The sequence below is a fragment of the Sinohyriopsis cumingii genome, chromosome 9 (genome assembly GCF_028554795.1).
Source record: "Sinohyriopsis cumingii isolate HCF-2022 chromosome 9, ASM2855479v2, whole genome shotgun sequence".
NCBI classification, from domain to species: Eukaryota; Metazoa; Mollusca; class Bivalvia; order Unionida; family Unionidae; genus Sinohyriopsis; species Sinohyriopsis cumingii.
In genome coordinates, this window is record NC_142969.1 from 16,634,740 (window position 1) to 16,877,274 (window position 242,535).

The following is a 242,535-nucleotide window of genomic DNA, read 5'->3' on the forward strand; positions in this document are numbered from 1 at the left end:
TGTTAATGCTTGTAATTAAAGTATTAACTAATCCATCTTTTGTAATTTTCATTGCCTGTTACATTAATAGACTAAATTAACACTTGGAAAAATGTACACTACTTTTTTGGGCGACACTTTTTGAAAATTGGCGACAAAATATTGAGGTTGGCGATTTTTTTGGTGACAGCTTTTTAAAAGCCAGGACCATCCCTGAATTGTATGTCACTCTTAAAACCAATAGTGCATATTCATTACAGTGTTCTTGTACATATATACATTTATCTGAAATCAAAATTTAGTAAAAAAAACAATTACTATTTTAGAATTTAGTTATCATAAGATATATTTGGTCAGTTTTCATATCTATAAAATAAAATCAATGACAAAAGGTTTTCCACTAAGTTTTCATTACAGTAAGTTAGGATTTCTTTAGTGTCAACTTAGGATGGTGCAACATTAAATTTTGGATGTCCTAAATTTGCGATATTTTCATAATAATTCTGACTATTGTTTTGAACAATATTACATAGTTCATGAAGTGAAGACAATTGTGGTATCGGAGATATAGAAGAAACTGACACTGAGTTGGTTCTCAAGAAATATTTATAATTATGTATTTGTTTAAATAGAGAGATACTACAGATCGATCCTCTATTCCTTGGCTTATCATGACAATATTCACAAAAAATGGCATGACAATTTTCATGTTTTCAAAATTATGAAAAATAGTTAAACTTTACCTCTGTTCCGTCCCTACTAAACATGAACATTTAAATTTTAATACCAGTGTCTCTAGATAAGAATCGTACCTAGAACAGATGGCCCAACATTGATAATGTCTCAGTGATCACAATCACATGCATATTATCAATACGTCTAGTATCACTGAGTCGGTGATTGATACTCCCGTCTAGTCTCTAATCTCGAAAATATATTACACAACAAAAGTTGTACAAATATTTTGTAATCTGTTTGGTATAATGAATGACAGTACGTCTGTATAATCCGATTACTTGCTATAAACGTCTGACTTTTCATACAATAATGTTTTCGTGCGTTTTTGAACCTAAATTATGTCGTATTGTTGTCACTGTTTACATTTTGTACGTACCCATGTGCCGGGAAGAGTTACCGTTCTTGCTGGCATGGGTGATCTTTGAAAAAGACGCAATTCGTTGGGTTTTCCGCAAATATTCGCACACATTTTACCATTATTCTCGTAAAAAGAACTCCAAAGTATTTAAAAAGTAGGCGTAGATGAGCGTATATGTTCCTTTATTTAGTTTTTCAAGGTTTTGAAAAATTCTGTTTTTGTTTTTTTTTCCGCTGAATAAGTTGTAGAAATGGCCCAGTGTCATGTACTCTAAATATGGGCATTTGACCTTTCAACCATGAATACATTCGGATGTAATAATGTCGCCTTTTTGCATATCAAAGCGCAGAAAGTACTGGGTGTAATGAGGTTGACATTTTGAAAAATCTTTAATCTTGATCGCCAGTGCCCTCCAGCGGCGTCACCTTTTGCAACTTAAACCTCGAAAGAACTAAGAGTTACTTTACTTCCTTCATGATAATTAATGTGTTCAATGACTCATGAAGACCGTGATTGCTTTGAAAGGTCGTCATCGGTGAAACGGACATAGTTAAACAACATTTGGCTTCATTTTTCTGAAGGTATCTATCAGACTCATTTCCGTGTACCGATAGAGAAATGAATATGTTCATTCTTTGTTGATTCTCGAGAAAAAGCGCAACAACTCGGGATTCCGAATTGTTGCGTTATTCCAAGTTGGAGCCCAACATTGACATCCATCCTGTGCACTGCGCAAAATATATCACTTGTAAGACAATTGCATCGTATAAGAGTGTATAGATCTGGCCATTTTAAACAATTATAAGTATTCTTTTATGCATTACAATAACTACGTAAATTATATGAATTTAGCTATAAATATGACAAAATACGTATTGTGGGTGATTGTAGTTACAAATTGTGCTCTTTGGTTGTCTCCCTTTTGAGCCTCCGCCGCGGATGTGGAGCTAATGTGCTAGTCCTACATGTAAGGGGGCAGGGACCACTTTTTATGTACAAATTTAATACCGCAATCAGCGACCTAGTATAAAAAATCAAATACACAAGTGGGGTCAAAAAGGTCATTATATTTTTAGATACCTATATTAAAACAAAGCATAAGAATATTATTCCCTTGACCAGATAAGTCAATGGCAGTTCATAGCATAAGTTTATGCACCCCAACCCCTATTTTTACATGCATTTTTCACATCCAAAGGCCATTTTTGACAGCATGTGGTGCTCACAGTACAAACGCAAGCTCTTTCCCTGGATGAAAATTTTGAAAAACATTGTCTACTAAATAGTTTGATGCAATTCAGAATAGTTGTCATCCAAGCCGTTTTTGAGATACTCTACTTGCCTTGAACCTACGTGTCTACTGCTATGGGAGGCTAGCTCTTCTTCCTAGCAGACTATTAGTATTTCGCTATCAACATACTGCAGAGCAACTATGGAAGGTGTACATGCCTGACATCAGTTTCAAGCACAACACAAGCCCGAAACACCTAGTTCACAAATATATCCATATCTATAAATAGTAAACAATAATAGCTGAAAAAGTCACACCATAGCCTTAAGTTAAGAAATTTGCCAGGGGCCAGTTTATGAAACTGGACCCTGCCACCTAAGACCTGATGCTGATATTTATGATTTGGGCGTCAGCACCAAAACAAAATCAGCATGTGCTTTGTCTTACATGTGGGACTAGTTCACGAGCATATGATGTCAGTACAATTTCAAAATCAAATCTGAGCATTTGTGTAACAACTTTCTTAAGAGTTTCACAATGAGCATATTGTAAAAGCCAGCTAGGTAAATACATGTATATATATAAGCCTTTTGTACTTAGTTCATTCATTTCCACTTATTATCCTCTTATTTCTTTGCATCAAGACAAACTATGCCAGAGAAGTAAGAATACATTAGAAAGGCATTTTGTACTGTATCAGGTATGATTATACAAACAATTGCATTGTTTGAAATAAAATATGGGAGGTAATTTTGGACTGCTTTAGTGGTCTAAGTGGTGTGAGCGTCCGCCTTGGATATGTGATGTCGCGGGTTCAAATCCTGGCCGATTCATACCAAAGACATAAAAATGGTACTAGCGGCTGCCTCCCGGTGTCAGGATAATGTGACTGGGTGGGAGATGATGCCACATGTCTGCGGCATTAAATCCCAGGGCTAGACATCACTATAAACAACTACACTGCAGATATCAAATTGATTTGACAAAAAAATAATTAAAGCTACGTTAAAAATCCAAATCTCATACATTTGTAATTTTGTTTCTTTTGTCTTAAATGGTAATAAATACCTGGTAAGGTGTATGTGCATTTAATTTTTGAGTAACATTTAACGTGCGTGTTAAATATCGACGACAGTAGTAAACCTAATGGAATGTTAAACTCTTTGATAAGTACACACACACACACGCACATATATAGTATGTGCGTTGTATCATTGATATACCATGATATGTTTAAGGCTTGTCGAGTTTCCTTTCAATGAAAAATGTATGCAATAAATCTATATCAAAGATTTATCTTAATAATAAACATATATTTTATTTATATAACATACAAGTACATGCATACATATTTGCCCTTTGTTCGGAGTTTAGATTGACTACAGACAACTGTGTATTGACCAAGTGAATGAATCCTTCACATCCCTGCCCAGCGTGTCTGCTACAAAATGTAGTTCTGTGCTTTTGTGGTTATTCACAAGTTGCTTTTTGGAGATTCTGTTTTTATTCATATTGATTAAATAAATATGAGACACACTTATAATATAAAAATGAAAGATGGTTTTGATGAAGGAAGTGGAGTAATACAAACACATGGTTAGCTTCTTGTACACTGAACTGTCAGCCATTCACGTACCGGTGAATGTGTGGACATTAGCAACAAGCAGTAATAAAATATGTTTAATGTATTTACAGTTGATCGAAGTCATTATTCCACTTTGTTTAACATTACTACCGCCCATGAAATAGTTTTTATCTATATTGTCCTTTGGTAGGTTGGACTTAACTGTTACCATCATTCGTACGTACAGAAGCATCATTGCATGACACAGGCTAAAATCCACCATTCAGTCTAAAATTCCTCTACGCTCTTTTTTTCATGGATTTTTGCCAGGGATGTCATTTGAGGTGGGGGGGGACATTTGGCCCACCCCCCATTTTCATGTGCTGTAAAAGTCCCCCCCCCCCCCCCCCGAAAAAAGTTGAAATGACATCCCAGATTTTCGCATGTATCTTAGGATGATCCAGAGAGAGAGAGAGAGAAAGAGAGAGATTAGGGGTTAAAAGGAGAATTATGATGGGGCATTTTTTATTTTTAAACCTTGTGTTTTTACTGATGGCTGATTAGTCTGCTTCCATGACCAACCAAGGCAGTGAGCAGCAGGGTCATGGGGTGGCCTTCGGACATTTTCATATTTAGTTAATAATAATCAATATTTAGATCATTATTATATGTTTAAGAAACAAAACAACAGCAAGAAGAACAAAACAACAACAACATCCCCTCACAAAACCCCGTTAAAATCATTACACCTTGTGTGCCTTGTGGCCTAGAAATTTACAGTATATTATCAACAGACTTTTGAAAATTTGAATCATTGATTAAATGAACACTTGATCAATCCAAAGGAAATTGTACACATACCGTTATGACAAAATATATTCTTGTTGGTTACTTGGTGTAAGTTCAGTTTCAAGGTTTCCATCCAGCCCAAAGTATTTTTCTCTCTCTCTCTCTCTCCTGATTTAAATCAACTTATTTTGTCCCTTATGCACGAGAGAGAGAGAGAGAGAGAGAGAGAGAGAGAGATGTCCTTGTAATTTCAGAGTGCACTGCTGATTATTAATACAATTCATATCATATGAAGAAAACTAAATTCTGGATGTAAGTATGACTGGTATCGGAACCCATGTACTTGAAAAATAATAAGTATATTTTAACACCGATATTGTTAAAATTAAATATCTTTGGTTTCAATGAATTCTGGGTGTATTTTGATATAGATATGTACATGTCTATTCTGTGTTTAGATTGTAGTTTCTAGCAGAAATCAAATCGAGTTGCATGACATAATCAGGTCAGTGTACACCATACAGATTGTAACTTTTCTTAAGTACGAACATTTCTTTCCATATCTCTTTCAGCCGTGACATACAGATGCAGACCATTATAATACCTGTAAATGGTGTTGTTTAAGAATATGTGTTAAGCAGTTTGCCTTTCAAGCATATTAAAATAATTCACATTACTGGAACAATAACAGGAAACAATCGCTTCAGCAAAGAAAGAATGATTATAAAATTATTCCTCCACCCCAAAGATTTAAAAAAAGAACATCAAGAACTTTGGAACGAGAAGTAATGCTTCCCACTTATAATAATAATAATAAGAAGAAGAAGAAGAAGAGGATTCCGAAGAAGAAGAAATTCAAACACTACTGCCCTTTTCCACATAATTCTAGCTTGAACACATGCTGGAAGTGTGATCAGTGAGGACATTTTACTAAGGACTGTATGAAAACGGCTATCGCTAATGCTGGAATTAAGATAGATCCTTGTGATGGATGCACTGTGAGTGAGCGAATTAAAATGGAAAAGAAAGCATCAATAGATTGTGGTTTCTAGCTAAAGATCCTGTCTTAAAACTCCCTTATCTCAGTAAAGACTTTGTTTTTCATATTGATGCCTCAGATGCAGAACTAACGAGCTGTATTACTTCACTGGTATGAAGATGAATTACACCCTGTACAGCATGCTAGTCGTAAGTTCTAGGTCCACGCAAAACAGTATTCTGCTGCTGAAAAACAATGTTTAGCAGTAGTATGGGGTATCAAGAAATTTGTGCTGTTATTACATTGTAGGGAGTTTACATGTCGACTACAGTAGTCCCCCTCTTGAACGGCCCCCCTGACCAGCGGCCACCCGCTCCTTACGGCCAGAATCCGTTGGCACCGACGAGTTTGTGTTCAAAAGTACCCCTCGCGAAAGGCCACCCGGCTAACGCGACCAGCGGCCAGCATATTAGTGCAAAATCATAAAATTTACCCCTCACAAGCGGCCGCATTTTATTTGAATATGTATCCAGAACCAGTATTGTATTCATAACGTGTGTTAAGTAATCCGATTTCTGTTTCCCGATGTCAGGTTTTCGTTACTGAAAGAAGTGTTGAGTAAAGTACATTTATCACTAAGGTTAATATTATATCATTTACGCCTCACGAGAAGCCAAATTTATTCCATAAAAACCGAGAAAGACTCAAATTTTAATCCATACAAAAGGGTACGTACATGTAATCCAATTAGCCTTACTACTGTGTTATCATAAGATGTCCGGTTTAGTCACTCTGATAATTGTTAAGAAAACAATTATCGAACAGTAGAAACAGCTGAGAAGTGGCAGTATCGATGTGCAATACCCAAGTCAGCAGGAAAATGGTTTAATGGCCTTTATGGCTTCCCTTAGTAAGATGTTGAGCTTGTTCACTTTGGTAATCAGTGGCTATTACCCCTGACAATAATTGTCAAAATTACGAATCCTAGCGGCCGCGAGGTCAAATCTGCGTGATGTTAATGGTACATATCGAAGCCGTTTTGGCTTCTCTCACCTAGTTTCAAGAAATGTATAAAACCAATAGGGTACCAGACTGCGACTAACGAATCACGTGACAAGATCACTTCCTTTGAAAACACTGCAATTTGTTCAGATGCATACAACATTGTTTTATTAGTATTGTAGTTGGCAACATGAATAACTTACTGCAAAAAGATCAACATGTCATCGAGGAAAATAAAAATTCTCAGTTTAGAGGAGAACGTGAAAGTAATTCAACTGACGGGAGGTGGTGGGGGGGGGGGGGGTTCGTCGAGGATCCTTGCAGAAAACTAACGTCGGGAAGACTCAGATAAACAATATCGTGAAAGATAATGAAACAATTCTGCAGAAGTGGAAAGGTGAAATGGACGGAGAAAGGAAGATTGTTTGATCCAGGAGACGTTTGTATCCTGATTTGAAACACAAGAAAAAGCAAAAATTTTGTCAGTTGAACTGGGATATGACGACTTTACCGCAAGTAACGGATGGTTGCACAGATTTCAAGTGCGACACAATATCAAGTATTCTGTCATTAGCGGCGAATCAGCTGATGTTAATAATGAAGTTGTCGAAGATTGGAACAAAACACTAAACGATATATGCAGGGGATATGACAGCAAGGATATTTTTAATGTGATGAGACTGGTTTGTTTTTTTAGACTGTTACCAACAAAGTGACGTGATGTGAACTGTAACATAATTATAAAGACAGTTTTATAACTGTATCAATGGTTATTCATAGCATTCTTTTGCAAATGATGACAAAGTTTGTTTTACATTTATTTCACATCATGCATGTGATTTTTTAATTAAAATATTAAATATTTAAAATTAAATGTACTCGTGACTTTTTTCATATGTATTTACTATTCGGATTTGTCATCCCCCTCTAGAAAGGCCACCCGCATTATAAGGCCACTTTCCTGCTGCATTAGGGGTGGCCTTATAAGAGGGGGACTACTGTATAGGCCATTGACATTTTTGATCTTAAGTTGTACCAAAAACTTTAGGCAGTTGCGTTGCATTCAAGCTCTCCAAGAGTATATATTATTAGTTAATTATATTGCAGGAAAGTTTATTGCAGGAGCTGACACATTATATCGCTGCCCTGAAGAAAATACAGTGGTCCCCCTCATGTATACGGCCACCCCTTCTGCACCAGGAAAGTGGCTGTATAAGGCAGGTGCCCTTTCCTGACGGGGGTATATTTATGAGATGTAAGTGGATGTATATGTATGCATAGATAGTAAGAAAGCTACTTGTAACTTTAGGCAGTTAATATCTTCATTTAAAAGTAGCATTTATTATTAAAACTTGTCTTAAAAACAGAATGATTTCAGGTGACATAAATCAATGGTTCTTAATTTTGTGCATGAAATATGAGTTGGGTATTGTTGGCATGCACATTCCAAAGCCATTCAAAACATTATTTAAATCTTGGGACAGACATTGTTTAGTATGTGAGATAAGTCTCTTTCCATTTACTCCATATTCCCACTGCTTAGTGTTGTTCCGATTATCGATAATAATCGATCATCAGTTGGTTGAGCGAACCAATAAGATAATCGATTGTGAAACTCCATAATTGATTATGTGTAAAGGGTGATTACTTTTTAGTTGTATGCAAAGCACAAATATTAGTAAAACTCCCAGCCACTAAAGTTGACCTGAAATTTATTAATTCCCTTCACAACTACAAATATAAAACCATATGATACTTCATCGGTGCAAAATTTCATAATTAGGAGCATATAGCCATTATTACATGATCAAGTTGTTAAATAGTTGAATTAATAAATTTAAACACATTTTGATGATTTGTTTCAGTTTTAAATGCAACATTATTTGTAGTATTTGTAAACAATGACAAACAAGAAAACCATGTCCTTTTACACTTAAAATTATAGACACGTCACATATGAATGAAAGGATTTCAGGGATTGTAGCAGTATTTCAGTTGCATATGACTTATCAGCCATAAAAAGTTGTGTTCATTTAACAAAGATGTAGAACAAAAATAACACACAACACAATAGACAAAAATGTAATATTATTATCAGGTTAAAGTATACATGTCATTAAAAGAGATTACTCCTGTACATTTACTAACATCTTGAACTATTGAACGGAATAACAAACAAAAATTAAAATTTGCTCTTAGTAACTGATTATAATCGATTATCAGTTGGTTAAGTTGGACTGATTATCGATTATGAATTTCTGACCGATTCCCGTCACTACCACTGCTTCAGTATATTCTCCCTATTTGTTATGATGTTATACAATTTACCGGCAAGTGAACTCTCCTCATTGTCGTCGAGTAACGTTTAGTTTTATTTCTGGAATATTATTTCTCCACTTTGGTGATGTCATGTTAAGGTTTTTGGCAATGTATTCCTATGTTGCTAATAGTACAGCGTTGCAATTTGATTATGCAGATGAAACTTTTGTAGAGTAAACAAAATTCCTTGTCTATCAAGGATGTGATACATGTATAGCCATGTGATTTTACGGTCTTTGTCTGGTACAATTTTTTTGTTTAGTGTTAATTTATGTGTGTGTTAATCCTCAAAATCTACTTTTAGCTTATGTTCACCATGTTATGATCTTGACAATTACGTCCTGTCGTAATCATAAAATTAACCCAATATCCCCCTGCCCAAACCCCTCCCCCCCCCAAAAAAAACCGCTGTGTGATGCCCAAAACTCAATGAAAAAACATTGCTGACCCTGTTTCCTCTAAATGTTGGCATTGATAATACCAATATTAGTCGTACTTGTACTTAGCCAACACTTTTTTTGAGTAACAGAAACCTGACATCCGAGAAACAGATACCGGGAAAGATGATGTGAATACTTACCTTACCATAGAAATTAAATATTAGTTCTGGGCACATGTTGATAATAAAATGAAGCGACTTGAGAGGAGTGAGTTTTACATTTTTGAACTAATATGTTGTCCGCTGGTCTCATTATTGGGGTGGCCTTTCTTGATGGGGACTGTAACACAAACAATTCGGTGCCAAGTGATTTTGGCCATAAAATGTGAATGACCACAGGTGAGGTGGGTGGGGGTGCATTCATGAGGGGGGCACCACAAATAAATATGCTGAAGCTATGTCAGTGTCAATCATCAAATCTTCATTTAGTATCGAGAACTTAGTTCTCAGTAACAAAGAGCATTATGATTTGTGTGAACTGCTCCAGGGACAACAAACCCGTCAAGTTAAAAGTGGACGAAACATGTTGCCAAGAGTGTACCTATGAGGAAGTCAAGACAAAGTCATCAGTATATATATATATATATATATATATATATATATATATATATATATATATATATATATAAGTGTGTGAGTGTGTTCCATAATGGCTCCACCTAGGTTCCTGGCTGGGTAGAGGAAAGATTGGAAACATAAGCAGGGAAGCAGTATAATGCTGAAACCCAGAACAGTGAATAATGTTCAGGTGTGGATGTTATTTTGTGAAAAATGCACATATATATATATATATATATATATAGGTGACTTATGGATGAATAATTATGTAAATTCACGGAGTCGAGCTATTGAGTGCTATTTGGATCAGGAATGAAATAGAAAAAATTGACTTTAGTTAGTTACTAATGTAGTGCAATGATAGACCCCTGCAGTTAAAAGAGAACTGAATAACGGGGCTTGAATCAGTTTTTTTAAATCTTATTTCAACATTTTACCATCACAAGAGCTAGTGTTAGGAGCAGTATGTGAGTGCGTGCTTTAATAGTGTTTTATGTCAATAAATGTAATGTTATTTGTGTATTTTCCATTGTTTGTCTAAGTTCTTTGAGTAGTCTTTGCCTTTCCCATATATTCACCCTCCCTTGTCATTAATATGTGACTAAGTGTTTGGGAGTTTGTCAAACACACACAATATATATATATATATATATATATATATATATATATATATATATATATATATATATATATATATGTGTGTGTGTGTGTGTGTGTGTGTGTGTGTGTATAAATATAAATATATATATCTATATATATGTAGACACATATCTACTAAATAGGAGGGAAAGATCCTATCCCTGGATATGATATAATATGTCATGACACATGATTCTCTTTAAAGACATTACATATAATAACAGCAATATAACTCGTCATCGCCATCACTTGGGGCATTGGTTGGATCTTTTTCGGTATTTACTATCTGTATTTCAACTGTGGATGGAAAGTATTTAATGTGGATATTCAAGAAATGATGACCTTCTGCATTGAATATCTTAGAGAAAAGAGAAAACATCATTTTATTATTTCATGATCTGTTCATTTTTAATAGACAGTAGTTTTTATTATGTGCTTTATGTGATTTCCTAAGATGAATACACTTGCCCACGCCTTTATGGTATAACTATTTGTAAACAGAGGTCTGTTATGTATCTCTTAATACCTCTGTGTTTTGTATTTTGAACCGATATACTTACATTGCCTGTTTGAAATGGTTGAATATATTACAGAAAGCTGTGCATGATGAAAAAGTTCTCAGATTTTATATGAGGTTTCTGTTCTAGCTAGCAAGTCTACTAGAGTGGGATCATTCATTCGCTACGAATGAGGTGTCGTTGTTGTAAATTTGAAAGTATATCTGTACTCAGTGTGTTCTTCCATCTATGGGATACTTTAGAAATTCGCAAGTAGGCATATTATTGAAAGTCAAAAAGATGGCACAAGACCCAACTCAAAACATTAATCTGTATACGTTTATTGGAGATGTACATAAGTTCAAGGAAAACAACTTGCTACATTCATTGCAGTCTGGTCTTAGAGGCGGGTGTATACAATATGATGAATACCAGCAGAGAAATACAAAATATGACATGACTTGGTGATCTTCATGACTATTAAATTAAGCATTTATGTTGTGTGGTATTTTACGAAAAGCAAACTAAATAGTTTGCAATCAATTATTTTGTCTACATTCTGCTAACGCCTTATCTTTTCAGGTACCTACGACTGCAGACGACTCAGTCTATAACTCGTTCATGAGAGACACATGTCAGAGATGTCTAATTTCAAAACTGGAGGTATGAAATGTGTCATGTATCCATTTAGTTAGCTTTCTGCATGTTTTATGAATTGACTTTTGTTTACATCTTAATAGCTTGAGATGAAAGCACATAAATGTCTTGTGATAACAAACTGGAATCTCAAACGTTATTCTCAGCTGGGAAAAGCTTGTGGTTATATGGTGGAGTAATCGTAGATAGCACATCTATGTGTGTGTGTGTGTATTTTGTGGGTGTATCATAAGGCATCAGTCATATAATATGAGATTTAAATAGTGCTAAAATGCATTAACGTGTTTAATTAAGAGTCTTTTGTCAACCATTCGGTCGTCTAGAATTTGCAAGTAATTGATTAACTAGAAACATGCACTCCATTTTCATCACGGATTGTTCAATCATGATGTTTCATTATGGTCCAGTAACGTTACTTATTACTGAAATAGCTGTTTGATTGTGGTTTTGTTGGATCAAGTGAAGAAAGCTTTGAAATAAGTTCATTTTCTGTTTGACATTGATAAGAAAGAATATCTATCTGGATTTCCTCCATTTGCCACCTGAACATTATTAATTCCTTGGTTCTGTAATTTAATGTTTAGAGTGACATTTTTGTCATTTAGTTAAAAAAGTGGTGAATATGGAAGGTTATTTGCATCCATTTGATTTAAAAAGGAAGCACTGTTTTAAAAAGTAAAATAAATTCCATTGAGTAATCACATCTTTCCTTAGAGAACTACACTCTCAAACCCATGCTTCTTTTCCTACATTATGTGTTTCTGAAATACGTAAAACATGACCTAAATCTGAAGAAAATTACCTTTTGGAATCTTTGTGATAGGGCATTTCTGGATGTGATTTTTTTCTCCATGGGTTCACATGTTTGTGATAATGTTTGAACATAATCTTGTTCCTGACAGACACAGAGCTGTATTAATTGTTTGTCAGGTTTATTGAAGGCAATGAGTACAGAAAATGAGATTCACTTTTCTTTCAACAAAGAAGATTCAGAACTGTTGATGTATGATTTGTTCAAAGAGTTTCGAACGGTCAGAAATGCTTGAGAAACAGAAGCATTTTGCTATAGAAGTAAAGAGTTATACATGCAGTTTTAAGGTTATGTAAATAAACATCACAGTGGAGTGCTACTCACACCATGGATTATAGAATTGATAAAACATGCAGAAATGGAAAATGTTAGGTTGCAGAAATGTCAAATCTTGTTTATAACATGCATCATTATAATTGTCTTAGGGTTTAAACTGCATTTTGTTTGTGAAGTTGTAAAATATGTCAAAAGATAATTATTTTAAAGTAAGATGATAATTGTAATGTCATGTTGTGCCAAACCACTTTTGTGCTGTAAAAATCAATATTAGCATCACTGGTCGAAATATGTTTGAGCTAAACTTAGATAAAATTGGAAAATAGAATACAATATTATTAACTGCCAAAGAAGGTATACATACACGCTTCATTGCAGTAATTTTATAATGGCGAGGTGGATGGATATATAGGAGAGGATTAGGAAAATGTAATTGATGATTAATTTTTATCTATGGGGGGCGCTGTTCTTCAGTTGAATTTGCCTCCATTAAAACCAATTTACTGCTCAAAACACACATCATACACATACAGCGATTTAAAATGAATTAAGCTTCAGAATTGTTCATACTGAAGTTCCACATCAAAAATAGCTATTTATAGTTGCAAATTGCCAATTTTGGATGTGTAGCTCGGTCCCTGAATGTTTTCATAATAAAGGTGAGGGATAAAGACAATAATGAAAATGTTATATGTTTGATTCATTTTGTGACTTTGAAGACTGATATGAAATGTTTCGTTCAGTGTCTTCATGATTCATAACAAGGCATAATGCTAGCTGTGCCATAAAGGTATTACTGAGAGTATGTTAATGTTAGTGAGTTGCTCCAGACAGGTTAAACATCAGACCTGAGCAGTTCAGTTTTCGATATCAGCAGGTAAGCTGTGTGCCTTTGTGTGTGCATAGTGATTGCCTTTGAAAATACTTATGAAGTGGAGAAACTTTCAATGATCTTAAAATTGAATTTATGGTTATACTCTGTTTACCAACCTCAACGTATTCCAGCTAAAAAGTTGTTGAAGTCATAACATTATTTCATCTTGTAACAGAAGAAGTCAGAATGTAATAATAATAATAATAATAATGATAATAATATTAATATTAATAATAATAATAATGGTCATGAAGAACAATATGTCAAAAATTTATTCCATTTTTATCAAATATCTCATATTATTTCATTCCCTCTCTTTTGTCAGAGAGAAGTGACATATTCATGGCTGAAAACACTGGGATGGTCTCTGTAAAAAGCAAGAACACAATTCTTATTAGCTTAAACATATTGTTCTTGTATTTCAGTGAAAGGTCATGGTAATTCTAATGTACTTTTGTTGTGTATCATTATTTAAACATTATCTATCCAATGAACACGGTAAAGGTTCCAAAAGTGAAAATCAATATCGACTGTGCTTTAGAGCAGAACTCGTGTTACAAGGACACCAAGCAGATTAATGTGAAAAGTCCAATAAAAACATTGTACACTCAGCAAAGGCATTACGTACCAGAAGTACTTTTAGTAAACAATGGCAGAATTAGATTAGCCATACCTTTCAAAATATTGATATGAAAAGAGTAAGAAACTTCTCGCAGAGTTATGGTTAATGACCACATATTTTCAGCTTGTATTTCTTGTTCTACCATCTTTGTTTCTTTTTAAAAATAATATATCACTGCTTTCCATTTTTATTTCGTTTATTGGTACAAGTCAACCTTACACGAGGCTGAAATAAAATTTAAAAATAAAGACGTTTAAGATTTGATGCCAGACAGTAAAGCCTACATTGATAAGATATAACACTGTCAATTATAAAATTAAGGCTGAAAGCAGTTATATTTCCTTGTTTTGGTATTGTTAAAGAAAGCTGAATATATACTCAAATCGACGTTCTAAAACTCAGTTACTTATTTCAAAGCATTAAAGACTTTCAACATTGTTTATATGTATTTACGGAAAGTATAGCCTTTTGTACATTGACTGAAAACTTTCTACAAGACTGTCTTATTTTTGTTCTAATTCCTGTAATTTCAGTTGACCCGGATCCGAACACACCAATTTATAGAGTACCCAGTCAATCATATTGGGCTGAATTAGCTCAAAAGGAACTCGAAGAAGGTATTGTAGTACTCGTATCGTGAAGCAATAGTATTCTCATTAGTAGTTATTGGGTTATTTTGCCTTACCACCAGTAATAACTTTAGCATGGTGTAGTTTTCACTCGAAACCCCTTGAAGTGCAGATTCTATCTGACCATTTTATGTATTACCTCAGTATCCACAAGAGCACTTAATTCAAGTGGCAACATCATGGCTCTTAAATCAGTTATGTCTAATTCCCAACAACACATTGTAATTCAAGCCTTACTGCACCTTTTAATGCCTTAGATTTCACTGTAATGGCGAATACTTTAATATTTACAACACAGATATGTATTGACAATAGTCTGTATACTTTGTTTATACGGTATTTATCGGACCTAATTGAGAAAAATGACATGTATGATGCAAACAATATTTTTGAGTGCATGTTATTCTTATTGGACCTAAATCAATTTATATTCGTTTTTTTTTTCTTCTTGTTTGCTCTCTTCTGGGGTTGTGCTGGTTATTCGGTGTATGAAATGATTTCAGTCAATGTTGTCTTCTTTCTCGCATGCTTGAACTGTTTGATACCATTTGTGGCTGTAACATTCTAGTTAAAAGCTTAAATAGCAGAGCAGTGCTTTAAGAGTCATTGAGTTAAATGTACATGTAACATAAAATTTGAATAACAGCATGTAGTAATGCAATTGCTAAGTTTGTTATCGTGTATTAAAGTATACAGGTACAAGAAAAGAACAACCATAGACCATATTGTGTTGATGAGATAATGGCTATAAATCCTAACCATTCGGATCAGTTAATCAAAACCTTATGAGTATTTTAATGTGTAATGTGAACTTTCTGTTGGATCTCATATTGTGTTGCTAATAATGTTATATGTTGAAGGAAGCTAATGAAAAATAACATCAACAACACATATCATTGCTATTGCCTAATTTCGGAGCAACAAACAGGCAATAAAGCTTAACTGGAGACATCATACTGTACTAAATGCTACTCAAAGCAGTTGATGTACTGATGATCCGAACTAAGAACTCACCAGCTGCAATTTGGACAGTCAACGGAGCAATATAGAGTCTGCAATTGTGTTTAGATATATTCATTCTTATGGTACTTTATAAGCATCTCTTCAGAGCATGTATTTCTCTGAATTTTAAATATTCCATTCTACCAATACAACTGATTGCTGCTTGTTTGGCTTACAATAAACAATTGTACACTTGCTATGCAATCTAGCACACAAATGCCAACTATCATGAAATTTATTCCGGTCTAGATTTTAAGAAGTTCGAAATGCTTTTTCCCTCAGAAGAGACTTCACTCAAGAATGTTGTAACATTTTTTTTCTACTTTCATAATTGTGGAAATGATTTAGCACCTTATCTTTCTACTCACCAGCTTCAAACAACCCGGTCAATGATGTACATACTGTGCTTTGTGTAGATATATCAGACAGCGTTAGCCAAGGATCAGCATGGGAACAAACCCAACAGTTCGTTAATGATTTTATTGCAGGTAAGCACTTGAGTCTCTTATCATTGTTTGTTCTTTATGCTTAACTATTTTGATTTAATAAAGTGTAATTATCCCTGTTATTTTCATTGTCTTGTCACTTACTTATCTTAAAGATGTTTTGCTGTCTGGAGCTTGTCCAGTATTTGTACTATTCAGTCTGGTGTGTATTGACCATTTTATATTGACATGAGTCAGGTACTCTTTCTTTAAAGTGTCTGGCATGTTAAGATGGCAGTCCGGATTTGGAGGGCTTTGCTAGTCCAAAATAGACCAAAAGTATATAAATTTTGTATGTGAAGAAATTCTTATCTTTGATACTGTAGGCAATTTGGGTCCCAATGTTCATTTTCTTAAAAGATATATAGGTAATTACACTCTTATCTCAGGTGGAGTGTTGATTTCCTTTTTAGGTCTCGTTGGATATTGGGTTGTTTGATGAGGGAAACAGACCTCACTCAGATAAAATACACCAACACATTCTTCGAGTATTTTCGGTACCACACTGAGCTGAACAAAGGTTTTAATTTGATGTTTGTGAAATCCTATGTTGTATAGTACAACATGGTTTGAAAAACAACTGTTCCAATGCTGTCTATCATTGCCATTAAACTGTAATCTTTGATTAGTTCACTGATAATTTGTGCATTACCATTAACTTCCTGTCAGTAAACCGTATTTCTATAGTATTATTTATTGTTGGTATAAGGCTAATTCACTTTAATACAAAAGACACCCATTCTCCATTGATTTGTAATTCATGTGCCCCATTTACTTAGTGAAGTTCGACATTGATGACACAGTTTTGGGGAGTCTGCTAAAATCGTTAATTTGTCCATCAAAAACCCACTTCAACGTTTTTGTTACCCAAGAACTAAATGCTTTCAAAAATGATGAACTGGCTCAAGGAAAAGAATTCATCAAACGTGCTCATTAACAATCTGAGCTCCAAACAAGCGCTACTGAAAGCTGTCAAAATGGTCAATCCTGAAAGGATAAGTGCTATTTGAATCCTTATTGAAACCAAAGCTTATCTTGATATATAAGTGAAGAAGTTTTTTATATCTGTCGAGAGAAAGAATGTATACATTAGGTTATCAACAACATTAAGGAAATAGAACCCTAATTCTATGAAAGCAGAAATAAGGTCCCTACATGCAAACTTAAACAAATGTTTTGTATCGTGAGCAGTGGCATTGGCCTACACAAAAGGAAAACGAAAAAAGGGTGATAGAGATATGAGTAGAATTTATATTATTATTATTATTGTTATTACATAGATGTACTCACATACATTTATTTCGAATTGCCTTTATACTTGGCAATAAATGTGCACCACCTTTTCCTGAAATATGTAGATGACCCTGAAAAAGAACATTACTGTGAAGAAAGTTCACCAAAATAATCATGGATCGTCTGTCATTAGCTGAAACTCTATTCAACGTTTCCTTGCTGGAGTACATTGCCACTTCTGTCATCATCATTCTTATTGTAGCTGCTTCAGCAGCTAATGATGATGATGATGGTGGTGTGTGTTTGGTTTTTCTGGGAGCAAAGCATTCCTATTTCTCTGAGAGGTTGCCATAGATATTTTGCCTAGCGCTTTCATCTCGTTAAGGTCAACCAGGAGTTGATGTCTTTTAAAATGTACAGTAATGATCACGTACACACAAGGTCTACACACATCTGTTTTGTCTGTAAGGGTGTTGGGTGATAAAATATTTAGTACTAGTGATAGTATCCATTAAATATCTTACATATCATTTCATGTGAGTTTTATGTAAGTGTATATATGTTGGATAGTAACTGAATTCTCAGTGTGGCAGAACTACTTGACTACATAATCCATAGTCTTGTTGCCTTGAATTTACATGTGCTTGTGTTGCATATAAACAACCTGCCTTTAATGGCAATTATGAGTGATTGCAAGTATATAACCATTCTCCTCTTGTAAACAAATGTATGTGTATTAGTGACAATCATTTAATTTCCTTCTTTTGTTTTGATGATTGCTTTTAGTCAGGATCATTTATTGTTATGAGCGGTTCTTTTCATTGCATCACTTTATACTATCAGTACAATATATGCAAACTTACAGTCACTTCCAATATAACCTGTAGCGTAGGTAATTCATTATGTATATCATATATATGCAGGTAGCCACTTGTCAGCATTCTGTCCAAAGAAATTTCTTTTGTCAGCATTTTTCTGTAAAAGCTAGAGCATTGAATGGTGACAGTAGGCAATTATCTGTCTGAATACCCCTAACTTTGCAGCATATCCTTGCATGATTTTATTTGTAGATGTATGTGCTTTTCAGTAGATGTGGGTGCTGGGCAGTAATAATGGCTATTGATTAGTATATGTGAATACTGTTAAAAACACAGTGTGCTGGATATTATGTATGGGTGATTGCTAGTAGGTGTATGTACGTCATCAGTAGATGTGGGTGCTGTCCAACAGCAATGCATTTTGATTAATAAGTGTGATTGTTGGTCAGTAACACTGTGCATTATATAATAATAATGGGAGTTGGTAAATTGTTGTGGGTGATGGTCAAGAGTATATATGCTGGTCAGTGGATGTCGTTGCTTGTTAAATATGTATTTGTTAGCTAAAGTGGGTACGGGTTAGAAACACTGCGTTTTGTTTGGGATGCATGCCGTATTATATGGAAGATATGGGTGATGGTCACAAGGACTATTAGTCACTAGGTGCAGATGATGGTCAGTAGACGAGTTTGTGATGGCTAGATGGCATGTTGGTTAACAAGTGTAGGTGTTGGTCAGTAGATAAATAGGTTGTAGGTAGATAACCTGCGTGATGGTTTGTAAGTGTTTGCATTTGCCTGTAGGTTACCGGCAGATGGTTATTGAAGAAAACATGCTGGTTTTTAAGTATAGCTTCAACATTATATTTTCCTTTGTCCCAACATCCTTACCATTTAAACCCGAAGGGAATGTTAGCATTCTGTATGTCTGTAGAGTTCCAATTTTTTACTAAAGACCAATACTAATTTTAAGGACAATGCAAAATGTCATGTTAAGAACTAATGTTAAATTGTCCTGTTCCCAGTCTCCCGTTCTTATGTTAATCCTATGGACATTTTGACATGGAATTCCCATTGCCCCCATTCTCTAAAGATGGAGTCCATGCTGTTAATTCCCATTGTCCCCATTCTCTAAAGATGGAGTCCATGCTGTTAATTCCCATTGTCCCCAGACAGACCAATATGTCCCCAGATTAGCCCCCTTATCAAGTTTGGTCGATGCATTTTTATTCTGATTGTAGATTAGTATTGCTGTGCTTAACACCACCAGGTTTAAAATTTCCTTTTTCATATCTTTAGGGTTAGAGGAAGCCAGAAGAGAGTCAGATGTGTATGTTGAATACATTGCATTATCTGTATTTGGTGGAGAAGTAAAAGTTGTCCAGCGACTTACAACGAATTATATTCTTCTAAAGCAGGCATTTGGTAAGTAAAGAAATTATGCTTTCATGCTAGGATGCTACCGTTCAGTATGGAAGTCGTCTTAGACAAAATACCATCTTGTCTGGTTCTTTCATTATAGTTGATACATTTTTGTGGTCCTTAGATCAATCATCTTTTGTTTTAAGGACACCACTTACAAGTTTTGGATCTGCTAACTAGTCTGCTAACTAGTCACAATTGGCCATTTTTCATTTTGCTAGTCAATTTGCCTGTCTGTCTTTTTGACATTTTGCAACCAGCTTTATTGATGTTGTCATACCTCAGTGCTAATTGATAGGTTAAAACTCTAATTAACTAACATGACCATTATAAAGGTTATGTACTGCATTAAAAATGGCACCTATCAAGAATTTGTTGTCCTAGCAATATTTGCTGACATGAAATTTTGACAAAAATACTTTTTTAATATTTTGTTGGTTCAAGCTGATAATGTTGCCAATATAACATTTGATCATGGCCATCACGATCGTCATCTAGAACATTTGTTTAATACTATTTCTGAACAGATGATCATAATGTAATATAGGTTTAACTAAAGTAATTATTATAATGTGTAGTCGGGTCTATCTATCTATCTATTCTCTCTCTACTTTACTATTTCTTCCTAACAAATAGCGACGAATGCGGCATTTTCAGTTTAACAAAATATTCAATATTCAGTTGGTTCTTAACAGAAATAATGCAATTATATCTGCCTCTGATGGCCTACCAAAGTGTCCGTCTATAAAAGTTCATTATAACTACTTTTGCTAAATGGATGATGCCAACGACATGGGCATTTCACAAAAGGACTTTTTATGCAGTTTATCCTAACCAAAATGGCACTTAATAGACCTCCAATATCATGTAAAAGCTCTCTGTTCTCATGACATGGTTGTCACTTAAATACATCATATCATACATATTTACTCCTAAATAAAAACATACTGTGTTTTATGAACTAAATTTACTGTTTATTTTAAGGATTGTTTTGTGCAGTTTTATTCTTATTGTATATACTAATTAAAAATTGTTTGATCTTGACTTTTTATCCTTTATTATGTAGTAGTAATGTTTGCTTTTGTTTGAAAGGGTTTAGCACCCTGATACAACTCTACTGATATGTTTTCCTTCCGAGAATTCATTTTACAATATATAATTGTTTCTGTTATGAAATGAGGCTTGCAAGAGTTCCAAAATGGATATTTTTATTTCGCTGCTGCTACTTCTCATGAATGGATTGTCACATTGATGTAGGGTTTCCACTGAGACATTATGGCAGAATGTTAGAGGTTCTAAATCAAATCGGTACTCATCTTACCCCCATTGTCGTCCCACGGTAGTCATCCTGAAAATCATATTTCAATACTCCCCTTTCGTGAAAATTGACAGTGACAGTGCTTGTCACAAAATCACGTTTTGCAATATTTAATTGGTTCCGAATAATATAGCGCCCATTTTTACCATCAACTTATCCAGTCCATGAAGGAGTTTTAAAGCCAAGCCTGCTTGACTTTGGGGCTAGTCAAAGGTCGTCATTTGTATTACATATATACTTCAATAACCTTATGAACACAGCTTCACCACTCTGAGATATATTTCAAGGTCAAAGGTCTTGGCTACAGTTTCTTTCTTTCCTGGTGAATGTGCATGATGTCATAAAGATTGATACATTTATGAATATTTATCAAAGCCGATTTCTGGACATATCTAGAGAATATATTCAATGATACCAATTCAAAAGCTTCCTTTTCCCCCAGGTGTTATTTACAGATTTAGCCAAACCTATCAATTGAATATATTTTGACATTGTCTCTGATTAAGTCATTTTCTGTCCACAATCGCCAGCAGACAAATCTTGTGCAACATGCTCACAGGTATATTGTCAACATGTTAGTTCAAATGTGTAAGATTAAATATTTTTGTTATTGAATTTAGTATATTGGAGAGACTCAATCAGTTCAAGTCTATCTAAAATGTTATCAATTCCATTCCAGAACATATATCTAGAATGAGTTTTCATTTAAAATATACATTTTGTAATGACCATTTGGAATGAAAGAAAAACTGTGTTACACCGACATCCATCATTGAAATTTTTTACATATTTGTATTGTTTGCATATGTATGGATGTGTGTATCAATATTGCGTTTTCAGAAATGCACCTTCAATGAGGTCTAGCTGGTCAAAAATAAATAGTGTCGATGTGACATCTAGTATGGCTACCAAGACAGCCATCTTGAAAATGGTGTTATCGTTACTCTTCCTGAATTGATGGTGTTACTGACATGTGTTTTTCATTATAAGCATTCCCATAATTTGATCCTGACTAGCTTTATTAAGGTTATCATAAGCACCAATTCCTCTTGAAGGGATGTTCATATCGACCTTTGGTTTTCAATAAGATAAATGTCACACACAATTATACACAAATATATAGCTGCCTTCATGAACTAAAAAATCTGGTTATGACAACTTCTTTTGAACATACGGACGTATTGACATTATTTCGTTTATGCATTGTTGCAACGTGTAGCTGGATCTGAATCAAAATGAAGCAAAGGATGGTACCCATAGGGACCATTTCATATATATTGCCATCACTATTCCCCATGCAAGAATGGAAAACATTGAGATGTGGTTTTCACGGAATTCAGCTTTTATTGTCTTTTGCTTCTGAATGAAAAGAATTTAAATCCAACTGATAAACATCGGCATTTTTGAAGAGTTTTGAACCAATACACATTTGTAGTATCGACTCTAATATGGATTTGTCAGGTCAGTGGTAATCGCATGGATTTTTTAAATAGTATTTTATTCAACACAGTAGTGCAGTGTTTTGTTACGTGCAAATAAATTTCGCCAAAAGCTTTTAGTTACTTTGGTCTCCAAAACACATTTTGATGATACACACTCTAATATTGATTTTGAAGGAACGTGTTGACTCGTGTTGTGAACCGGATAAGACAAATATTCATTAATGGGTTTTATCAAACTGAGTTTTTCAGTTTATCTCAGGAATACATGGAGTTATGCCAGTTGAGTAAATTGTATTTTCCCCAGCTATATTTAGAGTCGATAGAACTTTGTAAATTTTGTAATTGTTGTATGTTTATTGATCTTTTATTCATGATATCAGGTTCAACTTCAAACACCATTACATGTATATCAGTTAACAAAATTTGGGTTAGGTGAAATCGACATTCAAGAAAATTCATTTTGGTCAGAAATATTCTGTTTTCAGGGACTTATAATTTTGTTTTGTTTTAAAAAGGAATTGCAAACTTTGAAATTTGCTAACTTGTTAAGATAAGAGTGCAAGTGAATTGTGCATACAATGTTTTAAGCAATGTCTGAAAATACTTTAACTTCAGGCCTAAAGTTTGATTTGAATGTCAGTTTAAATATCTGGCATTGTTTCAATCACTAATGCTTCTGCATAAATTCTAACTTTATAAGTGCATGTTTCTTGAAATGATAAATGTCATACATCTAGTGTTCTTATTTTAATGTAACCTAAGAAAAACAGTTTGATAATTCCACATTATGGTCAGTGTAAGGGAATAAGAGGCCATTGCACGGGCTGTAATATAATCTCTTTATATCATCTAAGTTAGATGTCTGATGAACATCTACTTTTGTTGGAACTTTCTGCTTTAATATTTTTTTTGTTAGCCAATATTACCAAGATATTTACATAAAGCTCAATAATTAAGCAGATTCTTTTGGTTAAAACACGAGTGGCTTTTCCATTGTATTTGAACTTTAATCTTGGAAAGAAATTATTTTATTGTCATTTGAATTGCTTCTAACATGTTTATGGATTGTTATGTCTACCTTTCAATTTAGGCTATAATGTGTTATGATAATAAGTATATCTTTTTGAAGGTGCATTACGGCCTGGAGGCCCTTCTCCATTGGTTGGTGGTTTGCTAATGGCATTAGCAGGACTATCAAGTAAGTAAACACAATTCAGTCCAATTTGGTAAACTGAAGTGAAATATTTTGTGGTTTTGGTAGTCTAAAGCAAACATTTATTTCAGATAGATACCTTTGAATGATACAAATGTGTTCATATATATACAATACCAGTTTCAAAAATCTTCCTTATAAAGAATTTATGGATTTCCAACACATTTGTACCTGTTTATGAGTTCCTATTCCATTGATGCGAACTGTGAGTAGTAGATGAGGTCAAATGTCATGACATCATGACATATAAATAAAGAAGCTGCCCTGTCGTGACCTGATTAACTCTGCCTCAATTATCTGACAGTTTTCTATAACAACCGGTTTAAGTACTTTTCACCAGACACACACCGTACTGATTTCCCTTTATTATGGACTAATCGATGGTGTTCAATATCTGTTATGTTGACATAACAGTATATTACGGACAACATTAGGTGTCAACACAGATCCACTTTAGTATGTTTGGTGTTCAGTCAGCGGTGTCTGTCGGTACAATGGCTTAATGAAATGTAACCAAGAGAAGAGTCAGTTACGAATGAATGGCAACATACCTGACTGACATTTTGTTCCAGAACATAAATTACAATTAAATATGCTCCCCATGTATCCGCTAGTTTGTCTTCTTCCGAATCAGTGATGGACTTCGGTGACACTTTGCTTAGAAATGAAAAAGCCAACCATTGATCAATTTAAAATTCTTGATTGATAGCAGAAGCACAAAACAAAGTTTAAGCGTTTTATTGCGTTGGCAATAATGGAGGTACATGGACTTAATATACAAACAAAAAAAAAAAATGCCAAAGGAATAAATACATACACAGAAGCTGCTAACTCAACAACACCTGTCTCGCTTGCAAGTATGAATATCATTACCACCATTTGAAAGAAAATTGAACTACTTCACTTGTAAAAGTACATTTTCAACTTTCTTAGAGAAAGCTTATTTGACTGTAAGGAATCCAAAACCATGCAAATGCATGAGTTTGTACTATGCATTGTTGCTTCAGATTGCGAAAAGAAATGAATAGAAATCTAACAGAACGTTATCGAAATTGATAATGATTGACCCTTGTTTGTTAATATATTTATAAAATATGACTGTTATTGCTTAAGATGTTTGAATATTGTAAAACACAATATCAGAACCTCGGCAGCACAAAATGCTTATTACAGTTTATTACCAATGTACATCCTCAGAACATTGTTGTACTTGAACACCTGAACAATGATACTACTAATGTGTTATTCTAACAGTCACTTGCCCAGATGATTTCTTAAAGTTTATAAATAAATATAAAGGCTGAAGAGAGGCATTACAATTAAAAATGAATTTTCTTTCAGAAAGTGCAGTGTTACAGCCAAAACCATTAGGAAGAAATTAATTATATTTTTAAAAACAGTTAATTTAAGAATGTCTTGAATTTGAAGGGTAATGCTCTACCTTTAGTTCTGTATGTAGTCTGGATCATTAATTTGGATCTCATTGCATGGTGGGGGTATGTATTGTTACAGAGAAAATACAAAATGGACTAAATCCTGTTTGAAGGAAAAAATATATAGCAGTTGATAAGAAAATGATATTAAATATTTTCCAGATAATTCAAGACCCAGATGCAATGGCATCCGAATTCGGCCACGGATCATTCTCATCACAGATGGCCACCCGACTAATTCTCTTATCGTCTCTGGTCCCGACATTTGTGATTCAGAGCCAATGGTAAAAACAACTACAGTTCTGATATATATATATATATATATATATATATTTATATATCCGTTCATTTTATCTCCTCTGATAACTCACCAACTCGTTTATAAAAACTACTTCCCTTAATAGGATGGTTTTGGCTGAAAGTGAATAAAATTTTAATCAAAATCAAAATGGGTAAATGATCTTTGATATATTGTACATTTTTTTTTATTGTTGAAGCAGCTGTTAGTACCCAGAAAATTAATTAAAATTAAAAAGAATTTAAAATCAGTTACATATTTTATATTATCAGTAACAATATACCAGGAAATAACAATAAATTGTATGCTAGTAATGCATACTGGTGGCAAGATTTTAAGAAACATGCAAATTAAATATGTCTTGTCAAGGGAAAATCATCTTTTGGTTTTATATTTAAATTCAACATGAGTGCAATAATCATCATACAAATGATATGCCACCTTTTATGCAAACTGAAAACTGCCAATCAACAGTCACGTCAATGCCTGCAAACATTTCCAGGAGAACCCATTTAAGTTCCAATTGTATATTTGTCTTGGACCTGCGGTAGTGTTTCTGGTGGTGTTATAATCAAACAAAAGTTGACCTTCTTTGTATTATTAGGTTAATTAATCTCTTGTATCAAACAAAATAATTAGGGTAGACCAAATGGACGTGTGTAAAACTGGACCGACAAAGGGGGGTGGCAACTGGGGATATATCTCTGGGACCCAGGCCCATAAATAGGCCTGGGTCGAACAATACATCTTAATTTTATAAAAGAAAACTTTTGTTTGAACAAAAACTAGGAGAGGCCCAGGTGTTTCTTACCCCAGTGCCCGTGATCGCTTTCTGTGGCCCTGGTGTTCACTGAAGTCATTTCAGCTGTCTAATGAAACACAGAGTACACAAATTACATGTATCTGACATAGTCATTCACAATGGGAATCACCGACAACAAGGAATATAACTAAAATGCACACTAAGTGCATGAAAAATTTAATGTTTCATATAGGTTCATTATAGCGAAGCAAAACCACAATCTTTATACTCACCTTTAAAACTCCCGTTTGCTCACAAATGAATACATTTTCGCTATAACTTGCGGTGAAATCACCCCATCAGCATTTTACTGCTAAATAAAAAAAATATTGAGTTTCCTGTTTGCTTTTTGTCTAAATAAATGTTACTCTTTTGTTAAATACTCTTGTTATATTCTGAATATTCAGTAAAACCAGAATACATCCACACTTACGTGTAAAACAGTGCCATAATGGACAATATTTTCACTGGTTCACGTAATGTATGATGAACTCACTTAATGCTTTCAAGGACATTTCAGAGATCTGATGTATTGAAAACAAAGGTACTTTATAAAGAAAAGCAGATAACCTCATTAGAAAATGGTCTGTACTGACATTTATTCAGAACATGATTATTTACCTAGTAATCAACCATGTGTTTGCCCTTCTCACAGTTGATCTCCATCCCTTTGTTAATTTGTCTGAGTCCCGAAGTCTATGCGTAAGGCTTGAATTGTCGAGGAAGAGGTATATTCCTATATTCCCCCCCCCCCGTCTCTGTCTCTGTCTTACTTTCCCTCTCTCTGTATGTCTCTGTCTTTGTCTGTGTGTGTGTGTGTGTGTGTATATATATATATATATATATATATATACATAGAGAGAAGACATTTCTATTATACAGTGACATTGATGACACGTTTATAGTGTACTTCTGTACAATTTGCAACTTTTTTCTGCAAAGTTATCATTAATTATTTTGAACAGTTAAGATGGCAATGTTCTGTGTTTCAGATTCATGGCAATTTCGCATTTTAAACTGATTTATTCATCAATCTGGATGCATTCAAATCCTGCAGTTTCTTCAATATTTTCGTTTCAATGCATTTCAATTCCAATAATGGCTTCAATCATAAATTAGAATGCTATGTATTAAATTCATTTCATTACTCTATCATTCCAGGACATTGATGCTTTACTAGAATTGCTCTTCTTACGTACACTAAAGGCATTTTTATTTTTAATTATCATAAGGCAAATACATACGATAAAAGATAATATAGTCTCCCCCGGTGAAGCATATCCTTTTGCAATATATTTTATTTCAGCTGTCTTCTTTTTTTATTTAGTTAAATAACAGTTTTTATTCTTTTAATAGATAATCGATCATTGTAATGGGACAACTATTTTGAAATTGTGTGTATTTTATTGAAAATTCAGAGAGAACACTACATCTTTCCTACTTTCCATTTCCTATTCAAAAACAATTATATATACACACACACACACACACACCTGCTCAGACCTGCTCACACTTTCACACACCCAAATGCACATGCACACACATATATAAAAAAGTGCAATGAAATCATAATGAGTAAAACATACACTCCACTAAGAATCAGCCATGAGTAAGTATTTCTATAACTATTTTGGGTATGAAAATGAATACGCTTAGCACTAATGCTAATGAACTAATGAGTGGTGAAAACATATCACGTTAACTAGCAAATGGAAAATACAAGTAAACCGGGAAAAAGAAAAGGTATAAATATAGGTATATATAAACCTCATTTGTAATAAATTCTCTATTTTCCTAGGAGCAAGTTGCTGTTTTATTAGCAGTGTCCGATATTTCATCCAAACTCATTCGACTACATTGTGTACCTGTCGGAGATGCAAATTTGGTGAGTACCACTGTTTTAAGGAAGGTTTGTAGATAATGTAACAGTTCTGTTATACCTTTCTCAGTAGATCAAGGGTATTATATTTCAGAGAATGTTTCCAGAGTGATTGTAAAGTGTGAGTTTTTTTATGTATGTGCAGGAAAATCACGATATGAACATGATCATTTCTTCTGACTTGATGCTTTTGGAGAGTCTTTAAAGAGAAACATCTTTAGATTTAGAAAAAGCATGTTTTAGAATCTTAAATGTTCTTTAATTCCATTCAGTAATGATCACGTGAATCTTGAAAAAAGTAATTTCATCCTGAAAAAACCCTGGAAATGACCTGGAAATTTATCTTTAGAAAAGCATGGGAATCATGGCTGGTGATTTTGTATTGGTTGATTGGAAAGTTTCAGGACTGGTTATCTTGCGTTATATAGAACAGTAACACTCTGAAGGTTATTAAAGCGCCTTGTGTAACAGTACCCTACGTTTGCTGATCTAACTAGGTCTGATACTTGCAAGTCACACTGTACAGCTGTACATTCTTTAGCAGCTTTTAATAAGCAGGGCATTTTGTAACATCATGGCTGTTTATTGATTTAATTTCAATTACTGAGACAAGACCCTAAAATGAAAACACAAAATGACCACAGATATGGACACAGTGTCAGACTTAAATATTGCCTTAATAATATCATCTTTTTCATCAGTATCAATATTTTAATCCCAGAAAATATGAGGTAATTTCAAATTTCTCTATTTAGTTTGCAGTTCATATACATGTGGCTCAGTGCAATCTCTGATTAAATCATGTATCTTTTAGCCATTCCTGGAGAAGATTTCAGCCCAATCCCATGGCAAGATTTACTCCTATAAAGATGGACGAATGATGGCCAGAAGAACCTTATATACCGTAAGCAGCACTGCAGCTCCCCCAAAGGAAATGCTGCAATAATATATATATATATATATATATATATATATATATATATATATATATATATATATATATATATATATATGTATATAATGCAGAGTTTATTTAATTTAAACAGTTATTATCACTGATTTGAAATATCAATATCACTAGACCTACAGTCACTAACTCATGGTTTGTAACATCACACTTTATCTGATCTAGGATAGACTTGAAGTCAGTGTTGGTTGTGGCCTGAATTTATCTGTTGTTTTCCTATCATGGTTTTAAATTTGTGATCTCAATATGTTCCATATTAGAACCCTGGTATCATATTGTGTTGTCATGACCTAATGCTTTCGTTAAACTACTATCTAATATTAACTGACACTGATGTCATTAATTGTTAGAAATATAAAAAGTAACAAATTAGGATAACATTTTCATTTGATATAAAACCATCATATCCCAGGTGGTGTTTATTAATGTCGTATTTTATCATGTATTAGAGAAATGAATTCTTTCATTGCAGTTTCAAGCTGGTCACGTTATAAATTCTTGGAAAAAACTGAAGGATGTTAGCAATTCTTTCGGTATACAACTGTCACTGGAGGATGCGGTATGTACTGACTGAGATCTAAATAGGGATGGGGTGCCAGTTAAAATAAATTCATATTCTGTCGCATCATAAAAAATTTAAATATTTTTTAGGAATGGGAAAGTACAAAACTTGCATGTACAGTCTTTTAAATATTATTAGAACCTAAATCAAGAATGTGTTTGTACAAACTCTTTTTACTTCCAGCATTTAAAGTACTAGAAAGTTACATATGAAATCACTGTACATTTTAAATACTGCAGTTTACTACTTATTGTCCTTTACGCATAGTTTATGTTTAAAACCAGAAATAAAGTTCGGTGTTTACCAGGCTCGATAAGGTGACCATAATATATGAAACATTGATAGATTTTAAAAATCTAATCATCTGATCCTTAGAGTTTTCTTATGAAAATAACTCTTTCATGTGTGTTTCATTCCAGATGAAATCCGACTTGCAGATAGCATCTTCCTCAGCAGAAGAACAGGTATTTTCTCAGGCATATGATACACACAAAGAAACTCTGATCATCAATAGCACAAGCAACCGCTTTAGCACATTTAAATTGTTGTGTTAAAACACAATACTTTTGTCCCTTTGCAATCTACTTTGTTTCTTCACATGGCTCAAGATCTGTAGTATCTACCTTTATCAAGGTAAATGGCTTGCAATAATTTGGTCAAAGAAGATGACACAGGCAATTAATTTAATACCCAAAATCAGTAATGTTAATATGTTGACCTCATTCCTAAATGTTCACATGTTTACATCCAACAGTATCGGTGGGGGACAACCACAAAATGAAAATTGATTTAGGTTCAAGTCTATTGTTGCTTACAATTTGCCCATACATATGTTTTGTGTGAAACAAATACTGTATTTTTTCCAGATACTTATTTTTTCATTCAATTAGCGACCTTTATATATATATAAATGTGGCATTTACTATACTACCCAATATAAGCTGGCTTCACAGCTCGTTTGCTTGTGGCTTAAAATCCAACTTTGCTTTCATAATACTTACTCATAATGAACAATATGTTCCACTGAAACCTCCAGTAGAAGATTAGCTGTCTCGCAAATCCAGGTTGATGATATTGAGGAATTTATTTTAGTTCAGGTGTTGTCTTTAATAATAATTTGACGAACCTCTTTTCCAATGAAAAAATACTTTCCCAGGAACGTTTTGATCAAATATAAATATTTTGCTTCCTATGTGGATATGTAGTACTGTTGTAAGCTAAATTAAATGAGGTGCACATTGCAACAGCTATCTGATAAACAGAAGTAATCTGGTTGTGGTTTTGTGGATTTTGTGCCATTTCCCAGGATAGATTGGGCTATAAATGACAGCCAGAAGAACTGGTGGAGAGAGATCCAGGGAAAATCAATACAATTTTATTTGGCAAACATTAATAAAATAAATATACATATTTCTTCCTTATTCTTTAATATTTAAAGGTATAATATTTCGCATTAGAAAGTAGAGAATAATTAGCATATTTTGTCTGAATCATTTTCCCCTGCTCTATCTATTGCTATTGATCACGTGGTGTGCTAATTCATTTTGCGAACAATTGAGCCACACTTCCAGTGATCCACAGATAAGTAGCATCCTCCATCTGAATGAAATTAGGTAAATTTCAGTCTATTTCCTTCCACACTGATAAGAAACTACCAACCTATAAATGCAGTTCAGAAGGAAGTTTCCAAACTACCGAGATTGGACAAGATAATCACTTTTAATTGAATGATGTCCCTGCCTAAACAATAGGGAAACCAAGATTTTGGTAGTTACTGTCAATTGCTGATTTCCATAATACTTGATGTTAATATTTATTCAAATTTTTATTGTTTTTGGTAAGACATGTAAAATGTCACTTGCAAGATATTTCCAAGAAGGAACCTTTACAATGATTAAAATGGTATATGCAGCGCTGCCAGTATATTCATATTCATACTAAGATATGTTTCCTATACAAAAATTTGTCCCATTGAGCTCTACACTATACGCGCAGTAGTACTTTTTCTTGACAGCGGTAGAATAAAAATAGATATTGGCTGTAGTTTACTATTGTGCACAATTTACCCAGACTCCCATCTTAAAATTTTTTAAAATGATTTCTCCAGGTGAGTATTGTTTTCTAATTAGCAAATGTCAATCATACAAAATACATTATATAATATTTCACCATATTAAGTTCGGTTCTATAGTTCAAAACATGATTAGTTGCTTATAAACAAGAAGTCTAGAAATTTTAGCATCAAAGGTCAAGGTCATTCACTGAAAGACAAAACTTGGTGTTCATCCAATAATCAAGGCATCAATTGCAGAATCTGAATATAGTAGAATTTCCCCTGTGGAATAATGTTAACTGGAACCATTTTGTCATTTTGTCTTTTTCCCTTCCATTTCCCATATAAATAGGACCATATACATACATACATCGTCATGAGAGATAGAATCTCAGTTTCAGATTTGCAGGAAGTATAAAATACCACTTTGGCTAACATTGCATTACATTTGTTTCATCGCGGAGCTGCATTGATTTTTCCAGACCAAGGGAGCTTTAAATGGGGAGGGTGGAAGTGGGAGGAGGTCGATCATGGTAGCATGACATCAGGTCGGTGTACAATTTAGCCACTTTGCATCATGCAGCTGCAACATTGTTGTTAGACAGTGGGACAGAAATGGGTTGCCCAAATTGTGTAGCGCTGCATGGCAATGCATGGTGGATGTGTTAATAGTGAAACTAATCATGCAGATTCACAGCTTTTAGGAATAATAAGTTAAATTTATAACACAATCAAGAATTCTCTTTTTAGATCAATTCATTTGTATATTAATTAACTTAACTTTCACATTTGACATCATAATTTAAATAACATCACCAATTTCAACCGATGTGATGACATATATCTCTTTGATTTGGATATGGGATAAGCAGGCCAGGGCTGTGATGACCGTGATTGAGTAGTTATTTACTAAGAATGCACTGGCTGTGAATTCTCCTTTTAAAGTTGTTTGTGGACTGAGCATGTTATTTTGTCTCACTGTAGAGCACATATTGTCCACATTTTCATGTCAGCAATTACTACTGCCAGTGGACTTGGAGGACAGTGTCAGAATTTGGTGGGATCTTTAGCTACATTAAACACTTTTAATTCTATTTTATTTTTCAACTTGTTGATTGTCAAATTTACCAGAGTTTTTAAGGCATACGGCATGATACTGTCTTTTTGACTAACCGCTTGCATTGTTTAAAAACTATCATGGTGCAGTGAAGTGTAAAAATATATACAGTTTGAAATGATTGTGGTCGCAAAGCACACAACAGTTGTGTTAATCCACAAACACTGTGTTCAAAGGTATGGCTGCAGAATTTATTTGGAGAAGATTCACGGACCACTCACTACAAAAATCTTTGAGTTGAGAATAACATGAATGTGATTCCATTCTTAATACTTCAGACCAAGAGCTGGTAAAACAATGATATTGCATGTGAACATTGATGCTGCTTCGAGTTGGCTGACACTATTTTTATATATAATTGTGTGTCAGTATTAACTTGGCTATATTAACAGTGAGAAACTCTTAAGCATAAATTCTGATGAAATTAAATTATGAGCTGTCCTTTCTTGTTGTGTCTAACCTTTGCTCAATCGTACTAAATAGGCAAGAATATAAACCAGTTGGGCATACTTGTTACAGATAAACCGAACTTGAGTATCTCTTTTTAAATAGGCTACTATAACTACTACTACTTCTGCTATTACAAAAACTAATAATATTAAAATATTCGTACATATCTTCTCATTACCTTTTATCCACACATGTATTGAAAGAACTTAATTTCTTTTAGGCCTCGCTTAGATAGGCAAATGAAAATTAATAGTTTTGTATATGAATTATCTTCAAAGCGTCGCATTGTATAGTAACTTTGGCATCATAATCTAATTCATGTTGCTGCTTTACGATAATATGAAGAGATCCCATATGGCAAAGCATGCACTTGTCTTGTTTATTCTTTGGCTTTAAAATGTGTGAAATTCAGGTCGAAAAGATATCCTACTAATTTTCAAGCCGAAACATTTAAATTTACTGACTTGATGTCCTGTCATATGAATAAAATCAGCACAACACAATATTGGTTTTGTTTTAGGAGGAGATAATGCATATCGCCCGTGAGGCTCTTGAAGCAAATCATGAAGATGATGATGATGCAGAAATCGAAACGGATCACTATGAACGTGATGATGTTTCATTACCATCCCTGGGTACAAGGGTCCGACGTGGCCCAGACTGGGACAAAGGCTTCCAGGATAACAGTGGACCAGGAACAATAGTTGGTCACCATAAAGACAAAAAACGTAAGAATGTGTAATCACATTTGCTTTTGCTTCATGTTTTGACTTCAAAATAACACAACAAAGTTTGTCCATTGGAAATATGCATCCACTTTGTGATACAAATGTGTTCGTGTTATTCCTATAAAGGAGAAAATATTCAGAATGTTCAGAATAACTTGTGCACTGTTTTCAATGTATGGTCAATCAGCTTGTATTTTTGACAGTAACTGTAACATTCATTAAGCAAGATATTATGGACCGATGCCATTCATAAGTAGCTATTACATACATATATGCACCTAAGCTGGAGATGTGTCAATCAATAGGAATATATCAATTCTTAGGAAACATCATTGATGAGAACGATTTAGACATTTGTTTCAAACTGTAACTACTACAACGAGGGGATAAAAATTTATTTTATGACCATTGCTGTACCATCAATTTAAAGATTATGCACCATTGGTTAAAATGTGTTAATGGATTGCAGAAACATCATTGGTTTGCAATAGCATGTCCATTGGTTTTAATTTTTTCTTTTATGTTTCATATACCACCCTGAAAATATTGTGAACATATATACAGTGGGACCCTGCTATAACACGATAGTTGGAAGCCATAGGATCCGACCATGTTATGAACCGAACCGTGTTATATGCAACCAAGTCAGTTAGCTGAAGAAAATGTACCCCCCCCAAAACAAAAAAAAATGTGTGTGGGGGGTAATAAATGCGGGCGGTAAAATACGTGTTTTGTCGGCACAGTTGCTATCTTGAATTAATGCATATTAAATGAGAAATACACCTGTAGTGAAAAGAGAGAAGAGATCATATAATAGTTTACTTTATTTAGAGAACCATGAATTGGTACATATACGTGAATACTGTTTATATATAAATGTCTAATGTATAGCATGATCAGAGTATCAACGCAGTGTACTCACCTGCGAACCTCATCATATACATTGAATCCACAATACAAGTGATTCCATCAAAAATATGCATACACAGCTTTAAAATATTCATTAATTTTATAACAGGTCATATTGGTCCGAATTCAGTGGAAAAACATAGCACAATTACGTAACGAATGATGCAGCATGTTTACTTTGAAGTATGTTCGAAGTCAGTAAAAATTAGTTTGTGTTTTAAGCCGCCGTTGGCATAAACTTTTTCCCTACAAAAAGTAAACTTTCACAGCGCATTTAAAGTGTTCCAGTCACATTGGAAAATGCAAAAACCCATCAGATTCCATCACTTTTATTTAAGTTTGGTACTGACTTTCTTTGAAGAAAACTTCTTTGCTGTTATTGAAAGATTGTTGTTGGCTTTCTTTGATGAAGGGTGCATGCGCTTTTGAAGTCGCCGCTAAAGAACAGCTTTGGAGAACCAAACGAATGCTCATTTCTTATTGTGGCGTCAGCATCAAATAATTGTATTGCACGATTGAGACGGGGATTTTTTCCATTTGCTGAGTACATTTTCATAACAGTCAGTGCTTCAAAGGTAATCTGTTTCCTTTGAAATTTCAGCAAACTGTTTTATCTGGATACATTTTTGAAAAGAATTGGCCATCGTTTAGACTATCCTAGTTACTGTCCCTACATGCCTACTGAATAAATCAATGAGAATTTTTTTTTTCTTTTTTTACATTTGTGGTAGCAGCATGATGCTGCCTTCTACACATGCGTCTGAAAATTAACAAAGGGTCAACGGATGATAACGCAGGTGTTCTGATGACATGGAATATTACAGAAAACGTGAGTGTTCTGAAGGATTTAATTCTGAGTGAAAAGAAGAGGAATTTTCCTTACCATCCACACACAAATGCCAGTCTTTGTAAATATATTAATTACTAGCGAGCAACCTAAAATCCGACGAAAGACAGATTATGAGAGAATGCTTCGTCCAGTTGATCTCCGTTACCAGAAATGTCAGCAACAAAAAATAGGATATTTCACAACATACAGAGCTCATGCTAGATGTCAGGATAAGCGGATTATGATATAACTGCACTGTTTAGATGGTTTGTCAGTATAGACAAAGAATTTGTTTATGTAACAATATATAAATTTCAGTGCATTTTATATCTAGTTTGCAGCTTCCTTTCATGGGGTCACTGAATTTCTGCACTCCAAACCAATGGTTATATATAAAAGTTTAAACAGCCAACATTGTCTCCAACAAATAAAAAAAGCCACATGGTATGTTTTGCAGCCAATAAGGAAAAACAATCCAAGTTTGCGACATTGGCGAAGACCTACGCGATCCCAGAATAAACTTTTTATGCGTTTTTTTTTCTTCTTACTTTTAAGAAGAAAGAAAAAGTACTCTTTCGTGTACGAGAAAAATACATATAAAATTTCAGGAGCCAAGCCACGATCATCTTGCATTTTTTATTCATACGCGATCTCTATCCCAAAATGGTAAGCAACTTTTTAGGTTTTTTTTCGTACTTTTCAAGAAACTATTTTGTGCACAAGAAAAATACACGTATATGAAATTTCGGGAGCCACGCCACTACCGCGTTATATCCGAATTTGCGTTATAATGGAGCGTGTTATAGCGGGGTCACACTGTACCATGTTTTCTTACACAGTTCACTTTGTATATGGCCAACTGATGAGCTGTGGACACTCATGGCCCTACAAACTGTTAAAATATTCCCATTTATCCATTATAATGAGTATTGTTACATATTTGTGAGTTTTTCATATATATATATATATATATATATATATATATATATATATATATATATATATATATATATATATATATTGTGATGAAATTGGATACCTGGGGAGTGTGATGCTACAAGGATAGGGTCAGCTATGTATTCCCTATAGTACTGGTTGAAATAATTAGAGCTGTTAATTATAACGGAACTGTCTGCCAGAGGGCAGTGATCCTAGGGAGTGAGAACCCTTATCTGCTTTCTTGTGTCAAGTATCAGGTTTTAACTAGACTGAATTATTGACTGGGAAAGTGGTTTTAATAAGATTCACGAACTTGGAAGAAGAGAGGTTTCGTAGCTTTCAGTGTGAAAGGATTAATTAGATTTTCTCTCTCTGTTCTAGGGGATAGTTAGATTGTAACTCTACAGGGAAGTAGGGGTTTTCTTGTGTAATGCAACACAAGGCTAAAGGAGTGTACATAGTGTATATTGTAAATAAACATGTAAATAGCAGAATTATTTTATGGATTTATTTCTGAACCCATCACGTTGCAATATATATATATATATATATATATATATATATATATATATATATATATATATATATATATATATATCTATGTATGTATGTATGTATGTATAGAGGTGTGTGTGTGTGAGTTTGTGTTCCATATCTGGCTTTACACCACAAAATGGAACTCTAATGGTCTTTCTTGAGACATGAAACAAATGGAACATCATTGTAAGACCAATACTTTGATTTTGCTAAAGAAAACGAACATTGGATATACGATGGCATAATAGATTCTATATAAAACAGTTAAGAATGTTATTATTTTAGGTTAAATAATATGTCTTTGGGAAATATAGGTGGTCTTCTCCATGTCATATGTTAGCATACTGGGTCTCCTAATTGGCCAGTAGACAGTACATATTATATAGTGTCGTGTAGCTTTTAAAAAAGAAATATGTAAGATGAATTACGAATACTGTGAAAAATAAATATGGATGAAGAGGTTTCATCATGGATTTGAAATAACATTTAAGTTTAATTTCCAACTCGTGGGTACGTGGGAAAGCCTGCCAGTAGCTTCTCGTGGGTCGGTGGTTCTTCCCTGGGTTTTTCAGGGTTCTTCCTCCACCATTAATACTGGCCGCCATTTATAGCCTATCATGTGCTGAAAAATGGCGTTAAACACTACAACAACAACAACAATAATTTCCAACTATTTTGCATTAATGCTTCTAGTATGAAACCAGAGTAATAGGCATAACTTTTATCGCATTATAGAAAAATATATGGTTGAATAAAAAAGGTGTGATATGAATCTCCATTGAGCTGCAGCGTTCTTGTAGGAAAGGTTTCCTAGTGACATTACGGTTCTTTATCAATCAGTGTTTTTGCATCAAATAATTGCCTTCTAATTTTTCCAGAGGTTAAGGTAGAATGGGACGAGACTAGACACTCTGGCTTTTATCGTTATGGTGACATGGGGCAGTATGATGTTCTTATTGATACTGATCTTCGAGTTTTGAAGTCTGAGCTGATTGCCACGGGTTGCCATGTGAGAAGAGGTATGACATTAACTTTGATTTTTCAATATTTGCATATCGTTATTCTTATTAGGTGTTGGCAGAATTTATCTTTTGAAGAAAAGTTATGCTTCAAAGAATTAATATTATTAGATTTGCCTTCATCATAAATGTAAATGAATTTAAATATTCCTAAGTCTACAAGAAAGTAAATAGAGCATGAAATTAGCAAGCTAAATGTGACTCCCATTTAATAATGATATGCCAGTGTAATATACTCAGATAAATCCAATAGCTCAGAAAACTTCGATCATAATGATCAGAAAACAGCATTGCCATGGAAGGCTGCAAATACGTTATTGTTCCTAACTACGTATAAAATGTCAAATGAAACTAATTTAAATTACACTTTTTAAAACACATTCTAATGTTGTTTAACTGTGTACACAGTGTTTCTTGGATTTAGCTTAGGCCATTATCTGGGTCAGAATACAAGTTCCTTCTCATCCGAGGCGACTTGCTAGATACATCTAGAATCCCATGGCGCTGACAAGTTTGAGTTAAAAAATTACGTCTCTTGGATTGTCACTCATCTATCGCAGACATCAGTCGGGTGATTCATGGAAATGATTGTTAGGTTTACTACTCTCAAGCTGTTAAGTAATGGGATTTAAAGGTAGCTATCTAATGAATAGTAAATTGGTTTCTAAATTCTTTAAACCATGACATTTAGTGGAACATACTGCTGATGTAACCTGAATCCATATAGACAGGCAACAAATCTGATTATCTGTACTGTTGTGAACACTTTGATAATGAATGGCTATTATTACATCTATAATTATCGAGATAACTCTTGTTCGGTTGTGTCACTTTGATATGGAATGGCTATTATTACATCTATAGTTAACTTACGGATCAGATGAACAGTATTGCTCACCCCAACAGCGGGACATCAGGTTGCCAGATATGAAAATGGAATGTTAACTTCTCTATAAAGAATCATGAAAAAGTCATGAAAAAGCTGTATACTAAACTATTTTTTTTTATTTTGTCTTATGATACATATCAAAATATATAAATTTATTGGCTGACATTTGATAACTGATTAGTTGATTTCATATATTCAGGATTTGGAAGCATGATGATACAAACGGGATTAGCTGGTTTTCTGTAATCAGCAGCGCATACTTGAATTTAAATAGTCTAAGGGCAACGTCAATGCATCTCATATTTGAACGTTTCAGATTTTACTACCCTATCATTTCCAGGGGAATCCAACTGCCTACTTTTAACGTTTTCCCTTGGAATTCTAAATATTCTTGACACCTTCAAGTCCAAGGACTATGGAGATTAGTCATCCAATATATGCGCAAACATTAAAAACAAAAGTGAATAATTTTTCGCGTTAAATCAATTATACTATATCTCACTTAAAAACAAGGAACGAATGATATTCATATAAGTACTAATACACCAATGCAGTTTAGATCCATCTTCTCCTTTTAGGTGGAATGTCATCAGTATTGAGAAGCTACACATTTGAAATGCCTCTGGGCATATAAAATAAATTCCTAATTATTTATTTAGCAGAGATCGTTACGCATCGAATTATGAATTCAGCACATGATGTATATATATTTGGTGGAATGTTTACAAATGAATGATTAACTGGATTCTTAGTGTGTGCCAGCAGGTGTGAATGGGGCCTGTCAACATTGATATCAAACACAGGTCTGAACGGGGCCTGTCATTCTTGATATCAAACACATGTCTGAACATGGCCTGTCGACATTGATGTCAAACACAGGTCAGAACGGGGCCTGTCAACATTGATATCAAACACAGGTCTGAACGGGGCCTGTCACACAGGTCTGAATGGGGCCTGTCAACATTGATGTCAAACACAAATGTGAAAAGGAAGTTATATCAAAGGTGCCAAATCATTTTGTATTTGGCCTTTGATGCTACATTATGTTTTTACAAGTTAATTTATTCGGGCCAGCAGGTCTCCAGACATTAGTACATGTAATGATACATATAAACTAAGATGATTGCTGGCTGCTTAATTGTTTTAAAGACATATTTAAACTCAAATAATTAAATCTGTCTGTAAATTGTATTTAAGAATTTGCACTTGAGACAAAAACATTGCCCGAGACAAAGTTGTCACAATAAAAAATTTAATGTCACTGGAGTGAATTGTTGTTTCAGTTAGCATCATACATTTCCACATTTGGCATTCATTACAACCTGTTTTTGTATGAACTAATTCATATTCATTTCGTCAGTGATTTTTTTAATGGTTCTCTAGGTTAAAGCTATATTAGGTAAGGAACCTGTAATAAACAAATTTATATCAAATGCATTCTTAAATGATCAGTGCCTTTTTTTTAATTACTCTTGCGTTACGAATGAACATTGCTTTAAACGTATCATCTCCTGAGGGGAAATGTACAAGCTTTTTAATTTTGGTCTTGAACCTTTCTGACTGAATTAAATACATTGACAGAATTCTGGCAAGTAAAGTATAAATATAGCCTACCAAACTCAGTACTTTTTCAGGAGAACACTGGAAGTATGATAATCAAGATGGGACACCTGGTGCAAAAGGAGTTGTGCTCAAGGTCCAAGAAGACGGAATCGTTGTGGTATGTTAAACAAAATTTCTTGTAGTGTTCCATTTCTGGTATATGCATCTGTATCCAAGGAGCAAAGTACTAAACAAAGTTCTGTTGAATGGTTTTGTGTGCTATTTATTAAATGTGGAAAAGGTTCAAGCGATGTTTAGTAATTGTAAAGCAGTCAAACTAACAGTAATTAATATTAATAATGTATCCACTCTATTGCAGATAACGCTGCATTGCCATGCAGTATTACTGAGCAAATACAAAATATTCTTTGCAGTGAGACACATTATTGCAAGGAAATGAGCATTGTATTTCATACAAATTTTGATATTAAATTTTCTCGTGGCATCAGTGGAAGACAAAACTGTTAAATATTTAAGCATAATACAACTTAAACTAAATCATGTATATTTTAGTAGGTGAGATTTGTAAAGTATAAATTGAAGGAGATACCAAACTAGTTATATATAGTTTTCAGATAGCTTATTTCCTAACCGCTCCGGTGGTCTAGTGGTTAGAGCGTCCACCTCGGATGCGGGAGGTTGTGGGTTCGATACCCAGTCGAGTCATACCAGAGACTTACAAAAATGGTACTTAGAGCTGCCTCGCTTGGTGCTCAGTATTAAGAGGTTAGTGTTAGGACTAGTCGGCCTGGTGTCAGAATAATGTGACTGGGTGGGACATCATGCTCCATGTCTGTGGCATGATGCCCCTGTGCTAGACTTCACTATAAACTGTCACACTGCAGACATTGTAGCGATATGACTGAAAAATTATTAAAGCTACGTTAAAAATCCAGATCACACACACACACACGCTTAATCCCTGAAAACATAAGGCATATATTTCAGGTTCGCTGGCCAAACAAATCTAAGAATTACTATAGATACGGTGCACAGGGATGTTTCGATCTAGAAATATGGTAAGTTCTGACCTATTATTACAATAGTAAATTCTACATAATTTGTTTCCCATGTCCAATGGAAAATTGATTTAACAGTATGAAAGATTTCCATGCTCTTTTATAGACAATATAAATCACACACAGAATTGATGAATGCTTTTTACAAACTTGAATTACATAAATTTCAGCTCTTTAATAATCGTATTTTGTGAAATAAAATTTATATCCATTCCTGCTTTGTAGTAGTTTCAGAAATAAATTAAAATCGTTAATGTTGTCATTTGATATTATGTCATGCATGCAGAAATATCAAACATTTTCTGGCAAGCATAAATACCTACCATTGTTACCTTTCCTTGTACACAGTCATCCAGATGAAAATCCTGTCGAAAGCATGCAAAGTATAGTGACTGGTCCTGTGTACCCGTTAGGACCGGATCCTTTTATTAGAAAGGCAAGTTTGAAATATAATCTGTAGACTGGATTTTGTTAACAGCATTTGGATTTGGTAGGTTTAATATGTATCTTAATACAATTCTCTGGACAGCAAAAATTGCTATATAATGGAATATTTGTGCTAAGTACTATCTGTAAAATTTGAACAAAGTAACCGACTTCTGAATGCAGCCTAATCCACTTTCGATATTTTGTGATATAATTTACAAGATTTATTAATGCTGATTCATAATCTTCCAAACCTTGGTTCTAGCACTATAACTTCGCACGTATGATCAGATTTACTGTGTGATATTCGAGGGAAAAAAAACCCATTATGGAACATCATGTTCTTCTAATCAGTCCACTGTTAATGTACAATTTTTAATTGATAATCGATTAATGTCTCTATATGATGTCTTGCCAGCATAATATTGATAGCATACTTAAGAAAAGCACGCAAATGTTAGAATGCTGTCCTTAGGACATGCATGTATGTAAGAGTGTAAAATTCTTGGTCTTGCACTACACGCTCGGAGCCAGATTTGTAAAGCCTGTAATATCTACAACCCAATGAGTATAGGGGGTGCCCATACTTGCGAATTGAAGTCTCATCCCTTGGAACACTGTTAAGTTCATGGGGCTGTAGTGATTTTATATTGTTACAACTCTAGGTAATAAACTATACAACAAAATGAAGCGAAAGCAACACGATTATTAATGATAAAGAACGATGTATTTCCCTAAGTTGCAAAGTGAACATAATTGAGATAATAACTACAGTGTGAATTAAATCCCAACTAAAAACGAATGTCCTATCACAAGTACAAAATCACAGAAAGTTCCGAATGAATTCCAATATACCATAATGATGCAATTCAGAATAGCCAAGTATGAATGAGTGTTCGATAATTCCAAAATAATGTGTTTAATATGCCAAAGTCAGTGAACACATAGTAGTTCTAATGAATAAGTGAAATAAATAATTTCTCTTATATTATTTTTGAGCATGACCGTAAACTCTTATCTTAGATTCCCAAAGACTGATCAAAAATAGGGATGAATTATTTAACAATTCCCTACATACATTTTCATCTGACGTAAATGAATGATTCTCTTTGAATTCCAATTAAATTGTAAACAAATTTGGCATTAAATCATTCTTAGCTCATAAGAAAACATTGTATAACATACAGTCATAAATAAAAGATAGGCATGTGAGCATCTTTCTTCTAAATGACCATTACCTTAAAGTACAGTCTACAATTATGGAAAAAGTTGAGTATACAAAATAGATTTACATAAAGAAATAAAGAATATATACCTGAAAATTTGCTCGGATATCAATGACTCATTTTTCATCTTATGCTAGTCTTCAAAGGAGAACCTTATGTCTGTTGAGGGGGATTACCGCCATAATTATATGCATGTATTTTCTAATCTTCCTTGATTATCCCTTGTAAATGGCTTCATGCAAGTGCTACTTCTTCCATAATTCTATCAATGTATATATTGTATTCTTCACTGATGTAGATTGTACATGGCAGTTTGCAAGTGCTGCTTTCCTTCAGCATTTCTGTCAATGGCTGCTTGCAAGTGCTGCATTCACAATCCTAGTCATGAATTTCTAATCTTCATTGATGCAAGCTGTAAATGGCAGCTTGAAAGTGTCTAGATCTACTTTCTTTCTGTGTTCTTGTATCTTGCAATTTGCCAACTACTGAATTGATTCTGTTGTTTGTTGTATGGCAAATGCTATGTCAGTTATTAGAAGTTTTGACATTCCTTTTATAAACTTGCTATATCACAAGTTACACAAATTGCATCTTCCAAAATCATGACTATAATGTAACATCAAGCACGTTACAAGTTAGAATCAAGAAAGTCAGCATAAAATAATGCCTCAACAGGTAATGCTATGACATATCAATTTCTTACAATACGACTACTCTCCTGACCCTAGCAACAAGAGGTTATACCACTTTACGGCATGTTTGGGTGTCTTATTAAACAGAGTTTATTTTTGTTGTTGATAATACTGAAGAATGTCCCAAAACACACTCATCAACCCAGGGTACATGTATACAATTACATAGACTTAATGAAATATGCAGTTTAAATGCATTCTCTCTCTCTCTTTCTTTCTTTCTCTTTATTTGATCATAGATAGTTCACTAAACTACTTTCATATTGCAAAGAGCAGCACTATTATCAAGTCAGAATCATGCATCACTACATTCATATTTCAAAAATTCTTTAAAGCTTTTTTTTAAAATCTTTAATGTGACAAAGAGAAGCTGAATAATTAAAACCCAAAGGTTCTATGTTTATATTTTTAAAATTCTTGAACCAAATTTCATTTTAATTGGTTTGATAATGGTAAGAATTACAATAAATAAAAGTAAAATATCCTGTAACATCTTTTTTCTCTGATTATTTCCACTTGTAGAGACAAAAGTTTTAAAGGATGCAAACCAGTTTTAAAGCTGTTTTTTAAAAATTGTATTATGTATAAATACATTCAAATGTTGAGGTTCTGTACATTAACAATGCAAATTAAGTATTGAAAAACTATTGTACACTTAATCTAATCTTTCTAATCGGAAGTAAACACTTTCCATAGTTTGATTATTTCGTTTTTTGCAGCAAAATATGTTCAAAATGAAGATCATAATAAGAATAAGAACACCTTTAAGGAATGCTTAATTTTTTAATGTCATTTTACCTATAAACTTTTTTTTATGTGCTATTGATGTTGCTCTGAAGCATTTTATTTTCGCAGGAGCTTATGTACAAGAATATCACAGAAAAAGATAGACATCTGTGAGGTGTGTCAAAATGGGTGACGTACAATACAATCTTACAATCAGGGTTCATCTGATGAAAGCTCGTTAAGAAGAGTACGAGGGAATATATCATTGTCATTTCTGATCCTTATTAAAATAACTAATGTTTCCAAAGTAATGAGAGATATCACTAAGAAGTAGATTTCTTAAACGTTGAAGGTAGATACTTAAGTGTGTCAAAACTGGATTGAGAAAGATGGACCACCCTGCTGTACTGTATGAGTGTTTGTTTTCATAAGTGTTATAAACCACTTAGATCTTCGAGAAAGTAATTGGTTTTCGAGACGATTAAAACTTTGTTGCTAACGTACACCTTAAAAAGGAATGAAAGAGTTATTGACACTTAATGAATGTTGTAAAGCTCCGTGGGGAGCATTCATTACTTCTGGTAAAGAAAAACTTCAGAAATTTAGAGCGCCGTCTGTTGTCATAATGCCATGGTATCTCTAGTATGTCATTATGACAGCATATGGTGACACGAGTTGGACAACAAAGACGATACTGATAAAACTTAGTATTTACAATGTTGCAAGGCCAAATCTGTAATAAAACAGCAGTTGGAATGATACAATGGCTTGACCATTGTATATAAAACTTGGTCGGAATATTTCCTTAGACATGACATATCTTACCTTTGTCCATGGAAACTCCCAAAGCAACAATGTAACTGCTACATCAGCTATGGTTCCTTTTTTGGTGTACGCCAATTTTTTTACGCACAATATTTTTGCTTATATATATATATATATATATATATATATATATATTTTTTTTTTTGAGTTGTCATTGTAACATTTAACAGAACACCATACCTCTTGGAAAATAATCATATAGTTTAATTTTTAAGATAAAAATTGTGCCCTCAGTAGGCCCAAATTATGAAGGTCAAATTTGATTGTACATATCGAATTCAAATCTATCGAATTATACAGACTATAAAATGATCTACTGATTTAATGCTTTGGGAAACAATGCATGCAGTCGACAAAATTGCATTTCAGGAATCACAAACACAACAGGATTCAATACAGAAGTACCATAATGAATGTCTAAGATTGCCTCCCCTTGGAACGCGGGTAAGACGTGGTGTCGGCTGGAATAAGGGCCAGCAGGATCACAATGGGCCTGGAACAATCATTGGTCATAACGAAGACAAGAGTCGTAAGTTGAGTAATTTACAAGTAAAATTGCATTTTATTTTTCATGAACCTATGAACTGACATCATCAACGCTTTACTTTAGTTACCACTGAGAAAAACCCTGGTCACCATGCATCTTTAAATGCATTTGATTTGTCGTAGAAGTCTTACAAGATATAAATCTGTCCATGAACAATTGATCTTGCTTGGATCTATATTAACACAAATATAGGGCAGTGATATGGCTATTAGAAATATGCACTCACCCTCATTTGGTAATATCCTGCAGTTCATTTTCTCCAAAATACATTTGCATGTATTTTTCACACCAGAATCTATTGATGTTCCATCATTTACATCAGTGCAAATAGTGTTATGTAAAATAAGCAATTAAGTGATTCAGACAGCAATGTTGTACTGAACCTGGACATGAAAGTATACTGGTGTTTGAGTTCAAGGAAAGAACTATTTTATCACAACGACTGTACTAGGATTGATAAGATTCACTCAACCTCTCTTTCAGTGAAATCATCATAGGCCAAAAAATCCTATACCTTTCCTAGCAAACGAACAGTTTAGCATACATTAACGTTTGGTGACATGGCTAATCAGGGTGACCGAGCCAGATTGTTCAATTAGATAACTCTTTTTGCATGACAAATGCGATATGTGTTGTAGTAGTACTAGCGTTGGTTCATAAATAATGTAGCCAATAATGCAGCCTGAAATTATCCTTCTTCTGACAATTTTTCTAAATGACAAAGGAAATGAAATGTTCTTGCTGTGAAGATATAATTCCAACTTTAATGAATTGACCTTGTCTTCTACGTTTTGATTGGATGTAAACGGTCACATGATACTGATCTGGATTTTTTCATTCTGCAGATTACTTTGGTTCCATGTTTCCAGATCATTAGATGTGAAGTTTTATCTATATCAACGCCTTACACATTCATAATAACAATAACAAGATCTCTCCTACCCACTCCTGTGATTTCCAATAAAAAATGACAAGCCTCAGATAGACAATTAAAAGTTAAAACAATGTAATTGCACAGACCTACCTGCACTCCAACAGTCACCCATTTTGCCGAAGAATGCATATGGCAGGTTTCTGAAGCCAGTGTTTGGAAATTATTTCATTTCACCTAGACAACATGTTACAGCAGCGGTTATTAAAGGTCAGCATCATATGTCAACCAAGGGATGTCACTAAATATAGATTCGATTTTGCTTTTGAAAGATTGAAATGCGTAGAAAATAATGACATTGCTATAAGAACATGTGCCATATGTAAGCATAATGTTTGAGAAAAGAAAAGGTAATATTCCTGGTTTAACCGCAACCACCATGTTTTATCTATTAAAATAATGATCTTAACAATATATCACTGGCATGATCCGCTATGACATTCTACCCCATATCACTGTATAAAGAATCATTCAGTCTTGGCTAGCGAAGATAGGGCTATGTATTCTAATGTGTGTTATGAAGAATATGGCAACAAGGGAAATGTTTGAAAGTCTGTACTAATTGAGTCAAAATTTACATTCATTGAATGAACCATAGGCCGAAATAAATAGAGCTGCATTTTTCTCCATTAAAACATCAATAACAGCATGTACAGCAGCATTAGGCTAGCTGACCAATCTACTCATTTCATGTTCTTGATTATGTTTTGGAGTTTCCATGGGGAGGTGCGACCCCACCCCAGCCTGATTTGCTGACCGGGCAGCACCCCTGATTATCCACACCCCTTGGAAATATCGCCCAGGTTCCCTTAAGTGACTACACAGTGGCAGCCACTACATCACGCGTGGTGGCCTGGACAAATAGCCCATCAATGAAAAATTAAGCATGAATCAAACTAAAGTTTTCCAACATGGAAATTGTGAGACCCATAAACACACACACACACACACACAAACACACAGAGATATAGATATATATATATATATATATATATATACATACACATACATACATACATACATACATATATATATATATATATATATATATATATATATATATATATATATATATATATATATATATCTGAACGTCATGATTTGGATCGCTGAGTGCAAAATTAATATTTGACACTGACAAATAAAGTCACAATGGCCCCAGTAAAAAAATCCCCACTACATTGGCAAGAAATATAATGGCTATCAGATATTGAACCATACAGCAAAGATAAAAAGATTCGGAAGGAAACAATGGATACCAGCTATTAAACCTTACCGCTAAGCGGCCTTTGATCTAGTTAAAAATGTCCTACATGGTGTATCTCACAACCTCCCCCCTTATTTTCCATGGTACATATGCATATTCGTGATGCCAAGGATGAGTTTCATTATGATGCAGCAACATATGTGTACTCGATGTGTCATTTTGAGATAACTCAACGACTGATGTATAATGACAGAAACAGTTACTACTTCCTTTTTTACTTAGGAGTATAGTTACTATCTTCATGAGAAAGCCAGAATCTACATGGAATGTATGCCATTACAAGTTGCAGGAATTGTTCACTTCTGAGGAAAGTATAATCCATCTATATTTCCAACTTTGTTCTCTTCCTGTGCCACAAAGTGCTAATTTTACAATTTGCAAACACTTTATCATCATCACACATTTAGGTACTTGCATGGGAGCCTAACCGACTTCATATTAAGTTCCAGCTATAAATGTTATAGAAATTATAGCACCTAGTTTGTATATAACTATAATGGTGCATCAGTTTCCTTTTATATGAATGATTTCTGTTTGTGTAATGTAGCCACTTGTGTACATTTCTCTGTTGCTTATGCTCTGGTTAGACAAGTACAGACAGGCTTTCTATCCACGGGGGCCCCAAGTGGCCAAGGGCTAAGTGTTCTAAAACGTTCGTCATTATGGATCACTGCCATATCACCTCTGTCTGCATGGTTTTAAGTCTCGAATTCATCCAGTAGATTCTGGTGGGTTGGTGGTTCTTTCCAGGGTTTTCCCGGGTTCTTCCTTACCATTTATTTTGGCCACCACGTATAGCCTATCTTGTGCTAAAAAATGGTGTTAAAACCTACAACATCAACTTTCTGTCCATTGTTTACAAAGACACTTCTTGCCCATGCATGTTTCTATAGGTGACACTTGAGTCATGTTTATCTGATTAAGCATTCCAACAACTAAGTCAATAGCATGTTTAGCCTATGCGACTTCACAAGATAGGTTCAAGCTACAATCTTTGTGAGTGCATGTCTTTATGCTCTTAAGAAACTCATTATATATGTATAACTCTATTTCTGGTGCACCGCTCCGGTGGCCCAGTGGTTAGAGCGTCCGCCTCGGATGCGGGAGGTCGTGGGTTCGATCCCCAGCCAAGTCATACCAGAGACTTAAAAAATGGTACTAACAGCTGCCTCGCTTGGCGTTCAGCATTAAGAGGTTAGTGTTAGGACTGGTCGGCCTGGTGTCGGGATAATGTGACTGGGTGGGACATCATGCTACATGTCTGCGGCATGATGCCCCAGTGCTAGACATCACTATAAACTGCCACACTGCAGACATCGTAGCGATATGACTGAAAAATTGTTAAAGCTACATTAAAAATCAAAATCACATCACATCACTATTTCTGGTACATACGTGTGAGTTTCCTTTACCCATGGTATCATTAGCCTTGGAACACCATGCTTCAATGATTATACTTGAGAATGTCTGCCGTCACTATTTTCCAGGCAACAGTCCTATGATATAGCTCTGCGCCCACACTGTATTTAAACAACACATGTGTAGGCACACGATGATTATAATTCAACTCCCTGAAGGTGGTATTCTCATTATATTTTACCTGTGGACTTCATTGTTTTATAACACTGTCTGATCTCAGTATCAGGGTCAACCTTTTTAAGATGTAGCTCTGCACCGGCATTGCATTCTAAAGACAGATGCAGGGCTACAGTTTAATGTTTTGCTCTATTTATCATACAGATTAGAACTATGGGCAAAGCACAGAAATGTACAGCTAAGGAAAAAGACTTCACCAGTCTGCATGCTGACCTTTCAGTGTGAGAATTTCTGGTGAACAAGGTAGATAAACCAACTCTTACCTTTCAACCACGAAGTGCTGGACATTGTCATGCTCTTAGCCTCTGGCAACCAAATCACCACCTCAGGACTCATCATTATTGAGAACTCCCTCCTTGGGTTTTGACTTGATTCCAGTTGAGCAACAGCTCACTTAGCAGGCATACATAAGGTCACATAACCCATTCCAAACTAATGATCCTGACAATATCCTCCCTACACGGAAGGCACATTTTCAATGTGACCGGCCTGGGCCATATACTACGAAGGGCCAAAACATAAATATTACAGGCCCAAACACAGACCAGCTTCCAGAGCGTCGAACCTGACTTTTGCAGACCTGTGCAGGGACCAGCCTAACAAACATATCGCCTAGAGATACTCATTCGACTCAATGCCAAGAATCATTCCTCAATAGATGTCGCTTCTCAATCTCTCTACATTCTGCCACTAGAAGAGACTCTTTCCATGGCGACTGTCTCGAAATCACGGTCTCTAATTCCGGGCGTCGAACATGTTTAGTGAATGGCAGACCTCATCACTCTTTGCCAGCTCGGTCTCGTGCATAATAGGAGACCTTAGCCTCATCTCATGTAACCAAGCAGATGTTGTTTGTTCTCTAATGACGTCATCAATTACTTCCGTAGGCTGTGAAAGTTACGGACACTCTGACCTACTTTGATCATCAGTATGTCAGTGGTTCTAACTTGTCCATGCACAGATATTTCAGGCACTCGATAGTAATATTGCAGCTTTGGTGATGACAAAGCCACACTCAATACGTATGGATGATATGGCCTTTGATGACACTCGGCAGTTAGTGCGCAATATATTTACTGTTACTTTGATGTTGGACTTTGTCTCTCTGGCTCTTTTCCACCATGTGAACATTAGCTTCTCTTCTACAACGAATACCTCAGGACATCCATGGAAGTCAGTCCCTAGAATGTTTCGAGTACTGAACAGATCTGCTGAACACATTTGGTGAATGCTGTGTCTAAAGCTTCAAATGTACAGATGGAACACGACTCAGTGCTCTCTGCCTGTACTTTATTACCACCATAAAGTCAAGTGCACTGCCTTAATCCTCGAACAAGCCTTTTAACGAGCAGATTGACTAAATCTGGAAACGAGCCACCAAGGAGACCAATTTACCGCCCCTGCAACCACATCTTTGCTACAAGGATCATATGGGAAGTCATACAAACATCTGAAAATTATCATATTGAAGCTCCCCTCAGCAGTTGTCTTACTTCTTGCAAGAAAAAGTGGATAAAGCAGCAAGAGGGTCCTATCTTTCATTCCAACATTTCTATGGGGTTATATCCCTTACTTGGACCCAAAGGCAATGGAACTCTGCCTCTGGTCATTGACTTAAGCACCCTTAATCAATTTATTAACACCCCCTGGAAACACCATGTTGAATTTTGAAATGCAGTCCAAGAGGATGACTTTGCCATCAGTGTAAACATAAAATATGCATATCTTTATGTCCCCATTTATAATACTTCCAGTATGCTCTTACAGTATGCCTGCAACATTGTATATAGCAATTCAGGGCATTTCCAGTGCGACTGGGCATCAGCCCTGGGTCTTCATTCGTATAATGAATCAAGTAATGACGCATGTCCGGACCATTCCTATGGCAGCAGCATCAAATTACCTGGACTACATCCTGAAGAAACATCAGGTGAGTTAAACAGGATATGATAACCCTTGTTTCACTGCTTACCAGCCTGGGCTTTTAGTCAAGAAGGAAATATACAAACTAGTAAAATATCAACCAATTGTTCACCTAGGTATGGAGTTCAATACACAGGCAACATTGTTTGTCTTCCTTATGAATGGGTATTGAAAATCTAAACCGCATTGTTTACTTTTGCATAAAATTCTTTTCACACAGAAATTCCTTTGACTACTATGCTTGTTCAGTGATGTAGTGGAACTTTTTATAGGTATCCTTTTGATATATCCATTGAAAATGATTATTCTGTCCCAATGGAGGATATAAGTTTGCCCGCTGGACCAACCTCTCCCCATTGTCACATATCTGAGGCACCATCTGCGGAATTGGGGCATCCAAATTAGACTCACGGCTGTACTGAGGCAAGTATGAATGACTGGAGAACCCACCTACTATCATTCTTTCTGGAAGCCAGTGGTGCATGGTCTCCCTAGGAACACCATCTGCATATCAGTCATCTAGAGATTAAGGCCATTATGAAAGCCTTTCCCTGGTGCCAAGAATGTTTAAACATCATGAGAGTCCTCATTCTGTCCGACACGGTCTGGTCCATTGTGTCATGGTCTGGGACTTTCTAAAATGTTGTTGACAACAACAAATCTGCATACACGCTCGCTATATCCATCCCGAAACGTTTAAACCTATTGGCCGATTCTTTGTATCGGAACAATCAATTAATACAGACGGTATGGTCTCTTCATTGCTCGGCTATCACTCAGATATGTACCGGGTGGGACTGACCATTGGTGGACGTATTTGCGACAAGGTAGAATTCCAAACTTGTAAAGTTTATCTTTCCCATCCTGGACCCAAAAGCTTGGGCAGTTGATGCTGTTGTTCGATTTGAATGACCTGGACACATATGCCTACCTCCAAACACCTCTGATTCAAAAAATGATACAGAAGGCAAAATAAACAGCCTTTCCTCTCATCATTGCACCACCCAGATGGGAGAAGTTGTGGATCAGCGAACTCATGAATCTGATATCAGACACTGCTAGGAAAATTCAATTTTTTCCTCATCTACACAAACAACCATGACGGCAGTTGTTTCATAGATGCTTAGAGCTACTGCACCTGCACGTAAGGATCCTATTAATCAGGCCCTTGTAATTAAATTATTCTTGCAGCCAGTCATGGAGGGAATCACTCAGGTACAAAGGGACTCCACTCCGAAAGCATCTGAATGTAAATGACACATTTTCCCTCAGTGGTGCACAAACGAATTTATCCTGCCTCTCCAGGCACCAATAATGCAGATAGCTGGCTCATCAGTGAAGAACATTAGCACAGAGTAAGACAAAGTTGTATTGCTCTACGATCTCTGATGCCTGTCATTGTTGTGGAAAAGAGGATTTCAAACAAACGTTCGACCAACGTGCCAACTTTGTTGTTGTTGTTGTTGTTGTTGTGGGGTTTAGCGCCATTTTTCAGCACGATAGGCTATACATGGCGGCCAGTATTAATGGTGGAGGAAGAACCCGGAAAACCCCGGAAAGAACCACCGACCCACGAGAAGCTACCGGCAAGCTTTCTCACATGCCCATATTGGCTGAATCTTAGACTCGAACCGCCGCAGACAGAGGTGAGATGGCAGTGATCCGTAACGAAGAGCGCTTTAGACCACTCAGCCACTCGGGGCCCCATGCCAACTTTGAGTATGCACGGCTGACACATGAACCCTATACTCAAAGTGGAACCTATCTTGGGTGTTGACCTGGCTGAACAAGACACCATTTGAATGAATTTCAGGGACATCTTTTGCACACATTTCATACCAGACCTGCTTCATAATGGCGTTAGGGACTGCAGGCAGACTGAGCAAAATGCATGCCATATCAGCAGACCCAAATTACATGCAGTTCTGACAAGTCGTGTTAATTTTATTCTTCACAGCATTCTCTTTTATCTCCAAGAACTGCTTTTTTTCCATGGTTAGACAGACTTTCTTCATGAAACCATGTCTTGGTTGGACACTTTAGATGAAGCTTACCTACTAGACCCAGTTTGGGCTTTGAAGTTGCATCGAGGGAGATCACTCCTCTTTCTACCTCTCAAGACATGACAAGAGGATATATCGAGACAAACTGTCTCATCCTGGATTAAGTGAGTTATTTGCTCATCATATCAAGTTATATCCTCATCTTAAAATGAACATATTACTCATTTTGGCTCACAAGGTTAGAGCAGTTGCTAGAAGTCTAGCATTCATTTGGATCTGTCCTCTTACTGACATCATTCAGGCTTAGAAATGGATCAGAATCCACATTCTCTGGATTTTATCTCCGAGATCTGTCATGATTCTAAAGTGACCGGTTCGATCTTGTAGGACATATATCCTATATCCACAACCCAGCAGGTCTCTCTTCCAGGTCGATAGACAGCTTCATAAGATGTGGCCTCACTGCTTCTTCTGGATTTGCGTATGTGTGTATGTGGGGGATTTTTCTCTATTGGAAGCCATGTCAGTCGGGTTACCTGGATGCTGTCTCACATACCTTAGTAGACTGGCATCTCCATGTAAGGGGATGTACCTCCCTCCACCTGTTATGTATTCTCCTGAGGTATTGTGATTGGGTAAATTATTTGAAGAAGAAACCAATTTTTCCTAGTAAAATATATTTCTTCCGGAATACTTACCCAATCATAATACACATACACCATCCCAGCCTCCCCGCAGTAACATTAGTAGAGAACGTTCCTTCCACTCCTGTAGCAAAAGAAAGGTTCTTACACTTTGCCACGATATCTTATACCTGAGGGAGATGATTCTGCCCACCCACCACATAGGTCGGCAGACATGTTTTAGCACCCTTTAGCTAAAAGTAGTATTTTACGATGGCGAGATTTGCGAGGTAGTAGTAATCAACCTAAGGTATTATGATTAGATAATTATTCTCAAAGAAACATTTGGCATGGAAAATTTGGATTTCCAATCATTTGATGTAATCATATATTTTTTAATCAAATTCATTTTTTATTATGGCCAGTACCATGACTTAAAAGATCCATTTGGAAAATGAGAGTGTGGTTCGTGGTAGGTTTTCATGGTGGTAATATTTGACAGGGTTGTCTGCTTGATAGTGCCAAATATAGTTGCTGGTGTTTCATTGTCTCCTAATAGAGCCTGGTCAGTATCTCAAGGGGATATGTCTAATTGGGGGTGCAACCTGGTAATATATGGGTTGTTTTCGCGCCAACCACTGCAAAGTTCAAGCATAAACATCAGCATCAAAATGATTGGGTGTGTCGAAGGTTTCTCCTCCCCCCCCCCCGCTTTTGTTTTATTAGCGTCGTGAAGAATTTCAATTTGTACTGGTACAACTTTATAACTTTTGGTAAATGAACGGTCTATTTTGGATATAAATAGGTATTTTGTTCAGTAGTTGTCATTTGAGTGTACCAAGTAATTATTTTGACAACTTTAACTAGCTGATAGAGATACAAAGATATTTTCTATCAATGACTTTTGCAACGATGTTCCTGCTAGAGCATGATCATTGAATATTCTGATTAAAGGTCCTTGTGTGTGTGTGTGTGTGTGACTTGGATTTTTAACATAACTTTAACAATTTTTCAGTCATATCGCTACGATGTCTGCAGTGTGGCAGTTTATAGTGATGTCTAGCACTGGGGCATCATGCCACAGACATGTAGCATGATGTCCCACCCAGTCACATTATCCTGACACCAGGCCAACCAGTCCTAACACTAACCTTTTAATGCTGAGTGCCAAACAAGGCATCTGTTAGTATCATTTTTGTAAGTCTTTGGTATGACTCGGCCAGGGATCGAACCCACTATCTCCTGCATTCGAGGCAGATGCTCTAACCACTAGGCTACCGGAGCAGTTCCATTTAAGGTCTAAGTATATAGCATATTTTATTCACTTGTTTTACTTTCATTTTCTGTTTGCCAAATTGTTGTGTTCATTTTTTTTTCATTCAAGGATTTTCATTTCAAAATATTTTCTAAAACATCTGTATAGACCTATATTATTCCCTACATCAATTGGTTTGAAACTGAGATCATTTTATACTAAAACAGGCTCGCTTGCCCATTTTGCTGGTGTTATTGGCATTGTCATAGAAACTTTGCATCAAGGGTTTGGATACAGTTATCTGTGCTCGTATATCCCAAACCTGCTGATGGATTTTATGCATATTCAGAACACTTTTCATGGTATGAAGATTATCCATTTTTGTCACATGGACTTGCTGTCACAGAATAGAAACCGAGTGGTCTTTTGACTAAATGAGTAAGACAAACACAATGTGAGAAAGATGGAAATTTATGAAATGAATTAGTAAAGAAAAATATATGATGTAAAAATACAATGATTCTCTCATGCTCTCATCATGCGATTGACTAAAATCACTCTACACAACATTCACACATTGAAAATAAACCAAAATATTAAATCAATATGAATTACAGATCCAAGAAACCTCATGGACTGCAGATACACTTCAAACAGTATGTTACACTATAAGAGAGATTCACATAATCTGGAATATGAACTCTATTGAGATTCAAAATAATCTTATGAACACAACTAAGATTCAAAATAATCTTATGAATACAACTAAGATTCAGAATAATCTTATAAACACAACGAAGATTCAGAATAATCTCATGAATATAAAAATGCAATTGGAACAACAATTGATTCAAACGTATGCTTCTAGACCCCTTGTACAGTTGCACAATTCCTTGGGTTGGCCCACACTCTTATTAGCCACTCACAACCTTTATGTATCCACCACGTGTACAGTCATACATTTACACACGTACAGACAGCATACAGCACCCTTTTTAATTTGCTATGTCTACATCCGTGGCAAAGACATACGTACATACATACATATGTAATGACAGCACGCAGCCTTAAATACTCTGGAAACTCCAGACAGATCTAAAGAACTTTAGACAGTGTCAGACAGCTCTGGTCATATTCACAGTCACATTGACAATCACACTTCACAGCGACAGACACAATCACAGCGACAGTCACAATCAACTACAATAAAACCAAATTGGTCATAATAATAGTTTCTGTATAATCTCAAGATATATGATAATACTTTAACCTCTGATAGTGACTTGTAATCCAATGTTCAAATCTGCGTTGTAATAAATGCATTATTATGTGATAAGACATTACAAACCGAAGCTTCGCATATCAAATGAAAATGTAAATTTAACACTTACCCTGATGGCTGGAGAGCAGTGGAGAGCGTACACTCCTTGACGTGGTCCAAAATGACCAGTGTCAGATTTAGAAATTGATCTTACTTAAATCCATAGGAGAGTGAGCACAAGTCAGGGTAGAATACCCGTGCATATCATGTTATTAATTTTACTTTGTTACAAGTAATCTCTGGCGAGGTACATGTTAATACAGTCACTTAACTGGAAAAACACGTATTCACCCTAGATAACGTTGTACACATGTACAACGAGAAATAGTCAAATAGTTCTAAGGCAAAACCATGTTATTTCTTTGCCTAATTCTGTGACACTTGCACCTTGGTTATTTTACTTTTTTGTTGGAGGTGGCACTCTACAGTTTTGCATTTTTCATAGGGTTATAATTTTAAAGAAAAGAATTTCCCCAGCTTTCATCACTGGTTATACTGGTTATTTAAAAAAGACCTTGTATATCTTAGGTTTTTGTTCAAAGAACCTTTAATTCCCTTTATTTTGGTGTATAATTGATGGGTGTAATAATGGTTATAGAGAATACAGCTTGACCTTACTCCAGATGTGCACCTTTCAAAAAAGTGTTTGCTCCACTTGGTCATTTTCACTTCCTGAACTTCAGAGGTAAATTGTATAGAAAAGAACCGATAACTTTTTTTTTACATTTTATATTATTGGTAATTCATTCATTGCACTTTCAGAAGCTGGTATTGTCTAGTCTGGCAAAATTAATTTTCCCTATTTTAATAGCTGCTGTGGATAGTGTACTTTAAACTAATTCATTCTGATTTTTTAGCACAAGGGAGCAGTCATTTTAGTTAGCAGTGTGCTTAGATCAGGTACAATTTCCATAAGTACAATATCCAAAGAAATATCCACATTACATTAATGTAGCATAGAGCTATTCCACTGTGCATGTTGTAAATGCAAACAACTTCACCTTACATATGTCATTCTCTCAAAAGTACATTTTGTTTTATGCTAAGCAGTGAATTACTTGATTTTCTAATTTAAATAATATTGATATTTCACTGTGGTGAAAAATAACGATATTTTTTCGCTACAGGAGCTAATTTTTTTGGTCAGAACATACTTACCTCCCTTTGATTTTCTGTCAGTGAACTACTTATACATTGATGAATTATTTATGGTTGTTTTCTTATTAATAATCCATGTCTGTTACCCTTGAAACTTGTAGTTTTTTATTCTGGAAATATCAGTTACTTTTCATCAGTCTCATCTGGAACTAATTCTGTGCGCAGGTACACATAGCACATACCGCTCCAGTGGCCTTGTGGTTAGAGCATCCGCCATGGATGCAGGAGGTCGTGGGTTCCATCCCCGGCCAAGTCATACCAAAGACTTATAAAAATGGTACTAACAGCTGCCTCGCTTGGCACTCAGCATTAAGAGGTTAGTGTTAGGACTGGTCGGCCCGTTGTCAGGATAATGTGACTGGGTGGAACATCATGCTACATGTCTGCGGCATGATGCCTCAGTGCTAGACATCACTATAAACTGCCACATTATAGACATCGTAGCGATATGACTGAAACATTGTTAAAGCTACTTTAAAAATCCAATTCACAACAACAACAACACATTGCACAGCAGAACATGTACGATAAACAGCTGACATTACCATAAGAAATCTGCTAATTCACTGTGTCACAAACTTTAGGTAGCCAGCGTATGTGAGCATAAAATAAAAAGAATATTTGCTTGAAACGAGTGAATAACAGATACATTTCATCTCTTGGGTTATTTACTCGTTTCAAGCAAATATCCTCTATATAACTGGTGAGCGTCCCCGGAGCGATTCATATTTTCTACCCCTCTGATACGTTTTCTTTATAGCTGAGAATGAATTATTATGGAGATAAAACAAATCACTCTGCGATATAGTCTGTCACCTAGCTAACATCTTTAATTTAATGCTTTGATAATGGGTTCAGTTTGCACATTAGTAGGAAGTGAAGTGATCTTCTATACAATTTGCATATCTTTAGCTCATTACGGGTTTCAATATCTTTGTTGGAGAGGAAAAATGGCAGCTTATGGCCTTATCATGGCATATATATTATTCACATCAAGAAGATCAAGCAACCCTCCACCCTGCAACAACACATCTAGAGAAAAGATACTAAGTTATATATAACTTCAGTAGACATTGATGATTATTATAAAATTGCTTGTTTCTCGTGTACAGTAAAATCTGTAAATATCTGTATAAAAGATGTGTATTGCAGTTCATTCAATTCGATTAAGTCAAAATTCATTCGATGTATGTTTTCAATAATCATTTAAAATTTGCATATTATATGAAAGTAGATTAACATCTTTGTAAGGAGTGACTCTATCAACAAAGTGCAGGAAACACACACAAATAGTAAATCATCTCCAACGTGATATAGATCGCAAAACTTATACGTTTAGTATGTGTTATGTTTGCAAGTCTTTTGTAACCAATCACACGCAGATAATATGTATCTTTATATCTTGATAGTACCTGTCTGTTTTGTCTAAGAATACAATATAAAATTTCTCAAGTGCTCAATAAATACTGAGTATTCTTTATTGAGTGCCATGTATCATGGCTCAGATGTTGTGAAATCATGTTTCTGAGTCTGTGATTAGTTATGTGAGTTGGTGCAGAGAAGCACATTACCCGTGGTGAGTCATATGGTGTTACTGGTATGCATGGTAGAGAAAATTGATGTTGCAATCTTGTCTATAACTCAGTTTTGATATTCAGATTTAGTTAAAATTAAGACAAAGAGATGGACACAATACTATGCAATATGATGCCGTTCAACAAATGGTCAGTTGCAAATCACAGATGGTACGGCAAAGAGTATACCACGTTTTGAAATGGTATCAAATGCATTCTATTCACAATGAGATTCACCTTTGTTCTACTGTGGCGTATCGCCTATGGGTTTATGTTGCATATTCAGGTTTTATGACAGATAGTCCTCTTGTCTTTATCAACTCCTTTATGATTCAGTTTACAAACGTTCTTATTTTTAGAGGTTTATGTCGAATGGGACGGGAATAGACAACGTGACTTCTATTATTTCAAAGACATGGAAAGATCTGAGGTTGTTGTGGTGGATGAACCCAGAGTACTGGCTCCATGCGAGCTTATTGTTACCGGTTGCCATGTAAAGCGAGGTATGTATTTTGTATTGACAAATTTGTTTTATACTAAGACATAGGGAGAGTCATCAGGAATCCAACGCAAGATATCTGGGATAAATAAAACACAGACATAAGGTATTTGAATTTTCATAGCTAATGAAGAAAGAACGTTGTCTCTGTTTTAATGGGAGCTAAGATTCAAATGTACAAGAGTCCCACATGTATACAAATGGATGGAATTCAGTGGTATATCATCACGCAACTATGGCTGATAAATGTCTTGCTTCGAGATGCTGAAACTGTAAAATAATTGGCTTCACAGTCCATGTGTCTAGTCTTCGATTCAAAGTTCTTACAAGCATAGCTTTTTAACACTTAAGCAAAAGTGGATGCAGTTTGCCTGTTATATGTAGCTATCTCCTTTAAGTGTTCGCCTATTCATATCCCCTTTTTAATGGGCTTTTGCCCTCTTTTCTATCAATATTACATCTCTACTATAGCAAATTATTATAAACAGCAGTACACAGAAAACATGTAGAGTATTCTGAATCACTTTATTTGCATGTTGTCTCAGATATCTATGTCTTTTATTGGCATTGTCATCTTAAATCCAATTTTGATAGAATAGCGGACCTTTGACAATTGACTTTGTATGTTTTCTTTGGATGTTGCTTGTAAACAGCATAGCTCTGTGAATTTCATATTACATTTATATTACGGTTATTTTGCAATTTTAGAGTCACATTTGATGGACTTATTGCACTTTTTCCATCAATACCACACCTACACCACAGCAGATTCTGGTATGCCGTATGCTATGCTACCTTCCGTAATCTTCCATATAATGGCCTAATTCTATTTATTATGTGGTAGTGTATTTGTTTCCCATAACCCCAATTAAATTTTCAACTGATTAACATAAAAAGTAGTTATTGTGTTTATCAGAAACATATCTAGGTCAGCTAAGTTTTAACTCAATTTGGTCAGGTTAGACTGCATTGCTGTACACAATCCCACTTTAAACATTGAATTTACACTTGCCTTATTGGCTAGTGTTGCTTTATGCTTATCCTGTTGTAAGGGGATCTGTGTGCATTTTATGCCTATAATGGAGTTGTCAATTTGGACTCTTTCAACTGCATTATATATGTTGTAATAAAGATGCAACCCAATAAAAAGTGTATTATTCTAGGAAAATCCTGGATGTATGGAAATGAAAATGGCACAGCGGATACCACAGGAGTTGTGCTCAGTGTTCAAGAAGATGGCATGGTTTTGGTATGTTAACAGATCCCCTTTTGCAGGTTTATTCTTGATATTGTCTCTTTATCTATATATTTAAAAATCTATGCAAAAGTAATTAGTTCGAGTTTAAGCCTAATTCAGTGCAGAAGTTATTTTTTAATGATTTGTAAGAATATTTAAGTCAATCAAAAGGCATTGATAACTTGTTCGCGATGCAAATATATTGAAAACTGGAAATTATTCTTAACATTGGAAAGAAAATTCAAAACAAAGGATTGGTGTTGTTTATTGAAATCCTTAAATTGGTTCTCTCCCAGTATTAGTGAAGAGCAAAATTTGTAATATCTCCATTTCTTAATTGGAGACATAAAATCAATTATGTTGATATCAAAAGAATGTTAAGAACAGATTGGATGATAAACGTAAATTGTTGTATGTAATTGTTTTCTATAGCTATTTTGATTGTAAGTTATACTATTTTGTTTCAGGTCCGCTGGCCAGATAAGTCTAAGCATTATTATAGATTCGGCGCAGAAGGATCATTTGATCTAGAAATTTGGTATGTGTTGCCCATTTCTTAGAAGATAGATTCTAGGTCATTTGCTTCTCAATCAACGCAGAAGACTGATTTGGATGTATTAACACTTTAAATAGTTCACTTTAAATAGTTCTCTTCAAATCACAATTTTTACATTGTTTATTGCCCCAAGAAAACAGTTGTGAGTACATTTGTACAGTTCACTCTTTTTCTTTTCATCTCTCTCATATGAATTCATTAGGGGCATGTTTGCATTGTTAAATAGAACTGTACTGTGTGCAGTAGGCTTCCTTGGTTACATGATGAATAGAATGTATGGATGGAAATTAACAGACAGAACATAATTTATATTTAGCAGTAAACTGCTAAACAGTTTACAACTGCAGACTCGGGGACAAAGCATGCCATTTTTAGAGTACAAGTAACATAATTATATCGGGTATTACATATAATATTAATATCCTGCAATAAACACAAATGCGAACATTCAGAAGGTGTAAAGACCAAGCTAAAATTAATTCTAATAGTCATAGAAAGCAATTTATGCGTTAATTACATAACCCATTTAGTTTATTGTTGACGTTTTATGTTGCGCAAGGTATAATAAAATTGGAAATAATATATGTGATTCTTTTCGAATTGGTTGACATAATTGCTTTACTTATTACATGGGCAATGGAAATAATATTGATGTCAATCTTTTCTTTCATTTGCCTATAAATTGACAATCATTTCTGACAGCTCTTACATAAAACTATTACATAGTCACTCATTTCTTGATAGTCTTTCATGACAACCCATTTCTATATTCCATTTCTGTATTCAGTTCTGCTTAGAAAGATTGAGCAGTTGATGTCTTTGCATGCTAACTAAAATACTGATATCATGTGACCATATGACTTTCCAGTATCTACAAGTCATCCTAATGTAAAAATTACCAATTACTATTATGATATGTCATTATTTGGATACCTCAGACTTTGCGCATATAAATAAATGATAAGGTTATTTCTAAGCTCAGAATGTTTAAAGTTCATAATAGATGTCTACAGTCTAGTATATATATGCACGTGGGCCAGGCCCAAGTTTCTAAGTGAAATTTAATTGCTTCCATTTAGTGGACTCCAGAAAGGGGGTCCTTGTTGTGTAATAATTATTTATGTTTAAGAATGCTCAGGCAGCAAACAAGGTCAGTAGCCTATGCTGGAAAAATTGTCAAATAAATTTAAATTTGTTGTCGTTTTCCGTAGTATCTGCTTACATAGTACCATAATCATCATTTAAATGCTCTTTTCAGCTTATTTCAAGTTCTAGAGTAGATGAGTTACAAGGAATATGACAGAAGTTCCACATACAACCTTCTGCTTTAATAGATTGTCAAGTATCATTTTCAAGTCCTAATGATGTCTACATATACATATTGGTTTACAGTTTTTGTTTGTGCATTATGTTACTATTCAGTGTGCTCAAAATATTGACATATGTCACGTGACCACACTTTAACATTACATATGTTCCACTTCTTGTGGAATAATTAAGGACTTGCTCGGTATTATTTCAATAAAAATTAAGATCTATTTAGTCTTCCTTGAAGTACGAATTGTGGCTACTCGGAATTAATCTAAGCTGGCAAGTGTCCTCATACAAATTAGCTTAACAGAAAACGCATGCTGCCAGACTTCAGTTTGGTCTAAATGATGCTTACAACCAAGGAGCTGATTTCATGCTAAGACTGCTGATACCAAATAAGGTATCAAACGCTCCATTTTCATACTTTATTTAATTTGGTTTAGATATAAGGTAATATATATTGAACTGTGCAATTCCATATTTGTGAAACACAATAGTATTATTGTTCACTTGTTTTCCTTGCCTATGACCATTATGTACATTGGTACTTCTGGGATCTACAATGATGATGAACTTTTCCCTTTTATTCAAGTATGAAATGACGCTTTGTCCTTCATCATTTGCTTACTTTTATTATAGCTATTCCGGTTATACAACTTGGAGGATTACAACTAAACATTCGAGACACATGCATCACACACAAGACTCGGTGGTAAATAAAAATAGCACCCCTAATAGTACAAAATGTCCACCACATTAGTCATTTTGAGAATACGTTTAACACTACGCCTAAACAGATTTTCATATTAGCATGGACTGTTCACTGATATCCTTATTGTGATATTTCAAGAGTCCAGAATGAAAATGGTTCCAACCGGACGAAAAATGCCTGCTTTTTAAAAAAGTTGTTATTAATACATCTCCTGAAAGGATCTTCATATTTATTTGGGGGTTTTCTGTTACAGTTCTTACTATATCATGATGTGAACAGTTGTTGCATTATAGCAGCGATTGTCAGCATGTCACCTCAGAATGAAGATCAGAAAGCAATCTTGCCGACCCTGTCTCTCTTATAGGACAATATATATCATCATACGATAACATATTTGTCAGATGCCTCAATGTAATAAATATATTTGTTGGAACATTGGCATTCCCGTTAGATACATACAAGTTCTTTTTCAAGTTTTTGAAGTTTTCTTAAGAGATCCGTCTGTAGAGAAATGACCATGAGCACAATTAAAATATTTTGTTATTACAAGCCACATAACATTGTTCCCTGAATGGTGTAAAGAAATAATTTCTTGCATACATGCAAATTTATGTGCAGAATGTTTTCCTACCAGTTACACACTTTGTTCTTAAGCATTGAATGTTAGGATGCCCAGCACAGCTTTTCAGCTTATTTATCAAATTTCTGTATGCAAAGTCTCAATATCTCCTTTAAGTACGTTACCCAAGCATAATACCGTAGGAGGAATACTACTGTCTGGCAAATTCAGCCTTCCCTGATACTACTTTTAACTAAAGAAAGCGAACATTTGTCTGCCGGCCTCCATGGCGGTTGTGTAGAGTGATATCCCCTTAGGTATAAGATTTGGGAGAAAAGTCTAAGAATACACCAGTTAAAACTTCTGCTCCTTTCATCACAAGAAACCTCAAAAAAGCCAGAAGCTACATGGAAGATATATCATTACAAGTTGAAGGATTTCTCCACTTCTGAGGAAAGTATACTCAATATATAATTTCAACTTTTTTTCTTCCTATCCTGACATAGTTTTAACTTTACTATTGCTAACACTTTGTCGTTGCCACATATTTAGGTTCTTGCAACAGCTTAAATGATTTCACATCAAGTTTGGGGTATAATTATTTAATGTACATGCAAGTCTCTAGCTTATAAAAACACTCCTTATATATGCACAAAGCTATTACTAATGGGAACATACTGGTGAATTTTTGTTCCAGTGCATTTGTAGGGTCCCAGCTTCAGTGTTTTTATTTGTAGAGGTGATCTGTGGTCTTTTTTCTTCCTACATATAATTGCCTTATTTTGGCTACTGTCGCACATTGTAATTATCTATCACGGTCCCTCAGGTCCCTTTATGTGATTGTTTGTAATATAGACATTTTTGTACATTATTATATTGCTTCAGCTTGGTTGGACAGGTACAGGTAAGATTTGTTTGGATGGTTTACTCAGTCGCTTCTGGCTCATGAATGTTTCTATACACAACACTTGAATCATAGTGATCAGCATCAACATTCCATCATATTTAAAGAGCACTTTAAACAGTTGGTATATGAGACTTAACAAGATAGTTCGGGCTAAAATATGTATATGTGTGCGGGTCTTCATGCCCTTAAGAATCTCTGTAAATATGTATAATTCCGCCATTTATGGTACATACCTGTGAACTTCCTTTAGCTTCCTTTACCACAGCATCCTTAGACCTTTCCTACAGGTAGAATTGTAATTGAGATTGTCTGATATTATTTTTTCATGGTAACCATCATTTGGTATAGCTCTGCGCCCACACGTTATTCAAACATAACACGTACAGGCCCAAAGGCTTATACTTCTCCTTAGCTGTGGTTTTCTCATATTTTACCTGTATGCTTCATCGCTCTATTAGACTATTATCAATATCTGGGTCACATTTTTAAGATTTAGATCTGTGCAGACATTGAATCCTAAAAGACTGGTGCAAGACTCCAGTTTTATATATTTTGCTCTATTTGTCTTACAGAGTAGAAGTACGGGCGAAGAGCAAACACACACTGCTCACGACGAAGACATCACCAGTCTGCAGGCTGATCTCTCCTCATTGTAAAAATTTCTGGCAGACCAGGGAGATAAATCAACTTACTTTTCAGCTACGAAGCACCTGATATTGCCAAATTCTGAAACAGCTCAAGAAATGATGTCTCCTCCACAGGATTAAGTATTTTTGGGTGCTCTCTCTACCTTTCCTCCTCGGGGTACGACAAGATGCATATTGTGGAATAGAGAAGGGTAAAGCTAACAAACAACTAAGGTCCCTCTCACTCAGCAGACATACGGACAGGTTACATGGAGCAAACATCCCACAACCTGTCCCAACTGATGATGCTAATGATATCCTCCTCGCAAGGATGGAACATTACAGTTGTGACCGGCCTAGGCCATATATTATGGATCACATATGGCCAAACATCAATATTACAGGTTCAGTCACAAACGCCCCACTTCAAGTACATCAAACACGATTTTTGCAGATGGTGCAGGGACCAGTTTAACCCTCATACCACCTAGAGACACTCATTCAGCATGCTGCCACAAATAGTTCCTCATGCTTCAACATGTGCCGCTTCACAAGTTCTCTACATTCTGCCACAAGAAGAGACTCTTTACTCAGTAACTGTCTTGAAATCACTTTTTGTGATCCAGGGCGTTCTACAAGTTTAGTGAGCGGCAGTCCTCATCACTCTACGCCAGCTAAGTCTCCATCGTATGGATCAGATGGATAGTCTTTGATGACAATCGGCAGTTAATATGCAATAGAGTTGACCTGCCTGCAATGTTAGACGTTTGTCTTTATGGCTGTCTTCCATCATGCTGAACATAGTGTATCATCTCCAACTTCGAATACCTCAGGACATGCACTGGAGTCGGTCTCAAGAAAGGTCCGAGTACTGAACAGAGCCACTCAACACATTCTGACCAATACCGTAACCGCAGCTACAATTTACAACTCAGTGCTCTCCACCTGCACTTCTTTGAAGGACCACCATGCAGCTAAGCAAGGGGCACAGTGTTTAATGTCTAACCTTCTGTTTAATGTTCAGATTGCAGAAGTTCACAAACAATATAGATTGCAGAAGTTCACAAACAATCCATCAATGAGACATATTTCTCTCCCTACTGCAATGTACAGGAAATCAATAAAAGGAACCAGGGGCTACTTAATGGACACGAACCTCTGAAAACTGTTCAGTCGAAGCTTCACCCTTTGCAAGCTGAAGTTCTAGCATACCAAAGTGAATAAAGCACAGAGAAGATCCTATCGCTCATTACTTTTCTTGTTCCTAGAGGCAAACGACACGCTGGGTCTGGGCATCAATCTAAGTGTGCTCAATCCACTCATCCACACCCCCTTGGTTTTCAACAGAAGCACCACAGTGCATTTTAAATAACATCCATGAGGGAGACTTGACCATCAGTTTAGACTTAAACGGCACATAACTTCATGTCTTTATTCACAATATTCTTCCAGGACTTTCTTCTGATTCACCAAAAACATCATGTACCAATTCAGTATCGGTCCTTGGGTCTTCACACGTCTGATGAATCAAGTAATGGCACATGTTGGGACCATTTCTATGGCGGCAATATCCAGTTACCTGGACAACATCCTGCAGAAACATCAGTGAGTTAATATAACAAGACATGATAACCCTCATTATCAATCTGGATTTCTCATCACAAAGGACAAATCCAACCTAGTAGTATCTAAACAATCTGTTCACCTAGGTACGGAGTTCAAAAACAGGTAAGATTGTTCATCTCCCTCAGTATCAGAGACTGAAATCTGAACCATGGTAGCACATTTACTTTCAAGGAATTCTATCCGCACGGGAATTCCTTCATCTGCTAGGCTTGGTCAACCTGGCAGCAGCCATTATGGGCCTAGGTCGCCTTCCTATGCACCCATTGTAAATGATTCTTCTGCCCACTGGACTATTCTCCCATCATCTAAACACAGTTGAGTCAACATCTGCAGTATTGTAGTAACCTAAGTGGGCTCACGGCCGACATTCATCTACCAGTACAAAAGCCCAAGAGTATAGTCTGCTCCAATGTAAGTATGGAAGATGGTGGAGCCCCACTACTACCATCCTATTGGGATGCCAGCGGCACATGTTTTCCCCAGTTATATCTTAATACCAATACTTTCTTGAGATGACAGCCATTGTGAAAGCCTTTTGCTGGTGGCAGGAATATTTGCATGGCAAGATAGTTCGCATAGTGTCCAACAACTCTGTAGTGGTGACTTATCTCAAACGACAGGGAATAACCAAGTCCCAAGACATTTGTGTCCTGGCATGGAACTTTCTAAAGTAGTGCTGTCAGCAACAAATCCAAGTTAGCCATATCCCAAGGCTCCTAACGTACTAGCCAAGCTTTGTCCCAGAAAAATCATCTAATGCAGACAGAATTGTGTCCAAGTCCTTCGGTTTTCATTCACATATGTAGATCAGTAACCTCATGAATCTTGCAATTGGAACTCCTCAGATACTTCAAATATTCTCTTATCAATTCAATAACAACAGCAATTGTTTCCTTCCTACTCTGAGATACAGAACCTGCATGTCTTGATCATTTGCAACAATGCCTCAGAAATAAGTCCATACAATCAGTCATGGAGAAGATTGCTTTGGCATGAAAATCCTCCACTCTGCAAGCACACAAATGCAAATGGAATGTTTTCACCCACTAGAGCACAAATTAACACATCATACTTATCCAGGCATCTATACCACAAATATCTAACTTCCTGTAGAGAGAAAGTTTGCTCTGAGTACGATAAAAGGTTTCCTCTCCATGATCGCTGACACCTTTTATCATCATGGAAGAGGGGATATTGGACAAAACAAGGATTTATCTGACCAACACTCCAACTTTGAGTGTATACGATCTTTATCATCAGCCTTATGCCCAGTATGGATCCTATCTTGAATATTAACTGGTTGAACAAGACATAGTTGATTTGTTGAAGGCTATTCTGTGTACTTCTGCACTTTTAGTGACTATCCTTTTAAATAGTAACACTTGCTGCTGTAACCATTTAGTAATGTCCTTCTTTTCAAGCTTAGAGGAGACAAAATACTCAGTTACTTTGAGGAGTTAAGAGTGTATAGCTACTTACTTGTAGTTACACTTCTGAGAGTCCTTCATTCATGTTTATGTGTGATGTGATGTGATTTGGATTTTTAATGTAGCTTTAACAATTTTTCAGTCATATCACTATGATGTCTGCAATGTGGCAGTATATAGTGATGTAGAGCACTAGGACATCATGCTGCAGATAGTCACATTACCCTGACAACAGGCCGACCAGTCCTAACACTAGTCTCTTAATGCTGAGCGCCAAGCAAGGCAGCTGTTAGTACCATTTTTATAGGTCTTTGGTATGAGTCGGCCGTGGGATAGACCCCATGATGTCCCACATCTGATGCCACTGGAACATTGCATTCATATATATATATATATATATATATATATATATATATATATATATATATATATCTCTGTGTGTATATATATATGTGTATGTGTGTATGTATGTATATATATATGTGTGTGTGCATATATATATATACAAATATACATACATACACACACATATTTATTTATTTATATATATATATATATATATAATACCTGAAAGAAGTATTCTGAGAAACAATAGCAACATCATTGCAAACCATTTGTGTCTTCAAAGCTTAAACATTACTTTGTAAAGCAGGTGCATGTGCTTATTTATGATTCTTCCATGTAAAAGCAGCAAAACTATTATATTGGTGAAATAGATGCATGTATATATGTATGGGTCTCAATTTACTTAGCCGAGATGGTTGAGACAAAACGTGGAATTAATGCTGTTTTGTCTTCTAATATTCAGTTTTAGATCATGAATGTTGGAATGCTATGTTTTGTTTTACAGTAATCCAGTTGAAAGCCAGAGAGGAAGAGTAACAACACAGCCTGGTGACCCATTCACACCACAATTGGTATGTACCTGTAATTCACCAATGAACCTGTAGATCTCTAAAAGTTTTGACCAATTCAAAGAATAAATCTTTCATGAAAATAATGCTCTGATAAAATATCTCCGGTAATTTGGCTAATCAATCCATTGTTATTCATAAGCATGGATGTTAAAAATTAATTTTTATTGTAGTACATAAGCTAATTTTACAAAGCAAATACTAAGCAAAGATTAATCCATTGCTTATCCATTACATTTATTCATTGATTGTAACTATTACAGGTGGTCATAATACTGTGAACTCATAATGTTCCTGGATTTCCTGGTAACCTCAGAAGACAAATTAAAGACTGGATGAGCAGTGGTCATCCTGAAGCAATGTAGCACTGCTTCAAATATTCACAAGTTTAAAGATAAAAATATCATTGCTGGAAAACATCAAAAATTGAAACCCACAAAAACTGGAATTCACACTATGTTCCATTGAAGGAATTATTACAATTTCTTGACTGAGGCATAAAATGAAATCCGTATTGTGCATCATGATTTTATTTTGCCTTCAAAAGTGAAGAGCTCTTGGCATAACAAATGGGACCTAACAATTCCGATCGGGGAATCATTTTGAATATCATTGATATGCAGTTGTTATAAGCTTCAGCCTCACACAATTACCAGAATTGCAAACTGAGGTTCATCGCATATGCTATGATAAGGTATAAATTTCATATGAAAATAAAATAGATGTTTTCCATTCAACTGTTTGTCTGTCAGTGTGTATCCATTTAATTTCCCGCTCTTCACCATCTACCTTTACCAAATCCTGTAGAATGCTTGTCATTGTGGCAGAAAGAAACCTATATATATATGACATAAAAGGTCTTGAGTCAGCGTTTCCCTGACCTACAACATTTTTAATTTGATCCTAGTTCTGACACAAAGGTTTGCTTTTTTACTCAATCTGACCCCATCGCTGACACCAACCAGAGCATTGACTCTCAGTCTTACACTACTACTAAATAAACTGGGTCAAGGATGTTAATCTGATTTGGAATTTAAACTTAAGGTACGTATATAAAAAATGATAGCCATGCATACTAATGAATTCAGTTTGCTTTTGATTATCTGAGCTTGTAACCGTTCTGTAGGACATATTTTTGATCCAATTTCGATCAAATTTTGAGTATGGATTTATAACATAATGCAATAAGATAAGTTTGTTAATAAAGTAAGATTCAGTCATATTAATCAGCGGATCAGACATCAGATTGTCTGAGTTTGTAACAAAATGGACAAAATATTTCTTACCCAGTCGTAATCAAACTTGAAATATAAACTTATATAAAAATGACTTCAGAATAGTTGGACATGAGTAAAATCAACACATATTAATCACAAATTGTTCCCTTTGCTTGTTGCGACTGTTTATGATCAGATTCTATCAGCGGTTTTATTATATCATCAACATGCTGGATCAATATGCTTAAAAGCTATACTGATATTTATGGAGTAAGCTTGAATCTCATTGACATAGCTTGTTGCCATTCTGGAAACTGAAACTAAACTGGATTTGCAAACAATTGGCAATGAAGCGTATAACACCATAGTCTTAGAGGAGTTTTTGACAGGCAAAAATTGTACATATTAATGAGGTTCCTGCATCTGATTAGATGAGTATGCTACATTATTGAATGGCTATATTTCAAATCGAATTTCAACAAAACGTGGTACGTAAGTTTATATATTACAAGACCTAGAATAAGTTTGATTGTGAGCTAGAGCAATGCATATTTAATATGCCTATATCTTCCCAAAAGAAACTTTTTCAGACTGAAGTAGAAAAAAGTAAAATCAACCTGCATTCAATACTGGTGTTAGTTTGCATAGGCTGTGTTCTTACAAATACTTCATTAGTTGATTTATTGAGTTGCTTACCATTAAGCAAGGTAAGCCAGGTGAGAAATATTAGGTCCGCCTTGGCCTCATGAGCCTTTTCTATGCTTCAGTGAACAAATTTAATTTTAATTGCCTACCCTTTTTAAAAAAATGAACGGAAATGTGTCAGTTTTGGGAACCACGGCAAGGTCAAGAACCCAGGTTTTGTTGAATTGATTTTGTCTTTGCATATCACTTCCACACAATACTGTAAGTACATGTTATATTGTTTAACATATATTTATATGTGTATGTGTATGTATATATATATGTTGTCCCTCGATTATCTGATAACTAAAGATGTTTGATGGTAACGTGGCCTTGGAATGGTGTTCCTCCTCCAATTGGACATTTCAGTTACCATCGTTCAGATACTTGAAGATTATTGTGCTTGTATGACTTTCCTTCATTTTTTTCATGCAAAACTTAAACAAGCTGGGATGGTTATGGTACTTGGTTTAAGACCTCAGGCATTAAGATACATGTATCTAAGAAAGATAAAGCAAAACAAATCAGACTGGCCAATCCTAAAATGACATGTTTATGCATTAATAATGTCTACAATATTTAATATGTTTGCAGTTTTAATGCAAACGTAATTTGGAGAACTGACAATCGAACAGTCTAATACGGTAAGATATTATATCCTAGTTTGAATCTTTAATAAACTGATAATTGAAGAGAAATGACATTCGAGGAATCCAATGTGTTGAGATATTGTACGTGGTAATTCAGACTATCTAGGATCAGGACAGTTAAGATTTTGACATGAAAAGGAATTTGTCTAAGGGGTTGCTCTTTTCTTTGCTTTATCAAACACATTGTCTTTCTTGTGTTTGATGTGTGTGGGTTCAGGGACAATGCCTGACAGGACGTTTTCCCTTACATGCCTCTATAAAAAGTTATTGTCTTTATCTAGGAAGGATACAGAGGGATAATCTATTTCATAGTGCCCCACTGATATGATGAATGTTATGTGAGCTTTGGGAAATTCAAATGAAATATACATAGAAAAATGTGAGTAGGGTTTAACAGCTTTATATTCTTTTTATTCAGATTTCTATATAAAAAAATGATGCTTTCAAATTGTACGTTTTTATTCATTTGTGGAATATTGCAAATTTAATCAAGTGATTGCTTTAAACTTATGCTTTGTCATAATAAATTAACACTAAAATACAAATTTGAAAAGCAGCAACTTGATTAAATAAATACTTTCCACTGAAATAGTTATTATTATCACTTTGGTGTGTTCATAAGAGACCATCATACCCTCTGAAATGTTTCAAAGCACTTTGGCAATATGGAGGATTAACCCTGCACCCATGATGCTTTGACCCATTTGTTTTCTACTTAGTACTTATGTAATGTCTCGATAATGCGTTCTTTGTGAGATACAGTAATTATGCATTCATTATGGGGATTTTCATTTGGATATACTATTTTTAGTCAAGATGTTTGATACGTGGAGTCCTATGTCACATCAAAAGCACTATGACGACTTAGGATATTCGATTTTCTCTTGTTTAGTTAATTAGTTTGGTAGAATTGTTGTGTGGTTGGAGGTTTAGGTAAAACATCTATTCTTGTATTTATTTATTTTCAGGGACCTGTAACTGCAGATGATGTCTCCCTCTCTTGGCAGTCTACTTCGTGGGAAGGCCACAGAATGTTAGATGCCAAAGCTGAAGGTACATTTTACTTGGTGCTTAATTTGTAACGTGTTCTCTCATCCAAATCAATATACTATTTTAGGGAAGAAACATCATTGTCTACACATGCCTTTGTTATATTCCAGATATTATATTTGGATTTGAAAATATATGTAGCATAAACGTTTGTTATAGACAATACATACAGGGCTTGGGTAAAAATGGTTTTGGGTCAAGGGAAAGTATTACTTCACAGTTGTCGATAAGACTATCAAAAAGGGTTTTGTTTTATTGCATATGGATTCTTGCAATACCACATTTTGCTAAGATAATTAATTTGTTTAATCTTCTAATACTACTTTTGTCCTTTTCATAAATAACATGAACAAAAATTGACATAATAGGGAGAAATTTACATTTTTGTTTAATATAAATTTAGATCAAATTAAAATAAATAAATTTAAAGAATAGTATGAGCCAGAGACAGTATACATATTTTGATGTAGTAGTTTTTTTCGGTGGATATGTGTATCAGAAGACAGTATAGGATTAGAAAACTTTGAGAGGTTTAATTAAGCCTAATTCATACAAGAAGACTGTCACAGTGTTTTGATGATCAAGGTGAAATTTCAAACAATTAAGCACACATAGCTGAATGCGCATGTCTCCATTTTGCATTAAATATGAAAATTACATGCATTCAAACCTGGAAATAAGAGCCAAAGGAAACGCCTGTAACTGGTTGACTAATATTTACTTATTCCTGTCAGTTTGTTAGCATTAGTCATGGCACTTTATTAGGATTAATCATAGCATAATAATAATAATAATAATAATCATCATCATAATCAACAGTATCATCATCATCATCATTATTATGAAGACATATAATTATGTCAAATGTCTATTCCATTCTCATTGTTCTTTTAATTAATATCTCTGATAATCTCTCATTCAACTCTTCTGCTGTATGAAAGAAATATATACGTTTTAAACTTTTATTTCAGTTATTGATATATCTCAAGCTAACCCTAGGCCAGTGTGAAATTTGAAAAGACAGGAAGGTGTAAAATTTATATGTCTGACAATAAAAAAAACTCATTTGATGACATAACAATGTCAGTTATAAAATTATGGGAGAAACCAATTCTTTTTCATCATATGGTACCGTTTAGCAAGCAAGGTTCTTACAAAATAACTTGTGTCAATGTGTTAAGACTGCTTACATCTGTCTAAGGAAATTCATCAATTTTTGTACATAATAAGCTGAACACTTTATGTGTGCTCATCTTTTTTTCATAAAACTTGCCTTAATTTCAGTTGACCTGGATTCAAATGCACCAGTTTCTCTAGTGCCCAACAAATCGTATTGGTCTGATTTGGCTCACAAGGAACTCATAGAAGGTAAACAAGTACTTCATAACTTAGCCAACTGCTTGTTCATTTATAAATAGTTAACGGGTTACTCTGTCTTGTCAACTGTAATGGTCAGGAAATTTACTTTTCACTCACTTCTGATTCTTCCTGGCCAGAGTCTGTGCTACATCTGTATCCAGTAGAACAGATTCTGCTTGCATTAACAGAATGAATTCTAGATTAACTAAGTCTATTTCCATGAGAACGTTGTGATACAGAAGTGACTTGACCTGGAGATCGCATTTTTTTTGTGGAGAATGGCTAGCAAGTTTGTGTATAATGTAGCTATATACAGTTGTCCAGCACCTACCACAAATATGAAAAGAACGTGGCATGTAGAATGCAAAGTGAATTGCTAGAATGCCTGCCATTTTAGCAACCTAAATAAATGTGCAGTATTGTTTTTGTTGGTTTTTCTAATAATTGTTGTTGTTGTTGTTAGGTGGAAGTTCTTTTTGCATGATTCTCGTGTATCATCTTTTTCCCGGAAGCTTGGAACCTCTCTGATATTTGTGTTATTCTGATGCTATTTTAACCGTAAGTACCAGTGCAATGCTGACAGAATGAATGAATTATCAATTCATATGATAAATTGCATGATTAAAAAGAAGTAGTACCGCGATTGCTAAATTTATCATTATGTATAGAAAAGTACATGGGCAAACCAAAAGAAAGCTCATTGTTCTCTGGTCTAGGGTTTGTGACAAAATTATCAATTTTCCAGATACTAATTTCTTGGATAATTTTAAAATGATGTATGCATTTATTAGCGAATCCCAAACATTTCTACCAACAGCATATACAGTGTACCATTCCAAATCTCCTTTATACCTATTTCAAGTTGCAAAAGCCTTCTTCCTTCCCTTAATGGTTATATTTAGCATGCATGAAAAGTACGGGAAGCTTTTTTCCATCTCAGCTGCTTACTCTTTGTTCGGAATGTAATAAAAAATTCATGTTTATTGTAAAACGTATTACATAAATTCCAAAAAAGTATAAAAGTCATTCCCAACTGGAATTAAAGAAGTTTAAAATTTTATTTTATCCAGAATAGACTTTGTCCAAGAAGTTTATAACATTTTAGATACTTCTGTAATAGTGGGAAAGATTTAACACCTTACCTTTGTATTCAACAGGTCTCAAAAGCCATGTCGCAGGCATTCATACTGTGCTTTGTGTTGATACATCAGCTAGCACTAGACAAGGATCCGCATGGAGACAAACCCAGCAGTTCTTCAATGAGTTCATTACAGGTAACAAAATTAACAAAAATATCTATCAGTTATTTCTATTCTATTACTTATCCTTCACATTTACCGCTGTCTGGTGCTAGCCAGTTACTATAATTTCAGTATGAGATTTTCACTTGTTATGGATTAGCATAAAGCTGGTATTCTTTATTAGAAAGTGCCTGGTATAATTTTGATAACAGTCTGCGTCATTTATAAACATGCCAGCTGAAAATCTACCGAAAGTCAATAAATGCTGCAGCCATCTTCAAGGCAGATTATATCAGCCTGAAATCAGGCTAGTACTGAATACTGTTAGTGTGTAATCAGCATAAAATTATATCAGTATATAGATATTAAAAGTTACCAGAATAAACAGATACGTGCAGTCCAATTTGGAGTGAATACAGAGGAGAAACAGATTTAAACCAAAATATACCTAGTCAAAAGAAGACATATTTGTCTGCTGACAAGAGGAATTGACATGAAAATCAGACTGGTACCATAATGTACCAGAAAAAGGAGCATAAACCAGACGTTTTAATTTGGAGATGTAATACTGTATAACTGGTAAAATACCACTCAATAAATCCATTTTGATTAGCATGTACCTGATGCTGGTACTTTAACAATGACATTTTACCAAATTATTACACCGCTCCCTCGATAACTCGCGCCGGGATAACTTGCGATCCCGCTAATAACGCAGTGTCCGTCTTGGCTCCCGATTTTTTCCAGAGAAAATGTATTTAAAATATCTTTAAAATATGCTGAACATGAAAAAATTACGATAAGAATCGATAAATTAAACCTTGATACATTGCTCGTTTTATCATCGAAAATGGTGATTAATGCCCATAAAAATATAATCCATATTTTGAAATTTGCAAGTTCTAAAGAAGAATTAATTCCAGAGATCTTGAATATGCTTAATTACCTGTATTTGGATGCCAATTTTTGATCTGGGACACAGAAAATCACTGAGGCGGGAGTCCTCCTTACGCATGTAATAGGTGCGCGGGAAAATTCAAAGACTTGCCGGTCCTGTTTCAGCCACCTGCTTTGTGGGAGAATGTGTTGATCAGTTAACTGTGCTGATATTTACAATGACAGAATTCAGTGACTGAAAGACGCTTTGATGTACTGTTGCCATTTTATAAGAGTACATTAAAATATAATAAAAAGAACATGATGGAACAGCAAGGCGGCTAATTCAAAGGCTTTGACTGGTGGCCGAGTGAGAAAATGTACTGATATTTAGTGATTAAATTGAGAGGCAGAAAGAACCAGTTTTAAAATCCTAGCGAGACCTCTGTTTAAAGATATCATATATTATGTAAGTTTTCATGATAAATAGTTGTCAGTATACTGTAAATGAACAGTCTGGTGAAATAGCAATCAATGAAAACTTCTGGTAAATGTTAACAGGTGGCAACAGAGAATGAAATAAACACCAATTAAACGTCTTCCTGTGTGATAGTCACGTTCTAATCCTTTAATTCCGTTTCAGTGTAAACATTATAATCACAACATATTCTGTTCATTGAAAACATGAAAAGAGTCAATCGACCATCACATCGAAACCAGTGAGTACTTCTGTCAGAACCTAATTACATGTACATGCCGGCTTTGTTTTGATCAACAACTTGGGAAAGTGTTTGTTGCATTAAAAAAAAACAACGATTACAAGAGACCTGGGGTGCAGGATTAAGGGTCTTGGAGCTGCCTTTGACGTAAAGCAAACCAGTAACAGAGACAACGACGATGATAGTGACTTCGAATATTTCAGTGAAACTGATGTCATTAATGCCGAGGATGTTTGGGAGAAATTCGTACAGACTCATGGTCCTGAGATGGGCGTTTCTCTTGATGATATGGAGGAGTGGATTTGTGCTGACAATGATTGCCCCACTGCCGAATACATGCCAGATGAAACTATAATTAATTCTATAATGAACAAATTTGCAGCAGAAGACAATTCTAACTGGAGTAACACAAGTGTTGAAAGTGATGCAGACGCAGATGTTGCACCCCCCACCCCTCTGCACAGGAAGCAATCAAATATTTTGATATTGCCGTAAGGTGGCTGGAGACCCAAAAGGTTGACTACGTAAAGCTCATGCAGTTGAGAAATCTGAGGGATTTTGCTCGGCTGCAGAGAAACCAAGGAGTAACACACACAAAAAAAATTGATTTTTTCAAAAAGTGAATTGATGTTTGTCAAGCGTGGCACAAACGGCAAGTATTAACTTGTTCTAATTTACGTTGTTTTAAATTTGTAGACCAATTAAATATGTTAGTACTGATTAACCCTTGTTTGTTTGTTTTTTCCATTTTACTTCTATTGCATTCAAATCTATATATCTATCGTTCGATCGACACTGTTTCTCGAAGAATCAATCTTTTGTATATAAAAGAAACGTCTAATTTGGATAAAAGAATGAAACTAGAATGTATCCAATTCAACATAAAAATTAGTGACGTAGTACACAATGTTTAAAGTGGTACACATGTTAAGCGAACGGAAACCACGTGGAATAATGTTTTCGATGATCGCCTCAATATACTGTAATTTATCCTGAAATTAATGTTGTCCTATGAGGAAATAATAAAGTACACCGTTATGAAGAGATATTTATTCACAGTTAATCTCAGAACGATTATAATGTGAGTATTCAACAGTATAATCTGCCTACCCCCCCCCCTTATTTTTCTGTTATGTCGTCAATCACTTTATTGGTTTTGAGCTTATTTTATAGGTCCCTCGATAACTCGCGCCTCACTTATAGTGCGGTCGATGTTTCTGGACCCCGATGTGTGCTAGTTATCGAGGGAGTGGTGTAATTGACAAAGCGTGCATAGCAAAATGACAAAATATTTTAAAATATGATAAATGTGAATAAAGCACATACGAAAATGAAATGTGATCATTCTTGTGTTAGAATTTAGAAGTAAGATTAATTGGGAAGGTCTCTACGAAGAAACAAGTCTCCTTTGAATCATTACTTCAGTTTTATTTACTCTACCTGTCTGTTTCGACAGATCATATATTTTATGAAAATATTTTAAGCAATTATCAAAAGGATTGGGGGAATTTTAATATTTAAAGCAATTATCAAAAGGATGGGGGAATTTAAATATTTAAAGCAATTATCAAAAGGATGGGGGAATTTAAATATTTAAAGCAATTATCAAAAGGATTGGGGAATTTAAAAATAAATAAGTATCAGCCTGAGATTTGGCTGTTGGTATTCAGGTAGAAAAAAGGAAGTACCGATCAAATCTTGAATTTCACTTTACCTTATGCTGTACAGATAAAAAGAGGCAAGATCTTTTAGGCACATAACCAAGATATGTAGAATGTCACTTCATTCTGGAATCAAATTGTACCTATCCACAAACAATTTTACTTGTAATACACAATTTATTAATATGTTTGACTTAATTTCTCAAGAGCAAAATTCATTCTGAGATTGAATAGATTCAGTGTCCAGTGTGACTGAAATTTCTTAGTAATTGTTAAATTACTTAAATCACTTCGTCTTTGGATGTAAATATCAACTCCCACATACATCAATGCTACTATGGTCATGTAAATCTTCTGATGCGCACATTGATTAAAAAGTAGAACATTCGCTTGTCCATTTAGAAATCAAAAGGGTCACATTGATGTTAATGAGGGCGCTATGAAGCCATTATGTACTTCTGATAGAGTGAAACTGTAAGGTGATATTACTTGCATTTGTAACAAGCACATTAGAGAAAATTTTGGCATGCCTTTCTTTTATTTCAGTAACCATGTCTGAATTTTCTTTGCATATTGTAGTTGTGGAAATAGTACATGATCTAAGATGAGCTCAAAAAACAACCAAAATTTGTTCATTATATTTAGCAGTTTTGGGAAGTCCGTGTTTGCAAGAGTAAGAAATAACAGATTCTGAAAGTGCAATGAATGCATTACAAAATATAAAAACGTGAGAACTTATTGGCTCATGCTTTACAATTTACCTTTAAAGTCCAAAACGTGAAAACAATCAAGCGGATAGGTGCACATGAGAGGTTAGGCCAAGCTGTATACTCTATAAACAAATTTACCCATCAGTTGTGTATAAAAAAGGGAAATACAATTTAGTTTGGCAGTGCCTAAGTTTTGGAATGTCTATTTTATATATCTAGGAAAATGAGTGAGGAGATTCTGGGAATATTTTACTTTAAAAATCTAACCTGACCCTAATGAAATGTATAAAACTGTAGAGTGCCACGTAAAGAACATGTCATTTTATAAGATGAACGTGGTGTTTGTAATAGAGATATCCTTACACAGGCACCATAAATTATGTGAAAGGATATCAAGCAAAGCTAATTGTTTTAAAGGATGAAATTCTGCAAATTTGCACCAAAACATTTGTTGTTGCATGTTGAAACTTTTTAAACAATAAAACCAAATACTCAATATATCTTTTTTAGATTTGGGGATATGCACTCCCAAAAATCCAGTAAAAGCATATTTACCACCAAAAAAAACACAGAAATGCAGAATCAAAGAAAAAACAAACACCGCACCCTCCCAAACATACGCACATCCCGAATGAAACAAAAAAATATATCCTCGAGTAAAATGTTCTACAATTCCAAAGCTGACACAGAATTCAGTGGAGTTCATGTTAGAATATGTTCCAAGTCTAGGTAGGCCAACATTTGATTTTATATTATGAAACTGAAAAGGAATGGAATTTAGTGGACTCTACAAGTGAACAACCCAAAACTACATATTTAAGGAATTGCATCAAGATTAAAAGTATCAGTAAAATTCCATAACGCACTTTGGACATTAGTGGATGCTAATTGTAAAACGATTTTAAAATACAATATTATAAGTATGCAAGAGGGAGAATTGAGAATCTCTCTAAATGAAGCCAAAACAATGAAAATCCAAAATTGAAACAATCTAATAATGTACAAAAATTAAAAATAAAGAAAATAATTTACATTCAACCAAACAATTTTAAATTGATCAAAGTTACAAACAAATATTGAAGGCAAAAATATCTACAAATAAAATGCAGTTTTAAAATATATTCCTAAAACAATTTAAAAGCGTTTAAAAACATGACATGAAACTAAACATGTGATAAAGAATACAAAATAAAAAGCAAAAGATTTTTACTTATGCTCAAAAACAGTAAAATATTAAACGTATATGGTCCGATGCAGGATGATTCTCAACATAAAGAACTATCATTGTGCACAGTATAATTTATAAAGATATTACATGGCCTTGATTACTGCAAAAATCAGGCAACATTTTACATTGGAATACTTGGAAAACAGTTATGCATACAAAAATTTGCAAACTAGTTCAGACTTGAAGGTATTGGAATGTACTCTGTGCAGTATGGTAGGTTAATGCCAATGCATGCATGGGATCCTACTCATCTAATTGTTTATAGCAACATTCATAGTTTAGTGGATCTGCAATGTATGCCCTTTCCTACTGGTTGCACTTGCACAAACTTTAATACATTTTCGAAGGTAAAGTTACAGTCAAGCTTAGCTGGATTGAAAATTGCAGATTATTTTAAACTTCAAGTTAGTGCTGGTATCAGTGTGCAGAGAGAACAGAAGAAGGACAAAGAGGTGGATGAAGTGCAGTTTCTAGCCAAACTAAAGGTGATAATTTTGAAACAATAACATGCTGTTGATGTGGGCCAGCAAAGAATGAACCAAAATTTGAGGCAATTTTTTGGAAATCTTAACTGTAAATTAAAAATGGTTACAAAACAACACCAAGATGGGGTATGATGTATAATACTTGCAGATGGTATGTTGCTATGCATACAGTTCTCAGCACGGAACACTATTCATTCACAAATAAAGAACTCCTTAAATTCGTTCAGCAGCTGACATAAATAATGCGCGTTCAACTAGAGGTGGCATTTTATGCAGAGTTTGATTTTACTATAGCTGTAACAGGGTGGAGAGCGATGTGTATCTACATGTTGGGTAAATAATAAACGATCAAAATTTCTCAAACCCACCCCACCCCCTATGTATACCCATTTTGTTCAGAACAATTCTCTCTGCATCGCATTTTTAAATCCCCTTTTTAAATTTTCAGGGTTGGAGGAAGTCAGAAAGAAACCTGATGTCAGTACAGATAATGTGGCACTGTCTGTATTCGGTAGAGAAGTGAAGATTATTCAACCACTCACAAATAATTATACACTTTTAAAGAAGGCATTTAGTAAGTAAAGACAACATGCTTATATGCTAGTATGCTGCTGTTGAATATGAAAGTTGTCTTGGAAAAAATATTGTCGAGTTTGGCTCTTTCATTGTAGTTAATAAGTCCATGATGCCTCATATCGTGGATCTCCAAATGGAGATTATGAGTCTCTTTATTTATCACGTTTTATATCTTTCCCAATGTCAGTGAGTTCCTGTATCCATCCTTGCAACATTGCACAACCAATACTATTTGCCTCTTGATATACCACATTACCATTTAGTCGGGGGCCCCGAGTGGCCGAGTGGTCTAAAGCACCCTCCGTTACGGATCACTGCCATCTCACCTCTGTCTGCATGGGTTCGAGTCTTGGATTCAGCCAATGTGGGTATGTGAGAAAGCTTGCCAGTAGCTTCTCAAGGGTTGGTGGTTCTTTCCGGGAATTTCCCGGGTTCTTCCTTCACCATTAATACTGGCTGCCATGTATATAGCCTGTCGTGTGCTGAAAAATGGCATTAAACCCTACAACAACAACAACAACCATTTAGTCGGATAACGCCAAATTGAAATATGTTACAGGTGTCAAGTTTATGTCCTTATTACTGATATATTGTATATTCTTACAATAAAACATATCGTGAACAGCATATCTGATGAAATATTCAGCATTCTCTGATAATGTATCATTTCAACTTTGCTTCCTTTATCTAGGATGTACATTTTTTTTTTTTTTATTTGTTCTTTTCCGATTTATTTTTTTATGCCTGTCTAAAGTCCAACATGTATTTTTATGTCGTTCTTTTGTTCCCTTTTCTTTGATGGTCTGCTTCATAACATTGGAAAATGTTAACTAATGGATCGTGCTTGGAACCATCATAGCTGGGGAATTCCATAACATACCCATATACAATTCTTGCCATGAAATTGACTTTCAGAAGTTTAATCTCTTCCATGCAGTTTTTATCAAAACAGCTATCTTCACAAATGGAAGGTGTTCATCACCAGGACAGTTCATGAGCCATTGAAAATATTTGTATGCACTTTATCTATTAGAGGACAATTTTAACTTCTACAGCTATTATGATTAAAGTAAGGGATTGCAAGTCAGTTTGAAGTTTACAAATTTGTGGTTTTCTCATGCATCCCCATCATTATTGGTGACTGACTGGACCTTTATGTAAATCCTGCTATAAAAGGAAGGTCAGGGTCCATAGAATGTCATTGTACTAACGAAACATGATAGCAAGCCACATGCTGTATGTGTATCCTTTTAACTATACACCTTGGTGTGGGGATTGAGAGAAAACCATGTGCTCCACTGGCACATTAAGGAACATAAATTGAAGCATATTGTATGAGGTATTCTTAATACAAGGTGGGTCATAATTGATATTTAATGTTGAGAACATTGGACAGACACATATACCTATAAGGAAAGGTACTACCAAATAGCGTGAATAGTTGAAGCACGTGTGCAGTCACCAACCAATCTCAGAAGATATGCATAAATAACATACTTTTTAATTAGCCTATCATAGTTCATGATTTTTCTTGTTTCATTTAAAGGAAATAATCTAATACTAATATAATGCAAATTAATTACTTTTCATTAGGCACATGCCTATGTGTCAGAGTTACTAAACAGTTCTGCATGAATCCAAAACCTAACACTCTAAGTTAGAGAGCCCAAGAAACAGAACTATTTTCTTCTTAGCTGATTATAGAATTATTAGGGAATATATCTTTAAAAACAAAACAGATTTAGTCTGCCATATCTGACATTGTCATTATGTTTTCTTCATATGATGATAACAGACGAGAAGAGTAACTAAAGCTGACTTTGTGAAAAATTCTCACATGACATAGTAACATTCTTTGTTCAAGATATATTTGGCAAATCAAGCATTGATTACATATGATAATTTAGGATCTGTCTATGTTTTTATATTTCTTATGTGAAATGTATTAGCATTTAAAACAAAATTTTAAGATATTACAGAGTGTTACTCTTCGTTGCTTACACTTTCTCAATGGGCCCTGATGTAGATGATTTTCTTTTCTCGTGTAAAATTTTAACATATTTACGATGGTTTTACATTATTTTAATAAAGTTGGAAATGCATACTATTACGACTCTATGGTTTTAAACTAAGTAATAGGAAACAGTCTGTTGATGAATCACAAACATATAATCCAAGATATATCCTTGTTTGAATTTACTATAATTTAAAAATTGATATCTCTGTCCAATAATATTATAGATGAGCTGTTTGTATTTCCAGAGAATAATAATTTGAACAAATAATTCCATCAGAAATCAAACAATGAACACAACAAAACAAATGATTTTGGATCAGGATCTTACAGCATGAAAAAGTAATTTCTCAGATAAATACATAAATCTATGACAGACATATTGGAAATCTGCTTATCCCTACTTGCTTGAATGTATGGCACTATTGATAATGGCTTTTCATGTTAACAATTTGTACAATGTGTTGTTGTAGACAATCATCACTGTTTCCATTGTGTACAGTATTATCTTAACTGCATTACAAACTTGTTTCTGCCCATGACTATCACTTCCCTTTACCAAGAGATTTCCTAGGGGCTCTAAAATGCTGCACATTCTTATTGCAGAAAATAAATATGTACATTTTTTTTTTGTACTGAACACAAAACTGGCCATGAGACGTTTTCCAGACAGAAAAATGTATTATTGATCATATAGATCTTACACTGTGTGTGTGTTGTAACTTATGTGTGTGTGTGTTGTAACTATTGATCAATATGTTTGCCATTCAAATAGTGGCATACTGTGTTGTAGTAACATGTATATCTTTTTGAAGGTGCATTACAGCCTGGAGGCCCATCCCCTTTATATGGGGGCCTGCTTATGGCCGCAGCAGCATTACAAGGTATGTAAAGTTTTAAAACAAATATGGCCACTGATTATATGTATCCTAAATAACTTCACTACACCAATAATGATTATCCGCTAGCACCAGAAGTAATATCTGTACCCCTTGTGTGGTTGTCCTGTTATCAGTGAGCAATCATGGATGAATCTGGACTCTGGATATAATGAATGCATCAACCCTATCCCAAATCTTTGGACTAAAATCAACTAGGTAGTCCATGTACCTAAACTGCGAATAGGAATGCTTGTAAGTGATTCTGGTTGGGTGATTAGAGTTTGTCAACAAACTTTAATGATCTACATACAGACAGATACAAATCTGAGAACGTATGATAACAACTACTTTCACTGCTTCAGACCATGTGACATTTTTTTAGGTTTCATCTTGTATTTAAAAATGTGTCAATTATATTTGTTTAAAATATAATTATTATATCGCAGGTATTTTGAGAAGTTCAAATTTGCATTTAGCGAAATAAGACCCTGAGTTTACGCCAGATAAATACAATGTTATATACATTGAAATAAAATATTGTAAGATTGTTTATCTTCCATCAGCAGTTTTAAATATTTTCAAAACCTCATTCACCATTTAACTAAATATAAATAATATACTTTATTTTATAGATAAATAATACAGTTAATGTGAAAGCTTGACTTGTGCAGTAACAACTTTTGTGGTCTGCATTGTATGGCCTGAGCCTGTTATTGCCTCTCAGAGATTTATTTTAAATATATCTTTATCCAGTTCATTTTGTATAATATTAGTGCAAAAACAAAACATTTCTACCAATATATAACATGGGGTCATGTGGAATCCTACCACTCTTTTAAAGTAAATTGAATTTATTCAGTTGACAAAATATATTGGACCTATTTAAAAAAAGCATATTCAACTGCAAAGAATTCAGTCCAATTCAGATGTAGAGCAAAATCAAATCCGGACATCAATCTTGTTTGAAAGAAGAAGATTGGTAGTTGATGAGACTTAGTTGCAACTCTTTTCCAGATACACCAACAGCTGATAGCAGTGTTATTCGAATTCGGCCACAGATCATTCTCATCACCGATGGCCACCCAACAAATTGTCTTATCTCCGCTGGTCCCGATGTTTGCTGGTCGAATGCTGAGGTAAAAGCACCGAGAATGAAACGAAAGAAGAAATATATCTGATATTTAGTGGAAAAGTATAATTCTGTTGTATACAAACATTGCTCCTAATGTGACTCTTATTAGAACCGGCTTCTGTACATTCATCTCAATTTCAGTGGTAATAATATTCTGATCATAACATATCAGCAATGTAGGAGACTGGTAGGTTTGGTTTGACTTTAATTACGTACAATTTTTAAGATGTTAATGCTCTGTATCTGTGAATCTCTAAACTATAGCACTTGTATTCTTAATCCTGTGAACATTTAATTTTTATATTTAATATTCTGTATTTCATTTCAGTTAGGAAACACTTTAAACTTTAATTAGGAATACTTTTATAAGGAAGTGCCAGTGTATTATCTACTTTTCTAGCGTAGGAGTTTATTGTCAGAATTCCATTTCTTAGGTATGCATAAAACATTTTAAAATAATCATTGAGAAAATCATAGAACTTCATCCTAGTATTGTAATATAGACCTTTTTGAGCAACATACAAGGTACTTGAATTAAGTTTTTATTTTGTTCTAAACTATTGTTATCATTTATTCTTTTGTGAAATTAGAAATCTTTTAAATGGAATAATCATATAGGATTCTGACCATTTAGAACATTATTGTCTTTTGACAATAATTATGATTTACTACATCAGTTTTCATTTCCCAACACATACCCATCCACACTTGGACACCCATATCAACCCAAACAAACAATAATAATGTGTGTGTGTAATTTTCACCTATGAAAATTCTTTGTCTGTTTAGGAGCAGGATGATGTCTTAGTGGCAGTGAAAGCTATTGCATCTGTGAACGTCAATGTCCATTGTGTGTCTGTTGGTGATGCAAATTTGGTGAGTGCTTAAATTCAGCACAAGTTTGTTAAAAAATGTAACAGTTGTTTTTATCTAAGTATGTGGATGAGTCAAATGATATTTTTTTAAAAATACCAGTGTTGCTGTAATCCTAGAGCACAACAGCGAGTTAATCAGAAATGTTAAAGTTAATACTTTTGCATGCAATAAGGTCATGATTCACTTTTACATAAATTTTGAATGGATTACACATTTAGGCTAAGTAATGCCCGTAAGACATCCCTGGGAGGACTAAGATTTGTCTACATTTTGTTCCACTCAGGCACACATTTTTATAGTTATGAAAGCATAGTTGGCACTGGCTTCCTTGTCATAATTTTATGGCATTATCTCACCTTTTTGTTATAGAAGAACTACTTTGTTCTGAGACAGCACTTCCTTTAATGAAATAGACCTATTTTCAGGTGGGCAACTCTGTTGCTGACATATTGCTTGCTCTTTAATGCAGTCACCTCATATAATGTTTCGGATTCAGTCTCATCACTGGATGTGCAGTGACCTGTTTAATTTGAATGAAGCTTTGCGCTTTAAATAGATTGGTGTTTTGGTTGGTGTGCTTGACTTGCTGATTATTTTGCATTGTACAAAATATCATTACTTTGAAGGTTACCACAATGCCTTGCCTTTTCCTACCCTAATGGATCATTAAGGGCCGATTGGATACTTAGAAACAAACCCATGCCCTTGTGGCTATGAAGCCAGTGCTGTAAGCATTTAGCTATATTGTACATTTGGGCACTTCTTTTACAAGCCTTTAGTAATAAGGTCACTTTGGAATTTCAGAATATGTTAAGATTTATTGTCAATTAATAAAAGAATGGTTTGTAAAGAAAATAAATGGTCAGGTCTAACGACAAATTGTCAGATTTAAAAATTGTCCCAACAACAGTGTAATGTTTGTTCAAGGATACAAAAAATATAAAGCATGGTCATTTAGTAATTTTTATTGCACTATAAACGTGTAAAAGTCACTGTATTGACCCTTGAATGCAGTCTATGGTTAAACTGTATCTTTTAGAGATTCCTGGAGACGATTTCAGCTACAGCAAACGGAAAACTTTTCTCCTATGAAGATGGAGGAATGTTGGCCAGAAAAACTATCTGTACGGTAAGCTGCACTAGAAGACTCCTCCAAAATATTGCAATAAATCAATAAAATAGCTTATATAAATTGCCGAATTAAATGACATTTAATATAATTTCAAACACTAACTTGAAATCAAAATACTGTGCATATGACCATGCACCCCTGGTTTGTTACATCATCTTTTTATGAATCAAGATATTAGTAGGCATTAGGATAGACTTAAGTCAAAGTTAAATACATATCAGAATTCATTTTGTGTTTCGCTTGAAGTGTGTGCACATTTATGTGGTTTGGATGTCAATATGTTCAACGATAATACCTTTGAAACACGTATGTATACAACTAGGTTATGACACAGTAATGTCATTAAAATGCTATGTACTGCAATTTAATACTGATATCAATGGTCAAATAAACTAATTCTCAGATATCGAAGGCCACCAAACCGTTTAATGTCTGGTACTTAAATTATTATTATGTCCCATATGTAGCTGATGTACTTTAGCATACAACAGTCTATAGTATTAGTAAGTCCCATATGAAACGATTGTACACTGAACGTATACAGGTATGAAATACGTACGGATGTTCACTGCACCTGATAATATAATGGTATTTTTATCTGAAAAACAAATAAACTGGTAAATAGTTTTATGAATGTATTTATTGTTTTGTCCTGTATTGCATATGTAATTCTCGCAAATCATCGCCCTCAATACAAGAACAGGTACCTTCTCATTCACGGCACAGACATATAGATAAAACGGTAGATGTGCCCATTTTAATTGATGTATTTGAACTTTGTTACTTCATATCTACTTACTACTTGAGTTCTCCACCTTCTATTATTATCATGCTTTGTAAATAGCTTTCATTTCAAACAACGATGATGGCACAGAAAACTAATTGGTTTTGTATCGTTAACATTATTAATGTTTACACAAATAATTATACTTCCTTTTTAAGTCCTGCAAAACATACTTGCATCCTATGCAGCTCTATACAAGAGGAACCAGTTAAAACGATGTCAGTAATGATGTGCGCTTTCTGTATTATAAAATTGCACTATAATCTTATTTAAAACTGATTATCGTTTCCTTGAATTCCACTGATATTGAAGAATTCCTTCAAATTAGAAATCCAAGTGCAATTAGAAACTGAAAAAATTGTGTCTAAAAACATTTTTGCCTCAGAAACATAATTATGTATCCTTATCGTATTAGTACTATGTTTTGTAACGGTAAGCATGAAGACATTTAAAGACTAATGAGCAGCACGGCATACTTTTAGGAAGCTATAGTGCAAATCAGCAAGGCAACCCTTGAAATAAATATTGGAAAGGATGAGGAAACTGAATTTGAGTTAGACCACTATGAAATTGATGACCCAGATGTTAAGTTACCTAGCCTGGGTACAAGGGTACGATGTGGCCCAGACTGGAACACAAGCTTCCAGGATAACCATGGACTTGGAACAATCGTTGGTCATCACAAAAACCAGAAAAGTAAGAATGGATAATACTATTTAAACATATTTCATGGTTTGACCTTAAACTTCTAGACTAAGTATAGAAATTTGGGCATATACATTTTCATCGATCATAAAACTATCAAGAAGAATAGTGTCCACTGTATGTGGTACAGACTGTTCATAATATTTGCTTAAACAAACTAATGCACTATTTGCCTTGTGGGATTAATCAGTGAAAGTGCTTAGCATCCAAACTTGTATTTTGCTGTAAAATTCCTAATGTAAGATGTTAAGATTAGCTATTACTTTACTGTATACTGCTGAATGTGCATCAGAGTACATGAATATATCAAAACCTTAATAAATAGCAGCGTGCAGAAGGAATCAAATCCTTTGTGGTCCCATTTATCTACTGCAATGATCAGTTTATTTTAAGACATTTGTTATACCACTGATTAAAAATGGAGAATCATTGGTTAAAATGTATTCACGTCTTGCAGACACCATCAACATTCATTTTTGTTTCCAGAGGTTAGGGTCGAATGGGATAAGAGTGGATACACTGATTTTTATCGTTATGGCGACTTGGGGAAGTACGATGTTCTGATCGACAATGAACCTCGAGTGCTGCAGTCGGAGCTGATTGCTACAGGTTGCCTTGTGAGACGAGGTATGACATTAATTATGAATTTGCCAGGTAGGCATATTGTTGTTCTCATCAACAATTGGCACAATGTCTGTTTGAAAAACATGTAGGTTTTGTAGCAATTAATAATATTGTATGAGAAACAAAGTTAAGTTGTCCTGTGTCCATAACGAGTGAGCAGGGTATTAAATTATCATGAATATTGTATGGATTACATTTATTTATTAAAGGTCAGCATCATGCATAACAAAAAAGACCAATAACTAATAAAACTAACAGTGGGATTGATTTGAAATAATATTCCTAATACAGACTGCAAATACTTTATCTAACTATGGATAAATAGAGAAATGAAAGAAAAACATATTGTATAATTTTTAGTAAAGTCTGAATATTCAAATCATGTGAAATAAAATGACAATTTGGACAATGTTATTACATGTCTGAAAACGCATTCGTTTTTTTCCATTTCACTGTGTACTCAGTGCACTTGGTTATGGATTGGAACATTATCTAGGTCATGATAAAGTAGTGTAGGTAAAGTAATTGCCTCTAGATGAACAACAAATCTGAACATAATTATATGGGGGTTTACTGCAGTCAAAACTCAAAATCAGAAATCCAAATCACTTAGATTGTATCGTTTAAACAAATCCAAAAATAGTCTTACATCTGACCATGAATAATAAAAAAAATGCTGTTATGTGGCCCATCTGTTCTCAGAAGTGTGGTCAATTTTCACGTGATCATGTCCACTGAAAGTGGTCATTGCTTAATTCAATAATTCTGCATATGTATACCTGGTTTTCTAAAGGGAATCTGTCACTGGTAGGGCTCTTTTACCTGGTGTGTGTGAATGTAGATGTCAAAATTGGTAAAATAGATATTCAAAACAAAACTCATATCATACTTCTAAAAGTGCATCATCGATACCAATGGGTGGCATTGTTTTGCACAGCCATAGTGAAGCATATGTACATTTTGAATGAGTTTAAATGATTCAGGGTGGAGCAGGGAAGGACAAGTAAATTCGATAGCTATGATCAAATGAGAAACAATATAATTTCTTGATATTATTGTCATTTATGTAGGTGTAATTGTTTAAATATTTTACATTGCAATGACCTGCTATCTGGATTATCCCCCGGCTGAGTCATACTAAAGACTTTTTAAAAAATGGTACTAACACCTACCTTGCTTGGCACTCAGCATTGAGAGGTTAGTGTTAGGACTAGTCAGCCTGGTGTCAGGATAATGCGACTGGGTGGGACATCATGCTACATGTCTGCGACAAGATGCCTCAGTGCTAGGCATCACTATAAACTGCCACACTGCAGACATTGTAGCGATATGACTGAAAAATTGTTAAAGCTGTGTTAAAAATCCAAATCACACACACAAACACACACTCTGGATTATTTATCTGATATGCTGGAATATTTTGATTACTGAGCATTTGTATCCTGTGGTTAAATGCTCCTTTATTGTTTCTTGTAATTAATGAGTCTTAATGATCTGTGGCAAAGGTAAGGTCTGTTTGCATATGTGTGTTGACGTTTGAACGTCTGATCAGTTAATTTAATATTTTCAGGATTAGGATATGTGACGTTATATAGAGGATCAATTATTTTGTCCACATTTGATCAGATTAGAGATTGTACTACTTGCACATTTCAGGAGTCAATCAGCTGCCTAGTTTATGGGATTATCTCTTGGAACTCTAGATATTCCTGTCATTTGGAATCACAGGGCAGTGTCTAATAGACGCTCAAAATAAACATAAAATGAACAGAAATAAATAAGTTTCACATAAAACTGGGTCCACTGAATAAGGACAAGGAGTAAAAGATATGAATGTAAAATAATAATGCACCAATACAGTTGCGATCCATAATTTCCACTCAAAACGAATAATCATTAACACTGAGGAAAAAACAGGCATTTACCAAAGAGGAATTAATTGACTTAGCATAATGTTTTGTCGCATCAATAGTCATTGCATGTATATGTGTAGAACCTCAGTGAATGAGGGACAAATGACAACAAAGAACATAAATAATATAAATGTTTGTACAATATCATGAAACGTCTCCATTTTATGTACCATTATTATATCTGATACTTAATCACTTCCACTCCAATTTTCTGGAGAATCAGAGGTACATGTTCACATGGTGTAATCATGCCAGTTGTGTAACATTTAGATCTGTTGTATAATTAGTTGTAGTAATTTCGAAAATCACAAAGAGATTCGGCAGTCGGATTGCCTTTGAGGTCATTATGGTCAACCAGAATTAACTTTTATTTCCATAAATTTGATGTTAGCAAAAATCCAAGACTCTTGCATTATGGGCAATAACCGTATTCATTGAATTCAAACTTCAATGCCTGTTGTACACACTATTGCCAAAATATTTGCAAATTAATAAAATACTGTACGTTTTAGAGTGTACAGTTTCTGAAAGGGGCATGGCAACTGTTATATTAAACTCAAATATCAAAGAGGCTAGTTTCAAATGTAAGTTAGAGATAATTTGAGTCAGCTGGTCTCCAGAAGAAAAACAAAATAAATATGTTCATATTTTCCCCCCGAGACTATGGTAGCATGATAAACACAAGCAGCTGCATGTCGTAATTTGCATAATGATACATGGAAACTGAAATAACAACTGAATGGCTTCATTTGCATAATGATACATGGAAACTGAAATAACAACTGAATGGCTTCATTGGCATAATGATACATGGAAACTGAAATAACAACTGAATGGCTTCCTTGGCGTAATGATACATGGAAACTGAAATAACAACTGAATGGCTTCATTCACGTAATGATACATGGAAACTGAAGTAACTGAATGGCTTCATTCGCATAATGATACATGGAAACTGAAATAACAACTGAATGGCTTCATTCGCATAATGATACATGGAAACTGAAATAACAACTGAATGGCTTCATTTGCATAATGATACATGGAAACTGAAATAACAACTGAATGGCTTCATTGGCATAATGATACATGGAAACTGAAATAAAAACTGAATGGCTTCATCCGCATAATGATGAATATAAAATTAAATTATTAAATCTGTTTGTGGAATTGTATTAAAATTTGAACTTGGTGACATAAAACACTACTAGAGATCATGTGATCTTCACGTCAAAGGTTAAAGTCAGAGGAGTGCATTGTTGCTATAGGCAATACGATATGTTTCAATATTCCACTTTATATAGTTTATATCCATTCCTTCATGGGTTCAATTGATGAAAAGCAATTTAGTTATTTGTGTTTGTTCTGAACAAATCTAAATCAATGAATCTTCGTCCTTTTCTATTAAGGTTAGACTCAGTTACAGGTCCCATACCCATTTTTGAAAATGATTTTACCCTTGCATTATGACTGAAGTTTGCTTTAAGCTTGCACAGTTCTAAGGGATCTATGTTTAGTCATGTCTTTAAAGAAGTCCTAAATTCTGAACTGTTTTGATTGCATTATATGTGTTGGTGATATTTAGGCATAGCAAATATTAACGTGCATTTTCAGGAAAAGACTGGAAGTATGAAGATCAAGATGGAACACCGGGAGCTATAGGAGTTGTGCTCAAGGTCCAGGATGATGGCATGGTTGTGGTATGTTCAAATGTCACGTTTATCGGTCAATTCTTAGCCAAGATACTAACCTTATAAACGAAAGATGGTGTGAGCGTAAACTGCATAAGATTCACATGATTGGTTAACAAATTTGACAAAAGTAGTATTTATTCATTGGAAATGTACTTAAACAGCATACTGCAGACAAAATTTTACCTCCATGCTTATTTTCTTAGTGAATGCACATCAATGATTGCAAGGAAACTAAATCCAAGATGTGTTAGTTTTGGTTAGACAAATGCCTGAACAGTCTTAAGTTCGATTCTTTCCCGGTATTAATGAAGAACAAAACTGGTAAATAACTGAATTTCTTATAAACGAGCTAAATTACATATACGTGTTTATAAGCTGATGATTGTTAGAAATAAATTGAATAATACGTGTAAGTAAGTCTATTTTATCTTTAAATAATACGTGTAAGTAAGTCTATTTTATCTTTAAGTAATACTTTTAAGTAAGTCTATTTTATCTTTAAGTAATTCATGTAAGTAAGTCTATTTTTGTCTTTAAGTAATACATTTAAGTAAGTCTATTTTATCTTTAAGTAATACATGTAGGTCTATTTTATCTTTAAGTAATACGTGTAAGTCTATTTTATCTTTAAGTAATACATGTAAGTCTATTTTATCTTTAAGTAATACGTGTAAGTCTATTTTATCTTTAAGTAATTCATGTAAGTCTATTTTATCTTTAAGTAATACGTGTAAGTAAGTCTATTTTATTTTTAAGTAATACGTGTATGTCTATTCTATCTTTAAGTAATACGTGTAAGTCTATTTTATCTTTAAGTAATACATGTAAGTCTATTTTATCTTTAAGTAATACGTGTAAGTCTATTTTATCTTTAAGTAATTCATGTAAGTCTATTTTATCTTTAAGTAATACGTGTAAGTAAGTCTATTTTATCTTTAAGTAATACGTGTAAGTAAGTCTGTTTTATCTTTAAGTAATACGTGCAAGTCTATTTTATCTTTAAGTAATTTGTGTAAATAAGTCTATTTTATCTTTAAGTAATACGTGTAAGTAAGTCTGTTTTATCTTTAAGTAATACGTGTAAGTCTATTTTATCTTTAAGTAATACGTGTAAGTAAGTCTATTTTATCTTTAAGTAATACATGTAAGTAAGTCTATTTTATCTTTAAGTAGTACGTGTAAGTAAGTCTATTTTATCTTTAAGTAATAGGTGTAAGTCTGTTTTATCTTTAAGTAATACGTGTAAGTCTATTTTATCTTTAAGTAATACGTGTAAGTCTATTTTATCTTTAAGTAATACGTGTAAGTAAGTCTATTTTATCTTTAAGTAATACGTGTAAGTAAGTCTATTTTATCTTTAAGTAATACGTGTAAGTAAGTCTGTTTTATCTTTAAGTAATTTGTGTAAATAAGTCTATTTTATCTTTAAGTAATACGTGTAAGTAAGTCTGTTTTATCTTTAAGTAATACGTGCAAGTCTATTTTATCTTTAAGTAATACGTGTAAGTAAGTCTGTTTTATCTTTAAGTAATACATGCAAGTCTATTTTATCTTTAAGTAATACATGTAAGTAGGTCTGTTTTATCTTTAAGTAATACGTGCAAGTCTATTTTATCTTTAAGTAATACGTGTAAGTCTGTTTTATCTTTAAGTAATGCGTGTATGTCTATTTTATCTTTAAGTAATACGTGTAAGTAAGTCTGTTTTATCTTTAAGTAGTACGTGTAAGTAAGTCTATTTTATCTTTAAGTAATACGTGTAAGTCTGTTTTATCTTTAAGTATAACGTGTAAGTCTATTTTATCTTTAAGTAATACGTGTAAGTCTGTTTTATCTTTAAGTAATACATATAAGTCTATTTTATCTTTAAGTAATACGTGTAAGTTAGTCTATTTTATATTTAAGTCCATTTGATGATACATTAAAGATTAGTGCATTTCAGGTCCGCTGGCCAAATAAATTCAAAGGTCACTACAGATACAGCTCAGAGGGATTTTCCGATCTAGAAATGTGGTATGTGTTGACAGTATTAAGTTACTAAAGTTTGCAATTTATTATATACCAGCATGTTGAATCAATGCCCAACACATGATAACAAGTTGTTTCTAATCCAGTAAAATCCTTTCAGAAGAATGAGTAGGAGTGTGATGTGAGTAAAATTAATGAAATTCCAATACTGTTAAAACACCTGTGCAAAAAGATTGATAGAGAACATTAATTAGTAACTAGCTATTAACTTCCTCAGGTTTTATTTTGAACCTAACATGATGACTAAGATACCGCTAACATATTTTACATAGTTTTTGTTCAACCAATTTATCAATAGGAGCATGCTACGTGTTGGGAGCACAATACCACAATATGGAGTCGAAGCTAGGTCTGAGATCCTAATCAATAGTTATTCTCTTTGCCTAAACGATTAACAGATAATCAGCACATTTCAGACCTTGGACCAATGTCATTGTAATGGTCATTTTATGTTGGTAACTTGTGAATATATTGGCCAAAAAATCAATTTTTATGCTGGAGCTCAAAAAGGCCATTGTAGCATACACGTTTCTTTCGATTGATGTTTCATTGTTAAGCAGAAATTCTGCAATTAACATGAGCTGATTATACTTCACAGACTGATAACTATCAGCCTGTTTTTCACCATTTATTCTTCTACCAAATCATGATACCTTTGGAGACCTACTCCTACCTTGTAAATCCAGCCCTACCAGATACTACTTGTAGCTAAAGGGAGCGAAAGGTAAACCGCCGGCCTATCCGGCAGTCAGGCAGATTGAACTTCCCTTAGGTATATGACTTGGCAGCAAACCCTAAGAACATACCAGTTATTACTTCCGAAAAGAAGCACACTCTAGTCACGAGACACCTCACAAAAGCCAGAATTTAAGGTATACCACTACAAATTGGAGTTTTTCACTTCTAAGGAAAGTTTAATCCATCTATATTTTTAACTTTTTCTGTCACGACGAAGTTTTGCCTTTTCAGACTAATAACACTTTGTGGTCCTCACACATTTAGGTAGTGTAAGCGACTTCACATTAAGTTTGGGCTATACCTTTTTTAAACGTACAAGAACATAGCACTTATATAACTCATATATGTGTAAGTCCATTATGAACGGGTACATGTTGTTGAACAGGTACACATTGTTGAGTTTCTATTCCAAGGTATTCGTAGCGTCCAGTCCCAACTCAGTGTTTTTACTTGCATGGGCGGCCTATGGGCCTTTTCCTCCATAATATTTAGTGTCGCACCTACTCTGTACCTCTTTACAAGGGTACCTCAGTTTCTTTTTCTGAAAAAGTTTTATTCTGTTTAATGAAGACACCAGTGTACATTGCTGTATTTCTTCCACTCTGGTCGCATTTGTACAGGTCAGTGATCTATACACGTTTTATCCAGTCTCATCCTGTGCATGCCTGTTTCTATAGGCCATATGTAAGTCATGTTTTTCTGCATAAACTTTCTATAATATTTAACGAGCACTTAGTGGCTCGCACAGGTAGCATATGAGACTTCACAAGTTAGTTTTGGGCTACATTATGTATATTTGTGCATGTTTTTCTTCTTTTAAGAAGCTACTTTTATATGAATAATTCTGTTTTCTGGTACATACATGTGATTTGCATTTACAACAATATTCTTATTCTTGGAGTGCCATGTTTCAATCATTCTACTTGAATAGGCCATCCTCAACCTTTCCTACAGGTAGCGTTGTAACTGAGATAATTTGCTATCACTGTTTTCTAGGTAACCTTCTTTTGAAAATGCAGCCTCCCAGAACTCCATTGAGGATCTTTTCCACCTTTGGAGCTTTGTCCTACTCCACCCACTCCATCAATAACACAAGCTTCAGCATCTGTTTATCATACGATGGAACGGAAGATTCTGGTTTAAGTTACTGTTGCCTTTATTCTCTAACCCTCTGTTTAACATCCCGATGGATGACGTTCCCAAACAAGCCATCAAGGATAGATATTTCCCTCCCTCCTACAACCATGGCGTCAATTCATGGATAGTACTGGAAATCAACAAAAGGACCCAAGGACCACTCATAGGACACAAACCTCTGAAAGCCGCCCTGTCGAAGCTTCACCTGTCGAAAGTCAGTTTTTTCGCATACCAAGCGGATACAGCACCGAGAGGGTTCTATCGTTTGTTCCACACTTTTTCTTGGTCCCAATGGCAGATGGCTCTCTACATCTGGTAATTGGTCTAATCTCCCACAATGCATTAATTTATGTTCTCTGGTTCCCACTGGCAATGCCACAGAGATTTTTGAACGCTATCCATGACAGAGACTTTGCCATTACTATGGATTAGATGGCACATACTGTTGTGTCTCTGTTCACAAGAATCCCATGACATTCCTGCAATTCACCTACAACATCATATACTAATTCATGCATTCCAACTGGGGCTCCACGTCGGCATCTGGGTCTTTGCTTGTCTGATGAATCGAGTAATGGCGCATGTCCAGACCATTTCTATGGCACCAACTTCAAGTTACCTGGAAGACATCCTGCAGGAACATCATGAGTTAGCTCTAACAAGACATGATAACCCTTGTTACCAATCTGGACTTCTCATCAACATGGAAAAATCCAAGCTAGTGCCATCTCACCGATTTGTTCACCTAGTTGTGGAGTTAAATACACAGGCAACATATTTTGTCTCCCTCAGGATTGGGGAGTGAAACGACCCGTGGTAGCACCTTCCTTTCATGGAAATTCTGTCCACATGGGAATCCCTTCACCTGCTAGGCTTGCTCAATCCAGACATGGTCCTAGGTTGCCTTCTTCTTCATGTCTACTGTTTCTTCTGCACAAAAGTCTTCAAGTTTGCCCACTGGACCATCCTTTCACCATCAGCACTCAACTGAGGCACCATCTATGAAATTGGAATCTAACGACAGGTATACATCTACATGTCCAACTGCTCAATATTACAGTCTATACCGATGCAAGTATGGAAGGCTGGGGATCCCGCCTACTACCATCTTTTTGGGACGCCAGTGGCGCACGTTCTCCCCAGTAATGGCATCTTCATATCAATAATTCTGGAGAGGATGGCCGTTGTGAAAACCTTTCATCGGTGGCAGGAATATGGTAGTCTCTCAATAATTGGTGGCCCTCGGGACCAAAGGTTTTGCAAATTAGTGACATCAGCAGATTATCTGGCAATCATTAATATTCTAATAAAAGAATGCTAGTTCTTGCATATTTAAGAGTACAGTATGTAGGTGTAATGTAAATACCATATTTATTTATTATTCATTAAATATGTGATTTTGTTTTGCCTCATCAATAAAAATCAATTTTTAGCCACATATTCCCTCCACTTCTCAATACATATGATGTCCACAGCTGTACAAGATGGTTGTTGTTCAGTATAATGCAAAGTTGATTCCAGAGCATCCTTTCCCTCACAGTGGTTCATTTTTGGCACTGTCATCTCGTCCCCATCCCTCCCTTGATCCTAATCATTCTCATCTTCGTTCTGCATGAATTTAACTATTTCTGTGTCATCCACATTTTCATTTTACAAAAAGTAATCGCATTTCATCCATTCTTCTAGATCGGCTTCATCTAAATCTTAATTCTCTAACTTCTGCTTAACATCTTGCAACAAATTTTATTCTTCAGCTTTGTTTTACATCTCATCCTCATCTTTACATTTGATATCGGGTCAAAGTTTTCTCAAAGACTACAACAATGTTGAGCTCAGAAATTCAGTCTGAGTTTAAGTTGCCATGCATGCCACTTCCTTTTTTGTTGATCGTTTCTCAAGATTCCAAGAAAAATGTACAACACCATTTTCTTTCTGTATCTTCACTTCAAACATTCAATAATGCCAAGATCAGTTGTTTGCACTACAGAAGTCACAGACGATGGTAAAAACATTGATTTAAATTTTCCTTTTTGAAGCATGTCATAGTTCGGATATGGTGGTGCATGATCGAGTAAAATAAAGGCCTTCTGTGGCAAATTTGTACTTTTCAGATGTTTTTTCATGGAAGGAACAAACATAGGTGGAAACCATTCATGACACAAATCTGCATTTATCCATGCTGATTTCTGTGAATGGCAGTAGACCGGCAAGGCATCGCGGTTAATATTTTTTAACACCCGCAGATTCGCAGATTTACTGCTGACAAAAAGGGGCAACTTGTTACACTTATGCTTGCCGCAGTAGTGACCCTTTCTTTCTTAACCTTGTAACCCTTGCTTTCAAGTGTTTTCACTGTAACATTTTTAAATTCAGCCCTGTTGCACCCATGTTGTGGACCTGTTCCCGACTAAGCTCCTCCTTTTTTTATAAATGGCTTAAATTCGATTATAATCTTGTGAGCTGCATCTTCATCGGCTGATAACTTTCCTCCTGATATGCTTAAAAGATTAATTCCATAGCCAGCAATGAAAATTTTACGTGAATGGATATTTTGTGGAGTGTGAGCACTTATTCTTTTAACAACAGTCCACTGAGTGGGGTTCCTCAATGCCTTTCTTGCATGCACCATACCATTGCAAGCTTGCCAGATTATTTTTTTTTGACAGCTACGAACAGTGGTTTATCCAACTACCAGATCATTGGAAATCTTAGTCATAGCTTCACCTTTGGTCAATCTGTCAAGCGCGTCGAGTTTATCATTGAAAGTTTAAAAAAACATGTTTCCTTTCTCCACTCATAATGCAAAGGGCTAATAGCCATGAAATCTATATAAAAAATATGTGCAACTCTACACCGTTCAATTAAATTCACACAGATAAAAGAATGAATAAAAACTGACTAGCGGTTGAATAATAATGACATGCCAACAGGTTCCAAGAGGTTGAAGCATGAATCATAACAGTGTGCACATATTGTATTGCTTACATAAGCTCGGTAAAATAATGAAAAAATGAGGTTCAAAGGGACCACCATTTACCCAGCACCGCATATCATCAAGTGGTAAATTAAATAGAGTCTACTGTATTTTCTTGGCAAAGAAATTCTCATTCTTTTCTACAACTCTTCAGTGGTGATATATCTCAATCAGCAAGGAGGAACCCAATCCCACAGTAGTGCTGTATCTAAAACAACAAGGAGGGACCCAGTACCAGACCTTTTCTGAAGCAGTTTTGTCATCAACAAAGCCACATACTTGTTTGCTATATCACAGGATGCCTCAATGTATTAGCCTACTCTTTGTCACAGAACAATCAAGTAGTATGGTCTCTCCATCTCTCGCATCTGACTCAGATCTGTACACAATGGGACCTAAGGTTGGTGAGCCTGTTTGCGAGAAGTTGAAATTCCAAACTTTCTTCCTTTATCTCTCCAGTTTCAGACTCGACAGCTTGGGCAGTTGATGCCCAGTCATTGAATTCGACCAACCTGAACACGTACACCTACCCTCCAATGTCTGATTCAAAAAGTGATAAAGAAAGCAAGGGAATCAGCCTGTCGCCTCATCCTCAACACACGACTCTAGTGGGAGTTGTGCATCAATGACCTCATCACTATTGCATTAGAAACCCTGCATAAAATTTGGGGTTTCCTTCATCTGCTGAACCAAACACAATGGCAGTTGTTTAATCCTTGTCCAAAGCTGCCGAATCAGCATGTCTGGATCATCTCAAACAGGCTGTTAAACTTAAACAATTGTCACAAGCCATCTTGGGTGTGACGGCTCTCCACTCTGAAAGCATATCAGGAAAATGGTACATTTTAATTCATTGGTTTATATGGGAACAGAAGAGATAGTTATTTAAACATGTTCATGTTAGGATTACACAAAAGAAATATATAATTGTCAAAAAAGTAAAAAGAAAGATAAAAGTAGATTTTTACGGTGAATCATTCAGCATTTTGCAAAGTGATGTATACTATTTTGTTGAATGCTTTAAATGGTCATAAGCATGCAAACTTTACTAAATAGGTTGATATTAGTTTTGCATAGGAAATATTCAGAAGCAAGAATCCAAAACTCATTAACTTAGGTAGTAAGGGTGAAACTTGAGCTAAGGAACACAGTATTAAAACGACTTACGTATACAATTGTCCAACACATTTACAACAATGATGGCACAATTATTTACAAGAATGATGACCACTTCCCACTTTGCAGCACATGACTTAACATGATTGAAACATGCAAGTTCCTCTTTCCAACGTGAGCATCGATGCCAGAGGTGAGATTTTTTTTGTATGGTGATATGTTGAATTTCGTAGGAGAATATTATATATATTGATGTATTTCCTAAGGTGTGCAAAGTATTGAATTCAGTTTATAAAAATGGATGGGGTTCAATATCCATCTCAATGTTATGTCATGCTGAAAAGGCATGATGATGAAAGGAAGCCACATTGGGTGTCCATGGCCATAGGCTTCCTATTAAGATATCAGATAGTATATGATTGTTAAGCGCAGAATGATCACAAAATTGAACACTTTTCTTTATTTTGGCAATGGATGAAATGTAATGTAATGCTTGAATGGCTGTGCCAGATAGTGGGATTAAATGATGCTAATCATTAAAGAAAATAAATGCCATGAAATTTTATCTTTTTATTGTGCTTACTCCAAATTCTTACGGACAATCACTTATGATCTCTTCATGATTGCATGGTGCAAAAGGGGAGACACATTAAAATTTCACTTCATCAACAGTTATAGATGTATAGCTGTAATTATGCAATGTCTGTTTTATTAAAAATTAAGATGAGAATGTCTACCAAAATAATTTCTGGTTAATACTAATATTAATTCAATTATGCAATGTAGAATAAATAATTTATTTGGTAACCTCGCTGTTATGATATATAAAGCACATAAGGAAAGAAAGGATTCAGAAAACAAGATCTAAGTGGCAAGGAACTCTTCATCCCCATGAACATAATAATAGATTTGTCTCCTAATAATGTATATCATCCAATATTAGCTACATATGCAGGTGGTCTTGTACACTGGCATTTGGGTGCAGTGGTGAAATATGGGCCAGTGACATTCACTTACCAATAACAGAAAAGAGTGATAACAACAAGCTCTGTAAAATGTAACAAAAACTTTATTTCCCTTGAACACAAAGTGAAAAATGAGAAGAAAAGAACTTACGGTATTGCAAATTAAATCCAAATTATATTGCAAGGATTAAAAAACACAAGTTCTATCAATAAAACGTTCTAAGTAAATCCCAGTTCAAATCCCAATGAAATTCAAGATGGAAGGTGATGATGTCTGTAATAACCTGTGAAGTGTAGATGTGTCAACAGTCTCTTGTTGAATCACAGAAAATAATATTTCAGTTTTGAATTTTTTATAAATTCCAGTGAATGATGAAGAATTATATCAGAGCACTTTTGTATTTCCTGGGAAAATAATAAGTTGAATTCAATAATGTGTTCAATAAAAATTCATCCCAAACTGGTCACAAAATAACACAACTTAAAGTGCTAGGTGTTAGAGCACAACTGTTCAAATTCTGACAGTTGCAAGATAATATAGTTCTGTGTTTGACCTCAGGTCACAAATTAGCACTGTCTAAAAACAACCATTCCTTAATGGAAAATAACTTTCTAACATGATATAATGAGCCTTGTTTATTTAAAACATAAAAGCCTATCAAATTCACTTTGATTTCTCCAAAACCCTGACCCAAATCAACATGTTTACATAAATGAAATAAAAATGTCAATTAGGTCAAACAGAAATTAACTCAATATTGGACACGGTCAAGTCCAATAAACATTGTTACATTACAGTAGCATGTAATGTAATTAAAAAAAATTAAAACCAACAGACAAATAATTAAATAGACATAACAATATATTAAAAATATACATAACAGTATATTTTTAAATTAACAGACAAATAATTAAATATACATATATACCCATCAATCTTAACATATATATATATATATATATATATATATATATATATATATATATAGATATTATGTTAAGATTGATGGAGAGAAAGCAAGGGAGAAAGAGAGAGAGCGTTTTGCATTAAATGGTCTTTATAAAGTAGACTGCATACTTTAAATTTAATTGATCTTTGTATTTTGCAGTAATCAACACAATGTTCAAGTGGAGAATCAGAAGCCAGAACTTCATGGATATAATCCAACATTAGACCTGTCAAGCTCAAAACAAGTACCAGCACAAAAAAACCAGGATAAGGATAACGTCCCAGAGGTAATTACATTCATGAGTTCGCATATATGGCTGGTATAATCCTTAGCCCTCTGTTATAAATAAAGACATTATTTCGGTAAGAACTATTGCAGTTATTATGCGTTCGGAATATGATCATCTAATTGAACATATGTCTTCTGGCATGTATTAATTTCAGCTTGTTTAGATTTTCTGTACGATGAGAAAATTGTTTATGTTTTTATTTACATGTGATCTGCTACATTGATAATAGCAATCAGTATCAGCTTCGAACATTTACAACCCACGTTTCTGTGGGAATATGAACCCTAACACGGCCATTTTTATTAAGCTTACCAGGTAGGTAAATATGCAGTCGTATCCTTCAATGCATTTTAAACACAGGTTATTCCAAATTATTCCTTTATTTGTTGTCAGAGACTTGAAACCTCATCTACTTCCATTGATGTGCAGAATGAACCAAAGATAATCCGGAAAATATCAGGTGCTGAAGGTATGTGTATGTTGTACGCTATGAAGCTCACCACCTCCCTGCCCAACGCACCTGTTACTCTGTGTTAGAGGAACATCTTCATCTAACAATATATGTGAGTGTACTCGTTGCTTTTAAATCCTTGGTTGCTCACAAGAAATCTCTTGTTCTTCAGTTTACTCTCCTTGAACCATATCCCTTCAATGCTGGTTCATCACAAGGGGGATTTAGATGGGGAATTCTGTTAGCTTCTCTTGGTGGCACTGGTGCATAATGTTTACATGCAGATCCTTTTTGGCAGCTTCCTCCAGTCTTCTGAAGAAAGAAACTTTGTCTCCAGCGGTTCTTCGGCACCATCTGGAGACAACTTAGGGGCATTCACATACATGTCTATGGTACTGTTATCGGAGTTGCTGCAAAAAAAATGATTGACCATATGTAAAATCCTTATAAGAGTTGATCGTCTGGAGTCAGAGCCGCTCTTATGAGGTGTCCTTCCCTCGGGGTTTTATCTTAATCATTCTTTGTTGGAAGATGTTTAGGGAGATGCAGTATGGTGTTCACAAACTACTTTCTTGTCCTGTCATCTTTGATTCTTGCATGCACCAGCCGAAATGACACAAACGTTTTTGAATCAAATAAGTTTACACCCCAAAGCTATAAATATTTTATGACTTTACTCTGATTTAGAACTGATAAAGAATATAAAATGACAATTGAGCATTTTTATTAATTCGCAAATATCAAAGAACATCCAACTGCATCACAATTGTCTCCAAACTCGATCACCACAGAGGAAACCAGAAAAACAACTCCACATAAATCAACCAGTTAAACAACATATGTGCCAGCAATATCTACCACCTCTAACATGCCATTTATTGTGGCCACTATCAATACCAAAATGGTGTTTGCTATGATGACAAGTACTGATACTGAAACAACACAGCTGTGGATGACAAATGGACGACCAATACTACAGCGGCAATAAAAAAATAGCCATAGAGTTGCTGATCATTACAAGCACCGTTATCCTATCAAAAGACTCTGCAATCAATATGAAAACAGCAACAAGAAAGTATGCAGGTATCAATGTAATGTATTTAATACAACATTGACGGAGATATCCGATGTATAATGTCTTTTATGTGAACACAAGTAAAAAGTGGTTGGATGTACATAACAGTAGCTGCAGATAGTCATCATGAAAGAAATCAATTATTACCAGTTTGTGGATTAAGGGTTCTTTACTTTAAGTAGTCTCAGTTGGATATACGAGTCCCATTAAGAGATGGTACATGAATTGCCATATAAACCTACATTCTCAAATGCTACGAAAAATTAACAGAATGTTTCATACAGAATCAATACACACTGTAGCTTTTCTCTCTTTAAAGGTAGGGAGGGAAGAGGTCTTTTCTCTCTAGGGAGGGAAGAGGTCTTTTCTCTCTAGGGAGGGAAGAGGTCTTTTCTCTCTAGAGAGGGAAGAGGTTTTTAAAGGCAAACATGGGTCAGTAAGACTACGATATTTTACAATATGACCTTAAAACATTGAAACTCACAATCGTGAATATAAGACTAACTCACAAATAGATAACACATCATGATGTAATGTAAGGCAGAGTATTGTGTCCATTAATTGGTGATTATGATGAGAGGCTATGCAATTAAGATGCCACTCAAGGCAGAAAGACCCTTTAAGGAGACTCAGAAAACAATGCATACAAATATATTTGTGTAATACAAGGTAGTAGTTTTATGTGTTCAAGATCACTTAAATACAATCACTAAGAAATATATAAACTCAGTTACACAAATTTCAGTGGGTGTAAGAAAGGTCAATGCAAGTCCGTTGCAGAATTACATTTGAAAATATCAAAATGTTTTTGGTTCCCTATTTCTTCATAGCAGATATAGTTGTCGTCATTGTCCTGGAAATCCTAAAACAGTGCTATGAATGATTTTCATATGGAAATGATGATTATTGGAATTTATGCGGTACATTCTATAATTTTGAGCTTGTGGTATAGCATTTGGGATTCTTTGGGATTTAGTTAACCAAATGTTAAGTTTCTTCTTAATTTTCACTTTGTATTTGAGGAAAATAAATTATTTGTTGATTTTAAAACAATTGTTGGGCTGGCATAGTTATGTGACATAGTTTAAGACCTAGAGTCGCACCAACGAACACAAATACACACGCACACAAATTATATACAGAGGAAGGGAGAGATATAAGTTGGATTCTACACGAGAATGCTTGATAAATTACTAACCTAAGAGCCAAGGGTGAACCGCACCCATTGCCTGCCTGTAAGCACCAACCCCATTACTATCTCGACCTTGCACACTTAAAAAAATAATGCTCTTAGTCGGTGATATAGGATTTCGTGTGTAGACACATCCTCATCTTGACCTCGTAATTGATTCACATCTAAGTTCACAATCTTTTCGGATTCTGAAGATAATAATCAAAGTATATGAATCAAATCTAGATGATGACAAATATACACTAAATATTTACATATAATATCAGCATAATGGATGCAACTGATAAGTTATGAACAACCTGGGGGCCATTACCTTGTTATGTTATGATCAAACAGCAGAGAAAGAATAATACATTGTACATTGCAGGAAGAACTGTTTGTATATAAGGAAGCATAATAAATAATGTTTGTGTCCAGATTTTAGGCTTGCAGCTTATTTTAGGTGAGTGTGGCAGTTTGGTGTGGAAATAAAATAGTCTGGAAATCCTTTCTTGACAATTTGATGATGCTAGATGATGTTGGTGGCATAATGTGGAATCTTCTTTCAAGTGTATACCTTAGTGTTTTATATATATATATATATATATATATATCATAGTGTGCAATGCTAAAAGAAGATAAGTATGGTAAATTAAACAAAGCTCACTACGAATCTTAAACTCAAATAGACTCATATAAAATGCATGTAGGCACATTACTATACTAATTAAAAATGGATATATCAGCTTCAATTATATTTGTTAAATTTGTTTCTTCAGGTGCACCAGTGATATTTCGTCAGATAAAGAACATATTTTACAACGAGAAAGATATATTAGGTCATGGATGTAACGGAACCATTGTATACAGGTATGATGTAGAATTATATACAGGTATGCTCTAGAATTGTATACAGGTATGCTCTAGAATTGTATACAGGTATGATCTAGAACTGAATACAGGTATGATCTAGAATTGTATACAGGTATGCTCTAAAACAATTATCCAGTCCATGCATGATGATATTGGCCAAAATCAAATATTTTGTTCAAAATTACCTTCACTATACCTGCAGATTCTGACTTATTTCCATATCAAATGGATGCTTAGTGGTCAATGATGACCATAGTGTACTAGCATTTCTTGCATTCAGTAGTCCGGCAAAAGTACCCGGAAATGAACTTTGTAGTCCTGTCTAAATGCAGTAGCCCAGATAATTGGACGCTATTTTTGTTCAGAATTACTTTTAATTTATGATTTTAACAGTTGCGCCTGTCTGTTATCCCCAGCCAATAATTAAACACACAAGTTTTCTCTGACCTCAAAACTGAGATTTTTAGTATGAAAGATGTTCATTCCATATTTGTCCATTTTCCATTATCTCCATGCCCTTACCTTATTACGTTGCATATATTTTAACTGCATAAACTGTTGTCGGACCAGGGTAAGTACTTAAATAACATACATCATCTGTAAATTAACATCCAAATGATATTTCTGACAGATTAATATTAAGTAATAAACTCATTCGAAAGCCATTGTTTCTTTCTTTGGTTTGGTTTTGTGAGTTTATCACCATTTCTGCTCTGAATACATTACCCAGTCATAATACCTTTGGAGAACAATTGCTTCCTAGCAAATCTAGCACTACTTCTAACTAAGGTGAGATACAAGTTGTCTGCCCATTAGGTATAAGACTTTGCTGCAAAGTTTAAGAACCTCTCATTTACTACATCCGCTCATTCCAGGAAGCACACTCTCATCACAAGAGGTCTCGCATAAGCCAGAATATACATAGAAGACATCCTATTAGAAGTTGGAGGATTTTTTTCACTTCTAAGGAAAGTATACTTCATGTATATTTCCAGCTGTTTCTCTTCCTATGCCAACAAAGTGCTGCCTGTACAATTTGATAATACTTTGTCGTCATCACACATTTAGGTACTTGCACGTGGAGCAATCAGTTCATGCTATAATTGTTTTGTATGTGCAAGTCTCGAGCATTTATAAAAGGTCCTAATTCATGTTTAATTCCATTATGAACGGGCACATATTGGTGAGTTTCTGTTCCAAAGCATTCATAGCGTCCGGATGCCAACTTCAATGTTTACTTGTACAGAAGGTCCATTGGCCATTTTCCCTACAGACAATTGTATCATAATCAATATTGTCACACCTACTTTGGACAATATCTATGATGGCTCCTCAATTCCAGTTAATGCTGTCCACACGGGAGATTTCACCACAGGACTTAAGAGACGCATTCCTTTTCACAAGGCTTCCAGTTTGCTCATGTGATTCACCTACAACATCATATATCAGTTCAGGGCACCTCATTTTGACTCAAAATCAGCCCCTGGGTCTTCACTCGTCTGATGAATCGAGTAACATCACATGTCCAGAACATTTCTATGATGGCAACATTAAGTTACCTGGACGACATCTGCACAAACATCATTTGAGTTATATCTAAACCGGACATGACAACCCTTATTACAGTGCTTACCAGACTAGGATTTTCATCAACAATAAAAAATGATTAGTCTGTCCCAAAGGAAGCTATAAGTTTACCCACTGGACTTGCCACTGCCTATCTGCAAACATTTGAGTCACAGTCTTTAGAATGGGGCATCCATCTTGGCTCAATGTGGGTATTATAGGGGCCAGAGATGGTATCTTTGGGATATGGGGATGTACCTCCCTCCCCCTCTTACCTATTCTCCATAGGTATTATGATTGGGTAACAAGTTCCACAACTTGGCTTAAGGGACAAATTAAGAATATAAAAAACATACACTGTATTACTTTATGTTTTTCCTGGTGTCAGGATAATGTGACTGGGTGGGACATCATACTACATGTCTGTGGCATGATGCCCCAGTGCTAGACATTACAATAAACTGCCACTCTGCAGACATTGTAGCGATATGACTAAAAAATTGTCAAAGCTGCGTTCAAAATCTTAATCACACACACACACACACACACACACACTATTTTATAAATCATGGCAATCTGTCATGAGATTTAGCTATTGTCATTAAAAGTATTTAAACTTTGAATAACACAGCATGAATAAAGACAAACATTAACATTGAAAAAGAGCCTCTACAATATTTTGCCACATTAGACAGAATGTATCATATTTTTTATTATCTTTAGAAGTAATTCAATTGATTCTGATCTCCTGTAAAATTTTGCTGGCTACCATTTCACTAAAACGTAAAATAATACAAACATTTGCATAACTTTATATGTGGGCACCTTTAAATATGATTTGAGAAGAATTGACAGAAACCAATGAGGCACTGAAGTCTTTTCAGTATTTGACAAAATATGGTGATGTGCCGTCAAATTCGGAATAGGTACAAAACCTGGAGATTCAACTGAAGTAATTGTTTTAGTAACAAATGCAAGTGGTCTTCAAACTGGATGACTTAGTGTATCTCAGTTAGTAGTACCACAGTATTACCACAAAACAATTTCACTGTGATCTACAGTTTACATGTCCATAGCTAGGTCAAGTTTTGCAGGTAATCAACAAAACAAGTAGGTGTCTTTTAGCTTCTTGCATTCATAATGCTATACCATGATTCCTGTAATTTTGTGAGTTATTGTATCCTGGCGTGTACTACAAACGTAGCATAGTGCGAACATATTTTAGTCCTTACTGCATTGGTTTCAGACTCAAATACTTCTTATCGTAGAATCCTTAAAATTGATGATTGTATGCATCTGCATTAATACCATACTGTTTCAGCAGAAGAAGGTAATTGCAATATTTTACTAATTAATTTATTTACATGCTCATTACCACATTGGTGCTTCATTCACTGTGTATTACTTCTGTATCTTAAATACAGCAACATTGCAAGATGATGTAGGTCAGAAAGTACTATACCATGATTTTAAAGCAGCTTGCTGTTATCCATATTTTACATTGCTATGAGTTTGGTTCAGTTTTACAGTTCATGCTGTACTCCATAAGCAGTCTCTCTTAGCAGCACATGAATACCAACAAGAGTCACTGTGGCTGATATTCAAGATGTTACTGGAAAAATACTTAAGTTGCTGAATTTAGCTCATGACCATGCAAAGTTTTGTCATGTCCCGTTTATATTATTTTATATACAATCATGAAATATGGGATGCATCTTTATTACCTATGTATCATGCTTTACTGGTTAGGTTTTAGCTCATGTTAATAGGACTGTCATAGCATGTTAACATGGATACTCTCCTACAAAGAGTCACAAAACAGGGTGAGTGAATGAATTGTGATAAATTCTGCATCCTTATTGCCAAAATAGGCCTATGTAGCCTATATTTTATCATCATTGACTTTATTCATATTTTGTGTTCAAAGTTTATTTCTTGGGTATATTATATGCTCCAGTCATCAGTCTTGATAATTTGATGCATATATGTCAGTACAAAGCCTAAAATTTTAATGCAACCTAAGCTATATGCTTTACTAACATGAGTTATGTATGGGTCATGCTTTTAAACACATTGATATATACAGTCCATGTAAAATACAGTAACATTGTACCACATTTGTCCAAACTTCCATGTGAAGCTTTGTACCATACTTTGCATTTTTCAAACATGACTCGACAGTTTACACAATGCCAGACTTGAGAAAGGTTCTTCTTTTAAAAGTGTACACATAAAATTTCTTTTTTCTGGTAACACATTTATCTTAAATCCTGCTCAGCAGTGCTTATTATTGATATGTGACTTCTGTGATATTTCCAGTAGCCATGTTTTTTGCTTATTTGCATATTTTCTTCAGGGGAAAGTTTGATGAAAGAGATGTCGCAGTGAAACGATTGTTGAAAGAGTATTACAGTCTTGCAGAGCAAGAGGTGAAATTATTACGAGAATCAGATCAGCATCCCAATGTTGTAAGATATTTTTGGATGGTGAGTGTTTTTGGTGTATGTCTATGTATATGACGTAAATGGTTTCACATTTAATGTTATTTTTGGATGGTGAGTATCCTGGTACACATCAATGGCTATGATGTATTTTTGTTTCATACTTGATGAACACAGTATTGAGAGTATATAAGCAATAAAACACAATGTTTGTATTAATTGTGATTGTTACACAAAACAAAATGTTTTAACTCTCGATATTACTCCACCAGTTATCACTTTGTGTAAAAATTCTATACACGTTTTTACTCTCAGAGCCAGCTGGAGAGAATTGAAACTGAAAGAGTCATATCTTTAAGAATATTTATATTCTCACTCTGCAGAATACATAAAAACAACTGGAGAAAAAACATTTTACTTTTGACCAACCTGAAGGGGTGGATACATGTTATTGAAGATGCATGAGTTCTGATCTCATATTATATTTTTGGTTTAAACAATGAACTGATTATGAATTTTAAAATATTAGGTTTGTCCGCTACAATGAATCATTAATCATCTACAGAACTTACACTATATAATATCTCAAATATTCTTTTTGAAGATTAATGTTTTCTCTGGTATATATTTTGAATATAAAGATATGAGATGGCCAATTTATGGACATAAATCTAAACTTGTTCATGATATCTCTATATGACTTGGTACACGTCTAGGACATTTTTGCCTTACATACATCTTTTATTTCAGTACATTTTAAGCTCCCTTGTCTGTCCATTGACACTGTTTGTCCTTCCGTAACAGTTATTTTTCTAGAACATAAGTCTTAAGCCAAGTACGAATAAAGGTATAGGTTCACATCTTACATATTAAGCACTCTGACATTGATTTTAATGTCCATCATCTTGATTCTACTGTCAATGGAGGGAGCATCATGACTCAAATAAGTATAAATGATTGCTTTGTAAAAAATATTCAGTGTGTAGACATATTCCTTGAATTATAACACTTTGGTAGCATATGCTTCCTAAGCAAATAATTGGAACTGAAAACTTAGCATTTTGGTACATCTTGATAATATCTCAAGGTGAGATACCTTTAGAATTAAATCTGTACTGCACTCAGATGTATCTGATGAAATATTTGACTTAGAATCTGTATTTCACCAACACATTTTAATGGCCAAGCTGAAATATCCAGGTTTTTAGATTTAGTTATATTTTGATTATCTTATTTAATGCTGTTGTAGGTAACATATGTAGTATTAGAGCATACAATTTACTGCTTGTTGTTTGTATTTTGTTTTAGGAAGAAGATACCCATTTTCTCTTGATTGCACTAGAACTCTGTGAGGGAAATTTGCAGGATTATATCGATGGCAAATTTAAGAATATGAAAAACATCGAACCAATAGAATTGCTTCACCAGGCCTTGAGTGGTCTAGCACATCTGCATTCCTTAGGCATAGGTAAGTCTTTGTTCCGACTTTAACAACCAAAGAGACCACTCCACACATATCACCTCCTCTTAACACTGACATTAAAACGACCTATTTTGCCAGACTTGCAATCATTTATTTTGGCTCGCTCTTCTGTACTTATGACCAGATTTTGATAAAACTTACATATGCTTATATCATTTGTATCTCAGACAAAGCAGATAATGAGCCAGAATCACACATTTTATTTCGCAAATTTTTTTTTATCAAAACATGCCACCAATCTGGAAGCCGTATTTCTGATTTTGGTCAGACGTACAATATAGACTTATATAATCAAGATCTCGCAAGCGTTTGATAGTGAGGGGATATTACAACTTCTAAAATAGTGTTGCATGACAGAGTTTGTAATACTTAGGAGCTTACAAACAGTAATAGTTGCATTCACTAATGCAGTTTTATAGTTAACATATTTTTTACAGGAAATGAGAGTTAGGGTCATGGGTTTTGAAAAACCAAATTAATGGTAAGAACAAATGAATATCATAATTGGTAAATTTTTTGTTAGTAATGCTCAGCAAAAAATGTTTGATTCTTCTTGATTTCAGATGATGGGTTTAAGTGTTCACAACCAGTGAATCTCATTGGTGTCTAGGATTTACTATGTTCCATGTTGAGTTATGTTTGATTTGTGCAAAGGGTATATCACTGAATGTATGTCCAGGATAACATCAATGTTCCGCCATGAGCGAATATATACAGCACCAGTTCGCTGCATTTCAGTTTGACTCACTTAGATAAACTGCATATGGTGATATGCATCGTTAAAGTGTTCTATACTTAGTACTTATTGTTTCTGTTTCAGGTGTAAATGCTTGTGCATCAGGGGTGAATCATAAGTTAATGCGCTGTAAATAAATTCTACTCATTGCTGGTTTTCATATCTACGTCATTTTCAATAGTTTATTGGCCATGTTGGGCATGTTTTGCTCCATCCTGATTAGAAATCAGATGTCCTGAGCACTTACAATATTATGAGATACATGTAATCCTAACATTCATTGGCAGTTTCTGGGAATCCCTGATGACGCCTTGTCTCTAATTAGTTCTTTTGAAGTTATCTAACATGCTATCATGTTCTCTGCCATAATAGAATTTCCAGACATCCTATTTTGCTAGAGGTTATGTTCTCATCAGTTAGCTCTATGACCTGATCATGGAAACAGTAGTTGTTTTTTTCCAGGGACATACAGTAGTGTTTTTATGGTGTTATGGCTGGGGCATCAAAAAGCACTAACATTGAAATGCAATGGAAACATCAAAATGCACTTGATGTGGAATCAGGTAGGGGCATCCAGGTGCAATTGTATCTATCAAAGTGTTAATTTGTATTGAAATCTTCCACATGTCATCGTAATCAACCTTTTATCTATTTGAATGATTATTGTCTATACTATATGATTATGCACCTGACCATATCTAAGTAATGAGGTGGGTTGGAGGCAAATAATGATCTCAAAGAATTAGTGAATTGGCATTCTGTGCAGCGTTATAAGAGACTCTAGATTGTGTATAAATATGCGCACATATACAATGGTTTTCAAGCATTTGCTAACCTTTGCTGGAAAGTTTACTCCTGATGCCACCTTGGTAAGTTACTAATGTGACCGTTTGTGTATCCTATCAACATTTTCTAAGTGAGATGACTCATGTTTGTTTTTTAGTTCACAGGGACATAAAACCACAGAATGTTTTGCTATCCAAGCCCAGTGCTCAAGGTGAAGTCAGGGCCATGATCTCAGACTTTGGTTTCAGCAAAAAGCTGCCTCCAGAGAAAATGGCATTTTCTTCAAAATCTAATGTTTTGGGGACACAGGGATGGATATCTCCAGAGATGTTAAAACAGGGCCAGAAAAGAGTAAGGGTGTTATTTTGATGTGTTCATTGTGATGATATTTCATAATAAATCAAGATTATTATAGGTTGATTCAGTACTAACATAAACAAACACAAGTTAATTTTGCATTAACCTTTTGTTTGGATCAGTCAAATTGGAAAAGAATATCCTAGCATGAACAAATGCAATTATTATCACTCAGCATAATTCAAATGCTTTTTCCTCATAGCAACATAAAGACTGTTAGGTAATTGCCATAAAGAGTCTTTTATACATTTATTTGACAAAATGGTGATTAAAACATAAACCGATCAGAGACAAATAACCACACTAGCGCAGGTATTTTAACAGACTTAAAATATCTTGGGTGATCAGAGATAAATAACCAGATTAGCAGCGATTACTTTATTGACTGACAATAGCTATGTTAATCAGACTTGTGTTATAGACCCCTTCTGGGAACACCCGCTAAGCTCATGTGCACAGGGCAAGTAGTCTAAGTGGAACACCTCTATTCATTTGAAGTTAGGTAACTTTAGCAAATAAGTGTTGAGGAAACAAAAGTTATTCTGTGTTTCCTTGCATGATAATGTTTAATTGATTGGCTAGATTGTGATCAGTGGCAATGTTTCTTCAAATGGGGTTGTACTCAGTATAGTATGTCAGCATATAAAAAGTGCAGAAGTGTGATTTATTACCTTTCACTGCAAAATGTTGAAATGCATATGCGATTCAGGGAATAATGAATTATCAGTGCAGTGAGCAAAGTCTGGCAAAAATTAAATTTTTGAACGCCTGATAAATGGAATTTGACTGTGGGAACCATATCGGAAAGGGGAGCAATTATTGTTTGCACATACTGCAAACTTTATCGCATGAAAGACATCCATCAGCATAGTAACACTACCCAACATGCTGACAATTAATGCCTGAATGCAGAGTTCAATTCCTAAAGTAACTTATATGTAGTAGCTTATAAATAATTGGGACATTGCATACTTAACACTTCCTCACAGCAATGCAGATGCAAAGAGATCATTGTCTTGCCAGAGAAAATTTCATTGAGATCTTCCAGTCATTGGTGAGTGAAAATATGAATGGCACTTGCATCAGCTTTACTCCCACCTTTTTTGAACTATTGTGAGCATACAAGACAGCTCTTGGTTAAAACTGTATCTCACTATCCACTAGAATTTTAAGACACACTTGGTATATTTATTTAATTCAAAGTGTGTAAGGTTGTGACTCTGTGCCTTATGATCTTTTTAGCTAATATATTTGACATGAATAAAAAACCAAAAATTTCAGTTATGCTTCAAGTGGGCAGCTGCTGTGCTTAGTTTCTTATTCCTTTTTCAAAACATTTGTCGCCTCCAGATAGTTTAAAAACATTCTTTGTGCTCCGACAAAAATAAGACATTGTAATAGTTAAATAGATAAATTATTGTGAGGTAAAATTAAAAATTATTCTGACTGAAAGACAATGATTTCCATCCCATCTCCACTTCTGAAAATAAAGTGGTGGTTCCCTAAGTGTGCCAGTGATTTTATGTTTCAAAGTGTGTTAAATGTTTCAAAGAAAACATATTTTATATCCTTTGATACCGATTCGAAGATCTATTAACTTTCTTTAGGCTTTTATGAGTTGATAAATTATTTTCAATAGTACAATTGTGATTTTATTTTGGTTCATGCACACTGCTCGCCACTACGAAGGTTTATACAGAATTTTTGCTTGACTGGTTTTAAGTCTCAATCATCCATCAACCCTAGCCAACATTGTCTGAGAGGGTAGCTGGTATGTTTGTATCTGTGGTCTGGTGCACAAAGTTAGACCATCCCAAATTTTGACATAGTGATGAAACTGGAAAGAGGGCTATTTATCAAAACCTGTTTGAGTTGTCTCACTATGTCTTTACGTGGGACTGAGAAACCTTGTGTACAAACACCTCAAACCCAATTTTACTGACAAGATTTACATGAGAATCTAACTGATTAAGGCTGGAGCTACAGGCAGACATGACATTCTTATTGCAACTAAGCAGGTGGTTACTTTCACATCAAACCATGGCAGTGACAGGGATCAGTTCCATCAATAAGTCTGAGAGAACTAGCTGTAGAAATTCTAATAGTTCATACCTTCAACATGATGAACATGATTTTATAAACAGAATTTCACAAACGATATCAGAATTAATAATTTGCAATGAATTCAGAGCTACTTTACAGGCACTCATGAAAAGCATGAAGCGGGAAAAAGCAATTCTGTAAAGATAAGTAGAAGAAAAATACCGTGCCAAAGTAAATCACGCAAATGGTCATATACTAAAATACAGAAGGAAGAAAAATCAATAATGTTTGGAAAACGTAAAAAAAAACGATTTAATTATCAATGTTATAAATGAAAATGTGATGGGAACTTACAGTATTGTAAAGTGAATAATAAATAATCCAGAGAAAAAGCCCAAAAGAATGAAAAATTCCATATAAATTTCAAAACTGGAAATGTCCTTATTCGAAAAGAATCATGAGGCTGTCAAAATGGCAAGGAATTAATGGTTCAAAATACTGATGAAAACCGCTTATAAAATGACATATGGCAAATTGATGAGCAGCATTAGGTACATGATGCCTAATATTAGAGCCTTGGGTGGAGTAATGCTTTGAGTCCACTGTGCAATTCCTCCTTTCTACCTTTTAGAATAAATCCACGGTTCTTTCCCTAATCAGGATCGCTATGTCTTGGCCTGTTGCAGTTGTCCCCTTTGGTTTCAAGAAAATAAATATGTGTGTGTATGTGTGTGTACTAACATGATATAAAAAGAGAATTTACATGTACAGTATTGAAAAATTTGCCAATAGAATTACCTACTTCTGGTGTTATTTACTGTATCACACTTTAGATTAGACTGAGTTTGATGGTGGCACAAACAGTCATCAAGTGTGAAAACTGCACGGTCAAAGTCATGTGTGAAGCTGGCTCACTTCTTATATTAGGACTGTAAGTCTAAAGACAGTGAAGTTGTTTTTATTTAAACTTATATCATGACATCTAAATGTACAGATCGTATTTTTGTCAAGCTCTTGATCAAAAATCAATAATGTCTCATTTTGTGTCTTGCCTCTAGTTAATCAATTCTCAAAAAATTGTGATATACAAAATATTTATATTCATGCAGGTCTCATGACATGATAAACTGTTATGGTCAAATTTGAAAGCTCTGTATTATTTTCAGAAGCTGTTTAAGTAATGACAATATAATATTTTGGATAATGTGACCTGTGCTACTATCAAGATCCTATCTGCAAAGCTAATGCCACAATTATCTCATGGATGCCTATAATGATGAGTTGGCTGTAATTTAACACCGTTTACTTATTGTCCAACACTATGAAATTTTGCACCTTTAGATTTTGTAATTTTCATAAGTTTATCACAAAGTAATGTTCACATTTAACATACATGTTTTTTTGTTAATACTTGAATTTAAAGACGATTTTTAGAGAGATGAAACTGAATATGCTTATATACATCATATACAATTTTTTCTTGTATCTATTATCTTAAAGGTTAAAGTATTCAATTCTTTCACAAATGTTAGAAAGATTGTCTGTATACTGATATAAGACATTATGCTGGGTGTAATATTCTATGTGCTGTGTGGTAATCTTGTTTCTTAAATCACATTTTGTCATATGCCATTATTTTGGGGTTATCTTCTAGCATAGTTGTAAACTTTGAGAGGGTATTTCTACATGCTTAAGCATCTATGTTATTTCTCATGGTCAAGATACTCTGGCCATGTACAGGTATATAATTTGAACGAGCGAAGCTATTTTCATGCAATTCCTGCTTACAGTTATCTGGACGTGATAGTGTATTATGTATTCATAGTCCGATTCTCTACCCCTATAGTTAAGGTAATAAAAAGGGAATCGAGTGTTCAGCTTCCTTATCTTGGCTGTAATTGTAATTTAATTATTCCATATATTTTGATGACATTTCATCTTGCTTCACATTTTTTTGTAAAGTTGGCGCATTTGTAGCTCAAAGATCAAGGTATTTGGTAGAGAAATGGGAATGCAATTGGCAGATAATGTGCTGTGTGGTACTCATGTTACTTAAATCACATTTTATCATATGCCATTATTTTGGGATTATCTTCTGAGCATAGTTGTAAATTTTGTGATGGTATTTCTACATGCTTAAGCATCAATCGATGTGCATCTTATCCACAAGTGTCATCAATGTTTGTTATGCCTGCAGATATATGCTTAATAATGGAAGATCGTGCAAATATCATGTTTGTCTCAGTATTTCTTTCATTTAACAATTTTCCATTAATTTCAATATGTCGCAAATGTTGGAAACAACACCTAATGGAGCTTTATGGAAAGTGAGGCTGCAATGTACAGTATAAAGCATCATTACTTTATTATCTGTTCTGCATGAACTTATAAGTGATATAATTTTAGCTCCCATAAGAATTAGATCAAAAATATACTTTGACGTGCAAAGAAATGTTTATATTTGGCTATAAACTCGTGGAGTATTTTAAGCAAGTTCTATTTTTGACAACTTGCATATCAACCAGTAAAACTCCCTATAATATATTATCTCCCCAAAAAAATTACACTTGTAATGGTTTAATCAAATAATTGGTGGAAATATTAATACTCACATAATTTTCCAATAATTGTGTGTATCTTGGCATCAGTGAGAAATGTAATTTTCATGCCTTTGTAGTAGGGACTTTTTATATGATATCAATGTTTTCCAATTTTCTAGTCTTGTACATGGTCATGTTGAATAGAATCCACATTTCAGGAAATGTTCTGCTTTTGCAGTCCAAAACAATACAAGCAGAATTATTACAGCACACTCACCCCATGGCCTTATGGACATTAATCATTTGGTTTAACAGGTCTAGCTCTGTGGCCTATGTAAGTGAGAACAGACATTTGTGTTTATGCAAATTAATTAAATGATTATTTACAGGACTTACAATTAGTTTTAGATTATGAAAATGTTGATGATATTTGAGGCAAGATAGTAGATTAAGTTTCTCTAATTAGCAGTGGTACCTTGTACATAGATTTTAAAGAAATAGATAATTTATACTTGAACTCTGACAATCTTTGCCAACCGTTAAACATAAACTGCATTTATTTAACATTTATATTTTGAGAAAGAGGTTGAAAGTGAGTGTGAGTCTGATCAGATATATTATAATCATTTATATGTTTTCAAATCAACTTCCAGACAAAAACTCATTAGTGAGATAACAAATGTTTAGTTTAATGTAGGAAACACAGATCTGTGTACCAGAATCAATCAAGCCAGTTATAAAAATATGATATCAGGATGTCTACTGTGAAGTCTGCTAGGCTGATATATATATGCAGAGGCAGAAATGGTTAGAGGGAGCTTTTGAATTTGAATTGGTACAGGGAAAAGAAACCATTAAAGAAATATGTAGCCTTGACATTTGTTTTTTTGCTCCACCAGCCAATTCTCCAGTGTAGCTGCTGCCTACACTACACAGCTACAACATTTTCTTCTAAACTACTTAATTTTATGTATCATACTTTGAAGAAATGTTCATTGTGACAGGTTTAGTTAATGTTTCCTATAGCTTCCATAGCAATCAAGCATCTTTTACATCAACCTTGAGAAAACCAGTTTTAATATTTAAAAAAATGTTAAGTCAAAATATACAAGTAAAAGACAAATATTATACATCTCTTACAATAGTTGTTTGTACTGTTATGTGTATCTGTATTGTTTATAAATTCTGGCACATGATGTTCTCAAATATTTGTAATTTTTATTCATGGCTGTAATTTGTACAGAGTATCTTTAGCTAGATTGTGCCTCCACGAAATGAGTCTTTTAAGACTGTAGAATTACCATGTTGACATTACTAATAATAATCGCAAAAAGATTTAATGAAACGTTCAGTTATTTACTCATTGGCTGATGGTTCTAGAAGAATTTATTAACTTCCCATCGGTATTTATTTATTTATTTATCATGTGAAGTGGGTGGTCAGCCATTTAACAGTGTCATCATCAGCAAGGTACAGAGCCTGCAGTCCATTGGGGAACTTTGTCGGTGGACAGTTCTTCACAATGTGTGACATGGTCTGTAGAACTCCATAGCAACATGACTAGTCGATGGCCTGGCCATATCGGACAAGGTTGGCTGTACAATGACAGTGCTGTCTGAAAACGGTTCAGCGTGGTCCACAGTTGCCATGGAAGGTTGAAGCTAGGAGGCCAGACAGATAGCTCAGCTATGAGGGGAGGTTTACATATGTTGAAGACCACTTGACACTCCATGCTGAAATAGCTGACATATCCTCGGGCAATGAACCTAACCAGATTGGATGTCTCAAAGTCAAGCAGTTTGCTGGACGTGAAGTGATGTCCGTGTACAGTGGAAGTTTCTCACTGGCATAGATCTCAGACAACACATTTGTGGCTGCTTCCTGGTTACGCAGATGTGGATGAGGAATGTTGCTGAGTGCCGGCAGCCATGGTAAAGGAGTAGAGCGTAGTGTTGAACTAGACATGAATTAACTTGGTGTGCGATGATCGAGCCCAGACAAGAGTGCAGTACTTGGCTGTCAAATAACAGTGCTTATGTCTGTAGTGTTTGAGCACTAGTACCCCAGGTTGAGCCAGCCAATTTGCAGAGTAAGATGTTTCGAGTGCTAAGTTTTTCAGTAGTTTTCTAGTGACCAAGATATGTTGGTGTCCAGTCATGCTCTATTTGCTGCCCATTGAGCAGGATGCCAAGCTCACGATTCACATTTAAGGTGGAAAATGCTGGAGACTGTCTTTGTTGCACTTGGCTGTAGACGCCATTTCTTGAAGAAGTCTGTCTTTTCCTCTGGGTCCTTGTTCAATACCTCAAGCTCAGTAAATGAACGACTTTGGGTCCCGTGAGTAGTGTCATCTGCATAAATAAACTTGCGTGATTGTGTTACAGGTAAGTCATTGATATAGGCATTGAACTAACTTGGTGAAAGAACAGACCCTTGTGGGAGTCAATTAGTCAGATGCCTCCACGGGCTACAGCTCTCTCAGATGTGCACTCTGAAGCACCTGTCGTGAAGGAACACTTTGATAGTCTCAACTATTCAGCGTGGTAATACTTTAGAAATTTTCAAAAACAACCCTGAAAACCTGACCATGTCTTAGTGACCAGAAAGGTTAAAAGTAAGAAAAATAAGAAAAATACACACGAAATTTTAATGAAGAACAATTTTTCAATGACCTAAATAAAGTTCCATGGAATGTGATCCAAAATTTGGATGACATAGATGAAGCCATGAGAGTGTGGACTGACTTATTCATGGATGTAGTCTCTAAGCATGCACCACTGAAAGTACATCAAGTAAAAACTGAAGTTCAACCTAATTGGCTTACTACTGAAATCCCAGATGCGATGAAAACACGAGACCAATTCAAGGCTATTGGAAACCATGCACAATATAAAGTATGGAGAAATAAAATAAACAAGTATGATTAAAAAAAGAAGCTTAAAAAAATCTAATTATCAATCATTGCTTGAAAAACAAAAAGAGCAACGCAAACTCCATTTGGAAAGTCTTCATTGAACTCACCGGAGGAACACACAAAGATCAGACAAATAAAATTCACTTACTTCTGGTAAATGACACCATAGTAACTGATGAGACTGACATTGCAAATGTTTTCAATGATTCTTTTTACCAACATTGCCACAAAGTTAAAAGAACCAGTCAACTTTAATGAACTGAAAAAATTATGCAGCTGCAGCAAAATCCCAAATGAGATATGTTTCTCTATCCCACCAGTATCAGAAAACTTTGTTAAAATATGTCTCAGTGAACTTGATACCAAAAAAGCTACAGGACTTGATCAGATTGGTCCACGACTCATTAAATCTTCTGCCTCTGCTTTTTTATATAGCATAACATTCATAATTAATTTAATTATTGCAACCTCATCTGTCCCCAAAATATGGAACTGCAAAGTAACTCCCATTCACAAATCTGGTTCTAAGAATGATGTTGATAACTACCAGCCAATCTCAATACTACCAACCGTGTCAAAATTGATTGAAAAACATATCCATGACTCATTCATGTCATATTTAACCAACCACTTGCTTTTACACCCTAATCAATCAGGCTTTAGACAGAAACACTCATGTGAGACTGCCTTGGTCTACCTAACTGATAAATGGATTCAAGCACTTGACCAAGGTTGAATAATAGGATCCTTATTTGTACATTTCAGGAAAGCTTTTGACATGGTGGATCAAGAAATCCTTTGGAAGAAACTGAAAATATACCACTATGATCAAAACAGTTAGATGGTTTACTTCCTACTTAAGTGAGAGAACACAGCATGTTTACATAAATAAAGTTCTGTCTGAACCTGGAACAGTTAGATATGGAGTACCACAAGGCTCAATTCTAGGTCCATTACTATTCATTTTATTTATTAATGACCTACCACTTTTACTAAGAGACTCAATATCATCTACAGATCTCTATGCAGATGACACAACATTTTCAGACATCCAAAACACAAAGCATGAACTTGAAATTTCTTTTCAGAACGCCCTAAACAAACTGGAAGACTGGTGCACATGCAATGGCATGGTGGTAAATACTGGTAAAACTAAAATATTACTTACCTCAACATGGCAAAAAAGGACAAATCTTGATAGTGATGAATTATGTCTGACATGGAAAGATACAAATTGGCAAATGGTCTGTCATGATAGACTACTTGGTGTTCTGGTAGATAATAACCTATCATGGACTGAACATATCAGTAAAAAAGTAAATTCAAGTTTAAGGCTTCTCTGTAGGATAAGACATTTTCTCGATGAAAGGCACAGAAAACTATTTTATAACAGTTATATACAACCCTATTTAGACTACTGTAATACAGTATGGGATAATTCAAATGATAAAACATAGCAAAGCTGGCATGTCTTCAAAAAAGAAAGCAAGGAAAATTTAGCTGGGAAGTTAAAAATATTACCTAATCTGTTTGAGAAAAGCCAAATTAATGTACAGGATATCCCATAATAGTGCTCCTGAATATTTACAATCACTATTCCAGTATAGGCTACCTGTTAATACTCCCCACCTGCGATCCATGTCTACCAAACGGTATAAAATTCCCAAACCAAATAAGGAGTTATTTAAAAAAGTTTACAATACTCTGGAACTCTGCTCTGGAATAGTATTCCAGTTGAGATTAAAAAGCCCACTCTATTTCCTTCTTCCAAACCCAATATATCCAGTGGCTTCAGAGATGCAGATAAAACAAATAAATTCCTTTGTATGAGGGCCTCAAGATAGATTAGTTTGTAGCTAATTGTGTTATCCTCTTTAAATAAGGTCGTTTATATATGCCACTGTTATATCAAGGAAAACTACTCCAGTTGTAAGTTTCCTCTGAAAACCGGACCTTCCATTGGTTAGGCTTTGTCACATGAACAGGCAATATCGAGATAAATTGAGTAGTAAGATCCATCACATGGGGTATATTGTGAAATATAATCCTAATGGAAGTTGTATATGACTGGAGATATGAGCAGCCAGATTCATTCCTATTTTGGAGTAATTCTTATTTCATGTGTTCCTGGTTTAAATCTTCATGCTTGTTATGTGTTGTAATTAAATATTAATTGAGAGGAAAAAATGTATGTTTGGGCTGTTATGTGGAAATAGAAAGTGCTCCTTATTTGTACTATAATATTATCCTGGAACTGCTGCAAATTATTTAAAGAAGTTCAGGACAATGTCATCTTGACAATGTCACGATTTTAGGCAGACCAGTACATTTCCAGTCTTGAAATTCATATGGAATTTTCATTTCAGTCTTTTGAATTTTCTTAGAACTTCATCAGGTTATTTTGGATTCACTTCAAAATACTATTGGTTCCTATCACATTTTTAGTTATAGCATCAATATTTATATTATTTGTTAAGTTTTAAAAAGCTTGTTGATTTTGATTCTTTCTTTTACTTGGTTTATGACCACAGAGTTATAAAAGTATGGAGAACCATAACTGACTGCTAGGGGACCAAATATTTATCTTGGCTGTGAGGAAAGAGGTCACCTTAAATTTTCTTTCAAATCAAGATTTATTTTATAAATTAACTGAAGATAGTTAATTATTTTCAATTAATACAACTAGATATAACAAGGTCTTTTTCAGCAGAATAGAACCAGATTGTCTCAAGCTACATGGTGGCAGGAAATTTGTATCTTTAAGGGTAAAATATTGAACCATACCTAAACATTAAATGTCCACCCTTGAATTTGTTGCAAATATCTGTGAACCAAGTGTATTTGCACCTTGTTATTCTTTTCGGACCTCGTGTGGCTGAGAGGTTTAAAGTGAGTTAACATCAAACTCTATGCACTCATTTATCTTACTGTAGCCTTTTTGTGAATGGATAGTATATGAACATGGTATTTGCATTAAATGACTTCTTATATAGTGTAGTTATTTGAAACTGAAAATTATGTCTAATGTTGCAGCCATATCGACCCTCTTAAGTATATATCCCCACTCATCATGAATTGACAGTGATATTGACATGGATGTTTCAACAGAGGTCATCTAGTGATGTGTGGATGGGTCCTAATGAATATGGTACTGATTGGGCAGCAAATATGGGTGCTAAAGTGGCCATCTTGAAAACAAGCAGTTATTTCATCTTAATTGATGATCAACAATTTTACAATATGCTGATATTACATCCCATATGGTCACTACTGCAGCCAATTTTACAAATACTTTTGCATAAGAATATTAGAAAGGTTTCCACACTCACTAGCTAAGATCAAGAAATAAACTAATATTGAATGGCTGAAATTTCATTTCTGACATGATTCTTTTCAAGGCACATTGTTTTTCTTTAAGGAGGTCAACCTGAGTTCAGTAAGCAGTGACATTTCCATATATTAATATGAGGTATGGTCTCAGTTGGCTAACTTTTTTAATGCACTAGAAGCTTTAGTAGTAGACTGTGTTCAAAGTTGATAGAATCAGTTTGGTACGTAGACATTTGAATGTTTCATAACCAACTAAATGTATGCAAATTCAAGGGGGCTCTTATTACCTGAGTTAATGATAAACTCAAAGCTGTAATGGTAGTGAGGACAATACGTCTTTTTTGGATAATTACAGATGATCGGGGTATCTTCATTCATTAGTTTAATAATATATATTCCCATGGACTGGCTGGTGGATGTAAGGATATATTTTTGTGAAGATTATAACTACAAAAGACTCCTTGCTAAATTGCAGACACAACGCTCAGTTACTATTCTCGTCATTTCAGACTAACGCTGTAGATATCTTCTCAGCTGGTTGTATGATGTGCTATGTGCTAACCCAGGGAATACATCCATTTGGGAATGATGACTTAGAGATACAGTACAATATCCGGCAAGGAAAATTTAATTTGAATAGCCTACCTAAGACATCAGGTGAGTTGCAGTATTATTAACAGCTGACAACACTTTTGCAAACAATGCTTTAAATTATTCTGGCACACTGCTTACTTCACTTTGCAGAAAATCTTACTTTCTAAACTTAGAAGGTATGTGCATATATTGACCCAGTCCCAAATAACATATGTCAGGGGGATAGGTGAATGAAACAACTTAAAGGCTTGAGTGAACATAAAATTTCAGTGTAATGCTTGACAGTTCAGCTTCCATCTTTACAAATTAAATTGTTAAGGATGATAAGATATAAAGTGCTTCCATTTTGTGTATGTTCATTCCGAGAAAAGTGACAAATGGAAGAAAAATACAGAAATAATTCCCATCTTCCAATTTTGTATTGTTGAGTAACGAACAACTGACTATGAAAAGATGCAATTATTTCTGTTGTCTTTTTTTCCTAATTGAAGCAACCTTTCAATCCTTCAAAGTCAAATTTTAAAAATCTGATTTCAAAACATGATTTCACAAATAATTACTTTTCATTGTACAAAATAGCAATTCATCGACTTATGCAACATACAGTTTCTTTATCGACACACTGTGGATTCCTTTAGGGAAGATTTTATTGAGTAGAGAAAGAAATGACAACTATCCTAGATTTTTGTAAATAGGGGCAAAACTCTAAGTAAATTGTGTCTGTTAAGAGAAAAGAAGGTGGAACAGCATTTTTATGCTATCATTTGGTGTCCACCATATCAGTTGATGACTGGAAAAAGGATATTCGCTGAAGAGAAAGCAACTTTAATTGTTGTACACCAATACCAATTCAGTTTAACAAGAAATTGTTTTTGTTTAATCACAAATAGTAAAATTATTAAATTTCAAATAAATTGGTCTGTAGACATTTTGGATGTGTATAGAATGATAAACCTAAGATATCTGATTCAATGTGAAACAGGGTTGTTTGAAATAATTCTCACCCACAAGGGTACCCTCTGGCCTTAAAGCGTTGTCCTGCACAAGACAACCATGCACCACTCAGTGCATGAATTTTGTTTAATGAAGCATGGTTAAAAATGCATAACACATCGTGAACATGTACATTTTGTCTCTTTTAAAAGACAGCCTAATATATACGAGATATAATAGTGAAAGGTCTGCCTATACACCAACAACCTCTGTGAGCTATGCAGTAGTCTTCCATCTGGTGACTTTAAATTTGTTAGCCAAACTCTGTACATGCTTGAATCAGTACCACCAGATTCGCAAAATGACTAAAATTTTAAAGTAGACCTTAATTATCTCTAGGAACTCCATGGCGCTCATGATGACTGCCTATTGGTTCCATACACAATGTGTATCACATAGAGTTGACTTAGTAAATATTAGCACAGCTTAGTGAATTAACTGGGGAGGGTGTAAATTTAACTGCACTAAACTAGTCCACAGCTGGTGGAAGAATGGAGTGATACCTTGCCCAATACCGAATCCTGCAGTTCTGCATCAAACTTAACATGCAGGTCACAAATATCTTGATGGAGCTGTACAGTAAGCACAGGTTAGAGGAATCAGGCCAAAGAATGTGTTTGAAAAAGACTTACTTGTGCTCACGAAGAATTCTGTCTTTGAGAAAACACGAGTATTCTGTGGCATCAATGGCAGTATGATGGAAGAATGCAAAGGAACACCAGTCTCAAAAATTTCTCGGGCTCCACCAAAAATCTAGAGCATTCAGATTGCCCACACAGATGCCAAGTACCCAACTGCTATCCATGAAAGCATAGGATTTGGATTGTACTGGGAGTAATAATAATCACACTAGAATGCCCATAGAGGTGAAAAAGGAGATACCAAAACATATCAAAAAGGCCATGGGTATTTCAAAAGACACCTAAAAGCACAACCTGTGGCAACGAATCATACCTATATGCTTTTACCAATCGAAGGTCTTTCATTATCAGGAGGTCAAAATGTAAAGCAAGCACCATATGATATGTCTACCACAAAGCAAAAGAAGTAGACTGGACAAAACAAAATTGATAACTCCAGACAAAATCTTAATGTGCATATAACCACTGCCACACCGAACATGAGAAAGTCGCCTTGGTGGAGGAGTATGTCAGCTCACTCTTGTTTCGGTAAGAACACCATTTGGTTGCTTACTTTGAAACTTCAGGCTCAATCTGTAGTTTCTCGGAACAAAATCTTCTGTGTGGAACACCAGTGACAAAAAGATAAAATACAGATTGCTGGCCTAGGATGTAAAATTTAGCAGAGTGAACACCCAGAAAGACCACGCAATGTGGATGATGTGTTGTTGCCCCCTTTGAGCACTGCTGGTACATATAGTTATGCTCCATTATATGTGAGGTCACTATGTACGTTTTCAGACAAGCCAGTAGGTACTCCGATGTTGATGGAGTAGCCCATACAGACATAGCATGAATGACAGTAATAGGTCCTTCACTGCCTGTCAACTGCGTTACCTCATCAATTAGGGCTGCCTCAACCTCAGGAAGCCTTCCAAACCTATCCAAGGCTAAACTTCGAAAACACACTTTGCTGAAAGCATGCTCTGTTGGATGTACACGGTATGATTGAACCGTTTCACAACGCTCTGTGCATGGCAAAAGTTGCTTGTCCCATATCACATGCCGGTTGTGCTTCTCACAGAGTTGCACACATTGCATCGACAACTGCCAGCCAGAGGAAAAACAGCAGCAGTTTGACCATGTTAAGGGCTGCACTTGAATATAAATGCCGATGCTATAGTAACTTGGAGGGCTAGTTTGTGGTCATGTGCTGGGCTTCCTTGTAATGCTTGGTGACATCAATCACAGTCAGCACATATCTGTACTTGTACCACCCACCTTTGTTGTGTGGCAAAAACAAGAGGTCAGCTGGTTCCTAATTTGGGGATTGAACATGAAACTGCAGTCAGAGATTTCATGCGGCATTCATAAGTAAATCTGCCACTTGGCCAGTTTTCGAGCATTGCCTTGGCAGCATTTTTACACTTCTGAAGTTTCAGCCAGCTTTTTGACAGCTAGCACACCTATTCAGTACTCCATAGGATGTAGATATTGTCACTTGCTTAGAATCCATTGCATTTATGCTGTTGCAACAAGTTTAACAATCTGCAGTTCCTACCTTAAATGCTTACTGGTGATCTACAAATGTGTAGTTTTATCTGTAACTCATGTGTTGCAACTCTACATGGCATATAATTATATATATATATATATATATATATATATATAGTATTAGCAGTTTTGCATTTAAATGCTATGTACCACTGAACACAAGTGTTGGAAGATGTTTTAGTAATTAAAAATTAATTGTTTATATATATTCCATTTTCCAGCCGTACTGACTTGAAACTGAGTTGCATCACTTTTGCTTATGAAAATTGACAAAAATAAAATAAGCCTGTAGCAATAATACATTATCATTATTATAGGTTACTTCATTTTTATGGAAAAATGCAAATGAATTGTTTTTGGATTGATGCTGTACAATATTTAGTGGAAACTCATCACATGCACTTAAGTAGTGTAACTGATCCTATGAGGCTGACTGTTATGTTCTGTTTTAATACTACATGAATTTCTCGATATTCTGGTTTGCCAATATAAATTCTGGTGGGCATTGAATTCAAACATGTAGTCAAAAGTATTGGAGACCCCACCTACTCAACAGATTATAATAAAGAGAAGGAATTCTGTCCAGGTTAATTAAAGTGCATCACCCAGAAGTTGAGCTATTTCAGTAACTGATATTATGAGAATAGCAGACAGTCTTTTGCAAAAATGCATGGATGGTTAAGTATTCTATACGTGTTATTATTGTCAGGCCAAGTTGCTGCAGGACATTGTGTGTCCATGCTCAAGGCATTTACCCAAGTTACCTCAGTACTAAACAACATGCTCATGTTGATGTGCCATAACTCAGCAAATCAGACTACGGGAACAATGCTCATAGACTCACATTTAAGGTGACAAAGCACATTGAGCTGGGGAGGTTTAATGCTTAAATACTAACTGTTGGTTAATAATTGGAAGTATTCATATTCTTATTTGCAGATCTGGAATTCTGATATTCCAGTTTGACATCAATTGGGGTTGGCATGTCTCTGAACAGAGTCTTAGGACTGTATGTAACAGATTCATATACAGAAACCATGTTATTGTTCATTAAATATGAAGCTATGCTGTAAAACGTTTTAACTATCTTTGGCGAATTACATGATCTTTCCATTTGGAATGGTTTGTCTTTATGCGGCAAGGTGACTTGGTAAAGTGGAGATAATCTGAGTAGATTACTACTGAACTTAACTGTTTTATCTCAGAGTTGTATGTATAATCTGCAGGTTGATGTTCAGCAGCCAACATCAGTCTACTATATATTTTATTCCACATATTATGTAACATGGTTTCAAACCAATAAATAACTAAATACATAACTTTCCTGGCATGCTTGCAAAATTGATACACACTGATTATGTGCAGATGATGTTTGGTCACCAATGTTTTTCTGCATTTTTAGGAATAGGTTTGTGAAGTAAATTTGAAGTTATATAATGTTTTGCCTAAGTCTTTTCAAAACCTGGAAGAAAATCTTGTTATAGAACATAAAATTATATTTATTTTTCACTGTTACCACTCAGTAGTCTTAAACTAAGTAGCAGAAAGAATCAACCATCAAGTTTTATGAAACATAACATAATTTTTAATTCCCAAAGTTATAAAATGAACATTTAAGTGTAACTACAGTACTGTGAGTTAAGTCCAAAATAAACCCTAAACATTATGTCACAAGTCCTAACGGATAGAGTGTTCGAAATGAATATAAGGTGTTCGATCTGCTAATGTAACAATAGCCTTGAATGTGATATAGTCTTGATGGATCGCAATTGTATTGTCCAAAATGTCTTTCACAAATTTTTACAATAATCTCAAACTTGTTTTTATTCCAAACAGTAATATGTTCACTGTGTTGCTCCCAGAAATAGTTTTAAAAAAATATCTTTCAAACTAAATCTAAACATATCATTAATTCTTCTACAAACTGGAAATTAACAAAATAGTAAAATGACTAGGAACTTGAAATTAATAACAGTTCACTTCATTCTCCTTATAGAAGTCTCCGCGAATCTATCACATCTCTGTGTCGCAATTCATCCATGTGTGACATGTGTGGCAGTATTTGAAGCATCCAATCAGATAATTACTTTAAACTGTACACAAGCTTTTCAGGTCATTATCAAATCAACCAGCCTATTTAGAGCTCTTTATCTTAAAATAGAATCTAAACTCATGGTCAAAAATAAACTCTAACATATTGAGTTTATAAATATCGTTACAGTCTACATTCAGGGACAAAACTTAAACAATGTAGCTATACATGTTTTTACTGACATTTAATGTACATTTACAAATGAAATATCTTCTTCATTTGCTCTCCAATTTTGTTTTAAATTCTCCCAAGTAAACTTTTTTTTTCTTCAGTGGAAGTTTCTTTGCCCATTTGTCTGACCCTAATATGTGTTCCTAACATAAATTACAGTGTACGTTTTGAAGTTTTTAATCAGATTTGCAGATGCAAAGGTTTAGTTGCTACCTTGCAATTTTTTTTACATTTGTAGTGTTTGCAACAAATGAAGGCAGGTGCTAATTTCGTCAGCAGACACAATAAGCTACAAAATTGTGATAACAGTACTGATCATTAAAATAGCAGAGAAATCATTTTGATTTTCAAAAGCTGGATTTGATTAGAAACAAATGCTGACATGTTGATTTGTATACTGTTTGAAAGAAAATTGCAGGTTGTTAAAGTTTATCATCCTCCATCCATTGGAATGTGCAGGAGGATGAACTTTGCATGTCATAGTTCACTATCATCTCCTGGGGTGGCTAGTCGTCAGTTGTGGTTTTGGAATGATAACTTATCTTCTAGTAAAACATTTAAGTGAAACATGATACATTGTATCTCAGGTAGCAACAAACTCCTTACATTTGGGATCATTATCTTTTAAAGTGAATGCTAATGTGGCTAAAATACATTGTGCCAATGCATTTCATTTCCATGTACCTTAACTTCTATAGAACAGTATGAAACATTATGTAGTACATTTGTTTTCCTTTGCCCCAGAAAGAACATTATAGATTTAGAGTCCATAAAACCAAGATGAAGGCCAATGTTGCTTAAAATAGAGCTCACTCATTAAAGATAATTTCACAAAATGTACTACATTTGTTCCCCTTACCATATGAAAAGCTCAGTTGAGTTGGGGTGGGATGGGAAGTATTTACAAGCTGAATTGTACTGTCACTAGAAATATATAGCCATTGCATTTCATTTCTGGACTATAAAGTCATCACTAGATAACACATTTGTTTGAATCATTGCATATGTGTACCCCTCAGCCCATGAAACAGCTATTTTTTAATTTTTTGGGAGGGAAGTGTACCTTCAAAGTCAAAGTTTCTGCTGCTTCTGCTATTAATAATAATAATAATAATAAAATGTTTACACTTCATTCTCTTCTCGTGGGTCGGTGGTTCTTCCCGTTTTTTTTCCGGTTCTTCTTCCACCATTAATACTGGCTGCCATACATGGCCTATCATATGCTGAAAAATGGCGTTAAACCCCACAACAACAACAACAAGAAAAACACTTAATTCCATACCAGACACGAACATCTCTTTAATTGATATCGTTAAAGCTTGGTACATTTGTACAAAGATCACAACCCTTGTATATGCGAAATAGATCCTTATATAATTGGTACCTCAAAGGTAAATGTCAGTGTTTTTTGAATATAGTTAGCCCTAACAAATCTCACATTAGCAAAGTATCACGCCTAAACCAAAAATTTCAACGGAAATATTTTTGTTATTTATCTTTAAATTAGAATTTTGAGGAACAAATGAAATTTTTGAAACATTTAACATTTTAAAAGATTAAAAATATAATAAATAACTTTATTGAGGCAAACATATACAATATATATATATATATATATATATATATATATATATATATATATATATATATATACAGTCAGAACAAACCCATGGTAACTTTTTAAAAAATCCATTGATTATTTCCTTGAAACAATGAGATTTAAGAACAATCAGTAATAACGTTACTAGTTTTGTATGTTCAGTGACCTCTAATCTTTACATGTGTATATGTCGTTGTTACACATTTCTGATACTTCTACTTGTAGATGGATTCATCGCAAAAGATATTATAGAGAAAATGTTGTCCAGCGAGCCACGAACACGACCTACTGCAAAGGCAGTGCTGAAACATCTCCTGTTTTGGAGGAAAACAGAAAAACTCCAATTCATCGAGGTGAATTAAGGTTTTGATAATTGTTTATTTTCACTTATACATGTCATATACCAGAAGAATGTGTGATGGAATTTTCACCCAGTGCTGACGTCCTTTAGTACAGGTTTATTGTGGCTACATTTCCTAAACTATTGATAGGATTGTTATGAACTCTACAGACATATTCACCTCAAGGTGTGTGTCCGGAATGAAGATGGTGATTTTTAGAAATCCTATATATCCACCATGAGAATCATCTTGGTTTTGCTCATTTGTCTACTGCTCCTAAAAATATGGCAAATTCAGTATCATTTTGTCAATAATATATTTGTATTGATGTTTGCTTGGTTATAACTGCAAATGATACTCATCTGAAATATTCCTGCCATAGAGGGTTTATAAAATCTTTTTAGCAGTATTTCTCCTGGTAATATTTCCTCTGAACATCTTCTCATAACACCTAGTTGGCACAAATTGAAAACAGCAAATACGACATCCAATATGACCGTCATGACATTATCTTGAAAATCTTCTTGCTACTCATCCTGAACGGAGATTCGTATTAATGTCGGTTTTCCACTGAAACAGTATGATATTTATTTGATTGCTGACCTTTTAAAATTATACAGGCTGGAATTTCCATTGAAAGACACCTTAATTAGCCTAGCTTGTTGTAAATAAAAATATTGGCGGTCTAACCACAAACAAAAAATATCCGGCATAAGTTACTTCAGAGCCATCACGATTATGTGTGTGTGTGTGTGTGTGTGTGTATATATATATATATATATATATATATCAGGGGTTTTACGGTCTTTAAAGGCTTTTGACAGTTTGGAAAAAATAAAGTAGCATTTTCGAGGCCTTGAAAGTTTGGGAAAATTGAGCAGATTACCTTGAAGTCTTTAAAAGTTTTTGAAAATTGAAATAAACCCAAACATTTTAATTTCTTTCCATAATCACAAATACATTTGTCCAAGGCTGTTAAATTTGGATGTAGTCAAGTTTTCCTGGTTTCTTTCTGTTGATTAATTATAGTTTGAATTTCAAAATTAAACAATATTGTAGTATTTTGCATTCATTGTTTTCTCACATGTATAGAAAAAGTTAGTGAAAATAGATTTTAGAAATCTATTTTTGTGGTCTTTGAAAGTTTGGGAACAGTGTTTGAATTTATCATTTAGAATTCTGTTTGAACCCTTTTTCACTGATACAGTTTGATGCCTATTTATATAATAATGACAAAGTTTATTTGTAATATAGGCCACTGGCCCATGATACATATCCATACATCATGAGGTACAAAAGATCTTACAGTGCATAACAAAGGAACATGTTATTTATAAGAAGGAATATACATGAAAGTAATAATCATTGCTATTTTTGGATGTAGGTGAGATTCAAGTATGTATATATCAATAATATATATATATATATATATATATATATATATATATATATATATATATATATATATATATATATACATTCACTTACATACATGTATATACACACATGGATGTTGATACCCTATTCATCATATACAATAGACATGAATACATGTATATGTGCCAGTGAGTTGTTAATGGATTAGCTATAGTAGCAAAACTTAGTTTGCTCCATAAACTAATCAGACCAAAGAATGATCAAATTTTTCTCTTCGTCTCTGGTCTAGGGGCATGTCTGATAACTTCAGTTTAGCCAGGTGGGTTTTGAACTGCCCCGATTCACTTGGTAGATGTCCTTAGCATTCCAAGTTTGAATATGCTCTAATACATCTGGTGGGTCTTGCTGTGAGAATGACCTTGTGGAGACTGTTGAACATATTGAGTAATACTTGAACATGCTCTTCCTTGGGTTAGTGCTTATAAGAATATATCACCTATGAAACTGTTAATGTTTTCCATACCTATCAACAATTTGTGCATATGGCACAGGCTGTGAAGTTACAATGATACCTTGAATCTCTCACTACCTTGGCTATGGGACAATCCACAGTCAGTGAGCATAATCTGTATAGGTTTTCTCATTGTAAACACAGAAACGAAACTTGATCAGATTTCTAATGATTACACCAGGCATAGACCTTCATTTCCAATCGTCTGTAGATTTATGTTTCTCAACACCAGTTCCTTTATTCAAGCCTTTTCAGAACAAATTCTAGTGACCAGGACAATTTGAAATACACCCATCTCTGTGAATACAACAAAATAAAAACATTTGCACATCTATTCCGTACACTGTTACGAGTCTATGCTCTTAAAATAAGTAACAAAAAAGAGTAAAAGACAACAAGCTTGGTAAAATTTAACAAATAATTTATTTCCATAGAATACAAAGTGAAAATGAGAAAAAAGAACTTATGGTATTGTGAACTAAATCCCAAAATAAGCCAAGAACCTTCTAGAATGATCTAATGAGCCTTGTTTACTTAAAACACGATAACCTGTAAAATTAATTTAGGAAAAATTAAAACCCTGACCCAAATAAACATATTTACTTCTGTTAATAAAGATCTTGATATTAAGCCAATAAGCATAGAGAATAATTTAGCTATGTATGTTTACACAAAATAAAATGTAAGAAAAGTAAGTCCAGGTCAAGCAGAAATGAACTCAATTTTGGACAAGGTCAAGTCCAGCATACAATGTTACATTATAATAACATGTGATGAAATCAAAATTTGAAAAACTAACAAACAAACAATTAAATTAAATATACGTAACAACATGCAGATACAACAAAACCATTGAAGAACAAAACATTTCAATTTAACATTTCATAACTTGATGTTTCCAAGTATTAGTTAAATATATTATAACAACTTGGACTCGCATCGCATATTACCTCTTCCATCATAATAGTATTGCCTATAAGTATTGTACAAAACTAGAAAGTGGATTGGACAGAAAATGGTCAAGTTCAGCATAGAAAGTATATAAGCAAAAATTACAGGCTGCAAATGTACTAATAAAAGAAATATGTATATGTGGCTGAGAATATTGTGTCATTTTTATCAAAGAAACTTCAGTGAGATGTACTATTTTGTAAGTTTATTCTTTGGTAAATCCAGCCAAATATGTTCTAATCCCGAATCGTAAATTGCATGGTAAGTCTTGTAGCTGCATGCATAATACTCATAGAGTTTATACTTCTGAAACAGTTTTCATGTGGATTTTGTTTTATATCCATGTGTGTTTTAATATAAGGAATCATATTTAAGCTACAGTTAGATTTCAGGCACTTTTCACCTAAGTGTTATGAGGGAGTCATGATGATTATAATACACATTTAAATTATGATTTTGATTTTATTAATTATATTTCTGTTTATTAAGGCTGCAAGTGATTATGTAGTCGTGAAAATGGTTCCCAAACTGGAACAAGATGAAGCCAAAATTGTGAATGGTGACTGGACAAAACATCTCTCCCAGGAACTTCAAAATGGTAAATCAGTAAAGATTTATTGGCTATATACGGCTCAATGTATTTCTGTCATCAGATATGCAAAGGTGATGATATAATATTCTTGACATTCAACACCTAAAGTTGATGCTCCATTTTTTTCTGTGGGATCTTAAAACAGCTGTATCTCTTGTTTCCAGGAATGAATGGTGATTAAATTTAATTAACGTCTGAGTAGTGCAACGGTTAAGGATCTGTGATACAAACGACTGATATGTAAACATCTATATAATATCTGTATAAAATTTGTATAAAATCTATATAAAATCTATATAAAATTTGTATAAAATCTATATAAAATCTGTATAAAATCTTTATAAAATCTGTATAAAATTGGTATAAATTCTGTATAAAATTTGTATAAGATCTATATAAAATCTATATAAATTTTTTTTAAAATTTGTAAGAAAATCTGTATAAAATAAATATAAATTTTTTATAAAATCTGTATAAAATTTGTTTAAAATCTATATAAAATCCATATACTTTACACTTACTCCTTTGTGTAGCCAATAACCCGAAAAAAATTTACACTGCTAGCATCCCAATTCTTGTCAGCAGTTTCTAAAAAATAAATAATGAGAAGAATTAATCATAGATTAAAGTTTCAACTAATTTTGCTGGAGTTTATACAGATAATGTCATCAGTGAAGTCATTATTAAATTATACATATTCAAAAATAACATTAAATTTTCATTTAATTCAGCCTTCAGGATCTGGTTAAAATAATCTTACACCAGTTTCACTTTAAATATAAGTTAAAGGTAATGTTGCCTATAATATAAAATCTCACTGGACTGGGCATTTCAGTTTTGATAATTATATCATGAGTTGTTGAACAGATGTAATTTCTATCTGTTTGTATGCATTGCTTTACCCATGACGAAACACATTGTTTATATTTCATTCCATTGCAAGGAAATATGGCTTCATTAGCATCCAAAGGCAATCTGTCATGACAATCAGTTATTGTTATAACCGATGCCAACATGTTCTATTATTTAGTACTGCATTTTTGCCAATTTGCAAATTACTTTATTTGCAAAGTTGTGATGAAAATTATACTTTGTCAGTTTTGTAAAAATTATTTGGATGTGTTCACTTAATAGATTCAGTACACTGAGCAAATTTTAACCTCATGTTAGCGACATAAAGAATATTTGAAAGAAGTATTCCACCATTTATTTGATGCATGATATGACTAATTGTAATGAAATGCTGAAAAAACTGCTATTTTATTTTTATCTCGCTAATACGTTATGTAGAAGCCACATGGTAGGAATGTTTGAAGAACAGTTCAGCAGTATAGGGCCATATATTGCACCAGAATAGTGATCTTGTTTTGAACAATAAATTATATATTTGTCCCTTTCAAGAAAATAAAATGAATGAATTTATCAAGTCATGCTCTATCCAAAACTCTTAAACAATCTCCTCACAAATTTGTCCCTTTTTTAAACGTAACTTTCGCTGAGGGAAAGTCATAAAACAGCAGTTTGACCAGCTGCTGTGTCAATGTTCTCAGTCCTAAATAAAACGAATATCCGGGATAAAGAATGTATATTGTAGAGTTAGTGATACAAATGTGCCTGTAGAAAGACAGTTTCAGATTCTCAGTATTCTTGGCATAATTTTCATTCTTCTGTGGCTCGTTTTCTGTGATGAACTGGTCTAGATATTTAAGTATTACTCAAGTTTTACTAATTTTTTCTGCATCACTTAAATTTAAACAACCCTTAATGATATAATTAATTCAGTGCAATTGCAGCTCTCATCCTTTAAATCAGTGATTCCCAAAGTGGGCGGTAACGCCCCCCTGGGGGTGATGGGATTATATAAAGGGGCGGTACGAGGCAAGAGGGCGACAGGGGAGAGTTACGAGGCAAAGGGGCGGTAAGGGCAAAAAGAGAAAAACGTGAACCTGGTGGTGGAAATACCTCATTTCGTCTTTGCTTTCACAGTCGTACAGCTTCTATGCTCGCCCTTTTGATCATTTATTTTTTCTGTTTGACACGCTTTTTATGCTCGCCGTTATAAACCAACGCTATCGTTAATGAACCGCGCTGTTTTTGAATCAAAGCCAGTATAAGCCCGCGCTTGTATCAGCCGTGCTCTTTTGTGCGCACCCTTATTGACCTGTCCTACCCCTGTAATGGAATCTTCCGCGCTAGATCATTGTCCTGGTGTAGTACTTCCTGTGATGCAGGGCAGCAGAGTGTAGAGTGTAGACTGGCTCAATACCAGACTAGCACGTTGTAATATTTTTACAGTCGTTATATTTTATCATCAATTTTCGATTGGCCATGGCGACAAATGAAAAAGCAAAGAAGAAATATAGACAATACAATGTAACTTCTCAGAAATATGGATTTATACCATCACCAAAGAACTTGCAGCTGCCAATGTGTCTGGTTTGTGAAAAGGTATTTTCTAATGAAGCGATGAAGCCTTCCAGACTGATTGATCATTTGAAGAAAGTACATCCTGACAAGGTAGACAAAAACTTAACTTTCTTTGAATCACTTTGCGATAAATTTCAAAGCAGGCCAACGCTGTCAAGCATGTTTTGTAATACTTCACAACAAAACACTGATGGTTTGCGTACATCATACAACATTTCACTGTTGATTGCTAAGGCTGGCAAGCCACATACAATTGGCGAGAACTCATTCTACAAGCGATTTGTGAAGTTCTGAATACTGTTCTGTATAAGTCTCCACACGATGTTATTAAGACGATTCCTGTAAGCAACAATTCAGTACGAAGACGCATAGATGAAATGGCTGACAGTGTGGAAGATTTCTGCTGCTTCTGCTAATAATTTCCAACCCTGTCTGAGGGAGAAATACAAGATTATGATCTGCGAATGTATTGCGATCATTTGGATATGCTGAATAAAGATATGTCTGAGCGATATCAGGATCTTCTATCATTGGAAATTCCAGATTGGGTGAGAAATCCATTCTCAGATATTGAGCAGGTTGGAGTAATGGAGGAAGAAGTAATTGAGCTACAAAATGACATTGAGCTCAAATCAAACTTTAAGTGTAAGAAATCGTACCAAGAGTTTTGGTTACAGAAGGACATTTCCACCCATTTTCCAGCGTTATGGTCTGTGGTTAAGAAGCTTCTTGTTGCATTTCCATCATCGTATCTGGCAGAACGTGGCTTTAGTGTGGTCGCCCACCTTCTATCCAAGCAAAGAAATCGACTCCAAATTGTTAAAGTGACTTTAAACCAGACATTGGTGCAATAATTTCACGTCATCAAGCCCATCCGTCACATTAAGCAACTACTGAACTGTTAGGAACTTAAGATGAAGAATCGATTAAGTACTTGGGTGCCGGGAATCTAGTATAATATATAATCTCTTGTAGCTTCTTACATTACTTTCCGACTTTCAATTAGAATTCATGATTATTAAAACAATATGTTTTTAAAATTTGATTTGGAATAATTGTGTTTTTGTATTTTACTCCTCAGAGTTTAAAAGCAGTTAATCATTCATTTTCCCAGTATATTAGTTATTTCATTCCTTACTTGTCCTCATAACCACTATGTGACTATACTAATAGGCCTATGTGATTAAATTAAAATGAAACATTACTTCATATAATATAGGAATAGATGTAGATGGGGGCATTGGGGGTCTGTTTCTTGAGCCAAAGGGGCGTTGGCTCTAAAAAGTTTGGGAACCACTGCTTTAAATTAATATGAGCTTTAAAAAGGGGATGGATAAACAACCCTGTGAACCAGCCGACATAACATAGCAAGAGACGAAGTGTAATAAGGAACAAGTTAATATACCAGTAAAGAAACGAATGTACAGAAAAGATCCAAGTGTGATAGTTACTGATTACATGAATGCACAAAAGGGAGTTAGAATAAGATGAATAAACTGAGCAACACAAGATTAAATATACTTGTTTGCAAGATCCACTTCTTTTCAAACGTGAACATTTTAATTATAGTTGATCCACAAAGAAAATGCAAATGATAGGTGTAAACTAAAAGAATAACTGATGTTAATTAACAAAACACAACAACAGAGAGAATATCTTATTGGGATGTCACCATGAACATTCAACATAGCCCACATGTCACTTTTATTATGTAATTAGATAAGCCGTGACAATAAATCAAATCTACATTTCATGTAGTCTGCACTATCTGGTGCATTGTTTAATCATAAGCATCAAGTCTTCATTTTTACTTTGGTACACATTGCATTACACCGATACATATGATCTAAAGCGAGTTATTTTAATGACACTGAACTGGATTGAAAAAGCTACTTGGATACAAACGATACAACCTCTCTACTCTCTCCTTCTCTTATTTTGGTATCTCTCTCCTCTCTCTGTCTGTCTCTCTCTCTCTGTATATGTCTCTCTCTCTCTCTCTCTCTCTCTCTATATATATATATATATATATATATATATATATATATATATATATATATATGTGTGTGTGTGTGTGTCTGTGCGTGTGTGTGTGTGTAACAAACAGTCTTTCATGCACGTTAGGTCAGACATATTATCTTTTTTCACGAACATGCATATATATAATATATGAAATAAAAGACTGGCAACAAGCAATTTAAAAATCTCCATCTATGCACACAATATACATACATACATACCTCTATCTATCTATATATATATATATATATATATATATATATATATATATATATATATATATACTTCACCAGATATGATTTTTCTGATCTGGTGCACATGAGAGAAAGAGTCTGTTATTTGACTGTGTTTTGAAATATGTACTATGTTTGATGGACAGTTTGCTTCATTTAATGAACAAGTTAGATTTAGATTTTCCAAACAGCCTGCTGAAGAAGAAAAATCAAAAACGGGTAACGGATATGTGCGTAATGAGCATCAAAATTAGAAAATACCTGTACATATTGTAGTTTTCTATTTACAAACACCACAGATTTTGTTTGTGGTTGTCTATTTTGGGGATGGTCACTATTTTCATCTGCAATGAAACTATTACTTTATACATAATACAAGAGATATCCAGTTGCATATGACTAATGAAGTACTTTCTATGGTACACTCTTGCAAATTTTTAAATATTTTTACATTTGATTCTTGTATTAATACATTTTATTGGCTTGTGTTAAGTCAGACATAAAATTTCTTCCATTAAGAAGAAATAATTGTGTATTTCTATTGATATTTAAAGTCATAGGGCAGGAAAGAGTTAATATATTGTTTCCTATGAAATGGCAATTTTTGTTCAGTGTGGTTTGTAGCATCGATGAATGTCACAACCAAGTGTTGCCTGCTTAAACTAGTTGTCCGGCATTACATTTGTTAAGATAAAGTTAAATTTTATCTATCTTTTATTACCTTCAACTAAGCTTTATTTTGACTAACAATTGTTTCATTTGTCAACATATTTTCTGCAGACAAACATGTAGGGCAAGGTGATAAATACATTTTTCTTCCTAGAAGGTGTTAACACAGTCAAGTGTATGCTTGTTTCACTTGAGTATTAATGCCTAAGTATATGCAACGGTGCATCGAATCCCTGACATTATATCCATATTGTAAAGTAGTTCCAGAGTATGTTTCCAATTGCTGCCATTATATCTCAGCATTAAACATTAAACTTCGTACATTTATGTGATGAAATTGGGTATGCTGTTTCTGTACAGCAGATTCTTTTGAAATTTGAAATTAAAAGGAACAGATGTTATTAATGACTTAACTATGTTCACCTACACATGTCTTCATTCAATATCTGTATTACTTCCTCTCATCCTAAATTAAAATATATTTCTCTTGACGCTTCTAATTGCATTTACCCTCTAACCCTCATCAACCACAATAAGTTTCAAGACAATGGAAGCTGGTTTACTTACGATCAGCTATTAAAAACACAAAGACCGTTTAGATATGTAGAGCATGTGAGCAGTGAGTATATAGTTACACTTTTGTGCCTCATAGAAATTATACATTTCATATAGAGAAAATAAGTACATATGAAAATATCTAAATGCATAGTATCTGTGGAAAGGTAAATCAGACATTAGAAACATTAGTATGTGTAATGAATTACAGTACGTCATGCAGTTTCTTAACTATTGTCATGTTGAATGTATTCGATTGCATGAATGTTTGTTTGTGACTTGTTTGTTTATGTTTGTATTGCCTTAACAACAATAGTAAAAAATGATAACCTAGGAAATACGTAACTGACAAGAATGACCCATTTGTTTGGCCATTTATTATGATTATATACTAGGTCAAAAAGAGAGTTTATATGTGGGCCATTTATTATGATTATATACTAGGTCAAAAAGAGAGTTTATATGTTGGCCATTTATTATGATTATATACTAGGTCAAAAAGAGAGTTTATATGTGGGCCATTTATTGTGATTATATACTAGGTCAAAAAGAGAGTTTATATGTGGGCCATTTATTATGATTATGTACTAGGTCAAAAAGAGAGTTTATATGTGGGCCATTTATTATGATTATGTACTAGGTCAAAGAGAGAGTTTATATGTGGGCCAGTTATTATGATTATATACTAGGTCAAAGAGAGAGTTTATATGTGGGCCATTTCTTATGATTATATACTAGGTCAAAAAGAGTTTATATGTGGGCCATTTATTGTGATTATATACTAGGTCAAAAAGAGAGTTTATATGTGGGCCATTTCTTATGATTATATACTAGGTCAAAGAGAGAGTTTATATGTGGGCCAGTTATTATGATTATATACTAGGTCAAAAAGAGAGTTTATATGTGGGCCAGTTATTATGATTATATACTAGGTCAAAGAGAGAGTTTATATGTGGGCCATTTCTTATGATTATGTACTAGGTCAAAAAGAGAGTTTATATGTGGGCCAGTTATTATGATTATATACTAGGTCGAAGAGAGAGTTTATATGTGGGCCATTTCTTATGATTATATACTAGGTCAAAGAGAGAGTTTATATGTGGGCCATTTCTTATGATTATGTACTAGGTCAAAAAGAGAGTTTATATGTGGGCCAGTTATTATGATTATATACTAGGTCAAAGAGAGAGTTTATATGTGGGCCATTTCTTATGATTATATACTAGGTCAAAGAGAGAGTTTATATGTGGGCCAGTTATTATGATTATATACTAGGTCAAAGAGAGAGTTTATATGTGGGCCAGTTATTATGATTATATACTAGGTCAAAGAGAGAGTTTATATGTGGGCCATTTCTTATGATTATATACTAGGTCAAAGAGAGAGTTTATATGTGGGCCATTTATTATGATTATATACTAGGTCAAAAAGAGAGTTTATATGTTGGCCATTTATTATGATTATATACTAGGTCAAAGAGAGAGTTTATATGTGGGCCATTTCTTATGATTATATACTAGGTCAAAGAGAGAGTTTATATGTGGGCCATTTATTATGATTATATACTAGGTCAAAAAGAGAGTTTATATGTGGGCCATTTATTATGATTATATACTAGGTCAAAAAGAGAGTTTATATGTTGGCCATTTATTATGATTATATACTAGGTCAAAAAGAGAGTTTATATGTGGGCCATTTATTATGATTATGTACTAGGTCAAAAAGAGAGTTTATATGTGGGCCATTTATTATGATTATGTACTAGGTCAAAGAGAGAGTTTATATGTGGGCCAGTTATTATGATTATATACTAGGTCAAAGAGAGAGTTTATATGTGGGCCATTTATTATGATTATATACTAGGTCAAAAAGAGAGTTTATATGTGGGCCATTTATTATGATTATATACTAGGTCAAAAAGAGACTTTATATGTTGGCCATTTATTATGATTATATACTAGGTCAAAGAGAGAGTTTATATGTGGGCCATTTCTTATGATTATATACTAGGTCAAAGAGAGAGTTTATATGTGGGCCATTTCTTATGATTATATACTAGGTCAAAAAGAGAGTTTATATGTGGGCCATTTATTATGATTATATACTAGGTCAAAAAGAGAGTTTATATGTTGGCCATTTATTATGATTATATACTAGGTCAAAAAGAGAGTTTATATGTGGGCCATTTATTGTGATTATGTACTAGGTCAAAAAGAGAGTTTATATGTGGGCCATTTATTATGATTATGTACTAGGTCAAAAAGAGAGTTTATATGTGGGCCATTTATTATGATTATGTACTAGGTTAAAGAGAGAGTTTATATGTGGGCCAGTTATTATGATTATATACTAGGTCAAAGAGAGAGTTTATATGTGGGCCATTTCTTATGATTATATACTAGGTCAAAAAGAGTTTATATGTGGGCCATTTATTGTGATTATATACTAGGTCAAAAAGAGAGTTTATATGTGGGCCATTTCTTATGATTATATACTAGGTCAAAGAGAGAGTTTATATGTGGGCCAGTTATTATGATTATATACTAGGTCAAAAAGAGAGTTTATATGTGGGCCATTTCTTATGATTATATACTAGGTCAAAAAGAGAGTTTATATGTGGGCCATTTATTATGATTATGTACTAGGTCAAAAAGAGAGTTTATATGTGGGCCATTTCTTATGATTATATGCTAGGTCAAAGAGAGAGTTTATATGTGGGCCATTTCTTATGATTATGTACTAGGTCAAAAAGAGAGTTTATATGTGGGCCAGTTATTATGATTATATACTAGGTCAAAGAGAGAGTTTATATGTGGGCCATTTCTTATGATTATATACTAGGTCAAAGAGAGAGTTTATATGTGGGCCATTTCTTATGATTATGTACTAGGTCAAAAAGAGAGTTTATATGTGGGCCAGTTATTATGATTATATACTAGGTCAAAGAGAGAGTTTATATGTGGGCCATTTCTTATGATTATATACTAGGTCAAAGAGAGAGTTTATATGTGGGCCAGTTATTATGATTATATACTAGGTCAAAGAGAGAGTTTATATGTGGGCCATTTCTTATGATTATATACTAGGTCAAAGAGAGAGTTTATATGTGGGCCATTTATTATGATTATATACTAGGTCAAAAAGAGAGTTTATATGTGGGCCAGTTATTATGATTATATACTAGGTCAAAGAGAGAGTTTATATGTGGGCCATTTCTTATGATTATATACTAGGTCAAAGAGAGAGTTTATATGTGGGCCAGTTATTATGATTATATACTAGGTCAAAGAGAGAGTTTATATGTGGGCCATTTCTTATGATTATATACTAGGTCAAAAAGAGTTTATATGTGGGCCATTTATTATGATTATATACTAGGTCAAAAAGAGAGTTTATATGTGGGCCATTTATTATGATTATGTACTAGGTCAAAAAGAGAGTTTATATGTGGGCCAGTTATTATGATTATATACTAGGTCAAAGAGAGAGTTTATATGTGGGCCATTTCTTATGATTATATACTAGGTCAAAGAGAGAGTTTATATGTGGGCCATTTATTATGATTATGTACTAGGTCAAAAAGAGAGTTTATATGTGGGCCAGTTATTATGATTATATACTAGGTCAAAGAGAGAGTTTATATGTGGGCCATTTCTTATGATTATATACTAGGTCAAAGAGAGAGTTTATATGTGGGCCAGTTGTTATGATTATATACTAGGTCAAAGAGAGAGTTTATATGTGGGCCATTTCTTATGATTATATACTAGGTCAAAGAGAGAGTTTATATGTGGGCCATTTATTATGATTATATACTAGGTCAAAAAGAGAGTTTATATGTGGGCCATTTCTTATGATTATATACTAGGTCAAAGAGAGAGTTTATATGTGGGCCATTTCTTATGATTATATACTAGGTCAAAGAGAGAGTTTATATGTGGGCCAGTTATTATGATTATATACTAGGTCAAAGAGAGAGTTTATATGTGGGCCATTTCTTATGATTATATACTAGGTCAAAAAGAGTTTATATGTGGGCCATTTATTATGATTATATACTAGGTCAAAAAGAGAGTTTATATGTGGGCCATTTATTATGATTATGTACTAGGTCAAAAAGAGAGTTTATATGTGGGCCAGTTATTATGATTATATACTAGGTCAAAGAGAGAGTTTATATGTGGGCCATTTCTTATGATTATATACTAGGTCAAAGAGAGAGTTTATATGTGGGCCATTTATTATGATTATGTACTAGGTCAAAAAGAGAGTTTATATGTGGGCCAGTTATTATGATTATATACTAGGTCAAAGAGAGAGTTTATATGTGGGCCATTTATTATGATTATATACTAGGTCAAAGAGAGAGTTTATATGTGGGCCATTTCTTATGATTATGTACTAGGTCAAAAAGAGAGTTTATATGTGGGCCAGTTCTTATGATTATATACTAGGTCAAAAAGAGAGTTTATATGTGGGCCATTTATTGTGATTATATACTAGGTCAAAAAGAGAGTTTATATGTGGGCCATTTCTTATGATTATGTACTAGGTCAAAGAGAGAGTTTATATGTGGGCCATTTATTATGATTATATACTAGGTCAAAAAGAGAGTTTATATGTGGGCCATTTCTTATGATTATGTACTAGGTCAAAAAGAGAGTTTATATGTGGGCCAGTTCTTATGATTATGTACTAGGTCATAGAGAGAGAGTTTATATGTGGGCCATGTATTATGATTATATACTAGGTCAAAAAGAGAGTTTATATGTGGGCCAGTTATTATGATTATATACTAGGTCAAAAAGAGAGTTTTTATGTGGGCCAGTTATTATGATTATATACTAGGTCAAAGAGAGAGTTTATATGTGGGCCAGTTATTATGATTATATACTAGGTCAAAGAGAGAGTTTATATGTGGGCCATTTCTTATGATTATATACTAGGTCAAAGAGAGAGTTTATATGTGGGCCATTTCTTATGATTATGTACTAGGTCAAAAAGAGAGTTTATATGTGGGCCAGTTATTATGATTATATACTAGGTCAAAGAGAGAGTTTATATGTTGGCCATTTCTTATGATTATATACTAGGTCAAAGAGAGAGTTTATATGTGGGCCAGTTATTATGATTATATACTAGGTCAAAGAGAGAGTTTATATGTGGGCCATTTCTTATGATTATATACTAGGTCAAAGAGAGAGTTTATATGTGGGTCATTTATTATGATTATATACTAGGTCAAAAAGAGAGTTTATATGTGGGCCATTTATTATGATTATGTACTAGGTCAAAAAGAGAGTTTATATGTGGGCCAGTTATTATGATTATATACTAGGTCAAAGAGAGAGTTTATATGTGGGCCATTTCTTATGATTATATACTAGGTCAAAGAGAGAGTTTATATGTGGGCCATTTATTATGATTATGTACTAGGTCAAAAAGAGAGTTTATATGTGGGCCAGTTATTATGATTATATACTAGGTCAAAGAGAGAGTTTATATGTGGGCCATTTCTTATGATTATATACTAGGTCAAAGAGAGAGTTTATATGTGGGCCAGTTGTTATGATTATATACTAGGTCAAAGAGAGAGTTTATATGTGGGCCATTTCTTATGATTATATACTAGGTCAAAGAGAGAGTTTATATGTGGGCCATTTCTTATGATTATATACTAGGTCAAAAAGAGAGTTTATATGTGGGCCATTTCTTATGATTATATACTAGGTCAAAGAGAGAGTTTATATGTGGGCCATTTCTTATGATTATATACTAGGTCAAAGAGAGAGTTTATATGTGGGCCAGTTATTATGATTATATACTAGGTCAAAGAGAGAGTTTATATGTGGGCCATTTCTTATGATTATATACTAGGTCAAAAAGAGTTTATATGTGGGCCATTTATTATGATTATATACTAGGTCAAAAAGAGAGTTTATATGTGGGCCATTTATTATGATTATGTACTAGGTCAAAAAGAGAGTTTATATGTGGGCCAGTTATTATGATTATATACTAGGTCAAAGAGAGAGTTTATATGTGGGCCATTTCTTATGATTATATACTAGGTCAAAGAGAGAGTTTATATGTGGGCCATTTATTATGATTGTGTACTAGGTCAAAAAGAGAGTTTATATGTGGGCCAGTTATTATGATTATATACTAGGTCAAAGAGAGAGTTTATATGTGGGCCATTTCTTATGATTATATACTAGGTCAAAGAGAGAGTTTATATGTGGGCCATTTCTTATGATTATGTACTAGGTCAAAAAGAGAGTTTATATGTGGGCCAGTTCTTATGATTATATACTAGGTCAAAGAGAGAGTTTATATGTGGGCCATTTATTGTGATTATATACTAGGTCAAAAAGAGAGTTTATATGGGGGCCATTTCTTATGATTATGTACTAGGTCAAAGAGAGAGTTTATATGTGGGCCATTTATTATGATTATATACTAGGTCAAAAAGAGAGTTTATATGTGGGCCATTTCTTATGATTATGTACTAGGTCAAAAAGAGAGTTTATATGTGGGCCAGTTCTTATGATTATGTACTAGGTCATAGAGAGAGAGTTTATATGTGGGCCATTTATTATGATTATATACTAGGTCAAAAAGAGAGTTTATATGTGGGCCATTTCTTATGATTATGTACTAGGTCAAAAAGAGAGTTTATATGTGGGCCAGTTATTATGATTATATACTAGGTCAAAGAGAGAGTTTATATGTTAGCCATTTATTATGATTATATACTAGGTCAAAAAGAGTTTATATGTGGGCCATTTATTATGATTATATACTAGGTCAAAAAGAGAGTTTATATGTGGGCCATTTATTATGATTATGTACTAGGTCAAAAAGAGAGTTTATATGTGGGCCAGTTATTATGATTATATACTAGGTCAAAGAGAGAGTTTATATGTGGGCCATTTCTTATGATTATATACTAGGTCAAAGAGAGAGTTTATATGTGGGCCATTTATTATGATTATGTACTAGGTCAAAAAGAGAGTTTATATGTGGGCCAGTTATTATGATTATATACTAGGTCAAAGAGAGAGTTTATATGTGGGCCATTTCTTATGATTATATACTAGGTCAAAGAGAGAGTTTATATGTGGGCCATTTCTTATGATTATGTACTAGGTCAAAAAGAGAGTTTATATGTGGGCCAGTTCTTATGATTATATACTAGGTCAAAGAGAGAGTTTATATGTGGGCCATTTATTGTGATTATATACTAGGTCAAAAAGAGAGTTTATATGTGGGCCATTTCTTATGATTATGTACTAGGTCAAAGAGAGAGTTTATATGTGGGCCATTTATTATGATTATATACTAGGTCAAAAAGAGAGTTTATATGTGGGCCATTTCTTATGATTATGTACTAGGTCAAAAAGAGAGTTTATATGTGGGCCAGTTATTATGATTATATACTAGGTCAAAGAGAGAGTTTATATGTTGGCCATTTATTATGATTATATACTAGGTCAAAGAGAGAGTTTATATGTGGGCCATTTATTGTGATTATATACTAGGTCAAAAAGAGAGTTTATATGTGGGCCAGTTCTTATGATTATGTACTAGGTCATAGAGAGAGAGTTTATATGTGGGCCATTTATTATGATTATATACTGGGTCAAAAAGAGAGTTTATATGTGGGCCATTTCTTATGATTATGTACTAGGTCAAAAAGAGAGTTTATATGTGGGCCAGTTATTATGATTATATACTAGGTCAAAGAGAGAGTTTATATGTTGGCCATTTATTATGATTATATACTAGGTCAAAAAGAGTTTATATGTGGGCCATTTATTATGATTATATACTAGGTCAAAAAGAGAGTTTATATGTGGGCCATTTATTATGATTATGTACTAGGTCAAAAAGAGAGTTTATATGTGGGCCAGTTATTATGATTATATACTAGGTCAAAGAGAGAGTTTATATGTGGGCCATTTCTTATGATTATATACTAGGTCAAAGAGAGAGTTTATATGTGGGCCATTTATTATGATTATGTACTAGGTCAAAAAGAGAGTTTATATGTGGGCCAGTTCTTATGATTATATACTAGGTCAAAGAGAGAGTTTATATGTGGGCCATTTCTTATGATTATATACTAGGTCAAAGAGAGAGTTTATATGTGGGCCATTTCTTATGATTATGTACTAGGTCAAAAAGAGAGTTTATATGTGGGCCAGTTATTATGATTATATACTAGGTCAAAGAGAGAGTTTATATGTGGGCCATTTCTTATGATTATATACTAGGTCAAAGAGAGAGTTTATATGTGGGCCAGTTATTATGATTATATACTAGGTCAAAGAGAGAGTTTATATGTGGGCCATTTCTTATGATTATATACTAGGTCAAAAAGAGTTTATATGTGGGCCATTTATTATGATTATATACTATGTCAAAAAGAGAGTTTATATTTGGGCATGTAGTTCCTCCAGGCAAGGTTTGCAAGACGTACTAATGTTGAGAGTGAACTAGGTCATAATGACTATTTTATTCAAACTTCAATCAAATAAATCATTTATTATGATTATATACTAGGTCAAAAAGAGAGTTTATATGTGGGCCATTTCTTATGATTATGTACTAGGTCAAAAAGAGAGTTTATATGTGGGCCAGTTCTTATGATTATGTACTAGGTCAAAGAGAGAGTTTATATGTGGGCCATTTATTATGATTATATACTAGGTCAAAAAGAGAGTTTATATGTGGGCCATTTCTTATGATTATGTACTAGGTCAAAAAGAGAGTTTATATGTGGGCCAGTTATTATGATTATATACTAGGTCAAAAAGAGAGTTTATATGTGGGCCAGTTCTTATGATTATATACTAGGTCAAAGAGAGAGTTTATATGTGGGCCATTTCTTATGATTATATACTAGGTCAAAGAGAGAGTTTATATGTGGGCCATTTTTTATGATTATGTACTAGGTCAAAAAGAGAGTTTATATGTGGGCCAGTTATTATGATTATATACTAGGTCAAAGAGAGAGTTTATATGTGGGCCATTTCTTATGATTATATACTAGGTCAAAGAGAGAGTTTATATGTGGGCCAGTTATTATGATTATATACTAGGTCAAAGAGAGAGTTTATATGTGGGCCATTTCTTATGATTATATACTAGGTCAAAAAGAGTTTATATGTGGGCCATTTATTATGATTATATACTAGGTCAAAAAGAGAGTTTATATGTGGGCCATTTATTATGATTATGTACTAGGTCAAAAAGAGAGTTTATATGTGGGCCAGTTATTATGATTATATACTAGGTCAAAGAGAGAGTTTATATGTGGGCCATTTCTTATGATTATATACTAGGTCAAAGAGAGAGTTTATATGTGGGCCATTTATTATGATTATGTACTAGGTCAAAAAGAGAGTTTATATGTGGGCCAGTTATTATGATTATATACTAGGTCAAAGAGAGAGTTTATATGTGGGCCATTTCTTATGATTATATACTAGGTCAAAGAGAGAGTTTATATGTGGGCCAGTTATTATGATTATGTACTAGGTCAAAAAGAGTTTATATGTGGGCCATTTATTGTGATTATATACTAGGTCAAAAAGAGTTTATATGTGGGCCATTTATTGTGATTGTATACTAGGTCAAAAAGAGAGTTTATATTTGGGCATGTAGTTCCTCCAGGCAAGGTTTGCAAGACGTACTAATGTTGAGAGTGAACTAGGTCATAATGACTATTTTATTCAAACTTCAATCAAATAAATCATGATTGCAATGATAGTTAATATTAACAGTATACGCTGATACAAAACTTCATCTCAAGCAATTAACGATTATTACACACTTGCTCTAAACAACATAGATATATGGAGATAACAATTAAAAGAAAACCAGAATTCCAATCCTTACCAAAAATGTTCCTTTCTCATAAATAACTTAGCAATAAAATATATTTTGGTAATGTCAGGTATAATTATGCCTTCAGTTCTGATTGTATATTATCTACATCATGAAACTTGCATGCAAATCCTATCTGAAAGGTTGAATGTTATCAACACAAGTTACTGTGTAAGTCTTTTAGATCAAAACTGAATCTACATCGAAATGAAAAGTGTTTATTCCAAATTTGATAAAACTCAGATTGAACATACTCATTGAAAACAATGAACTTACGCTATACCAAACTTTCATTTGAAATGTATATATTCTACCAAAATACTGGTTGAGTTACTTATGAGCATCAGATTTCTCAAGAAGCATGGCAAGTACCTGCTCATCACAGCAGTAGGTAACTGATGTATGTTCAATGCTTCACTGAGTGAAAATATGCATTTTAGTTTATGTCTTAAGCTCTGCTCTTAATAGAACCTTCAAATTGGATGATTGCTTGAATCATGGTTAGTATGTACACACTTACAGAAAGGAAAGTCAAGGACTATTACAACAGTTTACATTTAACTCATGTAGGCTTTTTTCATGCTGTTTATATACTGTTATTCATAAAACTTGTTAAAACAACGCAACATAATGAGTACCTAACTCTCGTAAATAGTAGGTCACTATCACCAACATGACACTCTTCTATGCCTGGTTATATTTTGGTTTTGAATGTGCTTTAAGTGCTAGATTCACTAAATAAGATAATTGTATACATGTGTCTTAGTTCCACACTTAAAAAAAATGTTGCTACATTTCACATTTTACTGACTCAGATGAATGTTTTGTGTTTAGCTCATGACTACATAGATGTATGTATGCATATACTAGCACTAAGCATATCTAGAGTCATGAACTTGAGGCCGTTGATTCCAATTAGTCGGACAATAGCCTTTATTTTTTAAAACACATACTAAAACCTAAACATGCATGCAGCAATCAGTCATGAGTCAGTTTCATGTTAATTATTTTTACTGATTATATTAAACTGAGGAATCACAGCTGTTGGGTAAGAATAAATGAAGTAACCGGTATAATGATTCACTTAAATTAGAGGACAGAAAATCAATGTATAAATACAATAAAACAATATAGAAGTCGCATCGTACTGATATATATTTTAGCTACACTGACTGTTCCAACTGTTCTGAAAAATAGTTCCCAGCAAAAATATATCTTGTCCTGCCTACTTAATATTGCAGGAAGAACATAATTTAATATATGTGGAAGCAATTTAAAGTCTTTTGAATTTTGTATATGTTCTAATATTTTCAGATATACGAAAGGATTTCAGAGAAAAGGGAATACGATATAATGGATCAAGCATTAAAGATCTTTTGCGAGTTATAAGGAACAAGGTACATTTATCTTGCATGCCAGTCTAATAGCTGTGTGAGACTGTCATTTATCTGTCAGTTCAGAGCTCAAACTAATTCTGTAATTTCCTTTTAGGGTTGAAATTGCACCTACAAGTTCCTTTCAACAACGGTCACTATTAATTAGAGATAACTCTGTCTGACACCAAAAGAATATAGTTTTAACAATGTTCACTCCTATTATAAAGACAGCTTTTCAGTATAGAATGGAATGCCTTCGAAAGGAGAACCACTGTATTTGAATCATTAAGAGTGTGTTTTGCGAATATTGTGTAAACTATATCTTATTTTCGATCAGTATAAGGGAAATAAACTAGTATGCATCTTACAAGAATGCCCTTATTTTTATATTTATATTCAATTTTTCTTTTTTAGCTTTCTATAAAATTAATTTGTTCCGTTTCATCTGTCTGTAAGGCCAACTGAGCTTATAGCATGGCCCTCCATCCATCATTTATGAACAACTATTGGTTACGAGTATGATGAGTCAATACATTTCATTCAATTTTGAAAATGATTGGAATGTCCGCTGTTATCAATATGTGTGATGTGTACAGTACTAAGCAAGATCTATGCATATTAATAACGTTATCTTTCATCTGATTTATTGAGCTTGTGACCACCTGTAGGCCATATATATTGATTTAGTTTTGATCAAACTTCTTCAATATTCTTATGTCCTCAAGATTTTGGACAAGTTCAGCAATGTGAAATCCATGCATATTAATTGGGTGATCTTGATTTGATTTCCATAGCCTGTAACCACTCTGGGGGCCATATTTTGAACTCAGTTCTGGCAGTAATACAATTAAGAACATAGGATTCTATCATCAAGATCTTAGAGGAAATTGGTAAATAGTGAGATACATGCTTATTAATAAGGGGATTTTGCATCCAATTCACAGACCTTGTTGCCAATTTGGAGGTCTTGTTTTTGTGTATGTTTTCATCATGCTTGGAATTTACGTCTATATCTGCAAGATCCCATACAAATTAAATAATGACAGAACTGTGTGCATACTACCGAGGTGCTAGTCCTTCTGACTAATTGAGCTAGTTATATCTAGTCCATATTTCTGATCTGATTTTGATAGAATTTTAAAAGAGGCTTACATCAGCGAGATCCTTCACAAGTTCTGATAACGAGCACAATTGAGGCATATAATTTGTATCTCTTATTGGCTGAACTTGTTACTGTTTTGGAGACCGTATATCAAAGTGGACGATGCTCACACTTTGTACATAAGCTTATACTTGTAAGGTCATGGGTGAGTACAATTACTATTTGGATTCAGCCAGAGTAATAAGATAACTTTGCATTTAATTATCTGGGCTTATCAACAATTTAGCAACTGGTTTTCGATCAGATTTACTTAAATTTGGTATTTACTGTACATCATCAGACTGTCCAATTCATATAAATGTGTGTGTGTGTGTGTGTGTTTATAAAGGTAATCTTGCATCTGATTCTTTGAACTTACTTCTCTGGAAAGACAACATTTGTAATTTGGTTTAGTAATTATACTTAAATAGCAAGATGTTGGAAGATATATTCATTGGTTTATAAGGTAATCAGATCTTTGATTGACTGAGCTCGTTACCAATTTTGAGACCAAATTTAGATTGAATGTTGCTCCAGCTTGATTTTGACAGGTTCTGTAATACACAAGATTTGCATGAATTGATAGGGTGATTTGGCTGAGTTTGTTACCTCTCTAGGAACTTGAATATGATCAGTTATGAGTGAAGTCTATGCATGTTAATGATACCATCATTTTCACTGGAAAAGGTTTGAATTGTATTGTCGTAAAATAAATTGATGAAATAAAATCGATTGGAGAAAGCCTCCGATACTTGTATTTTTAAAATGCTGCTGCTTAGTTAAATGGTCGAATGTTGATTTATAAATGCCAAGTAGCTGATATCCAGGTATTAAAATTATTTATTGCAACCAAATTTGGAGCTGCTTTCAATAAATGCTGCATCAAATGTTATTTGCAAGTTACTTGGAAATATCTTGCAAATATTTATGCTAAGTTCAAAATATGAAAATGCTTCAAATAACATAAACTGAAAGAGACTTTTATAATATTCACAATAATGGACAAGACACATAACTAGGCCACTCTTGTTTCCCTTTGCCACAGTTTTGGTTCTGAAGTAGTGAGTGTCAATACGTAACAAGTGTAAACAAATGTTAACATGACACTTTCAGCTGTGTAATTACCATGATCTGTATATTCATCTGTAGACCTAGCTTTTCTCTTTAACCCTTGTTCTCCATCTGTAGACCTAGCTTTTCTCTTTATCCCTTGTTGTCCATCTGTAGACCTAGCTTTTCTGTTTATCTCTTATTCTCCATCTGTAGACCTAGCTTTTCTCTTTAACCCTTGTTCTCCATCTGTAGACCTAGCTTTTCTCTTTACCCCTTGTTCTCCATCTGTAGACCTAGCTTTTCTCATTATCCCTTGTTCACCTAGATGAAAATTCATTTGTACATGAAAATGCGATATGTAGCGTGGTGGTAAAGATTTTCAGATGTTTGTTTGAATATAGTTTATAAACTTTGTGGCCATACAGAGTCTTATCATCATACAGTGTTCATTGAAAAATTTAAATAATTTCAGATCATTATAAGATTATATTTATTTAACTTTGTCATGAATAATTGCAGACAGAAAAAGCAACAACCTTCAAACATCCACTAAATGCTTAAAATTATAATTGCTTGGTGACTTTCAGTGCATTGGATACACATACTCATCATGCAGTTTAAATGACTGCCTCATATGCAGCGCATTATGTTATAACCCTGTTTGTATGATTATTATAACCCTGTTTGTATGATTATTATAACCCTGCTTGTATGATTATTATAACCCTGCTTGTATGATTAGTCTCTACCGTTATTTCCATTCCTGCACATGTCAGTTCAACAGCATATGCATTAGCAGGACTTTACAGGAGATTAAAAGGTCAAACATCAGTGTGACTCTGAAAGAAGCAAGTAATTGCTGTATAATAGCATTAGTTCCAAACAACTCACTCCAGCCTAACTTTGTGGGTATCTTACACTTTCTGTTTCACACTTAGATGTATAATGACTATTTATCTTCATCACATTTCTTGTAAACATGTAGTTCATAGATAAAATTAAAGCAAACTGTATTTACTGTATGATTATGCTTCAGATACTTTTACTTCAGAATATTAAACCAAGAAATATTACAAACTTTCAGAGGCACCATTACAATAAGATGGCTCAAGATGTCCGGAAATCTGTTGGGTCAATTCCAGACGAATATCTGGATTATTTCACATCTCGATTTCCTTTGCTGCTGTTACATACATACCGTGCTATGGAATGCTGTGCCAAGGAGAATACCTTCATAGAGTTTTACAAGACCGAATAATGCTGGACATTGTCATGATGGGCATCTATTGAATACCTCCTTTAACGTCAATGAATTTCTACATATGGACATATGACTTGTTTACGTTGATGTTGAAATGCCTTCTGTATCCATTTATCAAGATTGCAAATTATACAAAATGTAATTTTCTCAATAAAAACATTACTTTAGTAATTATTATCAAGAAATGTCAATACAGTTTTGGTTTAGTACAAGTCATAAAACGTTATATTAATTAATCTGTTTCTGCTGAAGAAACCTTTTTTCATTTGTATTCTAATGTACACCATACTCGCCAAAAGAACTTTTGTTCACTTGTAATCTAATACAGACAATGGTCATCTATTAAAATAAATGGACATGGACTTTGTTGGTGTAATAGTGCAAACACTGAGAGGATTATCAAAAGTGGTAAGATCTGTTATATTTATACACGATTTCCACAAAGTTAAAAGACATTTACCATGGTATGAATGGTGGTGCAAGACAGTGAATTTTTGTTAATAGCTGAAATATGATATAATGGCTATCTCTAATTATATTAGCATCTCTTTTATGCTGTACAACTTTTCATCTAATTGATTTATAATTAAAAGATTTTGGGATTTACGAAATCAGAATGTACAGACTGATAACAGATCTTCAGTATGTATCAGGCTGATATTGAGTACTAAGACATGTAAAGATGAAATTGTCTTCATTGTTTGAGAAGCAAACATATTGAACTTAATTTCATAACTAGAACTACATATATATTTTGCTGAAGCCAAACCCATCATAGTGTTTGTACATAGTGGATTTCGTATGGGTAATGATATAATATTTAATTTATGAAATTAGTTTCATAATATTCAGCTGGACATTATTCAATGAGTTTCGTAAATTTAATATTAAATCATTATCCATCTGAGATTCTTTTTATACATAGTTTTTATTTCAGTGGCAATTATAGAATGATAGAAAGAAGAATGAATAATTTTATTCATTCTGACTGACAGTGCACCTTTCATTGGTTGTGCGTAAAATATAGTCCCAAACAAAGTTAAACTAGTAACAGTACATTGTACAGTTTTAGAAACTATAAATCAAAGAATAAGTAGCAACAGGGGACACCACTAGAGGGAACTGGCAATCAAGATTAACTTTTTGATATGTAAAAAGCCGATATTATTACATCTGAATGTATTCATAGTTGAAAGGTCAAAAGTCTATATTTAGTATATATGACACTGGCCATTTCTGCAACTTATTCAGTGGAAAAAAACGAAAAACGAATTTTTCAAAATGCTGCAAAACTAAATAAAAGAACATATACGCTCACCTACGCCTACTTTTTAAATACTTTGGAGTTCTTTTTAAGAGAATAATGATAAAATGTGAGCAAATATTTGTGGAAAACCCAAGAATTACATCTTTTTCAACGGTCACCCATGCCAGCAAGAATGGTAACTCTTCCCGGCACTTGGGTATGTACATAATGTAAACAGTGACAACAATGCGACATAATTTGGGTTAAAAAAGACACAAAAGTTTGATTGTATGAAAAGGCAGACATTTATAGCAAGAAATCGGATTATACAGACGTACTGTCATTCATTATATCTAACATATTACAAAATATTTGTACAACTTTTGTTGTGTAATATATTTTTGAGGTTAGAGACTCGACAGGAGTATCACTCACCAACTCAGTGATACCAGACGTGTTGCTAATATGTATTTGACTGTGATCACTGAGATATTATCAATGTCTGGCCATTTGTTCTACATATGATTCTTATCTAGAGACACTGGTGTTAAAATTAAAATGTTTGGTAGGGACGTAAAAGTTCAACTATTTTTCAGAATTTTGAAGAATGAAAACAAATTCATTTAAAATTGTCATGCCTTTTTTTGTGAATATCAATATGAATATTGTCATCATAAGCCAAGGAGTAGAGAATCGATCTGTAGTATTTCTCCATTAAATAAATACAGAATCATAAATATTTCTTGAGAACCAACTCAGTGCTAGTTTCTTCTCTATCTCTTATACCATAATTGTCTTTACTTATGAACTATGTAATATTGCTAAAAACAATGGTAAGAATTATTATGAAAATATCGCAAAGTTAGGACATCCAAAATTTAATGGTGCACCATCCTAAGTTGACACTTTAGAAATCCTGACTTACTGTAATGAAAACTTAGTAGAAAACCTTTTGTAATTTATTTTATTTTATAGATATGAAAACTGACCAAATATATCTTGTGATAACTAAATACTAAAATGGCAATTGTTATTTACTAAAATGTGAGTTCAGATAAATGTATATATGTACAAGAATGGGTATGCATTATTGGTTTTAAGAGTAACATACAATTTCAACTTGGTATGACTCATGATTATGCTATTTCATGCAAACATGTTAGGGGGCGTGTGATAAAAAGGGCACAGAAAGTCTTCAGAAATACCTGAAACATAGAAAAAGTGAATTTATTCTTGAAGCTGAATGTTCAAAACACATTTATATATAACCATATGTAAAAACATGTGCAACTTTCAGCATGAAGTAACATGAGGTCAAGAATTTTCAAAGATTGCCAAAGACCGATATTAAAAATGGTGGATGGTACATGTTTGAATGCTTCCTGTGAATTTTTTTGAAAAGATATCATAAAGATGGGCTCATTTTTTTAAATCTTCACACTCAAATGAAGCAGAAAATATTCCATTTTAAAAGCAACATATAATTTCAACATGTGTATGACTCAAAAATATAGTATTGCATGCAAAAATGTTTTGGGGGTGTGTGAAAAAAAGGCACAGGCGGGGCTCCTGAATTACCTGAAACATATAAAAAGTTAATTTATTCTTAAAGGTGAATGTTCACAAAACATTCCTATATAAAACTTATGTAAGAAGTATGCAAATTTCAGCTTGAAATAACATGAGATCCAGAATTATAAAAATTGCCAAAGACCAATATTAAAAATGGTGGACGGTACATGTGTTTGAATGCTTTCTGTTAATTTATTTCAAAAAATATCATAAAGATGGGTTCATTTTTTAAATCTGCACACTCAAATTATACAGAAAACATTCCATTTTTATATATTCTGTAATTACGAAAAAATCATCCCCTGTTGCTAGAATAAGCCTCCGTCCAAATAAACAGAACATTTTACAAAGACAGAATCATTTTTCAAAACAGAATGATCATTGCATGTGTGTCACATTGTTTGATACAGTACACAGTAGGTTCTATTCTTAGAGTTTTACGCCATCTTTCTTATTGTCATACATGACATAGCAAACCCCTGTGGGGTAAATTGTCCTTATTCAGACAGCAGAGATAATTTTTCCTCATTTTCATTTCACGAGTCTAGTTGAAATATGGCCACCAAAATGTTCATTAAAAATAAAACATTCCAGAAGGCAGGATTAAAAAAGTGTTCCCATTATCGCAGCAAATCAGAACATAGAATACTGCACAATAATTTCATGGGCTTATTTAGACCAATCAGAATCACATAAAGTGATACAAGTGAGCCTCACTTGTTATAATATCAAATATATTAAACTGCACACACTATAGACAATTTTTGATATCATCTGGATAGTGATTTCAAATGTAATAATATACCCCTTTATTAATTAACATGATGACAAATGGACAAAACTCCATGTTTTTGATTGTACAATTATACACAATCTGCACACATTGCATGTACATGTTTTTAGAAAACTGCATCAGAATAAAAAATACAAATTGACCCAGAAAAGGTGAAATGGCATAACTATGTGCATTTTTATTAGAACTCGAAAGTTGTTTTCGAAAAATCACTGTTTTCGTAAACAATTCACACCTTAAGATTTGTCGACAGTGTGTAATATTAAGAAGTTATTAAGAAGTTATCAATTTGGCCCCACATAAATGTTTCTGTCATGTCATCACTTCTAACATATTGTTACAGGCTGGAAATAATGTCTGAACTAACTTAACCACATCAAATAACCATTAAAAGCCTCAACACATCAAGTAACCATTAAAAGCCTCAACAGTGTCAAACTTAAGACAAGCTAGATCTTACTGCATTGAAAACAAATGTAATTATTCTACTTAATATTTTCAATGACTATCAGGTATCATATATGCAATGGTAAGTTATTATTTCTGCAGAATATTCTTTGTCTCATAGTGCATTATTCTTTTAGACTGTATGCATATACAACAGTTCCATGTAATGCAGAGTTTTGAATGTAATACCATCTGTTTCTTAAATGCACATTTTTGCTTGAGTCATACCTTTGTATATAAACCAGTAATTTTTTTTCTACACATCATCAGTATTAAGCTACTAACTTCTTACATAGTGTAAGGACTTTATAGGATAACCGGCACATTTATGAAAGGAAGGAGTACTTTTTACAAATAAAGATCATTTTTGGGGTGCAAATAAAATCAGATGTCAAGAATGAAGTTACAACTTTAATCTGTTTGGAACTAGAAACAAAAAATGCCACATTGATAAAAATATACTACACAACATTAAAGGAAATTAGAATAATTCTAAAGCAACACAGATTTAACAGGCTAGAAAAGTGTTTTAGTGATGTCGAGAGAGGATGTGGGAAGGTTTTGTCAGAGCAAAAGTGGACTTGAGGTGCGCTGAGTGCTAATGGTAGGTCACTGACAGCAAAGGAGTGGAATGTTCCTGGTTTTATATCTAGCAAGATACCTGCTTATTTGTATGTTAAAGAGTTGCTTGTGTTCTATAGCAGTTAAATTGGGAATACCATACTTGTATTTAGATATCTTTGGGACTAAATGGAGGTTTGAATAACCCATATACAATATACATGTGCTAGTTTCACTACTTTGTCTCCAAGGAAAATAATATGACACTAAAAGCACCATTCAAACCTGCTTATTGAAAATTTTTATAAGCTTGCCCTATTCATACTTTCAGGCACATCTGTATTTAATTATTAATCCATTTAATAGATTTGAATTTGTCATGCAAGTTTCATGTTGATTGCAAATGTAAAATAAGAGTATCTTGCTTACTTATAGTCATTATGCAAGTTAAGTGTTTGATACTTTTAATTTTTACAAATGTCCTATTAAAACAGGCATTAGAAAATGTATATTGCAGGACTGTGAGTAAATTGACCACTTTATAGTGGATTGTTTCAGTAAAAGTGAAGAGAAATATAGGAATCATATATTTTGCAATACAATTGTCCAGAATCTGTTTTGCTTTAGATGTCATTACAGAAATTGTATTTTTGTAACAGCTGACATAACATTTTATGTATAAATTTGTGTATAGTTTGCTAATAAATAAGCATATAAACTAAGTCTCTGACAAGTTGCATTTCTTAGTGCACCAAATTAAGAACAGAATGGCACATAAGATGAGATTCTTCTGCCATTTAACTAGGGATTTTTATGACTTTTATGGTAATTTTCTCCATTTATGCAAAGCCAGTTACATTTGATTTTGTTCTGACCTAGAAGTAGTAAAACCACCTTGCTTTAGGTACAAAATATAGCTAAAGTGGACATCTTGAAAATCTTGTTATTTCTCTGCCTCCTTAATATTGCGCTCACTTTCACTTCATATTGAACTCACATGTGCCCAATTGTGCATTAGGAACTACTTTGTAAACAAATCATATACACTCCTGTAGTAGACGCTTTACAGTTTGGTCGATTAAATTTTTTTCTGAATGAACCAAACAAGATGTTTCATGGACTGCCACATACTATATGCTTTGGCACATTCTGCATAAACCTTTTGGATACAATGTTTCCGATTTAGGCTAGCTATAGACGCCAGACAGGGTCCTTACAAATAATATGTAAGTAACAAGGCATTAACTGTCTTTTTTAGCTGGTAATAAGAATGGCAAACAATATACTTACAATTTTTAAATCCTGAATTTCCTCAAAATGTACTTTCTTAGTTCTGCAAATCCGAATTACATGAGCCATGTCATGGGTTCTCAAGCTTGATTACACATTTCGAAATGGTGCTGTAATTTCGACTATATTCCAAGTACTATTACTATTAAATCATCCTTACTGCACTCAAAATGAAATAAACATTAAATTTCATAGCGTTTTTTTTGGTTGATAATTGCAATTGAAAGACTTCATATCATCCCATATTCAATGACAGAACAGTAACACACTTGCAGATGTCAACACGCTTTTCCCTCACTGCTTCAGTCCAATTTATTTCATGTAAAATTGGCAGATAAATCCAGTCCTTAATCACAAAATGTCGTAGAATCTAGAAAAATACCAAAATCTATTCATTCCAGATCAAATGGAAAAGTTGTTAGACCAAAATGCCATTTTCTTTCGAAAGTTATATCTAGTGCACAACTAAGTTAAAATTTATCTGGGTGGAGTTATGTGTGCATTAATAATGTTGATGTTTCGTAATGATGAATATGCGCTTGTGTATTTAGTTTGGAATATGGCATAAATTCAATTACTTTGTTTTGTGAGTGTAATTTTGTTTACATATTTTAGCATTTGGTAGAATAAGAAAAGGTGCATCTTATAAAAGGGTTACTGCATTTGTTTGGGAAAATTTGAACTCTTTTTGTCAGGTGGATATACTTCACTCCCAAGGTCATGCAGTATTTCGATCCCAAAAACTCAATCCTATTTTCCCATTCAAATGCAGTGACTTATAATTATCATGTCTACATACCATATTTCTCCGCCACAAGTCGTGTCAGAAACAAATGTATAACCTGGTCTGAGGATGCTTTTCTACGTTTTAGCCAAGGAATTCAATCACATATTGTATCAAAACAGATTTGGAGAAGTGGAGTTAGAAGTGAAACCATTATACACACCCCTCCGTCAAACTGTCTAAAAACTGATTTTACATATTTTAATGTCTATTATTCATTTCAGCCCATTACTGGAGGAAATTGTCCAATCGAATTGAATGGCTCCAAAAAATGCCAGTAGATCACCCCATAAAAAATGACATTATTGTTTTACTCATTTGCCTCAAATAGACAGAAAATTAGACAAATAAAATAGTTACTGAAATTAAAGTTATCATCATTAATTATAAGCAATGATTAAATTACAACTCATTTAAAACTAAACATTATAACCATTTTAATCATAATAAAAGTCATTGCATCTCTTTATGCAATTACTCTTTAAATTATATATTACTTGTAGAAACGTTAACATTTAATCACATTATTCAAGTCTCTATGACTTCAATTGAAAACAGCAGATTAATTATACTAATTGCAATACTACTGCATCAGTATTTGTAATATCATGCCATATCCAAAAGGTATTATTTGTTTATTAGCAGCAATATTTGTATACCGGTTGAACTATTTTTAGAAACCTAATAACAATTCCTTTCTTTCAGGGAAGACCACTCCACTGTTAGGAATTTTATATGATAAACACCACAAGTTGTCAGAGTGAATTGAATAATCATGTAAATTTAATTAATTAATTTCAGAACTATTCTAAACTATTCACATTTTTTCTGTTTAAATATAGCACATAATTCCTGTTGTAATGTCATTTCATTGATGTAAGGCATGATTGTGTGTACATGTCTTAATCATTGGATGATTATACAGCAAAACAACTAAAATCACAGCTAGTAATTATCAGCTGTCCTTGAACTTGAATATGGTAGATATGATGTTTTCTCACTGAAATTTTGTTGTTATTTCATTAATCCAGGTATACTTATTTTGTATTCCCACAGGCACTATATTGACATTTCATCTCAATGATTCCACTTTGAATGGCTGTCAGAATAAAAAAAGGAATTGCTTGCTTGTCCTTTTTAAAGGAATTTTAAACTTTGTACACAAAATATCAAGTTTAATAAGAAGAAGCACAAGAAGTTGTAAACTGAATCATGTTGTACTAGTAAACATACTAGTAGCAATACTACATGGTTAATTCCCAAACATATGTATTAACAATACCCTATTTCCCACCACTGATTTTGTGATCTCTAAAACATGATGTAGTAACAATACTACATAGCTCTCCACCAAACCCACATAGTAACAATACCCCATTTCTAGACACTGATCTTGTGATCTCTAAAACCTGATGTAGTAACAATACTACATAGCTCTCCACAAACCCACATAATTACAATACCCTATTTCTAGGCACTGATTTGTTTCCTTCAAAATCTGATGCAGTAACAATACTACATAGCTCTCCACCAAACCCATGTAGTAATAGGCACTGATTTTGTGATCTCCAAAGCCAGATGTAGTAACAATGCTACATAGCTCTCTACCAAACCAATGTAGTAACAATGCTCTATTTCTGTTGCATGTTCTCTTCCTTGTTCTTGACCACTCCCTTTTTTGTATCCAGCTGAAATTGTGCCTTAGATTTCTTTATGTATTTGTAATATACATTTTTCTCAATCCTATACAAACATCTGAAGCAAAATCCATAAACACGCTTTCCACCATCAGTAAAATAAGAAACATCCTCTTTTTTGCCCTTCCCTTCAGCAATTTTGTCCAAAAAAAAACCGATCAACTCTGCTTTCAAAACACTTGTTCAGTATCACTATCTTGCTTGTTTGATATCAGCTTCTGTTATCCCTTTTAGACAGTAATTCACATTGTTTTGCTCTCTGTAAGCATCTTGTTACATCTTGCATAGCTTTTCTCAGCAGCTTGGAGTTACTGTAAGTTCTAAATTGTTTGCTCTTATTTGATTTCCATGTTTCATCAAAGCTGAAATTGTATATGGTTAGATCATATTATCTGTAAATGTAGACAGGATGAGAACACCCATGCTAAAGGCATTTATATGCTGACATCTACACCAGTAACTAGATGTAGTACCAAACATGAAACAGTTCCTAAAGTCTTTGACCTAAATGACTCAGGCAATAAAATTAACACCCCTCCAGAGTGTCAGGCAATTACACGCTCCATAAATCATGACCACAGCAGTGATGGCTTAAGCCTTAATGATTTCTTCATGTGTGTACATCAAAAAACAATTAGGAAATTGGAGACCCAAATCGAAGAATTAAAACTACAGTTACATGCTATTAAATCAGTACAGGGAAAGGTTAATGAGCAAGTAACCTCATGTGAAACAGCAATTCAGACAGACTCCCAAATATCAACAGTATCAGATGCTCAGACACAGACAATCCCAGTACCAGCCAAAAGAAAATGTAAAACGACCATGCAAATAAAAACCGATGCCCAAAGTAATCCTGCATTGCAGACAACAGTATCCCCCTCTCAGTCATGTGACACACCTGCAACAGCAATAAGTGTACATCCATGGCCCGCAGTTCAAACAAGTCTGTTACCTTCACCAACAACTGCATTTCCCAGTGCTCAGACAAATGTGTCAGAATCAACACAAGTAGTTCACACAACTGAAACACCAATTTCAGCACCCCTTCCTCCAAGATATGTGTCTGAAATACAATTTAGAGTCCAACACACAACATCACAAGCCAGGAAAGATAGGACTCTAATAATTGGCTCCTCAGTTTTGAAAAGTATAATACCAAGGAGACTTTTTAAAACAGATGTACAGACTTTAAGAGGTGCAAAAATCAACAACATCACTGACAGAATAATGAACAGTGACCTAACCAAATACAAGCAAATTATTATTTTAGTAGGTGGAAATGATGCCTGTGAGGGAAGGTCACTAAATCAACTCAAAACAGATTTTGAAAGTTTATTGTATGCTGCTAGATATTGCAGCCCAAATACATGTAAATTAATGATATCGGGACTACCTCCTCGTGTGGACACCAAGGCCAAAGAAATAAATGATCTGATAGTTGACTTATGTGAAGATTTCAACCTACAGTACATTCCACAATACAAATCTTTCTTCATTCAGAATCAGGATGTCAACCTTAGTCTCTACCACAGAGACAAAATTCATCTAAGCAGAAAAGGAACCTCTCAGCTACTGAGAAATATTAACATGTATGCCCCTATTTTCAAGCACTTTAATGAAGAGTGTTGTCTCAACTGTGGAGAAACTGGGCACATGACAGAGGTATGCCATTATGGCAAACAGATCGAGTGTTTTAGGTGCCATAAATATGGACACAAACAAAGACCTTGTCCATCAATGTATACATATTAGGAAGCTGGCAGAGAGGAGAATGCCAACGCTTCATTTACAAAAAAACTAAATGCACCCAGTGGGACTCTTGACTCGAACTATTCAATGGACACTATTGTAGATGCAAATGTAAATGGATTTTCAGGGTTTGTATGTGACTTTGTAGATGCTAATATATATGAACATTTAAATATAGAAATAGGATGTCAGAATGATAAAAGTAGTATGGAGACAATCTCAGTGAGTACCCCATTGCATGATGACATACGTGTAATTGATATGAAACTAAATACAAAAGGTTTTAACATAGGTCACTTAAATGTACAAGGTATAGTGGGAAAGATAAACCAGATTAAGTTAATGTTGTCTTCCATGGAAAATAATATACATGTTTTAGGACTCACTGAAACCAAATTAAATGCTAACCACAATGATGATCTATTTCACTGTCAAGGTTACAATAAACCATTTCGTAGGGACAGAGAGACAGCAGGGGGGGTCCTGTTGTATACATTAGGGAAGATGTAAATGTAAAAAGGCGACTTGACTTGGAGTCACATGAAATTGAGAGTATCTGGGTGGAAATTTTTCAAAATAATGCAAAATCTTTCCTAGCTGGTTTCATTTATAGACCACCTTCCTCCAAAGCATTTTGGAATGATAACTTTTTGAAACAAATAGAAAATGTTCTAGCACAGGAGAAAGAAACATATATACTCGGAGATATAAATAAGGACCTTCTCAATACTCAAATAAGGAACAACTGGATGGAATTTATTGAATCATTAGGCCTAGACCAGCTGGTAAATGAGCCTACAAGGGTAAAAGAAAAATCAAGCACTCTTATTGATCACATTTATACTAACCTACCAGACAATGTGGCTTGTGTTAATGTACCGAATGTTGGTCTTAGTGACCACTATCCTACTTTTTTGACAAGAAAGGTTAAATGCAAGAAAAATAAGAAAAATACACATAAAACGATCACTTACAGATCGTTCAAAACTTTTAATGAAGAACAATTTCTCAATGACCTATATAAAGTTCCATGGAGTATGATCCAAAATTTGGATGACATAGATGAAGCCATGAGGGTGTGGACTGACTTGTTTATGGATGTAGTATCTAAGCATGCACCACTGAAAGTACATCGAGTAAAGACTGATATTCAACCTAATTGGCTTACTACTGAAATCCTAGATGCTATGAAAACACGAGACAAATTCAAAGCTATGGAAAACCATGCACAATATAAAGTATGGAGAAATAAAATAACAAGTATGATCAAAAAAGCTAAAAAAACTTATTATCAATCATTGCTTGAAAACAAAAAGAGCAACACAAACTCCATTTGGAAAGTCTTCAATGAACTCGCTGGAGGAACGCACAAAAAACAGACAAATAAAATTCACTCACTTCTGGTAAATGACACCATAGTCACTGATGAAACTGACATTGCAAATGTTTTCAATGATTTTTCATCAACATTACCACAAAGTTAAAAGAGCCAGTGATAGAAAACAACTTTAATGAACTGAAAAAGTTCTGCAGCAGTAAAATCTCAAAGGAGGTATGTTTCTCTATCCCACCAGTGTCAAAAAACTTTGTTAAAAAATGTCTCAGTGAACTTGATACCAAGAAAGCTACAGGACTTGATCAGATTGGTCCACGACTCATTAAATCTTCTGCCTTTGCTATTGTAGATAGCATAATATTCATAATTAATTTAAGTATTGCAACCTCATCTGTCCCCAAAATATGGAAAACTGCAAAAGTAACTCCTATTCACAAATCTGGTTCTAAGGATGATGCTGATAACTACCGACCAATTTCAATACTACCAAACTTGTCAAAATTGATTGAAAAACATGTCCATGACTCATTCATGTCATATTTAACCAAACACTTGCTGTTACACCCTAATCAATCAGGCTTTAGACAGAACCATTCCTGTGAGACTGCCTTGATCTCCCTAACTGATAAATGGCTTCAAGCACTTGACCAAGGTAGAATAATAGGAACTGTATTTGTAGATTTCAGGAAAGCTTTTGACATGGTGGATCATGAAATCTTTTTGAAGAAACTGAAAATCTACCAGTGTGATGAGAGAACAATTAGATGGTTTACTTCATACTTAAATGAGAGAACACAACATGTTTACATAAATAATGTTCTGTCTGAACCTGAAACAATTAGATATGGAGTACCACAAGGCTCAATTCTAGGTCCACTACTATTCATTTTATTTATTAATGACCTTCCACTTTCACTAAGAGACTCAATAACATCTACAGATCTCTATGCAGATGACACAACATTGTCAGACATCCAAAACACAAAGCATGAACTTGAAATTTCTTTACAGAATGCCCTAAACAAACTGGAAAACTGGTGCACAAATATGGCATGGTGGTAAATACTGGTAAAACTAAAATATTACTTATCTCAACACGGCAAAGAAGGACAAATCTTGATAATGATGAACTATGTCTGACATGGAAGGATACAAATCTGCAAATAGTCTGTCATGATAGGCTACTTGGTGTTCTGGTAGATAATAACCTATCATGGACTGAACATATCAAACATACCAGTAAAAAAGTCAATTCAAGTTTATGGCTTCTCAGTAGGATAAGACATTTTCTCCCTGAAAGGCACAGGAAACTATTTTATAACAGTTACATACAACCCTATTTGGACTACTGTAGTACAGTATGGGGTAATTCAAATGATAAAAACATAGCAAAGCTGGCACATCTTCAAAAAAGAGCATTTGGGCTAATATCAATCCAGAAAGAAAGCAAGGAACGTTTAGCTGGTAGGTTAAAAATATTACCTATTAAAGACCGAATCTGTTTGAGAAAAGCCAAATTAATGTACAGGATATCTCAGAATAGTGCTCCTGAATATTTACAATCACTATTCCAGTATAGGCTACCTGGTAATACTCCCCACCTGCGATCCATGTCTACCAAACAGTATAAAATTCCCAAACCAAATAAGGAGTTATTTAACTCTGCAACTGAAGCATCATGACTTTTTGACAAATCTTCTTGCAAAGAATTTCCCAATTTATCAATAAGTGCTGTACCCAGAACTTCAATACTTTTGGATATATCATCACCCTGCCACACATACTTGTCCATTAATGAGGTTCCTAAAGCATTATTACTTTCAGTTTCATAATTGTTTTCCATGGAATTGCCTAGTTCATCAAAGGGAAACTCTGTTTCACTGGCCATTTCAGTGTTATATGGCAATGCATTCAAGGATTTATTTCAGGCAGCTTATAATACTATCCCATTTAATAAGCCATATGTTTACTTTTACTGCTTGATATTAGCAGTTATAATACAAAGCTTTGGGCATTACATGAATCACATCTAGCATAGCTAATGTTAGTGATTGGATTTTCTCCAGTCTGAATATTTCTGCATTGTTTTACAACTAGAGAGCCAATTGGGATCCCATTCATTACCCAACAGGTGCTGACATTTAGTTTGATACTCCCATCATCAGTTCTCAGACACTAGTTAATTTTATAATTATAGTCCAACAAAACCCACATGTGTCTTGCTATGTCAGGCAAAAAAAAACTGCTCTGCCATTCTCTGTAACTGCTATCTCAACAGCTGTCAACTTTGATCTTTTCACACAAGGGATTTGTCTCTCTGTTTGAAGTAATTATAAAAATAACTTTACCAAACCTGAGTTTTCTCCATAATACAAGTGGGTGGAGGATATGCTTTTCTTTATTCTTGAAACACTCAATATCCTGGCATGCACTCTGATTAAAAGTATATTTAAAGGTGGAATACTTTTTACAACAGATGTAGACAGAAATGGGGTTGCATTTCTGTCCTACAGAATAATGATTACATCATATGGACAAGAACTTTGAGTATGTATGTATGTATGTATGTATGTGTGTATATATATATGTAGACATGCATGCTTGTATGTATGTAAGTATGTATGTACACATGCATGTTTGTATGTATGTATGGTACATCTGCACTATCATGACCATCACAGAAAGCCAGGTTAATTAGTAATATTCGTTAAGTTTAATTTGTTAATAATTGTAAGTGATGAGATAAGCCACTCTTCAGATTTGAGCAAATTCATGTGGGTACTCTTAGGACTGATTTTTAAATTTTATTTGAAACAACTTCCAAGCTCAATATCAAACCCTAATAGTTGGGGTTGGTTCATGATGTTGAAACTATTATACACATAGGTGGACCGTCTCCAATAATATCCTAAACTTAAAAAGTCTGGAGGGCATGCGCAATAATATTAATAAATCAAACCATCCATGTATCCAGGGAGGTGTTTCGGAGATGGACGTTTTCTGAATTTTAGAAAGATCAATTTTTGTACTGTCAAGGCTGGATGATATTCTAATGCCAAAGGAAGGTATGGCGTTTGGTTTATTTTCGTACAAGGCTTTGTATTTGGGTTGAAAAACAGCCGAAAAAGGTTCTGAGGGTTTGATTTTAATTTGAGAGCATAATGTGCGGAAAGCATTTCTCTACGATGTGATAACGGTGGTTCGTTCGCTTCAGCTAGAAGGCTTTCACACGGGGATGTCTTAAATGCTCCCAGAGCAAGTCTTATTCCCTGATTGTGAATTGGATCAAGCATTTTCAAATATGACTTTCTGGCTGAACCATACATAACGCAACCATAGTCCAGTTTGGACCGTATATATGTTCTATATAAACTGAGTACGACTTTTCTATCAGCACCCCAGTCAGTGTGAGCTACTACTTTAAGTAGGTTAAGTGCTTTTAAGTGCTTTTAAGCATTTAGTTTTCAAGCCCTTTAGCTGTGGAATAAAAATCAGTTTTCTGTCAAAGATAATACCTAAACATTTTGTTTCGTCATCAATTGCAGAATTAATATTTTCAAAGAATATTGGAAAGTGATCACTGCTGTGAAGGTCATCAGCGACCTTCCATTCATAGTCCAAAAGCAGCGAAGGAGAACAAATTGTCAAATCTATGCACGTGTATGTACCCGTTCCTGGGTGTAAATATGTTGGTGTTTTGGTGTTATATAGACACAGATCGTGTCTAGAAATAAAGTCTTCAACTTTGTGACCTCTGTCATTTTATGATTTGATCCCCATAAAATGTTATGGGCATTAAAATCCCAGAGTAAAACAAATGGCGCGGGAAGCTGTTGAACAAGATTGTCTAATTCGTTTGGTACTAGGTTGGTGTTTGGTGGTATGTAAATAGAACAAAAGGTAATCACTCGATGTAGAGTGACGCTTACAGCAATGGCTTGCAAATTTGTGGTTAAAGGGATGACGCTATGAGGGGCAATGTTGTTTACAATAACAGAAACTCCTCCTGAGGCCCTGTCAACATTTTGGGAGTATGTGTTAAACAGGTAGTAGTTTTTAAGTGTGATGTGATCTGTATTTTTCAAGAAAGTTTCCTGAAGGCACAGTACTGCAGGATTATGTTCGTTTAAAAGCAGAAGAATATCATGGTAGTTGGTTTAAGTCCTCGACAGTTCCATTGTATGATGGTGTTCTTCATTATATGTTTAATTTGAAGATTGTGGAGCTAGGTTAGACCTTTCGCGTAGGGAATTTGTTTGGTTATTTCTCTGTAGGAAGTACGGGGGTGAATTTTTTGTTTGTAGGTCTGGAGCTACCTTGAGCGCATGGAGCAGTGTCTTCTGCATCCATGTTCTCAATGTCTCAAAACCTGTTATAGAGTTTGATTGGGTCATCTGACCCCTTTTGTTGCCTGTTTCCATGAGATTTGTTTTTATTCTTTGGTGATTTCGGTGGCTGGGTATTAGTGAAGGTAGTTTGAGTAGATGCCGTGTTTTTCTGTGCTTGGTACTGAGGGGGGTTTGAGCTTGGTGTTGAATCGGGTGTTTCTTTTTTGTGTTTGAGCGTCCTTTGTTGTTTTCGGATTGTTTTTCATATCTGTCTTAACAAATTAAATTTAGCCTGTATATAAAATAACAAACAATAAATAACAAAAAGATATTTTAAACAAGAAACAAAAAACAACAAAAAGCTAAACTGAACAAAAATAACATGTAACTAGCCAAGTGATCAAAGGGGAAGAAAACGAGCAAAAAAACAAAAAATAAAAAATAAAAATAAACAACAAACAAATACAATCAAAATCAAAAGGAAGTATGCTCAAATATACCATACATAGAAGACAGGCTAACAAACTTAAAATTAGAGAATAAGTAAGATCATATGTCTTTGATGCGTCGTAAGAGACCCGAAAACTCTGCAAAGATATCTGTCTTAACAAATTAGACTTAGCCTATATATAAATAACAAACAATAAACAACAAAAATATATATATGTATATTACACAACAAACAAAAATAACAAACTGCTAAATTAAACAAATATAACATCTAATTAGCTGTGAAGGGGCAACTTTCTGGTGATCTAAGAAGAATACATGAGCTGAGACCAGAGAACCATTAATTAGATTTATGGAGACGGGCGCGTATCAAATCGCCATACTACCGTGTTCGGTAATGTTCTTTAGAGGGAGAATTTTATCTTAATTAAGCATTTGTTTATACAGCAGCCAGACGGACTATTAGGGACATTTAATTTAAATTTAATTAAATTTAAAATTCGGTTGTTTCTCCTTCACATTCGTCTCTTTGCTCATCCGATATTTTTGGGACTTTTGTTTTGTTTAAATAATTTTGTATTGTTTCTTCACTTATGTTTTGTGATGTGGATAGTTCAGTATGATATTTTTCAATGTATCCTAAAACAAAATTTCCCTTCAAGAATTTTCCCATTTACTTCTAATTTAGTAATACTTCCTTCTGCTCCTTTTCTTACTTCTTCTTTGTTAGAAATATTTGTTCCTACTTTAAAGATATGATCAAATTTTCCTGCTCTTATGTTAGCCCTATAAAGTTTTAAACTATCTATGTTATTCAGAATTTTGTAAGCGGTATTCCTTTGTTCCTCTTGTGTATCTGGATTATTAATTATTATTATTCTTACATCCTCTGTAATTAATTTGTGACTTTTTGCTACCATTCTAGATAATATTTTGTTATTTCTGTTATTTCGTTTTTAATTTCTTCCCAATAGTAGTATGCAAATTCAGCTTCAACGTTTTGTTTTGTAATAAATCAATGATTTATTTCTGATACATGTACTCTGGCAATTTTAAAATCAAACTGTTTATTTTCCAGTGTCATTTTCCCCATCTATCCTGTTTGTGAAATTTAAGTACTATTTCTATTGGTTTGTGGTCTGCTATTTTTCCCTGCATAATGTTGCTACTAATTACATTATGTATGTATCTCGTTTTAATATATGCTTTGTCGAGCCTAGATTCTTCATTGCTGTAAGCGAGAGTAAATTCTTTTTTTCCGGAATTTTATGTCTGTAGGTGTCAGTTAGGTTATTACTATGGATTAGGCCTTTTATACGGCATATAGTTTTCTTGTTTTCAATAGTAAGTCCTCTTGTTCTATCTATGTCCTCAGTTACAGAGTTAAACTCTCCTATTACTAGTATGTTGTTTGTATTATATGCTTGTAGGTATCTTGTTAGTTTATGACAAAAAGCTATAGGTTTGGGCTTCTGGGTGGAATTTAGACGTTTATGATATGAGTAGTGTAGTGGGCCACCCTAGCGTCAATGGGACTTACCATGCAAAAACGGTCCATGCACTCTGGCGTCAAGGGGAATTTAACATGGGGAATTTTAACATGAATGGAACTGTATAGCGTCAAGGGAAAATTAACATGGGAATATATCGTGGGTCTGCATAGCGTCAAGGGAAAATTAACATAGGAATATATCGTGGGTCTGTATAGCGTCAAGGGAAATTGAACATGGGAGATGGATATAACACAGACAACAGACAAGAGACAAACACTGATACAACATGAAAAAATTTTGAGGCAAGAAAGTCATTTCTTTTCAAGGCCAATGAGGGGCCCTTAACAGGGTCTTTGGCTTCTATTTCCTCCACTTCTTCAGCCATCTCCTGACCTTTCCCACTATTCCTGTCTTCTTCTTCTTATTTTGGGACTCTGGCATCCATTCAGGGTGGCCCATGGGTCTCAACTTGTTCTGGATTTTGATCCAGTTATGGTTCAGCCTCTCAAACTCTTCCTTGTTCTTTACATTTTCTTTTTCTTTTCTCCTCTAACCAACTTACCTTGATCTTCTTCACTTCTACATCTATCACCTTTCTCATCTGTTCTTCCTCTTTCTTTAGTTGTTCACGACCCCTTTTGACAAAGGGCCACTCTGGCCATTGCTCTATCTCTTCCAAATAACATCTTACTTCTATTACCTTATTCATAGCTTCTTGTTTTGTCCCCACTCTGACGGGGGGGGGGGGGAGGGATTAATTAATCCTCTCAACATCTTCACTTTTTCTTCTATTAACCACTCTATCATCTCCCTGGCTAATTTCAGTTGGTTAACGTAGTCAAGGCTCTTTGTTAACATCCATTCTTTTTCAATTCTTTGAACTGCATATTCAGCATCCACCATCCAAAATTAACTATTTCTTAAATCAGTGAACAAAGCTGAAAATGCTATATTCTCTGCTTATTTCGTACAATGTCGCGAACGACGAAAGCTCTGATTTTTTATATCTAAAGCACGGACATGAATGAAAACATCCCCTATTTTTATTTTCTCATATTATTTATTATTCACACAGAGGTGAGGAGACAAATAACTAACCAAAATCTACTATCCACACACGCGAAGATGCCAAATCAAACCCAAAATCTACCATCCACACATGCTGAAAAGCTAAAAACATGACCACAATCCACTATCCACACACGAGAAGTCAAATCAAACCCAAAATTTACTATCCACAGCCGTTGAGAAGCTAAAAACATAACCACCATCTACTATCCACACACGCGAAGAAGCTAAATCGAACCCCAAATCTACCATCCACACACGGGAGAAGCTTAAACCATAACAATCTGCTATCCACACACGCGGAGAAGCAAAACCTAACCATTATAATACTATCCACACACGCGGAGAAGCCAAATAATAACCATAATGTACTATCCACACACGCGAAGAAGCCAAATCAAACCCAAATGTACTATCCACACACGCTGAGAAGCTAAAAATATAATCACCATCTTCTATCCACACACGCGAAGATGCTAAATCAAACCCAAAATCTACCATCCACACACGGGAGAAGCTAAAAACATAACTACAATATACTATCCACACAGGAGATTAAGCCAAATCAAACCTAAAATTTACTATCCACACACGCGGAGAAGCAAAAACATAACCATAATCTACTATCCACACACGAGAAGAAACCAAATCAAACCCAAAATTTACCATTCACACACGCCAAGAAGCAGAAACATAAGCATAATCTACTATCCACACACGCAGAGATGCCAAATCAAACCCAAACTATAATATCCACACGCGGGAGAAGCTAAAAACATAACCATAATCTACTATCCACACACGGAGAAGCAGAAACATAACCATAATATACTATCCACATACGTGAAGGTTTAAAAAACCATACTCTCTACTATGTACACAAACGTACTTCAACGCTTACAAAACCCAATAATCTACCATCCACACAAACGTACGTGAGTGCTTACAAACATGCACACACACAAACACAATCACATCAGGAAAGGAGTAAGTGTTTATAATCACACTACTCCACATTCAAACATTGGCAAATTGAATAGTGTTTCTTTTCTAGAGTTTGGGTTAGCCCTGACAAGGGCTGTTTTTCTGGAACTCCAGATGCACCTGGCTAATGGTGGCACCTTCCGGGTCTGGCACCACAGACACAACGTCGACTGCAATCATTGTTCCAATTCAGTCGAGTGGTTGGAAGAGCAGACGGGGGTTGAGTGGCTTCACTATCCAACTCCTCCGTTTGTGGAATAGTGAACACTGTTGTTCCCTCTGCCTTCTTTGTCTTCTATGCCACACTCGAGGATGAACTGACCTCATTGCCTCCTGTGGGTCCTGCCCTGGTTGTTGTTCACGTTGTGGCTGTGGTGCAGCCATTGCTGTGGAGGTGCCCTCACCATAGGCTTCACCTCACAACTTGGCCTCATGAACAGGTGAGGTCGGATCCCTCTCTTCTTTTCCTCCTCTTCTTTCATTTTTCTCTCTTCCTCCTCCTTCTCTATCCTGAGAGAAGGTACGGAACTTCCAAATACGTAGTTCCACCCATGACCCTCGATTACCTTCTGCTATTTCCGTCTTTAAAGGCACACGCCCATACTATATGGCTTGTTTGACTCATGAGATAATTTTCTATCCATCAAGCCATCATTGACTTTTCTGCGTTGTACCAAACTGAAGTTACGGGCTCCGAAACGTGGGATTTTCGCGAATATTTTGCTTTTGGACAAGTGCGAGGGTCATGGGTGGAACGACGTATTTGGAAGTTCCGTACCTTCTCTCTTATATACTATGATAGAGAGGGTCCTAATTCGAAACGGGTCATGGGGGTAATGTAAGGTATTTTTTGTCACTCTGTATGATTTTTTTCCTTCAGATTATTGTTTCTTTTCTTCTAAACATCAAGCTCGCGTCGAGCACCTATGGTTGGTGGTATACTAAATTTGGGTTGATCACCGAATCTAGCAGATCTCTATGAGTTACGCGTGAGTATGGTTGAACACGACAACGGATAAACCAACAAGTTGTTCTCCACCTTTTTGTTTGTTTGTTTGTTCTCCACCTTTTTTTTTGACTGGCCGAAGAGACCAACAGTATTACACTACAGTAATAACTTGTGCATTCGCGTTTCTGGATTCGCAAATTCACGGATTCGCGAAATTTTCATTGGTACCCTCTACGTACATGTTTTCTTTATATTATTGAATTGTACCTTCGTTATATGACTTCTGTGACATATAAAGTTTACCTAGTTTACCTTCCTGACAATGACAAAGTAAACGTCAGTCATTAAGTTTACAGTCCCATTCGTTACTTGGTTTTACCTTACTGTGAGTGCAAAAGAAAACGGCAGCCAGTGAATTAGTATAGGGGTAATATTAGTATACATGTACCGTACTGTAAATGCGCTAGTGTGGCAAATACCCATTAGGCGATACTGTACTCTATTTTTACGTCAACCATTTATTTCTCTTTTTAAGGGTAATGTATTAAGCTAACTTTTAAATGAAATTAAAGTGCTTTGGGAGCATGATTTGGGTCATATTTAGGGCTTAAACCCTAGAAATAAGCATTTATTAGCATTTTTAGTGACTCGTACCTAACATTCGCGATTCCTCCTGATCCGCGACTGGTTCTGGAACCTAACCTCGCGAATGTTCGAGGTATTACTGTACTTGTGCTGAAGCGTCCGCGGGTGTATCTGCGGATGATCGGACCGCGCGCTATTAATTGATAAATTTTATTAGGTTAACCTTTGTATCCAGACGGTAATTATAATCCCTCTTCTAATGATCCACTGCGTTATATCTTTTAGAAAACTCACTTTTTTAGTATAAATCCCTATCAGAACAGAACACCCGTGTATTCATCGGCTGTTGACCTCAGATTTGAATTACACACGCATGCGTGTAAAGCAGCATCACCACATGGTAAGAGTAACGCGAGGAAACCGTCTAGCGAGGCATGTATCACTGGAAACTGACTAATGCTTGGGTGAGAGCTGTGCCGTTACGGCAGAAATGTAGGAGAGAGATAGGAGAGAGAGAGAGAGAGAGAGATGTCATGTCAAAAATGTGAGATAGAGTGAATGATAAATAAATTGTAGAAAGACCACAAACTGTATTCAGATGTGAAAATATGCTACACAATAATAATAATAATAATAATAATAATAATAATAATAATATTAATATTAATATTAATTTATTAGTATTACTAGTGGTAGTATTTACAATCATATTTAATAACATTTACAATAGTAAAAATGGAAAGTTGCCATACATATCTACATATTAATACTTTACATTACTTATAAGAAGAACATGATTATTATGATGAACATTATTTATAACATTTGCAATGGTATTTATGAATACATACATGCATACATACACACATGTTAATACTTAACATTACTTATAACATGATTAGTATGATGAACTTTATTAATACATTTACAATGGTATTTATGAATACATACATACGTCTGTTATAATTTTACACCATAACTTATAGCATATGGATAATGTTATATTTTCATCAAAAACAATATTTTCTTCTTCCCACTGCATTGACAAGTTATACAAGAATTGTCAAAACAATTACATTTGTCGCAAAAGCATATATTACAACTTCCCGCGGAACATTCTTTTAGGCAAGCGGGAAGTTTATCCATTTCGGGGATCCACAATGCCTCAAGATTTTTTCTTCTTAAACAGACTTGCCAATATTTGGAAACTTCTATCATGTTTTCGTCTGTTGTCGTCTTCATCATGCTTGTCCTGTAAGGTAGGAGGTAAGCATAACCTTTTCTCCCATCTCTGGCACATCTCCCAATCTCTTGCCAATAGCTCATAATGCTCTTTGGGCATCCCCAGTGAATAATGATGTCTTCTACATCGCTGATTTGGATCCCCATTCCGAATGCTACCGTAGCAACGAGATAGCGAATTATGCTTTTTTTACTGTTGCTTTTCATGTTGAGTGCTGTTGCTGTTGTTTCTTCTTTTTTTTTTTTTTGCTAGTGTTCTCCTTTCAACCGATCTTCGATCATTGTAGGTATTTGTTATATCACCAATTGTATATCTCTCTCTCTCTCTCTCTCTCTCTCTCTCTCTCTCACACACACACACACACACACACACACACACACACATACACACACACAAAGCATATAAATTCATATCTTATCATTTCGCGGCTAAAACACTTGTCATCGTTGTAGGGGTGAAAATTTCAGACCAGAATTTCTCGAGATTTCAGTCCTGAGAAGTTTCACAGATTGTGCTTGGATTGCACTCACAGCTACGGCTACCTCAAAAGTGAAAGAAGATATATTTAAGTATATTTTGTTCGACCCAAGTAGAACAATCACAATCGTAGTCTTACCAGATAGGTATTTACTCCCCCCCCCCCTTTTATCCGTGGTCGTCTCGGGGACTTTTAGCTACGTTAAGAGCCAACCCCCTTTGTTCTAAAATTTTATAAATAATTTTATATCTGTAACTTTTCCCCCGTCGCCCGTTCTTGTGAGTACTGCATAAAAATTCAAAAAGAATTAGAAGCAAATGTATTTGTTTTGTTTGATTACGGTTTTTCATTTCTTTTTTGATAATTGCATACTTAAAATTGTTTTATTTTGGCTAGTACTCCCCATCCTTAGGCATTACATATTTCGGCTGGTTTCCTTGCCATGTTTGAAAGTAATGTTTCTAGTGATCCTTGCCATGGAAATATTATCCAATGTGTGCTATAGGTGTGTGTTGGCATACTGTTCTGTATTTGCTATAAACTTTTTGTGTTTTTGTTTGGACTGGCTGCATGTTTGTAATCGTTATAGGTATACTCTGCTCTTCCCCAACCTCGATTTATATTGGTGTTGAATTTCGAAGGCCTGAAAGCATAATTCGCCGTCTCGTTGGTACGGTAGCATTCGGAATGGGGATCCAAATCAGCGATGTAGACATCGTTATTCACTGGGGATGCCCAAAGAGCATTCTAAGCTATTGGCAAGAGATTCGGAGATAGTAAAAGCAACCAGTCAGATTAATTACTGCTTCGTTAGATTGATTAAAAATTATTTTGCTTTATCCGTTTTCTCTAAGCATGATTTTTTATCATTTAAATACTGGTACCGGCCTGCCATAGTATTATCTGTTTGGACGAATCTGCAGCTACATTCTGTTTTCGATATGTGGTAGTGATTTGTTATGTCATGCGAAATGCCCCTTATACAAATTTAACTTGCCATTTATACAACATGTAAACTGTGTATGTGGTGTAAATACATATGGTAGAAAGAAATCTTAAGGTAAGGTAAATATGACTCTGAAAAATGAGCATTTATGAAATTCTTGACAGAAAGAAAAATTAAGCATAAGAATTTTGATTGTTGGACAGTTCTGAAGGAAAAGGCGAACTAGGAAAAAAATGTTATCTATATTAATCTTCAGTTAAGTCTAAGCCTTTGCACAAACGTTCAAAAGCTTTTCAAATCTATAAACATAGATTTATTTATCAAGCGTTCATTGTGCTAGTTTTGATTTTTCACGCCAAGTCTAGACCAAAATTGATGTGATCGGTGCGTTTCCCACACTAGTCTGGTTTCCTGCCTTGTATGCTCCCTGTGTTGCACTTCATATAGTGGAGCGGGATCAGGCCAGGATAAAATGTTTCCAGCGGTTCAGTTAGTTCTATCTAAATTTAGAGGTGCTGTTTGTCTGTTCCTTTCGCTATAAAATGTTCATGACCAGAACTGATTTTTAGCATGGAATGATTGGAAAGGAGTCATGATATGCCTTTTATTATTTCTTGTGAACACACTTTGGTAGATTTGCATAGATAAAGTCACAGGTGCTCGACGCAAGCTTGATGTTAAGAAAGAAAAACTAAAGGAAAAAAATCATACAGAGTGACAAAAATACCTTATATTACCCCCATGACCCGTTCTGACATAGGACCCTCTATATCCTATTATATAAGAGAGAAGGTACGGAACTTCCAAATACTTCGCTCCACCCATGACCCTCGATTTCCTTCTGCTATTTCCGTCTTTAAAGGCACACGATCCTACTATATGGCTTGTTTTACTCCTGAGATATTTTTATATCCATCAAGCCGTCATTGACTTTTCTGCGTTGTACCAAACTGAAGTTACGGGCTCCGAAATGTGCGATTTTCCGCGAAATTTTTCATTGTGGACAAGTCCGTGCACATGTTAAAACCGGTGACACGAGTTATATGAACAATGTTTTAAACTCTATAGTGCATCCCTTTTTGAATTACTGAACAGTGGTAGATGCAAAGGTAAGTTTTTTACTTACCATTAACTCGATTCAACTTTAGGAATCCTGTTCCATGCAAGAATTAGACATCGTCTTCTTCACTGCATATACATTGTATACATGCGACTCTATTTTCAAAATAGGTAATCTATGCGGCACACGCGTCAACGCCGAAATATTATTGGCTCAAAAGATTATACTTAAATAACATCCATGCATCAGAGAAATAAATATTTTCAGTCATTATCTAACGTATTTCTGGAAATTTTAATTTACTGTTGTGCAATTGTTATTAATGTATTTGTTGTATAATAGGCAGTATGCACAGCTTAATTAACTCCCCTGTAATGACCCAATTTCTCTGCCAATTAACTGCACGAAATTCAAATTTTGAACTGGGTCAGTTGTGGATGCTGGAATAGAAACGGCTGAAAAGAAATTTCTTAAATTGGTTATTGCTCTAAATGACTGTTTATCATGGCTGTTGTGACCTGGCAAGCTAGACTTTGTATAAGTTACATATATAACAAGAACTGAAAATAATTTGAACTTGTAATACTCTTTGCCAAATATTGGAACAAATGGGAAACTAATGACTATAGAATAATAATAATAATAATAATAATAATAATAATAATAATAATAATAATAAATTATTATTATTATTATCATTATTATTATTATTATTATTATTATTATTATTAACTTTTAATCCTTTACTATAATAATTTAGGTGTAATAATAATAATAATAATAATAATAATAAATTATTATTATTATTATTATTATTATTATTATTATTATTATTACACCTAAATTATTATAGTAAAGGATTAAAAGTTACTGTTATAAAAAATTATTACAATTGGTGTATATTAGTTTAAAATTTAATGTAGAAAAGTTACTCTGAAATTTGTATTTTTATATACAAGACAGTAGGACATTTTCCCATCACAATGGTCTACTGGTTTTCTAAGTAAGGGAGATCCCTATTCTTTCATGAAATGTATAAAACAAATACAGTATTAAAATGGATTCTTATTCATAAGTATGACATACAACAGATGATAGTATCATTAGAACTTTGAAAAAAAACTGGTTACATAATATCAATTATGCACATAAATTAGTTATGCCAGCAAGTACAACGAAACAAGAAATACACAAGTGAAAACTTTACTCAATGCATATTATACAGCAATTTTTATACGTACTTAACAAGACTTTAAAACCCGTTTAAATCTGAAATGTTGTCAACCTTGCTCTGATTAATTAATACACTTGCAGAACTAGTGTTACCAAAACTTAATGATTGTTTTACGAAGAAAAAAAATATATGACCTCTCACAAAACATAATTTATACTATTTTTCCTACATTGTTCATTGTGCATAGAAGAGAACAAACATCAAACAAAAGGAACATATAATGTAAGTAATACAAAACATAAACTACTTTTTCCAAGATAAGAGCATACTTGCATGGGTGATTTTGCAAATAAGGGAGTGGTGGTTTATATTCATACAAAAATGTTCTTTGTTCGAAACATTGCTAACATGTACAAAACCAGAATGATCATAAAATAAGAAATGCACAGTTGTTGATTTATTAATATGAAAGTACATTTATATAATCCTTCAGATAGCTAATATTTTGAAACATGTCTCTGAATTATTGGGTCTATCACAATCATCCACAATAAAGTGAATAGAAAACCTCAGGGATAAATTTATATTTTATGCTAAGCATATAATTACATGTCACTAGTACCTGTTAGTATTTCCAAACCAAGTGACTAAGATAAGGGTCTGTCCCAACCTTCTACAGCCAAGTGATTTGGTGACACCATCCATAATTCCATGTTATGCTAGACAAATAATGGAATGTTGTTATTACTGTACTGGGTATTTCCAAAGCAGTGACTGAGAGATTAGCCTGCCCCAACCTTTTACAGTCTTATGATTTGGTAACCCCAGCCACAAATTTCCATGGTATGTTAGACAAATAACTGAATGATGTTATTATGTTATTTGCAAAGCTAGTAACTTGCAAAACCAGTAACATAGTTATAGGTTCTGCCTAATCCTTGTATTGTCAACTTAATTTGAACAATATATATATATATATATATATATATATATATATATATATATATATATATATATATATATATATATATATATATATATATATATGTATTCAGAAGACACAAAGGATCAGTTCTATGGGCAACTGGACGAACAGATCAAAGGATGCCCCAAACACGAACCACTGTTCCTCCTTGGCGACTTTAATGCCAGAGTAGGTGCTGACCACGAGTCATGGCCTACCTGCCTCGGATATCATGGCACTGGAAAGACCAACGAAAACGGCCAAAGACTGCTGGAGCGATGCACCTACCATGGCCTGTGCGTCACAAACACCTTCTTCAAGTGTAAGCCACAACACAAAGTGTCATGGAAACACCCCAGGTCTCATCACTGGCACCAACTCGACTTGGTCATCACCAGGCGCTCTGTCCTTAATAGCGTGCTCTTCACCAGAACCTACCACAGTGCAGATTTCGACTCCGACCATGCCCTCATGAGCAGCAGAGTGCGACTACAGCCACACACAATACACCGCTCAAAACCAAAAGGATGCCCTCGCATAAACACTGCGCAGATGAAAGTCCCTGCCAAGGTGGAGGAGTATTTATATGCCCTGGACAAGGCTCTCCAGTACCTGCCTGCGCACGATGCTACAGCCAAGTGGAACGCCATGAAGGGTGCCATCTATAGTACAGCTATGTCCACATTTGGCAAGAAGGAACGACCCAGCCAGGACTGGTTCAACGCACACCTATCAAGGATGGAACCACAATTCGAGGAGAAACGAAAATCCTTCATAGCTTACACAAAATGCCCTAATGAACGGAGGCTTGCTGCTCTCAGAAGTGCCCGAAGCAACACCAAACGCATCGCTAGACAGTGTGCAAACGAGTACTGACAACAACTATGTGAAGGGAATCAGCGCACTGCCGAGTCCGGAAACATCCAAGGTATCTACAGTGGCATCAAGAAGGCTCTAGGCCCTACAGGGAAAGGGGTCGTTCCCCTGAAATCTTTGATGGGAGAGAATACCACAGACCATGGGCAACAGATGGCCAGATGGGTGGAGCACTACTCAAAGCTATACTCCCAAGAAACGTCAGTCACCGATGCAGCCCTCAGCAGCATAGAGAATCTGCCCACCATGGAGGAGCTCGACAAAGTGCCAACCTTAGAGGTCAGCAAAGCAATCGACTCCCTCCCAAACGACAAAGCACCAGGTAGTGACAGCATTCCGCCCGAAGCTATCAAACGTGGGAAACTAACATTCTTAAACCACTGCATGAGCTACTTTGCTGGGAGGAAGGAGCAGTCCCCCAAGACATGCGCGATGCCACAATTGTGACCCTTTACAAAAAACAAGGGCGACGGCAACAACTGTAATAATTACAGAGGGATCTCGCTCCTGAGCATCGTTGGTAAAGTGTACGCCCGCATCATACTCAACAGGCTGCAGTTGCTGGCGGACCGTGTGTACCCGGAATCCCAGTGCGGCTTCAGAGCAGGCAGCTCGACGAAAGACATGATCTTATCCGTACGACAACTCCAAGAGAAGAGCAGAGAACAAAGTCAACCACTCTACATGATGTTCATCGACCTCACCAAGGCCTTTGACTTGGTCAACAGGAAGGGCCTTTTTGAACTTCTCAGTAAGAGCGGTTGCCCCCCCCCCCCCGAACTCCGCAGCATGATAATCTCTTTCCATGCAGATATGAAGGGAACAGTCATATACGATGGATCCTCCTCAACCTCCTTCTCAATTAACAGCGGCGTGAAGCAGGGCTGCGTGCTTGCACCAACCCTTTTCGGATCTTCTTCTCCCTGCTCCTGTCCTACGCCTTCGACTCGTCTACGGATGGCATATATCTACACACCAATTACGACGAGAGGCTGTTCAATCTGGCACGACTGCGCTCAAAGACCAAAGTGAGAGCTGTGCTCATCAGGGAGATGCTTTTTGCCGATGACGCAGCTCTTGTGACCCACACCAAGGAAGCCCTCCATAGACTGGAAGACCCATTTGCTGATGTCTGCATGCAGTTTGGTCTCACCATCAGCTTGGAAAAAACAAATGTCAGCGTGCAAGATACCACCATTGTCCCTTCTATCAAAATCGACGATGTCACCCTGGAAGCAGGCAACAAATTTACCTACCTGGGGTCAACCATCAGCAACACTCTCGCTTGATATGGAGCTGGATAGAAGGCTTGGAAAGGCAAACACCGTCATGGCACGACTAACAAAGAGGGTGTGGGAAAACAACGCGCTGACAGAGCACATCAAGGTCCAAGTCTACCAGGCCTGCGTTCTCAGCATCATTCTATTTGGAAGTGAGACCTGGAGTACCTACATGAGGCAAGAGCTCCGGCTCAACTCCTTCTATACGGTGCCTAAAACGCATCCTGAAAATCAGCTGGCAAGACCGTGTTCAACACAGCGAGTTCCTGTAGCGTGCAAGTATCCCCAGCATGTACTCCCTGCTGAGCAAACGCCGCCTTCGATGGCTGGGACACGTCCGACGCATGGAGGATGGAAGGCTGCCAAAGGACATCCTATATGGACAGCTGTCACTCACGTATAGGCCTGCACATCCACAGCAGACGATGCCAGCACCCCATAGACAGACAACACCCCAAGGGCGCTATTCGCATGGTCTATCGAGACTGAGTCGCCAATGATGATAGAGAGAGAGAGAGAACAGCAAAATACTTTAAAAACTGAATGGACTGAGGCTTCTCTTTGACAAACAAAATCTTCATTATGTTAGTAGTGCCTAGCTAAAGTACATGATACTGTTACACTTAAAAATATAATTGGGTATCTTACATGTAGCACATAACATGCTCCCTAAATGAATTCAATTAACCCGGTAATGTTTTGTACTGAGAAAAGCAGAGCTTAAAGATGTTAGAATGAAATCTGTTCCACCACACTTTAGGTATTACTTCTCTTGCATACACACCATCCAAGTATAAACTGAAATTACAGCTCTTTATCTTCTTGTTTGATCTTTTCACGTAGTGGTATATGTCCAGTCTAAATCTAGGTGAAATTGAATCTTGCTGCTCATTTAAACTCATTTACAAAATGAATTTGCTCCTTAAGTTGAAAATGCTGCTCCTTGAATAGTTTGGGGTCGTCATGTCCTTTACTCATGTTCCATTCACAGACTGAGATAGGAGGCATCTCAAGAAATACAATTTTACAGTTTTTGTTTCTGCAGAGTCTGATGAGTCTACCATACTGTGATTCAAAATGCTGCACAACTTTTCTATAGTCTTCATTCCTTAAAGATAAATTCCATCCACTTTTATTAGAGAGATCACATGTCCCTAGTCACATATAAATGCACAGTGTCCCATAGTAATGTACAAATTTGTTAATGTTGGCCTGCAACCAGAAAAAGAAATATTCTTCAATTCTTACTCCAATTTTATATGCAAAAATAACTGATATTCCAAATTTATTCCAAGTTGTGTAGTGATGATCCAAATACCTTCCCTTGCTGTCAATCAAAATACATGTAGTGTAAATTTGCTGTCCAGTGGTTGTTTTTTTTGTTTTTTTGTTTCTCTTTTGCCAAGAATTTTAATAGCTTTGGGATCCTCATGCTTGTCACCAGAATGGCACCGTGTGGTGATACTAAAATTGATAAGGAATGACAATATTGGTCTTAACACTCCAATGTTCACAAGCTTCACAAAATATCATGGATGCAATCACTGTTACTTCTTCATGTATAACAGCCAGTTACAACTATGTTCGCAAGAAAGTTATGAAATGATGTCATACTACTGTATGTTAAAATACAGAAATGCCTCAGTAATAGTATGTTGACATTGAATGATTTATATGAAGATATCTTGAGGGAATCACTAAAATATCAAACATGAAAAGATTGTGCAGAAATTCTATTCTCTTTTATAGAAAAGCAGTGTGTTCTTTGGTCTTATGTCATAGTACACCTGAAAGTACATGTAATAAGGCTTATTTCACTCATGACTGGTAACAGTCACATTCCTTAGGTTCATGATAATTCACGCCTGATATAACTTGTTCCTGCTACAGGCTCAGTGATACTGTTTCCTTACACACATCTCGCAGTGATGCTTGTTTTTTCACTTGCTGCTCAGTTACTTTATTTTCTGTATCTGTGTCATCATCTGATTTATGCATGACATGACCTATATGCTCTGACACACTTTCTTGTACATGCTGTCTTTCAACAGATGTGGGTCTTCTAAGGAATCCAGGGTTCGTCATCTTCTCCAACTGGATTATTCCTTCAATCAACTTTTCTGACATTTTTTCTTTCCATCAGCAGCACGACATTTAATCCCATATGCTTTACACACATTTTTCAGTTCTTCTCTCTTGAAGGACATAAGAAACGACTTGTCTTCCAAAATGCCAGATTTCAGCAAGTGATGAGAAACAAACTTGTCTTTTGACTTATCCTCAATGATGTTCTTGTAGAAAATAGGTAATAATTTGGTACAAGTTTGTTTTGAAATTCTTATTTGTTTTCGATGTGCCATTTTCTTTTCAACTGACATTGCCTGCAGAAAGTCCTTTCTAAATTGATTTAGCACGACAGAAATAAAAAAATTTGAATTATCTCATCGAAAAGTTATTTTATGCATGATGCTTTCAGTGATAAATCATAAACCAGATCTTCAAGTGAACTGAAGGTAGAAATTTCCTCAAAATATCTTTTGCATATCATTCCAAACCAGAGACCATACAGTGCACCTGAGCCCAATAATTCACTTATACAAATATGGTGCATATTTGACCCATACATATTAATGTTTTTATCAATTAATAATTTGAGACACTGGGAACACAGTTCCATGAATAATTTAAACAGGTCATCAGAAATATTGGCCAATCCTCTTGTGAGACACTGTTTTCTTTCGGTTTCTGTCAAACTTTCAGAGGTCATCTGTCGACTCTTTGAGATGACGCTTCATTGGTTTCAATCCATCCAAAATTGTCATTTTGCACTTGGCCTCTGCATAACATGACTAGCCTTGTTCTGATGTGTTGAAGCAATCTGACTGCTGGATACTATTATACTTGAATCGCAGCTTGGTCAGACAATAACCACCAACATACCGAATCTTACTTATGCACTACCTGTAATAGATGAAGAACACTGTCTTTCTGAAATCTTTCTTGACGAAATGGGTAAAATTTTCTCTTTTTCCTTCAACAAGTATTTTCTAACATCTACTGTTATATTAAAACACACGTGGTACAAAGCAGCCTGTGAATGTACAGGTTTATCAGCAACCAGCAACAAGCATGAAAGCTTGTACTTATCACTTGTTTGGTACGTGTGACACTTTTTGTAGAATTCAGATACGAATTCTGGTTTGACAGCATTTATAGCATCTTTATTCATCTGCAGGTTTTCAGTTAACTTCATAATAACTTGAAACTGTTTACTGATGAATATCTGGACTCTCTTAAACTTTTCATCCTTTAATAGATGCATTACAAGGTCATTAGTTTCTTTCTGCATGGGAGTTTGAACATTGTCCTTCATTAATTCACGAATACATTGCCATGTGTCAAAATCAACAGGAATCATTGTCAAATCTGTATCATCTTCTTCAAGAGGTAAGTTAGCAATTATCTTATTGAAATCATCATCCAAGGCTTGCTCTGCCTCTTGAAAATCATCTTTTTCAGTAATTGTTTCACACTGAAATAAGTCATCCTGGGTACCTGGGTCTTCAGCCTCAACATTTGCAAGGTATTAGTATGATCGAGTCCTGTAATGATTGATTGATTGATTTTATTTTTAACGGCGCATCAGCACTATAAGGCTATTTAGCGCCAAACAAAATGTTAGATCTATAATCTTTTAAAGATTATGATAAGTCTCATATCGACCAGCGATATTAAAACACAAATAGTTGAAATTAAAACGGTAAGATGGTAACGGTGAAAAATAAAGCTTCCCGATCAACGGGGTAGGTAAATGTTGTATGTTAATGAAAAATGATGAAAAGGTATTAAAAAGGGACGGTATATATATTGCATAAAACTGCACAAGGTGACAGCATAAAAGTTAGAGTTTAGAGTAAATATTTACTGCTTTCAGGAACTCTATAATACGAGTGATGTTTATAGTATCAAAAAGTTCTTTCATGTCATGCACTATGTAATAACGATCGCGCGTAGGTTGCAGGTCAAAACACTCTATGATAAAGTGCTTAACAGTGAATGGTTCATTGCAAGAAATGCACTCTGGTGGGTCTTCACCTTTTAGTATGTTGGAGTGGGTGATATAAGTATGACCAATTCGGATTCTTGCAATGACTACCTCCTCCCTACGCATGGTTCTGTAGGAAGGAGTCCATTCTTCTAGAGTTGGCTTGATTGCATGAAGTTTGTTATTCACGGCATCATTCCATGATGCCTGCCACTTCTGATGAAAGAACTTTCTGATACAAGGTTTAAAATCAGTATACGGTATTTTAAAATCAGATGGTTCTTGAGTAAAGGCCATTTGAGCAGCGCGATCTGCTTTTTCGTTACCTTTAATACCAATATGGCTAGGTAACCAACAGTATATTATATTGCGGGAGACACTCAGCTCGGTATTTTTGACGAGTATGTTTTTCAATAATGGGTTCTCCAGTTTTCTATTGTGTAGTGACTGGAGTACTGATAGCGAGTCGGAGAAGATGATACTGTTTAAAATATGTTTCTTTTCTATATGTTGCAGAGCAAGGTCTATTGCTCTGATTTCGGCTGTAAAAATTGATGTTCCATTTGGTAAGCGAACTTGCGTTGTGTGATTTCCACAAACAAAGGCTGCAGCAGCCTTTTCCTCATCCTTTGATCCATCAGTGTAAAGTCTGGTGTAGTTTTTAAATTCGGTGAGGAGTTCATGGTAAGAGTTGTGGAATACAGAAGGGTTTGTTTCGGATTTTTTTCCATCGTGTAGCGTAAAACGTACTTTTGGTTGTTTAATTAGCCAGGGTGGTGTTTCGGAGATAGACGTTTTCTGAATTTTAGAAAGATCTATATTTGTAGTGTCAAGGCTGGATGATATTCTAATGCCAAAGGAAGGTATGGCATTTGGTTTATTTTCGTATACAGTTTTGTATTTGGGTTGAAAAACAGCCGAAAAAGCAGGATTCTGAGGGTCAGATTTGAATTTGAGACCATACTGTGCGGAAAGCATTTCTCTACGATGTGATAACGGTGGTTCGTTCGCTTCAGCTAGAAGGCTTTCACACGGGGATGTTTTAAATGCTCCCAGAGCCAGTCTTAATCCCTGATGATGAATTGGATCAAGCATTTTAAGATATGACTTTCGGGCTGAACCATACACAGCGCAACCATAGTCTAGTTTGGAGCGAATAAATGTTCTATATAAATTCAGGATGACTTTTCTATCAGCACCCCAGTCAGTGTACGCTACTACTTTAAGTAGGTCAAGTGCTTTTAAGCATTTGGCTTTCAAGTTTTTTAGGTGTGGAATAAAAGTCAGTTTTCTGTCAAAGATAATACCCAAAAATTTTGTTTCCTCAACAACTGGAATAGGTGTTCCGTCCAGCGTGAGTTTAGGTTCTTCGTGGTGTCGTCGTAATTGACAGAAATGCATGCATACCGTTTTTGATTTCGAGAATTTGAAGCCGTTCGTAATAGCCCAATTTTGAATCTTGTTGATATTTTGCTGTAGTTGTCTTTCAATTGTATGCATGTGCTTTGACCGATAACATACGAGAAAATCATCAACATATAGTGAACAATCCACACCAGGAGTCAAACACTTGGTGATGTTATTAATTTTGATATTGAAAAGTGTCACAGATAAAATACTGCCCTGGGGCACACCCATCTCTTGCTCGTGCAAATCTGAGAGAATAGAGCCCACTCGTACCTTGAATTCTCTGTCTGAGAGGAAGTTGGATATGAAAGAGGGCAGACGGCCTTTTAGACCTAGATCGTACAGGTCTTTTAGTATCCCGTACTTCCATGTTGTGTCATAGGCCTTTTCTAAATCAAAGAAAACCGCTACTAAATGTTCTTTCTTGATAAATGCATCGAGAATGAATGTTTCTAAACGAAAGCCACTTTGGAAAGGAGATATTAAATTGTTAGTTTCCAGGTACCATACAAGCCGAGAATTGATCATTCGTTCCATTGTTTTGCACATGCAGCTTGTGAGTGCAATAGATCGATAGTTGGTAGGATCTTCGCTATCTTTACCGGGTTTGGGAACTGGTATTACTGTTGCTTCTTTCCATGTTTTAGGAAGGTTACCAGTAATCCATAAATCATTGAAGAGTTTCAAAAGAGATGTTAAAGATGATTCTGGAAGATGTTTTAAAAACTGGTAATGTATTTTGTCAGGCCCAGCGGAAGTATCATGGGCCTTGTCTAAAGCCTCCATAAGTTCTGATAGTGAAAACAGTTGGTTGTAGCTTTCCGAGTTGTTAGATGTGAATTTTAAACGTGACTTTTCTTTTTGAGTTTTCAAGTTTTGGAAGACTTCGGAATAATTAGATGATGAGGAATTTTTAGAGAATGTATCAGCAAGAACATTTGCTATGTCACGTTTTGAGCTAAAATTGTTATTGCTCACTTTCAGATGTCGGAAAGAATTGTGTTTTCTCTTTCCGTTTATTTTGCGGATCTTGTCCCAGACTTTCTTAATTGAGGAACGAGAGTTTAAAGAGGAAACATATTTCGTCCATGATGCTCGTTTACTTTCTTTGATTGTGCGGCGAGCTTTGGCCCGGAGAATACGATATTTACTTAAATTCTCGGGCGTCGGATGATTGTTAAACTTTTTCAAGGCTTCTCGGCGTTGCCGTATGGCTTCCTTACATTCCTTAGTGAGCCAAGGTTTTAGGATTCTTTTACAGTTTGTTGAGGACTTGGGGATAGATTCTTCTGCAATGTCGGTTAAAATAGATGTAAAATGCTGAATGGGATCGTTAACATTGAAAACTGTATCCTTAATCAGCCTAGTTTTACAGAGTGTTTCGAACTTGGCCCAGTCGGCCTTCATTAAATTCCATTGTGGAATTACTTCATCAATTGTATTATTATGATTTACAAGAGAGATTGGGAAGTGATCGCTGCTGTGAAGGTCATCAGCGACCTTCCATTCATAGTCCAAAAGCAGCGAAGGAGAACAAATTGTCAAATCGATGCATGTGTATATACCCGTGCCTGGGTGTAAATATGTAGGTGTTTTGGTATTATATAGACACAGATCGTGTCTAGAAATAAAGTCTTCAACTTTGTGACCTCTGTCACTTATATGATTTGATCCCCATAAAATGTTATGGGCATTAAAATCCCCGATTAAAACAAAGGGTGCGGGAAGCTGTTGAACAAGATTATCGAGTTCGTTTGGTACTAGGTTAGTGTTTGGTGGTAAATAAATAGAGCAAAGTGTAATCACTCGATGTAGAGTGACGCGTACAGCAATGGCTTGTAAATTGGTGTTTAAATGAATGAAGCTATGAGGAGCTCTGTTGTTCACAATAACAGAAACACCTCCTGATGCCCTATCAACATTTGGAGAGCAGGTGTTAATCAGGGAGTAGTTTTTAAATGTGATATTATCCGTATCTTTCAAGAATGTTTGTTGAAGGCATAGTACCGCAGGATCATGTTCGTTTAAAAGCAGGAGAATATCATTGTAATTTGCTTTAAGTCCTCGACAATTTCATTGTATGATAGTGTTTTTCATTATAAATTTAAATGAAAGATTGTGGAGCTAGGTTAGACCTTTCGCAGAGGGAATTTGTTTTGTTATTTCTCTGGAGGAAGTATGGGGGTGAACTTTTTGTTTGTAGGTCTTGTGTTCCCTTGGGCGCATGGAGTAGTTTCTTCTGCATCCATGCTCTCGATGTCTCCAAACCTGTTATAAAGTTTGGTGGGGTCATCTGACCCCTTTTGTTGTCTGTTTCCATGAGATTTATTTTTGTTTTTTGGTGATTTAGGTTGTTGGGTATTGCTGAAAGTAGTTTGTGTAGATGCCGTGTTTCTCTGTGATTGGTAATGAGGGGTGTTTGAGCTTGGTGTTGAATCCGGTAGATCTGTCTGTGTTTGAGCGTCCTTCGTTGTTTTAGGATTTCTCTTCACTACAGTGGAGAAGGATGGGCCAGGATGGGCTGTTTTAGCCTGTACAAGTTTTCTGGCTTCTGGATAGGGAATATTATTTGTGTATTTTACCCTCTGAATTTCTTTCTCCTGTTTCCAGGTATCGCAATCCTTGGAATTTGCGTGATGCTCTTTTCCACAGTTGACACAATGCGGAGTTGCTCTACAGTCAGCTTCCTGATGAGAATTGTCTCCGCATCGGCCACATATTTGGCTTTTAGAGCAGCGGTCTTCGTGATGGCCGTATTTTTGACATTTATAACATCGAAGGGGGTTTGGAATGTAGATCTCAACCTTCACTTGCAAGAAGCCAACTTTGACCACTTTGGGTACTGTTGGCTTATTGAAGGTGAGAACAATGGTGTTGGTGTCCTGCAGATTATTATTAAGTTTGATGCGTATTCGACGGACAGCAATGACACCTTCACTTTTCATTCCTTCAATGATATCTGCGTCGGTGACTCCAGCCAAGTCACGACAGCGAATCACGCCTTTGGACGTATTCAGTGTGGTGTGAGCGAATGAGGTCACTGGAATATCGAAGAAAGTTTTTAGTTTCTTGATATTGTCTGATTGACCTCGTCGTTCACACTCCACAAGAAGGCAACCCGATTTCATCTTTTTTACGCTCTTTGGCGTACCAATCAATCCAGTAATAGTTTTCTCAATTACAAACGGAGAGAGTGAAGCAAGCGATTTTGTGGCATCTTTAGATTGTATTACCATGAAGCGTGGAAATGACTCCACACTACATGGTTCGTCGTCCGAGTCAGATAAAGTTTTCGTACGTTTATTTTGATTTTTTTTGAGTCTTCCATTTTGGGTAGATTAAAATTCAGCACCCGTGCTCCCCACCCACCAAGGAGACACTTTTGAAGTGTCAGGGATACACAGATGCCATACTCAGTTGATAAAATTACCTTTGATTGACCCTGATGTCGCTAATTTCTAAGGTCGGTAAAATCACCCCCCGATTGACCCGTTAAGCCACCGCCTTCTAGAAAGTCTTCTAAGACTTGGAAAAGGGAAAGATAGAGGAACAGAATATAGGGGCAACGGTGGTATCAAGAGAGATACAAGGCGAAAGAGAAAGAAGGTGAGAGAGTAAATAAAGACTTCCTAGGGCTCGGCGTGACCAGCCGATTTGTCGGAACCGGGCCCATCCCGACCACCCGTCTAAGAGAAGTAGAGGCCAAAGTAGTGTATTGCACGGAAAGCCTCTGCTCAACTACCAGGATCCTTTCCTCCCCCGACACGGGACGCAACCCGCGGCAAACAGGTTGCCTCTACTTAGTCGCCTTTTACGACACGTAGCGAGGCACGTCGGGCCAATTCTACAACCCCGGACCCGCAGGGGGAGAGAGAGTAGAGCCCACTCGTACCTTGAATTCTCTGTCTGAGAGGAAGTTGGATATGAAAGAGGGCAGACGGCCTTTTAGACCTAGATCGTGCAGGTCTTTTAGTATCCCGTACTTCCATGTTGTTTCATAGGCCTTTTCTAAATCAAAGAAAACCGCTACTAAATGTTCTTTCTTAATAAATGCATCGCGAATGAATGTTTCTAGTCTAACCAGATGATCGTCGGTGCTCCGTCCATAACGAAAGCCACTTTGGAAAGGAGATATTAAATTGTTAGTTTTCAGGTACCATACAAGCCGAGAATTGATCATTCGTTCCATTGTTTTGTACAAGCAGCTTGTGAGTGCAATAGGTCGATAGTTAGTAGAATCTTCGCTATCTTTACCGGGTTTGGGAAATGGTATTACTGTTGCTTCTTTCCATATCTTAGGTAGATTACCAGTAATCCATAAATCATTGAAGAGTTTCAAAAGAGATGTTAAAGATGATTCTGGAAGATGTTTTAAAAACTGGCAATGTATTTTGTCAGGCCCAGCGGAAGTATCATGGGCCTTATCTAAAGCCTCCATAAGTTCTGATAGTGAAAAGAGATGGTTGTAGCTTTCCGAGTTGTTGGATGTGAATTTTAAACGTGACTTTTCTTTTTGAGTTTTCAATTTTTGAAAGGCTTCGGAATAATTAGATGATGAGGAATATTTAGAGAATGTATCAGCAAGAACATTTGCTATGTCACGTTTTGAGCTAAAATTGTTATTGTTCAGTTTCAGATGTCGGAAAGAATTGTGTTTTCTCTTTCCGTTTATTTTGCGGATCGTGTCCCAAACCTTCTTAATTGAGGAACCAGAGTTTAAAGAGGAAACATATTTCGTCCATGATGCTCGTTTACTTTCTTTGATTGTGCGGCGAGCTTTGGCCCGGAGAATACGATAGTTACTTAAATTCTCGGGCGTCGGATGATTGTTAAATTTTTTCAAGGCTTCTCGGCGTTGCCGTATGGCTTCCTTACATTCCTTAGTGAGCCAAGGTTTTAGGGTTCTTTTACAGTTTGTTGAGGACTTGGGGATAGATTCTTCTGCAATGTCGGTTAAAATAGATGTAAAATGCTGAATGGGGTCGTTAACATTGAAAACTGTATCCTCATTCAGCCTAGTTTTACAGAGTGTTTCGAACTTGGCCCAGTCGGCCTTCTTTAAATTCCATTGTGGAATTACTTCATCAATTGTAGAGTTATGATTTACAAGGGAGATCGGGAAGTGATCGCTGCTGTGAAGGTCATCAGCGACCTTCCATTCATAGTCCAAAAGCAGCGATGGAGAACAAATTGTCAAATTGATTGATTGATTGTTTTTTAACGGCGCATCAGCACTTTTAGGCTATTTAGCGCCAAACAAAGTGTTATTTGTATAATCTTTCAAAAATTATAAAAGGTACTATATCGACCAGCGATATAAAAGAACAAATGGTTGAAATTAAAAACGGTAAGATGTTAACGGTGCAAAATAAAGTTTCCCGATCAACGGGAGATGTAAAAAAGATGAACAGGTATTAAAATGGGACGGTATATATATTGCATAAAACTGCACAAGGTGATAGCATAAAAGTCAGAGTTTAGAGTAAATATTTACGGCTTTCAGGAACTCTATAATACGAGTGATGTTTATAGTATCAAAAAGTTCTTTCATGTCATGCACAATGTAATAACGATCGCGCGTTGGTTGTAGGTCAAAACACTCTATCATAAAGTGCTTGACAGTGAATGGTTCATTGCAAGAAATGCACTCTGGTGGGTCTTCACCTTTTAGTATGTGGGTGTGGGTGATATAAGTATGACCAATTCGGATTCTTGCAATGACTACCTCCTCCCTACGAATGGTTCTGTAGGAAGGAGTCCATTCTCCTAGAGTTGGTTTGATTGCGTGAAGTTTGTTATTTACAGCATCATTCCACGATGCCTGCCACTTCTGACGTAAGAACTTTCTGATACAAGGTTTAAAATCAGTATAAGGTATTTTAAAATCAGATGGTTCTTGAGAAAGGGCCATTTTAGCAGCGCGATCTGCTTTTTCGTTACCTTTAATACCAATGTGGCTAGGTAACCAACAGTATATTATATTGTGGGAGACACTCAGCTCGGTATTTTTGACGAGTATGTTTTTCAATAATGGGTTCTCCAGTTTTCTATTGTGTAGTGACTGGAGTACTGATAGCGAGTCGGAGAAGATGATACAGTTTAAAATACGGTTCTTTTCTATATGTTGCAGAGCAAGGTCTATTGCTCTGATTTCGGCTGTAAAAATTGATGCTCCATTTGGTAAGCGAACTTGCGTTGTGTGATTTCCACAAACAAAGGCCGCAGCAGCCTTTTCCTCATCCTTTGATCCATCAGTGTAAATTCTGGTGTAGTTTTTAAATTCGGTGAGTAGTTCATGGTAAGAGTTGTGGAAGATAGAAGGGTTTGTTTCGGACTTTTTCCCATCGTGTAGCGTAAAACGTACTTTTGGTTGTTTAATTAGCCAGGGTGGTGTTTCGGAGATGGATGTTTTCTGAATTTTAGAAAGATCTATATTTGTAGTGTCAAGGCTGGATGATATTCTAATGCCAAAGGAAGGTATGGCGTTTGGTTTATTTTCGTATAAAGTTTTGTATTTGGGTTGAAAAACAGCCGAAAAAGCAGGATTCAGAGGGTTTGATTTTAATTTCAGAGCATACTGTGCGGAAAGCATTTCTCTACGATGCGATAACGGTGGTTCATTCGCCTCAGCTAGAAGGCTTTCACACGGGGATGTTTTAAATGCTCCCAGAGCCAGTCTTATTCCCTGATGATGAATTGGATCAAGCATTTTAAGATACGATTTTCTGGCAGAACCATACACAACGCAACCATAGTCTAGTTTGGAGCGAATAAACGTTCTATATAAATTCAGGATGACTTTTCTATCAGCACCCCAGTCAGTGTGCGCTACTACTTTAAGTAGGTTAAGTGCTTTTAAGCATTTAGCTTTTAAGTTCTTTAGGTGTGGAATAAAGGTCAGTTTTCTGTCAAAGATTATACCTAAAAATTTGGTTTCCTCAACAACTGGAATAGGTGTTCCATCCAGCGTGAGGTTCGGTTCATCATGATGTTTTCGTAACTGACAGAAATGCATGCATACCGTTTTTGATTTCGAGAATTTGAAACCGTTTGCATTGGCCCAATTTTGAATTTTGTTTATATTTTGCTGCAGTTGTCTTTCAATTGTATGCATGTGCTTTGACCGATAACATATTAGAAAATCATCAACGTATAACGAGCAATCCACACCAGGAGTCAAACACTTGGTGATGCTATTAATTTTGATGTTAAAGAGCGTCACAGATAAAATACTGCCCTGGGGCACACCCATCTCTTGCTCGTGCAGATCGGAGAGGGTAGAGCCCACTCGTACTTTGAATTCTCTGTCGGAGAGAAAGTTGGATATGAAAGAGGGCAGACGGCCTTTTAGACCTAGATCGTGCAGGTCATTTAGTATCCCGTACTTCCATGTTGTGTCATAGGCCTTTTCTAAATCAAAGAAAACCGCTACTAAGTGTTCTTTCTTGATAAATGCATCTCGAATAAATGTTTCTAGTCTAACCAGATGATCGTTGGTGCTCCGGCCATATCGAAAGCCACTTTGGTAAGGAGATATTAAATTATTAGTTTCCAAGTACCAGACAAGCCGAGAATTGATCATTCGTTCCATTGTTTTGCACACACAGCTTGTGAGTGCAATTGGTCGATAGCTGTTAGGATCTGCGCTATCTTTACCGGGTTTGGGAACTGGTATTACTGTTGCCTCTTTCCAGATTTTAGGTACATTACCAGTAATCCATAAATTGTTGAAAATTTCTAGAAGGGCTGTTAATGAAGGTTCTGGGAGGTGTTTCAAAAACTGGTAATGTATTTCGTCAGGCCCAGTGGATGTATCGTGGGCCTTATTCAGAGATTCCTTCAGCTCATACATTGTAAACGGTTGATTATAACTTTCTGAGTTATTCGATGTGAATTTCAACCGTGTCTTTTCTTTGTGAGTTTTTAATCTTCTGAATGCTTCTGAGTAATTAGAGGATGAGGAATTTTTTGAGAAGCTATCAGCAAGTATGTTAACAATGTCATGTTTGGAATTGATATTCTTGTTGTTTACTTTGAGATGTCGAAAGTAATTGTATTTCCTATTTCCATTGATTTTGCGGATCGTGTCCCAAACTTTCTTTATAGTGGAACGAGAGTTTAGAGTTGAAACATATTTTTTTCCATGATGTTCTTTTACTTTGTTTAATCGTGTGGCGAGCATTGGCCCGAACAATACGGTACTTAGTTAAATTTTCGGGTGTTGGACGATTATTAAAATTTTTCAGTGCTTCTCGGCGTTGTCTAATGGCCTCTTTACATTCTTTTGTGAACCATGGTTTTGAGAGTTTTTTACCGTTTGGTGAGGACTTGGGAATGGATTCTTCTGCATTGTCGATTAAAACAGAAGTAAAATATTGAAAAGGGTTATTGTCGTTTAAGACAGTATCCCTATTAAGTCTAGTTGTACAAAGTGTTTCAAATTTGGCCCAGTCGGCCTTCTTTAAATTCCAATGTGGAACTGCTTCGTCAATTGTAACGTTGGTATTGTTAAGAGAGATTGGAAAGTGATCACTGCTGTGAAGGTCATCAGCGACCTTCCATTCATAGTCCAAAAGCAGCGATGGGGTACAAATTGTCAAATAAATACACGTGTATGTACCAGTTCCTGGGTGTAAATATGTCGGTGATTTGGTATTATATAGACACAAATCGTGTCTGGAAATGAAGTCTTCTATTTTGTGACCTCTGTCACTTATGTGATTTGAACCCCATAAAATGTTATGGGCATTAAAATCACCGAGTAGAATAAAGGGTTCGGGGAGTTGTTGAACAAGGTCGTCTAATTCATTTATTACTAAATTGGTGTTTGGTGGTATGTAGATAGAACAAAAGGTAATCACCCGATGCAGAGTGACGCTCACAGCAGTGGCTTGTAAATTTGTGTTTAGAGGGATGACGCTATGAGGGGCTCTGTTGTTCACAATAACAGAGACTCCTCCTGAGGCTCTGTCAACATTATGAGAGTAGTTGTTAAACAAGGAGTAGTTTTTAAGTGTGATGTTATCTGTATCTTTCAAAAATGTTTCCTGAAGACATAGTACTGCAGGATCACGTTCGTTCAAGAGCAAAAGAATATCATTGTAGTTGGCTTTAAGTCCTCTACAGTTCCATTGTATGATGGTGTTCTTCATTACAGGTTTATATTGAAGATTCTGGAGCTAGGTTAGACCTTTCGCGGAGGCAATGTCTTTGGTTATTTATCTGGAGGAAGTACGGGGGTGAATTTTTTGTTGTTAGGTCTGGAGCCACCTTGAGGACATGGAGCAGATTCTTCTGCATCCATATCCTCAAAGTCTCCAAACCTATTGTGCAGTTTTATTGGGTCATCAGACCCTTTTTGCTGCCTATTTGCTGTCGACTTCTTCTTACTGTTTGGTGATTTTGATGGTGGAGGATTGTTGAACGTTGTTTGCGTCGATGTTGAGTTTTTGGGTGGTTTGTAATGCGATATGTTTGAGACGGAAGGGGATTCAGCTATGTCTGTTTGGGTTTGGGCGTCTTTCGTTGCTTTTTGATTGCTCTTTACTATGGTTGAGAAGGATGGGCCGGGGAGTGATGTTCTAGTTTGTACAAGCTTCCTGGCCTCTGGATACGGGATATTGGATGTGTATTTGATCCTCTGGATTTCCTTCTCCTGTTTCCATATATCGCAATCTTTTGAATTTGCATGGTGTTCCTTGCCACAGTTGACGCAATGCGGAGTGGCTTTGCACTCGGATTCCCGATAAGAAGGGTCTCCACATCGTCCACATACTTGGTTTCTGGAACAGCGGTCTTCATGATGACCGTATTTTTGACATTTGTAGCATCGGAGGGGATTTGGTATGTATACCTCAACCCTAACTTGTAAGAACCCAACTTTGACAACTTTAGGTACCGTTGGTCTGTTGAAGGTGAGTATAATGGTGTTGGTGTCTTGCAGATCGTTGTTTCGTTTGATACGAATCCTACGAACTGCAGTGACACCTTCACTTTTCATCCCCTCTACGATGTCTTTGTCGCCGACTCCAGCCAAGTCACGGCAACGAATGACGCCTTTTGATGTATTTAGAGATGTGTGTGCGAAACAAGTCACTGGGATGTCATGAAATACCTTAATTTTTTGAATGTTCTCAGTGTGTGCTTTACGTTCGCACTCCACAAGCAGACCACCTGATTTAATCTTTTTAACGCTTTTTGGTTTGCCGACTAATCCAAGTATAGTCTTTTCGATTATAAATGGCGATAGTGCGGCTAGGGGTTTGGTTTCATCTTTTGATTTGATGACCATGAAGCGAGGAAACGATTCCACACTACATGGTTCATCATCTGAGTCAGTTCCAGTTTTGGTTCGTTTGTTTTGATTTTTTTGATTTTCCATTTTGGCTTGAATAAAAATTCAGCACCCGTGCTCCCCACCCACCAAGGAGCCCAACAAGGGGACACTTTTCAAGTGTCAGGGATACACAGATGCCATACTCAGTTGATAAAATTACCTTTGATTGACCCTGAAGTCGCCAATTTCTAAGGTCGGTAAAATTACCCCCGATTGACCCGTTAAGCCACCGCCTTCTAGGAAGTCTTCTAAGACTTGGAAAAGGGAAAGATAAAGGAATAGAATATAGGGGCAACGGTGGTATCAAGAGAGATACAAGGAGAAAGATAAAAAAGGTGAGAAAGTTAATAAAGACCTCCTAGGGCTCGGCGTGACCAGCCGATTTGTCGGAACCGGGCCCCTCCCGACCACCCGTCTAAGAGAAGTAGAGGCCAAAGTAGTGTGTTGCAGGGAAAGCCTCTGCTCAACTACCAGGATCCTTTCCTCCTCCGACACGGGACGCAACCCACGGCAAACAGGTTGCCTCTACTTAGTCGCCTTTTACGACACGTAGCGAGGCACGTCGGGCCAATTCTACAACCCCGAACCCGCAGGGGGAAAATTGTCAAATCGATGCATGTGTATGTACCCGTGCCTGGGTGTAAATATGTCGGTGTTTTGGTGTTATATAGACACAGATCGTGTCTAGAAATAAAGTCTTCAACTTTATGACCTCTGTCACTTATATGATTTGATCCGCATAAAATGTTATGGGCATTAAAATCCCCGAGTAAAACAAAGGGTGCGGGATGCTGTTGAACAAGATTGTCGAGTTCGTTTGGTACTACGTTAGTGTTTGGTGGTAAGTAAATATAGCAAAATGCAATCACTCGACGTAGAGTGACGCTTACAGCAATGGCTTGTAAATTGGTGTTTAAATGGATGAAGCTATGAGGAGCTCTGTTGTTCACAATAACAGAGACTCCTGCTGAGGCCCTGTCAACATTCTGTGAGTAAGTGTTAAACAGGGAGTAGTTTTTAAGTGTGATGTTCTCCGTATCTTTCAAAAATGTTTCCTGAAGACATAATACTGGAGGATCATGTTCGTTTAAAAGCAGAAGAATATCATTGTAATTTGCTTTAAGTCCTCGACAGTTCCATTGTATGCTGGTGTTCTTCATTATCCTTTTAAATTAAAGATTGTGGAGCTAGGTTAGACTTTTCGCGGAGGCAATTTGTGTGGTTATTTCTCTGGAGGAAGTACGGGGGTGAACTTTTTGTTTGTAGGTCTGGAGCTACCTTGAGCGAATGGAGCAGATTCTTCTGCATCCATGCTCTCAATGTCTCCAAACCTGTTATAGAGTTTGATGGGGTCATCTGACCCCTTTTGTTGTCTGTTTCCGTGAGACTTTTCGGTGATTTCGGTGGTTGGGTATTGAATGTAGTTTGTGTCGATGCCGTGTTTTTCTGTGCTTGGTAATGGGGGGTATTAGAGCTTGGTGTTGAATCCGGTAGATCTGTCTGTGTTTGAGCGTCCTTCGTTGTTTTAGGATTTCTCTTCACTACAGTGGAGAAGGATGGGCCAGGATGGGCTGTTTTAGCCTGTACAAGTTTTCTGGCTTCTGGATAGGGAATATTAGTTGTGTATTTTACCCTCTGAATTTCTTTCTCCTGTTTCCAGGTATCGCAATCCTTGGAATTTGCGTGGTGCTCTTTTCCACAGTTGACACAATGCGGAGTTGCTCTACAGTCAGCTTCCTGATGAGAATTGTCTCCGCATCGGCCACATATTTGGCTTTTAGAGCAGCGGTCTTCGTGATGGCCGTATTTTTGACACTTTTAACCTCAAAGGGGGTTGGGAATGTAGATCTCAACCTTCACTTGCACGAAGCCAACTTTGACCATTTTGGGTACTGTTGGCTTATTGAAGGTGAGTACAATGGTGTTGGTGTCCAGTAGGTTGTTATTACGTTTAATACGTATTCTGCGTACTGAGTGACACCTTCATTTTTCACTCCTTCAATGATATCAGTGTCGCTGACTCCAGCCAAGTCGCGACAACGAATTACACCTTTGGAAGTACTGAGTGTGGTGTGAGCGAATGAGGTCACTGGAATATCGAAGAAAGTTTTTATTTTCTTGATATTGTCTGTCTGACCTCGTCGCTCACACTCCACAAGAAGGCAACCCGATTTCATGTTTTTGATGCTCTTTGGTGTTCCAATCAATCCTGTAATTGTTTTCTCGATCACAAACGGAGAGAGTGTGATAAGCGGTTTCGTGGCATCTTTAGACTGTATAACCATGAAGCATGGAAATGACTCCACACTGCATGGTTCGTCGTCAGTGTCACATAGAGTTTTGATCGTTTATTTTGATTTTTTTAGAAGTTTCCATCTTGGCTTAATTAAAATTCAGCACCCGTGCTCCCCACCCACCAAAGATCCAAACAAGGGGACACTTTTCAAGTGCCAGGGATACACAGATGCCATACTCAGTTGATAAAATTACCTCCCGATTGACCCGTTAAGCCACCGCCTTCTAGGAAGTCTTCTAAGACTTGGGAAAGGGAAAGATAAAGGAATATTCTATAGGGGCAATGATGGTATCAAGAGAGATACAAGGAGAAAGATAAAGAAGGTGAGAGAGTAAATAAAGACTTCCTAGGGCTCGGCGTGACCAGCCGAATTGTCGGAACAGGGCCCATCCCGACCACCCGTCTAAAAGAAGTAGAGTCCAAAGTAGTGTATTGCATCGGAAAGCCTCTGCTCAACTACTAGGATCCTTTCCTCCCCCGACACGGGACGCAACCCACGACAAACAGGTTGCCTCTACTTAGTCGCCTTTTACGACACGTAGCGAGGCACGTCGGTCCTGTAATGAAAACAGAATGAAACAAGATGACAAGAAAACATGTATACATGAAATATGCAGTATTGTTTTTCAATCAGCTAGTCCTCTGCTTTATTAGTTAAATCAAATCCATCATTTACCTATAAAAAACACACACATACACATGTCACTTTACTCATGGTAATTGACAAACATTATGGTAAGTACATTATCATAATAGCGGCTTCATGTTTCAGGTTACTATCAAGACTGAAAGTGCAAGATGGAGCAGAAAGAGAGTCGGATGATTTATACAGTATTTACAAACTCGAATTACTGTGCAAAGGCCTGGAACCGTTACAAGATATTCATTTATTTGGAAAGTATGTCAAGCAGTTGTTTCCTGACACAAAGAAACACGCGAGTTGCATAAACAGAAGTGGAACAAAATATGTTGCAATTTCCTTAAAACCAACTGATGCTTTCAAAGAAGGATGTCAGAATATGTCCCGGTAGGAACGTAGAGACTTGATAAGAGGTAGAGGTGATCTTCCAGAGACATACAAAGTTAATGAAGTTAAACAGGGTTTATTAGAATGCTTGGTAGCAACTAGATTATCATGCAATGGAGTTCCAATTTTCAAACATTTGACATTTCAGGAGAATGACTGGATCCTGAAAATTGCTGGCAAGGAAATAGATTTAAGGAGCTTATTCATCAATGATAAATATGAATTCAGTAGGGATGGAATACAGGCAGTGTGTCAGCAAGTCGAAAATGTTAACTTGTGTGAAGGCACGGGAGTAACCAACTCAGTTATATGTAAAAGAAATCACTTTGTTGAGACCCTCGCCTCTGAAAAGACTGGTGAAATAGAAAAGACAATGAGATCTGTAAATTGTTTGCGTGTCATCAAATATCTTGCTGAAGGGTCTAAGGCATGTAGGGCTTGCCAAAAATTGATAGGCAGAGAAAGTAGGAACATGGAATATATAGGGGAAGAAAATGAAGATACCGAGGCACTCCAAGGATGTCACAAACCAGTAACATTGAAAATTTTAAGAAATTTATTCAAAATGCCTCCCCTGAAATGTTAGTTTCTGTTATGTCTGGCCAAAAAGTGTTGCCAAGGATTCAAGAGGTCGTCGATGGAGTAAGAATTTAATTTCAGTTTGTTAAGATCTATACACAAGAAGTCCTCAAACATATAAAAGCCTAAGATACAGTAATATTTTTTTATTACCCTTTCCAAGCACTATAGTTCGTTACAAGAACAGCATACAGCATTATGTAGCCTTTCAAGATGATAATTTTAATTGGATGTATTCAGAAGCAAAAAGATTAAATGTTCCTGCTGAGAGATTAACAGGTGGTACCATTTTTGATAAGATGTCAATTCAAGATTTACAGATTGCTAAAAACGGTGATGTAATTGATTGATTGATTGATTTATTTTTTAACGGCGCATCGGCACTGTTAGGCTATTTAGCGCCAAACAAAGTGTTATTTCTATAATCTTTTAAAACGTATGAAAGGTCCTATATCGACCAGCGATATAAAAGAACAAATGGTAGAAATTAAAAAACGGTAAGATGATAACGGTGCAAAATAAAGCTTCCCGATCAACGGGAGATGTAAAAATGATGAATAGTTATTAAAATGGGACGGTATATGTATATTGCATAAAACTGCACAAGGTGATAGCATAAAAGTCAGAGTTTAGGGTAAATATTTACGGCTTTCAGGAACTCTACAACACGAGCGATGCCTACAGTATCAAAAAGCCCTCCCACGTCATGCACAATGCAACAACGATCGCGCGCAGGCCGCAGGCCAAAACACTCCATCACAAAGCGCCCGACAGTGAATGGTTCATTGCAAGAAACGCACTCTGGAGGGTCCTCACCTTCCAGTACGTGGGTGCGGGCGATACAAGCACGACCAACCCGGACTCCTGCAATGACTATCTCCTCCCCACGAATGGTTCTGTAGGAAGGAGTCCACTCTCCTAGAGTTGGCTTGATGGCATGAAGTTTGTTATTTACAGCATCATTCCATGATGCCTGCCACTTCTGACGAAAGAACTTTCTGATACAAGGTTTAAAATCAGTATATGGTATTTTAAAATCAGATGGTTCTTGAGTAAGGGACATTTTAGCAGCGCGATCTGCTTTTTCGTTACCTTTAATGCCAATGTGGCTAGGTAACCAACAGTATATTATATTGTGGGAGATACTCAGCTCGGTATTTTTTACGAGTATGTTTTTTAATAATGGGTTCTCCAGTTTTCTATTGTGTAGTGACTGGAGGTGATGTAATTGAACTTGTAGGTTTTTCAGATTATGGAGATGAAGGCAACGTCATCAAAACCCTAAAAGATTGAAAACAAATGCAGCCATTAGGTAATTATGCATTGCAGATGGTGTTCCTTGGCCTTACAGGTTTTCGATTTTCATTTGAACACTTCATCGCTAGTCAGGCCCAGGCATCATAATTATATACATTGTTCTGAGGAGCAGTAGGCAAACTATATGTCTATGGATTTACTACAGCTTATGTGAACATGGATGGTGCCCAATCCAATCGTTCATTTATACATATGCATGGAATTAATGAGTTCAACAAACCTTAATGTGACAAGCTCGGTAAATCCTGATCCAACAGTCGTATTCAGCATGGATTACTCACATGACATCAAGAAAATACGAAATAATATTATGAAAAGTGTGGTCAAACAAGGCTGCACTAGAAACCTTGAACTGCCTGACAAGAACAACATTCAATGGCAGATGTGGGTTGCTGCCTTTAACTGGGATAAAAGAAGCCCTTTACAAATCCACAGAGCCTTAGCACAAATACACATATATCCAAATGCCATGGAAAAGATGAGAAACCATCTGGCTGAAGAAGTGCTAAATGATGACATGTTTAACCTTATGACTCAGTACCAAGCTTCATTGGGACTGAATGGAGCCTCACTCTCAGGGGCAATATACCTCTTGAAGCACACATCCAGATTGATAAGAAATTTTCAGAAATTGCCAGGGGTTATGATGATATCATATGTGTCATTAAACTGTATCCTGATTTGAAGTCTAACATATCCGGGATGAGCGTAGTGGTCATTGCAAAAAGACTCCTAGCTGGGAAGATGATCAGTGAGGATGAATACGAAAGATTACAAGATACTACAAAGCCAAGAATAGGCCTCATTGACATGCTTCTTAAGAAGATTCCTCGTGTAGATCCTGAAAAGAACTGGGTTGTTGAAATGCTTTCTTAATCAACTTAGCATCTACCATCCAGCGATGGCAACACAGATATTTCAAATGGAAGTGTCTGAAGCAGAAAGGACAGGTAAGATCCCAATTTTCTTTCCTTCCAAACTTGATTCATCAAGATCACAGAGTACTAGTTTGATATGTAGATTAAATCCAGTCAAAATTTCAAAGCCTAAAGTGTTTAAGTTTGTAAATCCTAAATATGTAATAAACAATACAATTTCAAGAGTTTTTTATGTCTTGAAAATATACTGTTCAGTTTAATAGTAGTAATACATTACATGATGTTATTGCATTAGCTTAGGTTTTTTTGTGCTAGTTATCAGTTCATGATTTATATTCCCTCTGATAGCTAATCGACATATGTCATTTAGAATATTGTCATTCTTTTCCTTGGACTTTGTGTAGCTGTCATCTGTCTCTACTTCATCTGTCATCTGAGTGGTGTGGGTACATATCTACTGTCAATTGTGTACTCTTTGGTGTTGCAGTTTTATATTTTCTCCCCAGTCCTTGAATAGTGTACCTCATTGGCAAAGTGACACTACTTCATTTTGATTCCTCTCTTAGTAACCAGTGTCATAGCAAATTTTACACACCCAGTTCTTGCTCCATTCTTGTTTATTTTGTGTACTTCCTTTCAGCAGTCAATATGCCTCATGGTGTTGTTAATGAAGGCTTGTACAGGCTGCTTGGGGTATGCTCTCCATTTTTGTACACTACAAACTCAGTTGTCCATTTTGTTGCCTTTTGTCTGATGAGTTTTGGATCCTGGTGGAAAGTCATTGTCCTTGTAGTCCAGCTGTCTCATCTTTGTTGGTGGAAGACTTTCAAGTATGGCTACTGTTTCAAAAAAATGAAAAAAACAAATAATTTAAAATGGCTACATCACTGCAACCAGTCAACAGAATTTTACAAAATGTAATTGTAGGCATTCTGGTTTAGAGGAATTTAAATGTTATGCAAGTGATGCCAATCTGCCATAAATTATAACCACTGTTCCAAAAAATATGAAAACTTATTCTCAAGAACCAATCAACATACTTTTACTTATATTACTTTGATTGATTGATTGATTGATTGATTTTTAACGGCGCATCAGCACTTTTAGGCTATTTAGCGCCAAACAAAGTGTTATTTCTATAATCTTTTAAAACTTACAAAAGGTCCTATATCGACCAGCGATATAAAAGAACAAATGGTTGAAATTAAAAAACGGTAAGATGATAACGGTGCAAAATAAAGGTTCCCGCTCAACGGGAGATGTAAAAATGATCAATAGGTATTAAAATGGGACGGTATATATATTGCATAAAACTGCACAAGGTGATAGCATAAAAGTCAGAGTTTAGAGTAAATATTTACGGCTTTCAAGAACTCTATAATACGAGTGATGTTTATATTATCAAAAAGTTCTTTCATGTCATGCACAATGTAATAACGATCGCGCGTAGGTTGTAGGTCAAAGCACTCTATCATAAAGTGCTTGACAGTGAATGGTTCATTGCAAGAAACGCACTCTGGTGGGTCGTCACCTTTTAGTATGTGGGTGTGGGTGATAAAAGTATGACCAATTCGGATTCTTGCAATGACTACCTCCTCCCTACGAATGGTTCTGTAGGAAGGAGTCCATTCTCCTAGAGTCGGTTTGATTGCGTGAAGTTTGTTATTTACAGCATCATTCCATGATGCCTGCCACTTCTGACGTAAGAACTTTCTGATACAAGGTTTAAAATCAGTATATGGTATTTTAAAATCAGTTGGTTCTTGAGAAAGGGCCATTTTAGCAGCGCGATCTGCTTTTTCGTTACCTTTAATACCAATGTGGCTAGGTAACCAACAGTATATTATATTGTGGGAGACACTCAGCTCGGTATTTTTTACGAGTATGTTTTTCAATAATGGGTTCCCCAGTTTTCTATTGTGTAGTGACTGGAGTACTGATAGCGAGTCGGAGAAGATGATACAGTTTAAAATACGGTTCTTTTCTATATGTTGCAGAGCAAGGTCTATTGCTCTGATTTCGGCTGTAAAAATTGATGCTCCATTTGGTAAGCGAACTTGCGTTGTGTGATTTCCACAAACAAAGGCTGCAGCAGCCTTTTCCTCATCCTTTGATCCATCAGTGTAAATTCTGGTGTAGTTTTTAAATTCGGTGAGGAGTTCATGGTAAGAGTTGTGGAAGATAGAAGGGTTTGTTTCGGATTTTTTTCCATCGTGTAACGTAAAACGTACTTTTGGTTGTTTAATTAGCCAGGGTGGTGTTTCAGAGATCGATGTTTTCTGAATTTTAGAAAGATCTATATTTGTAGTGTCAAGGCTGGATGATATTCTAATGCCAAAGGAAGGTATGGCGTTTGGTTTATTTTCGTATAAAGTTTTGTATTTGGGTTGAAAAACAGCCGAAAAAGCAGGATTCAGAGGGTTTGATTTTAATTTCAGAGCATACTGTGCGGAAAGCATTTCTCTACGATGCGATAACGGTGGTTCATTCGCCTCAGCTAGAAGGCTTTCACACGGGGATGTTTTAAATGCTCCCAGAGCCAGTCTTATTCCCTGATGATGAATTGGATCAAGCATTTTAAGATACGATTTTCTGGCAGAACCATACACAACGCAACCATAGTCCACTTTGGAGCGAATAAACGTTCTGTATAAATTTAGGATGACTTTTCTATCAGCACCCCAGTCAGTGTGCGCTACTACTTTAAGTAGGTTAAGTGCTTTTAAGCATTTAGCTTTTAAGTTCTTTAGGTGTGGAATAAAGGTCAGTTTTCTGTCAAAGATTATACCTAAAAATTTGGTTTCCTCAACAACTGGAATAGGTGTTCCATCCAGCGTGAGGTTCGGTTCATCGTGATGTTTTCGTAGTTGACAGAAATGCATGCATACCGTTTTTGATTTCGAGAATTTGAAACCGTTTCCACTGGCCCAATTTTGAATTTTGTTTATATTTTGCTGCAGTTGTCTTTCAATTGTATGCATGTGCTTTGACCGATAACAGATTAGAAAATCATCAACGTATAACGAGCAATCCACACCAGGAGTCAAACACTTGGTGATGCTATTAATTTTGATGTTAAAGAGCGTCACAGATAAAATACTGCCCTGGGGCACACCCATCTCTTGTTCGTGCAGATCTGAGAGGGTAGAGCCCACTCGTACTTTGAATTCTCTGTCGGAGAGAAAGCTGGATATGAAATAGGGCAGACGGCCTTTTAGACCTAGATCGTTCAGGTCATTTAGTATCCCGTACTTCCATGTCGTGTCATAGGCCTTTTCTAAATCAAAGAAAACCGCTACTAAATGTTCTTTCTTAATAAATGCATCGCGAATGAATGTTTCTAGTCTAACCAGATGATCATTGGTGCTCCGGCCATATCGAAAGCCACTTTGGAAAGGAGATATTAAATTGTTAGTTTCCAAATACCAGACAAGCCGAGAATTGATCATTCGTTCCATTGTTTTGCACACACAGCTTGTGAGTGCAATTGGTCGATAGCTGTTGGGGTCTTCGCTATCTTTACCGGGTTTGGGGACTGGTATTACAGTTGCTTCTTTCCAGATTTTTGGTACATTACCAGTAATCCATAAATCATTGAAGAGTTTCAAAAGAGATGTTAATGATGATTCTGGAAGGTGTTTCAGAAACTGGTAATGTATCTCGTCAGGCCCAGCGGATGTATCATGGGCCTTATCTAAAGCCTCCCTAAGCTCCGATAGTGAGAACAATTGATTATAACTTTCCGAGTTGTTGGATGTGAATTTTAAACGTGACTTTTCTTTTTGAGTTTTAAGTTTTCGGAAGGCTTCTGAATAATTAGATGATGAGGAATTTTTCGAGAAACTGTCAGCAAGAATATTTGCAATGTCACGTTTTGAACTAAAGTTCTTATTGTTCAGTGTCAGATGTCGGAGAGGGTTTTGCTTTCTCTTTCCGTTTATTTTGCGTATAGTGTCCCAAACTTTTTTAACAGAGGAACGAGAGTTTAAAGAAGAAACATACTTATTCCATGATGCTCTTTTACTTTCTTTGATTATGCGGCGAGCTTTGGCCCGGGCAATACGATATATATTTAAGTTTTCGGGCGTCGGTTGATTATTAAATTTCCTTAATGCTTCTCGGCGTAGTTTAATGGCTTCCTTACATTCCTTAGTGACCCAAGGTTTTTGGGTTCTTTTACAATATGGCGAGGACTTGGGAATGGATTCTTCTGCAATCTCTATTAAAATAGATGTAAAATGCTGAATGGTGTCGTCAACATTGAAAACTGTATCCTCATTCAGCCTAGTTTTACACAGTGTTTCAAACTTGGCCCAGTCGGCCTTCTTTAAATTCCATTGTGGAATTACTTCATCGACTGTAGAGTTAAGATTTACAAGAAAGATTGGGAAGTGATCGCTGCTATGAAGGTCATCAGCGACCTTCCATTCATAGTCCAAAAGCAGAGAAGGAGAACAAATTGTCAAATCGATGCTTGTGTATGTACCCGTGCCTGGGTGTAAATATGTAGGTGTTTTGGTATTATATAGACACAGATCGTGTCTAGAAATAAAGTCTTCAACTTTGCGACCTCTGTCACTTATATGATTCGATCCCCATAAAATGTTATGGGCATTAAAATCCCCGAGTAAAACAAAGGGTGCGGGAAGCTGTTGAACAAGATTGTCCAGTTCGTTTGGTACTAGGTTAGTGTTTGGTGGTAAATAAATAGAGCAAAATGTAATCACTCTATGTAGAGTGACGCTTACAGCAATGGCTTGTAAATTGGTGTTTAAATGAATGAAGCTATGAGGAGCTCTGTTGTTCACAATAACAGAAACTCCTCCTGATGCCCTATCAACATTATGAGAGTAGTTGTTAAACAGGGAGTAGTTTTTAAGTGTGATGTTATCTGTATCTTTCAAAAATGTTTCCTGAAGACATAGTACTGCAGGATCACGTTCGTTTAAGAGCAAAAGAATATCATTGTAGTTGGCTTTAAGTCCTCTACAGTTCCATTGTATGATGGTGTTCTTCATTACAAGTTAATATTGAAGATTCTGGAGCTAGATTAGTCCTTTCGCGGAGGCAATGTCTTTGGTTATTTATCTGGAGGAAGTACGGGGGTGAATTTTTTGTTGTTAGGTCTGGAGCCACCTTGAGGACATGGAGCAGATTCTTCTGCATCCATATCCTCAAAGTCTCCAAACCTATTGTGCAGTTTTATTGGGTCATCAGACCCTTTTTGCTGCCTATTTCCTGTCGACTTTTTCTTACTCTTTGGTGATTTTGATGGTGGAGGATTGTTGAACGTTGTTTGCGTCGATGTTGAGTTTTTTGGGGGTTTGTAATGCGATATGTTCGAGACGGAAGGGGATTCAGGTGGGTCTGTTTGGGTTTGGGCGTCTTTCGTTGCTTTTTGATTGCTTTTTACTATGGTTGAGAAGGATGGGCCGGGGAGTGATGTTCTATTTTGTACAAGCTTCCTGGCCTCTGGATACGGGATGTTGGATGTGTATTTGATCCTTTGGATTTCCTTCTCCTGTTTCCATATATCGCAATCTTTTGAATTTGCATGGTGTTCCTTGCCGCAGTTGACGCAATGCGGAGTGGCTTTGCACTCGGATTCCCGATGAGAAGGATCTCCACATCGTCCACATACTTGGTTTCTGGAACAGCGGTCTTCATGATGACCGTATTTTTGACATTTGTAGCATCGGAGGGGATTTGGTATGTATACCTCAACCCTAACTTGTAAGAACCCAACTTTGACAACTTTAGGTACCGTTGGTCTGTTGAAGGTGAGTATAATGGTGTTGGTGTCTTGCAGATCGTTGTTTCGTTTGATACGAATCCTACGAACTGCAGTGACACCTTCACTTTTCATCCCCTCTACGATGTCTTTGTCGCTGACTCCAGCCAAGTCACGGCAACGAATGACGCCTTTTGATGTATTTAGAGATGTGTGTGCGAAACAAGTCACTGGGATGTCATGAAATACTTGAATTTTTTGAATGTTCTCAGTGTGTGCTTTACGTTCGCACTCCACAAGCAGACCACCTGATTTAATCTTTTTAACGCTTTTTGGTTTGCCGACTAATCCAAGTATAGTCTTTTCGATTATAAATGGCGATAGTGCGGCTAGGGGTTTGGTTTCATCTTTTGATTTGATGACCATGAAGCGAGGAAACGATTCCACACTACATGGTTCATCATCTGAGTCAGTTCCCGTTTTGGTACGTTTATTTTGATTTTTTTGATTTTCCATTTTGGCTTGAAAAAAAAATTCAGCACCCGTGCTCCCCACCCACCAAGGAGCCCAACAAGGGGACACTTTTCAAGTGTCAGGGATACACAGATGCCATACTCAGTTGATAAAATTACCTTTGATTGACCCTGAAGTCGCCAATTTCTAAGGTCGGTAAAATTACCCCCCGATTGACCCGTTAAGCCACCGCCTTCTAGGAGGTCTTCTAAGACTTGGAAAAGGGAAAGATAAAGGAAGAGAATTTAGGGGCAACGGTGGTATCAAGAGAGATACAAGGAGACAGATAAAGAAGGTGAGAGAGTAAATAAAGACCTCCTAGGGCTCGGCGTGACCAGCCGATTTGTCGGAACCGGGCCCATCCCGACCACCCGTCTTAGAGAAGTAGAGGCCAAAGTAGTGTGTTGCAGGGAAAGCCTCTGCTCAACTACCAGGATCCTTTCCTCCTCCGACACGGGACGCAACCCACGGCAAACAGGTTGCCTCTACTTAGTCGCCTTTTACGACACGTAGCGAGGCACGTCGGGCCAATTCTACAACCCCGGACCCGCAGGGGGATATATTACTTTGACAGAAAGTACTAAGGCATATCAATATGTCATACCTGTGCAAAGAGATGATGCCAATCTACATAAAATACGGCCACTTTTACCAAAAGTAAAAACATTAAATGACTTTTCTAATATTATTCAACATAATTTGATTGAAATTGACAGAAAGCCCCATGATGATTGATATTCAGAGTTATATAAATAATGTTTATTTGTCATAAATACGACCAATATTACTTCAAATTGATAAGACTTTAATGGCATTTCTTGTCAAAAACGCATTGACACAATTTGACAGCTTAGTCACAAAAAGGCCCTTTCAAATTGGTTCAAATGATGCTAATATAACACGTAAATGACTGTCATTACTAAAATAAATAATCTGTACATCGCTTCTTCTCAGAATATAGCCGAGTAAAATTTTAAAAATTTTTTTGCATTACCCTGTTTTCACATTTGTGGAACTTCAGTCAAGTACGCATCAAAACTGTGCAGGTACTAAAATAAGAAATGCTTTACACAGTTTCTTAAAAATCACTAACAGTAGTTGAAAGAAAGCATTATGCCATAAAGGGCTTTAAAGTTTATAGAAATGATGCTGATTTGAATGTTGTTACTAAATATGAAACTCACTTCTAAAAATCGAACTCGCTTTCTCAAAGACTACTTACTAAATTTGATAGAAAGTGCCCAAGCTTAAAGGCCATTTTAATCGTACTTGTGATACGGGTCCATTACCAAAAAAAGAGCCTCATTACTAAATGTAGAAATAATATTCTAACTACTTTGACATGCTGCTAAAGAGGCATTTCAATATTGAACAAATTCTGCTGATAAATAAAGCTTTGAAAAAATTATATGAAAACCATCATAATGACCTAGATTTATTATTATATGCTCATTTATTTCGCGGATAACTTTACATTGTCAGAATCATGCAATAATGTTTGATAGTACACAGCTTGATACTGCACGATGTGTCTAAAAATAGTATATTGTATTAGGAGCAATATCGTAAACAAATAATGTACACTCATGTCATAGATGCTTTAGCTTTTGGTTGACTAGATTTGTTTTTAAATGAACTAAACAAGCAGTTTTATCCATTTGAAAGTAGAGCTGATAAAGTTAATGATGTGGACAAGTTCACTCAGTCAAAAATAAAACACTGAAACAAGCAACCGAATGAAGATATTTGCAAAATGTCACCGTCAAACATGAGACACAATAATTTAAAATACTATATGGTCATTTAATCAGTTATTTAGAAGAAATGTTTGCAACTTTTTCCGAACAGAATAGTTCAGACTATGGCCAGTGCACTCTTGGGTCTATAAAAATAGCACAGAAAAGTATATGGAGGCCAAGGGCTATAACATAACTATCAGAGACGTACAATTTCACAAGTCAGTCAAAACCCTAAATTCGAGAAAAAAATGCATCTAAAGGTTTTGGAAGGAAACTAAGAGCTTCAGAGAGAATAAGGCAAGATGAAAAAGTATTATTTTTGTTGGCCAATGTAATTTCATGCAACAGCTGCTTTGCAGTTTTCCACATTAAAATATTTTGATACAATGTTAGGCTAGCGAAAGAAGAGGTAAACTGTATGATAAAGATCATAGCTTGGTACCTCGAACAGCAAGCATGCAAGTGACATGGCATACACATATGACTTCTTTATTAAAACTGATAAAATAATTTTAATACATATACTTACATTTATACATCTTGAGTTTTCTCAAAATGTCCTTTTTAGTTGTGCAAATCCGATTGATAAGACCCATGTCGTGGAAAACTTGATTCACACCGAAATTGCACTGTAAGTTTGACTACATTTCCAACTGAAACCACATTGTCTTCAATGAACTGAACTGACCCAATAAATTCAGTCCGTCTTAAACAGAAATGCAGCAATGAGATGGATAAACAAAAAAATCCATCCATTCCAAACAAACTAAAGGTGTTTTCAATGTGCATTAGTTCCAAATTTGGTTCTACATTTCAATTTTAAGTAGACCAAAATGAAAACTTTTTTAACTAATGACCAGCACGTGAATAAGTTCTAAGGTTACTGGGCAGTGATATGTGCGCATTAATATTGTTACTGTGTATTGATGAATATATGGTTGTTATTTATTTTGAAATACAGCTTCAATTACTTTGTTTCTTATTATTTATTCATTTATTATTAGGCCTTAGGTAGGAAAAGTGCAATGAGCATATAATAAAAAGGTTACTGCTTATTGTATGGGAAAATATGAACTTGGTTTTTGGGACTAATACTGCACTCTCAAGGTCATGAAGTATTGCTCGGAAAAAACTCATTCATATTTTCCCATACAGATGCAGTAATATAATGTTACCAATATCCCTTGAAATTTGCTATTTGACAGGTGTCAAAAGGGTGAAAGATCTATTAGGACCACTAGAACCTCCTACTGATAAATGTACAAAGAGATACAACAAAATATATATGTAAACTGCTAAAAATATGTATAGATTTTGCTTTTAGGAAATCTCAGCTATTTAGTTCCGTGTCATGCCAAAGGAATACAAACAAATTATATGAAGGATGTGGTATTGGTAACATGTCATAGAATGAGCACTCTTTGAAATGTGGACTTTCTGTCATTGTGTTTCATTTTAAAAATCTACTTTTCATGAAATTGATAAGCCAGGCCTGACAAATTCAATGTGCATTTTATCCTAATTTGTTTCCGAGCAATGCAAAGTTACAAAAGGATGTTCATGTTCACCTGTGCTTAAACATTAAGTGAGAAATTTCTTATGTTCTTTCGTACATTTGCAAAAATCTGCATTTTCTGAGGAATCAATAGTTAATAACAGTATTCATATGTTGATACATAATATTATCTCATCTCAAATTTAGATTGAGATCCAATTTTTGTTTGTTTTTCTTACAGGTTTTACAAAAGAACGACCAATGATGTATGCTAGTGGGAAGATTCTAGAAGATTTGAAATATATGGATAGTGCATGCAATGTGGTGAAGTATGGACGTTCTACAGGCATTACAGTTGGTTCTCTGACGTGGAACGGATGCATCCGTTCGGATGTTAAATGATAAATGTACATCGTGGAGGAGATGGAAAGTAGATAATTCCTTGAACTATCCAACATATTTCAAACAGTTGGTCATAAAATCATGTCATGAAAGAATACCATTCTCGACATACGGAGATTCAGGACCATTGGTATTCCACTGTAATCATGGAAAAATTGGAGATTTGGAGGATATAGGAATAGTTGTTGGAAGTACTCACAAGGATTTAGGACGCATAAATATGGTTACACCAATTAAGGCTGTCTTTGAACAACTTGGAACAACTAGGAATTTTAAGTGTTTTTCAGACATGGTTCATACAGATCAGATTATCCATTCAAGGCAAAGCCTTGAAATCAGTCTTTTGAAAGAGTCACACAAAAACCTTGAAAAACAAGTACAGAAACAAGAGTATGCTCACAAATCTAAATGACAATTTAGAAACAATAAAAACTGAAACTTTAGTAAACCTGGAGACTAAATTGGACAAAACAATCACAGAGACCACTGAATTGAAGCAAGGTATGAAAAGTGTGATTAAAATGCTGACTGAAATGGATTCAAAGTTTATGAAACATAAGTAATCATATTATGATGTCAATATTGATTCTACCATAGATGTTTATATATACATTTGCGTGTTATGTGTGTGTATTTGTGAAAGCAAAGTAGGCAAGACTATTAAAAACTTAAAAAGATTTTGTTTATTAAAACTCAGTAAGTACAAATATGTAAAACTGGATGTGAAGGTAATAGATTTATTAAGGCAAATGTTTGAAAATGTTTTGGAAACTTTACCAAACGTTCTTGTTTTGTAAAACTTGATACAGAACTTTGTATATAAACCAAGAAAGGATTATGAAGATAATCCTGATAAAGGAAATAAACCAAAATGTTTGTAAACTTAAAACGATTTTCTTTATATATATATATATATATATATATATATATATATATATATATATATATATATATATATATATATGTGTGTGTGTGTGTGTGTGTGTGTGTGTGTGTGTGTAAACATGAATCTATCCATGTGCTGTATAATACATACATATAAAAATTAGTGTAACAGAAGATCAGGAAAATATCCATGCTTTTGTATCTTTATGAATGCTCTTCAGGTGAATACATATTTCTTTTTCAGTATTTTGTAAATAATCAATTTCACATCATTGTTATATTATTTATGTCATTATTTTTCCAGCGAGATATTAACAACTTCCCTATATCGTTATAACACAACTGTATACAAAATTTAATTTTTAGTGTTGAAATGTCATGAAGGTACATCTATGAAGTGATAGTGTAAAATATGATCCATACAAATTAGAGTAATTAAAAAGTTATATAGTCATCGTGATTTGAAAATGTATTAGTGTGTTGATACAATGTACCAATAATCATGTTTTACTTTTTATAAAACTTGTGAAATACAGTTCCTTTTCTTCAATTAAAGATTGATGTATTTGCTAATACTTTATATAAGGGAAAAACTGTGAAGTTTCCTCCTGAACAGTTATGTAATGTTTACTGACTTTTCATAACCTGAGTTTCTCTGTTTTTGTTTGCTGTCTATGTAATCATTCTTTCTTAGTTCATTTTTTGCTGAACTATATACAAGGCTTTACGTCTCACATATATCAATGCATAAATCACATATCTTGAAGTCACGTCAAGTTTAACTTTAAATAGCTTACCATTTTAACATTTTATTGAGTTTTTTTCTGTTATATTTAAACAAGTTTCGCATCTACTCATGCCACCTTTGGTTACTAGGGTCTCTCTTTCAATGAAGTCAAATCTAGATCTGGTAAGAATTTGTTTCAAATTCTTGCGTTATCTCTTACTATTAATAATTTTCCTTTTATTCTTCAAGACATTTTTCATTTCATCAATATATTTGTGTAATTGTTCACATACTTGTAGCATCGATATATTTGTAATCTGTGGAATATAGGTTGCAATTAAAGGATTTGCAGTTGGTGATGGGTTTATATTTTCAAGGTTATTCCCCTTGATAATATGCCCTCTAATATGGTCGCCATTGCTAAAACAAGTTATTTGAAGGACTTCTTCTAAAACACTGTTCAGCACAATTAAAATTATTAGATAAATCAGCTTTGACCTTTGTACCGCTATTGCTGATACACTATGAAATGGATATTAAAAGTGACATAAGTATATAAGCCTTGTAAAAAATTCAGCAGAATTTCAGTAACTTCTTTTAAAACGGTTAATGCTTATCTGATATAAAATATATGCATCTCTGATCAAATAGACAAAAAATATAAATCTAAATGTCTTTTAAAAGAACTGTTTTTAAACAGATTGTGTCCCAGCATTATAGAAGCAATAATGGCATAAAAGACTTTCAAATTCACACAGATTCAATTAAGACCACCATTACTAAAGACAGCACAAATGTTAATTCATTTCCGTAAGATGTGTTTAACTCAAGTTAACTATAATTAACAGAAAATCTGATTTTCAGGGCTTTACCAATGATATAAAAATAAGGCCACCAATAACAAAAGTTAAAAATACTTCAAAAACTGTCCTCTAAAGTAATTATGCACAAATTAGCCAAACTATTCAGGAAGTATTCCATCAGGAAAGACTTCTATGTAAATATAAATGGTGCCAATCAGCCGTAAATTATGGCTGTTGTACCTCAATAAAGAAAACACTTTAAAAACTTCTTCCAATAATTGGACTTTGGTAAAATTTGGCAGGAAATGCCGTAGCTTTATTGCCTTTCAGATATATAAATAATTATTTTCCGACATTAAATATAGCTCCTGTTACTAAAGGTAAAACAACATTTACACAAAGCATCCAGTCATGGGGTCTTTCAGTATGATACCAGTGATGCTTATGGGCCATACAATAAGTCTGAAGATACAAGCAGTAGAGAAACCTTGACACAATTTTGATTTTCATAATGTATGCAATCAGCAATACTGAAAGAAATTAAGCACAGAACATGCCACTAACGCAGAGTTCTTTCCCAACCGATCTTGCATAGACTATTAAGCAAATACGAGAAATTATGTAAGACTTGTATGTCACGAGCCAAGTTGTTTGCTCATATAATGGTTTTTTTTTAAATAAAAGGTTTGTATTTTTCAATAGAACCTTGTTTATGAGGTGTGAAAAATTGTTCGAAAAACCTGCACTATGAATATACATATATTTAAGATAATTCGGCATAGTAAAATCTAAAACCACATCTGATGTGAACGATTTTGCTATATATAAATATTTCTGAAAGACAGGCAATATATGATCAGGATAATAAACCCATGTTAACGTTGTATAATCAAAAAGGTCTATACAAATATATGTCTCACTCTGTAATGGATAAGACGGCTAGTATACACTTCTGATTAACAAATCCTAGTCTGAAGTCATTTTAATATTGCTTGGTTGTAATATTCAAGTGTTCAGATAAATATGGCCTATTCAAGAGTTAATAAAGGTGTATCTTTAACAACATGAGGGTGTGACGTGCTGCACTGTAGTTGAAAAAGAAATAGCTATTTGTAAAAGTATATATCTGTCTATAAGTCTACATTTTGCAGAAATTCAGTTGTATTTGTGCATTGTTACAGACAGTCCCTGCATCAAATATAATTTAGCTGCATAGTAAATGTTTAGTGTTAATGCACTTATATACACATGTATATGTTTACATTGTACATTTCAAGATGTGAATGTTTCAAAAGTGATTTAAAATCTTGTTAGGTTTAAGATGACGAGTATGATCGAGAATATGGTCTAAATAGTTCTCTGCAAAGCAGATATGTCGCTCATGCTGTAACAATTAAATGTCAAAGACGTTTCTGTATTAAGTGTAGTTTTCTAAAAAAAACTCAAAACCTGTTATAACACTTGATGTTAGATATCTTTACAAACTTTAAAACTGAAGCTAAATGATCATGTTTTATGATGATTGAGCTCTTTAGTAATCCAACTATAATTAGTTAATCACTGTAATCATTTTGGAATTACTTCTGAATATAACATAGTATAATCTTATGCTAACAAACTCCACCAACGAGTCCAACCAACATAACACAAAGGGGGTCAATTGCTTTATGTTGCTTGAAATTAAAAACGTTACCAGCTTAAGCCATTTCACATCGTGTGACTATATAAATATACTATATTAGAAGTGTATGTGTGTAATTTGGATTTTTAACATAGCTTTTAAAAAAATTCAGTCATATCGCTACGATGTCTGCAGTGTGACCGTATAGTGATGTCTTGCAATGAGGCATCATGCTACAGACATAAAGCATGATGTCCCACCCAGTCACATTATCCTGACACCAGGCCGACCGGTCCTAACGCTAACCTCTTAATGCCGAGCGCCAAGCGAGGCAGCTGTTAGTACCGTTTATGTAAGTCTTTGACTCGGCCGGGCATCGAACCCACGAACTTCCGCGTCCGAGGCAGACGCTCTAACCACTATATTAGAAGTAAGGTTTGAAATAACATGGAAGCAATAAATATTTTTCAATAATAATTTTGCCTAAAGAGATTTCAGTGCGGGACGGGAGATACCTCACATATCGGGAGGAAAACGCTCCATTCCAGGAAGCTCACATGTATGATATACAGAAGTTAATTGCAGCTAAAGTATGGAATCAATATCAGAACTGTCTGAAGAGCCAGGCAACATAAAATATTGTCATTCAAAAACGATTGTGCTTTCTTTCCATTAAAATAGTTAAACACACAAAACACAGGAATAATATTAAGTACACTCGTCCGTACCCTGTATATGTATTTCATTGCAGTGGTGTGTATTATTATATGTGATATAAGCACAAAAATTTAACAGATCTTTGACTATATTGACTGATTTTTTAAGACGTAAAGCCTTCCATATCCTATATTTCTTATTATGGGATGGTTCCTTAGCCATTTAGTTTACACCAGATACACAACGTATACTATGTGCACCAGTTAGAGAAGTAAACATTGTAACGTACTCCAGTTTGTTCAAGAAATAGTGTACAATAAGTAAACTGCTATAATTTCAGGTCTTGTGAACATGGGTTAAGGTTTAGCGTTGATGCATATGTATATGCGTATTGGAAAATTCCATTTGTATATTTATATGTAGATTTACTTTTCATGTTCAGCCAATGTCGGTATGTGAGAAAGCTTGCCAGTAGCTTCTCGTGGGTCGGTGTTTCTTTCCGGGGTTCTTCCTCCACCATTAATACTGGCCGCCATGTATAGCCTATCATGTGCTGAAAAAATGGCATTAACCCCACAACAACAACTGTTCATGTTCAACCAGTGTATGTATACTTTATAATCATTTTGTTTTCTTTTAGTTTACCTTACCAAGAAATGTTTAATTTTTACACAGATTTATAAAATATTTTTATGAATATTGTATTATAGCTGACAATATACAATTGTAAATCATATGAAAAAATATATATGTATTAAACCTGAGTGTTGGTACATGAACTCAAATATAAATAACAGACAAGTAGAATTAATCTACATCATGAAGACACTTGTCTTACAAAAGAGACTGAAGATGGAATATTTGTTTAAATCAATTACATCCATGTGCATTCAATTGCTATTTACAACCTTCAAAAAAAAAAATGCCCAATATTTGATTAAATTTGACAAAACTTTCATGACATGAAGCACTTTCTAAATTTGTTGTATCGATCCACTATCAGTTTTGGCCACTGTTGAATAGAAAAACCTTCAAACTACCTACTCTCAAATATCGCTGAATTCAGTTTGACTAAACTGCAAGAATGCATTGTTGCCCGAAGGTTCTTCAGCTTTGTTCAAATAAGGCATATCCTCCTTCAGACGTTGCTTTGCTAAAAAAAGACATCTTTTAATAAAGTTCTGGGAAACCTCTCAATAAATTTAACTAAATTTGATATAAAGCATCCTGGAATGAAATCTTTTAATTTTGATGATACAGATCTACCATAAAATATGACAAATTTTACTAAATTCATAGAAAAAGGTAACTTTGAACTAGTGAATTAGTTTTGGAAAACCTCAAAGCTGACACGCAAAACGAAAATTGCGAAGAAGGTGGCACAGACAAGCATTATAAGACAAATATGCCATTGGAAGCAATACATTTGGAAAGAAAAGAAGCTAGAAAGATTTGATTTGATATAGGAAGCCGGACCATCTCTGGACAAATATACATGCATCATTTGTCATTGTTGTACCAGAAAGCAAACACCAAGAGCATTTTTCTTCAGCAAACAACAGCACATGCTACATTTTTCACTTCGCCTAACGATTTCTGATTTGGTTCTGATCACATTTTCATTGAGTCAATGCCATGGTCGGCCAAAGCTTTGTCATTTCGCACAAGTGTCACTGACTAGTTCGATGTTGACAGGCTTCCTTATAGTTTCCATGTGGGTTTTATTTCTAAATACAGAATTGTTCATCAGCTTGAAGAAATATAATTTGAAATTGTTACAGCCGCTCACTTGGTCATTTTATAGTTAATATAAGAGATCAGCCAATCCTCTTCCTTAAATTTCAGGATGTTGAGTATTATGATTACGTACTGTCCTAAATGTTTGGCGCTGTTTAATTTGTATAGTGAATTACATATTGTTTCTTATCAGACAGGATTGGAATCAGCCTTTGGCATCGTAATATTGCCCACAATTAGTTTCTTTCTTATGCGCTGCATAATACGGAGTTAGCATATCATCTACCATCATCCTTATTGGTGCCAGAGGGTAAGCATTGTGCACTTTACGTAGCTCAATAAGATACGCGAGAGTCACTTCAACAAAATAACCTGTATCATAATTACTGTATAAAAAATAGTCTCTTCACATCTTAGTTCGCCTCCAAGAATATTGCCCAAGGTATGTCCTTTGATAGCGCTTAATATTAATGATTATTTTTTCTTGGATTTTTGTTATATCCTGGCTGATGTTTGTTCTTGGCTACAACATGTTGCTTTATGATGACAATAAGTCCGCCTTGGACTCATTTAATTATACAAGTACACAAATCACTGAGGAACTCTAGCTGAATTTTTGTCATCTTGAGTGTGGCATTTCATGACACCCCAGGACAAGAATACCAAACACGTCACGCGGCAGTACGTCTGATTTTAAAACCAAAGCATGACATCCACCTCAATATTTTATACTGAACTCATTACAGATGATGTTAGCATGTTCACAGCCTTTATAATGAATAACTGCGCCTTCAATAATTATTTTGCTGGCATCACGATCTTTTCAAATGTTTACCTTGACGATGTGTACTCGTAAGGATATCATCTATTAACCTCACATGTGTGACACTGTGCGACTAAACAGATACACACAGTTCCAACACAATATGCACCGCAACAATTCACTCGCGAATAAATGTTAACTTTGTTCATATATCCTTGAGAAATAAACACTATCTTGGAAATGGGTCTGGTTAAGAATGTTTTAGTCCCTTGCCTTGCCAAGTTGACCTCGACCATACGGACTTTTCCATTACTGAAGGGAATTATTTTGACAATAAGTACTATTGGCCATATGTTCCTCCCAACCTAATATTTATCAGTAACACAAGATCGCCTAATTGGATGTCTGGTCTGTTAGGCTACCATTTACTGCGACGACACAGAAGCGTTGTTAGATGCGCGCAACTCCCTCAGTCCCAAATGGTGTTTGCAAGGCCCTTTATCTGTCTCCATTGGCACTTGTACAGATCCATATTGTCAAACGTCCCAGGTGGCATCAAAGGCGTGCCAACCTTCTAAACTGTATAAGAGGGAAACGAATCAACGTAACTGCACTAGGGATGCGTGCCGACTCTGGTCAGTAGACACGGGAACAAAAGGTCACTCGTTAATGATCAGGAATTTTGGCTTTTAGAGTTTTGAAAACTTCGTGTGAGAACCTAGTCAGGATGGGCAGTTAGCTGTGTCTAGCTACCTCGATCATACATTTCCAGGTTCCACACATGTGTGAAGAGTGCGGTGGGTTGGACACTCATACGCAAACTGAGTCACATAGGTAGTTCTTAACACTGCTGCGATAAACGTCAGTCGTAATGATCTTTAGCTCCTTACAACCTTCACAGAAAATGGCGCAGTTGTTTAGCTGGTCATCTAATAGAGAAGAACATCCAAAGGGAATTTATTAAGCTTGGAGGTCCATCGACTTATTTGATGTACATGATATGAGTTGTTTCATTATATACTTATGAATGTGAACAGCACCGCCCACTGTTTGTTGCTCGCATGATATGCCCTTCTTGGAAGTAAGGTTATCATCCAACGTCCAACATAGGCTAAAGGGACCTTTTGCTAAAGGCGGTCGCCTGGATGGTCTGAAATCGTTAGTTCGTTTGTTCTGCTTCGTAGTCTACATCATTTCATGCGCACGTGAATTACACTGGTAATGCATTGCTTTGAAAAAATGATCCATATCCCTTCCATTCTTACCGTTCCCTCTGACACTGATTTATTACCTGTTGATGATAGTGATCCACGTCTAGAATGGCCATACGATGATTGATTGATTGATTTTATTTTTAACGGTGCATCAACACTGTTAGGCTATTTAGCGCCAAACAAAAAGTTATTTGTATACTCTTTTTTTAAAAATTATAAAAGGTCCTATATCGACCAACGATATAAAAGAACAAATGGTTGAAATTAAAAACGGTAAGATGGTAACGGTGCAAAATAAAGCTTCCCGATCAACGGGGGATGTAACTGTTGTATGTTAATGAAAAATGATGAAAAGGTATTAAAAGGGACGGTATATATATTGCATAAAACTGCACAAGGTGATAGCATAAAAGTTAGAGCTTAGAGTAAATATTCACTGCTTTCAGGAACTCTGTAATACGAGTTATGTTTATAGTTTCTAAAAGCTCCTTTATGTCATGCACATTGTAATACTGATCACGCGTATGTTGCAGGTCAAAACACTTTATCATAAAGTGCTTAATTGTGGATGGTTCATTGCAAGAAACGCACTCTGGCGGGTCTTCACCTTTTAGTATGTGGGAGTGGGTGATATAAGTATGACCAATTCGGATTCTTGCAATGACTACCTCCTCCCTACGCATAGTTCTGTAGAAAGGAGTCCATTCTCCTTGAGTTGGCTTGATTGCATTAAGTTTGTTATTCAATGCATCATCCCATGATGCCTGCCACTTCTGACGTAAGGACGTTCTGACACTAAGTTTAAAATCAGTATACGGTATTTTAAAATCAGATGGTTCTTGAGTAAGGGCCATTTTAGCAGCGCGATCCGCTTTTTCGTTACCTTTAATACCAATATGGCTAGGTAACCAACAGTATATTATATTGTGGGAGACACTCATCTCGGTATTTTTGACGAGTATGTTTTTCAATAATGGATTCTCCAGTTTTCTATTGTGTAGTGACTGAAGTACTGATAGTGAGTCGGAGACGACGATGCTGTTTAAAATACGTTTGTTTTCTGTAAGTTGCAGAGCAAGGTCTATTGCTCTGATTTCGGCTGAAAAAAATTGATGTTCCATTTGGTAAGCGAACTTGCGTTGTGTTATTTCCACAAACGAAGGCTGCATCAGCCTTTTTCTCATCCTTTGATCCATCGGTGTAAATTCTCGTGTAGTTTTTAAATTCGGTGAGGAGTTCATGGTAATAATTGTGGAAGACAGAAGGACTTGTCTCTGATTTTTTCCATCGTGTAGCGTAAAAAGTACTTCTGGTTGTTTAAGTAGCCGGGGTGGAGTTTTGGAGATGGACGTTTTCTGAATTTTAGAAAGATCTATTTTTGTACTGTCAATGTTGTATGATATTCTAATGCCAAAGGAAGGTATGGCGTTTGGTTTATTTTCGTACAAGGTAGTAAAGTTATCAAGTAAGGTTATCATCCAACGTCCAACATAGGCTAAAGAGACTTTTTGCTAAAGGCGGTCGCTTGGATGGTCTGAAATCGTTAGTTCCTTTGTTCTGCCTCGTAGACTACATATTTCATTCGCACGTGAATTACACTGGTAATGCATTGCTTTGCAAACATGATCCATATCCCTTCCATTCTTACCGCTACCTCTGACACTGATTTGTTACCTGTTGATGATAGTGATCCACGTCTAGAATGGTGATACGATGACTACCTGGAGTAAGGACAGGATTTCAATCAGTCATGTCCTTGTTTAGACGACCGCCTGTAACTATAAGTTCTCTATCGATAATGGTGTCCAACGTTCTAAGGATACCTTAGGAATATCTTCTTTCTTTTTGATGCACATAGTCACCTCTATATATGATTCATTTTGTACATTGTTTAAATGATTTCCTCTCCCCGGAAGATTTAATCAATGGTGCGTGGTCTTGCACAGTGGCACCAGCTACGGCAACTGCATGATCCATCATTATATACCCGATCATAAGAATGCTTAATGTGGATAAAGCGTGCTACAGCTTATATGAGATATGTTTGAAAGGTAGCTGAAACGGTGTGAGCCAAGTTGGTTTTGAGATATATAACTAGTAGCAAGTGTTGTAACCTGGGGTGGAATTTATGTGTCTGATCCAGGGCCTACATGTTTTCGAGTCTCTGCCTCAGCTGGCGGAAAATTGTTGTCATAAACAAGGAATGTTAGTCTTGATATCATGTACATCAAATATGCTGCGGGAACCGATCTAATATCATGGTCCTGCTACGTTCCACCATGTTGCTGACGTAAATGTTAAATATTTTGGCTTGAGTGTGTACGTACCTCAACACTACCTTGCTGCGCGAAAAAAGAAATGATGTCGTTGGGTTTTAAGTCCATTTCATCTAACTTGTTTGTTCGGATGGTGGTGCAGTTTGGTTTTCCAAAAGATGAAACCTACCTGGCATCTTAACTTTCAAGTAAACCACAGGTGCTATGGCTTTCGCAAAGGCATCTTAGAAGACACGTATCTATCTGCTCTGACCTGGATAAAGAGAGTTAGGTTTGTAATTACGTGGAATCCGGAGCTTCTCGTCATTATTGGACAGAAAATGTTTAAATAACTTGATCTAGTCTTCCTCCGACTTGCATGTATACACTACATCCGTAACAAAATAGTAGAGCTTTACACAAGTCAATAAAGTGTGGTTTAGTTACGCTGTGCAATTTCTGAATAAGCTAAAGTGTGTGCTTTGTATGTCAATTAATGGAAGTTTTAAGTATATTATTCACTGGCTCGGTGTTATTATTGGTCTAGAGTTTATTCGAGTTATTACTTCTATTTGGTTAAAGATATACATTTGGAGTCGCTGTTTAAGATTATTCTGCAAATACTCAGCAAAGACAGAATACTTTTCCTTTACACTGGTATCCACGTTAATTGTAGAATGTTCAAAATAAATTGTTGTTTCCGCATCTGTAATACTGCCAGTGATAAAGGGTGTTTTCATAATACGCTCAAGTTCTTTCTTTTGCCACCACAACTTTGTTTTCCAAGTTATACGTGATATTATATTTTGGTTGCTTAGATAGCGCGTTGTCCTTGGAAAGACGCGTTTGAGCAAGGGCAACGCACACTCCATGCTCCAAGCTCTTGTGAACACTTTCTCTTCGTCATTTTCGGAAATTCGAAGCTCTACTTCTTCAGCTTCCGAGTCCCGTTACGTAGTTATGTGACATGTTCAAGAAAGCCTTTATACCTTTTATATGATGTATCTTTGTGAAAAAGAATGGATCCTACCAAGATTATAGTCTTCGTTTGTATTTCTGATGACTTTGTGGTTCTTCTAAACATTTGCAGAAGTACGAAACTAGCGATTTTGCTTTATTTCACTCCATTTGTGCCCTTGGCACACTTCCTCGGCTCTACCACTCATGACATATCCCATATGTGACCTGTGCATGATAGCAATGTTAATGTTTCACACAAGTAACCCAGTCGTGTGGGTTAGAGTCGGACGGATGTAAGTGTTCCAAAAGGGGTTCAAAAAAATTATTTGTTTATTTACAAATATACCAGCCAGATATTGCAAATATTGGACAAAAACGGCACGGTTTTTACTGTAATAGACTGTTATAAACATTAGAATAGAATAGTGAACAGTCCGTCTGGCTGTTCATATCGACAACTTCCGTTTAATTTGAAACACCTATAAGAAGACCGTTTTGAACGACCTGGCGACATTCACGTTCAAAATTATAAATTAATGAATGAAACAGACAAGTTTTGTGCCTTTTGAGATCTTTGATTCTTTTCGTTTTAAAGTCTGGTAGAAGGGTACAAAGAAATGGGAGTGTGCGCCAATAATACAGCAGTTCTGTGAGATGAAACCCCACAACATACATACATACATACATACACACCTACTTTTGAAAGTCACAAGGCATTTACATTTGTAGTATGCGATCACTCAGTTGTGCATTGGTTGACTAAAATAGAACTTGGAGAAATTAATTTTGAATGGGTTTCATATTGATTTTAGAATTACTTGAAATAATTCTTTGAAAAAATCTCCATCACTTTTGTATGTTTACATCGTTAAATAGCTGTATAAAAATCTTTGTTGTGTGTGCGAGAACCTTCATATCACCACTTCTTCGTAATGGTTGGTCGTATATACAATGGGCTTTTGATAAAGACATTTAAGGTCAAGTTTGTCCTAAATGAAATAAGTTCCGATCTGACACCACCGATAGTGGCCTTCATGACTGTCTTGTTATTGTCAAGATGTTTTCACTAAATGATGGCTATCACCATGACAACACTACTGAAACTTTATACTGACATGCCGTTTGATGATAGTTGATAACCAATGAACAATGTTTTGTGAGGTACATACAAGTTAAAAGTGACAAATAATTGTTTACATTTCATTTCATTGGTCAGCACTGGTTGCCGAGGAATAACAACATTGGTTGTCATTCCTCGGCAACCAGTAGTTTCCTTAACAAAATGAACACGTCTAATTACATTCAGGTGATTATGACTATATATGATAATATAATATAACAATATAAAACATATGGTAAATAATAGTCCTTTCAAGTGGGCTGGATCCAGCAAGAGATCGCTTGCGAAAGCGATTGATTAATATGCATTGTAATAAACTGCCAATAAATAGTACAAAACTAGTTTCTAATTTGCCAGAGCGGTTTTCGACTCTAAATGAGTGTTTTTCAAAGGCAAATACAAAACTCAGATAATAAAAACATAAAACATAAAAAGCCTTCAGATTAAATTTTTTTACGTAGCTATTTCTACAGGAAGAAAAGCTTGAAAATTCTGACTAGCTGGCTTCAACTTAATGCTTAAGCATTGACCTAAAAATGGATGAGCCATATCGCCATCTTTTCTAATGTAAATTTGCGTAGATGCAAATTATATCCCGGATATTTCATTATTTTATTATTAGTTTTAGGCTGTTGGGTGATTAATAAGCAAACTTAGAAGTACTGAAATTAAAATGTGCCGGCTGCAAATATATGATGATTTTATTTGTGCGTGGCTCCTTTTTCTTGTCCTCTAAGTATAAACCGCATGGTTTCAACGTTCTAAGGCAGCGAATCCAATAAGATTACTTTTCTTTCCTGGTTTTGGAACTACAGTGGGGGTTGTGAGCAATTGCAGTAAGTGATACATCACTTAATGTATGGCCATAGGAAGAGAACTGTTCTACAACTGGACTTATGTAAAGCCTCTTTGTCATCCATGCAACAATTAGTTCAGCCTTTAATGCACCACTCACTGTTCTATTGTTAATCTTTCTAACCAGCTCTTCTTGAAAATAAATCCAAAGCCCCAAGAAATCAACCCAGGGAGACGCGAGGACGGACATCATCATAGTAATGTAGACATATAAATACTTGATTATACGGCTCCTCTCCCACTGTTATAGATAAACCATTTGAAGTGGCCGATGGATAATGACGATTTTGAGAAATAAGTTTCATTCTCTTAAAGACATTATATGTGGTGGAGAAAGAGAAACCTAGGAAATAGCCCATTCCGTAATGACGTTAAGTCTTGAGACACCCTTAATTATTTTAAAAACTAAGTTTTCATGACCTTAAGGTTTTGGGACAAGAAAAACATTTACATCATAAATTGTAAGTCCTGTGACAGCTTTGACAGATTTTTTTCTAATGATCGCTCGGCGTATTTAATTGATCGTAATGTTGTATTTTTTTTTAAAGAAAATAGACATCGAGGTTGTTACGGGGCGATAATTTTGAATTATTAAATGGTAATTTTATATATGTTATAAATTTTATAAATTGGTATAATTTCTATCAAAAAAGTGAAAAATAGATTTAATTTTTATCAGGTTTCGTATAATTTCCTCCTATTTCAAACATGTAAAACTTCATTCGACGATGACAAGCGTTGAGCATTCTCAGAATTTTTTAACCATATTAAAAGTAATTTCATCCTCTGTCCTATAGCGGTAGCTCACTATGATCCGTTTATGTGTGTGTGATCTAGAATTTTAACGTAGCTTTAACAATTTTTCAGTCTTATCGCTACGATGTCTGCAGTGTGACATTTTATGCTGATGTCTAGCACTGGGGCATCATGCAGACATGTAGCATGATGTCCCACCCAGTCACATTATCCTGACACCAGGCCGATCAGTCCTAACAATAACATTTTAATGCTGAGCGCCAAGCGAGGCAGCTGTTAGTACCATTTTTGGTAGTCTTTGGTACGACTCGGCTGTGGATCGAAGTCATTAATTGTTGTCATATCTGTACTTAAAAAAAAAATTCCAGGAAGTTTAATTTTTCAAAATCTTGTTTAAGAGACCTTTAATTGTAAAAGTAAATGCGAAAGTACTTACATGCTTTAGAAATCTGAAATAATATGCATTTACTTTTTTTTTACAGCTATATTTATCAGCATATGTATACACATGTCTGAAAAAAAAAATCATTTAAATTTAACTTGTCATTGATTTCAATTTATTATACTTGTTATTAAAAAAATGTTTTGGTCAAGGACGATAAATCTTACGCTCTTGCGCTAATTAACGCGAGTAATTCGAAATGCTAGCCTAATGGAAGTCATTTTACCACGGTAACCTAATCTATCCACGAGAATTTTCTTTCCAAAAATGTACCAGTGTAACAATATAATTTACTTAATACGAGTCGGATAAAAGTCACAGAAATATGCTAAACAGTTAGGTAATTTGATACGTTAAATTTGTTGGCCGATAGTACCATTTTCTTTGTTTGAAAATGCGATTGCAGCCATGGCATTGCCTCGCCCCTCGTAGCAGTTTGCTAATGCACGATTGCATCAACAGACATCAACCAATAAATAAACGTTATTTTCTGCAACTAAAAATGCGACTTTACATTGACTGTTTAATGTACATACCTTGATGGTTAAATATAGCAGGAAACAGGAGATACGTCTCTGCCACAAATACGATTAGGCCGGTAGAGGATGAGCTAAACTTCGGTTCGTAGATGCATACAAGATTGTTAAGGCAGTGGCAGTACGTCATGTTTGTAATTTGGATTTTTAACGTAGTTTTAACAATTTTCCAGTCATACCGTTACAATATCTGCAGTGTGGCAGTTTGAAGTGATGTCTAGAACTAGGACATCATATCGCAGGCTTGTAGCATCATGTCCCACCCATTTGCATTATCCTGACACAGGTTGACTAGTCCTAGCACTAACCGCTAGGTAATGAGCGCCAAGCGAGGCAGATAATAATATCATTTGTATAAGTTTTTAGTATGACTTTACCAGGTTTCGAACCCTCGACCTCCTGCATCTAAGGCGGACACTCTAACCATTTAGGTGGTCCCTGTTATATTATAATGACCCATATTGTCTTCTTCATTGAAAGTCGGAATTTATTTATGCATGATAATTAATGTTTAAATTGATTGATGGAGACTACACATGCTCTCAGATGTTCTTAGCCGCACATTGTTTGCGTTCTTTGAGCATGTAGTCATGTATGTACTCGTTATTTACAGGAAAATATGAACGTCAAGATTGGGGCTCGAATCTTGGACCTCCATAACTCTAGATGGGAGCTTTTATGCTTGAGGTATCTCAGCAGTAGTGAATGGGGATACTAGAGCCTCAATGGGAATTATCATTACAGAGACCCCTGGGACACTCTAGCCTCAATGGAAATTTAACATGGAGAAAAATCGTGGGACACTCTAGCCTGAAGGGGAATTTAACATGGGAAAAAGTCTTGGGTCACTCTAGCCTCAAGGGGAATTGAACATGGTGAAAAAATCGTGGGTCACTCTACGTACAAGGGGGAATTTAACATGGGGGAATAGAGTTTGGGTTTTTCTAGGGACAAGGGGAATTGAATATGGGATTTTTTTTTTTTTAAAATTTAAATTTAAATTTAAATTTAAAAAAGGGGTAGGCAATGGAAAGGCTATCTCTTTTCGAGAAATATGGCTGGCCCTGAAAAGGGCCTTTGGGTTTATGTTAATATTAATATTAACATAGATAGCATCTGTCACATCTTCTTCTTCTTCTTCTTAAACTCCTTCTAACTGCCGGTCCATACACAAGTACCCTCTTGAGACATCCTTGTCTTTCTATGTAAACTCTCCTCATCCATTGACTAGTATCTGTCCTATCAACAACAGTCCACTTGGACCTGACATACATGAGCATGTCCGTCCTAAACATCATGGAAGACACAAGGGTGGATGACTCAACTGTGGTCCACATCTTGAAGCGACGAGAATAGGTGAATCAATGCAGTGAACTGCGCTTATTTATAGGTACAGGAAGGATTGAAACGGATTGAATTCATTCACCAATCCGAACACGCGTTACAAAATTCAGTCAGCTCGCATCCAATCCGAAGAGAGCAGTCTGTGACGTCACGTGGTCTATATAGATTCGTTAGCGCTTGTGTGCAGTCAATCTATGCGACAGTGATTCAACATGACGGAAACTCAGAAAACGATCCATTGGGGTGCACCAGCAGGGGAGACTGCCCAAGGGAACCCGGACTTACTTTCAGAAGAGGTACATTGGGATTTTGTGGATTTTCTTACCTCGCAAGAATTTGTTCCGGAACCTTCGTTACCTTCTTCATTACCGCAAATGGAGAATTTTAGACAGAGACAGAAAGAAGAATTGGAGAAATTTATGCAACGACAAAAGGAAGCGGAACAAGCTTTTCTCCTACAGCAACAGCAACAGCAACAAGAAGAGGTAAGAAAAAAACAACAACAAGAAGAAGTAGCAGCAAAGAAACAAGAGGGTGAAAATCAAACGGCTACGGTACTGTTGGACATTTTAGCGGAGTTAAGAAGTCTGAAACAAATGTATCAGACTTCTTTATCACGACCGAAGAGAATACGACCTTCCCGAGCTAAACACGCCAACCCTGTGACTAAGCCTATCGTACCACCCTTAGTGATTTCAACCCAATCATCAGAAGTAGGCCTCGGCCGTGGCAAAGGCTTAAGGCAGTTAAAGTTGATTGGTTAAACTCACCCCTACACCAAAATAAAAAGGCCCTTTTCAGGGCCACCCACTTCTCTCGAAAAGAGATAGCCTTTCAATTTGCCAATAACTCAAAAATCAACAAAAAAATACAAACCATTTTACCCTTATAGTACGGGTCTGTGCATGAGTGCGTGAGTGTAGCTTCTTATTTTAAAATCAAAACTCAAACACACTTACCTTATATCATTCATGTATTCTTTTCTCCATAGTTACAATCCAATTCACAATTCACCACAGAACACTTTAATTAAAAGTTCATTGACTTCTTCGTTCTCCTTGTTTAGTCTCTCTGTTTTTTGAATTTCTTCACCGTTTTTTCCCCATTTTCTTCCCTTCTTCTTTTCTTCTCCTGTTTCTTTGCCTCTTGTAAATAGAATTGTCTTCTTTCTTCCTCTTCTTCCTCTGAAGAATCCCTCTCTTCTTCCGAAGAATCCCTCTCTTCTTCTGAAGAATCCTTCTTTTCTTCTGACTCCTCTTGTTTCTTTTTTGGGCAATCTGGAGACCAATGTCCTTTTTCTTTACAATAATAACAGGTATCTTGACTTTTGTCTTTTTTAGCCCCTGTTTTTTTTTTCTTTTTTGACGGTCTGGACACTCTGAAGACCAATGCCCTTTCTTCTGACAGATATAGCAAGTATCCTGACTTTTATCTCGAAAGGAAGGAGAGTAGTCCGTAGGCTGGTCTGAAGAGAATTTTCTAATGACCCCTCGCAAAGCTCTGACGAAACGTTCGATTTGGTTAGTCTCTTCCATCGTTGTGCTCGGCTTGAGAGTGAAATGAATAGTGAAAGGACAAGACACACACTCTTTTATATACGCTGGTCTGCCATGAGTATAAATTAGTCTATGGTGTTTAAACTTGAGTCATTTGACGTTTTGCACTCAAGATGAAACGATCCTATTCATTCGAGAAGAAAGAAGAAGAAAGTAAGAGGCAGAAACGTGATCTATCGCCTCGTACCAGGGCTGAAATCTTGGCACAAATTCATGCCAGTGATTTTGAAGAGGACACGAGTGAACCAGAATTTGAACCCTCTAAACCAAGTTCACCACCCTTAGTCAACCCTGAAAAGTACTATCACATTCGAGAGACGGAAAAGCGCTCCTCTAGAAAATTTAGAACCACGGCTTACACCTACACGGTAAAGTTTAAAGATTTCAAGGCCGACGTACCCTTGGAGAAAGCAGAAGGGTTTATCACCGAGATGTGGGATTCTTTGCTCACTGCACTCAAGCGACAATGTCAACCCAAAGAAGACGATCGCTTGACACTATCCATAGATCACGACGGTTTGAAATCGCCTGTTTGGATCGAGTTTAGCAGATCCGCAGAACTAACCCCTTCCAAAGTCATGGACAAGATTCAACACGTAAAACAATCTAATGATCAGTTTGACATCACCGATGGTAAAGCCACACTGAAAATGGCCCACGTCTCTCCTCCTCAAGGGACTGGACGCAAAAAGATGTTATTGGTGAACGAGCTTCGCAGCATTAAGCGTAGCCTTGTCCAAATTCACAATCCTCAAGACCAGATGTGTTTAGCTCGAGCCATCGTGGTGGGACGAACCTATGCCAACAAGAACGACACGGCAGAATGGAAAAGAGCCTGGAAAACTATTCGACAATCGGACCGAGCCAAACAACGAAACGAAGCAGAACTCCTGTTGCAACAAGCTGGTCTGTCCAAAGACACACCCTGTGGCATTCCTGAGATGCAAAAATTGCAAGATGCCTTAGCTCCACGATACACCTTGAAAGTGCACCCTCAAGAAGTGCGTGGGTCTCTGTTGTTTCGAGGCCAAGACTTTAAGGACGGAAAATACATTCACCTTTATCATCACGATGACCATTTCGATACCATTACCAGTATCACTGCATTCATGCGATACGGTTATTATTGTGAGAAATGTGACTATGGTTATAACAATCGAGAGCAACACAAACATTGCGGATGGAAATGCCCAGGATGTTTGGCCTCTCCACCCTGTCTGAGCGAAGAACCAGTGCCTTGTTCAACTTGTTTGCGCACGTTTGTCAGCCCTACCTGTTACCAACAACATTTGAAGACGCAAGGTTCACAGAAGAAATGTGCTTGTCAACTCCTGAGATTGTGCCCTACCTGTGGACAAGACATACGTACCAATAGTACCAAGGCACACGTATGTCGAGGAAAGAAAAAATGTCACATTTGTCACCACATCGTGGACTTGGAACACCAATGCTACGTGCAAAAATACCAACCCCCACCAGAGAAAGAGGACGGTCACAAGAAGAAAGGCAATGTCATCTTTTTCGATTTCGAATGCATGCAAGAGACTGGCATTCACATTCCTAATTTCTGCGTGGCTCATCGAGCGTGCGAGAAGTGCATTCAAGAACCTATCTTCAGTCATTGCCCTCACTGCAGCAAGATTCCTGGAGGGCGTGAAAAAATCTTTCGGGGACCGAACACGTTAGCTGATTTTGCCAAATGGGTCTTAGACCCCATCGACAAGACGTGGAGCCAAGAGGACATCGAACGTTACGGAGATTGTCATCGTCATGCCACGGTGATTGCTCACAATTTCTCCGGATACGATGGACAGTTTCTTTTGAGGTACTATACGGAACAAGGTACCGAGCGTCCTAAAGTCACTTTGAACGGAGCCAAAATCATTTTCATGCAAGTGGGACAAGTGCAGTTTAAAGATTCGATGAGTTACTTGGCCATGCCTTTGAGTCGAATGCCTAAAACGTTTGGAATGACAGAAATGGCTAAAGGGTACTTTCCACACTTTTTCAATACGGAAGCCAATCAACACGCCGTTCTACCCCATTTACCTGAGGCTCACTATTACGACCCCGACAACATGCGTACCGAACAACGAGAAGCTTTCTACGCTTGGTACCAGGCTCACGCCTCGGACCCTTTCGACTTTCAGGAAGAAATGTTAAAGTATTGTCGTTCCGACGTGGACATTTTACGACGTTGCTGTGGAAAATTTCGAGAACTGTTCATGGAACACGGAGGGGTCGATCCTTTGAAAGAAGCTTGCACCATTGCCAAAGCGTGTTCCTTAGTGTATCGACAACGATTCATGCCTGAAAACACCGTGGCTGTCATCAGTCCTCAAACGACCCACTATGTCAAGCGTCAATACTCGGTCAAAGCCCTACGTTGGTTACATTACTTGTGCGACAAAGAAGATAAATGGATTCAGCATGCCCGCAACGGAGGAGGCGAAAAGACCATCGGATCAGAACGTATTCGGTCGATGGCTGGGACTTAGAAAACCCCAAGATCGTGTACGAGTTTAACGGTTGTTTATTTCACGGATGTCCCGTCTGCTACCCTGACCGTGACACTAAAAATCAGTTTTTACAACGGACCATGGAAGACCTGTACCAGGACACCTGTCAGCGACGCCTACAGTTAGAACAGCAAGGATACCAAGTGGTGGAAATGTGGGAACACGAGTACGATCACCGTATGAAAACCGATCCCGAGTTTAAACGCCTCGTGGAAAGTTACCAGTTCATGGACCCGCTGAACCCGAGGGATAGTTTGTACGGAGGAAGGACCAATGCCACCTGTTTGCTGTACCAAGCCGACGAAGAGAAAGGAGAAGAAATCAAATACTTGGACGTGTGTTCGCTGTATCCCTACGTGTGCAAATATTGTCGCTTTCCTGTAGGGCACCCGCAATTGCTGACGGAACACATCGACCTGAAAAACATTCGACAATACGAAGGCTTGATCAAGTGCAAAGTTTTGCCTCCCACGAACCTGTACCATCCCGTCTTACCTCACCATTGTCAAGGCAAACTGATGTTTCCCTTGTGCCGTACTTGTGCCGAAACGTGCAACCAAGATCAGCCTTGTCATCACAGCCAGGAAGAACGGGCCTTGACGGGAACCTGGGTCAGCGTAGAATTGTTCAAAGCTCTGGACATGGGATACCAACTGTTAGAAGTGTACGAAATTTGCCACTTTCCCAAGACACAACAGTACCACAAGGGTGACCCTACTCAGAAAGGCATTTTCGCCGACTACGTGGATGCCTTTTTGAAACTGAAGCAAGAAGCCAGCGGCTATCCTTCCTGGTGTCACACTCCCGAAGACCAAGTACAATTCAAAGAGAAATACTACGAACAAGAAGGCATCTCTTTAGACCACATCGAGAAAAACGAAGGCAGGCGATCGTTTGCCAAAGTGATGTTAAATTGCTTGTGGGGTAAAATGGCACAACGACCGTGTTTACCCAAGACGGAATATTTGACAGAACCTTCCCGCTACTTCCAGATGATTCACGACAAAACCAAATACATGAAACACGTGGACGTCGTTCGAGAGAATTTGATCTTGGTCAATTACGAAGAAGATCTGGACTTTGTACAAGACGACCCTTTTGGAAATGTCATCATTGCGGCTTACGTGACAGCCCATGCTCGCTTAAAATTGTACGAAGCTTTAGAACTGTTAGGGGAACGCGTCCTGTACTTTGACATGGACAGTTGCATTTACATCCATCACCCGATTCAACATCACCCTGACATCGAAGGAGACCGTTTAGGAGCCTGGACAGACGAGCATCCCGACGACAAGATTCTAAGTTTCGTCAGTGGCGGCCCCAAAAATTACGGCTACGAATACCGGGACAAACAAGGAGAAGTGCACACGACGTGGAAAGTGAAAGGACTGACTCTGAATCATCGTACCAGTCGTGTGGTCAACTTTGGGGTATTGAAAGAAGCCTTGCAATCGGGAGAGGATGGAAACTTTAAAGTGACCACCTATCAACCGAACAAGATTGTACGTTTACCCACTCACCACATCGTCAGTCGACCCTTGGAAAAAGTCTATCAAATCGTGTACCAGAAGCGAGTGAGACTTCCCAATCACTTTACGTTGCCGTACGGTCACGTCGGTATTGGTCTGTATATGAAAAGGAACCCTAGGCAAGATCGATAGTTCATTGTTCATTGAAGTAACTTACCATGTCGTTGACGAAGAAGAAACCAGATTGGTTAGGAGTCAAATGTTGGACATAACCGAGGCCAGGGTTTTGAGGCTTGGACATAAGAGGTGGCCCAGTATGCACGAGAGTTATTCAAGGAAAAAAGTTACTTTTCAACCTGTGTTAGTGACGGTGCCAGAAGAACCCGTCACCCAGGACAGGACTGTCGTGGACAGGCCTGAAAGACCCTTTCGGGAGGACACTTGTGTGACCTTACCCCCTACTATAGAACTGGTTAGAACTTTACCCAAAACATGTGGTTGTTGTACAGACACTTGTTTTTATTCCACGTTCATGGTTATCATGTGCCTTTTATTCTTGTACTTAAGCCTTTGGCTTTTATGTATTTTTGTCTTTCGTATTCATGTTTG

General features: G+C 35.4%; 1 protein-coding gene across 7 annotated transcripts; it reads left to right on the top strand.

The window, feature by feature from the left end:
• The first annotated feature begins 1,417 nt into the window (after nucleotides 1–1,417).
• Nucleotides 1,418–165,077, top strand: LOC149791320 (uncharacterized). 7 transcript variants are annotated; one of them, XM_089969849.1, is made up of 45 exons: nucleotides 1,418–1,656; nucleotides 7,748–7,895; nucleotides 11,675–11,755; nucleotides 14,866–14,949; nucleotides 16,335–16,451; nucleotides 19,798–19,923; nucleotides 23,810–23,878; nucleotides 25,489–25,610; nucleotides 28,225–28,311; nucleotides 29,120–29,209; nucleotides 29,745–29,831; nucleotides 30,254–30,298; nucleotides 33,975–34,182; nucleotides 38,275–38,415; nucleotides 40,939–41,024; nucleotides 41,855–41,925; nucleotides 42,274–42,361; nucleotides 46,190–46,349; nucleotides 60,378–60,521; nucleotides 61,681–61,766; nucleotides 62,222–62,292; nucleotides 70,329–70,395; nucleotides 73,912–73,996; nucleotides 75,278–75,361; nucleotides 76,510–76,626; nucleotides 82,721–82,846; nucleotides 85,678–85,746; nucleotides 86,758–86,879; nucleotides 87,665–87,751; nucleotides 88,791–88,880; nucleotides 90,150–90,363; nucleotides 90,859–90,999; nucleotides 94,524–94,609; nucleotides 96,545–96,615; nucleotides 104,670–104,796; nucleotides 105,193–105,268; nucleotides 108,276–108,366; nucleotides 112,292–112,421; nucleotides 113,685–113,844; nucleotides 115,539–115,732; nucleotides 127,075–127,222; nucleotides 134,415–134,542; nucleotides 137,859–137,967; nucleotides 155,070–155,152; nucleotides 158,410–165,077. In XM_089969849.1, exons 3-45 carry the CDS (start codon nucleotides 11,725–11,727, stop codon nucleotides 158,581–158,583), a joined length of 4,692 nt encoding a protein of 1,563 aa, XP_089825975.1. In that variant the 5' UTR covers nucleotides 1,418–1,656; nucleotides 7,748–7,895; nucleotides 11,675–11,724; the 3' UTR covers nucleotides 158,584–165,077. The 7 variants fall into 7 exon arrangements, with proteins under 7 accessions (XP_089825975.1, XP_089825974.1, XP_089825978.1 ...); XM_089969850.1 differs by lacking the exon at nucleotides 1,418–1,656 and adding an exon at nucleotides 1,807–1,823; XM_089969847.1 differs by lacking the exon at nucleotides 1,418–1,656 and adding an exon at nucleotides 2,014–2,135.
• The last annotated feature ends 77,458 nt before the right edge of the window (nucleotides 165,078–242,535 follow it).

Coding starts and splice junctions, on each gene's coding strand:
- LOC149791320 (XM_089969849.1), top strand. CDS start 11,725: ATGTCAGAGATGTCTAATTTCAAAACTGGAG. Junction 16,452..19,797: donor CGTTAATGATTTTATTGCAG/GTAAGCACTTGA, acceptor TCATATCTTTAG/GGTTAGAGGAAGCCAGAAGA. Junction 70,396..73,911: donor ACCCATTCACACCACAATTG/GTATGTACCTGT, acceptor ATTTATTTTCAG/GGACCTGTAACTGCAGATGA.